The sequence below is a fragment of the Homo sapiens genome, chromosome 1, assembly GCF_000001405.40.
Source record: "Homo sapiens chromosome 1, GRCh38.p14 Primary Assembly".
Lineage (NCBI taxonomy): Eukaryota > Metazoa > Chordata > Mammalia > Primates > Hominidae > Homo > Homo sapiens.
In genome coordinates, this window is record NC_000001.11 from 26,203,372 (window position 1) to 26,406,492 (window position 203,121).

The 203,121-nt window shown below is 49.5% G+C and overlaps 6 protein-coding genes, 1 long non-coding RNA gene and 5 pseudogenes across 34 annotated transcripts, besides 47 other annotated features; 6 read left to right on the top strand and 6 right to left on the bottom strand.

Moving 5' to 3' along the window:
* Positions 1 to 15,514: 15,514 nt before the first annotated feature.
* LOC100420494 (ARF like GTPase 16 pseudogene) lies at positions 15,515 to 16,163 on the bottom strand (annotated as a pseudogene).
* Positions 21,228 to 21,926, bottom strand: LOC124903882 (uncharacterized). Its single transcript, XR_007065556.1, has 2 exons — positions 21,839 to 21,926; positions 21,228 to 21,642 (listed from the first exon to the last, which is right to left on the bottom strand). It is a non-coding gene; the product is annotated as an uncharacterized LOC124903882 (long non-coding RNA).
* Positions 21,275 to 21,780: an enhancer, noted in NCBI's record as "H3K27ac-H3K4me1 hESC enhancer chr1:26551137-26551642 (GRCh37/hg19 assembly coordinates)". NCBI's record gives its function as "activates a minimal SCP1, AML or CMV promoter by ChIP-STARR-seq in primed H9 embryonic stem cells {active_cell/tissue: H9 hESC(primed)}" and the evidence as "EXISTENCE:reporter gene assay evidence [ECO:0000049][PMID:30033119]".
* Positions 21,781 to 22,285: an enhancer, noted in NCBI's record as "H3K27ac-H3K4me1 hESC enhancer chr1:26551643-26552147 (GRCh37/hg19 assembly coordinates)". NCBI's record gives its function as "activates a minimal SCP1, AML or CMV promoter by ChIP-STARR-seq in primed H9 embryonic stem cells {active_cell/tissue: H9 hESC(primed)}" and the evidence as "EXISTENCE:reporter gene assay evidence [ECO:0000049][PMID:30033119]".
* Positions 21,792 to 21,851: an enhancer, noted in NCBI's record as "active region_482". NCBI's record gives its function as "activates an Ori minimal core promoter by ATAC-STARR-seq in GM12878 lymphoblastoid cells {active_cell/tissue: GM12878}" and the evidence as "EXISTENCE:reporter gene assay evidence [ECO:0000049][PMID:35858748]".
* ZPLD2P (zona pellucida like domain containing 2, pseudogene) lies at positions 21,949 to 26,469 on the top strand (annotated as a pseudogene). Its single transcript, NR_110698.1, has 4 exons — positions 21,949 to 22,332; positions 24,033 to 24,184; positions 24,423 to 24,625; positions 26,131 to 26,469. The product of NR_110698.1 is annotated as a zona pellucida like domain containing 2, pseudogene (transcript).
* Positions 26,246 to 26,414: a silencer, noted in NCBI's record as "fragment chr1:26556108-26556276 (GRCh37/hg19 assembly coordinates)". NCBI's record gives its function as "represses an EF-1alpha promoter that drives an FKBP-Casp9 reporter gene in an ReSE screen in HepG2 liver carcinoma cells {active_cell/tissue: HepG2}" and the evidence as "EXISTENCE:reporter gene assay evidence [ECO:0000049][PMID:32094911]".
* On the top strand, positions 30,829 to 75,437 carry CEP85 (centrosomal protein 85). Of its 8 annotated transcripts, none has more exons than XM_047428051.1 (15): positions 30,829 to 31,277; positions 34,340 to 34,517; positions 36,391 to 36,467; positions 40,795 to 40,947; positions 51,800 to 52,494; positions 54,226 to 54,359; positions 54,772 to 54,889; positions 56,246 to 56,431; positions 65,112 to 65,264; positions 66,089 to 66,243; positions 67,643 to 67,736; positions 68,650 to 68,700; positions 71,593 to 71,700; positions 73,164 to 73,389; positions 73,765 to 75,437. In XM_047428051.1, exons 3-15 carry the CDS (start codon positions 36,413 to 36,415, stop codon positions 73,920 to 73,922), a joined length of 2,286 nt encoding a protein of 761 aa, XP_047284007.1. In that variant the 5' UTR covers positions 30,829 to 31,277; positions 34,340 to 34,517; positions 36,391 to 36,412; the 3' UTR covers positions 73,923 to 75,437. The 8 variants fall into 8 exon arrangements, with proteins under 8 accessions (XP_047284007.1, NP_073615.2, NP_001306873.1 ...); XM_024449200.2 differs by having other exon boundaries at positions 31,060 to 31,277; positions 73,762 to 75,437; NM_022778.5 differs by lacking the exon at positions 34,340 to 34,517 and having other exon boundaries at positions 30,829 to 30,939; positions 73,762 to 75,437.
* Positions 31,028 to 31,177: an enhancer, noted in NCBI's record as "active region_483". NCBI's record gives its function as "activates an Ori minimal core promoter by ATAC-STARR-seq in GM12878 lymphoblastoid cells {active_cell/tissue: GM12878}" and the evidence as "EXISTENCE:reporter gene assay evidence [ECO:0000049][PMID:35858748]".
* Positions 31,498 to 31,557: an enhancer, noted in NCBI's record as "active region_484". NCBI's record gives its function as "activates an Ori minimal core promoter by ATAC-STARR-seq in GM12878 lymphoblastoid cells {active_cell/tissue: GM12878}" and the evidence as "EXISTENCE:reporter gene assay evidence [ECO:0000049][PMID:35858748]".
* Positions 31,648 to 31,697: an enhancer, noted in NCBI's record as "active region_485". NCBI's record gives its function as "activates an Ori minimal core promoter by ATAC-STARR-seq in GM12878 lymphoblastoid cells {active_cell/tissue: GM12878}" and the evidence as "EXISTENCE:reporter gene assay evidence [ECO:0000049][PMID:35858748]".
* On the top strand, positions 43,383 to 43,476 carry LOC124904684 (uncharacterized; annotated as a pseudogene).
* Positions 53,953 to 54,153: a silencer, noted in NCBI's record as "peak133 fragment used in MPRA reporter construct". NCBI's record gives its function as "represses an SCP1 promoter by STARR-seq MPRAs in K562 erythroleukemia cells {active_cell/tissue: K562}" and the evidence as "EXISTENCE:reporter gene assay evidence [ECO:0000049][PMID:32103011]".
* Positions 59,664 to 60,027, bottom strand: MRPS6P1 (mitochondrial ribosomal protein S6 pseudogene 1; annotated as a pseudogene).
* Positions 72,486 to 73,685: an enhancer, noted in NCBI's record as "MED14-independent group 3 enhancer chr1:26602348-26603547 (GRCh37/hg19 assembly coordinates)". NCBI's record gives its function as "activates an origin of replication core promoter dependent on BRD2, BRD4, P300/CBP and CDK7 cofactors, and independent of MED14, by STARR-seq in HCT116 cells {active_cell/tissue: HCT116}" and the evidence as "EXISTENCE:reporter gene assay evidence [ECO:0000049][PMID:35650434]".
* Positions 76,236 to 77,123: an enhancer, noted in NCBI's record as "H3K27ac-H3K4me1 hESC enhancer chr1:26606098-26606985 (GRCh37/hg19 assembly coordinates)". NCBI's record gives its function as "activates a minimal SCP1, AML or CMV promoter by ChIP-STARR-seq in naive H9 embryonic stem cells {active_cell/tissue: H9 hESC(naive)}" and the evidence as "EXISTENCE:reporter gene assay evidence [ECO:0000049][PMID:30033119]".
* Positions 76,499 to 77,070: a silencer, noted in NCBI's record as "fragment chr1:26606361-26606932 (GRCh37/hg19 assembly coordinates)". NCBI's record gives its function as "represses an EF-1alpha promoter that drives an FKBP-Casp9 reporter gene in an ReSE screen in K562 erythroleukemia cells {active_cell/tissue: K562}" and the evidence as "EXISTENCE:reporter gene assay evidence [ECO:0000049][PMID:32094911]".
* Positions 76,547 to 76,996: a silencer, noted in NCBI's record as "silent region_475". NCBI's record gives its function as "represses an Ori minimal core promoter by ATAC-STARR-seq in GM12878 lymphoblastoid cells {active_cell/tissue: GM12878}" and the evidence as "EXISTENCE:reporter gene assay evidence [ECO:0000049][PMID:35858748]".
* On the top strand, positions 76,715 to 78,151 carry SH3BGRL3 (SH3 domain binding glutamate rich protein like 3). The gene is made up of 3 exons (NM_031286.4): positions 76,715 to 76,832; positions 77,394 to 77,561; positions 77,687 to 78,151. Exons 1-3 carry the CDS (start codon positions 76,785 to 76,787, stop codon positions 77,750 to 77,752), a joined length of 282 nt encoding a protein of 93 aa, NP_112576.1. The 5' UTR covers positions 76,715 to 76,784; the 3' UTR covers positions 77,753 to 78,151.
* Positions 77,124 to 78,010: an enhancer, noted in NCBI's record as "H3K27ac-H3K4me1 hESC enhancer chr1:26606986-26607872 (GRCh37/hg19 assembly coordinates)". NCBI's record gives its function as "activates a minimal SCP1, AML or CMV promoter by ChIP-STARR-seq in naive and primed H9 embryonic stem cells {active_cell/tissue: H9 hESC(naive and primed)}" and the evidence as "EXISTENCE:reporter gene assay evidence [ECO:0000049][PMID:30033119]".
* Positions 78,911 to 114,984, bottom strand: UBXN11 (UBX domain protein 11). 5 transcript variants are annotated; one of them, NM_183008.3, is made up of 16 exons: positions 103,221 to 103,265; positions 99,672 to 99,796; positions 99,442 to 99,547; positions 98,323 to 98,351; positions 97,555 to 97,653; positions 94,591 to 94,691; positions 94,056 to 94,110; positions 93,548 to 93,624; positions 90,834 to 90,960; positions 82,452 to 82,666; positions 82,093 to 82,170; positions 80,991 to 81,111; positions 80,771 to 80,874; positions 79,493 to 79,566; positions 79,278 to 79,418; positions 78,911 to 79,198 (listed from the first exon to the last, which is right to left on the bottom strand). In NM_183008.3, exons 3-16 carry the CDS (start codon positions 99,510 to 99,512, stop codon positions 78,928 to 78,930), a joined length of 1,563 nt encoding a protein of 520 aa, NP_892120.2. In that variant the 5' UTR covers positions 99,513 to 99,547; positions 99,672 to 99,796; positions 103,221 to 103,265; the 3' UTR covers positions 78,911 to 78,927. The 5 variants fall into 5 exon arrangements, with proteins under 5 accessions (NP_892120.2, NP_663320.2, NP_001376485.1 ...); NM_145345.3 differs by lacking the exons at positions 97,555 to 97,653; positions 99,672 to 99,796 and adding an exon at positions 114,676 to 114,984 and having other exon boundaries at positions 103,221 to 103,333; NM_001389556.1 differs by lacking the exon at positions 99,672 to 99,796.
* Positions 80,506 to 81,096: an enhancer, noted in NCBI's record as "H3K4me1 hESC enhancer chr1:26610368-26610958 (GRCh37/hg19 assembly coordinates)". NCBI's record gives its function as "activates a minimal SCP1, AML or CMV promoter by ChIP-STARR-seq in primed H9 embryonic stem cells {active_cell/tissue: H9 hESC(primed)}" and the evidence as "EXISTENCE:reporter gene assay evidence [ECO:0000049][PMID:30033119]".
* Positions 81,222 to 81,311: an enhancer, noted in NCBI's record as "active region_486". NCBI's record gives its function as "activates an Ori minimal core promoter by ATAC-STARR-seq in GM12878 lymphoblastoid cells {active_cell/tissue: GM12878}" and the evidence as "EXISTENCE:reporter gene assay evidence [ECO:0000049][PMID:35858748]".
* Positions 81,992 to 82,141: an enhancer, noted in NCBI's record as "active region_487". NCBI's record gives its function as "activates an Ori minimal core promoter by ATAC-STARR-seq in GM12878 lymphoblastoid cells {active_cell/tissue: GM12878}" and the evidence as "EXISTENCE:reporter gene assay evidence [ECO:0000049][PMID:35858748]".
* Positions 86,076 to 86,355: an enhancer, noted in NCBI's record as "active region_488". NCBI's record gives its function as "activates an Ori minimal core promoter by ATAC-STARR-seq in GM12878 lymphoblastoid cells {active_cell/tissue: GM12878}" and the evidence as "EXISTENCE:reporter gene assay evidence [ECO:0000049][PMID:35858748]".
* Positions 86,366 to 86,505: an enhancer, noted in NCBI's record as "active region_489". NCBI's record gives its function as "activates an Ori minimal core promoter by ATAC-STARR-seq in GM12878 lymphoblastoid cells {active_cell/tissue: GM12878}" and the evidence as "EXISTENCE:reporter gene assay evidence [ECO:0000049][PMID:35858748]".
* Positions 86,366 to 87,194: a biological region, named in NCBI's record as "H3K27ac-H3K4me1 hESC enhancer GRCh37_chr1:26616244-26617056".
* Positions 86,382 to 87,194: an enhancer, noted in NCBI's record as "H3K27ac-H3K4me1 hESC enhancer chr1:26616244-26617056 (GRCh37/hg19 assembly coordinates)". NCBI's record gives its function as "activates a minimal SCP1, AML or CMV promoter by ChIP-STARR-seq in primed H9 embryonic stem cells {active_cell/tissue: H9 hESC(primed)}" and the evidence as "EXISTENCE:reporter gene assay evidence [ECO:0000049][PMID:30033119]".
* Positions 87,195 to 88,008: an enhancer, noted in NCBI's record as "H3K27ac-H3K4me1 hESC enhancer chr1:26617057-26617870 (GRCh37/hg19 assembly coordinates)". NCBI's record gives its function as "activates a minimal SCP1, AML or CMV promoter by ChIP-STARR-seq in primed H9 embryonic stem cells {active_cell/tissue: H9 hESC(primed)}" and the evidence as "EXISTENCE:reporter gene assay evidence [ECO:0000049][PMID:30033119]".
* Positions 87,286 to 87,425: an enhancer, noted in NCBI's record as "active region_490". NCBI's record gives its function as "activates an Ori minimal core promoter by ATAC-STARR-seq in GM12878 lymphoblastoid cells {active_cell/tissue: GM12878}" and the evidence as "EXISTENCE:reporter gene assay evidence [ECO:0000049][PMID:35858748]".
* Positions 87,436 to 87,495: an enhancer, noted in NCBI's record as "active region_491". NCBI's record gives its function as "activates an Ori minimal core promoter by ATAC-STARR-seq in GM12878 lymphoblastoid cells {active_cell/tissue: GM12878}" and the evidence as "EXISTENCE:reporter gene assay evidence [ECO:0000049][PMID:35858748]".
* Positions 99,173 to 100,372: an enhancer, noted in NCBI's record as "CDK7 strongly-dependent group 2 enhancer chr1:26629035-26630234 (GRCh37/hg19 assembly coordinates)". NCBI's record gives its function as "activates an origin of replication core promoter dependent on BRD2, BRD4, P300/CBP, MED14 and CDK7 cofactors, with strong dependence on CDK7, by STARR-seq in HCT116 cells {active_cell/tissue: HCT116}" and the evidence as "EXISTENCE:reporter gene assay evidence [ECO:0000049][PMID:35650434]".
* Positions 103,056 to 103,105: an enhancer, noted in NCBI's record as "active region_492". NCBI's record gives its function as "activates an Ori minimal core promoter by ATAC-STARR-seq in GM12878 lymphoblastoid cells {active_cell/tissue: GM12878}" and the evidence as "EXISTENCE:reporter gene assay evidence [ECO:0000049][PMID:35858748]".
* Positions 103,506 to 103,595: an enhancer, noted in NCBI's record as "active region_493". NCBI's record gives its function as "activates an Ori minimal core promoter by ATAC-STARR-seq in GM12878 lymphoblastoid cells {active_cell/tissue: GM12878}" and the evidence as "EXISTENCE:reporter gene assay evidence [ECO:0000049][PMID:35858748]".
* Positions 114,377 to 114,569: a silencer, noted in NCBI's record as "fragment chr1:26644239-26644431 (GRCh37/hg19 assembly coordinates)". NCBI's record gives its function as "represses an EF-1alpha promoter that drives an FKBP-Casp9 reporter gene in an ReSE screen in HepG2 liver carcinoma cells {active_cell/tissue: HepG2}" and the evidence as "EXISTENCE:reporter gene assay evidence [ECO:0000049][PMID:32094911]".
* On the top strand, positions 114,587 to 117,152 carry CD52 (CD52 molecule). The gene is made up of 2 exons (NM_001803.3): positions 114,587 to 114,700; positions 116,800 to 117,152. Exons 1-2 carry the CDS (start codon positions 114,647 to 114,649, stop codon positions 116,929 to 116,931), a joined length of 186 nt encoding a protein of 61 aa, NP_001794.2. The 5' UTR covers positions 114,587 to 114,646; the 3' UTR covers positions 116,932 to 117,152.
* Positions 114,644 to 114,713: an enhancer, noted in NCBI's record as "active region_494". NCBI's record gives its function as "activates an Ori minimal core promoter by ATAC-STARR-seq in GM12878 lymphoblastoid cells {active_cell/tissue: GM12878}" and the evidence as "EXISTENCE:reporter gene assay evidence [ECO:0000049][PMID:35858748]".
* Positions 114,844 to 114,993: an enhancer, noted in NCBI's record as "active region_495". NCBI's record gives its function as "activates an Ori minimal core promoter by ATAC-STARR-seq in GM12878 lymphoblastoid cells {active_cell/tissue: GM12878}" and the evidence as "EXISTENCE:reporter gene assay evidence [ECO:0000049][PMID:35858748]".
* Positions 115,367 to 116,352: an enhancer, noted in NCBI's record as "H3K4me1 hESC enhancer chr1:26645229-26646214 (GRCh37/hg19 assembly coordinates)". NCBI's record gives its function as "activates a minimal SCP1, AML or CMV promoter by ChIP-STARR-seq in naive H9 embryonic stem cells {active_cell/tissue: H9 hESC(naive)}" and the evidence as "EXISTENCE:reporter gene assay evidence [ECO:0000049][PMID:30033119]".
* Positions 115,494 to 115,593: an enhancer, noted in NCBI's record as "active region_496". NCBI's record gives its function as "activates an Ori minimal core promoter by ATAC-STARR-seq in GM12878 lymphoblastoid cells {active_cell/tissue: GM12878}" and the evidence as "EXISTENCE:reporter gene assay evidence [ECO:0000049][PMID:35858748]".
* Positions 118,186 to 118,235: an enhancer, noted in NCBI's record as "active region_497". NCBI's record gives its function as "activates an Ori minimal core promoter by ATAC-STARR-seq in GM12878 lymphoblastoid cells {active_cell/tissue: GM12878}" and the evidence as "EXISTENCE:reporter gene assay evidence [ECO:0000049][PMID:35858748]".
* Positions 118,373 to 118,874: an enhancer, noted in NCBI's record as "H3K4me1 hESC enhancer chr1:26648235-26648736 (GRCh37/hg19 assembly coordinates)". NCBI's record gives its function as "activates a minimal SCP1, AML or CMV promoter by ChIP-STARR-seq in naive H9 embryonic stem cells {active_cell/tissue: H9 hESC(naive)}" and the evidence as "EXISTENCE:reporter gene assay evidence [ECO:0000049][PMID:30033119]".
* On the bottom strand, positions 118,494 to 150,759 carry CRYBG2 (crystallin beta-gamma domain containing 2). 5 transcript variants are annotated; one of them, XM_005245918.3, is made up of 20 exons: positions 150,675 to 150,759; positions 140,374 to 143,341; positions 139,875 to 139,922; positions 139,676 to 139,788; positions 139,383 to 139,512; positions 135,919 to 136,058; positions 134,980 to 135,106; positions 134,641 to 134,676; positions 134,167 to 134,303; positions 133,882 to 134,008; positions 133,470 to 133,609; positions 133,235 to 133,361; positions 132,967 to 132,999; positions 132,724 to 132,836; positions 128,118 to 128,247; positions 125,363 to 125,502; positions 124,838 to 124,961; positions 120,781 to 120,939; positions 118,793 to 118,952; positions 118,494 to 118,685 (listed from the first exon to the last, which is right to left on the bottom strand). In XM_005245918.3, the coding sequence occupies exons 2-20, from the start codon at positions 143,284 to 143,286 to the stop codon at positions 118,597 to 118,599; spliced, it is 4,986 nt and encodes a 1,661-aa protein (XP_005245975.1). In that variant the 5' UTR covers positions 143,287 to 143,341; positions 150,675 to 150,759; the 3' UTR covers positions 118,494 to 118,596. The 5 variants fall into 5 exon arrangements, with proteins under 5 accessions (XP_005245975.1, NP_001034864.2, XP_011539975.1 ...); NM_001039775.4 differs by having other exon boundaries at positions 150,665 to 150,759; XM_011541673.3 differs by lacking the exon at positions 150,675 to 150,759 and adding an exon at positions 147,126 to 147,442.
* RPL34P4 (ribosomal protein L34 pseudogene 4) lies at positions 123,270 to 123,671 on the top strand (annotated as a pseudogene).
* Positions 125,391 to 125,898: an enhancer, noted in NCBI's record as "H3K4me1 hESC enhancer chr1:26655253-26655760 (GRCh37/hg19 assembly coordinates)". NCBI's record gives its function as "activates a minimal SCP1, AML or CMV promoter by ChIP-STARR-seq in primed H9 embryonic stem cells {active_cell/tissue: H9 hESC(primed)}" and the evidence as "EXISTENCE:reporter gene assay evidence [ECO:0000049][PMID:30033119]".
* Positions 133,017 to 133,396: a silencer, noted in NCBI's record as "silent region_476". NCBI's record gives its function as "represses an Ori minimal core promoter by ATAC-STARR-seq in GM12878 lymphoblastoid cells {active_cell/tissue: GM12878}" and the evidence as "EXISTENCE:reporter gene assay evidence [ECO:0000049][PMID:35858748]".
* Positions 133,537 to 133,596: an enhancer, noted in NCBI's record as "active region_498". NCBI's record gives its function as "activates an Ori minimal core promoter by ATAC-STARR-seq in GM12878 lymphoblastoid cells {active_cell/tissue: GM12878}" and the evidence as "EXISTENCE:reporter gene assay evidence [ECO:0000049][PMID:35858748]".
* Positions 142,956 to 143,709: an enhancer, noted in NCBI's record as "H3K4me1 hESC enhancer chr1:26672818-26673571 (GRCh37/hg19 assembly coordinates)". NCBI's record gives its function as "activates a minimal SCP1, AML or CMV promoter by ChIP-STARR-seq in naive H9 embryonic stem cells {active_cell/tissue: H9 hESC(naive)}" and the evidence as "EXISTENCE:reporter gene assay evidence [ECO:0000049][PMID:30033119]".
* Positions 145,998 to 146,844: an enhancer, noted in NCBI's record as "H3K27ac hESC enhancer chr1:26675860-26676706 (GRCh37/hg19 assembly coordinates)". NCBI's record gives its function as "activates a minimal SCP1, AML or CMV promoter by ChIP-STARR-seq in primed H9 embryonic stem cells {active_cell/tissue: H9 hESC(primed)}" and the evidence as "EXISTENCE:reporter gene assay evidence [ECO:0000049][PMID:30033119]".
* Positions 148,060 to 148,258: a silencer, noted in NCBI's record as "fragment chr1:26677922-26678120 (GRCh37/hg19 assembly coordinates)". NCBI's record gives its function as "represses an EF-1alpha promoter that drives an FKBP-Casp9 reporter gene in an ReSE screen in K562 erythroleukemia cells {active_cell/tissue: K562}" and the evidence as "EXISTENCE:reporter gene assay evidence [ECO:0000049][PMID:32094911]".
* Positions 155,387 to 155,681: a silencer, noted in NCBI's record as "tiled region #4973; K562 Repressive DNase matched - State 8:EnhW". NCBI's record gives its function as "represses a minimal TATA promoter and a strong SV40 promoter by Sharpr-MPRA in K562 cells {active_cell/tissue: K562}" and the evidence as "EXISTENCE:reporter gene assay evidence [ECO:0000049][PMID:27701403]".
* Positions 158,263 to 171,147, bottom strand: ZNF683 (zinc finger protein 683). 12 transcript variants are annotated; one of them, XM_006710555.4, is made up of 8 exons: positions 170,907 to 171,147; positions 169,164 to 169,244; positions 165,087 to 165,214; positions 164,222 to 164,426; positions 161,161 to 161,855; positions 159,655 to 159,783; positions 158,745 to 158,804; positions 158,263 to 158,651 (listed from the first exon to the last, which is right to left on the bottom strand). In XM_006710555.4, the coding sequence occupies exons 2-8, from the start codon at positions 169,174 to 169,176 to the stop codon at positions 158,280 to 158,282; spliced, it is 1,602 nt and encodes a 533-aa protein (XP_006710618.1). In that variant the 5' UTR covers positions 169,177 to 169,244; positions 170,907 to 171,147; the 3' UTR covers positions 158,263 to 158,279. The 12 variants fall into 12 exon arrangements, with proteins under 12 accessions (XP_006710618.1, XP_005245885.1, XP_016856443.1 ...); XM_005245828.4 differs by lacking the exon at positions 169,164 to 169,244 and having other exon boundaries at positions 165,087 to 165,211; XM_017000954.3 differs by lacking the exon at positions 169,164 to 169,244.
* Positions 158,300 to 158,999: an enhancer, noted in NCBI's record as "H3K4me1 hESC enhancer chr1:26688162-26688861 (GRCh37/hg19 assembly coordinates)". NCBI's record gives its function as "activates a minimal SCP1, AML or CMV promoter by ChIP-STARR-seq in primed H9 embryonic stem cells {active_cell/tissue: H9 hESC(primed)}" and the evidence as "EXISTENCE:reporter gene assay evidence [ECO:0000049][PMID:30033119]".
* Positions 158,541 to 158,691: a silencer, noted in NCBI's record as "fragment chr1:26688403-26688553 (GRCh37/hg19 assembly coordinates)". NCBI's record gives its function as "represses an EF-1alpha promoter that drives an FKBP-Casp9 reporter gene in an ReSE screen in HepG2 liver carcinoma cells {active_cell/tissue: HepG2}" and the evidence as "EXISTENCE:reporter gene assay evidence [ECO:0000049][PMID:32094911]".
* Positions 160,664 to 160,733: an enhancer, noted in NCBI's record as "active region_499". NCBI's record gives its function as "activates an Ori minimal core promoter by ATAC-STARR-seq in GM12878 lymphoblastoid cells {active_cell/tissue: GM12878}" and the evidence as "EXISTENCE:reporter gene assay evidence [ECO:0000049][PMID:35858748]".
* Positions 160,869 to 161,370: an enhancer, noted in NCBI's record as "H3K4me1 hESC enhancer chr1:26690731-26691232 (GRCh37/hg19 assembly coordinates)". NCBI's record gives its function as "activates a minimal SCP1, AML or CMV promoter by ChIP-STARR-seq in naive H9 embryonic stem cells {active_cell/tissue: H9 hESC(naive)}" and the evidence as "EXISTENCE:reporter gene assay evidence [ECO:0000049][PMID:30033119]".
* Positions 161,371 to 161,870: an enhancer, noted in NCBI's record as "H3K4me1 hESC enhancer chr1:26691233-26691732 (GRCh37/hg19 assembly coordinates)". NCBI's record gives its function as "activates a minimal SCP1, AML or CMV promoter by ChIP-STARR-seq in naive H9 embryonic stem cells {active_cell/tissue: H9 hESC(naive)}" and the evidence as "EXISTENCE:reporter gene assay evidence [ECO:0000049][PMID:30033119]".
* Positions 174,667 to 175,560: a transcriptional cis regulatory region, noted in NCBI's record as "candidate enhancer chr1.3775 targeted for multiplex CRISPR interference". NCBI's record gives its function as "positively regulates LIN28A gene expression in K562 cells {active_cell/tissue: K562}" and the evidence as "EXISTENCE:mutant phenotype evidence [ECO:0000015][PMID:30612741]".
* Positions 174,883 to 175,092: an enhancer, noted in NCBI's record as "active region_500". NCBI's record gives its function as "activates an Ori minimal core promoter by ATAC-STARR-seq in GM12878 lymphoblastoid cells {active_cell/tissue: GM12878}" and the evidence as "EXISTENCE:reporter gene assay evidence [ECO:0000049][PMID:35858748]".

Genomic DNA, 203,121 nt, shown 5'->3' on the forward strand with positions numbered 1-203,121 from the left:
AAATGTGGGTCCTGGCAGCTTCCTAGAGGAGAGGAAGATTTTGCGGGTCAGATGAATGAAGTCTGGTGGGGAACTTAGGACCTGTGAAGCCTATTTGGGATCTTCATACTCAAGGCCACTGAGAGCCTCAGCAGGTTCCTGAGCTATGCAATCTGGGGAGAGTCAGAAAATTGTGGCAGTTATGGGCAATAGAAAGAGCTGCCTTGGAGGACAGGAAACCTCGGTTCTGGTCCTTCAGTGAGTCACTTGGCCTTGTTTTCCCCATCTGTGCGATGGAGAGAGGGTGAGATTGATCTCCATCTCTAAAATCAAATAATCCCCTCTTATCCCAGGAAGTGGAAGACCCATGGGATCAGCTATGTCCCTGGGATGCAGGTGTCAGGGGATAGCCTGGAAGGCCTGGACATCTGCCCTGTTGTTCAGCGAAGCCTGACACTTAGGGGCCGTGGCGATATTCACCAGTTGGAATGGGAGTCCCCAGAGGTCCACTGATTGCAGCTGATGGGAAACCCCACCCCCCATCGTCCTCCCATCAGCATTGGTTCCAACTCTGAAAAGCCCCCTGGGGTCTGTTGGGAAGGAGTCTGGCCCCTGGGGATGGATGGTGCACTCAGTAGGCAGATGAGAGGCAGCAACAGAGCCAGCAGTGCCTTACTGTCTCGGAGCCGTTAATCTATTCCCCTGTTTGAGCCAGGACTTCTTCCCAGCACCCTCCAGGACCATCAGCAGCACAGAGAAGGGCACCCAGCGGATTTTGCTGCTGCTGTTGCTACTTACTGGAGATGGCGCCCTCAACCTGCCTGGTGAGTATCTACATACTCTTTCCACCCATCTTTCTCTGGGGGCCCTCTCAGCCCCTCTTCTTGTTGGCCAGAGAGGGAAGAAGGTGGCAGATCAGATGGTGTCTTCAGGAGGAGCTAACAGTTTGAGTATGGCTATCCTTCACCCCTAACTGTCTGAAAGGCTTGGAGCATCAGTGAGCTTACAGTCAGGAGCACAGCAGGGTGACCTCCATGGAGCTCCTGGCCTTGACCATCTATCTCCTCCAGGATGCTATTTTGTCTATCTACTCCCTTCATCTTGTTTGTCATCTCATCTGTCTCTGCCTTTGTCTTTCCCATCCGGGCCAACCTAACAGCCTGGAGTTTCAGCAGGCTAGTTCCTTCCCAAACTGGCCTGGAACTGAGGGCCCAGGAAGTCATACTCTCCCCTTCCCCTTCCCCTTCCCTACTCCAGCAAAGAGCAACTACCACTCCCCATGCCTTACTGAGCCTGAGTTAGGAGTGGGGCCCCGGATTCTGAGCTCCTAGGACAGTGCGGGGGAAGATATTGGGAGGTGGCTGGAAATTGTGTGTCTCATCACCCCTATGGTCTCACCTGATGGGTTTCCCATCAGCTACAATCAGTGGACCTCTGGGGACTCCCTATGAGTCCATAACTTTTACCAGGGACAGGAGCATCCTTGGCAAACTGTCCAGGAAGCAGACACCAATTCTGATGACAGGAGCAGCAGGGGATAATCATTCCCAATAGCAGTTCTACTCATTGAGTACCTACTAGGTGCTAAGCATGGTGCTGAGTGCTTCACACGCAGTATTTCATCCTCATGACCATCAGTGAAGTGGGTATGAAGAGGATATGTCCCCACGGGGGACTTATCCTCCATCACAGAACTGAGATCCTAACCCAGGTCTGACTTCAGAGCCCAGGTCACACTTCTCAAGGGAGCTTCTGTGGGCAGGAAACCTCAATATCATAAAGATGTCAATCCTCACTGAACCTATAATTGCAGGGCACCTCCAATCACAATTCCAACAGGTTGCTTGTAGAAATTGTTAAGCTGATCCTAACATATGTAAGGAAGAACAAAAGGCCAAGAATAGTCAAGATAATTTTTTTTTTTTTTTGAGACGGAGTTTTGCTCTTGTTGCCCAGGCTGGAGTGCAATGGCACGATCTTGGCTCACTGCAACCTCCACCTCCCAGATTCAAGCAATTCTTCTGCCTCAGCCTTCCGAGTAGGTGGGAGTACAGGCATGCGCCACCAAGCCCAGCTAATTTTTTGTATTTAGTAGAGATGGGGTTTCACCATGTTGGTCAGGCTGGTCTCGAACTCCTGACCTCAAGTGATCTGCCCACCTCGGCTTCCCAAAGTGCTGGGATTACAGGTGAGAGCCACTGCGCCCGGCCTGTCAAGATAATTTTGAAGCACAAGATGGGTGACTCACCCGACCAAATATTGAGGCTTACTATAAAGTAACAGTAAGATAATGTGGTGTTGGTTGGGGGAAAGATGGACTTTTCCATAAGGGGGCAGGGATAACTGATTAACTATATGGAAAAAACATAAAGTCAGATTCAGTGGAAACATCCCTCCCTGCAAATAAAAACTTGAGACCCCTATAGCAAGACATATAGGTTCAGTGCAAACTAGATCTTTGTTGCAAATGGACCCCACAGATGACTAGAGTTTACAATGCTCCTCCACACTGAGCCAAGTCCCTCACTAGGCTAAGAGGAACATGGAGGCCCAGAGAGAGGTGAGACCTTCCCCAGCGTCACCCAGCAAGCCAGTAATAGAGCCAGGTGTAGAGCGTAGGTCCCCCTACCCTTTCCAAGCATCCTTGCCAATTCCCCTGGCCTGTTGCAATCCCTTAGCTCTGCACAGGGCCAGAAGAAAGTGGGTGTGGGACTGGGCAAGGTGGCTCATGCCTACAATCCCAGCACTTTTAGAGGCCAAGGCAGGAGGATTGCTTGAGGCCAAGAGTTTGAGACCATCCTGGGTAATATAGTGAGACCTCATCTCTACAAAAAATAAAAAGAAGGCTGGGTGCAGTGGTTCACGCCTGTAATCCCAGCACTTTGGGAGGCTGAGGGGGGCAGGTCATGAGGTCAAGAGATCAAGACCATCCTGGCCAACATGGAGAAACCCTGTCTCTACTAAAAAAATAAAAAATAAATTAGCTGGGCGTGGTGGCACGCGCCTGTAGTCCCAGCTACTCAGGAGGCTGAGGCAAGAGAATCACTTGAACCCGGGAGGTGGAGGTTTTAGTGAACTGAGATTGTGCCACTTTACTCCAGCCTGGCAACAGAGTGAGAATCTGTCTTTAAAAAGAAAGAAAGAAAGAAAGAAAGAAAGAAAAGAAAAAAATCAGCTGGGCGTGGTGGCATGCGCCTATAGTCCCAGCTACTCGGGAGGCTAAGGCAGGAGAATCACTTGAACCCAGGAGGTGGAGGTTGCAGTGAGCTGAGATTGTGCCACTGCACTCCAGCCTGGTGACAGAGTGAGGAAAAAAAAAATCAACTGGGTGTGGTGCAATGTGTGTGCAATGTGGTGCGCCTGTAGTCCCAGCTACTCGGGAGGCTGAGGCAGGAGAATTGTTTGAACCCAGAAGGCAGAGGTTGCAGTGAGCTGAGATCACGCCACTGCACTCCAGCCTGGTGACAGAGTGAGACTCCATCTCAAATAAATAAATAAATAATAAAAAGAAAAATGTTAGTCGAGTGTGGTGGTGCGCACTTGTAGTCCCAGCTACTCAGGAGGCTGAGGCAAGAGGATCACTTGAGCCCAGGAGTTTGAGGCTGCAGTGAGCCATGATTGCACCACGGCACTACAGCCTGGGCAACTGAGACTCTGTCTCTAAAAAAAAAGTGAGGGTGTGGATGGTGCCAGAAAAGAAGGGTTGGTGCATCTTCAGAATTAGGCGATGGGAAGGACAAAGAATGAGCCTGCCACCTGGGCTGGGTCACTTCCAGTTTTTTTTCTTTTCTTTTCTTTTCCTTTTTTTTTTTTTTTTTGAGTTTTGCTCTTGTTGCCCAGGCTGGAGTGCAATGGCATGATCTTGGCTCATTGCAACCTGTGCCTCCCGGGTTCAAGCGATTCTCCTATCTCAGCCTTCCAAGTAGCTGGGATTACAGGTGTGTGCCACCACGCCTGGCTAATTTTGTGTGTTTTGTAAAGACGAGGTTTCACCATGTTGGTCAGGCTGGTCTCGAACTCCTGACCTCAGGTGATCCTCCCATCTCAGCCTCCCAAAATCCTGGGATTACAGGCGTGAGCCACCATGCCTGGCCAGCCTCCAATTTTCTGAGTTAGCCTTTTGAAAACTGCCAAGAGGCTGGACACGGTGGCTCACGGCTATAATCCAAGCACTTCGAGAGGCTGAGGCGGGTGGATCATTTGAGGCCAGGAGTTCGAGACCAGCCTGGCCAACATGGCAAAAACCCATCTCTACTAAAAACACAAAAATTAGCAGGGCACGGTGGCATGCGCCTGTTGTCCCAGCTACTTGGGAGGCCGAGGCAGGAGAATCACTTGAACCCAGGATGCAGAGGTTGCAGTGAGCCAACATGACGCCACTGCACTCCAGCCTCGGTGACAGAGTGAGGCTGTCTCAAAAAAAAAAAAAAGAAAGAAAGAAAGAAAGAAAGAAAGAAAACTGCCAAGAATGCAAAAACAGCACATCAGGTGATGGGCCTATTTCTGCCCATTACCCAGGGGAAAGAAGAAGGTTTCCAAGGAATCCAGCCCAACATAATTGATTTGGGCCTTTCTAGAGAGAGCAGCTGGCTCAACCATGAGAATAAAGCTGTGTTTTTGTAAGGCAGTGCAGTGTGGTAGGGAAGGCATTGGGTTCTGGTGTCTGATGGACTTTGTTTCAAATGCAGTGGCACCACTTCCTGGCTGTGTGACCTTGGACAGATGTCTTCACCTGTCTGATCCTCAGTTTCTTCATTTGATAAATGGAAATAATAGTCCTTTTCTACAGGTTGGTTGTAAGGATTTAATGTGCCTGTGCATTGGAGCAGCACCTTACCTGGGCAGGGTGACACTTGAACAATATCAAAATGATCCTTGACTGCTATGACACTCAATGAAACACTCGGCTTGCAGTTAGGGGTCATATTGTTCAAAAAATTCATATCTTTAGGCCGGGCACAGTGGCTCATCCCTGTAATCCCAGCACTTTGGGAGGCTGAGACAAGCAGATCACTTGAGGTCAGGAGTTTGAGACCAGCCTGGGCAACATGGTAAAACCCTGTCTCTACTAAAAATACAAAAATTAGCCAGGCATGGTGGCTCATGTCTGTAGTCCCAGCTGCTCAGGAGTCTGAGGCAAGAAAATGGCTTGAACCCGGGAAGCTGAGGTTGCAGTGAGCTGAGATTACACCATTGCACTCCAGCCTGGGTGACAGAGCGAGATTCTGTCTCAAAAAAGAAAAAAATCGTATCTTTAAATACTAGAATCATATTCAATGCAGTAGGAAACTAATATCAAACAAGGCATCAAGAAATCAAACACCAATTGAGATAACAGATTTCTGTCTTTTACTGACTTGCACTGTCTAGAGTAGCCATTGAGTGGAATGAGACATAGTTACCTGCACAAGTAAAATTCTCTCTCCCTGGTATACATCTGTTGAAATCTATTGGCACAGAGCTGGCACATAAATGTGAGCTGGTAAGATTTACATATGTATGTAAATCAACACCCACTACATTATATATAATATATATTTATATATGTATATATAATATATATTTATATGTATATATAATATATATTTATATGTATATATATTTTATATATATAATTTTATTTTAGAGATAGGGTCTCACTTCGTCATCCAGGCTGGAGTGCAGTGGCACAATCAGAGCTTGCTATAACCTTAGATTCCCGGGCTTAATCAATCCTCCCGCCTCAGCCTCCCAAAGTGCTGAGATTATAGGCGTGAGCCACTGTGCACGACCTGATATTATTTTTAGGGAGTCTCCCAGTAAGAATATTTGACAAGTCATAACATCTGAAAATAACTCTGGTTTGGTGGAAGGAACAGGTAGATTGCTTTCTCTTTTATTATTTATTTATCTATTTATTTATTTTGAGATGGAGTTTCTCTCTGTCACCCAGGCTGGAGCACGGTGGCATGATCTCAGCTCACTGCAACCTCTGCCTCCCAGGTTCAAGTGATTCTCCTGACTTAGCCTCCCAAGTAGCTGGGACTACAGGCATGGGACACCACACCTGGCTAATTTTTTTTTTTTTCAGTAGATATGGGGTTTCACCATGTTGGCCCGGCTGATCTCGAACTCCTGACCTCATGATCTGCCCACCTCAGCCTCCCAAAGTGCTGGGATTACAGGCATGAGCTACCATGCCCGGCCTCTTTTTTTAATTTTTATTTTTCTCTACTTAGATGGGGTCTCGCTATGTTGAGCAGGCTGGTCTCAAACTCCTGCCCTCAAGTATTCCTCCCATCTCGGTCTCCCAAAGTGCTGGGATTATAGGCATGAGTCACAATACCCAGTCTAGATTACCTTCTGTTTATTTGTTTTTTCACAGGCAGTGTTACAATCTGGGGAGTTGTGTCAAAAACAATACACTCCACAGAAGACTCTGCACCTGAGGAAATTATATTGTGTTCATCTACAACTTCAACTCTGTTTAACAAAGGGAAAGACAATGTCTCTCCAGCTGTACTTAACAGTTCACCAACAACTGACAAGACATCAACATCTGAGTCCCAGAAGCATACAACACCAGCTGCTCCTCCAACCTCTCCACAAACAGCAGCTCTAATGGGTCCACTGAGCAGACAACTTCAATACAAAAAACTCAGGAAGAGAAATTAAACACAACTATCAGCACAACCTCCAAGGGTACACTGCTGCCAAATTCCATCATGACTTCTACATTGAAGGACCAGGGAGGGATATCAAGAACCACAGCTTTATCCAGCACGGCCTCTTCAGTTGAGACCCCAAAACAGAATCAGGAAACTCCAATTATAACTCCATCAGCATCAAACACCACAGTCAATGGGACACAATCATCAGTGTCCATTGGCTTTCAGGAATCAGACACAATCACATCCCCAACAGCACTGAACACACCAGGCAGTGATGTTCAATCATCTGGGTCCATGGCAACCACTGTCTCTGGGAAGTCAGCTATAACTACATCCCCAACAGCAAAGAGCACGCCAGGCCATCATGTTCAATCATCCGGGTCCATGGCAACCACTGTCTCTGGGAAGTCAGCTATAACTACATCCCCAACAGCACTGAACAAAACCACTGGCATAAAAGAATCTTCACCCATGACAGCCAGCGAAGTTATGCACACTACCTTGCTAAACACAACCACTCTCGGGACAACTCTTCTTGGAACAACTACATCTGAGACTCAGGAAGGAAAAACTACAGCTGCATCCTTATCCCCAACAACCACCTCCATGATAAGCAAGTTGTCTGGAACACATCATAACACAGTCTCACAGACACCTTCCCATCTGGCAGAATCAACCTCCAGTGTTGCCACTGCTATAATCCAGTCACATGAGATGACAGCTGCTCATTCCACAGGCCTTCTCCCCAGGTCCTCGGAAACAACAAAATCCTCTGCTGTAACTGGGGCCAGTCAAACCTCCCCTAAACACACCCAGAGTAGTGGTCCCAGAGTTGGAGCCTGTGCTTTGGATGAGTATGCAGGTAGCAGGGGAGTTTGTATGTGCAATGACAGCTACTACTTCCACGCGGGTAAGTCTGAGGAACTCATGTGAGTAAAACAAAGAAGAGGTGGGGGCCAGAGTGGACACCATAATTCTGTGAAGTCTCAAAGGGTCCAAAGGGTATGAGAGGGCCAGTGAAGTTTGGTAAGACGTTGGCATCTTCTGAGTCCACCTGGGTAGAGGTGATTTCTGGTGGGAAGACAGGCAGCTGGGCATATGGGATAGAGTGCACAATTTTTCAGCTCCAGCCCCCAGGACTCTAGCTACTGTCCAGAGATGAAACTTTCCTGGGGGAAGGAGCTGCACCAAAGACAAGAACTGTAGTTCCAGCGGAGGCCTGGAAGGCCAGGTGGAAAAACTAAGGCAAAAGTCTGACTGTTGGGGCAAGTCAGTGTGGCAGATATTACAGAAAGGCTGAGTTCACAGGGCCTCCGACAGGCAGTGCCACAAACTCCCAGATCCATCCTCTGCAGGCCTGAAGCTGGGTCTAAGACAGCAAAAAGATAATAATATCCCCCAAACATATGTTCTTCACGGTTGAAATAATTCTAACCTCTCCTCCCCCAAGCATTTAAATTTAACAAGTCTGGGCGCAGTGACTCATGCCCGTAATCCCAGCACTTTGGGAGGCTGAGATGGGAGGATCACTTGAGGGTGGGAGCTCAAGATCAGCCTGGGCAACCTAGTGGGATCCCATCTCTACCTTTTTTTTTTTTTTTTTTTTTGAGACGGAGTGTCATTCTGTCGCCAGGCTGGAGTGCAGTGGTGCAATCTTGGCTCACTGCAACCTCCGACTCCCTGGTTCAAGCGATTCTCCTGCCTCAGCCTCCCAAGTAGCTGGGATTACAGGCACGTGCCACCATGCCTAGATAATTTTTGTATTTTTAGTAGAGAGGGGGTTTCACCATATTGGCCAGGATGGTCTCAATCTCTTGACCTTGTGATCCATCCGCCTCAGCCTCCCAAAGTGCTGGCATTACAGGCGTGAGCCACTGCGCCAGACCCCTGTCTCTATTTTCAATAAAATATAATAAAATATACTTAACAAAATTCTGCTTTTCCTAAAATGACTATTGTGTCTTTTTTTAAAAAAATCTAATTCCTTTAAAAAATATTTCTTTGGCATTCCTGCCTTGGTCTATTGGGTAGTCCTGCCTTGGGATGAAGCTTTTGTTACATGCAAAACCGGCAGTGCTTAACTTATGGGTCACTGTTTTCCAAAATGTATTTCCTGGGACACCAGTGCTATGTGATTGCAATAGACATTTCACTTAAAAAAAAAAGTTCTATTGTCATATACATTTGGGAAATGCTGGATTCAACAAAATTGTGTCTCGACTGAAGAACTTTTCAGAGCCTTTAATATTCCACTGTTTCCTGTGACTTCCTAGCAGCAGATTATAGCATATATTTCCTAAGATTATTTGTTCCTAGAATCCTCATTCTAAGGAATGTTCATGCAGCACCTTGGGATATCTATTGCAGAGCAGGGGAGCTAAGCAGGGCTGTGCAAGGTAGAAGTCCAATCCAGGTGGTTTTTAGTCAAGCCTTGAGGCAGATGCTGGCCCATTAGAGGGTTGTCACTACCTCAGCAGACTCTCAGTAAAACCAGGGTTATGTGCCAACTTGTACATGCTGCATGTGCCCCTCCACAGAAAATATGACGTACATCATCGAGTTTTTACACATTGAGAATGAGACAGCTTTTCCTTTTGTGTTATTTCTTTCCCCCTGTGGGTAAGAAGAACATGGGCTCTGCCAGATAAACTGGGTTTGAACTGTGTCTCATTTTCTTTCGCTAGGTATACGACTGCATTTACCTACCAGCTATTATTAATATGATTTGGCACTTTGTATCACAATATACGATTGACTGCAATTGACTGCAACAACAGAATGTTACGTGACTGACAAACTCCCCCTCCTCTCAACAATACGCATTGATGAATATAAAGCATCTGCTCTTTTTTTTGTTTTGTTTTTTTGAGACAGGGTCTTGCTCTGTTGCCCAGGCTGGGGTGCAGTGGCGTGATCACAGATCACTGCAGCTTGGACCTGCTGGGTTGAAGCAATCATCTCACCTCAGCCACTTGAGTAGCTGCAACTACAGGTGCACACCACCACACCCAGCTAATTTTTAAAATTTTTCGTAGAGATGGGGTCTCACTATGTTGCTCAGGATGGTCTTGAAGTCCTGGGTTCAAGTGATCCTGCCACCTCAGGCTCCTAAAATGCTAGGATTATAGGCGTGAACCACTGCACCTAGCAGCATCTGCTCTTAAGTTACAGCTCATCCCTCTGACCAAATATGCCTGCCAAAATAGAAACAGTAAACTTTAAAAAAAGAAAGAAAATTATATTTAAATTCAAAGTAATAAAACAAGTCCAGAAGTGTTTTGCATTGGTATTTCCATTATGTTTTACTTTTTACCATTATTATTATTATTTTATTATTTTTAGGACAGGATCTCACTCTGTCACTTAGACTGGAGTATAGTGGCATAATTATAGCTCACTGCAGCCTCAAACTACTGGGCTCAAGTGGTCCTCCTGCCTCAGCCTCTCCAGTAGCGGGGACTACACCTGGCTACTTTTCTTTTTCTTTTTTGTAGGGACAAGGCTCTTGCTATTGCCCAGGCTGGTGTCAAATTCCTGGCCTTAAGCAATCCTTCTGCCTCGGCCTTCCAAAGTGCTGGGATTACAGGCATGAGCCACTGTGTCCAGCCAGTTTTCCATTTTTTTTTTTTTTTTTTTTTTTTGAGACAGGGTCTTGCTCTGTGGCCCAGGCTGGAGAGCAGTGGCACAATCACAGCTCACTGCAGTCTCGACCTCAGGGGCTCAAGCGATCCTGCCACTTCAGCCTTCTGAGTAAATGGGACTATAGGCACATGCCACCATGCCTGGCTAATTTTAATTTTTTTTTTTTTTTTTTTGGTAGAAAGGGAATCTCCCCATGTTGCCTAGCCTGCTCTTCAATGCCTGGATGCAAGCGATCCTCCCGCCTTGGGCTCCCAAAGTTAACTTTTTTTTTTTTTTTTTTTTTTTTTTTTAAGACGGAGTCTTGCTCTGTCGCCCTGGCTGGAGTGCAGTGGTGCAATCTCGGCTCACTGCAAGCTCTGCCTCCCGGGTTCACGCCATTCTCCTGCCTCAGCCTCTCTGAGTAGCTGGGACTACAGGCGCCCACCACCACTCCCGGCTAATTTTTTGTATTTTTAGTAGAGACGGGGTTTCACCGTGGTGTCGATCTCCTGACCTCGTGATCCACCTGCCTCGGCCTCCCAAAGTACTGGGATTACAAGCGTGAGCCACCGCGCCCGGCCATAACTTTACTTTTAAATTACTAACTTTTAAGCAGTTCATTCAAAATTCAATAGAAAGTATGAAGAGAGCAGATGCAAAAAGAAGGGAAGGTTAAGTATTAGCTTCTCATTCATCACTCAAATAGCACTGGTATTTGGCATGTATCAGTTAGGATACTTTGTGTTGCAAGTAGCAGAAACCCAACTCTAATTGGCTTGAGTAAAATACATAAATGTTTTTTAAAAATTGAAAACATGAGCCTAGCCAACATAGGGAGACCCTGTCTCTACCAAAAATATTGAAATGAGCCAGTGTGATGGCATGCACCTGTAGTCCCAACTACTTGGAAGCAGGTGGGAGGATCACTTGAGCCTAGGACTTTCAGGCTGTAGTGAGCCAAGAGTATGCCACTGCATTTCAGCCTGGGTGACAGAGAGAGACCCTTACTCAAAAAAAAAAAAAAAAAAAAAAAAAAAGGAAAACATGAGGCCAGGCGCAGTGTCTCACGCCTGTAATCCCAGCACTTTGGGAGGCCAAGGTGGGTGGATTGCTTGAGTCCAGGAATTTGAGACCAGCCTGAGTAACATGGCGAAACCCCATCTCTACAAAAAATACAAAAATTAGCCAGGCATGGTGGCATGCCTGTAGTCCCAGCTACTCAGGAGGCTGAGGTGGGAGGATCACTTGAGCCCAGGAGGTGGATATTGCAGTGAGCCAAGATTACACTCCAGCTTGGGCGACAGAGTGAGATCCATCTCCAAAAAAAAAAAAAAAAAAAAAAAGAAAAGAAAAAGAAAACATGAAACAAAATAAAACAAACTTTGTTGGCTCATGAAACTGGACCTGCAGACTCTGAAGCCCCTCCCTCCAGGTTCTCAAGCACCCCCATCCTTCCCTCAGGGCTCTCTTCCATGAGTTTAGACTTCTCCAGACTGAAAGAGTCATTGACTCCAAGCAGTCTAGGCCCCTCGAAAAAACTACAAGGCCTGGCTTCCAGATTGGAATAGGAGGAAAATCACAGAGAACTTAACAAATTAATATCTCAAAAAATAATCTTGCCAGACAAGTAACAGAAACCAAGTGGGCTAAAGAAAAACAGTGTCTCACGGAGGCCAAGGGCAGGCTCCAGCCAGGTTCTCCAAGGACTGGAACTGGATCTGGGAATGTAGTGGGAACCAGGGGGCTGCTTCTCTCTCCACTCAGTCTTGCTCCTCCCATTCCACACCTGCACCCACTCTGTCCCTCCCACCTCCCAGCCCACATGACAGAAGACGACCACCTCACCTCTCAAGCTTTATGCTGCCTCCTTTGAGGCCCAGTTCCTAATTTCTGGGAAAGAGATTCTGAGTGGATCAGCTAAGGCCAGGGGCCAGGGTCCCACAGGGCAACAACTATGGCTGTGAGGGAGAGTCCTTGTTTTTTTTTAGACAGAGTCTTGCTTTGTCGCCCAGGCTGGAGTGCAGTGGCACAAGCTCAGCTCACTGCAACCTCCGCCTCTGGGTTCAAGAGATTCTCCACCCTCAGCCTCCAGAGTAGCTGGGACTACAGTCATGTGCCACTGCGTCCGGCTAAGTTTTGTGTTTGTAGTAAACACCAGGTTTCACCATGTTGGCCAGGCTGGTCTCAAACTCCTGACCTCAGGTGATCTGCCTGCCTCAGCTTCCCAGAGTGCTGGGATTACAGACGTGAGCTCCCACACCCGGCGGAGAGTCCTTGTTTAAGGAAGTGTTTGCGAATTGGGCTAATATCCCAACAATGTCTCCTCCCCCAACATTAGAACTCGAATCTCCTCCCGTGGCATCATCCCAGGAGCCTCAGGAGGCTCCTGCCCTGGCTCTTGTCCTCCTACAGAACTGTCCAGGGTGTCGGTGAGCCTACACTGCTGGCCGCAGAAAATCGAGGTGGTCCTGAGCAGCTGCATCCTGCAGACTCGCCGCTGGATGCTGATGAAAGATGCCTTCTCAGGATGCTCCAGCATCAGCAAGATAGAACAGGGTCTCCGTGTCCAGGTCTTCCTGTTAGAGAAGAAGGAGGGTACCTGTGGACTTCGCCTCTCTGTAAGCAAACTGGGAGAGGTCACCTGATGGTGGGAGGGACCGGGAAAGGAGTGATTGGCCACCAGTCATGACTTTATTTCCATTTGACTAAGAAATTCTCTGGAATGGAGTCAAATCCCAGCCATCAGGACCAGTCTTTTTGAGAGAAAAGACTGTGTTGTCCCCCTTCAGACTGGGAACACCTTTGTGGGTGATACCATGTTTGATGGATTGAGCTATTGGCTTCCAAACTGTTGTCAGCCATGGAACCCTCTAAAATAATAACAATCACAGCCACAATCAATATTTATTAATTTCTTACCATGTGCCATGTGTCATGGTCAAATACTTTTTTACAGGCATTATCTCACTAAATTTTCACAGTAATCCTGTGAGGTTCCCATTTGAAAGATAGTAGTGGTATGGAATGAGACCACCACTTCTCCTGTTGTCCTTCCCAGCTTCTCCCCCACCTCCCCTTTTCCCTAGTTTATAAGACAGGAGAAAAAAGAGAAAGCAAAAAGTAAGAAAGAAGCAGAAGTAAGATAAATAGCTAGACGACCTTGGTGCCACCACCTGGCCCTGGTAGTTATAATAATAATAATAACCCCTCACCAAAACTACTGGTGTTATCTGTAAATTCCAGACATTGCATAAGAAAGCACTGTAAAACTTTTTGTTCTGTTAGCTGATGTATGTAGCCCCCAGTCAGGTTCTCACACTTACTTGATCTATCATGACCGTTTTACGTAGACCCATTAAAGTTGTAAGCCCTTAAAAATAATTTCTCTTTCGGAGAGCTTGGCTCTTAAGACGTGAATCTGCCGATGCTCCCGGCCGAATAAAAACCTCTTCCTTCTTTAATCCGGTGTCTAAGAAGTTTTGTCTGCAGCTTGTCCTGCTACAGTGGAAGGCCCAGTCATGTTGAGGGATTTTCCCAAATCACACGGCTAGCTATTACAGAGTGGTTTGTGCTCCTCACTGCTCACTGATGCTGCCACCTCCTTTCTTTGGGAGGGGTCTTACATAAAAGCCAAATATAAAAATAAATACGTAGAAGTAGAGCAGTTCTGACTGAATGGGGGAGAGTGCCCTGCCAGGTCAGTTCCCCTCAACACATAGACTGGCTTTCACATCCCTTCAAGGGGGTGCCGGGGCTCCCCAGGCTCAGTTTAACAATCAGAGTTTGTCCTAAAGACATGGTTTAGGCCGGGCGCACTGGCTCACACCTGTAATCCCAGCACTTTGGGAGGCCAAGGCGGACAGATAATGAAGTCAGGAGTTCAAGACCAGCCTGGCCAATATGGTGAAACACTGTCTCCACTAAAAATACAAAAATTAGCCGGGGGTGGTGGCAGGCACCTGTAGTCCCAGCTACTCAGGAGGCTGAGGCAGGAGAATTGCTTGAACCCGGGAGGCGGAAGTTGCAGTGAGCCGAGACCATGCCATTGCACTCCAGCCTGGGTGACAGAGGGAGACTCCATCTCAAAAAAAAAAAAAAAAAAAGATGGTTTAGATGGTTTAGTTCCTCCCAGTTGTCTGCCTTTGTCTCTGGTTCTGCCACCCAGGGATTCATGGGGTCTCTTGTTTAGCTTATGGAATAGAATCGGCAGTTTCAACATGGAATGGCTAAGTCCATGGCTAGGCTCCCAGAACTCTCTCAGTGTTTTGTTTTGTTTTTTTGTTTGTTTTTGTTTTTTTTTAAACAGAGTCTCGCACTGTTGCCTGGACAGGAGTGCAATGGCATGATCTCGGCTCACTGCAACCTTCGCTTCCCAGGTTCAAGTGATTCTCCCGCCTCAGCCTCCCAGGTAGCTGGGATTACAGGTGCCTGCCACCACGCCCAGCTAATATTTGATTTTTAGTAGAGACAGGGTTTCAGTATGTTGGCCAGGCTGGTCTCGAACACCTGACCTCATGATCCACCCGCCTCGGCCTCTCAAAGTGCTGAGATTACAGGCATGAGCCACTGCACCCACCCTCTCAGTGTTCTTTTTCATACACTGCTTTATTTATAGTAACAAAACAAATATTTTTTTTTGAGACAGAGTCTTGCTCTGTTGCCCAGGCTGGAGCACAGTGGCATGATCTCTGCTTACTGCAACGTCTGCCTCCTGGGTTCAAGTGATTCTCATGCCTCAGCCTCTGAAATAACTGGAATTACAGGCACGTGCCACCGTGCCTGGCTCAATTTTTGTATTTTTAGTAGAGACGAGGCTTCACCATGTTGGCCAGGCTGGTCTCGAACTCCTGACCTAAAGTGACCCACCCACCTCAGCCTGCCAAAGTGTTGGGATTACAGGCATGAGCCACCATACCCGGTCCTTTTTTTTGGGGTTGGGGGGAGGGGGGAGACAGGTTTTTATTTTTTTTAAGATGGAGTTTCGCTCTTGTTGCCCAGGTGGAGTGCAATGGCGTGATCTTGGCTCACTGCAACCTCCGCCTCCTGGGTTCAAGGGGTTCTCCTGCCTCAGCTTCTCGAGTAGCTGGGATTACAGGCATGTGCTACCATGCCCAGCTAATTTTGTATTTTTAGTAGAGACATGGTATCTCCATGTTGGTCAGGCTGGTCTCAAACTCCTGACCTCAGGGGATCCACCCGCCTCGACCTCCCAAAGTGCTGGGATTACAGGCGTGAGCCACCGTGCCTGGCCCCTGGGGACAGTTTTTTCAGAGGCCAGATGTCAACTTCCATCTCTGCATGCCTCAGTTTACCCATCATTGCATCTCAGCACAGAGCCCCATCATGTAGGGTTACTTTGGGTTATTCTGCCCCTGTGAGAAGAAACTATTGGCAGCAAAGCCATACTGCCCTCTGCCACCTCTCCCCAGCGCAGGCCAGCCACGCCTCTGCCATGCAGTCAACCGTTGGCTTTGTGGGTGGCCTGGAGCCAGGCCAGCACCCCTGCCAAGCCAGTGCCTTCACGGGCGCTGATTTCTGCCGTGATGATATTCTGCTTGGCACAAGCAATGATGTCTGGAAGCCTGATTAATAACTTCATCTCCTCCGTGGACATGTAACAGGGTAGGTCGCTGGAGTCAAAGAAGTGCCGCATCAGAGTAGTGGCTGCCACACACCTGCCCCGGATCCCCAGCCACACCACCTCCCTACCAAGCCATGCTCCTAGCTGTACTCCCAGGGATCCCCCGCCCCTGCTGTGCTCCCTCTCAGCTCAGAGACACATACATTTTATTGAAAAGTAGTATCAGCACCAATGCTTCTGCAAATTGTTCTGAAGAAAGGAGACCTAAGAGCTGCACACAGGATGCAGAGAGCTGGGTGGGGTCAGAGGCGTCCATCATGAACTGGGGAAAAAGAAAAAGATGGCAGCAACGCCCTGCTGCCAAACTTCCTCCCCTGGGCCTCACTGACCTGGCACTGGGAGAGCAAAACTGCATTTTTTTTTTTGAGGCGGAGTCTCACTCCAAGTGCAGCGGCACAATCTCGGCTCACTGCAACCTCCGCCTCCCGGGTTCAAGTGATCCTCCTGCCTCAGCCTCCCGAGTAAGTGGGACTACAGATGCCCACCACCACGCCCGGCTAATTTTTTGTGCTTTTAGTAGAGACGGGGTTTCACCATGTTAGCCAGGATGGTCTCCATCTCCTGACCTCGTGATTCGCCCACCTCGGCCTCCCAAAGTGTTGGGATTACAGGAGTAAGCCACCACACCCAGCCCAAAACAGCTTTAAACAAAGCTTTGGGAACAGGCAGAAGCAGAGGGAATCGAGTTTTATGAGGACGACCCGGTGTCACTCGTCTCTGTCCTCATGTGGCCATCAGTTCTCCATACTGGAATCTGGGGCACAGGTCTTGTCAAGATGGGACCAACCAGAGGCACGTGTAAATCCAACATAAACACAGACGTACCAGGGAGCAACACAGAGAGCTAAGTCTGTTCTCTGCGGAGCAGCAGCCCTGCCCTCAGCAAGCCCTGTGTGAGCTCCTACCGTGGGCCTGGGAGCGCAAGCACCAGAAACCAGATGGGGTGCCCAGCAGGAAGCAACACTAGCGTAGGACCTGTTTCCATGACTAGTATAGTCACTAAATAACCAAAATGCCGTTCTACACACAGCAAGGTTGGGGACTGGACATTACAGAAATGTAGACACACTTCCCTAAAGGAAGCCCATATAGGATTACAACCTACCAGGAGAGAATGACAGTTTCCATAGTAACTGGACCAGATGGGGCCCATGCACCACCCCCGCCAGCTCCCGGATGGTGATCTTTCTGTGTGCCACGATGTCAGTAAGATTTCCACCTATAGGAAAAACCACGATGCAAGGAGAACAATACAAGCTCTGTCCCGTTGTGAACTCCTGAAGAGCACCGTGCCCACACCTTACACGGTGGCCTGAACCCCGCAGAGCCATTCTCCAAGGGCTCAGTCCCTAAGGCAGGAATGGCGAGCAGGGACCGACGCCCATCAGTAGTTAGACTTGCTGTGGGGGCGACCAGCCACAGGAACCCGTTGCGAGGGGAGAGGAAATGCCTGTGGAGGGCGGCAGGCCCCCACATCCCACGCCAGGTATCCTCAGCTCAGGCTGTCCCTGGCTCCTGAAGGCTGGCCTTAAGTCAAGACCTGACCCTCTGCGCCTCGACGTGAACTTAGAGGAGCCCGAGCTCTTCGCCAAGCGCAGAGCTGGCCCTACTCAACTCCACCTGCGGGGCGGACGCCTACTGTGGGCCATTTTGATTCTTAAAACAAACAAATAAACAAACAAAAAACCTAGATAAGCTGGGAATGATGGTGCACACCTGTAATCCCAGCTACCCTGTAAGCTGAGGCAGGAGGATAGCTTGAGGCCAGGAGTTCAAATCTAGCCTAGGCTGCATAGGGAGACCCTGTCTCTAAGAACAAACAAACGAACAAACAAAAACCTATATAAACAAAATCTGAAAAGATATTCAAATCTTGGGATAGAGACCAGGACTTGGCATTTTAATAAGCACTCCAGTGATTCTTTTATTTTTCCCAAGGGATTCTAAAATGCACATTGAAACTTGAGAACCACTGGCCCAGAGGTTAAGAACATGAACCTTGGAATCAGAGGCCTGGTGTGGTGGCTCATGCCGGTAATCCCAGCACTTTGGGAGGCCAAAGTAGGCTGATCTCTTGAGGTCAGGAGTTTGAGACCAGCCTTGCCAGCATGACAAAACCCCATCTCTACTAAAAATACTAACATTACCAGGGCATGGTGGCGTGCCCCTGTAATCCCAGCTACTCAGGAGGCTGAGGCACAAGAATCACTTGAACTCTGGAGGTGAAGGTTGTAGTGAGCCAAGATCACATCACTGCACTCCAGCTTGGGCGACAGAGCGAGAACTTGTCTCAAAAAAACAAAACAAAAACAAAACAAAACAAAACAAACCACAAACATACAAGCCCTGGAAACAGAGAATTCTGGCTCCAGAACTTGCTTTGGATAAGACTTTTTTTTTTTTTTTGATAATGGAGTTTCGCTCTTGTTGCCCAGGCTGAAGTGCAATGGCGTGATCTCTGCTCACCGCAACCTCCACCTCCCAGGTTCAAGCGATCCTCCTGCCTCAACCTCCCAAGTAGCTGGGATAACAGGCATGCACCACCAAGCCCAGGTAATTTTGTATTTTCAGTAGAGACGGGGTTTCTCCATGTTGGTCAGTCTGGTGTCTAACTCCTGACCTCAGGTGATCCACCCTCCTCGGCATCCCAAAGTGCTGGGATTACAGGCGTGAGCCACAGTGCCCAGCCCGGATAAGACTTTTAACCTTTCTAAGCCTGTTTGATCTTCTGTAAAATGGGATAACTCCCCTCAGAGAATTGTGGTTAAGCCACAGTGCCTGGAATACAGCCCATGCTCAGTAAACTTCAGCTACCACTTTTTTTTTTCTTTTTTCTTTTTTTTGAGACAGAGTCTTGCTCAGTCACCCAGGCTGGAGTGCAGTGGCACGATCTCTGCTCACTCCAACCCCTGCCTCCCAGGTTGAAGTGATCCTCCTGCCTCAGCCTCCCGAATAGCTGGGATTATAGGTGCCTGCCACCATGACCAGCTAATTTTTTGTATTTTTAGTAGAGACGGGGTTTCATCATATTGGCCAGACTGGTCTGGAACTCCTGATCTCAAGCAATCCACATGCCTCGGCCTCCCAAAGTGCTGGGATTACAGCCACCACGCCCAGCAATCACTTTTATTTAAATAAACAACTTGCAGCCGGGAATCACTTGAACCGGGGAGGCGGAGGTTGCAGTGAGCCGAGATCGTGCCACTGCACTCCAGCCTGGGCAACACAGCAAGACTGTCTTAAAAAAATAAATAAAATAAAATAAGTAAACAATTTGCAGCAAATGAGGGTGGGAGAAGGCATCTTCTCTGGAGATCTGAGAGTAATGGCAGTCTTCTTGTCCTCTCTAGACCAACAGCAGCCACGCCCTGTACTCTCTGGAGGTGCAGCTTCTGCAGGTTCTCCCTGGCTTCATCAGCAATGACTCCACAATGCTCAGCTTCAGCTGCACGTATACCCTGGTGGTGAATGTCAGCCAGACCCACCCCTACCAGGTATTCTCCTTCCCGTAAGTTCTGCCTCATCAGCTTCCACTCTGGTTGGGCCGTGGGAGCCTACTGAGTTCTCTACCTCTCTACCTCTAATCCAAGCACAAGAGTTAGCACCCTCAGGATGTTGCTCCCCTATGCTCAAACAGAGGCACCTCTTAGATGGAAATTCAAAGCATTAGTGGAAGAAAAGAGATGCTTCAGGCTGGGCTTGATGGTGTGTGCTTATAGTCTCAGCTACTTGGGAGGCTGAGGTGGAGGGATTGTTTGAGCCTGGGGGGTGGAGGCTGCAGTGAGCCATAATCATGCCACTGCCCTCCAGGACAGGCAACAGAGTGAGACCCTGTCTCAATTAAAAAAAAAAAAAAGATGCTTCTATGAAGGAATACATACAAGTTGTTTATGTAAATTACTGTGGATAGCTTCAAGGGTCCTAGGTCTGGGGATCTATGAGGTGGCACCTCACTTTTTAGGCAGACCAGGAAGAAGGTAAGCAGGTTTGTTCCGTCCGCCCTTTATTCTCTATGGTTACCAGTGCTCAGTGACCTTGCGGATGCAGAAGGTGTGGGTGAATGTCTCTCCCTCTGGGATTTCATGATGAGGGTTTCACTCCTGTCCCTCTCCAGATATAGCACCATCCATGTTCTGGGCACTGGGGACACCATCATCATCTTGGGCATCTTCACAGACCTTCAGCTCTTAACTCTGCTTGAAAACAGAACTGTTCCTCTTGGCATGCCCTTCTACGTAGTCCTCAAGACAATAAGCAGTGATTTGCCCTGGTGGTCAGTGAGGTCTTTGCCAGCACCAACATCTCCAGGACAGGTGCTGTTAAGGCCACCTACCACTTTGTGAACAAGAGGCAAGGGTCAGTCAGGCCTGGTAACCTCCTGTGAGTGCCAGACCAGCCCCTGGATTTGGCTTGTGCTGTGTGCTTTTATACCCTCGAGCACAGATTCTGTCACTCTTCTTGGTATCCCTGGCATGCAAACACTGGAAGAAAGTAAGTGCTGGGTGAATGTTTCTTGAATAATGCTCTCATTCCCATTTTGAAGATAAGTAAATTAAGGCTCAGAGATTAAAGCCTGCCCAAGATCTTGCAGCCAACAAATAACATGCATTTCTTTTATTCTTTGCTCAATTACTGAGGGCCTACAATGATAAAACTAAAAAACAAAGACACAACATTTCAGAGTGCTATATATATGCTATATATTGGACATTCATTATATTTAGTAGCTAATAATATCTAATACTGACATAGCATTGACTCTATGCCAGACACAGTTTGAATCACTTCACATATATTAACTCATTTAAGCCTCACAACACACTCTATGAGATAGTTATATTTTCTTTTCTTCTTTTTTTTGAGATGGAGTCTCGCTCTGTCACCCAGGCTGGAGTGAAGTGGCACGATCTCGGCTCACTGCCACCTCTGCCTCCCAGGTTCAAGCAATTCTCCTGTCTCAGCCTCCGGAGTAGCTGGGACTACAGGCACCGGCCATCACACCTGGCTAATTTTTGTATTTTTAGTAGATATGGGGTTTCACCATATTGGCCAGGCTGGTCTCAAACTTTTGACCTCAGGTGATCCACCCGCCTCAGCCTCCCAAAGTGCTGGGATTACAGGCGTGAGCCACCGCGCCCGGCCGAGATAGTTATATTTTCATTCCCACTTTATAGAGAAACTGAGGCTCAGTTCACACAATAAGTTGCAGATCTTGCTAAGTGTTGGGAACACAGAGACAGTAAATTCAAGTTCGTCCTCAACGTTCTTGGGAAGGAGTTGGGTCTCCTGACTTCTAGGTCATATTTTAGTAACAAGGCTTCACAGAGCACAGGGAATCATTTATTACCTTATTTATTCCTCCAAACAACCCTATGAAGTATTATTTCCCCCACTGTACAGCTGACAGAACAAGAGAAGACTCTGAGTTTAGGGGACTTCAACCAGGACACACCATCAGTCTCCAGAGTCCAGGCTCTGAAACACACCACGGCCAAACCTGTCCTCGCCTGTCATTCCTCCCTTGTCAGGAGGATATAGAACCCAGTGATTAAGGGTGTGGGCGGGCGCTGGGGCCAGGCTGCTCCCTGCAGAACCTTGGGCAACGCTCTTTGAACCTCAGTTTGAGCCTCAGTTTCCTCATCTTTAAAAAAGGGGTGGTGGGGGGCAAAAGTATTGTCTTCTTCACGGGTTCGGTGAGGATGAAATGAAACAATCCATGTAAAGTTCTCAGCATGAAACCAGCATCTGCACCTATACAAGCAAACGTAAAAAGTGGGCAACGGTGCTCGGTGTTCATCCATCGGCACCGCGGGCCCCTGACGCTGCCTCTCCCCACAGCTGCCCCGTCAGCAACCGGCTGCTCCAGGGCCTGCGGGCCAACGGGGCCTCTCTGGAGGTGACCTTGGCCTTCAACCTGATCCGCTTCTCGACCAGCGATACACTGTACCTGCACGGCCGAGTGACCCTGTGTGACACGCGGGCAAGACGCCCATGCCAACCAGTGAGTGGGCAGCCCCGGGACCTCCTGCGCAGCCGCCGCAGCCTTGCCTGCAAAGCAGTTCCTGCCGGGCAGGCTGGGTAGCCGGACTCCCAGCTGCGCCGTCTTCACGGAAGCGGTGCTGATGCGGGACCTGGGGGACTGCGGTGCTGGGGACTGGCCAGTCCTACCGGGGGCGGGGCTTGTGGAAGACTGGGCGGGATTTTGAAGACCTAGGTCTTGTGGATGGTGAACTCACTTGGGGCGGGGAGGGAGGTGGGGCTACCCTGGGGTCTTGGGCAAAGTCCTCGCCTGGCCGGCTTCGCTACCCTTGTGCTTGCGTTGCCCACAAGCTTGTAGTCAGAAGAACTCGCCTGGGAGGGATCGCTCCTGGGAGATCCGAACGCGGGAGGGCCTGGAGCGCGGCGGCAGCTGGATAGCATTCGGGCCCATCCGAATAAGCGGTAAATGGATCATTTCTGGGGCCTCCCTGACTCCTCTTCCAGAGCCTCCTACCGACCTGCTCTGTCCCCTCCTTCCTTCATGCCCTCCACTCTTCCCTAAATGCAAGTCTCCTCCCCAAGCCCATGTCCTCCTCGGCTTCCCCTCTGCTCTCCTCACCGGTCTCACTCAGTCAACTTCAAGTCTGAGCCTTCTCTGCCTGTCTCCTTCCATTCTCACCTTTCCTGTCACACCAGATCACTCTTCTCCCAGGCTGTCCCTCGTGCCAAACTTTTTTGGTAAATCTTCCTTAATGATCTAGAAACAGTCTCTCCCTTCTTTCTATTCCATAATGGTCCTTCAAAACCCCAACCCTCGCCGGGCGCGGTGGCTCACGCCTGTAATCCCAGCACTTTGGAAGGCCGAGGTGGGCGGATCATAAGGTCAGGAGATCGAGACCATCCTGGCTAACAAGGTGAAACACTATCTCTACTAAAAATACAGGAAAAAAAAAAAATTAGCCGGGCGTGGGGGCGGGCCCCTGTAGTCCCAGGTACTCGGGAGGCTGAGGCAGGAGAATGGCGTGAACCCGGGAGGCGGAGCTTGCAATGAGCCAAGATCTTGCCACTGCACTCCAGCCTGGGCGACAGAGCAAGACTCCGTCTCAAAAAGCAAAAACAAACAAAACAAAACAAAACAAAAACTCCAACCCTCTTGGGAAAGCCCATCTTCTACTAAGTCCATTCTTATTAGAGGCAGGAGGTCCATCATCACACCCTTCTGAATCTCAGTTTCAAAGAGACCAAGCCCTTTGCCCAGTCTTGATAAAATAATGGGAGAATGCTAGCCTTGTCCTGCCAGAATGGCACCTTAAGCTTGATCTCTCTTTCTATGTGGTTTCATAGTCCAATGCCTCCAGCAGCAGAAGCTCGGCAGGTTGGTACAAAGATATTGCTGTGATGAAGTTCTGATGGTTGCACCAGGGTCTGAGGATACACGCTGCTGGGTCTTGGCAGGTGCTGGTTTTGGATTTTGTTTCTGCTCCACTCTATACGAGCTGAGAGAAGTCAGTTAACCTTTTTTTTTTTCTTTCTTTTTTTTTTTTTTTTTTTTGAGACAGAGTCTCACTCTGATGCCCAGGCTGGAGTGCAGTGGCGTGATCTCAGCTCACTGCAACCTCTGCCCCCCGGGTTCAAGCCATTCTCCTGCCTCAGCCTCCCGAGTATCTGGGATTACAGGCACGCACCACCATGCCCAGCTAATTTTTGTACTTTAGTAGAGGGAGGGTTTCACCATGTTGGCCTGGCTGGTCTCGAACTCCTGACCCCAGACGATCTGCCTGCCTCAGCCTCCCAAAATGCTGGGATTATAGGTGTGAGCCATCATGCCCGGCAGTTAACTTATTTGAGTCTCAGCTTCTTGGGTCTCAACAGTACATGGCACTTGTCATTGTGGGGCTGGTGGTTTATCCTTCATCAGAACCTGAGTCTATCCAGAAATGATTGAAAATTCAAGATACAGGGGCAAGCAGGTAGGAGGTGAAAATTCAAGATACAGGCCAGGCAGTGGCTCACACTTGTAATCCCAGCATTTTGCGAGACCAAAGTGGGAGGAGTGGTTGGGGCCAGGAGTTTGACACCAGCCTGGACAACACAGCAAGATGCTGTCTCTATAAAAAATTTAAAAATTAGCTGGGCATCATGGCACATGCTTGTAATCCTAGCTACTTGAGAGGCTGAGGCAGAAGGATCGCTTGAGACCAGGAGTTTGAGGGTGCAGTGAACTATGATGGCGCCACCACACTCCAGCCTGGGAGACAGAGTGAGACCCTGTCTCTAAAAGAAAAAAGAAAATTCAAGATACAGAGCCAGACAGGTAACAAGGACAGGTGAAGGTGGCTGAGTAGGGTCCACACTGAACTAGACAGTGCCTTTCATCCCCATCCTCCCCACCCCCAATTTAACTTACACACAGTCAGTCCCAAGAAAGCTTGTTGAATGAATGAATGGATTTCTAAATAATTCCCTAAAGGGGAATATCTAAGCCTAAAAACTTTCCCCTGCTCTCAATGCCACTTAATTCTGTTTTATAATCATTTCTTTCTTTCCTGCAGGAGCCTGGATGGCCATCTTTCTTCTGATAGCAATAAGCTGGATGCTGGGATAGAAGCCTGATACCTCCTCCAACCCTAGTCCTTGGCCTCTAGTTTACTCGCCTGAGGCAAGGGTAGAGTGGAGGAAGATTTAGGGAAAGCAAGTAGTCCGTTTTATTGTTACGGACCAGAGAGGTTGGGGGTGCAGATGAAACCAACATCTGGTAAGGAGTGTGGCTGATCAGCCTTGGGCTCTGCTTCCTCATCCCACCTTTGCTTCCTATCTCTGGAACTCTTCTAGGGGGAGATTGAGTTACTTAGTATGGTATGGGGAGGTGCAGAGGGTATGGCTAATAAACAGCCGGGAATTCTACTTTGTCTGACTCCTTTCTGTGTAATCCAGATCTTATATTGAGGGGGTTGGGGATGGCAGGGAGAAGTCACTTTATCCTCTATCTCTCCATATGTAAAATGAGAGTTTGAACTGATGATCTCTGCTTCAACATGGAGACTCTATGACTCTCATTCCAGGGAAAGTTCCTGGGCCTTGGCCAGCTGGCCCTAAGTCTCCTTTCTTTTTTTCTGCAAAATGGGCACGAACTATTCAATTTCAGAATGAGGATAAATGTATACACACACTATTATCCAAGCCTCCTTCTCCTGCCCCTTAATTATTTCTGACCTCATTAGCTCCCCCTTCCTAGTAGAGGGTGGATATGGCAGCAGTGTTTGTGTGAATATCATTCCTTTATTCAAAAACAGGTTGGAATCTGCTATGCACTTGTTAACTGTATTAGGCCTGGGGGATTCAACAGTACAAAAGACAGAGTCTTTGACCTTACAGAGAAAACAGTTGAGTTTGGGGAGTAGGTAGTGAGGACCAGGAAGCAAGACAGGGTTTATAAGTTGGCAGAGGTGGGACCTACCCATAAGGTAGAATTTCACAAAAACACAGGAAGGCCCTGTGCCTTCTTTTGATGTTTCATTTTTGAAATACAATTTTTTGTTAATATCCATGATTATTTTAGAAATTAATTTCCTGGGGGAAAACATGAGTACAAGCAACACAATAAAAGTTAAATTTGGGCTGGGCACAGTGGCTCATGCCTGTAATCCCAGTACTTTGGGAGGCCAAGGTGGGTGAATCACGAGGTCAGGAGTTCAAGACCAGCCTGGCCAGCATGGTGAAACCCCGTCTCTACTAAAAATACAAAAATTAGCCAGCCAGGCATGGTGGCACGGGCCTGTAATCCCAGCTACGCGGGAGGCTGAGGCAAGAGGATTGCTTGAACCGGGAGGCAGAGGTTGCAGTGAGCCGAGATCATGCTACTGCACTCCAGCTTGGGTGACAGGGCGAGACTCTGTCTCAAAAAAAAAAAAGTTAAATTTGGCCAGGCACAGTGGCTCACACCTGTAATCCCAACACTTTGGGAGGCCAAGGTGTGCCAGATAGCTTGAGCCCCAGAGTTTGAGAGCAGTCTGGGCAACATAGTGAGACCTTCTTGAGACCTTCTTCTCTACAAAAAATTTAAAAATTAGCCAGGAACCTGTAGTTCCAGCTACTCGGGAGGCTGAGGTGGGAGAATCACCTGAGCCCAGGAGGTCAAGGCTGCAGTGAGCTGTGTTCCTGCCACTGTACTCCAGCCTGGGTGACAGTAAGACCTTGTAAAAAAAAAAAAAAAAAGCTAAATTTAATTTAAATTTAACAGTCTTAATATTTCATTTGCAGGTTGGCCGGGCACGGTGGCTCACACCTGTAATCCCAGCACTTTGGGAGGCCGAGGCGGGCGGATCATGAAGTCAGGAGATCGAGACCATCCTAGCTAACACGGTGAAACCCCGTCTCTACTAAAAACACAAAAAATTTGCCGGGCGTGGTGGCGGGAGCCTGTAGTCTCAGTTACTCAGGAGGCTGAGACAGGAGAATGGCATGAACCCGGGAGGCAGAGGTTGCAGTGAGCCGAGATCGCGCCACTGCACTCCAGCCTGGGTGACAGAGCGAGACTCCATCTCAAAAAAAATAAATAAATAAAAATAAAAAAAATAAAAAATAAAAAATTCATTTGCAGGAACATTTTGTTGTCTTTAATGCCTTAACAGCTCCTGAAAAAAATCATGTCAAATGATCAATCCATGTTATTTTTTCATGCACATCAAAGTCACACATTTATTAAATCAGCAATAAATTACATTTCATTGTGAATTCATATTGACTTTATACGTCTGTAGTAGACTTTAAACAGTCCTGCTATCAAAGGCATTAGCCCTTGCCGTTATTTAAAATGTATCCTGGCCAGGCACTGTGGCTCACGCTTGTAATCCCCACATTTTGGGATGTTGGGGTGGGCGGATCACCTGAGGTTAGGCATGCAAGCCCAGCCTGGCCATAATAGTGAAATCCTGTCTCTACTAAAAATACAAAAATTAGCTGGGTGTGGTGGCAGGTGCCTGTAATCCCAGCTACTCGGGAGGATGAGGCAGGAGAATTGCTTGAACCCAAGAGGTGGAAGTTTGCAGTAAGCCGAGATTGTGCCATTGCACTCCCGCCTGGGTGGCAGAGCAAGACTCTGTCTCAAAAATAAATAGATAAAATATATCCTGAGGGAAGAAGGGAAGTAGAAAAAATATATACATATATATCTTGAAGGATAAGGACAAAATATTGACTCCGCTTAAATATCTCAAAAAGAAAATAAATGAAATAAAATTAAGTAAACAAGGAAGCTATTGCATTTAAACTAAATTAGTTGACCATGTTAAAGAAGCCTCAGTGCTGTGTAACAATAGATGCTTATAAAATAATCCACCAGACCACACAGTGCATATGAAAGTGATAACTCTAATTATATGATTGTAACTAAGTTGCAATTTTTTTTTTATACTGAGGTGGGTCACATCTGGACTAACCCTGTCCCTTTTCAGTCATTAAGTCAGTGTACTTGATATATTTTATTAAAATATTCAGTGATATGATTTCGCTGTGTCCCTACCCAAATCTCATCTTGTTCCCATAATCTCCATGTGTCATAGGAGGGAACTGAAGGGAGGTAATTTAATCATGGGGGCGGTTGCCCTCATGCTGGTCTCATGAAAGTGACTTCTCACAAGATCTGATGGTTTTATAAAGGGCTTTTCCCCTTTTTGCTGGGCACTTCTCCTTGCTGTCACCATGTGAAGAAGGATGTGTTTGCTTCCCCTTCTGCCATGATTGTAAGTTTCCTGAGGCCTCCCCAGCCCTGTGGAACTGTGAGTCAATTAAACCTCTTCCCTTTATAAATTACCTAGTCTCAGGTATGTCTTACCCAGTGAACATTAGTCTGTTCTCACCGTGAGAACAGACTAATACATCCAGCTAGTCTTTTAAAAATAATAATGTAACTGACAATTTAAGAATATCTTATATTGGCCAGGCGCTCACACCGGTAATCCCAACACTTTGGGAGGCCAAGGTGGGTGGATCACAAGGTCAGGAATTTGAGACCAGACTGGCCAACATGGTGAAACCCCGTCTCTATTAAAAATACAAAAATTAGTCAGGCATGGTGGCGTGCGCCTGTAGTCCCAGCTAATCAGGAGGCTGAGGCAGAAGAATCGCTTGAACCCGGGAGGCAGAGGTTGCAGTGAGCCGAGATCGCTCCACTGCACTCCAGCCTGGGCGACAAAGCAAGACTCCATCTCAGAAAAAAACAAAGAATATATCTAAAGAGGTTGGTCATGAATATTCTCTGAAACTAGGACCAAAAGTCTCTGTTAAAATATAAATGAGCTGAGAGTGGTGGCACATGCTGGTAGTCCCAGCTACTCTGGAGGTTGAACGGGAGGATAGCTTGAGCCCAGGAGTTTGAGCCCAGCCTGGGCAACATAAAGAGACTCCTTCTCAAATGCATGTGTGTCTGTGTGTGTGTGTGTGTGTGTGTGTGTGTGTTCCTCCTTTGAAACAATTTTCCAGTCTGATTCTTCAAGCTCATATTAACGCAAATGGACTTAATGGTTCCTTTTCCTGGGGACTAAGTTTGGGGAGGAAGGCAGGACTGATTCCTTACCCTTCAAACTAAACCCTGGTCACAGGCTGACCAGTGCCTCCAACCCAGACCAAGCCCTGACCCTAGCCTCAGACTGTGCAATAACCCTGACTAGCATATATGTATATATATACATATGACAAGTCATTCACATTTGAAAATTGGCAGTAGGGCCGGCCACGGTGGCTCACGCCTGTAATCCCAGGATTTTGGGAGGCCAAGGCGGGCAGATCACCTGAGGTCAGGAGTTCGAGACCAGCCTGGCCAACATGGTGCAACCCCGTCTCTACTAAAAATACAAAAATTAGCCGGGTGTAGTGGTGGGTGCCTATAGTCCCAGCTACTCAGGAGGCTGAGACAGGAGAATTGCTTGAACCTGGGAGGCAGAGGTTGCAGTGAGCTGAGATCGTGCCACTGCACTCCAGCCTGGGTGACAGAGCAAGACTCTGTCTCAAAACAAAACAAAAAAGAAAATTGACAGTAGATAATGGAATTACTTTTAAACTATAGATATCTATTACAAAGAACTGTACAAATGTACTGTTTGCTATTTGTAAATTTAAATCTCAACACTTCCACTATGTTTCCAGTCGGATTTCTCTTCTATCCTCTGTATCAGCAATTCACATCTTCCTAATTCTTCTCAGTCCTCTAGATGCCCCTGTTCCCTCCCTCCTCACATATGCCTTTCACAAAAGAAATGGAAGCCTTTCAATGTTTTCTGACTCTTCTTTCTCTTTCTTTCTTTCTTTTTCTTTCTTTCCTTCTTTCCTTCCGTCTTTCCTTCTTTCCTTCTTTCTTTCAGAACCTCGCTCTGTTGCCCAGGCTGGAGTGCAGTGATCTTGGCTCACTGCAACCTCTCCTCCTGAGTTCAAGTGATTCTCTTGCCCCAGCTTCCCCAGTAGCTGGGATTACAGGTGCCCACCACCACACCTGGCTAATTTTGTATTTTTAGTAGGGTTTTATCATGTTGGCCACAGGCTGGTCTCAAACTCCCGACCTCAAGTGATCCACCTGCCTGGGCCTCCCAAAGTGCTGGGATTACAGGCGTGAGCCACCGTGCCCGGCCAGGACTAACACTTTCTAGCTTTCTACCCTTCAGTCCATAAATTTATTCATTTAGACACCCTGTCTTAACATTTTTTTTTTTAGCCTTTACGTTAACAGAGGCTTCTGGTCCTAATTTCATATCATACCCAGGTTCATTTTCATTATCCATTAAATCTGCTATTTTATGTCTTCTATATTCTTATCTTAAAATACTAAAAGAGAGGACAAAGGATACAACCTTGGGGCACATCCCTAGGGTCTTTCCTCTAGAGTGACTTTTATTCAGTAATGAACTCACTTTGTCTGGCTCTTAAAGCTAAGAAATTATACAACTTTTTTTTTCCATACAACTTTTTTTTGGAGTGCAGGGGCACGATCTCGGCTCACTGCAACCTCCGGCTCCCTGGTTCAGGCGATTCTGCTGCCTCAGCCTCCCGAGTAGCTGGGATTACAGGTATGCGCCACCACACCCAGCTAATTTTTGTATTTTTAGTAGAGACGGGGTTTCACCATATTGGCCAGGATGGTCTCGATCTCCTGACCTCGTGATCCGCCCTCCTCTGTCTCCCAAAGTGCTGGGATTACAGGCATGAGCCACCGCGCCCGGCCTCCTATACAATTTTTTAGTATCTCTCCCTGCCAAGTCAGGTTTCTAGATACCCAGAATTTCACTATCTGAGATTCATTCCTTTGGCTGATGGTTCTGTTCTCCTTTCAAACAATTTTCCTGTCTGACTCTTCAAGCGCATATTAATGCAAATGGACTTAACAGTTCCTTTTCCTGTGGACCAAGTTTGGGGAGGGAGGCAGGACTGATCCTTTACCCTTCAACCTGAACCTTGGTCACAGGCTGACCACTGCGTCCAACCCAGACCAAGCCTTGACCCTGACTAGTCAGTGACCCAGGCCACACCCTAACTCCTGGTCACAACCTGAACCCCTGCTTCAGGTGTGAGAACTGATAGACCGGCGTTGGAATGGAAGGAGGGTGAGGCAAGCTGAGTGGGATTCTCGTGTCCCCAGCCCCGCCCGCGGGCCGCCAGCTTCCCAACCTGCACAGGCCCAGCAGGGCCCCTCCAGGTCTAGGTGAGCAGAGCTCCACCTACAGGTAAAACGCGGCAAGGGGCAGAGAAGGAGCCAAGTGGCGACGTGGTCATGCGCAGAAAGATCCGTCCGGCTCTCTGAGCAGAGGGTAGCGTGTGGGGGCGGGATACCGACGCGGCTCGGCTGCCGATTGGTCAGAAGAGGATAGAAAGGGGCGGGAAGCCGGCGCGGCTCGACTCCCGATTGGCCAGAGGCGGCAGAACGGGGTGGGGCCAAACGACGCGCGTTCTGTGGCGCGCGGCCTGGCGGGCGTGCAACGGCCGTTAGAGGAGCTGAGGGAGGGAACCACCGCTCACCGCAGACGTGGTGGCTGCAGTCAGTCTTCCCGAGTGAGGGATTTCGCCGCCCGCTTTCAGGCCCGTGTAAGTTTTCCTCCTTCGGGAGCCTCAGTCCTAGTGGCCGACCTTGCCTCTCCTCCCATAGCTCCGGCGAAGCCTCAGACGCTCGCGACCTGCCACCGTGAGGGGCCGGGGAGAGCGAAGCGCATGCGCCTCGGCTCCGAAGCCAGTGCCCCGGCATACGCCCTCTCGCGTCCCATTCCCCTCGCTTCCCCCGTTGCCTTGCTTTGCCGTCCGTGGTTCACCCCACGGCAGTCACTTTACCTGCGTGCCAGGCCCTGTGCCGATAGCCAGGGACACAGCGAGCGGCGCATTCCTTGCCCTTGCGGAGCGCACAGCCCTGGGAGTCGACGTTAAGCGGGGTAATCCCTCGGCGCGCAGTGAGGGTAGAGTGGAGAAATCTTACAAAGAGCGCAAAACAGAAGGCGCGGATCTAGTCGGAGAGGTCAGGGAGCCCTCCCCGAGGAGGAGAAGTTTGAGCCGAGATTGGAAGGCTGTGTAGAGAATTAAGGTTGTGGGACGGAAAGCACTTGGCGGGGCCTTACCCCGGTACTTCTCGGCCGGGGCGATTTTGCTTCCCTGGGGACATTGGTCGATGTCTGGAAACACTTTTGATAGTCACAGCTCCAGGGCTTGCTACTGGCATCTAGTGCGAAGAAGCCAGGGATGCTGTTACACAGCCTACTGTGTGTAGGACGCCCCCAACAACAAAGAAAAATCCCCCAAAATGTCAGTAGGGCGGAAGGTGAGGAAGCTTCCTTCAGCGAGAAGGAGCTGGTGCTTTGGTTGAACTGAAAGTTAGTGTGTTCAGGTTTATTTGTTCAACAGTATATTCAACGCTTACTTCACCTCAGTTAATGAGAGCGATCCTTTACACCAGTACATTCCCAACACGTGGCTCAGAGCCAGGCGCATAGTAGGCACGCAGTAAATTTCGGTTGATGAATTGAACACTGGGATAAGTAGGGGGCGGTGGTGATACAAGGACGATGAAGCTAGCCAGGCCTCATTTATTTGCCCTCAAACCTTGTCTGCTTTATAGTGATCTGGTGGTTTTGTATGTCTCACGACTTTTCTTTGTAAAGGCAACTTCTTGTCAAGGATTTGGCTTCTCTTTCACAAGGTTTAATGAATGATCAAGGCGGTGAAAATAGTGTAATGGTGTGAGATCCTTCGTGTGTCTGTGTCAGCTGTCTGTGTATCCCTTCAAATCCTCTCTTGTCTTGATGTGGTTCTCTTAACAGCTGCCAAGCATGATGTTCCACACTTAGATTGTAATTCTTTTTTTTTTTTTTTTTTTTGTGAGACGGAGTTTTGCTCTTGTTGCCCAGGCTGGAGTGCCGTGGCGCGATGTCGGCTCACCGCAACCTCCGCCTCCCAGGTTCAAGCGATTCTCCTGCCTCAGCCTCCCGAGTAGCTGGGATTACAGGCATGCGCCACCATGCACGGATAATTTTGTATTTTTAGTAGAGACGGCGTTTCTCCATGTTGGTCAGGCTGGTCTCAAACTCCCGACCTCAGGTGATCCGCCCGCCTCGGCCTCCCAAAATGCTGGGATTACAGGCGTGAGCCACCACGCCCGGCCACACTTAGATTGTAATTCTTATAGGGGAAAAATACTTACGGCAGTCAAAATCTAATTCTTGGGTAGCAACTTGAGAAATAAAGCCTAGGTGATGACCAAGGACAAAGTGAAGAAATTTTATGAGCTTTTACTGCTCATATAATTGAGGCTTGCAGCTCTAGCTGTCTGAGGCAGAAACTCCAACTTGTGGTGCCATGCTTGATCTCTTTTTTTGTGTTTTGTCACATGTAGAATGCTGACTAGACTACTGTAGCGTTAGAGTACAGTCCTGGCTTTGAAGCCTCTTCCTAGCCATATGACCTTCACTACTGTAAACCTTTATTTTCTCATCCATAAAATGAGGATAATAGTAACTGCCTCATAGGGTTGATGTGAACATGAAACATGAGACATGATACTTAAAAAGTGTTGAGCACAGTGTTTGATAGGTAGTAAGTGCAGAATGCATGTTAAATTTGTTGAATGAGTGACTGTTTCTGTAGTTTAAAGGGCTTTGAAGATGGAAACCAATCCTGTTGGGTGCTTTTTTTTTTTTTCCCCTCTGTCTGCCTCCATTCACTCCCTTTCTAAGCTTTATAACTGGTGTGTTACTTCTTGTACATTCACTTCTCTCATTTTTATCCCAGGAAATTTCTGTCTCCTTCAGTTGTCCCAAAAATTTCCACCAGTAGCTCATCTAATTCTTAAGTCAAGAATGATTTATTTTGTATTGTTTTACTCCTTACGGGGTTTCTTTCTTTCTGTTTTTCTTTTTTGAGATATTTGTTGTCAATGAGGGTCAGACTCTGAAATATTTGAAGGGATTTATTCTGAGCCAAATATGGGTGACCAGTGGCCCCTGACACAGCCCTCAGGTGATCCTGATAACGTGTGCCCTGGTTTTAAACATTTTAGGTAGACATGAGACATCAGTCAAATACATGTAAGATTTACATTGATCTGGAAGGGTAAGACAACTCTTAGTGGGTGGGGGCTTCCAGGTCATAGGTAGATTTCAAAATTTTCTGATTGGCAGTTGGTTGAAAGTTGTTATCAATAGAAAGGAATGTCTGGGTTAAGGTATCCTGGGGATCAACATTTTATTGTACAGATGAAGCCTCCAAATAGTAGGCTTTAGAGAGAATAGATTATAAATGTTTCTTACAGACATCTGTGTTAATGTTAATGCTTTTCCTAAATTCCAGAAGGGAGGAGGGTATAATGAGGGGTGTAGGACTCCACCACCACTACCACCATCATGGCCTTAACAGGTTTTTCAGCTTAACTTTGGAATGCCATTGGCCAAGGGGAGGGATCCATTCAGGTGGTTGGGGATGTCTTAGAATTTTTTTTTTGGCTTATATCACATAACATAAAATTTAATTTTATGTGTGTGCAATTCAGAGGTTTTTAATATATTGGCAAGGTTGTGCAGTCAGTCACCACTATCTAATCTCAGAACATTTTGATCACCCTGAAAAGAAACCCGGTATCCATTAGCAGTCCCTTCCTATTCTCCTACCCTCCCTCCTCTCAGTCCTTTGCAATCACTAATCTGTGTCTCTATGGATTTGCCTATTCTGACATTTCATATAAATAGGATCAAGCCTTTTGTTTGGCTTCTTTGACTTTGCATGTCTTCAGTGTTCATCCATGTTGTCACATGTATCAGTACTTCCTTTTATTGCTGAATAATACTCTGTTTTTTGGATATACCACATTTTATGTATCCATTCATTAGCTCATGGACGTTTGTGTTGTTTCCACTTTTTGGCTATTGTAAATAATGCTGCTACGAACATTCTTATTGAAGCTTTTGTGTAAACCTGTGTTTTCATTTCTCTTGGGTGTATACTTCAGTGTGGAATTGCTGAGTCATAGGGTAACTCGGAGTTCTCCTTCTGTCACCGTATTTTCAACTTGTCTGAATTTAGAAACACCTTAGAATCCAGTGCGCCTACCATTTTGTTATCCTTTAAAGAAAGGAGTGAAGAAAAGGATTTTGATATTGACAAGAAAGGAAATCACTAGTAAGGAGGTAATCTAATCATTCTATGTCATCATTTAACTCACTGAATCATACTTGCCATAAACTAAAGCTTTTATTACTGAACAAAGCTTCCCTCACCCAGTATGTGAAGAACTGGAATTGTGGAGGATGATACCCTTTCTATTGTAGATGCAGTGAATTAATAAGGGTTTGGGTTGTTATGTACTTTAGTGACCTCTATAGTATTCTCTTAGTAACAAGAGAATACTATAGAGGTCACTAAAGTACATTAGAGAAATAGTACCATATAGTCTTTTTTCTCCAGAGTGATAGAATTATGTTCTGTGAATTGTCCCAAACTCTTTTTTTTTTTTTTTTGAGACGGAGTCTTGCTCTGTCGCCCAGGCTGGAGTGCAATGGCGCGATCTTGGCTCACTGCAGCCTCCGCCTCCATGGTCCAAGCGATTCTCCTGCCTCAGCCTCCCAAGTAGCTGGGATTACAGGCGCCTGCCACCATGCCTGGCTAATTTTTGTATTTTTAGTAGAGACGGGGTTTCACCATGTTGGCTGGTCTCGAACTCCTGACCTCAGGTGATCCGCCTGCCTCGGCCTCCCAAAGTGCTGGGATTACAGGCGTGAGCCACTGAGCCCGGCCGAATTGTCCCAAACTCTTTTGGGGCTTTTATAAATTTAGAGTTTCTGAGTTGATACTCCTTGATCTTCCATGGGCTGTACAGTGCTACTTTTGTTGATGTAAATTGCCAAGTAATAACAGCACTTAGTATGTGTCAGGAACTGTTGTAAGTTAATTATAAGTGAATTAACATGAATTAGGTTGTGTTGTTATCCTCATTTTTATATGAAGAAAATGAGGAACAGAGATACTAAGAAATTTGCCCAAGGTTACACAGCTAATAAATTGATAACTTAATGTTTAGTGGGTTCAAGTGTATTTGTTTAGACTTCAAATCCACTTCTGCTGAATTCTCAGCACCTACCCCTAGTGTACTGTAAATATAAATATTTTAAGGAGTGAGAACATGGGACGAGAACTTCACGTTCCTAGCTCAGGATTGGAGTTCTACTTATGAGCAAGAATTCTTTCCCATCTTTTTACATCGTATGACTGACTTTAATTACTGGAAGAATTGAGGAATTTGTTTTGTGTTAATCATAATTGATGCTGTAATACTTCACTGTTGGTTTAGTTCTTTAGTTCTTTATCCACCTCGTCCTGTCATCAGGTCCCCATGGCTAAGAAGATTCATGGTAAAGTTTGTTAATTAAAAGTAATATTTTTAAATTTTATAAAAATCAGAAGGGTTCTAGGACCGTATGGAATCTGTATTGGTAATCTCTGGTTCTAGGTTTTCTATACTGGATTTGGGAAGAGAAGTAGAGTGGAGTATTGGGATTTACTTTGTCTTAAAAATATCCTTAGAAGTAAAACATGTAAAAACATATTTACTCCTAAATATCCTTAGGAATATAACATTTAGAATACTGGAATATTCTTTTTTATTTTTTTTGAGATGGAGTCTTGCTCAGTTGCCCAGGCTGGAGTGCAGTGGTGTGATCTTGGCTCACTGAAACCTCTGCCTCCCGGGTTCAAGCAATCCTTGTGCCTCAGCCTCCCAAGTAGCTGGGACTACAGATGTGTGCCACCATGCCCGGCCAATTTTTGTGTTTTTAGTAGAAATGGGGTTTCCCCATGTTGGTCAGGCTGGTCTCGAACTCCTGACCTCAGTTGATCTGCCCGCCTTGGCCTCCCAAAGTGCTGGGATTACAGGTGTGAGCCACTGTGCCTGGCCAAATACTTGAATATTCTATATGGTTTTGACAGTTTCAGTTGAATGGGAACTGAGTTGCGGGGAATTAAAGATACTTCAGAGAACTGACTGGTTATTCCTTCATTCTACAGTTGGCTTAAATAACTGTGATTGATGGCCATGCAGGAGAAATATCCAACTGAGGGGATCTCTCACGTCACTTCACCGAGTGAGTAGTCAGAAGTTTTCTGGGTTAAATTCTGACCTTTGTTCTGTTTTTTCATATTCCTTAAGGTAAATATTGAACAAACAAGCATTCACTGAAATGCTGGTGCTAAAAGAATAAAAATAACATGGGGCTTCATTGAATATAAAAACAGGTCTCTGAGGGAACAAGTATTTATCTCTTGTGCTATGTGGCTTTCAACAGGACCACGTGGTTGGGAGAGGACGACATATAAAGGATTGGAACAGAATGACTTTGGAACATAGTTCCATTTGAAATCAGAAAAACACAGCATAAATTACTGTGTTCTATGTTGTCTTTGTCCTCTGGGTGGGTCAGTCATCTGCTAGCCCACAAAAATAGGAATTCTGCTTGGATGCCAACAGATTCCGTTGCATTGTTACTAGAAACTCAGGAATTTATCTTCAGAATGGATTAACAAGATTTTGAAACTTCAGTAGATATATTAAATATATACAGTCCTTAAGTGTCCATGGCGGACTGGTTCCAAGACCTCCTGCAGATAGCAAAATCCACAGATACTCAAGTCCCTGATATAAAATGGTGTGGTATTTGCATATAACCTGTGTATATCCTAATGTTTACCTTAAATCGTCTCTAGATTACTTGTAATACCCAATGCAATGTAAATGCTATGTAAATAGTTATACTGTATTGTTTGGGGAATAAGAAGAAAAACAAGTCTTATGCACATTCAGTAAGATACCATTAAAAAAAAAAATTGGTTGAATTCACAAACGTAGAAACCACGGATATGGCCAGGCGCTGTGGCTCATGCCTGTAATCCCAGCACTTTGGGAGCCCAAGGCGGGTGGATCACCTGAGGTCAGGAGTTTGAGACCAGCCTGGCCAACATGGTAAAACTCCATGTCTACTAAAAATACAAAAATTAGCCGGGTGCAGTGGCATGTGCCTATAATAATCCCAGCTACTTGGGAGGCTGAGGCAGGAGAATCACTTGAACACGGGAAGCAGAGGTTGAGGTGAGCTGAGATGACGCCACTGCACTCCAGCCTGGGCAACAGAGTGAGACTGTGTCTCAAAAAAAAAAAGGGGAAAAAAAAGAAACCATGGATATGGAGAGCTGACTGTATATTAAACACATAAATATATGTATGCACTGTGCAGGCATATTAAGTAGATAATATATATTTCAAATAAGTAATATTTTAGAAAAATGACTTGTTGAATTCTGGGGTATTGGTAAAGAAGAGGGCACGTTTAATTCAACTCAGGGTATGTTTTATTTAACTTTAAAATCTCACAGTGCCTTACTCAGCGTAGATATTTGGTAAATGTTTGGTGTATTCTCTTAGGCATGCTGCCTTGCATAGAGTAGGCACCATTATAAGCTTTGGTTGAATCAATTCAAGATTCATTCAGCAGAATTTTTTTTTTTTTTTTGAAATGGAGTCTCGCTCTGTCACCCAGGCTAGAGTGCAGTGGCGTGATCTCGGCTCACTACAAGCTCCGCTTCCCGGGTTCATGCCATTCTCCTGCCTCAGCCTCCCAAGTAGCTGGGACTACAGGTGCCCGCCACCATGCCCAGCTAATTTTTTTGCATTTTTTAATAGAGACGGGGTTTCACCATGTTAGCCAGGATGGTCTCAATCTCCTGACCTTGTGATCTGCCCGCCTGGGCCTCGCAAAGTGCTGGGATTACAGGCGTGAGCCACTGCACCCGGCCTCAGGAAATATTTTTTAAACATCTGCTATGTGCTGCACATTCTCTTAGGTTTGTACAGTTTCTATGACAATTATGTATATAATGCAAGTTTTTGGAACAATGCCTTTCCTATGGCTTTTTTCTCTCTTCAATAGTATCTCATTCAGATTAATAATGGTCTTAATAATTGATAAGGATGCTACTGATAGGACATGCACTATAACACAAAAAATTTCAGCTTTTCTTTTTTTTTTTTGGAGACGGAGTCTTGTTCTGTGGCCCAGGCTGGAGTGCAGTGGCACAATCTCAGCTCACTGCAACTTCTGTCTCCTGGGTTTAAGTGATTCTTGTGCCTCAGCCTCCCAAGTAGCTGGGATTACAGGCATGCACCACCACACCTGGCTAATTTTTTTGTATTTTTAGTAGAGACGGGTTTCGCCATATGCCCAGGCTGGTCTCCAACTCCTGAGCTCAGGTAATCTGCCCACCCCCGCCTCCCAAAGTGCTAGGATTACAGGCATGAGCCACTGCACCCGGCCAACTTCAGCATTTAAACTTCAATTTTGAAATAAGTGTAAACCTCTATAAATATACCAAAATATATTTTTAACAAATAACTCTTTGGAATTAGGGTATGGAGTAGGTGGATGGAAAAATGGTAGCGATGAAGAGTGGAAGATTAGTAGTAGTAACAGGGAAGCGGTTTCCAGTAGGAAGTCAGGAAGATGGTAATAGAGGCCCTCAATCTTAACTGTTTCAAAAGGCCTGGCAAATTTTACACTGACTAGAGAGAAAAAGCTGTGTAGACTCACCAGAAGGTGGGATTTCTTTGCTTTGGGCTAGAATTACACCAACTTAGTATAGTAGCATTGGCTAATCTCATGCCGCTCAGAAACTCGGATTGTTGCCTGTGTCTTCTATAACAATTACAGATTACTGAGTGTATAAAGATTCTTTCAAATCAGGCAGTCACTGTGATCCAAAGAATAGAAGAAGTATTTGGGGAAAGTCAGGTTGCCTTCAGTAGAAAGCCAAAGTAAGGGTAGCAAAAAATGAGCAAAAGTAGAAGAAAATAGATTAAAAAGATGAGAGAAGCACTAAACTTGGAAGAAAGGAATAAAGTAATTTGTGTCCAAATTACTTTGGGCGTAATCATTTAGTGGGAGCAATCATTTGCCTCCCACTAGATCAGCGAGTCTGTAGAACCGTATTTTCTGAAATCGGCTTTCACACTTTAAGTTAAATGGAGGATAAGTAGCTGCCATTAGTTTTTTTGTTTGTTTGTTTATTTGTTTACATGGATCACCAGATACACCTTAGGAAAATTATAGTGGTTTTTAGAAAATAAATTTAAGTCTTTGCTAGAATGTTAGTGAATCAAGTATTTATTGAACACTTCCTACCTACCTCCCCCCAAACAGCATATTTTAAATCAAATAAATCTCATCAGTCTTTTTGTCTTAACCTTCTCAGCAGTTTTAGTGATATCTTCACGTTGCTCTCAAGATAAAGCCCTAGGCTCTTCAGATTGACTTTCAAAACTCACCTTGATCTCAATAGGATTCACCTATTGAGGGTACCCTGGTTCAGTGAAGCAGTGATTTTCTTTTTTTTTTTTTTTTTTTCTGAGATGGGGTTTCGCTCTTGTTGCCTAGGCTGGAGTGCAGTGGCGCAATCTTTGCTCACTGCAACCTCGAAGCAATGATTTTCAACTGGGGACTGGACTGCTTGTTGCCCTAGGAATCATTTGGAACTATATGGTTATTTTCTGGTTTCACAGTGATGGTGGTCTTGGTTGAGGGTTGCTGCTGGCATTCAGTGAGTGGGAACCAGGGATGCTAAACCATTCTGTAATGTATAGACTACACATTGAAGAATGGTCATCCCCAGAATGCCAAAAGCACCATTGAGAAACTGTAAGAAAGAGGAAAGAATGTGGGTTTTGGAATCAGAAAGAACTGGATTCAAATATCAGCCCTCCCCTCTGTAAAATAGGGGTGGTAATACTTTTCAGTAAGTAGGTAGGCAAGATTATGTTTGTAAGGTCCTGTGGCTTTACAGGTTTCAATAAATGGCCACTGCTATTAAATATGATTGTTTTCTGTTCCAGTACTCCTGGATTCTTCATGGGTCTTATTAACATCTTTGAATATTCTCACTTCTCATACTATTTCCACTTAAAATTAACTAGCTCAGGCTTGGCGCAGTGGCTCACACCTGTAATCCCAGCACTTTGGGAGGCCAAGGCGGGTGGATTATGAGATCAGGAGTTCAAGACCAGCCTGGCCAAGATGGTGAAACCGCGTCTCTACTAAAAATATAAAAATTAACTGGGCGTGGTGGTGGGCGCCTGTAATCCCAGCTACTCGGGAGGCTAAGGCAGAGAATTGCTTGAACCCAGGAGGTGGAGGCTGCAGTGAGCTGCGCGCCACTGCACTCAAGCCTGGGTGACAGAGCAGACTCCGTCTCAAAAAAAAAAAAAAAAAAAAAAAAAACTAGATCGGAGCAGCTGAAATAGGCACAGGAGAGAGAAAGGGGTGGGTTGCTGCTATTCTCTTAGGTTTATGTGATTTTTTAAAAAAAGATCTGATGGGGTTACATCAGCTGGTTCACAGTAAAGGTGGGAAATGCCTCTTGTTTCAGGTTCCGATGTGATTCAGAAGGGCAGTTCCCTGGGGACTGAATGGCAGACCCCAGTTATCTCGGAGCCCTTTCGGAGCCGCTTCAGCCGCTGTTCAAGTGTAGCCGACAGTGGGGACACAGCCATTGGTACATCATGCTCAGATATTGCGGAGGGTAAGTTTGTATTAATGATTTGATTACCAATATGTGTTCTCATTTTCAGATTGCATTTTGGGTATATTGGCATTTCCAGATTGTGTTATTTCCAGAATGTTCATAACGTCATTCCATTTCATTCAAGGAGTCTCTCATTCTTCTTACCCTGTGCTTCTCACATCTGGTCCCTTTATCTAAATTTCTACTTTTTATCTTATCTGAAACAACTTTGTTGGGGGGTGGGGAGACAGGGTCTCACTCTGTCACTCAGGTTGGAGTGCACTGGCATGATCATAGCTCGCTGCAGCCTCCCATGCTGAGGTAATCCTCCCACCTCAGCCTCCTAGGTAGCTGAGACTGCAGGTATGCACCACCGTGGCTGGCTAATTTTTTGTGTGTTTTTATAGAGATGGCGTTTTGCCATGTTGCCCAGGCTGGTCTGGACTCCCAGACTCAAGAGAACCACCTGCCTCGGCCTCCCAAAGTGCTGAGATTACAGGAATGAGCCCCTGTGCCTAGCCTTTGAAACAACTTTCTGATAGGTTAATTGGCCTCAAGTCTTTCCCTCTGCTGCCAGATTATTTTTGCTAAAAGCCTAATTTCATAGTTTCCTATAAATCTTCAATAACTCCTATTGCTTGGGCGATGAAGTTCAGAGTCTTCCGTTCTGTGATCGTCCCTATCCCACCCACTCAAACATATTTCCTGCTGTCACCAAGTCTGAACGTAAAGTCCTGTTTTTTGTTTTGTTTCTATTAATTTTTTGAGATGGTCTCACTCTGTCACCCAGGCTGGAGTGCAGTAGTGCCATCATGCTCACTGCAGCCGTAAACTCCTAGGCTCCTGAGTAGCAGGGACTACTAGCATGGTGCCACCACACCCAGCTATTTTTTTTTTTTTTCATTTTTTGTAGAATTGAGATCTTGCTATATAGCCCAGGCTGGTCTCAAACTCTTTGCCTGAAACGATCCTATTGCCTCAGCCTCCCAAAGTGCTGAGTGCTGGGATTACAGGCTGGAACCACCATACCCAGCTGGTTTTTGGTTTCTGATACTGGGGCTCTTTTTTTCCTTCTTTAATCTGGGCCCATGTATGCGATGCCTGCCTCCTCTTGCCTTTCCTAGCTATGCTGATGTTACTATTCAAGATCCAGCAAATGTCCCGCAGGCTTTTCCCATCCCTTACGCTCATTAGTCATATCATTCTCCTTGCATTCTTGTATCTTTATTATCTCTGCCACTTGTTTTCACACTTAAGTATTGACAGGCAATACTTTATAAGGGCATTTTGTTTTTCCGTTTAGATTGGTGAGTTCTAGAAGGCAGAGAACCTAATTGATAATAATTAACTACTGTTGATTGTATGCTTTGTGATAGATACTATAAATTTTTTCTGTATTATTTCACTAAAGCCCTTAAGAAGCCTATAATATGTCTTCTTATTTCCATTTTACGGATGAAAAGGCTGAATTTCAAAGTGATTGAATGAGTTTCTTAAAGTCACAAAACTTGTCACTTTGATAATCATATGTTGTAATTTTAAAACATCTACTCCACAGCCACTTGGATGGCTATATTCCAGAAGATAACAATCCTAGCTACTTGGGAGGCTGAGGCAGGAGGATCACTTGAGCCCAGGAGTTTGAGACTAGCCTGGGCAGCATAGTGAGACCCTGTCTCAAAAAAAAAAAGTAAGTTCAATCACTTTGTTACACAGGTTGCGTGTGTGACTCCGTTTTTTATTCCTCTAGGGAAATACATATGTATTTCCCTTCTGTGCACTCTTTTTAAATTGTAGCAGCCTTTTTGGTGAGAATGTAGAGAAATGGAAACTTTTGTGCATTGCTGGTAGGAATGTAAAGTATTGCAGCTGCTTTGGAAAACAGGCAGTTCCTCAAAAGGTTAAACATAGAGTTATTCCTGACCCGATAGTTCTACTCTTAGATATATACCCAGGAGAAATGAATACACAAGTTTTTGTGTGGACTTGTACATAAATGTTGGTAGCAGCATTATTCATGATAGTCAAAAGTAGAAACAATCCAAAACCCACAACTGATGAATGAATGAATATCCATATAATACAGTAGAATATTATTCAGCAATAAAAAGAAATGAAATACTGGTACATGCTACCTTAAAAACATATACTGGCCAGATGTAGGGGCTGATGTCTATAATCCTAGCGCTTTGGGAGGCCAAGGCGGGTGGATTGCCTGAGCTCAGGAGTTCGAGACCAGCCTGGGCAACACGGTGAAAGCCCATCTTTACTAAAATACAAAAAATTAGCTGGGCGTGGTGATGTATGCCTGTAATCTACTCGGGAGGCTGAGACAAGAGAATTGCTTGAACCCGGGAGGCAGAGGTTGCAGTGAGGTGAGATCGTGCCATTGCACTCCAGCTTGGGCAACAGAGTGAGACTCCGTCTTTAAAAAAAAAAAAAAATTATATACTAAGACTGTATTTTCAGGGATCGTTTCTGTAGTATGTTACTAGAGAAGTTTTTCTGAATGTGTAGAGCACCGTTAAGAAAAAGAAAATAAAATGAAATAACCATTATATATGAAGTTAAAAAAAAGCCAGACACAAAAGGCTGTATATTGCATGATTCCCTTTATATCAGGGGTCTCCAACCCCTGGGCCAAGGACCGGTACCAGTCTGGCCTGTTAGGAACCACACAGCAGGAGGTGAGCAGCAGGTCGAGCGTTACCGCCTGAGCTCCATCTCCTGTCAGATCAGTGGCGGGATTAAATTCTCACAGGAGCAGGAACCCTATTGTGAAATGTGCATTTGAGGGATCTAGGTTGTGTGCTCTTTATGAGGATCAAACTAATGCCTAAAGTCCAGAATAGGTGAATGTACAGAAACACAAAGTAGATTAATGGTTTTCTAGGGCTTCGGAAGCTGGTGGAAACAGCATGACTGCCAAAGGGTAAGAGGTTTTCTTTTTGGAGTGATGAAAATGTTGTAAAATTGATTGTAGTGATTATGCAACTCCATTAATATACTAAAACCCATTGAATTGTACACCTCAAGTGAGCAAATTGTATAATATGTGAATTGTATTTCAATAAAGGTTTTTGTTTTTTGTTTTTCTTAAATAGGTATGAGCTGAGAGGAGTAAATTTAAAAATGAAAAGAAAAAAAAAAAGCCAGGGACAGTGGTCTGTACCTATAGTCCCAGCTGCTCCCAAGGCTGAGGTGGGAAAATCACTTGAGCCCACGAGTTTGAGTACAGTCTGGGCAACATAGTGAGATCTTGTCTCCAAAAAAAAAAGAGGGTAGTGGGGACCACATCTACTATTACTGGTTCCTAGACATCTAGCATTAATTTTAGTTTTTGTTTGTTTGTTTTATAAAGATAGGGTCTCTTTTTGTCACCCAGGCTTGAGTGCAATGGCGTGATCACAAGCTCATTGCAGCCTTGAACTCCTGGGCTCAACCTATCTTTCCACCTAAGCCTTCCAAGTAGCTGGGACTACAGGCGTGTACCATCACACTCAGCCAGTTTGTTTTGTTTTGTTTTGTTTTGTTTTGCGTGTGGAGTCAGGTTCTCACCATCTTGCCCAGGATGGTTCTTGAACTTCTGGGCTCAAGCAGTCCTCCTGCCCTGACTTTCCAAAGTGCTGGGATTACAGGTGTGAGCCACTGCACCCAGCCCCTAGAGTTAATTTTGATAGTTTGACAACTATGTGTATAATGGGGACTGTGCTCAGTAACTATTGAGTAGAATTGAATCATAGATTTTGAGGTACACAGGACTTCAAAAATTGCCTCTGCTCGTTTTGATTGGTGAATAACAAAAATTCCCCAAGGAGTTAAGTAACTTGCCTAACATCATACAGCTGGTTATCAGATTCTGGTCTCCTGACTGTGTAATATTCTATCAATTGTGTAATCAAAAATCTTACTGTTAATTTAATTTTCACTTGTTAAGGTTTTGTCTACATGTGCAGTCATAGGACCTTTTTATTTTGATTAAATAATAGATATTTTTAAAATCAATCAGTGGTCTAGATTTTTCCCCCATTGAAATGACCAGCTGTATTTAATTCAGTTACATTGCTACACAGATTGTGTGTGTGACTCTCTTTTTTATTCTTTTGGGAAAATAACTTACATTCTAGTGCATTTTTTAAAAGTTGTAATAGTCTTCTCGAGATAGGGGTCAAAGATATTGGTCTAGAAGTTTTTTTTACTTCTTCTTATTTTTTCGAGACAGAGTCGCTCTGTCGCCCAGGCTGGAGTGCAGTGGCCCAATCTCGGCTCACTGTAACCTCCACCTCCTGGGTTCAAGCGATTCTCCTCTTTCAGCCTCCCGAGTAACTGGGATTACAGGCGTGTACCACCATGCCTGGCTAATTTTTGTATTTTTAGTAGAGATGGGGTTTCACCATGTTGGCCAGTCTGGGTCTTGAACTCTTTTTTTTTTTTTTTTTTTTTTGAGACCGAGTCTCGCTCTGTTGCCCAGGCTGGAGTGCAGTGGGGCAATCTCGGCTCACTGCAAGCTCCGCCTTCCGGGTTAATGCCATTCTCCTGCCTCAGCCTCCCAAGTAGCTGGTACTACAGGCACCCGCCACTACGCCCGGCTAATTTTTTGTATTTTTAGTAGAGACGGGGTTTCACCGTGTTAGCCAGAATGGTCTCGATCTCCTGACCTCACGATCTGCCCACCTCGGCTTCTCAAAGTGCTGGGATTACAGGCGTGAGCCACCACGCCCAGGCCTAGACATTTTTTAAACTGCTATGTTTGTTACATACCATGATCCTAATCTTAACTCTTTTTGTGTGTTTGTTTTGAGACGGAGTCTCACTCTGTCACCCAGGCTGGAGTGCAGTGGCATGATCTTGGCTCACTGCAACCTCCGCCTCCCGGGTTCAAGCGATTCTTCTGCCTCAGCCTTCTGAGTAGTTGGGATTACAGGCGTGTGCCACCACACCCAGCTAATTTTTGTATTTTTAGTAAAGACGGGGTTTCACCTTGTTGGCCAGACTGGTCTCGAAGTCCTGACCTCAGCTGATCCACTCACCTTGGCCTCTCAAAGTGTTGGGATTATAGGCGTGAGCCACTGCTCCTGGCCTCTAATCTTAACTCTTACACATTTTGTTCATGAATCTAGCTTGCGGTCTAGTTGACAAGAACCCCTGTGACTGGTATACAGTATAGTTCATTGTTGCATCTTTAAATTTAATAGGCATGCTTTTGATTCCACCCTTCTTCACTAAGGTGTTTTACCTTGAAAGATTCTCGAGGGACAGAGTAGAGGTGGGTACTGAAGAGTTCAGAATGCTTTCAGCTCTTTGCAAAAGACTGAAATAGTCACTGGTGTAATTCAGGCTACTGAATCACTTCAGGTGTAGACTGAAGTGACTGAGATTTGGTAATAGCTGAATCTACCCTTACTGTGAAAGGAAGTTTGCTCAAAAATGAGTTGTTTTTTAGGGTGGGGAGGGGTCATAAAATGTGGTTAAGTAGGGGAGAGATTTAGAACTATATTCTTAAAATGGCAAAACCCCAAAGTTTTTGGGAACTGTAGATTTCTGTAAATAAAAATCACATATCCCATGCATTGTATTTTTTAAAGAGATGGATCTCACTGTGTTGCCTACACTGGAGTGCAATGACTGTTCACACAGGTACCATCATAGTGTACTATAGCCATGAACTCGGTGGGGCTCAAGTAATCCTCCTGAGTTAGACTACTGAGTAGCTGGGCCTACAGAGATGCACCACCTGCCTGGTTCCCATACACTAAATTTTGAATGCCTTTGAAAATTGTAGAAGATAGAGGTCCCTTTGAAAATGAGTGTTGCTATTTCATTTCAAAATATTCTAAACCACAGACCAGACTTACGGTGTAACTCAGAGGTCCCCAACTCCTGGCCCGTGGACCAGTACCAGTCCATGGCATATTAGGAACCAGGCCACACAGCTGGAGGTGAGCAGCAGGCGAGCAAGCATTACTGCCTGAGCTTGCGCCTTCTGTCAGATCAGTGGTGACATTAGATTCTCATAGGAGCACGAACCCTATTGTGAACTGTGCATGTGAGGGATCTAGGTTGCTCAGTCCTTACGAGAATCTAATGCCTGATGATCTGAGGTGGAACAGTTTCATCCTGAAACCATCCCCCCAACCATCGTCTGTGGAAAAATTGTGTTCCACAAAACGATTCCCTGGTAACAAAAAGGTTGGGAACCGCTGGTGTAACTTTACATTTCATAGCACAGTTAGTCTGAATCAGGCAGTTTACTTAATATAAATAGATAAACCCAATAGATAAGTTAAAAATGTGGACAAAGACCTCACCTTAATTTTCTAATATGTCCATTTATCATCTATAAAAAATTAGAAAAGCCATATTCTTCTGGGTCAGTTGGTACTTTTCTTCTTGGCTTTGGTTTTGGCATTATTTTGGGGTTATCTTAGTGTATTTTCTGTTACTGTAAGAGAATACCTGAGACAGTGTAACTTATACAGAAAAGATGTTTATTTTGCCCAGGGTTCTGGAGAGTGAGAAGTCCAAAGGCATAGTGGCAGCATCTGGCGAAGGCTTTTGTGCTGTATCATAACATGGTGGAAAAGCAGAGACCACTAGAGTGAGCCAAGCTTGCCTTTTTTTTTTCTTTTTTCTTTTTTTTTTTTTTTTTTTTTTTTTTGAGACAGAGTCTTATTTCTGTCACTCAGGCTGGAGTGCAGTGGTGGGATCTTGGCTCACTGCAGCTTCCGCCTCCCATGTTCAAGTGATTTCTCCTGCCTCAGCCTCCCGAGTAGCTGGGATTACAGGCACCCGCCATCATGCCCAGCTAATTTTTGTATTTTTAGTAGAGATGGGGTTTCACCATGTTAGCCAGGCTGGCCTTGAACTCCTGACCTCAAATGATCCGCTTGCCTCTGCCTCCCAAAGTGCTAGGATTACAGGCATAAACCACCGTGCCCAACCCAAGCTTGGTTTTTTTTTTTTTTTTTGAGGTGGAGTTTAGCTCTTGTTGCCCAGGCTGGAGTGCAATGGTGCAATCTCGGCTCACTGCAACGTCTGCCTCCCGGTTTCAGGCGATTCTCCTGCCTCAGCCTCCTGAGAAGCTGGGACTACAGGCATGCGTCACCACGCCCAGCTAATCTTGTATTTTTAGTGGAGACAGGGTTTCTCCACGTTGATCAGGCTGGTCTCAAACTCCGGACCTCAGGTGATCCGCCCACCTCAGCCTCCCAAAGTGCTGGGATTACAGGCATGAGCCACCATGCCCGGCCCCAAGCTTGCTTTTATAACAACCCACTGCTTTGAGAACTAACTCACTTCTGCTAATCTATTATGAGGCTTCTACCCTCATGACCCAGTCACCTCTTAGAGGCCCCCACCTCTTAATACTGTTACATTGGCAATTAAGTTTCCAACACATGAACTTTTGGGGGACAGACACTTTCAAACCACAGCAGGGGGTGTGGGCTCAAAACTGAATTTGGTGAATCTAGAGAGAGTGGTGCTATGGATGGAGACTGGAAGGAGGTATTGCAAAGTTCATGGTAGCAACCCCTCATGTGCTACAACCTCACAGTCTTCTGTTTTGTAATTACACCGTGGGAGCAGTGACCCTTGGTAAGAACTGATAACTATGGTGCTGTTATGGAGGATTTAAAACATATTGCTTATGGTTAAGCACGGTGGCTCATCCCTGTAATCCCAGCACTTTGGGAGGCCGAGACAGGTGAATCACTTGAGGTTAGGAATTCAAGACCAGCCTGGCCAACATGGTGAAACCCCGTCTACTAAAAATACAAAAATTAGCCAGGCATGGTGGCGGGCTCCTGTAATCCCAGCTACTCGAGAGGCTGAGGCAGAAGAGTCGCTTGAACCCAGGAGGCAGAGGTTGCGGTGAGCCAAGATCGTGCCACTGCACTCCAGCCTGGACAACAGAGTGAGTGAGACCCCATCTCAAAAAAGAAAAAATTGGGCCGGGGGCAGTGGCTCACACCTGTAATCCCAGCACTTTGGGAGGCCGAGGCGGGCGGATCACCTGAGGTTGGGAGTTCAAGACCAGCCTGACCAGCATGGAGAAGCCCTGTCTCTACTAAAAATACAAAATTAGCCGGGCGTGGTGGAGCATGCCTTTAATCCCAGCTACTTGGGAGGCTGAGGCAGGAGAATCGCTTGAACCCAGGAGGAGGAGGTTGTGGTGAGCCAAGATCGCGCCATTGCACTCCAGCCTGGGCAACAAGAGTGAAATTCCGGCTCCAAAAAATAAAACAAAAAATTGTATTGCTTACTAGTCTTTGAAGTCTTTATCACTAGCAGTCTGCCTTAACCTTGTGTACTAGTCCTATATTTAAGTTGTGAGACATCAGAAACTGGGTCCTTTAACTGAGAAATTTCTTTCTTGGTCCTGAGAGACTAATGCATGTTATCAGAACTTATTCAGGTTTTTGTTTTGTTACGTGTGTGTGTGTTTTTTTAGTGTGGCCTTTTATATATCCCCAAGATCATCTTCAGTATAGCAAATTAGATACTATGCATGTAATATAAGGCTTGCACGTCTTTTTTTAAAGTATTTATTCCTCCTGTCTAACCGAAATGTTTTACCCTTTGATCAGCATCTCTCGATTCCCCCTGCTCCCAGCTTCTGGTAACCACAATTATTCTCTCTGTTTCTATGTGTCGAGGTTTTTTTTAGCTTCCACATATAAGTAAGAACGTGCAGTATTTGTCATTTTGTGCCTGGCTTATTTCTCTTAGTGTCCTCCAGTTTCATCCATGTTGTTGCAAGTGACACAATTGACATCTTTTATAAGGCTGGTATTCCGTTGTGTAATATACTGCATTTTCCTTATCTGTTCGTCTGTTGATTCTATAACTTGGCTATTGTGAATAATTACTCAGTAAACATGGGATTGTAGATATCTCTTGGACATACATATTTCATATCGTTTGGATATATACCCAGAAGTGGATTGCTGGATCATATGGTAACTATTTTTAGTTTTTTGAGGAGCTACATACTCCATTGTTTTCCACAGTGGCTGTGTTACATTCCCCCCAACTGTGTACTAGAGTTCCCTTTTCTCTGCATCCTCTCCAAACTTGTTATCTTTCATCTTTTTTTTTTTTTTTTTGAGATGGAGTCTCACTCTGTCGCCCAGGCTGGAGTGCAGTAGTGCGATCCTGGCTCATTGCAACCTCCACCTCCTGGGTTCAAGCGATCCTCCTGCCTCAGCCTCCCGAATAGCTGGGACTACAGGCGCGTGCCACCATACCTGGCTAATATTTTGTATTTTTAGTAGAGACAGGGTTTCACCGTGTTAGCCAGGATGGTTTCGATCTCCTGACCTCATGATCCCCCCTCCTCAGCCTCCCAAAGTGCTGGGGATTACAGGCATGAGCCACTGCGCCCGGCCTCATCTTTTTCATCATAGCCATTCTGACAGGTGTGAGGTGGCTTGCCCATATTTTTAAAGAGTTGCTTAAGGCCGGGCATGGTGGCTCACACCTGTAATCCTAGCACTTTGGGAGGCTGAGGCAGGTGGATCACTTGAGCCCATGAGTTCGAGACCAGTCTGGGCAACATGGCGAAACCCCATCTCTCCTAAAAATACAAAAACTGAGGTGGGAAGATCACCTGAGCCTGGGGAGGTCGAGGCTGCAGTGAACTGTGATCACGCCACTGTGCTCCAGCCTGGGTGACAGAGTGAGACCCCATTTCAAAAAAAAAAGTTGTTTAATGAGAAGGTCGTAGCTGATCTATACTTACATAATTCTGGGAACAATTATAGTATTTGTTGTTGTTATCTGAGTGTTCTCTGTGTTGGTTGCTGGGGAGAAAAAGAAACAAGTTGGTAGTCGCTCTTCTCCGTGGTAGATATGCTTGATTTGGGAACGAGTACTGAATATAGTTGAAAAGAGAAGAAATTGGTATTCCTTATTTCCTTATTCAGTTTTCTGCCTGCTGAAAGCAATAAGTATGTTACCTCACATTCCTCCCTTATTGTTTGCTTGCAGTAGTCCCCCTCAGAGTAGTACTTGAAAGTTGGAAATAGGTAGAAATGTGAACCTTGTATAGTAGGGCTAATCAAGGGTTGTCTCCCAAGACCAGGCAGGAGCCAAAGGAAACACAAATTCAGTCTGAAGGAAAAGTTAAAAAAAAAAAAACACAGTTGGGTACACACAAGGGGGCAAGTGAAAGGCAAAATATAAAATAGAGGATTTCAGTGTGTACCCAATTGAGAGTGCTCACTGTGCTAGAGTGAAACCTGAGAGTTACTAAGAATAACTTCACATATCCAGGCAGTCAGGTTTGGGGTATGGGAGAGAGAACAGAATCCTGCCTCAGATGCCATACTCCCTGTCCTGCATACTGAGCAAGACTGTCTAGTTCGCTTCATTCTTCAGATAGTTTGGACTCGTTGCTCACCTTCCTGGGGGAGCTTTTGGAGGTCGCAGAAGATTCTGGTGACTCTTGGAAAGGATATTTTTATTAGATTTGATTATAGCTGAGAGTTGTCCAGCTTCCAGAAGAGTAGGACCTAACTCATTTTCCTTAAGTAAGTAATTTGTTTTAAAGTTTAAATTTTTTAAAAAACTTTTTAAAAGTTTTTCAGCTTTGTCTGTTGACTGACAAGATTTTTTTTATTCCAGTACAAAGGACTAAGTTAAAAGTGAAGTCATTATTGCCTTTTGTTAGTTTACCTTGTGAATGGCATTTGAGATCCTGGAACATACATCTCCCAGTTTGGTTGCCGTTTCTTTCTGCCTGATACTTTTGATGATGGTGCTCTCTCTGCTTGGTCTCAGGACAGGCCGAGAGCTTCTGGCATAGCATTCAAACTCAAGAAAGCTTGCTACTTCAATTTTTACTTATGGAAGACTATTCTCTCCCCAGATTTTTGCAGCTCAAGTGGCAGTCCTCCTTTCCAGCCCATCAAAAGCCACGTAACCATTCCAACAGCCCATGTGATGCCTTCTACTTTAGGGACCTCTCCTGCCAAGCCAAATTCTACACCTGTTGGACCCTCTTCCTCTAAACTCCCTTTGTCAGGGTTGGCTGAAAGTGTGGGAATGACAAGAAATGGAGACCTCGGTGCAATGAAACATTCTCCAGGCCTATCTAGAGATCTCATGTATTTCTCTGGTGCTACTGGAGAAAATGGAATTGAGCAGTCCTGGTTTCCAGCAGTGGGCCATGAAAGACAAGAAGAGGCGAGGAAGTTTGATATTCCTAGCATGGAATCTACCCTCAATCAGTCGGCAATGATGGAGACACTTTATTCAGATCCTCACCACCGAGTCCGCTTCCACAACCCAAGAACCAGCACAAGTAAGGAGTTGTACAGAGTGTTGCCTGAGGCCAAGAAGGCACCGGGCAGCGGGGCAGTGTTTGAGCGGAATGGACCACATTCTAATAGCAGTGGGGTCCTCCCTTTGGGACTCCAGCCTGCTCCCGGGCTCTCCAAGCCTCTGCCCTCTCAGGTGTGGCAGCCGAGTCCTGACACTTGGCATCCCCGAGAGCAATCTTGTGAACTCAGCACTTGTCGGCAGCAGCTGGAATTGATTCGTTTACAGATGGAGCAAATGCAGGTAGAGGTCTATCTTTCCTTGGATTTTCTAGGTTCTGTACAGTTCTTAGAATTGTAATAGCTTTTGTCCTTTGAATTTTGGCTTAAAGAAAATAGCTGTAAAAAGAAGGAAGATGTTTGTAGACAGGAAATACAGGCTTGTGAGCTGTTGGCCATTGAATCTGTTTGGTAGTCAAATTAAGCACCAGATAGGGTCTCCAAAATAGCAAAAGGTTACAAAGGAAAACCTAAAAACGTATTTATACGTCACTAGGCTAAGTACTTTCACATACAGCATTTTATTTAATCTTCATAGTGTACTAACGAGGTAGATGTAGAAACTTACCAGGTTCTTAGACTACATAATCTGTACGGGGTCATAGAGTTGGTAATTGGCAGAGCTGGGGTTTAAAAACCATCTTTGAGGCCAGGTGGCTCACGCCTATAATCCCAGCATTTTGGGAGGCCGAGGCGGGCAGGAGTTCGAGACCAGCCTGGCCAGCAGAGTGAAACCCTGCCTCTACTAAAAATATAAAAATTAGCCAGGTGTGGTGGCATGCGCCTGTAGTCCCAACTACTCAGGAGGCTGTGGCAGGAGAATTGCTTGAACCTGGGAGGCGGAGGTTGCAGTGAGCCGAGACTGCGCCATTGCACTCCAGTCTGGATGACAGAGCGAGGCTCTGTCTCAAAAAATAAATAAATAAATGTGAAAACCTTCTTTGAGCCCCTGTGTTCTCTCTACCACTTTTGTATTTTCTTTTTTTTTTTTTTTTGAGATGGAGTCTTGCTCTGTTGCCCAGGCTGGAGTGCAGTGGCGTGTTCTCGGCTCACTGCAACCTCTACCTCCCAAGGTCAAGTGATTCTCCTGCCTTAACCTCCCGAGTAGCTGGGACTACAGGTGCGTGCCAACACGCCCAGCTCTTTTTTGTATTATTAGTAGAAACAGGGTTTCACCATGCTGGCCCGCCTAGTCTCGAACTCCTGACCTTGTGATCCGCCCGCCTCAGCCTCCGAAAGTGCTGGGATTACAGGGGTGAGTTACTGTGCCTGCCTGTATTTTCCTTTTTTTGTTTTGTTTTGTTTTGGTGTGTGTGTGTGTGTGTGTGTGTGTGTTTTGGAGACAGAGTCTTGCTCTGTCGCCCAGTGGCATGATCTTGGCTCACTGCAACCTCCACCTCTCAGGTTCAAGCAATTTTCCTGCCTCAGCCTCCTGAGTAGCTAGGACCACAGGCGCATGCCACCACGCCTGGCTAATTTTTTGTATTTTTTATTAGAGACGGGTTTTCACCCTGTTGCCCATGCTGGTTTAGAACTCCTGAGCTTGGGCAATCTGCCCACCTTGGCCTTCCAAAGTGCTGGGATTACAGGCGTGAGCCACCGCACCCAGCATATTTTCTTTTAAAAAATCCTTGTGCTGCTGAAGAGTGGGAAGGAAGGGAGCAGACATATTCCCCTTCCTTGGTTGGTGAGGACATCCTAGCTCCTGGTTTGCCTCTGTTGCTAGATAATAAAAGATAACTGACCTTTTCTTAGAAACTAGAGCCTTTTTGAACAGGGAGTGTTCAGTTGGCAGAAGCCTTCCTGGCAGGTTCTTTCCAGTCATGCCTCAGAGCTAAAATTATTTCATAAACATTGGGCCTCATCAGGCTGAGCCAAGTTGGGCTTTGACTACAGACCCAGCTGATTACTGCTCAGGTGTTTTCAGGCGTGTATGGGTCAAGATCAAGCTCATCTGGGCCTACTTGCCTTTCAGCTTCAGAATGGAGCCATCTGCCACCATCCTGCTGCTTTTGGTCCTTCACTGCCCATCTTAGAGCCAGCACAGTGGATCAGCATCTTGAACAGTAATGAACACCTTCTGAAGGAAAAAGAGCTTCTCATTGACAAGTAAGAGGGCAAGGGGTACCACAGAGCCAGACTACTCTCCCAGGCCCCATTGAAGACACCTAATGGAGTCTTCCCAAGGGCAAAGCATTCCTCCTCTGTTTAGGTCCATGTCTTGCCTCATGGTGGAGGTAGTTTGATAAGCAGCCTAGTCGTGTATATATAACTAATATAATAGACCAGTTATGTATTTCTTTAGGGGCTCTAGGGAGTGCCTAAGGGGGTAGCCAGTTCATTGCTTCTGATCTTTTCCTCATTTCCCCAGTTATCTTTCTCATTTGTTCTTCTTCCTTCAGAAAATAGTGATATCCAGAATCTAAGATCTTGCTTACGTAATAGGGATTGTACTTAGTAGGGGCTCATATTGTGAGGGGTTAGCATCAGGACCCTGACCTGATTCTACCGGCTTGTGCAGGCAGAGGAAACACATCTCTCAGCTGGAGCAGAAAGTGCGAGAGAGCGAACTGCAAGTCCACAGTGCCCTCTTGGGCCGCCCTGCCCCCTTTGGTGATGTCTGCTTGCTGAGGCTACAGGTAAGTATTGGCCATCAGGATGGCATTCTGTTTGTCATAACTCGGTGTCTTCCCTATGCTTGACACCATTAGGTATCCAGGAGATAGAAAAGAGCTCAAGTGATGTAAGTGTCCCTGCCCTCAAAGAGGGCATACTAATTATAAAGCACCCTTTATCATGCCCTTGTGGGAGCAGAAAAGGCTAAGAACCAGGTGAAAGTCCAGATGCCTGGGTGTGAAGACATACTTGGAAGAAAGGTAGATAGTAAGGTCCTAGAGTTGGGTGATGTTATGAGAAGTCTTAATTTTCTAGCCCTAGCCAAAGGAGAGAGAGGCAAAGGTAATGCAGGATTTAGAGCTATTCTCTCTCTTTTTTTTTTTTTCCCCTGCTCTGTCACCCAGGCTGGAGTGCAGTGGCACAATCTCGGCTCACTGCAACCTCCGCCTCCCGGGTTCAAGCAATTCTCCTGCCTCAGCCTCCCAAGTAGCTAGGATTACAGGTGCCTGCCACCATGCCTGGCTAATTTTTATATTTTTAGTAGAGACGGGGTTTCATCATGTTGGCCAGGCTGGTCTCGAACTCCTGACCTCGTGATCCGCCTACCTCGGCTTCCCAAAGTGCTGGGATTACAGGCGGGAGTCACTGCACCCGGGCATTCTCATTTTTATCCTCCATATCTAGGAGCAGCTGAAGAAGATAATATTCTCACTGAGATCAATGGTTGTGGGGCTTTAGAGTTTGAAAAGAAGCCTGCTTTGTTGACCAAGCTTCTGCAATTTGGGCATTTGAATGTTGGATATTTGACAGGTTATAGCACTGGCTTTGCTACCTAATTAAGGCAGTATCCTGTCTCATAGAATCAGAATGTTAAGAGTGGGAAGTGCCTTAAATAAAACTAGTTAATTCTTCGAATTTACTGATTAAAGAATTGAAACCTGAGAAAGAGGAAGACCTTGCCTGAGATCATATAGAGAATGAGTGGAGGGAAGCCAGGCTTTGAGCCCAGGTCTTCTGATGTCTTGTCCTAGGTTCCTTCCAGTATACAATGGCTTAGGTATTGCTTTAAGGCAGTGGTTCTCAAATGTGAGTGTGCATCAGAATCCCTGGAGCGCTTGTTAAAATACAGATTATTGGGACCCATCCCTACAGTTTCTGGTTTGGTGGGCCTAGGAGTTAGGCTTAAGACATTGCATTGCTAACAAATTACATCATCAGGTAATGCTGATGCTGTTAACCCTAAGACCTAGTTGAGAACCACTTCTTAAAGAGATTCTTGGAGAAAAATGATATTTGACCGTGAAGTATGCTGGGAATAAGTAAAGTACATGAGACTATAAGGGTAGAGAACAGTTACATATTGAGAATCTTTCTGGCAGGAATTGCAGCGAGAAAACACTTTCTTACGTGCACAGTTTGCACAGAAGACAGAAGCCTTGAGCAGAGAAAAGATTGACCTTGAAAAGAAACTCTCTGCTTCTGAAGTTGAAGTCCAGCTCATCAGAGAGTCGCTCAAAGTGGCGTTGCAGAAGCATTCTGAGGAAGTGAAGAAACAGGAAGAAAGGGTGAGCTGAGTAGCTGATAGCCCTAGTTCACAAAGGAGTTGGCAGTCAGCTGTCTACTCTAAAGCCTAAGCTGTTTCTGGCCTGGAACTAAGAGGAGACAATTGGGTGAGATCCTCCACTGGCTTCTCACACAGAATCGTCACAGATCTCCTTTTTGCTAGAAATGGAACTCTCCTCCCTCCCTCATTTTTGCTTCATCTCCACAAAACCACAACAGTCAGAGAAAGTTGTATGATCCCTCACTGTCCCAGGTTGTGCTGTGCAATGTACCACCAGCTGGTCTGGGTAGAAAACCAACCTGAGTACTCATACCAGGTGGCACTGTTGCAAAATACACCTGTGGTATATTTGTATCATTCAGTCTGGTTTCTCACCCTTCCTAAAAAGTAGAGAAAAATTCCATGTGCATCAGGCATGGTGGCTCACGCCTGTAATCCCAGCACTTTGGGAGGCTGAAACGGGTGGATCACCTGAGGTCCAGAGTTCGAGACCAGCCTGGCCAACATGGTGAAACCCCGTCTCTACTAAAAATGCAAAAATTAGCTGGGTGTGGTGGCTGGCGCCTGTAATCTCAGCTACTTGGGAGGCTGAAGCAGGAGAATAGCTTGAACCCGGGAGACAGAGGTTGCAGTGAACCAGGATCACGCCATCATGCCATTGCACTCCAGCCTAGGTGATAGAGCAAGACTCCGTCTCAGGAAAAAAAAAAAAAATTCCATGTGCACAGCTAGTTTGGGTGTGTATATTTGCCAGTACTCTTAGAATTGCCTTAGGTTTAAAGTTATTTGGTTTTGTTGGTATCTCCCAATTCACGGCTTGCTCTAAAGCATGTGTTTTTGGGGAACCAGTTTAGTAATGTTAAAGTTCTAGACCACTTAAAACAACTAGAGCAATACTTCTCAAACTTCATTGTTTCAGAATCACTTGGGGATCTTGTTAAAAATGTACATCAGATTCATAGTTCTAGGAGGAAGCCTGAGATCCTGCCTTTCTTTTTTTTTTTTTTGAGATGGAATTTCGCTCTGGCATCTGGGCTGGAGTGCAGTGGTGCAATCTCAGCTCACTGCAACCTCAGCCTCCTGGGTTCAAGCGATTCTCCTGCTTCAGCCTCCCAAGTAGTTGGGATTACAGGCGCCTGCTACCACACCCAGCTAATTTTTGTAATTTTAGTGGAGATGGGGTTTCACCATGTTGGCCAGGCTGGTCTCGAACTCCTGACCTCAGGTGATCCACCCACCTCAGCCTCCCAAAGTGCTGGGATTACAGATGTGACCCACTGCACCCAGCTGGATTCTGCATTTCTGACAAGCTCCCAGGTGATGCTGATGTTGTTGGTACTGGAAGGACTTAAGAGGGTTTGTTAAAAAAGAAAATTTAAAGTTGAGTTAGGCTGGGCGCCGTGGCTCATGCTTGTAATCCCTGCACTTTGGGAGGCTGAGGTGGGCAGATCACCTGAGGTCAGGGGTTCGAGACCAGCCTGACCAACATGGAGAAACCCTGTCTCTACTAAAAATACAAAATTAGCTGGGCGTGGTGGCACATGCCTATAATCCCAGCTACTCAGGAGGCTGAAGCAGGAGAATCACTTTAACCCAGGAGGCGGAAGTTGCAATGAGGCAAGATCGCTCCATTGCACCCCAGCCTAGGCAACAAGAGCGAAACTCCATCTCAAAAAAATAAAAGAAAGTTGGGTTAGTGAGTTTAAAAAAATAATAATTTATATATCTGTTAGGTAATTAAATACCAATAGATTTATAATAAAACTAGTAGTTCTAAAAACAAATGAAAAAATAAAAAATTTAGTAGTTCTGGCCAGACTCAGTGGCTCATACCTATAATTCCAGCACTTTGGGAGACTGTGGCAAGAGAATTGCTTGAGCTCAGGAGTTTAAGACAAGCCTGAACAACATAGTGAGACTCTCTTAAAAAAAAAAAAAAATTTTTTTTTTCCCTAAAATCAAGTTTATTACTCAGAGCAAAAGTTGCCCATATAATACGTTGCTCTTCAATTTTTATTTCTGCATGGTTATACAGTCTGAATGACTAGTTTACAATCCCAGGTGGTATTATAAGTTTTGCTTTTACTGGCCAGGCATGGTGGCTCACACCTGTAATCCCAGCATATGGGGAGGCCAAGGCAGGCGAATCACTTGAGGTCAGGAGTTCGAGACCAGTCTGGCCAACATGGTGAAACCCTCTCTGTACTAAAAAAAATACAAAAATGGCCAGGCACGATGGCTTACACCTGTAATCCCAACACTTTGGGAGGCTGAGGAGGGCAGATCACAAGGTCAGGAGATCAAGAACATCCTGGCCAACATGGTGAAACCCCATCTCTACTAAAAATACAAAAAATTAGCTGGGGGTGGTGGCGCACGCCTATAGTCCCAGCTACTTGGGAGGCTGAGGCAGGAGAATCACTTGAACACAGGAGGCGGAGGTTGCAGTGAGCCAAGATCACACCACTGCACTTCCAGCCTGGCAACAGAGCAAGACTCTGTCTCAAAAAAAAACAAAATGCAAAAATTAGCGGGGTATGGTGGTGGGCTCCTGTAACCTCAGCTACTTAAGAGGCTGGGGCAAGAGAGTTGCTTGAACCCAGGAGGTAGATGTTGCAGTGAGCCGAGATAGCACCACTGCTCTCTAATCTGGGCAACAGAGTGAGTGAGAGTCTGTCTCAAAAAAAACAAAACAAAACAAAAAAAGGCGGGGGGCGGGGGATGTGACTGTTGGAAGGGGAAAAGTCCTCGCTGACAAAGAAATGACACTAATGAAAATAAAATCAAGAATGATCCACTGGTACCACAGATGATAGAGAAGCTTGTCAGTGAGCAGTTCCCTACTTCTTGCAGCAAAGGGGAGCATGGGCTAAAAATATTTTAGAAAAATCAAACGGCACCTGCAACACACTCTTAAATAAAGGCCAAGCTTGCAAACTATTCCTCCTCATCCATGTTGCTCAAATGTGAAGGAATTCTATATAAGGCTAAAATCTAGTGAATCTTCTCACTTCAATTTCCACCTCTCTGGCTCAAGTCATTCTTGTGACTTAGCCTCCCAAGTAGCTGGGATGATAGGCACATGCCACCACACTGGGCTAAATTTTGTACTTTTATTAGAGATGGGGTTTCACCATGTTGGCCAGGCTGGTCTTAAACTCCTGGCCTCAGGTGATTCACCCACCTTGGCCTCCCAAAGTGCTGGGATTACAGACATGAGCCACTGCGCCTGGCCCTCACTGCTGCTGCTTTGTGGAATACAGTTTTTCTTCAAGTGAGACTAGGACAATCTCTTCATATTCTTTTAGTTCCTGGGATGTTTTACAGTACTCTGTCCAATCACATCTACATCTCTAGACAAGTGCTCCATCATGCTTTCAACAGTTGTGGTTGGTGCATAAAAATTCACCAAGAAATACCCACCTCTGCTGTGCTGTTGACGAAGATCTTATAAGGAAGTGCTCATTTGCCCAGGTTTTGCAAGTCCCTCACTATTGCTCCTCTGTTCATCAGGGCTTGTATCATACTTTTCAAAGCAGCAGTAGTCTCTGGCTGCGGCATGGCTGTCAAGATTAAAGCCAGCTTATAGCCAGGCATTCCCAAGGGCTTGGTGGGCGGCTCAGAACTGGGATGGTTCCCGGGAAGCAAAGGAGCAGGATGGCAGGGACCTGGAAGTGGCTGGGCTGAATGGCTGCCGGATGGCAAAAGCTACAAAAAATTTTTAAAAATTAGCCAGGCATGGTGGTCCCTCCTGTAGTCCCAGCTACTCAGGAAGCTGAAGTGGGAGAATCACTCACTGGAGCCCAAAAGGTCAAGGCTGCAGTAAGCCATGATCTCACAGTTACACTCCAGTCTGGGTGACAGCAAGACATTGTCTCAAAAAAAAAAAGGAAAAAGATCAGTAGTTCTGTGCCCCAGCACAACCCCACAATTGTGTATCTATCTTGAGCTCTTCTCTTTCACCTGATATATATATATAGTTGACCTTGGAACAATACATTTAAACTGCACAGTTCCACTTGTACGTGTATTTTTTTCAACCAAACACAGATCAAAAATCATGTATTCAAGAGATGCAAAACCAGAGTATATGGAGGGCCGACATATATGTGGTTTCTTCAGGACCAGCTGTGGGACTCGAGTATGAGCAGATTTGGATATACAAAGGTGGTCTTGGAACCAGTCCCCCGTGTACACCAAGGGACGACTGTATTTCTGAATAGTATGCTTTTCCTGCGCTTTTTTTCTTCAGTGAATTTTATACATCTGTTTTTGTTTCATGGGTACAGTATCTCTCTGACAGTATTGATTGTAATTGTTTTGGGTGTTTACATCTGTTTATAGTATTTCTTGTTTTCTTAAGGTCCTTTTTTTCTGTTTTTGGTGTCTTTCATGTTAGAGGCCTGGTGATCATTGAATGGATGGGCATTCATATTTAAGAAGGTAGCAGGCTGGGCGCGGTGGCTCACGCCTGTGATCCCAGCACTTTGGGAGGCTGAGGCAAGTGGATCACCTGAGGTCGGGAGTTCAAGACCAGCCTGGCCAACATGGTGAAATCCTGTCTCAACTAAAAATACAAAAATTAGCTGGGCATGGTGGTGGGTGCCTGTAATCCCAGCTACTCGGGAGGCTGAGGCAGGAGAATCGCTTGAACCTGGGAGGTGGAGGTTGCAGTGAGCTGAGATCACGCCACTGCATTCCAGCCTTGGCAATGAGAGTGAGACTCCTTCAAAAAAATAAAATAAAAAGGAAGCATTTAAAAGCTGGATGAAAGCTCTGGATTCATGGTGGTTACCTGTTGGACTTCACTGTAGTATCAGACTTAGACTACCCTTTTCACTTGGGAATGCTCAAATGTCAATCTCTGGATGTCTTCTCTCACTCTCTCTAGGGAAGAATCTTCAACCTGCTGCCTGGTGGAGAGGCTAGAGGCAGGAATGCTTTTTAGCCTTTGGATTCTTGATGTTGAGGAGATTGGGCTTAGAGTCCCCACAGTTCTATACATAGTTTTTTTTGTTTGTTTTTGAGACACAGTCTCGCTGGAGACTCTGGAGTTGCTGGAGTGCAGTGTCACGATTTAGGCTCACTGCAGCCTCCACCTCCCAGATTCAAACTATTCTCTCTCATGCCTCAGCTACCTGAGTAGCTGGGATTACAGGCATGTACCACCACACCCGGCTTTTTTTTTTTTTTTTTTTTTTTAGATAGAGTCTCGCTTTGTTGCCTGGGCTGGAGTGCAGTGGCGTGATCTTGGCCACTGCAGCCTCCATCTCCCGGGTTCAAGCGATTCTCCTGCCTCAGCCTCCCGAGTAGCTGGGATTACAGGCACCCACCACCATGCCCGGCTAATTTTTGTATTTTTAGTAGAGACAGGATTTTGCCATGTTGACCAGGCGGGTCTCAAACTCCTGACCTCATGTGATCTGCCCGCCTCGACTTCCCAAAGTGCTAGGATTACAGGCTTGAGCCACTGCACTGGCCTAATTTTTGTATTTTTTATAGAGATAGAGTTTTACCATTTTGGTCAGGCTGGTCTTGAACTCCTGGCCTCAATTAATCTGCCCACCTCAGCCTCCCAAAGTACTGGGATTACAGGTGTGAGCCACCACACCCGGCCATATACATAGATTTTTACTTATACTTGTTTTCAACCCAATACTTCACCCTCTCTGCTGTGACTGGGTATTCTTGAGTTGGGAATCTCTCTGATTGATTTCTCCAGAGAATAGTCTCCTGATGGGGAAGCCCAGGGTGAGGCTGATATCTAGCTAATTTGTATATAGATTTCTAGGGAATTCCCCTATTTTTCAGCTCTGTGGTTGATACTTGCCTCCATAGTGAGCTGATACTTCAGTTCAGAGGCTCTTGAGAATTGGGAGGAGCAGATTTTCTTCCCTGTTGTCTGTAACTCCCACTGCAGATTATAACTTTTCTGCCCCAAGTCATTTATCTCCCCTGTTCACTTTCATCTTTTAAAAACATTAAAATCTTTCATAGGCTGGGCATGGTGGCTCACTCCTCTTAATCCTGGTACTTTGGGAGGCCAAGGCAGGAGAATTGCTTGAGCCCAGTTCAAGAACAGCCTGGGCAACATGACGAGACTCCATCTCTATAAAAAATTTTAAGCCAGGCTCGGTGGCTCACGCCTGTAATCCCAGCACTTTGGGAGGCCGAGGTGGGTGGATCACCTAAGGTCAGGAGTTCAAGATCAGCGTGGCCAACATGGTGAAACACTGTCTCTACCAATAATACAAAAAATTAGCTGGGCGTGGTGGTGGACACCTGTAACCCCAGCTCCTCGGGAGGCTGAGGCAGGAGAATCGCTTGAACCCGGGAGGTGGAGGTTCCAGTGAGCTGAGATCACACCACTGCACTCCAGCCTGGGCAACAAGAATGAAACTCCATCTAAAAAAAAAAAATTGTTTTTTCTTTAAATATTAGCTGGGCATGGTGGTACACGCTTGTAGTCTAAGCTACTGAGAGGCTGAGGTGGGAGCATCACTTGAGCCCAGGAGGTCAAGGCTGCAGTGGGCTGTGTCCGTGTCACTGCACTTCAGCATGGGTGACAGAGCAAGACCCTGTCTCAAAAAAATAATAAATCTTTCCTAGACTTTTGTTTCCTCCCCTGTTGTTTCTCAGTTAATACTTTATTTCTTTTCTGTCATTTTAAAGATGTTTTTGGAAGGGAGAAGAGATAAACATTTATGGTCAGTTTACCATTTTCAGTAAGCTTCCCAGGTGATTCTGATACATACTGAAATGTGAAAATCACTGGTTCAGAAATTTAAGAGTACAGATTGGACCTAGGATAAGCTTTTGGCTGATTTTCAGGGATCTTTCTTTGTACTGTTATATCTTTGGATTAAATTAGGCCTTTGCCGCCTCTTTGACATTTAGTAGATCTGCATCACTTTTTCTGTTTTCTCTTGCTTTCCTCACCTTCCTTGTTCATAAGCAAACAAAATAAAACAAAGCACCATAATGGTGAAGAAAAAGCCTCTGTTCAAATCTTTATTGAATACCTGCTCTGTGCCAGGCCTTCTGCCGTGTGTTTAGTATATGATTATTAGCAAACAGACATAGCTCTTTCTCTCAAGTCTCATTAGCCTTTCCAGTTGATTGCATGGCTTTATATCATGTGTGGTATTTAGGGAAGAATATATTACCTTTCTGACCAAACTGGTTATATGTCTTATCAGAAAGTTATGTATACTTCTGCAGTCCAATTCAGATGCACACCATCTGGAGTTAGTGTCAGACTCCACAGGTTTAAGGGCACAGTTCTCAGCAAAACTGTGTTTACTTCAGATGCCAACAGCAAATTTTGGGGTCTTCAGGCCACCCGTATTTCTGACCAACTGGCTGCAGATCTGTAGGCTTCTATGACCCCTTCAGGTTTAATAATTCCCAGAATTACTCACAGAACTTAGGAAAGTGCTATACTTATTATTACAGTTTTATTATAAGGGATACAATTCAGGGCTGGGTGCAGTGGCTCATGCCTGTAATCCCAGCACTTTGGGAGGCCGAGGCAGGTGGATCACCTGAAGTCAGGGGTTCGAGACCAGCCTGGCCAACATGGTGAAATCCCATCTGTACTAAAAATAGAAAAATTAGCTGGGCATGGTGGCGGGTGCCTGTAATCCCAGCTACTCGGGAAACTGAGGCAGGAGACTCTCTTGAACCCAGGAGGCGAAGGTCGCAGTGAGCCAAGATTGCACCATTGCATTCCAGCCTGGGCAACAAGAGCGAAACTGTCTCAAAAAAAGGGGGGTGGGATACAATTCAGGACCAGCCAAATGACATAGGGTGAGGTCCAGGAGCATCCTGAGAGCAGAGCTTCCATGCCCTCTCCTTGTGGAATAAGAGCATGTAAACACAGCACATTTATGTGTTTACCTACCAGGAAGCTCCAGTGAGCTGCTGTGTCCAGAGTTTTTAGTTGGAGTTTTATCTATGTAGGCATGATTGAACTCAATCACCCGTCCCTCTGCCTTCCCCATAGTAGATTAGGCTTAAAGCAGTTGATTTTTCTGGTGATCTGCATCCATTCTGAGTCATAGTATTGGCATAAATTTACTCATGATGGGATCTGGCCCACTCCTGTCCAATTCAGGAAATTCCAAGGGCTTAGAGGTTACAGGCCTCCCAGGAACCAGGTACAGAGACCAGACAAATTCTGTATTTTACAACAGAAATGCTGCCAGTTTTTAAAAACTGCCCTAGAAGACTTTCTCCGTCCTTGATTTGAAAGTTCATTAATTCTTTAGTTTTATACTCAAATCCTAAATGGCAAAATTTGTTTAGCTTCCTACCTTCATTGCAGTAGAACAACATTCACAGCCTCAAGGGTTGCTTCAAAAAAAGTTGATGTGGCTGGGTGTGGTGGCCCATGCCTGTAATCCCAGCAGTTTGGGAGGCCAAGGTGGGCGGATGGCTTGAGGCCAGGAATTGGAGACCAGCCTGAAAAACATGGCGAAACTCTGTCTCTACAAAACATAGAAAAATTAGCCTGCCGTGGTAGTGTGTGCCTGCAGTCCCAGCTACTCCAGGGGCTGAGGTAGGAGGATCACTTGAGCCTGGGAGGTGGAGGCTGCAGTCAGCTGAGATCACAGCACTGCACTCCAGCAGGGTCATAGTGGAGTGAATGGTGGAGACAGACTTGACATTTATTTTCCTAGGTCAAAGGTCGTGATAAACATATCAATAATTTGAAAAAGAAATGCCAGAAGGAATCAGAGCAGAACCGGGAGAAGCAGCAGCGTATTGAGACCTTGGAGCGCTACCTGGCTGACCTGCCCACACTGGAAGACCATCAGAAGCAGAGCCAGCAGGTAGCAGCAATGTCTTGGCATGCCTGGGGTGATCAGGGAGTGGCCAGGCAGGGGAACTTTTTCATCATCTGCTGTATGCAGTTATCCTGTGACTTGCTGAAAGGAGAATCCCAAAGCAGTCATGTCCAGATTCATAATTGTCAGATTTGTAACCAGACTGCAAATTTTTTGAGGTACCCAGACAGAGTCTTCCTTATGTTAAAGTGAACCCCAAGTTTCTCTTCAAAGAATCAGTAAGTTCAGGTCTCTTACTCTTTGATTCACTATTTTAAAGTTTAACTTCCTGGTTCTCTTCGCCCTCTTGCTTCTAGTTTCAGTAAACAACCTTTTCCACCAGTTTTAATCAGTAGTTCACATCTGTTCCCCCGGTCACCTACTCCGTCCTGACTCATCCCGGTCACCTGCTTTGACCTGAGTCACCCTGGTCACCTGCTCTGACCTAAGTCACCTTTAATTACCTGTTCCTAACTGTCCTTCCCACCAAACTACTCACCCCACCACTCTGGCTCATAAACCTGTTCCCTTTAAAATAGCCAATCAGAATTAGCTTAGACTGTGTGGTTCAACCCTAGCCAATAGGGGAACGACATAGCAGTAGGGACTACCTGCGTCAGAAATAAGAACTCCTTCCCCTCCCCTGTCCAGTTGTGTTCTCACCATTGTTCCATCTGCGAGGAGCACCCTTTCTGCAGAAAGTAAAAATTGCCTTGCTGAGGAAATTAAATATAGGTTTGAGTGCTATTTCTTTGTGACACCGAGGAACAAGCATTTTGCATTTATAACACTTGGCTTATTTGACCTAAACATGGGATCCTGTCTCTCAGCTTAAGGATTCTGAGTTGAAGAGCACAGAGCTGCAGGAGAAAGTGACTGAGCTGGAGAGTTTGCTGGAGGAGACCCAGGCAATCTGCAGAGAGAAGGAGATTCAACTGGAAAGCCTGAGGCAGAGAGAAGCAGAATTCTCCTCCGCTGGACATAGGTAAATAACCCTGTGGGACTGAGAGGAGTGGAGAGTTAAGTTTTTTGTCATAGCCATCCTGCTCACTTACCTGTGTGACTTTGGGTGATTTGGGAAAATCATTTTACTTATCTGAGCTTTGTTTTCTTTGGACTGTGAATAATAGGAAAGCTGCTTATGGGAAGCGGCTTTTTTTTTTTTTTTTTTTTTTGAGACGGAGTCTTGCTCTGTCGCCCAGGCTGGAGTGCAGTGGTGCAATCTTGGCTCACTGCAAGCTCCGCCTCCCAGGTTCACACCATTCTCCTGCCTCAGCCTCCTGAGTAGCTGGGACTACAGGCGCCCGCCACTGCGCCTGGCTAATCTTTTTTGTATTTTTAGTAGAGACGGGGTTTCACCGTGGTCTCGATCTCCTGACCTCGTGATCCACCCTCCTTGGCCTCCCAAAGTGCTGGGATTACAGGTGTGAGCCACCGCGCCCGGCCAGGAAGCGGCTTTTATATCTTTGGCATGGAGTATGGATGCAGTGGGGGCTTATCTTCATAGCCTTTGTAAGGATCTAACCCAGTGCCTGGCACATAATTCTTAGTATGTATGTGTTGAATAAATGAAAGCACTTTGTAAACTGGGAAATGAGGTGTCTGTATACTTTCAAAAGTGGGTACTGGTGATAAGAACTGAGAGTTATCCACAGTTCGAGCTGTGTAGGCTAAAGGCTACCAGGAGCCTTTCTCCTCAGCCCTAGGGATTGTTCTCCATTGCCATGACAGGTTCTGAGAACAAAACAAGATGCCATAATGTACTCTCAGGATGTCTTGGGAGCCTTCTCCATATTAATAGCAGTTTCTGAAAATAATGGTGTGTTTCAACAGCCTCTTGGACCAAATCCAGTTTCTAATGGGATAGATTGGATTTCTCATCCCATATTTAACCACAGTGTCCCTGTTGTTTATCTCAGCAGATGGGCTTTGCTATAAGTAATTGTAGGGACCCACTGGAGGAAACCATTGGTTAGAGTCAGAAGTGGGGTTAGAGGACAAAGTTGGCTTTGCCCCAGACTGTGTGTGCCAAGAAAACAGCTTTTGTATTTTCCAAACTTTCTACAATGTACATGTATGACTTACAATCTAAATACATGTGATAAATATGTATTTTTTAAATATCAAAACAAAATACACAAGAGCCTTGGGCAGGTAGAGAATTGGTGTCACATTGTATAGATTCTGGCCCTTAGGGAAGAGAATTAACATACACTGAGCAGCTTTTGTGTGGCACCCCATATATTACAGCAGACCCAAGTATTATCCCCAGCTACTGCTTGGACTAAGTGTCTTGCCTCAAAATGTGCAATAAGTAGCAGAACCAAGAATCAAAGCCACTTGTGTCTAACTTCAGAGTTCTTGAAGAGGCCACTGTCTTTCAGCCTGCAAGATAAACAGTCTGTGGAGGAGACCAGTGGAGAAGGTCCAGAAGTGGAAATGGAGTCCTGGCAGAAGCGATACGATTCGCTCCAAAAGGTGACTGAGGGTGTCCAGGCTGTAACGGAGGGTAGGCTGGGAGGAAAGAGAAGATTGTGTATTAGGAGGGATACGTGAATTCTTGGCTTTGGGCTATCTAGGATTTGTTACCAAGAGCTTTTCTTTCTTTTCGGAGAAGTCACCCTGCATAGTAATTTGTATTTAGATAGTCATCCTTGTAACAGGCAAACTTCACTCATTTAGAATATAGGCAAAAGTAAGAGGAGGGGTGATATGCCTCTGAATATCTAGATTAGATGACCCAAAATGGTGCAGTAAAGTTTGGTGCACTTTATTCATGGCTCAGGCCCATACAGAAACCCTTGAATTGAACAGAGTTCTAACCAGTGAGGTGCCCTGGTTTCTTAATTCAGCAAAGACGAGAGAGCCAGGGGCCGGCTGGTGAAACTGACTGCAGGTTAGTAAAAAAAAAAGAAGACCCATAAATGATTCAAAGAAACCAGGCCTATTTAGGGTCCCTTCTTGGATAATCAGTACGACCAGAGCTGTAAATAACAACAACCATCATAGTGCTAGAAATGGCAAGCTTCATTAGACTGAATTTTTAGCCATGTCCTTGTACCAAAGAACAAGAGTTTGCACTGGCTGTTTATAAAATTGATTCCACTGGCCTGCAGTTATTAGGGTGAGAGTTCCCTTTCCCCCAGTAGTGGTTATGTGTTCACACTACATTCCTGTATAAACCTTTGTGATTGGAGCACAACTGTGAAGCTAGTTAGCCAGGATTAGGAGTCTGGTTTATATTCCTATAGGTAGAGTTCACTAATCTTTATCCTGGTCTTACTCTTAATGGTCTAATAGCCAGACCACATGTCCTAGTGCAGCCCCCTTGCCCTCTGTCCTCACCGTCAGCCTTGTGCTCGCAGCCTTCCTTGATAACTTTGCCTTTCAGATTGTGGAGAAGCAGCAGCAGAAGATGGATCAGTTGCGCTCACAAGTACAGGTGAGCAGGAATCCTTGGGACATGGTGGGCAGAACTTAATGATGGAATCTCTAGAATTTAGCCAATATTTATTTTGTTCTCTGCCATGCAGGTTGCTCAGTGTTAGGGATACAAAAAGAATGAGACCCAGTCAGTGCTTTTGAGCCTTGCTGAGAGGACACAAATATAGTAGGGAGTTTCAGCACAGTACTGTGAGAGCAGTCCCCACAGTATCCTGGGGGAGTGCAGGAGAGTCAGTGGGAGGAAGGGAGGTAAAAGAGAGGTTTCTGGAGATCCTGAACCTACAAGGATGAGGAGTTAGCCAGGCAAACAAGAGGAGCTGGATAGGATGTGTTGGATTCCAGATAGGAGGAACAGCATGAGTGGGAACATGGAGACATGAAACAGCATAGTTTGAATGTGGTGCTGCAAGCAGTTTGATACTGCTGACGTATCCACTTTAAGATGGTAAATGGAGACCTGGGCATTCCAGGCTATGGAAGGGCCTTATCTATCAACTAAGTTAGCTTTTATTCTTTATGTAGGTGGTGGGCATCTATTACAGCATTTTTTTTTTTTTTTTTTTTTTTTTTTGGAGACAGAGTCTCGCTCTTGTCGCCCAGGCTGGAGTGCAATGGCGCAATCTCGGCTCACTGTAACCTCTGCCTCCCAGGTTCAAGCAATTCTCCTGCCTCAGCCTCCCGAGTAGCTGGTATTACGGGTGCCCACCATCACGCCCGGCTAATTTTTGTATTTTTTGTAGAGACGGGGTTTCACCACGTTGGCCAGACTGGTCTCGAACTCCTGACCTCAGGTGATCTGCCCGCCTCGGCCTCCCAAAGTGCTGGGATTACAGGCGTGAGCCATCATGCCCAGCCTATTACAGCATGTAATTGGGATGTGATGTGGTCAGGTTTGCAACTCAGGCTCAAGTGTGGAAGATTGGCATCCTGGAGAGAAGAAAGGTCCAGGGGGACTGTTGGAGAAATTCTCGTGAGAGGTGATGAGGGAACCTGGCATAAGGCAGCATAGCAGCGAGGAGATGTGAGGGGACAGATTTAAGTGACTTTAGGAGGTAACATCAAGCGGAATCAGTGACTGACAAGATGTAGGGGTTGAAGAATAGGGAAGAATCAAATATGACTCCAGGTTTCTATTTTGGGCCAGAGTGGGAGTGTCTTTAACTGGGTTCTCCAAGAAATTCTGGGTAAAGCAGGTTCACTCAGCGTCTCTTTGGACTCTAAAAGTTTTCACACCAAAACACCCGAAATGCACTCGTTTTGAGGGAATAAGTGGAGGCTGCAGTCTTGCCTTTGCCATTATGTGGATTGGGCTACGTCTATCTGGTTCACCTCTTTCAAGTCCTGTAAGGAGGTAGTCAAGCCTGGCAAGCATTTTAATACATACCCATTTAAAATCCCAGGTTTTTAGTAGAGTTTTTAATGGATCTCAAAATAGGTTTCCTAGAACCCTTGGGGTTCTGCAAAGTTTGGAAAAGCCTGACATTTTAAATGGCACATTTACCTATGATAAGACTACTTAGGCAAATTAAAATATCAGGTGAGGCCGGACACGGTGGCTCACGCCTGTAATCCCAGCACTTTGGGAGGCCGAGGTGGGCAGATCACAAGGTCAGGAGATTGAGACCATCCTGGCTAACAAGGTGAAACCCTGTCTCTACTAAGAATACAAAAAGATTAGCTGGGCGTGGTGTCATGCACCTGTAGTCCCAGCTACTTGGGAGGCTGAGGCAGGAGAATTGTTTGAACCTGGGAGGTGGAGGTTGCAGTGAGCCGAGATCACGCCACTGCACTCCAGCCAGTCTGGGCGACAGAGTGAAACCCCATCTCAAAATAAATAAATAAATAAATAAATAAATAAAATATATATATATATGTGAATTTGTTGGAATTAGATGGATTCATCATAGTCACTTTGGCTATTTCATGATCATGAGGTGTTTTCCTTAGCAGTTTTTTTTTTTATTAATACCAAATGAGAAATATAAAAAAATTTTCACACTTCATTCAAATCAGTTTCAAAATTTGAGGAAAAATTGAATGAAGAGAATGAGAGGCAGAAGTTTAAAAGCTTAAATATCTCCCTTCCCCTGACCGCTCCTACACACACAAACACAGACACACTTACACACAACTCACTAGATTAGGTACCTGTGAGTATGCTCTTCTACCCCTTTCCATGTCTCTGAACAGCATTTAGTAGACAGTATTGTCAAGAGCACTTGACTGTTAACTCCTAAAAGACAGGAACTGTTTGGTGTTCTTCTCAATGCTGGTCACAGTAAGTGCTCGGTAAATAGTGAACTCAGCTGAATAGCACATTCCCTGCCCTCAAGAAAGTTATGTTTGAGTGGAGCGAAGGATCATGTGCATAGCCAACTAGAATATTAAGCAGATGTACTCGTAAGCCATGATGGATATGATAGCAAGGTAGGATTAGGATTAATTAGATCTGATTTGCAGATTGAAGACAGCTCAGGTGTGCCTTGGAGGTTTCCTGGAGGTAACAGCAGAAGAGCAGCTTGAAGAAAGGAAAAGAGAAGTGAGCAGAAGCATTGACACTGCAGCCTTCAGGGATGAGGGCCAGTCATTCATCGTGACGGTGTAGAGGCTGGCCATGTGGAGGGTGGAAAGAGATATGACTAGAAAAGTAGGTAGGAGCTACAGTGGCCTTGAATGCCCTGCTAAGAAGCTGACCTCTATTTGGTATGTGGTCAAGGGCTATAGGAGGGTTTAAATGGGAGGTCACAAATCAGGACTGTTCTAAAATGATTTCTTATGAGGGTGTAGGTAGGGTGAGTCGTCACTATATAGTCCAAGCCAGCGGTGATATTGTCTGAACCAGACTTGTTACCCCTACTGTGTTCCCTCAACATCTTGCTGTGTGATTCAGAGCCTAGAGCAGGAAGTGGCTCAAGAAGAAGGAACAAGCCAGGCCCTGAGAGAGGAGGCCCAGCGAAGGGATTCAGCCCTGCAGCAGCTGCGCACAGCCGTGAAGGAGGTGAGCAACATTAGTCAGACCTCTTGGTTTTGCCTCCACAAACCCGATTTCTTTGTTTGCCCTCCCCATCTCTACCCCAATAAGAGCCCCAGTGTTTGAAAGGGAAAGGTCCCTACTGAGCTCTGGGGGCAGAGGAAAGGTGCATTGCATCATTCTTTATATTACAGACCCTAAGCCTGTTTTAGCATGTCCATAATTATTACCTAGGAAGGTTTTTTTTTTTTTTTTAAGACAGAGTCTTGCTCTGTCGCCAGGCTAGAGTGCAGTGGCGCAATCTCGGCTCACTGCAACCTCCGCCTCCCAGGTTCAAGCGATTCCCCTGCCTCAGCCTCCTGTGTAGCTGGGACTACAGGCACGCGCCACCACGCCCGGCTAATTTTTTGTATTTTAGTTGAGGTGGGGTTTCACCATGTTGGCCAGAATGGTCTTCATCTCCTGACCTTGTGATCCGCCCACTTTGGCCTCCCAAAGTGCTGGGATTACAGTCGTGAGCCACTGCGCTGGGCCCAGGAATGCTTTTTGATGGGGAAAGTCATTCTCTCTTCCTTTGTCTTGAAGCCACAGGTTTCTGGGGTTGGGGAGTGGAGAGTTCAAGAAGACTGAGGATTTGGTGGCCTTCATGCACTAAACAGAGCTGTCAGCAGGGGGCAACCAAGTTCACTGACTGGCCTAGTGCCTAGGAAGGAACCTCCTTGAGTTAGGATTGTCACATGGCCCAGTGTGGGTGGAGGGCCTGGGACTGAAGGACGGACTCTATTCAGACTCTATAAAAATACAATCAAGGTAGGAAGGGAAGGAAAGTGGATTAAGCTGTCAGGAAGAGAGGGAAACAGACAGACATACATGAATAGATGGTTTTTGTAATAAAGTCTGACTCCACTGAGGTGAGAGTTTGAAAAGGCAGGACTTGTTCCAGGGCTGGATCCTCCAGGTTCCAGCTTCTCCAGCCCCCCACCTAGTGGCTACTAGCTGTCATATTGTCTTTCTTACTCTCTTTATTCCTCTGACACACTGTGATCAGGCTGGCTGGTGGCCACTTTTGTCAGGGTGGCAGGGAGAGATTGAAACCAGTGTCTCCTCAGATTTCACGGTTCACATTAAGCCTTCTCTAATAGCCTGGCTAACAGAGTTGGCTGAGGGACTGGCTTGAGATAGAGTTCCTAGGGGCGGGAGCATCTTCTCTGGTTCTTGAACAGAAACTTGGATGCTGATGATTCAGAACCAGTTGAGGGTTGGCTTCCTCTCCAGTGCTAGAGCCCTGTGGGCCCAACCTACCCACAGGAAGAACCAGGCCTGATACTGATAGTGGGAGAAGTGCTAAAAGCCTGTTGGCAGGGGTAGGGTTGGGGAAGGAGGGACACTGCCTATGACTCACCCATCCCTTCCACACCCACACACTCATGCACAGATACTCTTCCTCTCCCTGGGCCTGAGTTAATGTGCTTACCCATCTGTCTGCTCAGCTTTCAGTGCAAAACCAGGACTTGATTGAGAAGAATCTGACACTCCAGGAACACCTGCGCCAGGCCCAACCAGGGTCTCCACCTTCACCAGACACGGCCCAGCTGGCACTTGAGCTGCACCAGGAGTTGGCCAGTTGCCTTCAAGATCTGCAGGCTGTCTGTAGCATTGTGACCCAGAGGGCCCAGGGCCATGACCCCAATCTCTCCCTGCTCCTGGGCATTCACTGTGAGTCCTCAGACCAGTCTGGGGCCCAGGAAGGAGGGTCCTTCTTTCTCTTCTCTCCCCCATCCTGCTTTCCCATATTCTTGTGGTAATATGTAGACAGAGTACATAGTCCTGGCCACTGCCCTCTGGACATTTATTTGTTTCACAAAGTAGGTGTTCACAAATCTGTTTTTGGAAACAAGCTATGGGGTACTTGCATGCAGGACAAACTAAAAGTGGACCTTCAGCAGCAAATTAACCCACTGTCCCCAGATGCTTTTTTTAAAGTGCATGTCCCAAGACTGTGGGTTCAAGATACTGCCTATCCATACTGCACCCTCCACATGAAAATGTCTCATAACTAACATTCTCTTGAAATGCTCTTCTCCCCAGCAGCACAGCACCCAGAGACTCAGCTAGATTTGCAGAAGCCAGATGTGATCAAGAGGAAACTAGAAGAGGTTCAACAGCTGCGTCGTGACATTGAGGACTTAAGGACCACCATGTCAGACAGATATGCCCAGGACATGGGAGAAAACTGTGTCACACAGTGAGGAATTCTGGGGGATTCCCCCAGGGAGGAGCTGGGCTGCTGAGAGCCTAGTCCAGCAGGTTTCTGCCCTGACATTCTCTTGTCTGCTATTCCCAGAGAGGTCTCAGAGGGGAGGGGAGAGCCTGCATCTGGGGGCCAAGGGCTGATTAGGGAACTGTGTCCTACCCACACTGGCATGTTGGATTACGTTTGTCCTGTTAATTCACTCTAGACGGTGAGTTACTAATTAACTTTTGGCAGGTACAACAGATAAGTCCTCACAAACTGTTCCCAGCCCTAGGCTGACATGAGAGACGAACAGGCTGTCCACCTTTCTTCTCCATCCAATGGGATGGATCCATGTTCATTCCCACTTCACACCTTGGTCCTGCTGATTAGAGAGCTCATCAGAGGGGCCTGGAAAGGCTGAGCAAGTACCAGTGACAATGGCCATTTAAGAATTCTCAGGCCCCATGTGCCAGCCTTCTTGGGAACTGAGCTGGCTTTCTGGGTTTTCTCATGCCTGGTCTTACTGCTTCTTCCTCAGGGCTCTTGTTCTCCCAGAAGCCTCAGGGTAATGTGTTGGTTAGCACGTAACTACTAGGATTGGGGCCCTAGGGATTATAGCCAGGACTCTAATCTGCCTACCATGCCATTTAACAAGAGATCCCACTCTCCAGCTGCCTTGTGTCCCTAGGGTCCTGGCCATGTGTTTAGTGTGCTAAACTTTCTCCTTTGTTCTCAGGCCTTCCAGGTAGTCCCCTTCCTGGACTTAAGAGTGCAAACTCTTCTCTGTGGTTCTAGCCTTGGGCAGAATTATATCCCAGAGACCACAGAGCAACTGTCAAGCTGCTTACCCCCTCACCCAGGGCTACAGCCTGTGCCCAGCCCTCTAATTTGTGCCTCTCTTGTGTTGGGGGTGGTGGGGGTTATTCCTTTCCCTTTCCTGCTCTGGCCTCCTTGAAAGTTCAGAGTACCCAGTACAAGTCAGCTTTAAAGTACAGCTTTTAGTGTTTCCTGGGTTGTTTCTCTGGGGCTTTAGTGAGGGACCTTTGCCCTCTGGTTTTTCTTGCCTCCTGGTTTAGGGAGCATCTCACACTTGTTAGTATCTGGTTGTTGGGCCAGCCGTGCCTCCTCTAGATCTGGAGCCAGGCCAGGCAGGGGCCACGTGTGGGCCAGTCAGCCACTACAAGATTTTTGCTAAGCTTTGGGCTGTTGGCAGCATCTTGGACCTCATGCCTGGGCCTGAATGAGGCTCTTTCTTAAGTGTTTTTACAAGTTTGTGTTTTATTTATGGAGTGACTTATCCCTTCCATTCAGAGCAGCCCCACCCAGCCAGCCCTTCAGCCTCTGGGCTCCTGCTGCTTAAAGGCAGAGCCGCCTGGTTGGTCTCCACCCTGTGCATTGGGAGCCCAGCCACCATGCTGACGGGTATTTTTCCTCATAAAGTTTATAACCAGTTATTTATATGAATCTTTGTTATGTCCATTTGTTTGTATTGCGTATTTTGATTATAAAATAAAGTATCTTAACAGACTCCTCAGTTTTCCATACCCTTCCATCACCACCACCACGCTATTCTACCCCTCACTTTGGCTTGTTAGAGCCAAACACCTGGGTGTTCAGCCAGGTCCCCCAGGCAGCAGCGTGGAGGAACCTTTGGCAGGTCCAGCCAGCCTCATGTCCCTATCTATCTCTGCCACCTCTGCTCCTCTGTCGTTCTATAGAACCAGATCTCTTCCCACTCACTTTCTCTTGGGCAAACCTTCCCTGAGTCATAACAGAAGTTTGTCACTGGAAAGTTTCAGCAGTCCTCTCAGGAAGTTGGCAGCCTCTGGGTTGCTGTGAGGAAGTGGCTTTACCAGAGCAAGGGTTGTCTTTCTGGGCTGTTAACCTGCCTGAGCCCTGGACCAGGGGGACATCTGAGAAGCATGATGTTGAGTGCCAGACAGCTAGGTCTCCAAAGTTGGGCTCGTTGCTGGAGTCTGCCCCCTCAACCGCTGAATTCTTGCTGGGAGTAGTAGCAGTTTGGGAATGCCATCTGCAGCATGGAGCTGGGGTTGAGCTTGGACCACCCCAAGACCTGGGGTGGATCTTAAGGGTCAGCTTGAGCCTAGGCTCTCGAGTCCTGACATCATCCTCTACCGCCACGCTTTCCAGCTGTCAGCCTTGGTCTCCATCTGGTTCCTTGAGGGTGTGGCCTCTGCGTCCTGCTATCACCCTTCCTTGTCTAAACCTTCCCACCTGAGTGGAGAGGAACTTGGGGGAAAATCTCTAAGCATGGGCTCTTCCTGCTGTCCTATGCTTCCTATCCCCTAGGGTTAGTGGTGCGTGTTGGGTGGTGGAGCGAGGGATCCCTTGGAGCAAGGTTCTTAGAGAACTTTGGGTCTGAAAGCAGCTCAAACCTTCCAAAGCCCCAAGCTTCCCTGTGCTATTAGAGCACCTCCTCCTGGAGAGAGCGGCTCTCGTGGCTGGGGAGTTGGATGCACCAAACCTGTGTGCGGCTGGAGAGGGAGGCTTCTGCCAGACCCTCTCCCGGGCCTGTCCTGCCACCCAGGCCCCTCCCCAGTCTCACACTGAGCTCCAGATCAGGGAAGGGCCGAAAAGGACGATCAGGGCAGCCGCAGAAGGGGCGCCCTGCGTGGGACGGGTCCGTTGCGCGCCTGGTAACCGAGGGGGAAGGGAAGGGGCCTCTGGCGTGCGGGGCGGTGTCGCGCAGGTCCCACCCCGCCTGCCCGCGCCGCCCATTGGTCCCGAGCGCGATGACTTGGCGGGCGGAGCAGGAAGGAAACCGCTCCCGAGCACGGCGGCGGCGTCGTCTCCCGGCAGTGCAGCTGCCGCTACCGCCGCCCTCTGCCCGCCGGCCCGTCTGTCTACCCCCAGCATGAGCGGCCTGCGCGTCTACAGCACGTCGGTCACCGGCTCCCGCGAAGTAAGTGCGCGCCCGGACTGGCGCTGGGGGAAAGCGCAGGGCTGTATCCCGGTGCTTTGGACCCTAGCGCCCGGGACCCACCCCCAGGACGGGGGCGGGGTGGGGGGAGTGCGTCGGCGAGGTGCTGGGCACGGTCTCCCGGACCCGGTCCCGAGGCCCCATCCTGAATGTCTTCATCGGGCATCCTGGGTCCTTTGCAGCCGCGGCATGAACTTCCCGTGCCCATCCCCCATCAACCCCACACCCATTCTCTGCACTCCCACTACCGGGCTGACCCTGACCACGACCGCAGCCTGCCCTCCCCTCCCCTCCCCACCCTGAGCCTGATCCCACTTCCCTTCACTCTGACCCCCTCCCCCGTGGCTGATAATCCCTCTCTTCATCCTGCACCACCTCAAGCCTGACTCATCCTCCCAACTCCTAGAGGCCAGAACCCTCCCCTAGTGTGGAGGGGAATGGGGGGACAAAAGCTCCTGGTCACAGCCTCTCTCACCCTGCCCAGCATTTCCCCCATAAATCCTCCAGCCTATCCACTAACCCCTACCCACCCTCTGTCCCCAGATCAAGTCCCAGCAGAGCGAGGTGACCCGAATCCTGGATGGGAAGCGCATCCAATACCAGCTAGTGGACATCTCCCAGGACAACGCCCTGAGGGATGAGATGCGAGCCTTGGCAGGCAACCCCAAGGCCACCCCACCCCAGATTGTCAACGGGGACCAGTACTGTGGGGTATGGGCTGGGGGACGGGGGGGTGGGGGGAGTGTTGGAAGAGGACTCTAGCCAGGGTCATATCTGCCACAAAGCACTTGGGCCCCCTGCATTCAGGTGACCACCCCTCGCCTCCCCTTCTCCAGGACTATGAGCTCTTCGTGGAGGCTGTGGAACAAAACACGCTGCAGGAGTTCCTGAAGCTGGCTTGAGTCAAGCCTGTCCAGAGTTCCCCTGCTGGACTCCATCACCACACTCCCCCCAGCCTTCACCTGGCCATGAAGGACCTTTTGACCAACTCCCTGTCATTCCTAACCTAACCTTAGAGTCCCTCCCCCAATGCAGGCCACTTCTCCTCCCTCCTCTCTAAATGTAGTCCCCTCTCCTCCATCTAAAGGCAACATTCCTTACCCATTAGTCTCAGAAATTGTCTTAAGCAACAGCCCCAAATGCTGGCTGCCCCCAGCCAAGCATTGGGGCCGCCATCCTGCCTGGCACTGGCTGATGGGCACCTCTGTTGGTTCCATCAGCCAGAGCTCTGCCAAAGGCCCCGCAGTCCCTCTCCCAGGAGGACCCTAGAGGCAATTAAATGATGTCCTGTTCCATTGGCACTGTGTCTGGTTGGTTGTGGCCTGGGCCTCCTGGGTCCCTGCCCTGGGCAAGGTTGGTAGTTGTGACTGTGCTGAGACTGCTCTGTGGGAAGGGTGGCTGAGCTGTTCTCTTGTGACTGTCACCTCTGTGTTTGTTAGTGCATGTGTTTGGATATGTCTGACACACAAATACCTGTATGGACCAGTGGTTTCTGGAGATGTCTGGGTGGGCCACCCTCCAGTTCACATGCATGTGTCCATATCATGCTTGTGCCTTGGTGTGTAGTGCACATCTCCATGCCTGTCAGTGAGTGTGGCCATCCCATGCGCCTGTGTTGGAGCACAATGGCTAAGAATGAGTGTATCATGGGAGGTGGGTACCCAGCTGCAGTTCTGCTAATTTGGGGGCATGGGTCTAGTGGCAAAATGGCTTTGTGCGGTGTTGAAGTGTCCCCACGAGTTGGTGGGTCTGTGCCTGTGCACAGGTATCTGCTGGCTGCACACATACACAGTGAGGCTCTGCTGTCCCAGCTGAGAATGTAAACCCAGCTGGGGCCAGCTCCTTCCCCCCACTGCATCCCTCCCTTCACAGGATCCACTTAGCCCTTCTTGGGAGAAAGAGGAACCTAGAAGACAAAGACCCAGCAGCCAGGCCCGCCAGCCGGGGCTCGAGTTACCAAGGGGCGGGTCGGCACCGCCCCCTCCCTGGCCCAGCTGGTCCCAGGCCTTTCCTACGTGCCTGGCGAGATGGCCCACCCAAGAGCCTGGCGGAGCAGCGGGTTGAGGGGGCGGGTGCTTTATTGGGGGCTGGGACTGGGTCCAGGACAGGGACTGGGGCCGGGACCGGGACCGGGACTGGGGCCGGGACCGGGACCGGGACTGGGGCCGGGACCGGGACCGGGACAGGGACCAGGACTGAATTTCAGGCTGGACTTCGGGGCTCGGCGTGCCCGCAGCAGCAGTGCTGCTTTGGGCACAAGGCCTGCAGCCTGCAGCGTGAGTGTATCGTCCTGGTAGAGGGTGGGCGGGAATGTGCTGAAGATCTCAAAGGCAGAGGCATCCATGACCCTGGGGACCAGGCAGAGCAGATCAGGCTGGGCAGTGGGACCAGAGCCCCTCTGTGGCCCTGGCCCTGCCCTGCACCCACCTGGCCTGCGCTAGCAGAGCTCGCACGTCCCCAATGGTGTTGTCAGGCTGCATCATCAGTAGGAAGGCCTGTTCCCCATTCTCAGACTTGATGCGCAGCATGGAGAGCGGGGGTGCCGGCGTGTTGGGTGACTCCTGGCTCCTGCACAGCCCAGAGGCCATCAGCACGCGGTGACCCAACGCCCCCAGGCCCTCACCTCCTCATCCCGCCCTCACCTCTCTCGCTCAGCGGCCAAGGTGGGCGTCTCCACCACAATCTCCTGGATCCGGGCAGGCAATGGGCAGCAGTTCTGGAAGGTATCAGTGGAGGGTGGACAGAGCCCTAGGCCCCATTTGAGTCATCCCCACAAACCTTAGAGGGACACTTCCTTGACCAGGGACAGATGAGACCAGTGAGCAAAGCGGGAGGGGGTGTTCTGTATAAACCAAGGCCAGAGGAGAGGCAATGGAAGGGGAAGAAGGTTCTGGGAGGCAGCCCCATGGTTCCCCCCAGGTAACCCCCCGTTTCAGTCTAATGGAGACAGAACCCCACACAGACGATGATCAGGCTGGAAGCCCACCCCAGCCTGGGGTCAGGGAAGGCTTCCCTCGGAAAATGACAACTGAGCTGTGACTGAAGGATGAATGGGAGTCCTTAGAAATGGAATGGATGCAGGGATATTCCAGACAGCATCAACAAAGATCCTGGGTTCAGGGAAAGCTTCCTAGAGGTGGCGACACATTTGGGCAACTGCCAGCATTATGTGTGGCTGAAGCTGGGGCTCAATTGGACTGGAAGGAAAAGGTTGGTGTGAGGAGGGGCCTGGCAATATAGGACGGGCCTTGAGTGCCAGCATAAGGAACCTGGCTTTATCTCAAGAACCACTGGAACATTTCAACAGGGAAGGCAGCCTGGAGGATGGTCAGCAGGGGCAGGAGTGGCAGTGGGAGGCAGCTGTCTGGGAGAGACACTCTGAACCCTAGACTAGGGTGGTGGGTGGTGGGAATGTGGAGAAGGGATGCATCTGGGAGAAGTTCTGGGGGTGGACAGACCAGACAGGACTTAGCAATGTGTGGGTGAGGGAGGCAGAGGAGGCCTGAGAAACTAAGGTTTGGTGCCTTTCACAGGTGGACACCTAGGAGGAGAAGCAGAATAGGGAGCGAGGAGACAGAATGATGAGGGCCAAGGAGAGTCTGAGGCAACCACGAAGGGAGTACCCAGTACTGAGTTGGATATTTTGGCCTAGACCTTGATGGGGTGGCCTGGGCCTTGGGCTCACCCCTGGCCTGGACTCTGACTTTAGCCCTCTTACAGCTAACCCACCTGCTTTCCGGGGCCCAGCCCGTGCCCTCACCAGCCTCACAGTTTCCAGGAGACAGTGGAGCAACAGCTCTGAGGGACTCATCAGGTGCCTCAAGCTTGAGCCTTCTGACAAGACACTGTTCTGGCAGGCTGGACCAGGGCTGGTGCTAAAGTTCCCCCAGGAGGGCTGGGGGAGTTAGCATTGGCCTCACCTGCAAGGTGTCCCTGATGGGGCCCCGGATGTCAATCACCTCGCCTTGCCGGATCACAAACTTGGGGAGCCTGTTCAGAAATTTCTCAGCAGTCATCCTGGAGCCTACAGGCAGAGTTGGGAACCGGGGCCCAGGAAGGACTATGAGTGGTGGTGGAGCCCCCCTGGAGTTTGTTCTGCAGTCCCCCAGCCCCCTGGCTCAGCCTGGAGGCCAAACTCACCTGGGTGCTCCTCCACCCTGTCCAAGGCCTTGTGCATCAGCTGCCTGCCCACCACACGGCCCTCGCCTGGGAAGGGGTCCAGTCCATCCTCCAGGTAGACCTGATTGCGCAAGTCACTCACCTGGCAAGAAAGAAGGGCAACGACGGCAGCGGACCCAGCTCTTCAGCCCTTGGCCCCACTTTCATCCCTATTTGCCTAAACACAGGCCAAGGGTATGGTCTAATGCAACCCCCATTTTACATATGAGGAAACCCAGGCCTCAGGAGAGCCACGGTTCGTACTGCTGTCATCTCCCTCAGCCCTGCTGCTCCTGTAAGCACCCCATCCACGCCAGCTGAAGCTGCAGTACTGACACCCTCCTTGGAGACCCCCCTCTCAGGAGCCTACCGTGAAGGCAGAGTGTGAGGGGGTCAGGAGAGGACAAAGCCCCTGCTTTTTTCCAGTCTGCAGCACAAACCGCATCATCGTACATGTAACCTCACTTGCCTTATCAAGGCATAGCTCCGAGGTCCCCGCTGTGGCACGAATGCCTTAAACACCCCCGCGTCATGACTCATGCTGTTTCCTGAGCCCTGGTGACACATGCTCCCTCCCGGACACGCCCTCAGTGCGGCACTAACCCACCACCTTCTAGAACACGAAGCCTCATGGGCTCTGGTGGTGGCACCTACCCATGGGGCCAGCTCTACCTCATGTCTTTGAGTCCCAACATCTGTCCCCTCTGCTTTGCATTTGTGGCTCACAGCACTGCCTCCCACCCTACCCAGATAGCTTCAGGAGACTTGGGGGACAGCCGGGCCACTTCTGCAGGGACCCCAGGTTGTCAAGGTGTCCTGAAAGCTGGGGAGGACTAGAAGGCAGGGGCCCCGCAGCCGAGGCTGTCTCCAGGGTGCCAGCAGAGGGCGCTGCCTGCTGCTCTGTTTCGGGCCTCTCCGCTCCCTTCCCAGCCCGGCTTCAGACTTATCCTCCTGGAGGGCATCAGACTGGGGTCCCCCAGGGAGTGCAGCGGCTTCCCCTCAGAATGGGAGGTGTCTGGGGAGGCTGTGTATCCCCACTCCCTTCAAAATCCCCAAAGGTGTGGTTTGAGGAGCAGCTTATCACCTTAAAGGGGACCCCATTGGGGTACAGTCGCTGGAGCTCTGAGGGAAAGAAGCCATCCAATATGTCTCGGAGGCAGCGCTGCAAGGGAAGAGGAAAAGTGAGGGGGTGGCCTGGGCCTTGGGCCCACCCTGCCCTGCCACTGGTCTGGATGGCAGGCCCTAGATCCAGGGTCACCCAGTGCCGCACTCTGGAAACATTCAGAGTCCCAGGCCTTGGGAGAGGGGCCTCTGCAAGTCGTGTGTGGGCCTGGGTGCCCCGTGGAGGGCAGGCTGGGCCTGGGGTGAGCTGGCTTCATCATCCCCAACTAACAGTGGGCAGCAGGGGCACTAGAGCACCACCCCCCCCAACACCGCTCCTACCTGTGTGGAGGGATCGTAGAAGGGCTGGAAGGGCCCGTCGAACATCATGATGCCATTCCGGTAGAGCTTCAGCGGGATGGGCTCGAGGGTACGCAGCCGTGCCCCGCCGGGCACTGGTGTCACTTGGGTGTCACCCTCTACCACCAGCTCACTAAGATCCTGCAGGCTGGCCAGCAGCCTGTCAAAGTCCACCTCAGGGGGCGCCAATGAGTCCCCTGGCAAAGAGGACAGACACCTGTGAGCCGCCTTTTGGCTGTCATGTCCCTAGCAGCCCTAGCCTCTGTGGCTCCCTCCCAAGCTGGGCAGTGGTCTTAATGTCTCCTTAACTGACTGCCTGGGGAAAAGGACAACGCTAGATAATAACAGCAGCTGTCTTTTATTGAGCACTTATTTTGTGCTAGGGGTTTACTATCCATATTCCATTCCCACTTCTTATCAAGCCTATCTATAAAGGCTATAATCACCTCCATTTTTTCAGATGAGGAAACTGAGGGTTAGAGAAAGTTACATGGCTTGTGAGAAACACAGTAGTAAGCAGCAGAAGCAGGATCTGATCCCAGATCTGTGTCAGGCACTGGGTTGGCAGCTGAAAAGTACAGGGCAGAGCTCCCAGCTCTGGATCGAGGCCTTCTGGGTTCAAATCCCAGTTCCTCCCTTCTATCTGTGTGACCTTAGGTCATTTAATGCTTGTGCTGCAGCATTCTCTTCTAGAATGGATGACAGTAGTATCTGCCTCCTAGGATGGCTGTAAGGCTCCAAGAAGTAACCATGTTAAGAGCCAGCTTGGAACACGCACCCTGTCCATGTTTGCTACTGTGCCCAACTCCACCTTGCACACATGGTCCTTACGCCAACCCTGAGGCTTAAGGCAGGGGTAATTATTTTTATTTATTTGAGATGGAGTTTCACTCTTGTTGTCCAGGCTGGAGTGCAATGGTACAATCTTGGATCACCGCAACCTTGCCTCCTGGGTTCAAGCGATTCTCCTATCTCAGCCTCCTGAGTAGCTGGGATTACAGGCATGAGCCACCACACCCGGCTAATTTTTGTATTTTTAGTAGAGATGGGGTTTCATCATATTGGTCAGGCTGGTCTCGAACTCCTGACCTCAGGTGATCCGCCCGCCTTGGCATCCCAAAGTGCTGGGATTACAGGTGTGAGCCACCACGCCAGGCTGAGGCAGGGGTTATTTAGTTCCATTTTACACATGAGGAAACAGGCCCACAGAGATGAAAAATGACTCGTCCCAAGCCACTTGGTGAGAGGAGGAACTGGGAAGGGAGCCGGGGCTGACTCTCAAGTCTGTTTCCCCCACCCATCTGCACCATCAGGAGAGGGAGGTCAGAAGAGGGACAGATGGCTCTCAGGGAGGATGTAGGGACAGCTGCTGGCCAGAACAGATATGGGACAGACCTTAGGTTGTGCAACTATTTCTGGGTCACAGACCCCTTTGAGAAGCTGACAAAGCTCTGGCCTCCTCTTCTGAAACACGTGTGGCGCATACAGCTGTGTTCTGGCTTCAGGGGAGAATACGGAGCGGTGGGGACAGCCGTGACAGACAACAGAGCAGAAAGGTGGAGGGCAGGTAGATGCTGGCTGGGTACAGACCAGGGGCCTGTTCTGTCATCTTTGATGGGACCTGGCCCCCAAGTAAGTCATCTGTTTGGGTGTGCCCTACAACACACCAATAACTTTTGGGGCCTCAGAGAGGCTGTTTTTCAACAGGACAAGCAGGCTGCGGCAGGATGTGGGTCAGGGCTCTGGGGACCTAATTCCTTTCCTCTCAGTGGTGCAGTGGCTGTACCAGGGAGGTGCAGATGTGTTTCCTGTTGCTTTTGCAGCAGGTGAAATGGTAGGCCCCAGCTGGCCTTCTCCTCTCCCCTATATTTCCTACCATTGAAGGGGCTATACCTGCCCCCAGCCCCTCCGGGGGCTCCCCACATAGTCCCTGAGATTCCCAGGAAAAACTCGCCTAACAGAATGATACCAAGACACTTTTCTTTTAACAACTACCTTAAGGACAAATAGGCAAACCTAAAAACAATAGCAGAATAGATCATCTCATACAATGCCTGCCTCAACCCTTTTTTTTTTTTTTCCGAGAAAGGGTCTCCCTCTGTCACCCAAGCTGGAGTATAGCGGCACAGTCATGATACTGCAACCGTGACCTCCCGGGTTCAACTTATCCTCCCACCTCAGCCTCCCAAGTAGCTTGGACCACAGGCAGGCATCACCACACCCTGCTAATTAATTTAAAAAAAAATTGTAGAGATGGGGTCTCGCTGTGTTACCAGGGCTCTGTCTTCTTTATAGATGGGGAAAGTGAGGCCCAGAAAGGTCAGATGACATGGCCTGATCAGACCAGACAGAGCCAGGAAGAGCACCAAATACACCAACTCCTAATTCAATGCTCCTGCCGCCTCCCAGGGCCGGGGGTTTTTCAGGCTGATGAACATGGGTGGTTGACATGGGATGGGGTGAGACCAGGGAGGATGCCAAGAAACGACGAAGGGGAAGAGAGAAGCTTGCCAAGAAAATGGCCCTGGCTTAAAGAAGTAAAAGCAGGTGGCCCAGGCAGATGCTGGATATGATAGAGTGGAGATGAGACCAGGGGCCAGGAAGAAGGAACCACAGCTCTGGGCAAACCAGCACTGAGAGAATGAGGTGGGAAGAGCTACCACAGCAGGGCCTTGTGAAGCCAGTGAGCCCCCACCACCCCACCAGGGTTCAACTGAGGCCTGACCCGTGGATGGAGAGAGGTGCAGCTGGGGAGTCACACAGCAGGAGTAAGGTCAGAGGGCAAGTCCTAGGTCTGCCCTGAGCTAGCAGCAGAACTCAAATGGAAAGGCACTTCCTCTTTGAGCCACAGCCATCCTTTCTGTGCAATGGGGAGATGGTAAGAACCCTGTACTGCCTGCAAGATCCAGCTGGTGAACCTGTCTGTAAATGACAGCCCTGTGCCAAGCGCCAGGAGGCAGGCATCACCATTTCTGTTTTACAGATAAGGAAATTGGGCCTTATGAGCTGTCACGCCCCAGATCATGCAGCTTGCAGGGCCCAAGTGACTCAGCCTCAGTGCTCAGTGATCACATAGGCTGCCTCTCAATATTGGTTCTTGAGAGGCTGCTTACTGGGGTCCCTTTTCCAGGGAGAGTGGCAATGCTGGGAGATCACCTCTGAGGCCTCATCCAACTTTGAGAGCCCACGAGTGTATTAAAATGAGAAGGGAGCTCAAGTCCAAGCTCTTTGTCCCAACTCCCAAGACCCTTACTTAGCACCCAGCCAACCCTCAACATGCCCCTCGCCTTGCGCTCTGGTGGGCACTGGAGGGCACTTCCGAGCTCTGTAACCCTGGGCCTCTATGGGCCTCAGCTTCCTCTTCTGTACAATGAGGACGATAAAAGTTTCCACACTTCACAGGGCTGCTGTGAGGCTTGGAGGAAGCGTTTGGCAGATGGTGGCTGTTGTTGTCCCTAGCACCGCCTACTCATCGCTGGGCTCAAGCTGTGCCCACTCACCCCTACCTCCTCCAAGAAGCCTTGCTAGGAGCCACCCCCAACCTGCCTTGAGGCTGCATGCCTGGAGCCCTTGCACCTACTCCCTTGGCCCTCGTCACAGGCCGCTGCTTTCTGCTTGCTTGTTTGCCTTCCAGCCATGCTGGGCACCCCTTGAGCTCAGGAGCATTGAGCCCTGGGCCTGGCCCAGAGTGGCTGGGCCACTAAAAGCAGGGTTGGATCCTGCTTTCCAGAAATGTCTGAGCACCCGTGCTCTGCTAGGCCCTGCCCATCATGGCGATGCCCACGCCCAGGGTCCTGCCATCCTCAGGCTCAGACTCAAGTGAAGAAGACGGGGCGGCAAATGGCGACAATGGCATGTGTAAGTATCACTGTGGGGGCTGTGGAGCCCAGAAGAGGGCCAGACCCTACCATGCTCAGTGGAGAGGTGGCAGCCCCTCACTGCACAAGTGCCCAGGGCACCCCGGCAGCTCACGCGGTGCCGCCCTCCATGTGCCTGCCCTTGACCCTCAGGCAAAGACGGCTGCAACAGGAAGTGGAACCACTATTACCACACACCTGCAAGCCAGGCCCCGCTCTGGGGACTTTACTGCAGTCACTCTGCTCTTCAGAGGAGCCAGTGCAGGAAAGGAGGCCCTGCAGGTCTGGTCCCCGCCAGAACACTCAACCAGCCTGTGGACTGGCAGGATCTGAACTCAGGCCTGCCGGGTCCCACCTGCAGCTCTCTCTGGCCCCTGCCATTGAGCTACGCACCACCCTGTCCCCACCTCATCATGTGCAGATGACTGTTCCAATGTGCTCTGATCATCCAAGCCTGGGCACACGGGCATCACAGCCAATCACATGCAGCTACACACACCCTTGCCCATGTGCCAAGCACTGGGACATGCATGACAACAGCTAGGTGACAGTGGCTGTCACAGTTTATTACCACATCCATTCAGTGGCCCTAGGAGCCCGTCAGCACGACTGAGGAGGAAATGAACTCAGAGGGGGTCAGCGATCTGCTGATCTGGGGTCTGACCCGACCTGAACCCTGCCTCAGCCAGAGCTTTTAGCCCCTTCCCTCAAGCAGAGCCCTCCCCACAGAGCAGCACAGCCCACACAGGGCAGTCAGAGTTTGCTGGCGGAGGTTGGATTTGCCCTGAGCTTCAGAGGGGAGGGAAGCGGGCAAGGCGCTCTGTGGGGACAGAGCAGGAGCAAAGGCTGGAGGCAGAAGTGCAGGTGGGGAGGGGTCAAGCCAGGTGGCTCTGGGATTGAAGGGCAAGCCCAGGGGCAAGTCACGCAGGCTGCGGAGTCAGGGGGCCTCCAACCCAGACTCAGGAGTGTGGGGCTTGAGAGGAAGGAGGGAGGCGTGTGGGGTGCTGGCAGGGAGAGGTGGAGCCATGGAGGGAGGCAGGGACTGACTTGGGTAGGGGAAGTGGGGATTTCAGAGGGGGATGAGAGGGTGAGGATTCTCAGGGGAACAGGGAAGTAGTGAGGAGTGAGGAGCTCAGAGATGCAGAGGGTGGGGGGGAAGGGAGAACTTCAGAGCTGACCAGAGCTCTCAGCCCCGAGGCCCAACACCTGGCCCCAGTGGCGTGTGACCAGAGCAGGACTGTCCCTTTCATGTCTCCACAGACCCTGAAGCACCTGGCACAGCATGCTCTGTGACGCTGGCAGAGAGAGGGGGAGAGTGAGCGATCCAGCCTGAGGCCAAGCCCCTTCATGGCCCCACCGGCCCTCCTCCCTAGGAGTCCCAGGCTCCAGGAAGTTTGATCACCCCACTGGCTCGGCACAGACGGCCCTGGCTCACCCTCCACAGGCCTCCACCCCAGCGCCTGTGGGAGCCTCTCCAACAGAGGGAGAGCAGAGCAATCAGCCGAGTGTCAGGCAGGCCAGCGGGGGCCAGGCTGTGAGCCTGAGGCCCCTGGGCGGAGCAGGGTGGCACCTGGGGAGAGAGGAACGGGGACGCCGGAGAGATGTCCCAGGAACAGAAGCTGCTAGCGACGAAAAACGTCATTCATCTGGCAGAAAGAGCCGAATCAAGGCCCCCCGCCCATGCTGAAAAAATCAAAGAACAAAAGAAGGAAGAGAACGCACGGAGGGACCACAGATATGGCCAGGGCCTCCAAGATGGAGGGCAGGGTTTTTCACAAGTTACTTTGACTTGAGGCACTCAGAGCACAAACAACCAAACAGGGCAGAGTAGGAATCCACAGAGCCAGGTCCAGAAACCAGCCACCTGGCAAGGAGCAAGGAGGTCCCCCCTGGCCAGGAGGAAGGCTGCCCTGCAACAAGATGGCAGGCCTACCTGAAGCCTGAGCCCAGCCCGCCACAGCAGGGCCCAGGGTGCGGCACTTGTGGGCCTCTGGCCTAGATCCAGGATAGACATTCTCAGAGCACCTGCAGCCACCCAATAGGGCCTCACCTCTCACTCATGCCAGGGGTCCCTTGAGAACTCTCCCCACGACACCCACCCTGGGTTCAGTTAGAGCTTTGGAGTTGGCATGCCTGGGCCTACAGTGCCCTGGGCAGCAGGGACACGCTCCCCTTCCTAGCATCATAGGGACTGCACAGCCCCCAGCTTTGCTGTGTCCCAAGTGTACTCAGCATCTTTCCCGCAGCTGTGCTCCCTCGGGTTATCCCTGACTCCTCTGGTCCTCTCCCTCATGTAAAGACACCAAGGCCACGGATTCTACTTAAATCTCTCTGCCCATCCCTTCTCACCATCCCCACCCTCAAGCTGGGCATCATCTCATCTTCTGCCTCAGTGACCAACTGCCTTACAGTGGGCTGTCAGCCTTAAGTCTTGCCCCTCTTCCCTCAATAATGAGTCCACAGACTCCTTAAGTGCCTCCCTTTACCCATCTGTGAAATGGAGTAACTCCTGGCCCCTGTCAAGGCTATGAAGATGCTGGCAGGGCACAGTGGCTCACAACTGTAATCCCAGCACTTTGGGAGGCTGAGGCAGCAGGATCACTGGCATCCAGGAGTTCAAGACCAGCCTTGGCAACGTAGCGAGACCTCGTCTCTACAAAAAATAAAGAAAATCAGCTGGGTGTGGTGGCACGTGCCTGCAGTCCCAGCTACTCAGACAGCTGAGGTGGGAGGATCACTTCAGCCCAGGAGGTTGAGGCTGCAGTGAGCCATGACTGTGCCACTGCACTCAGCCCAGGCAAAAGTGAGACCCTGCCTCAAAAAATAAAAAGAAAAATAAAGAAAAGAAAAAAGAAAATGCTTTGAAAGCTGCAAATGGCTGGGCGCGGTGGCTCACACCTGTAATCCCAGCACTTTGGGATGCCGAGGCGGGAAGATCACGAGGTTAGGAGTTTGAGACCAGCCTGACCAACATGGCGAAACGCTGTCTCTACTAAAAATACAAAAATCAGCCGGGCATGGTGGTGGGCGCCTGTAATCCCAGCTACTCAGGAGGCTGAGGCAGGAGAATCGCTTGAACCCAGGAGGCAGAGGTTGCAGTGAGCCGAGATTGTGCCATTGCACTCTAGCCTGGGCAACAAGAGCAAGACTCCATCTCAAAAAAAAAAAGAAAGCTGCAAATGGCACAAAAATGGGAAGTGATGTTTTGAGAACAAGCAGTGAGGGCGTTAGACCCTGAGATCTGGGGGGATCCAGCCAGAGCCCAGGCCTAAACAGGAGGCAGGATTCTCATGTTTGGAATCTGGGTTTTTACCTAGCAGGAAACCAAGAAGGTGTCGTCATCTTCCAAATGGGCCCCTTGGAAGCTGTGCTCCTATTCCCGTGGGACCCCTGCCCTCAGACTTTGGAAACAACAATGGCTGCAAGGCCAGAGCTAGGCGCTCTGCGTTTAACTCATTTGCTCCTTGTAACTCCCAGGGAAGAACACTCCTGTTTTGTTGATGAAGTGAATAGAGGTCATCTGCCCAAGTCACACTTGGGATAGGAGGTAGAGTCGAGTTGAGGGCCCAGGTGTGCCTGACTCTAGAGCCTGGAGAAGCATCTTTTGGGTGACAATCTCCATTCTTTGAAGAGAATGGGCCTGGTTTTCAGAAATGGCCAGTTTTATGGACCCAAATCTGTGGGTCTATAGGAGGGGACTGTGGGAGGAATCCCTCTAGATATTAGAAGTTAAAAATAAGACATGGTAGGCCAGGCGTGGTGGCTCACACCTGTAATCCCAGCACTTTGGGAGGCCAAGGTGGGCAGATCACGAGGTCAGGAGTTCAAGACCAGCCTGGCCAACATGGTAAAACCCCGTCTTTACTAAAAATACAAAAATTAGCTGGGTGTGTTGGCACACACTTGTAATCCTAGCTACTCAGGAGGCTGAGGCAGGAGAATTGCTTGAACCTGGGAGGCAGAGGTTGCAATGAGCCAAATCGTGCCACTGCACTCCAGCCTGGGTGACAGAGCAAGACTCCGTCTCAAAAAAAAAAAAAAAAAAAAAAAAAAAAGACATGGTAGGGGCCCACAGAACCAGGTGGATTCCAAGGGCCATAAGCAAACCTGGAGAGGGAGGCCAAACCTGGGAATTTGGCAGCAGCTTCTAGAACAGAAGGATTGCCTTTTTTTAAAACGGCAACATCTTCCAGATTGGTGGCGTTTTGTAGACTATGTGACCTGAGGCAAATAAGGCCTTGCTACCTCTTGTATCTCTGGGTCTCTGACAGATGAGCAAGAGAGAGCAGAGGTAGGACCGTGGAGAAGTGGGCCAGCAGGTTAAGTGGTCAGTGATGGAGGCCAAGGCTGCTCCCACATTGTCTCAGGGGCAAGTTGTGGGCTCTCAGGGCGTCTTGGGTCAGGGACCCGGGCACGAATGAGATAGGCCTCTGGGGAGCTGCCGGCCAACAGCAAACTGTTGGAGAATTCCTTTTGAAGAGGGCCTGGGGCAGACGCCCTGCTCTACCTGGCTTCCAGAACTTCTTGGCTGTCATCCAGTCCCTCTCGCCATGCTCTGAGACTGTCTTGCTCTCTGAGTCCTCCTGGTCCATGGGCTCGCCCACCCACTGCAGGCCATAGTCACTGAGGAACCGCTGTGGGAAAGAAGGGGGAGATGCGGGGCACCGTCAGCTCAGCCCCTTCCCAGGGAAAGGCAGTGTCAGCCCAAAGCCCAGCCTCAGTCTGCAGGCAATGGGGCCCCCAGAGCTGACCAGACAAAGGGATGAGTAGGGGGATCTTGCCATTTCCTGGCTGTGACCTTGGAAAGCCACCTCAGTCCCTAGAGCCTCAGACGACTCCTCTAATAAAATGGAGTGACAGTTCCTGCCACATAAGCTTGTGAGGAGGGCTCAGTAAGATCACTCAGGTCAGCGCCCAGCCCATGCGAGGGCTCGGTAAGGTCAGCCTCCTTGGCTGCAGAAATCACGTGGCCTGGCCCAAGTGTGAGAAGGAGGCAGGGCTGAGGGATGTGAACCATGTGCCAGCCTCCCTAGGGCTTGGCCGCATGTCCCCTCTGCCACAGGAAACTTCTGGACTGTCTACATGTCCACACCCCGACTTCTTTTCTCAAGCCACTCTAACCTGGCTCCATCGCCATACCTCTCTGAAACTGCTCAAGGTGCTGCAACCACCAACCTACCCGCTGCCAAGCGCATGGGCACATTTCTGTCTATCTTTCACCATCTGCTAGTTTTCCTCCCATCTCCTGGGCTGTTCCTTTCCAATTTCCTTCACCGTTTCCCCTTCCTATCCAACACCAACTCATGGGGGCCCAGCTCCATCCACACGCTCTCCCAAATATATACGACAGAACCCAAGTTTGTATTTATGCAGATTTCACCCGAGCTCCAGACTCACATTTCCAACCGTCCACACTTGGATGTCTAATGGCTGTGGCTCTTGTCCCCCTGTCAAACCTCCCCCGTGCCAGGTTTTCCTGTCTCCAGAAATGGCACCCCCTCCACCTGAGAATCCTCTGTCGCCCATTCCTCCAGGATGACCCACAAGGCCTGTGGTGCCCCCTCCAATGCAGCCTGGAACCCATCCACTGGGCTCCATCTGCTGCCACCACCCTAGTTCAAGCCACCGTCATCTTTCTCCTGGACAATCCAGGGGCGGCGCCTGCTTCCCCCGTCCTCTCCTCACCCACACCACCCAACCCCACAAAGCAGGGTGGTCTTTTTGTCATGCCACCTCTCAAACAGAAGCCTTCCAATGGCTTCCCATTTTTTCGGGACAGGATCCAGCCAGAACCACGGGCGGCTCCAATGTGATAAGGCCCCCACGACCTCTTCTCTTTTCCCGTTCTTCTCCTTCCTCCACACAGCCACCGACCGCAAGCCAAGTTATGTGGCGGGAAGTGGCACCTTCCCTGTCTAAGGCCTGGATCCTCTCACCCCATTCCCCTCCTCACTCACCAGACATCATGCCCAATGTCACCCCCGCAGGTGGTCCCCCAACTTGCCTCTGTGGTGTCACCCATTTCATCAAGTCACAGCACTCTCTGTACTTGTGTACCTGTGTACTCGTTTGTTCCCCTCCCCACAGACTGGCAGCCTCATGCAGGCGGGGGACTATGTCTGTCTTGGTCATGCTCTGCCCCAGGCCTGCCCCAAGCAGATCCTCCAGATGAGGCTGTTAAATGAATGAAGTGATAACTGTGTGGCGGAGACGCATGCAAGGGCAGTCATGCCCCTGCCCCGAGGCTCTGGTGCAGCCCTCACCGCCTGTGGCCACTGCTCGGGGACAACCCCAGGTATGAACAGCTTGGAGTGGGAAGGGCTCTCAGCTGCAATTGGAGGTTTGCTGCCAAGGTTTTAAATTAGATTGGGACTTTGGAAACCAATTCTGCGTGGAGAGGGAGAGAGGCTGAATCCCAGGAAGAACTTCTGGCAGGGCCCATGCGTGCCTGGGACCCTTCTCTGTGCCTGGTGTCCCTCTAGTTCCCTTGCTGTTTGAATGGGTCTGTGAGCGGGGGAAAGAAAGGTGACTGGGGTCACTGAGTCCCCAGTGAGCAGAAGTCACAGCCAGAGGCAGCAAATTGCTTAACCAATTCAGTGCTAGGTCCTGGGTGCACAGTGACATACAGGAGGAAACTGCTCCCTCCGTCGTGGAGTTCAGAGTCCCACAAGGGAAGAGAGATGAGGCACTGAGAAAGCTCGGGATGGAAAACCTGCCTAGGAGGCCCGGGGGATATGACTGAGGACAGTGGAACTGACCTGGGGGAGGTGGGGAAACATTTCAGCAGAGGGAACAGCAACAGCACGGCCCAAGGCCCTGAGGTGGGAAGCAGCTCCATGAGGTCAAAGACCCAGAGGAAGGGCCTCATGGCTGGAGGGGAGAGTGGTTCAAGCTAAGATGAAGAGGCATGCAGGGGCCAGCCCGCAGGGGCCACAGCGAGGACTGTAGAATTCAGTTCAGTGGGAGCCATGAGGTCTGCTAAGCAGGGGAGAGGCATGTTCAGAGGGCCCAAAAGCAGGGGTGTGCCCCAGCCCCAGACACCTCCCTGGCTCTTTAAAGTCTGGGCCAGTCCTGGGTAGGGAAATGCAGGGCAGGGTCCCTGGGTGGGATGTGACGAGGAGAGGCCCAGAGAGGTGGGCTCGGACCCAGCTCCTGAGGAACATGCCGTGAAGAGCTGGGGACTGCTGGCTGCCCGCATCCCCCGGGGCCCAGCTCTCTCACCTCCATCTCCCTGACCTGCCGCTGCAGCTGCACACACATCGTCTCCAGTTCCTCCTGCCGCTGCAGGGTTGCCTCGGCTTCAGGGAAAGACAGGGACAGGCTTCAGCTGCCCCAGCAAGACACTGCCAGGTCACCTCTGCCCTGAGGGTCATCTGGAGAAGCTGTTCTGGGGATCCCCCAAGAACTGCCTCTTGGCCCCCCACCTCTCTGGCCTCTCCTCTGACCCCGTGGCGGTGCCTTGATGGGCCCTAGGAGGCTGCCACTCCCCTCAGAGCCTCCTCTCCTCCACACTTCAGATGGGACTCGGTCCCATGTAGGAGGGCATGGAGTGACTCCAGCACTGTCCTGGATATGCTGCAGCCCCTCTGTGGGCTCAGCTGTCCAGACCCCACCAAGTAGTCAGCTTGATGCTCTTGATGCCAGAAGCCATTGTGAAGCTTCCAGGAGCCCTGGGCCCAGGGGAGGTGCCTGACTGGGGGCGCAGGTCAGCCCTCCAAGAGCCCCCTACCTGGGTGTGGCCGGAGGGTCTGCACCAGGTCCTCTAGGGCCGCTATCTTCTGATCCTGTAGCATAAGACACAGGGTGAGCACAGGGCCTGTGGTTCCCAGAGCCCTGCCCAGACAGGAAGCTCCAGAGCTTTGCCTATGTTGGATGCTGGGGAGCAGCAAGCCCCTGCCACCCTTTGGCACAGCCACTTCTCCCGGACCTCAGATAACCCTCGCAGTTCCTCTGAGGTAGGGAGAGGTGCGGCCCACACCTGAGGACCCCCACATCTGAGGGTGCCGCGCTCTGCTCAGCAGTCCACTGTGCCACCCAGTCCAGGGTCTACTGGGTCCTGCTCAGCTGAGGGGAAGACCCCCCAGCCTCTCGGCTCAGGTCACAGGACCTAGATCAGGCCCAGGCCACACCTGGTCCTCGAACTGGGCAGGTCAGTGTGGTAGACGGTTCTAGAATCACCCACCCTAGTCCAACTCCTGGCCTCCCCAGCCCAGTCCCTCCACCTCTCAGACCGGCCCCTGGCCCTCTCCCACCTGGAGCCCCACCTTGGACAGTATCTCATCAGTCTGGGCCTTCACCTGCTGCTCCAGGTCCCACAACTTCCTCGTCATGAAGGCCATCAGCTCCGAGTCATGGGATGCAGGGACTGCCAAGCACACAAAGTCTTTAGAGCCCAGACCTAGAGCCGAGGCTGAGTTGTGGGGGGGAGGGAGGAGGATAGGGGTCCCAGGAATGGAAATGAAGGTACTGAGAGCAGCTCCCACTGGCATCATAGGAACTGTTCTAAACACTTCATGTAGATCAACCCCCTGTAATCCTTGAAACACACCCAGGAGGTAAATGAACTGTTTTAGGAAACTGAGACACAAAGGGATCAAGTAATTTGTCCAACATATACAAGGAAGTGGTGTAACATATGGGTGACATCACCCTGAAGCATTGCCAAGAATTTCACCCTCGATCTAATCAAACCTCCAAATCTAGTGTCCAGTTGGTACGCAAAACAGCAGATAGAGGAGTGAGGCAAATACCCCACGGGCAAACTGCCAGACAAAGCCAGAATGCGGGGTGCTGTAGAAAACAGTAGCCAGGGCCGGGCATGCGGTGGCTCATGCCTGTAATCCCAGCACTTTGGGAGGCCAAGGCAGGTGGATCACTTGAGGCCAGGAGTCCAAAACCAGCCTGGCCAACATGGTGAAACCCTGCCTCTACTAAAAATACAAAAATCAGCCGGGCGTGGTGGCAGGTGCCTGTAATCCCAGCTACTCGAGAATCGCTTGAACCCAGGAGGCGGAGGTTGCAGTGAGCCAAGATCGCACCACTGCACTCCAGCCTGGGTAACAGAGTGAGGGACTCTGTCTCAGAAAAAAAAAAAAAAAAAAAAAAGTATGAAAATGGAAAAGAAGAGAAACCTACAGGAAGAAGCAGGCCTTTTCCTTTTCTTCCCCTAGACAGTGTCCTTTCTATGTATGAAGCAGGAACCGCGGCCATCATCCTACAACCACATGAGGCTGACATGTCAAGGCAGGTTCAGTGGAAAGATGGAGAAACCTGAGCCCCTGATGATGTCTTGGAGTCACTGAATTAACACCCCTGGAGCTGCCTCTTTAGGATTTCTTTGCATGTGGGATAACAAAACTTCCTTAATGTTCTTGTTGGCTGAGGAAGGGTTTTCTTTGACTTATAGTTAAATGCATCTTAATTGACAAACATTTGGGAACTGTCTACACATGGAGTGCAGGTGAGCTCACTGGGGCACAGTGGACACAGAGGAGAATCCAGGCCAGAGGAACATCACATTGAAAAGCTGAGGGCCTGGGTGCAGTGGCTCGCACCTGTAATCCCAGCACTTTGGGAGGCCGAGGCGGGCAGATCACTTGAGACCAGGAGTTCGAGACCAGCCTGAGCAACATAGAGAAACCCTGTCTCTACTAAAAATACAAAAATTAGCCAGGCATGGTGGTGTGTGTCTGTAGTCCCAGCTACTTGAGAGGCTGAAGTGGGAGGACTGCTTGAGCCTGACAGGTCGAGGCTGCAGTAAGTAGTGATTTGCACCGCTGCACTCCAGGCTGGGCAACAGAGCAAGGCAGTCTCCAAAAAAAAAAAAAACAAAAAAAAAACCTGAGAGAAAAAAGGAGGTGGTGATGACAGCTAAGAGACAGAGCCTAGAAGCAGAGGGTAATGGGAGGGCAGCAGCTTGGTGCCTAAGAGCTTGGTGGAGGTCCTGAGAAGGAAGGAGCAGTGGACAGTATAGGACACTGCTGGCAGAGAAGTAAAATAAGATAGGCAAGTCCTCATCTGTTACCTTGGTAGGGACAGATATTGGCTGGGAGTGGGAGAGGAGGGGATGACAGGGGAAAGCAGGGAGAGGACACCTGGAGCTCTTTCAAAGAGAGAACCTGGTTGCCATGGTTACTACTGAAAGTGACCTGGCTGGGTATGGTGGCTCATGCCTGTAATCCCAGCACTTTGGGAGGCTGAGGCAGGAGGACTGATTGTGCCTGGGAGGCTGAGGTTGCAGTGAGCCATGATCGCACCACTGCACTCCAGCCTGGATGACAGAGCAAAACCCTGTCTCAAAAAAAATAAAATAAAAAAGAAAGTTGACCCCAGCCAGGGTATAGGAGATCTTGGCTTTGTGGTGAAATGGCCGCAGAACCTTAGGCCAGGCTCTTCCTGTCTCTTTTTCCACCTCAATTCCCTCCTCCGGTAAAATGGAAGGGGCCTGAGGGAGAATCATCAGGCCCTTCCCTATGGCTGGCCTCCTGATGGGCAGCCACCACACTGAGCACCTCGCGTGACAGGCGCTGGCCAGGGGCCCTCCACCGAGGAGCATCTCATTGAATCCTCCCAACACGCTGCCCTCGCTGTTCCCATGCCCACTTCACAGAGGAGGCCTCAGAGACAGAGAGATGCGAAGTTGCTTGCTCAAGATACCACAGCTAGTGAGCTAGTGGAAAGTTCTAACCTTATCCCCAGCATCCCCAGATCCCGCCCAGCACTCTGCAGGGCTCATCCCTGCCTGCCCATGTCTCCCCTTTTCTCAGACCTGCTAAATCCCCACTCTGGGAAGCCACCCTGATTAGCCCCATCCCACTTTAGGTGCCTCCATGAGCTCAGCATTGCCACAGCCCTCTGCCAAGCTAAGCAGACTGTCTAGGCGACTTTGGGCCTTGCCAGAGCCCTGCAGAAGCAGGAAGCTGAGCTCTACCCTCAGACTTCATCCCTCTCTGACCCTGAATCCTGAGCCCACTGATATCACACCTGGTAACTATAGCCACAGCCTGGCCTGGGGCTGGGGCTGGGGCTGGGCCTCGGCCTCCTGAGCTAAGGGTGGGGCTTGTGTGGCTTTATGCCAAGCCAGGTCCCTGCCACAATCAGCCAGGAGTGGAAGCAGCTGCCTCAGACCAAACAGGCGAGAGGAAGGGCCATGCCTCCCTAGGCCTTGCCCCGTCTCTGGGGCCCCCTCCTGCAGCCAGGACCCAGACCCTTCAGGCCTCTGCTCTCACCTTGCCGACTCACAGGGGCACCTATGCCGCCATAGCAGGAAGGGACTGAGATCTTTTCTTCTGAGCCACACCCATCACTCAACATGTCCACCTCATCTTCTGCAGACAGGGATGCCTAGGTCACCGCTCTGGGGCGGAGACCCAGAGGAAACTCAGGCCCTGGGCCCTCGCCAGTGTGACGCGGCCTATGCACTGTGCCCCAGGGAGTTTGAGGAGAGAGAATTCACAAGGCTGGGGAGCAAGGATCCAACCAGAATGGGGCTGTTTTGGAGTTCTTCCAGTCCTGCTCCCAGGGGGACTGGCATGGCCAATGCCAATGCCATGGTGGAGAGTTGGGGGGCAGGGATCCAAAGGCCTGAGCTACAAGAGTCAGGGTGGCAATGTGTGGACAGGCCTCCCGGGAGAAAGGCTGTCACACTGGAGGAGGCTGGAGGGGGAAGGGGGGCTGGGATCCAAACCCCTGGGCTGGGTAATCTCTTGGCCCTCACTTGGTTTCTAGGCACACACTGGCCAGTCCCACAGTGGGTCAAGGGGTTCAAATGTGAGTGGCAACATCTGTGCCAAGGGTATGGGGCCTCCTAATCTGAGAGCTTCCAGGAGGGAAGCCCAGCCCTCAGGGAGGACAGCATGGGAGCTGCACAGAACACGGTGGAGGCCGCTGCTCCAGCTGACAAGGGCCTTTCTCGTGTGATTTCTCTCCATCGGTCCAACTGTAGGAGGTGCAAGCACATGAGAGGCGAAGAGGGCACGAGGGCGGGGCACACTTACCATCTCCATAGATGCGGATTCCTCGCCTCCTGGGAACCCAGGCAGGAAGAAGGAAGAAATATAAGTTAGGGCCCCTGGAATGATACCAGGGATAAGGCTCTGGGCACCGGACTTCAGCCAAAGCTCAAAGAGATGGAAGCAGGGCCTCTAACTCCTGAGGACTTCCAGCCCCAAATCCCAGCCCCAGCCTGGGGTGAGACAAGGGACAGGCTTCGAGGTGTCTGACTTCACCCAGTGGAGAAGGATGGGGAAGGGGTGAAGAGCAGAGTCTTAGGTGGGAAGACTACAAGGCTTGCAAAGCCCATGAGCTCAGCCCCAGCTCTGCTCTGCAAAGGCTGTGAGGCCTGTTGCTTAACCTCTCTGAATCTTCTAGGCCTTAGAATGACTCAAAGTGGGGCCAGGCGCGGTGGCTGGTAATTCCAGCACTTTGGGAGGCCGAGGTGGGCAGATCACGAGGTCAGGAGATCGAGACCATCCTGGGTAACACAGTGAAACCCGTCTCTACTAAAAATACAAAAAATTAGCCAGGTGTTATAGCATGCGCCTGTAGTCCCAGCTACTGAGGCTGAGGCAGGAGAATCGCTTGAACTCAGGAGGCACAGGTTGCAGTGAGCCAAGATCGTGCCACTGCAATCCACAGCCTGGGCGACAGAGCGAGACTTGGTCTTTAAAAAAAAAAAAAAAAAAAAAAAAAAAAAGACTCAAAGTGGTATTCCAGAGAGCAAGAAGGAAGAGAGGTAAAAAATGTTTTGAAAACATGAAAGTGCTAGACAGATGTAAAAGATTCCCTTTACTGAACCCCACACAGGGCCTGGCCCAGGATAGGTCCGTAGACCATCTGTGTTTGCAGAATTAATCAATGAACAGTGAATGAACAGATGGGATGCCAAGCCACTCCTACAGGGCCCATACCTTACTAAAAGCACAACCCAGTTTATGCTCAGATCCAAAGTTGGGTGCCCCAGAAGAAGGTATAAAGAAAAAGACAGTGGTCAGGGAAGGCTATGTGGCCCTTCTTTGTATTCCCCAAGACACTAGGAGTCACTGTCCTCTGGCCATGGAAGGATAGAAGAGGATACAGAGGCGGGGACAGAAAGACCCCTGAGGCTGGCTCCTTACCCAGGATTCATAGGCTCCGAGGGCAGGGGCACTTTTCGGGTCTTGCTAAGGGAGGCCAAAGGTGAGCTCATAGTTCTACTTCTAGAATCCAGCTGTCAGGAACTCCCTAGAGGAATGCAGGAAGTCAGCCCCTGGGGACAGACTCAGGGCTCCAAGCCCAGGGGGTAGCCTGAAGTTTCCACTTCCCTGGCTACTCTTCCTAATGGGAAGCGCTGTCTAGGCAGCAGTACCTTTTGCCTCTTCCACTGTCTCCACAGAGGTTTCTGGAAGTTTCTGTTATCTGCCTGCTCCTCTGGGTATACGGCTTTCTGCTCTGAACTGAGAGACCTTTGGCCTGGTGGTGCTTGGGAAAGTACTGTGAGGGTGGGATGGGATGCAGAAATGAGTCAGAAGCCTGGAACTTTCCCAAACTTAGAGCCTGAAAATGCTACTACCCAGGAGGCTGTCCGTCCATCAGCCAGCTGGGTGACACAAAGCCCAAGTATCTCCTTCCCTCCCACCAGAAACCAGGTGCCACTCCCAACATCTCAGAGCCAGAGAGGCCAACCCACAGGCAGGATTCAATCAAGACACAGGCCGAGGTGGGTGGATCGCCTGAGGTCAGTGGTTCGAGATCAGCTGTCCGACATGGTGAAACCCTGTCTCTACTAAAAACACAAAAATTAGCTGGGCGTGGTGGCGTGCTCCTGTAGTCCCAGCTACTTGGGAGTCTGAGGCACGAGAATCGCTTGAACCCAGGAGGTGGGGAGGATGCAATGAGATGAGACTGCACCATTGCACTCCAACCAACCTGGGCAACAAGAGCGAAACTCCATCTCAAAAAAAAAAAAAAAAAAAAAGACACAGTCCATGTGACACCAAGGTTAAGATGCCAGGTTTTGCCACTCACTGGAGTAACCCACCCTCAGTTTCTTTTAGTATAAAATGGGGGTCGTAATAGTACTGGCACAGGCAGGGTTCTGAGCAGATTCAGAGATAACAGAGAAGGTCTAGCCCAGCGCCAAGCTCAAAGGAAGCACTGAAAAATGTGAGTTGGGGCTGCTGTTGTTTTTGCTGTTGCTGCCACATAGGAAGCACTCGTAAATGTTAGTTTCCTTTCCTTTCCTCTTCCTTCTGGAAAAAGGAGTGCACCTGAAGGACATAATCGAAGGCTACTACTCTATTCAGTAAATGACCTCAGGTGATCCGCCCCCCTCGACCTCCCAAAGTGCTGGGATTACAGGCATGAGCCACTGCACCCAGCCTGGACCAAATTTTTTAGGACAAATCCAAGAAGTTCCACTTTGAAGATGTCTGGTTCTGGCCTCAACCCTACTTCTGAAGTCAGTCAGCAAGGGAATCTATGCTGCCTGGAGGCAGCCTCCAATGCCTTCACTGCAGAGTTTGAGAATCATGCCCTGCCCCTTCCTTGGAAGGAGCCCTCCTCAAGGATCAGGCCCAGAGTTTCTTCACCCCCAGCATCCAGCCTCCCAAATCTGTCCCCACCCTGCCCCAGCCCCTGCCCTGTCTGGGCAGCCTCACGGGTTGTATGGCCAAGGCTCCCTTCATTAGTTCCCATGTGCTACCAGAGAGATCTTAAAACATAAAGCAGGCCGGGAGCGGTGGCTCATGCCTATAATCCCAGCACTTCTCACCCACAGAAAAAAATTCAAAATTCTGGCCAGGCACGGTGGCTTACACCTATAATCCCAACACTTTGGGAGGCCGAGGAGGGTGGATCACCTAAGGTCAGGAGTTCAAGACCAGCCTGACCAACGTGGCAAAACCCCATCTCTACTAAAAATACAAAAATTAGCCGGGCTTGGTGGCAGGCACCTGTAATCCCAGCTACTTGGGAGGCCGAGGCAGAAGAATTGCTTGAACCCAGGAGGCGGAGGTTGCAGTGAGCAGAGATTGCGCCATTGCACTCCAGCCTGGGTGACAGAGCAAGACTCCATCTCAAAAAAAAATTCATAATTCCTTGATATAGGTGACCTGGTCCCTGCTTATGTCTCCTGACCTCATCTCCCATCTTGCCGCCTCCCACACTTGAGCCACCTCAACTTCTAGCAATGCCTCAAATGCATGTGTATCCCCCCTGCCTCAACCTCAATCCCCCCACTCCCAGAACGGTCTCCCCACTCCTACCTGCACCCTTCCCTTGGCCAGCTAACTCTTTTTTTTCCCCTTCAGTTTGTTTTTCACTTATATTTTAGCTTTTTATTTGAAAATTATTATAGATTCACAGGAAATTAGGAAAATAGTACAGAAAGATCCTTTGTATCCTTCACCCAGCTCCCCTCAATACTTTTTTTGTTTTGTTTTTTGAGATGGAGTCTCGCTCTGTCGCCCAGGCTGGAGAGCAATGGCGCAATCTCGGCTCACTGCAACCTCCGCCTCCCAGGTTCAAGCAATTCTCCTGCCTCAGCCTCCCAAAGTGCTAGGATTACCGGCGTGAGCCACCCCACCTGGCCCATCTCTATAATTTTCTTACTTCAAAAAAGTTACACAAATGGAATTATACAGTATGCAACCTTTTTCATAAAACAGCTTTGAGATATAATTCACATATTTCACCTTCTTACAGTGTAATTTTCTTTTTAGTATATTCACAGAGCTGTACTACCATCACAATTTTAGAACATTTTCGTCAGCCTAAACAAACCCTGTACCCTTTGGCAGTCACCCCCAATTTACCCTCCAGCCCCCACCCCTTTTCCAAGGCAGCCTTAGGCAACCACAAATCTACTTTCTGTTCTATAGACTTGCCCACACTGCACATTTCATATAAATGGAATATATACTAAAATATACTAAAAATTGAAATTTACACTTTAAAGGAGTGAAGTATGTAATACGTGAATTATATCTCAATAAAGCTGTCATGGGAAAAAAAAACAAAACTCCTAAACCAAATCCAACATTTTCGTCAAACTCACTTCCTCCCACTTCCCCCTTCTTAATGGGACCCCATCACCCAACCACATTTTTTCTCTCCTTCCTTCCCTCTTACGCCATCTTGCCTCTTACATCAAACCCTGCAGGCTAAACTCTCTCACATATAGCTGCCCCTTTCCATGGCCACCGTCGGCCGTCCTAGTGGGACTCTCACTGCCCATTCTGGGGGCTGTCACATGGCTCCCAACTGACTTCCCTACTTCCAGTGTCACTCCAGTCCAGTCCGACACATTGTCTCCAGGTTAATCTTCTCCCAGATTACAAGGGCCCCTGAAGGCAAAGGCTGCATTTCCCTGTCCGTTTGGGGGGACTCCTGAGGGCAGGGGCATATCTCTTTCTCCTTCAGATTAGGGAGCCCTGAGGACAGTCGCCTAACTCCTTCACTTTGGGGCTTCCAAGGGCAGGACTGTGACTACCCCTCAGGCCAAAAGGTCCTTAAGGCAGAGTTGTCACCCACTTCAGACCTGGCTCTGAGAGCAAATCTCTGCACCATGCCTCTACATCTTTGGAACCAAACTCAGTGCTGTGCTTGACTCACAACATTCTTCTTCACACCTCCTCGGCCTCTCCGTCATCCCCAGAGCCCAGAGCTCTGGCGGGGACACGGTCCGGCCCGCTGCCAGGACTCCCTAATGCCCCCAGGACGCGCTCAGGGAGCGACGTCTATCACGATCTAACCCAGCCCTGGAGGCCGTGTCGCCTCCTTCCGCCTCCACGCGTAGTCATGGTAAGCAGGGTCTTGAACCTCTCCTGTGGGAGCCGCGGAGCTCGCAGGCCCTCGGGGCTCGGGCTCCAGCCTGCGTGGGGACTCCAGGGGCAGAAAGGTCTTAAGCCAGACTCACCACGCAGGGCCGCTAGCCGTCCCGCAGCGCCGCCATCTTGTTGTCACGCGGTTTCCTAGGCGACCAGGACCCGTGCACTTCTCATTGGCTAGTTTGAGGGAGGCCTGAGCAACCTGCAGACAGCGAAGGTGGATACAGTCGCCTGTGCTCGGATTCTATTGGCCCACAGAGTCGGTATTCTTCGCGGGCGAATCCCAGAATGCACCGCTCTGAGAGGGCTCCAGGTCCGGGGCGGGGTGGGGGGGGGGGGTGGTTCGTTCCTACCCTCAGGTGCGGGAGGAAGGAGCCTGGGATTAGGTTAATGAAACTGCTGGCAGCCTCACATTCAGGACCTGAATGTGTGATCCCGACAGTGCCGCTATTTTGCTAAATTGATCTTGGGAGGAATTATCCCTCTTAGCTTATTTCCCCATATGATCAGTATTGTAACACGAAGTACTGTAATACTTCACGGAGGCTGCTTTGAGGATGGATTGCAATGATGCAAGTACTTAATAAATGTTTCCTAAATCTGAGTTTCTGTGACAAATCCTTGACCAGATTGGCGCCCGGAAGGGCGGCCCAAATTCTAGTTCCCTTGTGTTAAGAGTTGGGTAAGACAATTTCCCCTCCCAGAGCCTCATCTGTAAAATTGTGTTGGATTAGACTCAGTCACCAAAACAGCTAAAGGCAGTTAAGACCACGAACTTTGGAATTAGGAGTCCTGGCTCCTTACTGTGTGTTCTTGGGCACTTTATACACCTTAGTTTTTATATCTGTAAAACAGTGATAATACCTACCCCCACTGGGTTGCCGTGAGGATTAAATAAGGTAATGCAAAGTACACGATTTTAAAGGGGAAAGCCGAAACAGAAACACCTGTAGAGAGCACTTTTTCAAAAACGTTTCCTGCTGTTAATCATCATCATCATCTCTTCACCCTTTCAGCTGTGATGGTCTGGGAGTTTATGATTTCTGATCTCAGGCACTCACTTCTTTGTGCCCAGGTTCAAAAGCCCTTTCTCTGCACAACCCAAGAGTGTTTTTCTGTTGCTTTTTTTTTTTTTTTTTTTTAATTTTCCGTTTGACTTTCTAGCCTACCACATTCAGGGAAGGGTAGGCTCTGCTCACTGCAACATCCGCCTCCCAGGCTCAAGCTATCCTCCCATCACAGCCACCAGTGTAGCTGGGACTACAGGTGTGCACAACAACGCCCAGCTAGTTTTTGTATTTTCTTGTAGAGACGGGGTCTTGCCATGTTGCCCAGCCTGGTCTCAAACTCCTGAGCTCAAGCCATCCGCCCATCTCTGCCTCCCAAAGTGGACAGCATTCTTTATATGCAAATTGGAAGCTAAAGAGAGCTACTACTACTGAGTGCCAAGTACCAGATGGTAACATGAAATTTACAGATGAGGGCCGGGCGTGGTGGTTCACGCCTGTAATCCCAGCATTTTGGGAGGCTGAGGCAGGCGGATCATCTGAAGTCGGGAGTTCGAGACCAGCCTGACCAACATGGAGAAACCCCGTCTCTACTAAAAATACAAAATCAGCCGGGCATGATGGCGCATGCCTGTAATCCCAGCTACTCAGGAAGGCTGAGGCAGGAGAATCGCTTGAACCTGGGAGGCGGAGGTTGCGGTGAGCTGAGATCGCACCATTGCACTCCAGCCTGGGCAACAAGAGTGAAACTCTGTCAAAAAAAAAAAAAAGAAAAGAAAAGAAAAAAGAAAAAAACAGATGAGAAAACAAGCTCAGGGTAGTACAGCGGCTTGCATAAGATTATAAAGGCAGGAAGCAGAAGTGGATTCAAACCCAGAACGGTCAGCCTCAAGAGTCCACGCTCTTCCTAGAAACTTTCACTCTGGTAAACAAGGCAGGCATAGATAAGCCAAGGAAGAAGGTGGTACAGACCTACTGCCAAGGGAGGAGTCTGGGCGGAAAGTGTGACTGGAGAGTGGACATAGGAAGAGCTCTCTTGTTGCTGAGCTGCTCCCAGAAAGTTTTCTGAGGTTTTAGGTATATGAAGATGAGAAAGACTGAGATCATGTCGGGGCCAAGTGTTTTTTGAGGTTGGACCCATGGTCAGGGTGAGTAGCAACTTCATACTGTCACCTTGCTCATGGAGATAAGCAAGCGTGGGAAGCAGGAGCTCTGGTCTCATGAGCCCTGCTGTGGTCTGCCCTCTGATTCCTGCCTCAGCAAGAACCAGATCGTGAGTGGCATTTACCCAGGCACCAGGATTTACCCCATCCCTTCTTCCCACCCAGGGCCTGGCTGTAGATTCCGCAGCAGGCAGACACTCAGTAAACATCTATTTCCTGGGAGGAAAATGGGAGCCCTCTAACCTGGCAGGCCAGTCGTTTGATTTTTTTTTTTTTTTTTTTTTTGAGTCTTGCTCTGTCACCAGGCTGGAGTGCAGTGGCACGATCGTGGCTCGCCACAACCTCCACCTCCCAGATTCAAGCGATTCTCCAGCCTCAGCCTCCCAAGTAGCTGGGACTACAGGCACACGCCACCATGCCCAGCTAATTTTTTTGTATTTTTAGTAGAGACGGGGTTTCACGATGTTGGCCAGTGTGGTCTCCGTCTCCTGACCTTGTGATCCGCCCACCTCAGCCTCCCAAAGTGCTGGGATTACAGGCGTGAGCCACTGCGCCCTGTCCCGAGTCAATTGATTTTTTTTTTTTTTGAGACAGAGTCTCACTCTGTCGCCAGGCTGGAGTGCAGTGGTGTGATCTCAGCTCACTGCAATCTCCAACTCTCTGGTTCGAGCAATTCTCCTGCCTCAGCCTCTGAGTAGCTGGGATTACAGGCAAGTGCCACCACCCCCAGCTAATTTTTGTATTTTTAGTAGAGATGGGGTTTCACCATGCTGGCCAGGATGGTCTCTATCTCCTGACCTCATGATCTACCCGCCTCAGCCTCCCAAAGTGCTGGGATTACAGGTGTGAGCCACCGTGCCCTTCTGGTTTGATTTTTTTTAAAAAAATAACATTTATTGGGAAAGTCAGAGCCTTATTATAAAAATATACAATTTCACTGGAGAAACTTGGAAAATAATAAGAGCCATCATTTGTTGGGGATACATTGTACTGTGGACCAGCATAACTTAACAACTCTATGAGGCTGGGCTCTGTCGTTTAATAGCTGGCTGTTCCTGCTCAAGATACTTCACTTGTCAGAGTCTCAGTGTCTACAAATGTAAAGTAGAGATACTAATAGAATCTACCTCCTAGGATTATTGTACAAATTAAATTTTCCATAATGAGGCACCGGCCCCAGCATGAGTGGGGACAACAGCTGAAAAAAATATATACACTATTTTAAAAATTCCTATAATGTTGTTGCATTATTGCTCCTGAAAAGGTGTTCTTCTTTTCTTTCTTTGCTCATTTATTTATTTTTAGAGACAGACTCTGTCTATGTTGCCCAGGTTGGATTTGAACTCCTGAGCTCAAGGGATCCTCCAGTCTCGGCCTCTCAGCCTACCAAGTAGCAGAGACTATACCCTCTTGCCACTGTGCCCGGCCCAAAAAGGAGGAGTTTTTGGCTGGGCACAGTGGTTCACACCTGTAATCCCAACATTTTGGGAGGCCGAGGTGGGTGAATCACCTGAGATCAGGAGTTCGAGACCAGCCTGGCCAACATGACGAAACCCTGTCTCTACTAAAAAATACAAAAACTAGGCCAGGAGCAGTGGCTCATGCCTGTAATCCCAGCACTTTGGGAGGCTGAGGTGGGTGGATCACCTAAGGTCAGGAGTTTGAGACCAGCCTGGCCAACATGGTGAAACCCCATCTCTACTAAAAATACAAAAATCAGCCAGGTGTGGTGGCATGCGCCTATAATCCCAGCTACTTTGGAGGCTAAAGCAGGAGAATCACTTGAACCCAGCAGTCGGAGGTTACAGTGAGCCAAGGTCGCATCACTGCACTCCAGCCTGGGCAACAAGAGCAAGACTCCATCTCAAAAAAAAAAAGAAAGAAAGAAAAGAAAGAAATACAAAAATTAGCAGGGCATGGTGGCGGTCGCCTGTAATCCCAGCTACTCGGGAGGCTAAGGCAGGAGAATTGCTTGAACCTGGGAGGCTGAGGTTGCAGTGAGCCAAGATTGCGCCACTGCACTCCAGCCTGGGCGACAGTGCCAGACTCTGTCTTAAAAAAAAAAAAAAAAAAAAAGGTGTTTTTTCAAAAACAAAATTATAAAAGAAACCAAGAGTCTAAGCTCATCTGATTTTTTTTTTTTAACCTATATTTCTCTTCCCACATCTTAGAAGGTCTGGAAATCTCTGAGGTCTCCAGGCTCACAAGACTTGAGTGTTGTGAGGGCCTTGGAGACCCATCCGACCACTTCCAAGCTGGAAGGATTCCCTCTGGACTTCTGAGATGGGGTCGCCCAGCCTCATCTTGATCGCATCCAGTGGTGGATATTCAGTCTGATGATGGTGCAAAGGCCCTGGCCTGGGAGGAGGGAGGTCTTGAACAAGGCTCTTTCTGGACCTGTTTCCCACCTGCAGGGTGAGGAAGTAGACCCCAGCTCTGGGGCTAGATGGTTCTGGAAGTCTCTATTCTTTTTTTTTTTTTTTTTGAGACAGAATCTCACTCTGTTTTCCAGGCTGGAGTGCAGTGACGTGATCTCAGCTCACTGCAAACTCCAGCTCCCAGGTTCAAGCGATTCTCTGCCTCAGCCTCCCGAGTAGCTGCGATTACAGGTGCCCACCACCATGCCCAGCTAATGTTTTTGTATTTTTTAGTAAAGACAGGGTTTCACCATGTTGGCCAGGCTGGTCTTGAACTCCTGACCTCATGATCCACCCGCCTCAGCCTCCCAAAGTGCTGGGATTACAGGCATGAGCCACCATGCCCGGTGGAAGTCTCTATTCTTTTTTTGAGATGGAGTCTCACACTCGTTGCCAAGGTTGGAGTGCAGTGGCGCGATCTTGGCTCACTGCAGACTCTGCCTCCCGGGTTCAAGTGACTCTTCTGCCTCAGCCTCCCGAGTAGCTAAGATTACAGGCACGTGCCACCATGCCCAGCTAATTTTTGTATTTTTAGTAGAGACAGAGTTTCACCATGTTGGTCAGGCTGGTCTGAAACTCCTGACCTCGTGATCCGCCCGCCTCGGCCTCCCAGAGTGTTGGGATTACAGGCATGACCCACCGCACCCAGCCACAAGTCTATTCTTGAGAGTGGACAGAGTCTGCTTTGCTTTTAGGTCATTTCCTGAAAGAGCCTTACAGTTATGACCCCTCTGAGGTTAAAGAGTTTATTGAGTTCTACCAGCTCAGGAAGTAAAAGGTAAATAATAAAGGAGTTCCTCCAAGTCTCTTTAGCAGAATACAAATCTAGCTATCTCTTCCACCTTCTCCCTTCTCCACCCACATCACCACCACCTTAGACGAAGCCCTCATCATCTACAGCTTAGCCTGATATTTAGAGCCCTCCTATTTTGGGTTCCGCCTTTCTCACGTTCCAGAAACCGTCATGTTCTCCCCTACGTTCTGGCCTCTCCTTCCAATGAGAACATCCTCTCTTGCCTTTTCCATTTGGGAAAATTCCCACTCGATCCTTCAACAAGTTCAAATGTCCCCTCCCCCATGAAATCATCTCTGGTTCATCCCCACTCCCCTGCAAGCAGAACCACACTCTAAAATCCACTGTCTAAAAGCCCTGCTGCCATTATAGCATTTCTTTTTTTTTGAGACAAAATCTCTTTCTGTCACCCAGGCTGGAGTGCAATGGCAGGATCTCAGTTCACTGCAATCTCCACCTCTGGGTTCAAGCGATTCTCCTGCCTCAGCGTCCTGAGTAGCTGAGATTACAGGTGCATGCCACCACGCCCAGCTAATTTTTTGTATTTTCAGTAGAGACAGGGTTTCTCCATGTTGGCCAGGCTGGTTTCAAACTCCCGACCTCAGGTGATCTGCCCGCCTCGGCCTCTCAAAGTGCTGGGATTACAGGCATGAACCACCACGCCTGGCCCATTATAGCATTTCTTCTTCAGTTTTGTGATTTTCGTATGGGTCTCCCTGCTGGACTATAAATTCCTCAGGGGAAAGGACCCTCACTCATTCACCTTGCCTGACACACAGTAGGTGTCAATAAATTAATTAAAAGAGTGAATGAGGCTGGACACAGTGGCTCACGACTGTAATCCCAGCACTTTGGGAGGCCGAGGTGGGCAGATCACCTGAGGTTAGGAGTTTGAGACCAGCCTGGCCAACATGGAGAAACCCTGTCTCTACTAAAAATACAAAAAATTAGCTGGGCGTGTTGGCATGCACCTGTAATCCCAGCTACTCAGGATGCTGAGGCAGGAGAATCGCTTGAACCTAGGAGGTGGAGGTTGCAGTGAACTGAGATCCCGCCATTGCACTCCAGACTGGGCAACAAGAGCAAAACTCTGTCTCAAAAAAAAAAAAAAAAAAAAAAAAAGAGTGAATGAGCAAAAGACTGAATGGATAGGTGGGTGCGTGGATAGGTGAATGAATGGGTGGATGAAGATTCACCTTGGATGCTGTATGATGCTACTGAATCCCAGCCCTGTCTCAGTGAGGATGAAAAATTCAAGGCGGATCACACTGTGACGTGTGCTATAACTCTCTTCTCCTTCCTCCCTCCCTGCTGTATTCCATTCTATCATTGACCAAGGACATTTGGAGAACCTGGCCTATGTGAGACTGTGCTAGGCCCCAGGGACAGTCATCAAAAGACACTGTGGAACTGGGATGGAATTGTGATCTAAGGTGCTTTGCATGCCTGGTCTTCTCTTGTTCTGCAGGTCTCAGCACACACATTTCCTCTGAGTGGTCTTTCCTGACCACTGACCTAGAATATATCCTCCCCACATTTCACTTCTTCTTCTTCTCACATTACCCCCTTGATTTCCTGATGCCATTTGTGAACATCTGAAATTACCATTGTTTTTTATTAGTCTTCCCCCACTCAAATATCAGCTCCATAATAGCAGGGACCATGTCTTTATGTCACTGTTGTATTCCCAGTGCCTAGTTCAGTACCTGGTACACAGCAGGCACCCAATAAACACATTCTGCTCTAATAATACTTTCTTACGATCTTTACTTCACTTCACTAATTTTCTCTTCAGTTGTGCCCAATCTGATGTTAAACCTATCCACTGAGTTCCTAATTTTTATTACCATATTTCTCAGTTCTAGAATTTCCATTTGGTTCTTTACTATAATTTTTTTTCTTTTTTTTTTTTTTTTGAGACTTAGTCTTGCTCCATCGCCCAGGCTGGAGTGCAGTGGCACGATCTCGGCTCACCACAAGCTCTGCCTTCCAGGTTCATGCCATTCTCCTACCTCAGCCTCCCGAGTAGCTGGGACTACAGGTGCCCGCCACCATGCCTGGCTAAGTTTTTGTATTTTTAGTAGAGATGGGGTTTCACTTTGTTAGCCAGGATGGTCTCGATCTCCTGACCTTGTGATCGACTCGCCTCGGCCTCTCAAAGTTCTGGGATTACAGGTGTTAGCCACCGCGCCCGGCCGGTTCTTTACTATAATTTCTAGTTCTCAATCTTGTCCTGCTGCTCAGAGGGCAGAAGAGGAAAATGTCTTTAAGTAAGCATAGTTATTTGAAAATTTGATTGATTATTCCATTATCTGGATCTTTTGTATAACTTTCTATTATCTGTTTCTGCTTTTTGGTCATGTTGTCTTCAATTTCTTTGAGGGTTGGGCTGTTGTTTCCTGTTTACTCTCACTCCCCGTGGTCCAACCCAAAGCCTAGGTGGGGGGAGTTTGTCAGGGCTCCCCTTTCTTAGAGAATCTAGAACTATAGTTTTTCTCCCATACATTTGTAAGTATGTGAAGATGAGAAAGCTCAGCTCAGTTTCTCAGCTGTCCCCTCTGCAAGTGGCATACTTTTAGGAGGAAAGCAGCTCCATATAAAGGGCTTGCTTCTCTCAGTCCCTTATTTCTTTTCTGCATTGGTAACTTTTCAGTACTGACTTTACTGTTGCCCCATAGTAAATATTTACTGGATGAATAAATGCAGGACTACTAGGCTCGGAGGTGGGAATAGATCTAGATGAATACACGCACTCATTCTTCCGGCAGTCCCTGACACCTACACTGTGCCATGTTCTGTGCTTCGCTGAGTAAGAGAAGTGACAAAATCTAGTCCCAACCCACAAGGGACAGACCATATTCTTGGTAGACACAATCTTTAGAACAGAGGTCAACAGAAAGGGCCCTTCGAACATTTAGGAACTTTGAGTTTCCTAGGGAAAGTGGAAAGTTTCCCTGGGGAAGGGGCTTCTAAGCTAAATCTTGAAGAATAAAGAAGAGTTTGCAGTCTGGGCAACATAGCAAAACTCCACCCTCCACCACCCCAAAAATTAGCTGGGCATGGTGGCATGCACCTGTAGTCCCAGGTACTTAGGAGGATGAGGCGGGAGGATTGCTTGAGCCCAGGAGTTCGAGGTTACAGTGAGCTATGATTGCACCACTTGTACTCCAGCCTGGGTGACAACGGCAAGAACCTGACTCGAGGGGAAAAAAAAAGAGTTTGCCAGGTAAAATAATTGGAGAAGGGCTTTCCTTGCAGAGGAAATACATGGACTGTAGAAGATACTCCTCAGGGTGTCAGGAGGTGAAAATGAAGCTTCTGAGGTTTGCAAGAAAATGTTTACAAATAAGAGTCTGGCATTTAGTATCCTCGCATGCATCTCCAGCATGGGAAACTATAACACGGCTGGCCCCAGGCTCGTCCTGTCTGGCTGCCTCTTTGTAAGAGGGGAGAAGATTGCACAGTGTGATGGAGCTCATTTTCAGCAGAGTAATCTCAGACTTCAACACGGGTATCCTGTCTTCTGGGCTGGTGCCCTTCTGGCACAGGACACCTCCCTGACTCTCATGAACCCCAGAATCACTCACCCCCACAGGCACACCAAAGACAGCTGAGAACTTGAGTCAAGGGTGAGGAGAGACCTCTGGGTGAAAGGGCAGGGATGGGGAAAGAGGGTGATGGATGGCTGGGGACTCCTCCCTCTTCTCTCCCTCCCCGCCCCTCCCTCTCCACTTCCTGGCTTTCTCTCATCAGCTTTGACTCTCAGTTCTTCTTTTCTTCTCTTCTCTTTTTTTGAAATGGAGTTTTTCTCTTGTCGCTCAGGCTGGAGTGCAATGGCACGATCTCGGCTCACTGCAACCTCCTTCTCCCGGGTTCAAGTGATTCTCCTGCCTCAGCCTCCCGAGTAGCTGGGATTACAGGCATGTGCCAGCACACCTGGCTAATTTCTGTATTTTCAGTAGAGACAGGGTTTCACCATGTTGGCCAGGCTGGTCTAGAACTCCTGACCTCAGGTGATCCACCCACCTCGGCCTCCCAAAATGCTGGGATTACAGGCGTGAGCCACTGTTTCCTGGCCTTTTTTTTTTTTTTTTTGAGACAGGGTCTTGCTCTGTCACCCTGGCTGGAGTGCAGTGCCACAATCATGGCTCATTGCAGCCTGGGCCTCCCAGGTGCAAGCAATCCTCCTGCGTCAGCCCCCAAGTAGCTGAGACTATAGGTTTGTGCCACTATGCCCGGCTAATTTTTTTTTTTTTTTTTTTTTTTTTTGAGAGATGGGGCCTTCCTATGTTGCCCGGGTGGTCTCAAACTCCTGTGCTCAAGTTATCTGCCCGCCTCAGCCTCCCAAACTGCTAGGATTACAGGCGTAGCCCCTATGCCCAGCCTCTGTTTTTTTCTTTGGACTCAGCCTCAGCCAGATCTCCCCTGGGCTTGCAACACAAGGCCCAAAACAATAGAAGAGAAGTGAGGGGAGTTTTCCCTTTACTACCTAGCATGTAAATGAGGCCTAAAGTAGACTAAGGAAGGGAGAGTGTGAAGGGAGAGTGGGCCAGAGCTGGGGTTGTGGTGACCAACTCCTGGGGCCTGGGGGGAGTTTGTGTAGGGGAGGGGGAGGGAGTGGCAGGGAATCAAGACTTAATGGATGAATTCTAGGGCAGCCCCAGAGGTTACATACATGGCTGTGGCTTCAGACAGACCTGGATTCAAGGTCAAATGAGACTGGCTCCACCATTTACGACCTTAGCAAGTCACTTAACATCTAAGCCTCAGTTTTTTCACCAGTCAAATGGGGATAAACATAACACCTGCTGCAGGGCACCACAGAGGGTATCAAGTGAGGGAATGCATAAAGCATGGAGCACTATCCAGGCAGCTGTGGGATTCCTCTCATCCCCCCACCCCTCCCTGGGCCCTCACAGCCACTCTCTCACCCCAGTCCCCTTCCACTGTAGCTTAGTCACCCACTTGTCCCTTCCCTCGCTCCCCTCCCATTCATCCTCAGCTAATACAAACAACCCATCTGCTTGCTACTTTCTCTACCAAAATCACAAAATTCTAGGTCTTGGCTGGGCGCGGTGGCTCATGCCTGTAATCCCAGCACTTTGGGAGGCCGAGGCAGGCGGATCACTTGAGATCAGGCATTCGAGACTAGCCTAGCCAACATGGTGAAACCCAGTCTCCGCTAAAAAAAAAAAAAAAATACAAAAAATTAGCCAGGCATGGTGGCACACACCTGTAGTCCCAGCTATGCGGGAGGCCAAGGCAGGATAATTGCTTGAACCCAGGAGGTGGAGGTTGCAGTAAGCCGAGATCATGCCAGTGCACAGAGCAAAACTCTGTTTAAAAAAAAAAACAAAAAAACCAACAACAACAAAACAAAACACTAGGTTTTAACAAACTTCAGAAATAATCTATTTCAGTCTTCCCAGTTCCTTGAAATGAGGAACTGAGGCCTAGAGAGGGAAAGCCCAACTGAAACCAGGCTTCCCGATTCCTCACCTCCAGCACCTTCACAGAAATCCACCAACCCTTCCACAATCTAAACATTTCCCAAGCTTTCATTCAGAACCTGCAGCCCATCTACAACCTTCCCTTGAAACATAAATCTATCCCAGCCCTTCTCCTTCAGCTCCTATACCCTGCCCCAATCTTCTTTAAACAACAAACTCATTTACGGAATATCTGCTATGTTCTGGCTCTTTTTAAATTGGTTATTATTACATGTAATCCGGCAGTTCTTTTGTTAAAGGGTCAGAGAGGTAGAGTTTCTGGCCCAGGGTCTCAGAGCTGGTCAGTGATTAAACCAGGATTCAGCCTGCAGGATGCATGATTCCAGGCCTTGGGCCCTACTTACTCCCACCGTTGCCTCTGGATTGACCTCTCTCCTATCTTGTACGATCTAGCCTGCTCCCCCAGCCAGGGCCTTAGAACCTAGAGCCTGGTATTATCCACCCCCAGATCTGCAGAAAGGAAGCCACACCCCTCCTCCACCTTGTAAGCCCTCCTTCCTCTCCCTACCTCACCCCGCCTCCTCTGCCTCCTGGTTCAAAAGCAGCTAAACCAAAAGAAGCCTCCAGACAGCCCTGAGATCACCTAAAAAGCTGCTACCAAGACAGCCACGAAGATCCTACCAAAATGAAGCGCTTCCTCTTCCTCCTACTCACCATCAGCCTCCTGGTTATGGTACAGGTAAGAGCAACGCCTGGCACCACTGCCAGGACTCCCCAAAGTTGCTTGGCATGGAGGGAGGGCATACAGGATGTGAGCTCCCAGAGACCCAGCCTTCTCTCCTGAGAGCACAGCAGATGGACTCCAACAGGAAAACTGGGGACACAGCGGGCCTGGCCGCCCAGCCTTCCAGCTCTTCTGGCTGGGGCTGCACTGCTTGCGGGCTGCCCTGAGAGAAACCTGTATCCACAGCTGGGGAGCACTTACAGGGTGCTAGGCGCGTTGGGGCACCCAAGGGGTGTTGTGGAATAATAGAGAACTAAGAGACTTGGGAAGACAACCCTGAGTGAGGAAGGCATCGGCCCACAGGGAGTCTGGGGAGATGGTCCTTTGGGGAGAGGCCAGGAGATGTCCAAGTGGAGCCTGCTGTGGTTATGGAGGTGACAGGGGACACTCTAACCCCCACTCCCCTGCCAGAGAGAAGCCTGGATGTTCAGGAATGCAAAGAAGACAGGACTCTCCCATTTCAGAAACAACTGGAGTCTCAAAAGCGACTGCTATTCCAGGAGGCAGCTTTGGTAGCATCCCAGGTGCCCAGAGGGGAGTCAGTACAGCAGACCGGAGCCATCAAGTTCTTGATCAAGAACAGCTTGATCACCATCAAAACCAGCTTAATCTCCATCAAGAACAGTTCTAGTTGCAGCTCCATCAAGCATTAAGGACAGCTCGATCACCATCTGGCCACTTCCCCACCCCACATCCAGCCACCCACGCTTTGCCAAGTGCTTTCTCACTCAGCCCTGGCTCATGTGACCTTCACAACTGTGATGAACTTCTCCCCACTCAGAAGATGAAACTGAGGCTCAGGGAAGCTAAGCCCTTTGCCAGGCTAGGAAGGTCAAGGGCCAGGGCTCCCCTGTCTCCCTCTATGCCAGAAGGGCTGGTCGCTGGGGAAAGGTGAAAAGAAAGGTTCTGTGACCGGGCACGGTGGCTCACGCCTATAATCCCAGCACTTTGGGAGGCCGAGGCAGGCGGATCACCTGAGGTCAGGAGTTCAAGACCAGCCTGGCCAACATGACAAAATCCCGTCTCTACTAAAAATACAAAAATTAGCTGGGCGAGCCGGGCGCGCTGGCTCGCGTCTGTAATCCCAGCACTTTGGGAGGCTGAGGCGGGTGGATCATGAGGTCAGGAGATCGAGACCATCCTGGCTAACACATTGAAACCTCGTCTCTACCATAAATACAAAAAGAAATTAGCCGGGCGTGGCGTGGTGGCGGGCGCCTGTAGTCCCAGCTACTCGGGAGGCTGAGGCAGGAGAATGGCGTGAACCTGGGGGTGAAGCTTGCAGTGAGCCGAGATCACGCCACTGCACTCCAGCCTGGGCGGGCGACAGAGCAAGACTCTGTCTCGGAAAAAAAAAAAAAATTAGCTGGGCGTGATAGCGGCTGCCTATAATCCCAGCTACTCGGGAGGTTGAGGGGTGGAGGTTGCAGTGACCCGAGATCATGCCACTTCACTCCAGCCTGGGCAAAAGAGCGAAACTCTATCTCAAAAAAACAGAAAGTTTCTGTGAAAGGGGGTGGACAGGGGCAGTGATCACCTCTGTCCCTGCCTGTGTCAAAGCAGGAAGCAGTCAAACATCCTGACAGGACCTTGTGGAAGAAGTAGTGGTCACATGGGGCAGAACTGAGGACTGTTTTATGGAGGTGGGCGGATGGAGGGCGGGGAGGGTAGAAAGGGGACTGCATCTTTAAATAACAAACACGCTATTCAAAAGTCCCCTGAGGGCTGGGTACGATGGCTCACACCTGTAATCCCAGTACTTTGGGAGGCCGAGGCGGGTGGATCACCAGGTCAGGAGTTCGAGACCAGCCTGACCAACATGGTGAAACCCCGTCTCTACTAAAAATAGAAAAATTAGCCGGGCGTGGTGGCACGTGCCTATAGTCCCAGCTACTCAGGAGGCTGAGGCAGGAGAATCACTTGAACCCGGGAGGTGGAGGATGCAGTGAGCCGAGATCGCATCACTGCAGTCCAGCCTGGGTGACAGAGTGAGACTCCACCTCTAAAAAAAAAAAAAAAAGTCCCCTGATCTTATCCCACTTCTCCTCCTACAGATACAAACTGGACTCTCAGGACAAAACGACACCAGCCAAACCAGCAGCCCCTCAGCATCCAGCAACATAAGCGGAGGCATTTTCCTTTTCTTCGTGGCCAATGCCATAATCCACCTCTTCTGCTTCAGTTGAGGTGACACGTCTCAGCCTTAGCCCTGTGCCCCCTGAAACAGCTGCCACCATCACTCGCAAGAGAATCCCCTCCATCTTTGGGAGGGGTTGATGCCAGACATCACCAGGTTGTAGAAGTTGACAGGCAGTGCCATGGGGGCAACAGCCAAAATAGGGGGGTAATGATGTAGGGGCCAAGCAGTGCCCAGCTGGGGGTCAATAAAGTTACCCTTGTACTTGCAGTGGGGTCCTGCTTGTGGTTACTGGACATCCCTACGCCCCAAGAGCCAGCTGTGCAGCAGCACCAGGGAGTTTCCCATGTCCCCATCAGCAGGGAAATTGGCACCAGGGAGCAGCCCCCAGCTTCCCCACCTAAATTCCAATGCTGAGGGCCCTTCCCCTTAGAAGCACATTGCAGGGACAAGGCCCAGAACCTGGCAGCCTCACCAACCCTGCAGTTGCGTTTGCTTCATCCATCCCTGGGTGTTTGGGAATGATGGTACTAGAGATGCCACCACCCTGGACATCCCAGGCTCAGAGAGCCCCTACCCCACTACCTGGGTGTCTTCAGAATGACAGATCCAGGGAAATCCCCAGTCCCAGGGACACCCCTCAACAAGGTATTTAGATCCCCAGCAAACCAGCCCCACAGGCATCTGGGGCTGGAGAAGGATGATGGGTGGCTGTCTACCTCCCACGCTGGCCCAGGGGCTGGGAAGGCAGGAAGGGCAAGCAGCTGCTCTGACCACTCCCACCCTCCTGGGCTTGAGGCATCGGAGGTGGGTGCTGCAGAGATGGAAGGGAGCCCCAGGGCACCCCCCAAGGGCCCCTCCCACCTTGGCTTCTTCCTTGAGGACCTCCAGGGACAGAGGGAGCTCCCTCTCTTCTATGTCCTGCCCTCTCTGAGCTGGGTTAGAGACCTGGATGCCCTGTCCTGGCTTCTCTAAGACCAGAGTTGGGGTGAGTGCAGCAGAGCCCTGGGGGCACAGCCCTTCAGGGTGTGGCTCACACTCATCTCCCATGCCTGGCCCACTGCACCCCCATCACACTAACCTCCACGTTTTCACCCTGGACTTGTATGCATCCCTAGAATATTCTTTCTCTGCCTCCTGGAGCCTGGCTAACTCCCCACCCTAATATCTCAGCTGCAGGTCCCTGACGTGTGCAGAGAGACATGTCAGCCTGCCCTGCACTTGTGGGGGTGATGTTCCTGCTGTGTGAGTCCCTCTACTTCTTTCCTCCCTTCTCATGGATGCATCACCCTACCTGTCAGGATCCTCTGTGGGACTGTGCGTTCCCTAAGGACAGGGACCGAAAGGCTCAGTTTGTGTCTGTGCCCGCACAGCCTAGGGCCCCACCCGGCTCAGAGCCTGCTCTCACAACACTTCATTTGGGTGGCTGCGCGAGACTACACTCCCCAGTTAGTCTGGTCCCAGGGCGCCCTCTGATGGCAGAAGGAGGCCTAACATCTGAACCCGAAAGCTGGGGCCTGGAGGGAAGAAGCCAGCCTGAGCGTCAGGGAAGAAGGCAAGTGAACAAATCCCCACCCCACCCCGAAATATCAAGGTGCACAGAGACAAGGGTACCTGGCAGCATATTAGAAAATAGCTTATGTTACAACAAAAACCCTATAAAAACATTCATCCCAGCAAAAGCCTCCAGGGCTGGAGGGTGAGGGGAAAAGTTTCAAAGCACGTGGATAGTCCAGATCTGGGATGCCCTGTCCTCATCCGGCTCCCATAGCACCACGTGGTCCCGGTCGTAGCCCCGGCCTCCTGGGGGTGGGATGGGGATTAAAAGATAGGGAGATAGTCAGAGAGAGCTGGGACTCCATGGCTCTCAGCCCCCTCAGGAGCCCTCTTCCCCATACATCCCACCTTACCCTTCACGTCCAGGATCTGGCCTTCGAACATCTGGCTGCAGATGTGGCCCGATTCACTGATGCTCCACGTCTGGCGCGGCAGGCGGCTCTCGGCCCACAGCACCACCTTGGAGCCTGGGCTAGGGGGTCCAATCACCTGTAGGCTCATGGTGGGGGCCATCTGAGGCCCCAGGAGGTCATCAGGCATTGTTCCTCCCCACAGGGACTCTACTGTACCCAAGAAACCCTTGACCCATCTGCTCTGAATCCTGGCTCTTAGGGACTGTGGCCCTGGGCAAGTCTCTTAATCCTCCTCAGCTTCAGTTTCCTCTCGGGGATGGGAATCCCCAAATGCTGGCTTTTGTGAGGGTTCAGTGTGAGAAAACATAAAAGGGCTGGAAAAATATTAACTCCTCCAGGAATCCTTCCATGATTGGCTTCCAAAGCATAGGCTTTAGCATCAGACAAATCTCTACACATTTACTAGCTGTGTGACTTTCAGCAAATTACCTAACCTCTCTATGCTCTGGTTTCCTCACCTGTAAAATGGGGAGTATAAAAAGACCTGCCCCACGGTACTCTAGACTAAAGATTATAGGAGGCATTTGTGTGAAGAACTCAATGCAGAGCCTGGCATGTGGTCAGCCATCTCTCTCATTCTAAGTAAAAGACAAAACCTCTCAATGGCCTACAAAGACCTACAGTCCTTATAACCTTTCTGGCCTCATCTCCTGCTACCTCCCCCTTACTCAACTCACTCTAGCCACCCAGCTAGCCTTGCTAGCCCAGAAAAATCCCAGGCATGTTCCTTCCTCAGGGCCTTTGCACTGGCTGTTCCCTCTGCCTGGAACACTCTTCCCTCAGATATCTGCATGGCTGCCTCCCTCAAATGTCATCTTCTTCGGAAAGGCTCCCCTACCATACCTGATACTTTCTATTCTCCTTTTTTTTTTTTTGAGACAGAGTCTCCCTCTGTTGCCCAGGCTGGTGTGCAGTGGTGTGATCATAGCTTACCGCAGCCTCAATCTCCTGGGCTCACGTAATCCTCCCACCTCGGCCTCCTGAGTAGCTGGGACTACAGGTGCATGCCACCACATCCGGCTAGTTTTTTTATTTTTTGTGGAGATGGCATCTCATTATGCTGCCCAGGCTGGTCTTGAATTCCTGAGCTCAAGAGATCCTCCTGCCTCACTCAGCCTCTCAAAGTGCTGTGATTACAGGAGTGAGCCACTGCACCTGGCCTATTCCCCTTTCATGATTTATCTTCCTCTATTGAACTTTCATCCTGTAAGACACTAAGATATTCTGCCCATTTAAGTTATTTCTGTCTATCTCTCCCCACTAGGATGTAAGCTTCAGGACGGCAGGTGTCAATTCTGTCTATAACTGCTGTATCCCCAGCATCTAGAACAGAGCCTGGCACATAGTAGGTGCTCAAGAAATGTCTGTGGAGTAAATCTACCTTTTCTCTTATTTTTATTTTTGTTTTTTTTTGAGACCAGGTCTTGTGCTGTCACCAAGGCTGGAGTGCAGTGGCGCAATCCTCACTCACTGCAGCCTCTAACTCCTGGGCTCAAGCCTCCCACCTCAGCCTCTTGAGTACCTGAGACTACAGGCATGCACCACCACACCCAGTTAATTTTTTGTTTGGCCTCAAACTCCTGTCCTCAAGCAATCCTCCTGCCTCGGCCTTCCAAAGTGTTGGGATTATAGGCATGAGCCACCATGCCTGGCCAAATCTACCATTATTAATAGGGTTCAAGTTCTGTCATGGGCATTAGAGCTGGGAGGTCCCTTAGAAGCACCCAGTTCATTGCTCTTGTTTTTACAGACTGGGGCCCAGAGAAGAGCACGACTTGCCCAGGGGGAACAGTCTGCACTCTCCCTCTCCCCAGGGTCCTGGCTTCTGTGTGCATCCCTCTGTGTTCCTGATTGGGCTGGGACTCCCCAGAGTGGACCTGCAAATGCCTAGGGCCAGGGTGTCCCTGTGCCAGCCCCTGTATCAGTACCTGGTTCTTCAGCAGCCCATCCTCGTAGTACCAGATGCAGCTACCTCCAGCTTGGGGGTCGGCGACCACCACACGGCCTGCTTTCATGTCCTCCACATGGTCCGGCACTGCCAGGAATCCCCCCAGTGCTGCATTCCAGAGGCGGAAATAAACCCGGCGCTGGTGGCAGAAAGAGGCTGAGAGTCAGGGGTGCCGGGGAGGGATGACCTGGGCCCCCAGTACCCTCAACTCTGGACTCTCCAGTATCAGGCTCCCAAGCCCTCCCTCCTGTCCCCAAACCTTCCTTGACTCTATTTCTAAGTCACTGCTTCTTTACACACACATACGGAGAGCACATGTATCTCTCTCTCTCTCACACACACACACACACACACACACACACACAGTTCCATGGTCATAGAGGTACCCACAGATGTGTGCAGAGGGACAAACTGACAGATACACCTCTGGTACACATGATGGCACAGAAGTTCACAGAAGACACAAACACATGGATACATGCAGCCATCCAACTCACATGTTCTAACCATAGATCCATGCAGTCTACTCCATACCAGGCAGTTCTGCTTGCTAAAAGCGTGGATGTGTGTGGGCATACAGATGTGCACACACACTTACAGAAAGAAATGCACACACACCTGTGTTGAAGAGGGTTCCTGACGGGATGGACACTGGACTGTCAGACATCAGACATGGCTCTGCCATAAATCAGCTGGAGCTCTTAGATGGTAGCAAAAGTAATAATAGTAATAACAATAATCACAGCTAACGTTTGTTGAGAGCTGACTCACTCAAGCACTGTTCTAATAATGTTTTACCTACATTATCTTCAGTCCTCAAAACTGACCCATGACACGTGTTATCCTCATTTTAAAGATGAGGAAACGAAGGTCTAAGGAGGTACAGTACTTGCCCAAGATTGCAGAGCAAATCCGTGTCCACTTCTCTGGGCCTTTATTTCCCCATCTGTAAAATGTGAGGGGTGGAGATAATCTCCAAGATTTCTCCCAGCAATGATGTTATGAGTCTTGAATACAAGAACTACACAAATATCCTTATACAAAGATACACACACTGTCAATGGTGTCACAAGTACAAGCATGCGCAGTCATAAATGCAATCCCGGCCGGGCGCGGAGGCTCACGCCTGTAATCCCAGCACTTTGGGAGGCCAAGGCGGGTGGATCACCTGAGGTCAGGAGTTCGAGGTCAGCCTGGCCAACATGGCAAAACCCTGTCTGTACCAAAAATACAAAAAAATTAGCCAGGTGTGGTGGCACACGCCTGTAATCACAGCTACTCGGGAGGCTGAGGCAGGAGAATCGCTTGAACCCGGGAGATGTAGGTTGCAGTGAGCCGAGATCACACCACTGCACTCCAGCCTGGGTGACAGAGTAGGACTCCATCTCAAAAATAAATTAATTAATAAAAATTAAAAAAATGAATGCACTCCCACAGATACACACACACACACACACACACACACACAGGTCATCACCAGAGCACACAGATGCATGGACACAAATAACCTGATGAGCACAGAAATACCCTCAGATGGGAACATGCATGCACACACACATACACACAGAGCCCATGGCCTTACCATTTATCTGCACATGTGCATTAATGATACTGATGTTCAGACATGCAGGCACGGACATACAGAAACACATATGCAGGCAGTGCTTCCCCAAGTGAGGTATGCTTACTACCAGTGGGTGGTCCATGAGATCACTTTCAGTCCTATGTGGCTAAACTATTTTTTTTTTGAGACAGGGTCTCGCTCTGTCACCCACGCTGGAGTACCAGTGGAGCCATCATGGCTCACTGTAGCCTCAAACTCCTGGGCTCAGGTGATCCTCCCGAGTAGCTGGGACTATAGCACAAGCCATCACACCTAGCTCATTTCTTTTGTATTTTTTGTAGAGATGGGGTCTCGCCATGTTGCCCAGGCTGGTCTCGAACTCCTGGGCTCAAGCAACCCTCCCTCCTCGGCCTCCCAAAGTGATGAAATTACAGGAGTGAGCCACCGCACCCAGCCTATAAACTCATTTTTGAAAAATTAATGGCAATGTATTTATTACATCTATTAAGAAAAAAAATCAGGCTGGGCATGGTAGCTCACACCTGTAAACCCAGCACTTTGGGAGGCTGAGACGGGCGGATCATGAGGTCAGGAGATCGAGACCATCCTGGCTAACATGGTGAAACCCCATCTCTACTAAAAATACAAAAAAATTAGCCGGGCATGGTGGCGGGTGCCTGTAGTCCCAGCTACTCAGGAGGCTGAGGCAGGAGAATGGCATGAACCCGGGAGGCAGAGCTTGCAGTGAGCCGAGATCATGCCACTGCACTCCTGCCTGGGCGACAGAGCAAGAAGACTCTGTCTCAAAAAAAAAAAAAAAGAAAGAAAATCATATGTACACATCAAACTCATGACTTTATGGATATTATTCCTTAGGACAAGGATAAAGTTAAAAAAAATGTGATTTTTTTCTTTTTCCTCTTCTGGGGATATTGTCTAGAGGCACTGAGAATGTTCCAGCATTTGACATATTGTCATAGGCTTTCCTACGGTACAGCCTCTAACAAAACTAGGCTGTCCTGAGCCCCTCGTAATAGAATTGTTGACCTCTATACCTACAAAGTTGGGAAAGCACCAAAATCTGCATGTGGCGTGTGCCCAGGCAGACTTCAAGGGGTTCATGTTGTGAGGTCTAAAGTTCTTATGAGATTGTCCAAAACAAAAAACATGTCAGGAGGGCCTATGGTGGTTCCAGGTATGCTAAATGTGTTCGTGGCAGGATCAAGCCTGCTTTCCTTATGCAGCAGCTAAAAATCCTTATGAAAGTGTTGAAGGCACAAGCACAGACTCAGAAAGCTAAATAAAAACTGGGCTGGGGCTGGGCACAGTGGTTCATGCCTGTAATCCCAACACTTTGGGAGGCCAAGGTGGGCAGATCACATGAGGTCAGGAGTTCAAGACCAGCCTGGCCAACATGATGAAACCCCATCTCTACTAAAAATACAAAAATTAGCTAGGCGCAGTGGCTCATGCCTGTAATCCCAGCACTCTGGGAGGCCGAAGTGGGCAGATCACAAGTCAGGCGTTCGAGACCAACCTGGCCAATTACAGTGAAACCTCGTCTCTACTAAAAATACAAAAAATTAGCCGGGTGTGGTGGCAGGCACCTGTAATCCCAGCTACTTGGGAGTCTGACGCAGGAGAATTGCTTGAACCCAGGGGGCAGAGGTTGCAGTGAGCCGAGATCACGCCATTGCACTTCAGCCCAGGTGACAGTGCGAGATTCCGTCTCAAAAAACAAAAAACAAAAAAAAAAACCAAAAATTAGCCAGATGTGGTGGCACATACTTGTAATCCCAGCTACTTCGGAGGATGAGGTAGGAGAATCACTTGAATCTGGGAAGCGGAGGTTGCAGTGAGCCGAGATCGTGCCATTGCACTCCAACCTGGGCAACAAGACCAAAACTCCATCTCAAAAAAAAAAAAAAGGGCTGGGCATGGTGGCTCACGTCTGTAATCCCAGCACTTTGGGAGGCCGAGGCAGGTGGATCACTTGAGGTCAGGAATTGGAGACCAGTCTGGCCAACATGGTGAAACCCTGCCTCTACTAAAAATACAAAAATTAGCTGAGCGTGGTAGCACGTGCCTGTGGTCCCAGTTACTTGGGAGGCTGAGGCACAAGAAGCACTTAAACCCGGGAGGTGGAGGCTGCAGTGAGCCAGGATGTTGCCACTGCGCTCCAGCCTTTGTGGCAGAGCAAGACTCTGTCACACAAAAAAAAAAAAGAAAAAGAAAGAGAAAAAAAAGCTTTTTTTAAGAAATAAAAATTAATTAAAAGACTTTTAAAAAGAGAGTTAATCTAGAGAAAAATATTAAGTAGACAATGGCTCAAGAGGAATGACGATGTGGCAAAAGTTGTGACAAAAGTACACAAATGCTGTGTTTGGGAAACACACAGCTAGACACTCATCCAGAAAGGCCTGCCCAGACACGCTCAGCCCCAGACACGCTCAGCTCCAGCCACGCTACCCACCTGCTTGATGGGGTAGAGGGAGCCCACCCTCTGGGTGCCGCTGTAGGTCAGCCAGTTGGTGATCTCGCAGCTTCCCACCAGCCACTGGCGGCCCCGGAAGTCACTGTGTTCACATAGCACCCAACTGGGCCCAGCAGGTGTCAGGGACACAGAGAAGAGCACAGACACACAGACAGACAGACAGGTGGAGGAGGAGACACAGACGTCAAAACGTTCTCCACCTCCTCTTCTCCCATGGAGGGATTCCTCTGCCTGGAATAGGGTTCCCAGGGCGGAGAGGGAGGCTGGGAAGTAGATTTGGGGTTTTCAGGGTAAAGAAGGATCCTGAGAAGCCCACCAAGCTGGGGTCTAAGCCCTGAGAGCCAGTGACCCTTCTCAGTCCGCACTTCTCCCTCCTTCCTGGCTTGGAGGGGAGTGGGGGAAAAGTGGGGAGGGGAAAGAGGCCAGAGACCCCCAGGATCTCTGTCTTGCCATGACTCATCCCCACCAGCAGCCACCGCACCCATGCCTCCCCTCAGCACTCACATGCCCCCCTTGATCCGCACAGACAGCACATGGTTGTTGAAGCCCTCGGCTTGCAGGCTCCGCACCTCCCTGCTGAGCTCGATCTCCTTCCCCTCGAAGCACTCGAGTCCATACAGGAAAATGGAAGGCTCTGAAAAGTGCTGGGGCCCAGGAGACAGAAGAGGGTGAGGCTCTGAGAGCCCAAGTCCCAGACGCAGCCCCACAATCCCAGACACCCTGACTCCCAGATCTGTATGTCAGGCCTTCTTCCCTCCTGAGCTCAGTTCTGCAGGGCCACTGATTCTTGGACGCTGCCAGCCGAGTGCTCCTGATTCTCAGAGGCAGTAAGCGCTAGGCTGGGTCCCCAGTTTCCCCCTCAAACCTCCTCTCCAGTAAATAGCACTTCTCAGAACTAACCTGGCACTCTGAGCCAGGATGGAAACCTGGGGCTTATTCTAGGCTTTTTTTTTTTTTTTTTTTTGAGACAGAGTCTCACTCTTGTCACCCAGGCTGCAGTACAGTGGCGCGATATTGGCTCACTGCAACCTCTGCCTCCCGGGTTCAAACAATTCTTCTGCCTCAGCCTCCTGAGTAGCTGGGATTACAGGCACGCACCACCATCCCCGGCTAATTTTTGTACTTTTAGTAGAGACAGGCTTTCGCCATGTTAGTCTGGCTGGTCTCAAACTCCTGACCTCAGGCGATCTGCCTCCTTGGCCTGCCAAAGTGCTGGGATTACAGGGGTGAGCCACCATGCGCAGCTTAGATTTTTTTTTTTTTTTTTTGAGATAGGGTCTCGCTCTGTTGCCCAGGCTGGAGTGCAGTGGTGCAATCACGGCTCACTGTAGCCTCAACTTCCTGGGCTAAAGCAATCCTCCCACCTCAGCCTCCTGAGTAGCTGAGACTACAGGCACATGCTACCATGCCCAGCTAATTTTTTGTAGAGACAGGGTCTCACCATGTTGCCCAGGCAGGTCTCAAACTCCTAGGCTCAAGTGATCCTCCTGCCTTAGCCTGCTGAAGTGCTATAATTTATTTACTTTATTTTTTTGAGATGGAGTCTCACTCTGTCACCCAGGCTGGAGTGCAGTGGCGCAATCTCAGCTCACTGTAACCTCCACTTTTTAAGTTCAAGCAATTCTCCTGCTTCAGCCTCCCAAGTAGCTGGGATTACAGGCATGTGCCATCATGCCCGGCTAATTTTTGTAGAGACGGGGTTTCATCATGTTGGCCAGGCTAGTCTCAAACTCCTGACCTCATGATCTGCCCGCCTTGGCTTCCCAAAGTGCTGGAACTACAGGCGTGAGCCAACACGCCCGGCCCAAAGTGCTAGAATTATAGGTACAAGCCACTGCACTTGGCTTCATTCTAGATTTCTCCTTTTCATCTTCATGATAACAATAACAACAATAATAATACTGATAATAATAGCAGCTCACATTCATCAGGGTTTACTACAGGCCATGTTATGCTAAGTGCTTTACCTGATCTCATTATAACTCTTCAACAACCCTATAAGGTAGAAGCTATTATTATCCCCCACTTAATAGGGAGGAAACAGGCTGGAGAGGGTAAATCGCTTGCTCAGGGCCCTAAAGCTGGGCTTCAGAACCAGGTTTATTTGTCGTCAGAGCCCAGCGTGTCATTGCAAGGGACTTGGACCCCAGAACCAGCTGCCTGGGGGAGAGCCTGGCTTTGCCTGTTACCAACTATGTGACCTGGAGCCTGTGGCTTAGTTTCCACATCTGGAAAAGGGAGATAATAATGGTAACACACCTCTTAGCATTGTGGAGAAGATTAAAAGGCTTTAGTATATGTGGCAAGCCTTTTTTTTTTTTTTTTTTGAGATGGAGTCTTGTTCTGTCACCCAGGCTGGAGTACGGTGGCGTTATCAGGGCTAACTGCAACCTCTGCCTCCTGGGTTCAAGCAAATCTCCTGTCTCAGCTTCCCAAGCAGCTGGGATTACAGACGTGCACCACCACACCTGGCTAATTTTTGTATTTTTAGTAGAGATAGGGTTTCACCATGTTGGCCAAGCTGGTCTCGAACTCCTCACCTCAGGTGATCCACCCACCTCGGCCTCTCAAAGTGCTGGGATTACAGGCATGAGCCACCACACCTGGCTGGTGGAAAGCCTTTTAAACACCACCTGGCACATACTATGCACTCAGTAAGCATCACCTGTTCTGACTGGGTACTGCCCCCACTGGCCACACAGTCACCAAGTCCTACAGATGCTAGCCCCTTATTGTGGCCCCGTCACTTCCATCCATCTCTTCCTAGGTGGAGGACATCACAATTCATTCTGGGTCATTGTAGCAGCAACCCCACTGCCTTGCCCCTTCTCACTGGTCTGTGGCTGGCAGGGCCATCTTTCTAGCTGGTCCTGTCACTCCTCCCTGCATGGAACATCACCTTGGCAGCACTGGCCCCTGCCCCACCCAAGCCCTGAGTGTTAGTCCCACCATCCCCGCACCACTCCTGTATCTGGATGCACCACTCTGCATGTAATCTTTATGTCTATGGGATCATGGGTTCCTTACAGGCAGGGCTGTGTCTGATTTCTTTCCATGTCCCCAGGTCCTCTCTCAGTGGGTGCTCAATGAAGAGCTAGCAAACTAAACTGGCTTTACAGCCCCAGAGTCAAGGGGACCTGGGGCAGTTCTAAAAACACTGGAATCAACCCCTGCACCAGCACACAGGTTCTGTGTCCAGAAGTCCCACAGCAGCAACTTCTGCTTCCGGGATTGCCTGGAACCAGACATGGAAACTCACCAGGGATACCTTCTGGAGAGAGCCCAGGACTGTGGAGGCGAGGCAGCCCATGGCCGTGAGAGTGGGGAACTCGCCCTCAGAGAGAATGTGCTGGTCACCCTCGAAGTTCGTCTCATCAAACAGGATCCAGCTAGGGAAGGGGAAGAAATGGAGGGTATCTGAGCCTACCTGTCCTTGGCCTGCCCAGGTTCCCCTGAGATACAGAAGAGGGAATGCAGACTTGATCATGATCCCCTGTCCCAGGGGAGGTGGGATGAACAGGCACTACAGCAGCAGGGAATGAGGTCAGACCTAAGAAAAGACTGAATGAAATCATACTGCCCCTATGGAGGGGAATTTGGCAATATTAGGCAAAACTCCATGAGTAATTACTCAGCAATCTCATACCTAGGAATCCATCCCAAGGACACCATTTGAAAACATGAAATAACACATGCAGGGGGCTATTCATTATGGCACTTCTGCAATAGAAAAGGGGGGAAGCAGCCCAGATGTCCATCAATAGGGGATTGGAGCTGAATAAATTAAGAAAAAGTGGGCTGGGCGCGGTGGCTCACGCCTGTAATCCCAGCACTTTGGGAGGCTGAGGCGGGCAGATCACGAGGTCAGGAGATCGAGACCATCCTGGCTAACACAGTGAAACCCCGTCTCTATTAAAAATACAAAAGATTAGCCAGGCGTGGTGGCGGGCACCTGTAGTCCCAGCTACTCAGGAGGCTGAGGCAGGAGAATGGCATGAACCCAGGAGGCGGAGCTTACAGTGAGCTGAGATCACGCCACTACACTCCAGCCTGGGCAACAGAGCGAGACTCCGTGTCAAAAAAAAAAAAAAAAAAGAAAGAAAAAGTGGAGTATAATGCAGCAGTTAAGTGGAATGAAAAAGAGCTCTTAAAGGGATATAAAGTGATCTCCAAACAGATGAAAAAAGCAGGTGCATAACAGTGCTTATAGCAAACTTCCTTTAAAAAACTGAGATATAATTCACATGCCATAAAATTCACACTTTTTGTTGTTGTTATTGTTGTTGTTGTTGTTGAGATGGAGTTTCCCTATTGTTGCCCAGGCTGGAGTGCAATGGCGCGATCTCAGCTCACTGTAACCTCCGCCTCCTGGGTTTAAGCAATTCTCCTGCATCAGCCTCCTGAGTAGCTGGGACTACAGGCATGCGCCACCACACCCAGCTAATTTTGTATTTTTAGTAGAGATGGGGTTTCACCGTGTTGGCCAGGCTGGTCTCAAGCTCCTAACCTCAAGTGATCCACCCACCTCGGCCTCCCAGAGTGCTGGGATTACAGGCATGAGCCACTGCACCTGGCCAAAATTCACACTTTTAAGGTGTACAATTTAGTGTTTTTTTTATTATATTAACCCAGTTATAGTATGTTCCCTTTTATGTAATAAAATGGAGGAGAAGGAAAACAAAATATAAATATTTGGCTTCTATAGTTATATGGAAATGTATGAGTGTATATTTGCTTATATCTTAACAACAACAAAAAAGCCAGTGGATGAACACACCAAACCCCAAAAAAAAAAAAAAAAAAAAAAAAAAAAAAAAGATTTCTAACAGCGGGAGAGAGGGAGGGAAAAAGTTGGCAGGGACAGAGATGAAAGCTGTTGGCTTTGGAACTGTTATAGGCTGAATGTCTGTGTCCTCCCAAAATCATATGCTAAAGCCATAACCCTCAATGTAATGTTATTCAGAGGTGGGGCCTTTAGGAGGTAATTCGGTTTAGAGGGGGTCATGAGGGTGAGACCCCATGATGGGATTAGTGTCCTTAAAAGAAGAGGAAGAGGCCGGGTGCCGTGGCTCACGCCTATAATCCCAACACTTTGGGAGGGCGAGGTGGGCGGATCACCTGAGGTCGGGAGTTCGAGGCCAGCCTGACCAACATGAAGAAACCCCATCTCTGCTAAAAATACAAAAATTAGCCGGGTGTGGTGGTTCATGCCTATAATCCCAGGTACTCAAGAGGCTGAGGCAGGAGAGTTGCTTGAACCCGGGAGGCAGAGGTTTCAGTGAGCCGAGATTGCGCCATTGCACTCCAGCCTAGGCAACAAGAGTGAAACTCCACCTCAAAAAAAAAAAAAGAAGAGGAAGAGACAGGAGCTCATATTCTCTCTCTTCACTACATGAGAACACAGCAAGAAGGTGGCCTTCTGCAAGCCAGGAAGAAAGGCCTCACTCTGGAAGTGAAGTGGCCAGCACCTTGATCTTGAATTTCCTAGTCTCCAGAACTGTGAGAGAATAAATTTCTCTTATTTAAACCACACAGACTATGGTATTTTGTGATAGCAGCCTGAGCTAAGGCACCATGTAAATATTTCATGTAATAATTATTATTTTAGAGATAAAATCTCACTCTGTTGCCCAGGCTGGAGTGCAGTAGTGTGATCATAGTTTACTGCAGCCTCCAACTCCTGGGCTCAAACAATCCTCCCATCTCAGCCTCCTGAGTAGGTAGTACTATAGGTGCATGACACCACATCCACCTAATTAAAAATTTTTTTGTCAAGACAGGGTCTCCTTATGTTGCCCAGGTGATTCTTGAACTCCTGGACTCCTGCCTCAGCCTCCCAAAGTGCTGGGATTACAGGCATGAGCCACTGTGCCCAGCTTCATGGTAATTATTCATAGGAAAACAGAACTAGGGCCAGGTGCAGTGGCTCACACCTGTAATCCCAACACTTTGGGAGACCAAGAAGGGAGGATTGCTTGAGCCCAGAAGTTTGAAACCAGCCTAAGTAACAAAGTGAGACCCCCATCTCTACAAAAAAGTTAAAAAATTAGCCGGGCGCGGTGGCGTGCACCTATGGTCCCAGGTCTCAGGAGGCTGAAGTAGGAGAATCCCTTGAGCCCAGGAGGTCAAGGCTGCACTGAGCTGTGTTCACACCACTGCACTCCAGCCTGAATAAGAAAGTGAGACCCTGTCTCAAACAAAAACAAAAACAAATCCAGAAATAGATAAAAATGAAAAATATTCCTTAAAACTGAAAATAAATTAAATTAATGAACCTAATTGTATATTAGGTTGGTGACATAACCACACACACAAAAGTATTATTTCAAATGTGTTTAAGACACGGTAATTTGAACGAATATATAACAAATAGGTTATAGGTGAATATCTTGAGGACAAAAAGAACCACAAGAAGCCAGGCACGGTGGCTCATGCCTGTAATCCCAGCACTTTGGGAGGCCGAGGGGGGCGGATCATGAGGTCAAGAGTTTGAGACCAGCCTGACCAACATCATGAAACCCCATCTCTACTAAAAATACAAAAATTAGCTGGGCGTGGTGGCGGGTGCCTGTAATCCCAGCTACTCAGGCGGCTGAAGCAGGAGAATTGCTTGAACCGGGAGGCAGAGGCTGCAGTGAGCTGAGACAGTGCCACTGCACTCCAGTCTGGGCGACAGAGCGAGACTCCATCTCAAAAAAACAAACAAACAAAACAAACAAACAAACAAACAAAAAACAGGAAACTCCCAACAGCATTCAGTGGTTTTTACTATTAGTTGTAATAAGGGCATTATAACTTTGAAACACCTAGCATGCAGATTTTGGTCTCTACCATTTGCCACTAAAAAGAACCAGGGTTCCTTGGCAAATAGCCAATTCTAGATTTGGAGCAAAAAAAAAAAAAAATGTACAAAATGATCCTGGAGCATCTTATTATATCAAGAAAGTTATCAAAACTACTGGGGTCGCCGGGCGCAGTGGCTCACGCCTGTAATCCCAGCACTTTGGGAGGCCGAGGTGGGCGGATCACCTGATGTTGGGAATTCAACACCAGCCTAATCCACATGGAGAAACCCCATCTCTACTAAAAATACAAAATTAGCCGGGCTTGGTGGCCCATGCCTATAATCCCAGCTACTTGGGAAGGCTGAGGCAGGAGAATCGCTTGAACCTGGGAGGCGGAGGTTGCGGTGAGCTGAGATCGCGCCACTGCACTCCAGCCTGGGCAACAGAGCAAAACTCTGTCTCAAAACAAAACAAAACAATACAAAAAAAACTACTGGGGTCGGCCAGGCACGGTGGCTCATGCCTGTAATCCCAGCACTTTGGAAGGCCGAGGTGGCGGATAGCTTGAGCCCAGGAGTTTGAGATCAGCCTGGCCAACATGAGGAAACCTGGCCCAAGGACCTTATTTGGATGCTGAGAAAAACAAGTTAATTTCACAAAGGCATTTTTGAGACAATGGGAGAAATCTGAACACGGACTGGGTATTGGGTAATATGAATAAATTGTTATTAATTTTATTAGATGTGATAATGACTTGTAGCTACGTGGGGAAAATGTTCTTTCATATTAGAGACACACGTTGAAGTGTGTACCCATGAAATTTTACGTTGGGTCAGGGATTTAAAATACTCCACCGAAAATTTAAAAGAGCACACGGATAGAGGAAACAAGATTTATCTTTATATTATACAATCTACAGTTTTACATTTTCCATTAAAACCTTATTTTGTTTTAAAATTGCGCAAGACAGAACAGTTCATCGCAAGGTAGCCAAAGGAAGGAAATCATTTGAAAGACTCTCCTCCTGCAGCCCCGCCTCTGCCCCAGCGCCCCCAGCCCTCCGCCCCTCCACGTTCTCACCTGCCGCCGTGGACCCGGCAGGACTGAGGTCGGAAGGAGGCGGGCAGAGCGGCCTGGTCATCTTCGAAAGAGAAGTGGTCGCCCAGAAAGTCGGGGCGGGAGAAAAGCTGAATCTGGAGGCAGAGAGGGGAGATGAGGGGAAGGAGGACGATGGAGTGGGGCCGAGAACAGCGGGGAGGGGAAAGGTCCGAAATGAGGGGAGAGACGTGAGCCCAGCGGCTCCCTGCGGAGTCCCTGCCTTACCTTTGAGACGAAGTGCAGATCGTGCTCCCCGACCTGAAGGTAGGGACCGAATCGAGAATTAGGGAGGGTGCCGGCCCCTAGCCTTGTCTTCTCTAGGTTTCAGTACCGTCCACCCCGCGGCCGCGCCCTCGGCCCCGCCCCCTTCTAAGGCCCCGCCCCAAGCGCCCAGGCAGGTCCTCCAGCCCGCTACCTCTGCGTGGGGGCGGGGCGCACCCGAACTCCAGGTCCCGCCACCGGGGAGGCCCCGCCCCCCGCGGCCGGCACGCACCTGTAGGACCGGCTGCAGCGAGGCGAGGGTGCTGTTGCCAGCGCCCCAGTCCTCGCAGTTACGATACACGCCCTTCTCCAGCACGTACTGTTCCCCGGAGAAGCCCACCTCCTGGTAGGCCACCCACCTGCAGGAAGGGCGGGGCGCGAGTCAGCTGGGACGGAGCCTGCACCTCTCCTGGAACCGCCCCCGGCTCGCCCGGGCCCGCCCCGCTCCCGGAGCCCGGGTCACTTACACGCCGCTGAGCACGTGGATGGCCTGTGTGCTGGGGCCGTGTTGCACCAGCTCCACATCCGGCAATGCCTTGCTCACCTCCACGCCGTGCCCCTCGAAGTCCATGGCCTCAAATAGCACGACGGCCGGGTCCCCGAAGTCCTGGGTCCCCAGGGACAGTCAGGTCTCTCCCGCCCACAAACCGAAACCCCTGGGAGTGCCCAGACCCCAGGGTCACAGCCCACCCGGGGAATTAGGGGTGAGGCTGTCAGTACGACCTGGAGAAGAGCAGCAGGGGAAGAGAGGCTAGACCTCTGGGAACACTTACAGGGAGAACACGGAGAGGGGGTACAAATTCTTCCCTCCACAAACTGTACTGGGGGAGGTCTGGCTGTGGCCAGAGGCAGAGGGATGGGCCAATTGCCTTTGCTTACCGTCCGGATGACCCGGAGGGAGGTCAGCAACTCGTCATAGCCTCCCCAGTGTGACCAGTCTGGGTATTCCCCCTCCTCCAGCAGATACTGGTGGCCCCGGAAGCCCTCCTTCTCGTAGCCCACCCAGCTGGGAAAAGCAGGAGGACAGACAGGCAGGTTCAGTCATAGGAGGCCCATGGATGAATGAGACAGCTGTCCCCACCCCTACGCAGCCCAGGTCACTCCCCACTCCCAAGGGTAAAGGCCAGAGGTGATGAAATAGAAGGAAGGGTCCTGAGTTCTCACCAGCCTCCGAGAACTCTCAGGGACCCCACAGAGGCCAGGTGGGGGCTCTGGCTGTCCTCTGGCTGCTGAAGGTTGTAGATGTCTCGGCTCACTTCCCAGCTGCGGCCCTGAAAGCCTGGGGCCTCATACACCACAGCCTGGGGGAAAGGGGCTGTCAGGAGTCATCTGGACCCAAACACACCCAGCCAGCTCAGGAATGGCTCTGCCCAGCATCAGGCCAATGTGGCACCCCCCAGCCCTCCCACCTCCTTGCTGAACTCCATCCCCTTACCCAATTCCTATCTCTACTCTGACCTCTGACCTTCTTACACATCAAAAGCCAGTTCCCAGTGAGCCCATCAGGTCCCATCCCCCCAGACCGTGCTTCTGGCCCCCAGTGCCCTCCTCTCTGGATTTCCTGTCCAGACCACGATAACCAAACACCTGCACCCCGCCACCAAAGGCCCTCTTTGGCTCTTAAGCCCAGACTCTTACCCTGGGCTCCCCTGGCTTCTCCACACTTGGGCAGCCCTGCAGAGGAGACAGAGCTGAGACACCAGCCCAGAGATGGGAAAGACAGATGGGGCTGCGGATCTAGGATTTTCCTGATCCTGAGAACCCCAACCCCATGTCTTCCCTTTTCCCCTACCTCTTAGGTTAATCCCTACCTCTCCTCCCACTCCCATTCCCAATAGAAGCTCCCAGGAAGCAGTCTCCAAGGGGTGCTGTTTTACACTTCATCCCCCATCCCTTCCCACAGACTGCAGGACCAGCTACTTGGGACCAGGGGCAGAGCCTAGACCTCCTGGCCTGTGGGTGTGCCCTGTTCTTTACCAATCTCATGGGCTTCAGGGAGCCCACGCTGGGGTCCGATGTGCCCCAGGCCTCTGAGGTGGGGTACTCTCCAGGTTCCAGGATGTAGGGAGTGTCTTCGAATAATGGTTTGGGGTACAGTAGCCACCTAGGGGAAACAGAGAGGCTGCTGCACCCTAGCAGAGAGACTTCAAGGGACACAGATTGGTGGGCGGGAGGGAAGGTTTAGAGTGGAAAAGGAGGTTTTCTGGGGAGGTTCCCATCAGTCTCGTATAATCTCTTGCAGTAGCCACATTGGTCTCCCTTCCTCTGGCTTTGCCTTCTCTAATTTCACACAGCAGCTGGAGCATTTTTCTCTAGCATGCATGGAAAACTGCTTCAATAACCCCAGTAGTTCCCTGTTAGCCTCACAATAAAGCCCGGCTATGCAAAGAGGCTCTGCAATCTGGCCTCTTCCTTCTCCCTGGGCCTCAGTTCTTCCCACTTGTTGCTTATGCTGGCTACACTGAAAATTTGAAGCTTAGCTGTCTCCTCTCTGGGCCTTTGCATGTGCTATTCCCTCTGCCAGATATACTCTTTTCCCCATTTATTCAATTGACAAATATTTAGAAGCATCTGCTCTGTGCCAGACCCTGCTACAGGCATCAGGGATACAGTGGTGAACAAGCATACACAATCTCTGCCCTCATGGAGCTTAGATTCTTGGCCAACTCATCCCAGCATGGTGTCTCCTCCTCCAGGAGGGTTTCTCTGACTTCCACACTCTGCCTCTCATGGTATGGTGTTTTTCTGTGCTCCCTCACCCCAAAACACTGAATTGCTATTGTCTGCTTACTTGCCTGTCCCCACCAGTGGACTGAGCACTCCTGAAGGCAGGAACTGTGTTCTGTCACCTCTGTGTCCCCAGCACCCAGCACAGTGAATGTCAAATGAGGGGATTCTAGAATAGACCAGACTCACAGTCCTGCAGAGACGGTGGCAGATGCCACCTGCAGGGGCTTCTCCAGACCCTGGGAATTCTTCAAGGCCTCTGTTAGCTTCACTTGCTCCCCCTTGAGGCCCTCCTCAGAGAAGAGGCTGATTTCCGGGGTGCTGTAGTCCTGTGGAAGGAGGGGGAAAATTAAATATAGATAAACAGCCAGGCGTGGTGGCTCACGCCTGTAATCCCAGCACTTTGGGAGGCCGAGGCGGGCAGATCACCTGAGGTCAGCAGTTCGAGACCAGCTGACCAACATGGAGAAACCCAGTCTCTACTAAAAATACAAAATTAGCTGGGCATGCCCGTAATCCCAGCTACTCGGGAGCCTGAGGCAGGAGAATTGCTTGAACCTGGGAGGCAGAGGTTGCGGTGAGCCGAGATCATGCCATTGCACTCAAGCCTGGGCAATAAGAGTGAAACTCCGTCTCAAAACAAAAAAAAAAAAGAAAGAAAAGATATATAAATAGCCCCCCTTGGACAACACCCCGCTTCCCCAAGTCCATTTAGCCAAGGCTCCAAATAGCTTCTGAGAAAACCTTTGTAGCCATTCCCCCAGAGACCAGGAAAGTGACTAGGGTGGTCTTTGCAAGGTCAGCCAGCCAAGCCTAAGACCAAAGCCTGTGCTGGTCCTTTGCTGAACCTTTGGGACCTGGGACAGAAGTTCCCGGGAGAACCTGCAAAGTGCCAGGCCCATAGCCTTGCCTCTGGGTAGCCTGACTTCCAGCCTGGTGGGAGGATGGGCAAGATGGACAGCCACTTCCTGAGTTCCAACTTTGACTCCTTCTTTAGGTACGGTTCCTGCCTCTGTCCAGACTGGCTTTGCCTGCACGTCATCCCAGGAAGCAGCAGATCCTCTTTGTATTCTGAGTGTTTCTTCCCCACCAGGACCATTTTCATTCACTCACTCATTCATCAAATATGTACGAAGCATCTACTGCATGCAAGGCACTGTGCTAAGGTCATGTCCTACCCTATCTCATTTAGTCCTCCCAGTGGGCATTATTCATCCAGTCACAGGTAAGGAAAGTGAGGCACGGAGAAGTTAAGCAACCTGCCCAAGGTCACACAGCTTGTAAGTAGCAGAGCAGTATAGTTTTTGTTCACTGTTGCAACCCAGCACCTCCCATGTGCTTGGCATACAACAGGCACCTAATCAATGCTGAATGAATCAAAGGAATCCAGAAACATCTGACTTCAAAGCCTTTACCTCCCACATGAAGACAAATTTATTGTCAGAAGTTCACAATTAATTGTCCACAAACATTTGTGTGTTTCTGGAGAGGCTTTGTTTTTTTTGTTGCTTTTTTTGTTTTTGTTTTTTGAAATGGAGTTTTGCTCTTGTTGCCCAGGCTGGATTGCAGTGGTGTGATCTTGGCTCACCGAAACCTCTGCCTCCCGGGTTCAAGCGATTCTCCTGCCTCAGCCTCCCAAGTAGCTGGGATTACAGGCACCCGCCACCATGCCCGGCTAATTTTTTGTATTTTTTTTAGTAGAGACAGGGTTTCATCAGGTTGGCCAGGCTGGTCTTGAATTCCTGACCTCAGGTGATCCACCTGCCTCAGCCTCCCAAAGTGTTGGGATTACAGGCGTGAGCCACCGCGTCCAGCCTCTGGAGAGGCTTTGTAAACTATCCCCTCCTCCTGGGCCACTGTCCTAGTTAAGCCTAATGAGCGCTCATCATCTCCTACCAGGAAGATTGCAACAGCTCTGGACTCAGTTATTCATTCTTTCATTAGAAACGAAAATCAGGCCGGGCGCAGTGGCTCACGCCTGTAATCCCAGCACTTTGAGAGGCCGAGATGGGTGGATCACGAGGTCAGGAGATCGAGACCATCCTGGCTAACACGGTGAAACCCCGTCTCTGCTAAAAATACAAAAAAAAATTAGCCGGGCATAGTGGCAGGTGCCTGTGGTCCCAGCTACTTGGGAGGCTGAGGCAGGAGAATCGCGTGAACCCAGGAGGCGGAGGCTGCTGTGAGCCGAGATCATACCACTGCACTCCAGCCTGGGCAACAGAGCGAGACTCTGTCTCAAAAAAAAATAAAAAAATCAAACAAACCAAAAGAACCAAAATGCCTGATAGACACTGCTTTTACAGTCATTGCTCTTCCTTCTCGTGTCAAGCTTAATTTCAGTAGTTTATTACTGTGCGGTGAAAACAATGTTGTTGTTTTCACAGCACAGCACATGAAATTATAATTTTTTTTTACTCTTGTTGCCCAGGCTGGAGTGCAATGGCATGATCTCAGCTCACCGCAACTTCCGCCTCCCGAGTTCAAGCGATTTTCCAGCCTCAGCCTCCTGAGTAGCTGGGATTATAGGCGCCCACCATCAAACCTGGCTAATTTTTGTATTTTTAGTAGAGACAGGGTTTCACCACGTTGGCTGGGCTGGTCTTGAACTCCTGACCTCAGGTGATCCCCCAACTTGGCCTCCCAAAGTGCTGGGATTATAAGCGTGAGCCACTGCGCCTGGCCTTTGAAATTATAATGTTAACTTTTCAAACCACACAGCCCTTCCTCAAAAATTAGAGGTGCCCCTGGCTGGAAATCACAGCCCTTCTTGGTCTCCCTGCCTCCAGGATCCCTCTTTTTTCCACCTGGCAGCCAGTGGGATGTTTATAAATCCCTAGTCTGGCTATATGGCGTCCCTGCTCCAAACCCAATCCTCACAGCCTAGCTTGACTGTAAGTCCTGAAGGGCAAAGAGGAGATCTCCCCCCACTGCCTATTGCCTGGCACCGGTGCCTGGCACATATTAGACATGAGTGAGCATCTGTGAGCAAATGAATGAGCAAACATGCCTGGCACCTCGGGTCTGACTGGGGGCCTGCATGCTGGCTCCTGGGGGGCAGGTAACCCCCACGTTCCCTCCCATCTTGTCTCTGCTGCTCTGTCCCCTTCCTGCTTGAGCATCCACTCAAACTTCCCCAGGCTGCTTTCCCAAGCTGAGCTTGGCCTCTGCCTGGGCCCTGACTCCTCAAGCCAGGCTGCCCATTCCCCAGAATCTCTTTCTTCCCCAGTCAGCTCCACGGTCAAGAATCTATGGACCAGTCCACATTAAGCCCCTCTGCCCACTACCCCATAAGATCTCTGCCAGGAATTTCTTTTGAAACGGAGTCTCACTCTGTTGCCCAGATTGGAGTGCAGTGGTGCAATCCAGGCTTACTGCAACCTCTGCCTCCCGGGTTCAAGTAATTCTCCTGCCTCAGCCTCCTGAGAAGCTGGGATTACAGGCGCATGCCAGCACACTCGGCTAATTTTTGTATTTTTAGTAGAGACGGGGTTTCACATGTTGGCCAGGCTGGTCTCCAACTCCTGTCCTCAGCCGATCCACCTGCCTTGGCTTCCCAAAGTGCTGGCATTACAGGCGTGAGTCACTGCTCCTGGCCTCGGGGATTTCAACTCTAGGCACTCGAGGCCGTCTCCCACCTCCAACTCACTCACCCAGACAACCCTCCTTAGGGAGCCGATGCCTTGGGGACTCCACTTTGTCCCTGGGGTTCTGAGTTCCATGTCTCCTTCAGGCAGGACCAGCTTCTGACCCCGGAACTCTGGCTCTTCGTACAGCACCCAGCTGTGGGCACAGAGATTCCAGGATCACAGATGGGGAGGAGGATGTGCCCAGGGCTGCTGGGTAGCTGATGGGGTTTCTCCCAGGCTGGACTGGTCACTCCTCACTCCCCTCTGCATCCCCCCAGGTTCACAGCCAAGTGCCTTGCTGGGCACTCCCCACTCACCAGCCTCGAACTACCCTTATGGAGGCTACGGGGGCCCAGCCTGAGGCATCAACGATGTCTCCCCAGACCTCCCTGCCACTGCCTTGGCAGCCAGACTCTGAGAAGAAGATCACCTGAGAAGGCACAGAAGGGGTCCTCAGGCCCTGACCCCAGGCCCCTGCATCCTGCTGCCCCCACCCACTTGCCCCCACAACCCTACCTTTCCAGGCCTGGTGTTCAGCTTGCCCTGGGTCTTTAAGGCTGGGCTCTGAAACGGAGGCAGGTGATAAAGAAGTCCTGTGGGGTCACCTCTTTTCTGCCTCCCCACAACCCGCCATTCCAAGGATCCCACATCCTCCCTATTAACCTCCACCCGCAAGGAGCTGGCGCATAGAGGATGCTCACACTTGTTCCCAACCCCCAAGGGCCTCATCACCCTGTCCCAGGAGCTTGGTGCTCATCACCCGCCTTCCTCAGCTCCCAGGATCTTGGAGCCCCCACACCCTTTGGAATCCACAGTACAAACCTCCCACAGTAGGGATAGGGATAGGGAGATTGAGGCCCAGAGAGATGTGGCTTGCACAGGTCAACTGAACCAGACTTCAGACAGAAGCCTCTGCCCCCAGACTCTGACTCCCAGCACCACTCTCTTCACACCACTCAAGCCTTGACCCAGGTGAGGCCAGGCACCTCCCTTGCCCACCCGAGGCCTCACTTACCCACCCCTCCAGGGGCAGGGAACAGGCAAGCTTCTCCGTTGGGGATGATCTTTCACTGCAAAGCAGGGGCAACTGTCCTGGCACCTTCCTGAGCCCCGGTGCCCCATGGGGCAGCAGAGCAGATAGTTTTGTGCCCAGCGGTTCCGGGGTGGAGGCCTCCTTGGCGGTAGGCACCAGACTGCCGAACAGAAGGCTGCCTCCAAGACGGGAAGTGGGCCTGCTGCCTCCCTGCAGTTCCAATCCCAGCTCTGAGTGGGGGCCCTTGGTTCCTGCTACATGCTTCTTCATCATCTCCAGAGGAGAGCAGGAGACCTGGGTGGGTCTGGCAGGGTGGAGGTCCCTGGAGGGGCTGGGCCCAGCTTTCTCCTGCCTGCGCTGGAGCTTCTCATCGTCACTCAGATAGGGGTTCTCTGGTTCCTCCTCCTCCTCCTCCTCTTTCTCTTCCAGTGAAGGCACCTCCTGGGGTCCGGGGCCCAGCACCCATGGCCCCAGCTGGTCCTCCTCAATGGCAGGCAGCGTGGCGTACATGGACAGGTAGGAGGAGCGAGGGGCTCGTGGCAGCCGGTGAGTGCGGAGGATCTCAGGGGGCTCCATGCTCCGCAGCGTATCCAGGAATATCTCCAGGTCAGCGGCCAGGGCCACCTCATCCTCCTCCCTTGATGTCTCTGTGCACGTCTTGCCCTCGGTGGGATCAGAGACAAGCTGGGACTCCGTGCTGGCCTCTGCTCCTGTTGGCACTGGGGCAGGGGTGCCTCCTGGGCTGGGGGACACCCTGTCCACTGAGGAAGATGGGGCAGGGAGAGCATCAGGGTCCTGCACAACCTCTTTCTGGGTGAGAGATGAGATGGGGCTCCCTTCAGAGTCCTGGACCCCCTTATCCTGTTTGGGGAGTGAGGTGGCAGGAGCAATTGGGCCTTGAACAGTCTCTTCCTTGGTGAGGGGCGGGGCAAGGCTGCCTGCAATACCCTGGACAGCCTCTTTTTGGATGCTACTGCTGCCTTTTGGGCCCTGGACAACCTCAGTTGACTTGGGGGACAAGGCAGCAGGAGCACCAGACCCCTGCACCACCTCCTTCTGGGTGGGAGATGAGGCAGCAGGAGCACAGGGGCCCTTCACAACCTCTTTCTGGGTGGGCGATGAGGCAGCAGGAGCACCAGGGCCCTTCACAACCTCTTTTGGGGTGGTGGACAAGGCAGCAGGAGCACCAGACCCCTGCACCACCTCCTTCTGGGTGGGGGATGAGGCAGCAGGAGCACCAGGGCCCTTCACAACCTCTTTCCAGGTGGGAAATGAGGCATCAGGAGCACCGGGGCCCTTCACGACCTCTTTCCAGGTGGGGAACAAGGCAGCAGGAGCACTGGACCCCTGCACCACCTCCTTCTGGGTGGGAGATGAGGCAGCAGGAGCACCAGGGCCCTTCACGACCTCTTTCCAGGTGGGGGACGAGGCAGCAGAAGCACTGGACCCCTGCACCACCTCCTTCCGGGTGGGAGATGAGGCAGCAGGAGCACCGGGGCCCTTCACGACCTCCCTCTGGGTAAAGGGGAGGACAGGGACATTTTCAGAGTTCTGAACAAACTTATTCCTTGGGGACGATGGAGCAGAAAGACCTCCTGGGCTGGGGACATCCTTCCTTCTTGTAGTGGATGGAGCAGGAGGTTGTCCAGGGACTGTCACATGCTCGCTCCTCACCATGGGCAGGACGGTGGCAGCAGGGGGGTCCACGGGCCCGTCCTTTTTTTTAGGGGGCAGAACAAGGGGAGTGAGCCGGGCCCCGGGGTGAGTGGGCACCACAGGCTGCTTTGCAGGGTGAGTTAGGCCAGGAGAGGGGACATGGGTCTCGAGTCTGGGAGAGGAGGGGACTGATGCTTGACCCTGAGAAGTCTGGAGAGGGAGCTCAGTGGAACTGGGGGCTCCCAGCACCTGCCAGAGCTCACAGGCCCTGGCATCCGGGGCTCTGCCCTGGTCTCTGTCCGGACAGGCTGCAGGGGCATCCTGATTCTTAGGCAGGTGAGCACTGGCTGGGATGCCTGTAGAGGCCAGGGCAGAGCTGTCTTTAAGCTCTGCTGTCCCGGTCTCAGGCAGCTGCCTCAAGGCTGCCCCCACTGTGCTGCCCAGACCTGTGCTCCTTGGCCCGCCAGCCGTGGGCCTGGGCAGGTGACTGGCAGGGGGGCTGTGCCCAGCAGGCACGAGGTTACTTAGCACTTTCACGGCCTGGCTGCGGCTGGGCGAGCCTGGTGGGGAGCCCACCACCACTGGCGGCACCATGCGGGAGACCTGACGGCCCCGTGGCAGGGCCTCGCCTGAGGACACTGGCCTCACAGTCACAGAGCTGCTCATCCGCCGGTCCACATGACCTCCCACCACTGTGGTGGTCCGCACAGTGCGTGTCACTCGGTATTCCTCGAGGCTCCGGGAGCTACCACTGGTGAGACCTACACCTGGGTGGGGACTTGGCTCTCGGGGCCCAGGCAGGGGAACCAAAAGCTCAGTCCTGGCCATAGCTCCCACACATGGGGGCTCAGTCCTGGGAGCTTGGCGGCTGCCATCACTCTGGTCCACAGCCTCCTTCAGCCTCCCCTCAGGCCTTTTCTCCTTGGGAGGTGGTATGTACTTCTTGGAAAAGATGGGTCCATGGCTCTGGAAGTTCTTGGAGCCAGCTGTATCCCGAGGGCCCTGGCAATTCACAGTCTCTTCTTCCTGTGTTGCAAAGCCATTGACTTCCACTTCCTCTCGACGGCTGAACTCAAACATCTCCTTCTGCGGGGCTTCCATCTGGGCCCCTGACACCAGGGACACCTTGTGAAAACCATGTTTGATCTCTTCCTGGGTGGGGGGCCGCTGCCGCCATGTCAATGTGGCACTTACCACTCGGGCCTTGGCCCGGGCCATGGGCCCACCTGCCTCCTCCATGTGGGGCCCTGGCAACCTGTCTGGAGGTGTCCTTGTCCCACTGTGGTCCAGCTCCCTGCAGAGGAATAAGAAAGATGAGGGTCAGAGGGTGGTGAGAGTGGCTTCCTAAAGTGCAGAATAACCACCCCTACCCAAGTCAGGCTGGGAACCTCAGGCAAATCGCTTGGCCTTTTTGGGCCATTGCTTTCTCATCTGTGAAATGGGCATGGTAGTCTCAGCTCTGATTTGGTTGATCAGAGCCCCTCATCCATCCCTCTCCCTGACTTTCAGGTGATCTCCTAGGTCAGGGTCCTTCAAAGGTGAAGCTGAGGCCTGAGCCCAGAAGGAGAGAAAAGGAAGAAGGCAGAAGGGAAGATGCAGCTGACCCACAGGTCTATAGGGGGGCTGGGACTCTGCCCACAGAGCCCTAGGTCTAGTCCCCCAGGAGCTGAAAACTAGAAAGCCGAAAACTGGGCAAGCGTTGTTCTAACTCTGTTCAGGGAAGATGGGCTTTGGCCTCAAGCAGAGCTGGGTTCCTTAGTTGCTCACTAACTGGCCATTTCTTCTGTTCAAGCATCAGGGTCCTCAGCCACAAAACTGGAGTCTTGCCAGAGTCCAGTAAGAGAAACAATGAAACCTCCCCCTGCGTTTTTTTTTTTTTTTTTTTTTTTTTGTGAGACAGAATCTCACTCTGTTACCCAGGCTGGAGTGCAGTGGTATGATCTTAGCTCACTGCAGCCTTGAACTCCTGGGCTCAAGTGATCCTCCTGCCTCAGCCTCCCAAGTAGCTGGGACTACAGGCACACGCCGCCACACCCAGCTAGTTTTTATTTATTTATTTATTTTTATTTTTATTTATTTATTTTTTTTGAGACAGAGTCTCGCTCTGTCACCTAGGCTGGAGTGCAGTGGCATGATCTCGGCTCACTGCAAGCTCCACATCCCTGGTTCACGCCATTCTCCTGCCTCAGCCTCCCCAAGTAGCTGGGACTACAGGTGCCCTCCACCACGCCCAGATAATTTTTTTGTATTTTTTGTAGAGACGGGGTTTCGCCGTGTTAGCCAGGATGGTCTTGATCTCCTGACCTCATGATCCACCCGTCTTGGCCTCCCAAAGTGCTCGGATTACAAGTGTGAGCCACCGTGCCCAGCCCCAGCTAGTTTTTATTTTGTACTTTGAGGTCTTGTTATGTTGCCCATGCTGGTCTCGAACTCCTGGGCTGAAGTGATCCTCCCACCTTGGCCTTCCAAAATGTTGGGATTATGGATATATGCCACTACTGTGCCTGGCCTAACTTTTTATCTTTTTATTTTAATTTATTTTATAAGACTGAGTCTTGCTCTGTTGCCCAGGTTGAAGTGCAGTAGCTCACTGTAGCCTTGAACTCCTGGGCTGAAGTGATCCTTCTGCGTTAACTCTCCAAGTAATTGGGACTACAGGCACATGCCACCACACCCAAAATGCTCGCCTTATAACCTAAATTGCTGGCTCATCAACTTTCTGCTGTCACCTTGGAGATTTGTGACCAAATGTTAGCTGGTGTGCACACGTGTGTATGGGCATGAGCACCTGCTGATGGTCTCCAGAGCACAGGGGCAGGTCTGTGTGCAAGTGTAGGTCTAAATGGAGCCTCTCAGAGCTGGATGCAGTGGCTCACACCTGTAATCCCAGAACTTTGGGAGGCAGAGGTGGGAGGATTGCTTGAGGCCAGCAGTTCTAGACCAGCCTAGGTGACATAAAAAGACTCTACAAGTCTCTACAAAAAATTAAAAGAATTAGCCAGCATGGTGGTGTGTGCCTGTAGCCCTAGCTACCCTGGAGGCTGAGGTGGGAGGATCACTTGAGCCCAGGCTGCAATGAGCTATGATCGTGTCACTGCACTCCAGCCTGAGTGACAGAGAGATCTTATCGCTAAGAAAAGTTATCATTATTTTTTGAGACAGAGTCTCGCTCTGTCGCCCAGGCTGGAGTGCAGTGGCACGATCTCAGCCTACTGCAACCTCCTCCTCCCAGGTTCAAGCGATTCTCCTGCCTCAGCCTCCCGAGTAGCTGGGATTACAGGCATGTGCCACCATGCCCAGCTAATTTTTGTATTTTTAGTAGAGATGGGGTTTCACTATGTTGCCCAGGCTGGTCTCAAACTCCTGACCTCAAGTGATCCACCCGCCTTGGCCTCCCAAAGTGCTGGGATTATAGACGTGAGCCACTGCGCCCGGCCTAAAAAAAGTTTTTAATAAAAACAAAAATAAGGCTGGGTGCGGTGGCTCACGCCTGTAATCCCAGCACTTTGGGAGGCCGAGGCAGGCCGATCACCTGAGGTCAGGAGTTCGAGACCAGCCTGACTAACGTGATGAAACCTAGTCTCTACTAAAAATAAAAATATTATCCAGGCATGGTGGTGGGCACCTGTAATCCCAGCTACTTGGGAAGCTGAGGTAGGAGAATCGCTTGAACCTGGGGGGCGGAGGTTGCAGTGAGCTGAGATCACGCCTCTGCACTCCAGCCTGGGCAACAGAGCGAGACTCTGTCTCAAAATTAAAATTTTAAAAAAAAAGTAAATAAATGGAGCCCCTTGGCTCCGTTAGGGCACTTGGGCTTTACAAGGCACTCTTCCCTCGATTCTGTCCTCTGTGATTTTTTCCCTACTGAAGGTTAAGAAACCGAGGGTCAGAGAAGACGAGTGACTGGCCCAGGATGACGCGGCTATGAGGTTGTCAAGCAGGGATTTAAATTCCCATCTTCTGATTTCACATCCAGGCATCCTCCCTCCTACCCCCAGGCCACAGCTCTGGGGCATGTCCAGCTGCTCCTGTGATCATCCTCAGCAGAGCATGTCTCACCCTCCGTCCTGGAGGGGTGGGGCCTGGGTCTTGTTTCTTTTCTGACTCTTCCTTGATCTCTCTGGGTCTCCATAGCCTCCCTTACTAAATGTAGGATAATATTAACACCTGCCAAAGAAGACCTTCTAAGCTTCTGCTATGGCTTGAATATTTGTCCCCTCCAAAACTCATGTTGAAACTTAATCCCCAATGTGGTAATATTGAGAGGTGGGGCCTCTAAGCAGTGATTGGGTTATGAGGGCTATGCCTCATGAATGGATTAATATACTCATGGATTAATAGATTAATGGTTTAATGGATTAATGAGTGATCATGGGAGTAGGACTAGAGGCTTTTTTTTTTTTTTTTTTTTTTTGAGACAGGGTTTTGCTCTGTTGCCCAGGCTGGAGTGCAGTGGCACAATCTCAGCTTACTGCAACCTCTGCCTCCTGGGCCCAAACAGTCCTCCCACCTCAGCCCACCGAGTAGCTGGGACTACAAGCCTGCACCGCTATGCCTGGCTAATTTTTGTATTTTTTGTAGAGTTGGGGTTTCACTATGTTGCCCAGTCTGGTCTCAAACTCCTGAGCCTAAGAGATCTGCCCACCTCCGCCTCCCACAGTGCTGGGATTACAGGTGTGAGCCATTGTGCCTGACCGGACCAGTGGTTTTATAGGAAGAGGAAGGGACACCTGAACTAGCACCTCAGCCCCACTGCCATGTGATGCTCTGAGCCCCCTCGGGACTCTGCAGAGAATCACCAACAAGGTTCTTACCAGATGCACCCCCTTGACCTTGGGCTTCCAGGTTCAGGTATTCCATTATAAGCAACAGAAAATAGACTAAGCTCCCTAGGAACTCTCAGGTGAATTTCTCTGTTTTACTAGTTGCAACAACAACAAAAACAGCCATTTGGGGAGGGCTGACTCTGCCAAACACCTTGCTAAGTGCTTTAGATTCATTGTCCCATTGAAGCCTCAGAAGAATCCCAGGAGCTTGAGACCTCATAAAGAATAAATTATTAATAAATTAGATCATACCTTCCCATTTTGCAGATGAGATTTTTTAAATGCTCAGAGAGGTTAAGAAACTTGTCCAAAGTCACAGAGTAACCGAAACAAGACTTGAACCCCAACCCTAAGTGCTCACTCACCATACCAAACTCCCTAATATATGTATCCTATAACTGAGTCTCTGGTTTGGGGGTTTACATTTACAGGGAGCCATGTCAGTCCTGGAGGGCGTCTCCACCCCCACTCCCTGACTTCCAAGCTACACTGACCAGGGCAATCCTATTCTTAGGCCCCACGAACCCCAGAGAGGCCAGCCTGTTCAGCCCGAGTCTTTGGGCCTTCTCCATGAGGTACCCTCCCCTCCCCAAGAGACCTGACTCTGGGCAGGAAATGGACCCACTGCCCCCACTCCCCTCCCCCATTTCCCATTGTCCTCCTTCCTGAGAAGCTGGTGGAATTCAGAACTTTGACCCTTCCCTGTGGCCACAGCAGTGACTCAGGCTTTATGAGGGGCAGAGATGAAAGAGACTGAAGCCCCGGGAAGCCTGACCTGACTCCAGGACTGCTGGTGGCTATGACAGTGTCAGGGACAGGGTCCAAGGGGGACTGGAAGGTGGAGGGGTTAGGTAGAGCCCTGGTCATTTTCCCAGGCCAGGGCTTCCTGAGAGCAGTACACAGCCAGACACCAAAGGCTCTGGATTTTAGCCTCTCACTGAGGCCCCAGCCCACTCCCCTGTCCCCATTAGGGAGCTCCCTTTTTCCTCATGCAACCCCTGCCCTCCTCGCTGGGACTCTGCCCAAATGAAGTTTGACGCCCTCGCTGAGCACCTCCTAAGCCCCTGTCCACCTGCCTTCCACTCTCCGAGCTTCCTTGTCTCTGATGGTGCTTATAGTAAGTGGCAAAGCTTGAGCTCTAACTCATTCATTCATTCATTCAATTACTCACTCATTCAGTGCTAATTGTATCAAGGGATGTGCTAGGCCTTGGCTAGACTCAACCAGAACCAGAGCCAACTTTCTCATGAAAGGTGGCATATTAAGAAGCCAGGGGCCAAGGAATTAGACATAAAAACAGGGACATTTGGAAAGCGCCATAGGCATCAGGAAAGCGACAGGAGAGCAATGTTAAAGGAGGCGGCCGATCATGAGATCAGATATTGTCGATGACCTCCTACCAATCAGAATTTAACGTCTTTCTCAACCAGCCCAACCCCTGGACAACACCCCTGATAGCCAGTCATTCCACAAGCATGTGGTCATTGGCTTCTGCCTGCATACCTCCAGGGACAGGGAGGTCACCACTCGACAGTTCACCTGCCCCGTCCCTGAACAGTCATGAGTGCTAGAATGTCCTTCAGACTCTGCTGGAATGTGCCTGCCTATAGATGCCCCCTTTTGTCCTTGCTCTGAAGACATACCCCAATACAATGACCCAGGATGCCTCTCCTGGGCCAGCAGAAGGGGCCATTCCCAGAGCCCTTTCTTCTGCAGGGCCCCAGACCAGAAGTGGATTTGTTGGCAGCGTGACCTGTGACCTCCAAACAAGGCGTGTGGAGCTGGGAAGGGAGAGGCTGAGGAGGGGGCGGGGGGAGTGTGGGAAAGAGCCTTGTCTAACCCAACAAGTCCTGGATTCTCCCCACTTACCTGTGAGTCACCCCCAAACTAGGCCAAACCAGTCCACAGGCCCACATGCAGGCAAACACATGCTGTGTCACACAGACGCAGGCACAGACACACAGACAGATACCGACACAGACCCACAATCACACAGGCACAAAGATACACCTAGAAGCCTATAAAAACATACACAACCAGGGACACACACACAAATATACACTCACCCAAGAAATACAAACACGCACAGGCACTCAGAGCCACAACAGACACACAAATCACATACAGACAGAAACACAGGCACAGTGACACACACGTGCACACATTCACAATACACACACAGTCAATTCACAGCCCCAAGCTCTCTTCCCCTTGAAATTCACCTACCCCTGAACGTGGACACACACGCTTGGATGCACACGTATCTTACACATTCCCACTGGCAGTCCCAGCTATGTCTCACTTCTTCTCGACTCCCATATTTGCCAATCTTGGCCCAGAGAACCTTCTCCCAGGAAGGGGACATAGAAGGATGATGTTTCTGGAGGTCACCTGCCCCCCACTCTAAGTGAGCCCTAGCCTCCCACCTGAGTCTGTCATTATCCACCTGGGCCCAAAATACCCAGGTAGTGGCAGATAGAAACCACCTCCCCCCAGCTAACCCTACTTCTCTTTCCCGTCCCCCTCTCCAAGGTAGCCTCCTCCACCCCCCTTCCCTCTCTCTGCAGCCCTTGTCCCCCAGCCCCTGACTTCTGGGGCATCCAAGCAGGTCTCAGAGCCAGCCTGGGTCCTACATCTCCCTCTTCCTTGGCACGGAAGCAGTCACATTGACCCCTGCTTGGAGGACCCCAGCATTCCTGATTCTGCCTCTGCTACTACAATGCTGCCCAATCCACCGCCATAGGAGCCTAGAAAACCCTGGAGCCCACACAGCAACCTCACTCAACCCTCCACTCTCTGCACAGGGCCAAAGAGGTTTCTTCCAGGCAGGATGGAGCAGTGGTTAGAGCACAGGCACTGGAGTTATAGAAACCTAAGTTCAGATTCTAGCCCCTTCACTTTCTAGTTGACTTTGAGCAAGTGACTTTCAGAGCCTCCTAGAATTAGGTGACAGGGGTTGGGATCAGTCCCTACTCATGGGATGGTTGGGAAGATTAAATAAAATTATGCTTAGAAAACAAATTGCAAATGACAGCCACCCCATCATCCTTAAGCACCCTTCAAAACCCCACCCCAGGCTCATTTCCTCTTCAGGGTCATCCCTGGGAGGTTCCATGTTCATCCCTCCTTGATGAGCTTTGGGGGACATATCCTTCCACCTCTGCGCCCCCCAGGCAGATTTAGGAGAGTCATTTCAACACAAATAAAACTAGGCTTGGGAAACTCGACACCCACTCCTTTGGCTTCCAGCTCAGAGCCAGGTGGGGTAATTATTGCTGTCACTGAGACGTAATTAATAAGCATCCCTGCTATTTTGGCACCCCCAGTCTCTGGAGTTCAAAGTATATTCCTGTAGCCACCTCCTCCTTCCTCATTTTCAGCTACCAAATCCTCTCAACAACTCAAGGCCCAGAGAGGTTAAGCAACTCGCCTCAGGACACCCAGCACCTAGGCTGGGTGCCAATTCCCAGGCTGAGTCTGTGGCCTCCTGAACAGAACTGGGGAGTGGTGTATGCTGTGAAGAAGGCAACCCCCCTTCCTGCCCATCCTCTCCCTGACAGACTTTCCCCTTTCTCAGATGGACAGTGGGGGTGAGAAGCAGTGGGTTCCAGGAGGTAGCCTGTGGGCAAAGGGAGGGAGAGGAAGGCAGGGTTGGAGCAGGGAGGGAAGGCAGAGTCGGCTCAGGGTCCTGAATGAATGGGCCTAGAGCTGGAGAGGCCCAGGGAATAGGCAAAGTCTCAAGACAGGGCAGCCAGGCCAGTCTCCCCTCCCATCTCCACACACAGACCGACCTCTACTCACAGTCTGCGTGGGGACCCAGGTGTCCAGCCAGCCTGGAGCTCCTGCTGCTGGGCCGTGCTCCCCTGATGCGATTGGGCTCTCAGCTGGGGTTCCTGAGGCGGGGCCGTCCGGCACCCTGTGATGGGGCGTGGCCCCTGGGGAGGCTCCCACCAGCCCTCAGATTCCTCAGGGCCGCAGAGGTGTGGAGCTGGTTGGGCCGGTTCTTCACCCTCCTCCCCTGGTGCTTGCCTGTGCCCCAGCAGGGTGACAGTGATGTAGTAGCGGGTCCTCCTGGAAGAGGGACGCGTGTGTAGGGTCTGGGCAGGCTCTGGCAAGGCAGTCCCTGGGGTGGCGGGCTTGCCCTTTGTCCCCTCTGCCCTGGGGAAGGATGCAGGGTGGAGCAGCAGGGGTGCGTCTTCCAGGTTGCTGGGTGGCTCAGGCCTCAGAGGGACCTCTGAAGCTGTGGGTGGAGACTGCTGACAGGTGCAGCCTGAGGATCCCTGCTCCCCATGTCCAGGAGCAGGCCCTGGGTATTGGGGGAGCCTGGTACGAGCAGACTCTCCTGAGGCCACTTCCAGGGCCAGGCTCTCAGGCCCCAGGGAGGCATGGCTGGCCAGGTCGAAGGCGCTGCCCACCGCTGGCCTCTGTAGGCGCCCCAGGGACTGAGCAGGACCCCCCGAGATTCCTTGTTGCTTCCAAATCCAGAAATCATCATGGTCCCCTACATGGATGTCCCATTCTGAGCAGCTCTGGCCTTGGGCCTGGGTGAAAACAGAGATAGACACTGAGAGAGGCAGGGGCATAGTGACAGCTCCCCCTGCCCTCCAGGCACCCCTGGTACCTGGTATCTTCCCTGTCACAAGGAAGCTGAACAGGGCTCTGACACCAAGGTAAGCTGCCCTAGGGAGAGGCTGCTAAGGCCACCAGAGCTGGACAAAGGGACAGAGCTCTGGGAAGGCCCTTCAGCATTTAACTCACCCCTTCCCATTCTACGTAAGAGGAAAGTGGGGCCCAAAGAAGACGGCGACATGACTGAGATCACACAGCAAGCCAGCGAGGGCTCCCAACGCTCAGGTGCCGCACTCCCTCCCAGGTGACAAGGCACCCAGGGCCTGGCCGGCCATGCCCCCCAAAGGCTGGAGATCTCAGCTTCCTTGCAGTCCTGAGGTGCTTCCCCGCCCTGGGGCTGAGGGCTGGGTGGGAAGGCCTGCCTCAAGTGCCCATGGCCTCTGCCCATTCCAAGCTAACAGAGAGACTGCGGCCACCTCTCTTGTACCCTCCCAGCTTGAGACAGAACACCTGGGAGGATGTACCTGGGATATAAGGGAGCCAGAGAAGAGGGTTCCCCTGAAATGGGACAACACCTGACCTCTTCTGCTGTCTTCCCCTGGGGTCCAGCCTGGCTGTGGGGATAAGAGGAGAGGGCTCAGCACCCCAGACCCAGATGGACACTGCCCCCAAAACGACCCGTTTTAAAAGATGGGCTGTTTCCTTGGCAACAGAGGAGGTCAAAATTCCGCCTAGCAGGGATCCTTGCTGCCAAATGCCTTAATTTACTCATCTATGAAACAGATGCAGCCTCTCATTCCCCAGGGGCTGACCACCTCAAGAGACAAGAGTACAGTGATGAACCTGGAGGCTTGGATCGAGGCAACCTGGGCTTGAATCTCCGCCCTGCTGCTTCCTATAATAGCTGCAGTACCGTTTGTATTTCAGTTTCCTCATGTGGAAAATGGGTGTGATAATAACAGTACCTGCCTCCTGAGAGTGTGGTACAGATGGTACAAGATAGTCCATGCAGAGGGCCCAACACATGACAAGTAGGCAATTAAACACTGGCAATTACTCATGGTATTCAAGACCCAAGAGAGACACATGGCTGCTTGAGCCACCTCCAGAGGAGGCTGCCCTCACTCCTCCAAGGGAAGAACACTTTTTCACTGTTCAATTCAGGGCTCAGGTCCTTACTGCAGATGAGGAAACTGGGGCAGGAGGTTAAGCCACTAGCCCAGCCTCACCCCTGAGGGGCCATGCCAGGAAGTGGGGAAGAGGGACCAAAGATGGAAGGCGGTCAGGCCAAAGAAGAGAATGGAGAGAAGCGAGGCCCCTCTGCCCCTACATCCCTCCCCAGAAGATCCCAGCTTTAGGAAGTCACATTTCCTGAAAGTCCGGGCCCCAACCATGCGGGATGTCCCATATCCATTACTTTATCTCCCACAACAGCCTTGAGAGTGGAGCATTATTGTCCCCATTTTGCAGAAGGGAACACTGAGGTTTCAAGGAGGGGAATGATCTGCCCAGGGTCACATGGTGGATCAGTGGCAGAGGGAGGACTGGAGCTCCGGTTGTCTGACTTGTTGGTCCGGGTTCTCACAACCTGCTCAGCCCTCCCAGAGCTCCTGCCCTCCCCACTCCCCTTTGGATTTTCTCCTACCTTGAGGCTGACATTGCAGGTGGTACCCTGGGCTAGGTCAGAGCAGCTCCGGCCATCCAGAGGCCTGGGAAGGAAGCACACGGGGAAGAGAATGAAGTAGCCTCCTCCTGTGCCAACACCATCACCCCCAGTCTGGACCCGGAAGTCCTCTCCCCCAACCTTTTCTCAGGGCCCACAGCCCAGCAGGATGAACTCCTAACACATTTTGGGGAAGGTCTATGTGGCAGCCTCCTCTCTGTTCCCTCTCCCAGCTGTCCACTTCACCCCCAGAGGCAAAGAAAGAGACAGGAATGGGCTTGATTGCAAAATGGGGGCTGGGCCTGTTATGGGGCTGGAATACAGAGAAAGACAGTGCCCTGATAATGCAAAAGTTGGCCGTTTGCTGAGGCCCTCCTGTGTGCCAGGCTTGGCACTAGGCATTGTACCTACATGATCTCCCCTAAGCCTCACAGTAATCCTAGAAGGTGGATATTAGTGCCCCCTGTTTCTCGGATACAGAAAATGAGGCCCAGAGAGGTGAAATGGCTTGCTTAGACTCCACTCCAAAGGTTGGCTGGACACCACGGCATGAATAGGGGCCAGGTAGGAAAGTGCCTTGGATCCTCCTCTGCGCACTCCATACCCCCAGCAATCAGCAGGGGTCAGAGGCCCCTGCCTCGGTACCGGGTTCCCATTCCCAGGGCGGGTGAGATCGGAGAGCAAGTGTAGCATGGCCAAGAATCATCACTCCAGCCCTGCAGATTGCCTGAGCAACCCCTCCTGGCCCTCCCCACCCCTGACTCATTTGCACCTCCAAGTCCAGAGAGGGAGGGGCAGTGCCGCCTGGGCCTATAGGGCAGGTTTCTGCCAGACAGGGTAAAGGGGGAGGGCGTGTCTTCCAGGCGGGGGCGGGCAGGGCACTGGCAGGGTGTGGACACCCCAGGGCACCCAGGCTTCCAGGCATAGGGTGACTGGACCTTCCTCTCCTCTCTCTTTAGGGTGACAGAGCAGCACAAATCCCTGCCCTCATTTTGCCCCCACCACACCCCCAGTCCCCCTGGCGCAGGCTGAAGACACCTGTGCCATGATAAGATCAGAACAAATTGCCGGGTAACTGGGCAGACACATAAACACCCATGCGTGAGAGCACACCCTATGCTCTTCACGGATGTAGGACCGGGGAGCTGTGGGGCTCTCGGATTCTCAATACTGCCTTCCCTGCCTTTTGACTTGGCCTTCCACAGGATGTTTTTCCTTCTGTTTAAAACATTTTAAAGTTTTAAAAGAGCACAAGGGGCCAGGCGCGGTGGCTCACGCCTGTAATCCCAGCACTTTGGGAGGCCGAGGCGGGCGGATCACTTAAGATCAAGAGTTCGAGATCAGCCTGGTCAATATGGTGAAACCCTGTCTCTACTAAAAATACAAAAATTAGCTGGGCGTGGAGGCACGTGCTTGTAGTCCCAGCTACTCAGGAGGCTGAGGCAGGAGGATCACTTGAACCTGGGAGGCAGAGGTTGCAGTGAGCCGAGATCATGCCACTGCACCCCAGCCTGGGCAACAGAGTGAGACTCCCATCTCAAAAATGAAACAAAACAAAACAAAGCAAAACAAAAAAAGAGCACAAGGGACTGGGTCTGGTAGCTCAAACCCATAATCCCAGCACGATGGGAGGCCAAGCCAAATCAGTAGAGCTCAGGAGTTTGAGACCAGGCTGAGCAACATAGCCAAATTCCAACTCTACAAAAAATAAAAAGATTGGGTGGACATGTTGGCATGTTCCTAGCTACTTGGGAGGCTGAGGCAGGAGGAGTTTGAGGATGCAGTGTCCTATGATAGTGACACTGCATTCCAGCCTGGGTGACAGAGCAAGACCCTGATTCTATTAAAAAAAAATTTAAAAAAATCAAAAGAAAAGAGAGCCAGGTGCAGTGGCTCACACCTGTAATCCTGGCACTTTGGGAGGCTGAGGTGGGCAGACTGCTTGAGTCCAAGAGTTCGAGATCAGCCTGGGGAACATGGTGAAACCTTGTCTCTACAAAAAATCAGCCCGGCGTGGTGGCATGTGCCTGTAATCCCAGCTACTCAGAAGGCTGAGGTGGGAGGATCACCTGAGCCTGGGGAGGTCAAGGCTGCAGTGAGATGCGATAGTGCCACTGCACTCCATCCTGGGCAACAGAGCAAGATTCCATCTTAAAAAACAAATAAGTAAATACATAAAGGATATAAGAGCACAGGGAGCATTCCACATTAACATCCAAAATCGTGGTACATTGATACACATATTTTTATGCTTCAAGATACTCATACACACTTATTTGATCAACCACAACACTCTAACACACACACACACAACCCCTCAGACATCAGCTACCAGTGCACGGGCTCAGAGAGGTGAAGCAATCTGCTCAGGGTCATATAACCAGTGGCACCTACAGCTAGGAGCCGGGTCTTGCAGTCTGGCAGTCCCTGCAGGCAACAAAGCTTCAGAAATGTGGGCTCTGAAGTCAGACTGCCAAAGCCTGTGTCCCAGCTACACCACGCCCCAGCTGTGTGGCTTTGGGCAGGTGACGTCACCTCTCTGAACCTCCATTTCCTTATCTGAATCATGTGGAATACCTGCTTCATAGGGCTGCTGTGAGGATTACGTGAGATAATCCAGGTGAAGTATGAAGCATGTGGCAAATAAAGGCTTATTGTTATTACAATCTAGAGCTATCTCCAGGGGTGGGGACGACAGGGGAAAACCTCTCCGTGGCATCTAAGTGCAAATGCAGTACAGTCTCAGACGGAACCTGTCAGGTTCATGACAAAGGGATATGAAGAAATCAGCTGTGATGCGAGAATCAAAGTCCATAGGGGAGGGAAGAACTACTGCCTTTGCCCTTAAACTGTCTCTGTCGTCTGCAGGCTACCTGCCTGACTTAGGAAACTGTCCACATAAGTTGTAAAGTTTTAAAAGAGCACAGGGACCATTCCACATTCACATCCAAAATCGTGGTACATTCACACACACACACACACACACACGTGTGTGTGTGTGTATACATATATATTTTTTTCTTCTTCTTCTTCTTCTTTTTTTTGGAGACGGTGTCTCGCTCTGTCGCCAGGCTGGAGTGCGGTGGCTCGATCTCGGCTCACTGCAACCTCTGCCTCCCGGGCTCAAGCGGTTCTCCTGCCTCTGCCTCCGGAGTAGCTGGGACTACAGGAGTGCGCCACCACACCCAGCTAATTTTTGTATTTTTAGTAGAGGCGGGGTTTCACCATGTTGTTTGGCCAGGATGGTCTCAATCTCTTGACCTCGTGATCCGCCCGCCTCGGACTCCCAAGACACATATATTTTTATGCTTCGAGAGATACACATACACGCTTATTTGATCACTACTCTCTCTCTCTCTCTCTCTCTCTCTCTCACACACACACACACACACACACACACACACACACACGGTCTAGGGCCCAGAGGCTCCCCACGCGGCCTTTCTCCATCTCTCCTCACCTCTCCCGGGATGTGGCCTCCGAGATCTCTTTCCCTCTGTGCTCCCTCCGGACCCCTAACCCAGCCAAAAGGTGGGCCAGGCAGGCCCCCGGGCCTCCGCACCGCTCGGCCATGGCGAGTGAAAGACCCGGGGCTCCGGCCGTCGGAGCACCTGACCGCCGGGGCTACCCGCATCCGCTGCATTTGCGGAGAAATGCCTCCTCCGGCCCGCCCCCCTAGCAAACAGCGGCCCCACCCGCAGCCCATGCGGGCGGTGACCCGATCCAGATGCTGCCCGTGCCCTGGGGCACTCTCCAGGACCCCCAACCTCATTGTTCTCCTCGGACCGCAGACCCCAGACGTTCGGCAAGAGCCCTTGCCCCCACCCCGGGGGCGTGGTTCTCCGCCCGGTCCGCGCTACATCTTTAAGCCCCTGGAGGCGCCAGGGCCCCCCGCAGCCCCAGGTGAGCTAGCCCGAGAGCAAGACCTGCATGAGGCCGGACAGGGAAAGTGGCCTGGGGCGAACAGAGGCGGGGAGGCGGGGCTGAGCGAGCGAGGGGGATCCCCCAGGAGCAGGAGGAGCTGGGCAAGGGGGGCGGTTGCGGGGAGGGGTGGATGGTTCGGAATGGGCGTGGTCTTGCCGAATGGGAGGGTCTAACGCGAGTGGTTGGCGTCCCGCGCGGGGCCCAAAGTGTGACACGGGTGGGCTTGGAACCGGGACCTTAGCTACTGGTGGGGCTGAAGCCCACCCTGCCATTGTTCTGCCACGGTCAGTGGGGCTTGCTCCTCCCTATGGGAAGCACTTACGGCCGGGAGCGGGAATCCCGTCACCACCGCGGTGGGGAAGCCGCACGGAAATCCACGGGGTGCGGACGGTGCCATCTCCTGGAAGTTGGCCAGAGAACCCCACTCTGTCCGCAAATCGCTCTTATTTAATAACAACTATCATCGATTGTGATCCTAACCTGGGCCTCCTGCCTCCCAGGCAATACCCTTTTCCGCCTGGCGCGGCCTCTCTGACTCGAGTGGGGATGGGGAGCACCTTGTACATTTCAGAGGATCCTCCGGGCCTACAGGGAGAAGGGCCATCAGGCCTCAGCTCCCCAGGGTCTCTGCCAGTTCTTCTCTGCCTGTAGCCCTTATCTGGCTGCAGCCTCCACGCCTTCCCTGAGCCTGGCACCCTGTTAGCCCAGAGTGTTGTGGTAACTAGACCCGGTTGACAGAGGACATCATGCTTCTGGGTCGTGAGTGGACCCTGATATCTCGAGTCTCCTTCTTCAATAGACCCACAATGAGGGGCACCCTCCCCCTCCACCTCGCAACGACCATGCAGGGAGTACCGGCTGAGGTGCAAGTGGCCAATAGGAACGGTGAGACCCAGGCAGTGGGGGCAGCGGGACCCTCTGCACAGGTGTTGGGAACAGGACAATGTGCCCAGGCTGGACAGCACGGTCGGCACCCTGCAGCGCGCTGGAGGGCTGGACTGTCCGTCGGTGAATAGACGAGGAGAGCCTGGTCCTAGACGGGGAGTGGAACTCAAGCCTTGCTGAAGCAGATGGCTGCAGGCAAGCACCGCACACACAGGCAGCACAGGCTCTTCCTGGCTGAGTCCCCTGACCTGCTCCCGGGTGAAGTGTGAGGTCTGGCAAACACAGTGGCTTTCCCCCATTACCCCCACCCCACACCTAAACTGTTGAAGCTCAGGAAGCCTCAAAGCATGACAGAAGAAACATTTTTAATTGTTCTGGTCCTGCCCCATCACCAGGGGAGTCCCGGCACTGCTCAGGCTCACTGCTCTTGCTTTCCCCTGGGATGTCGAGGACACTTTGACCTCATCTATGTCATAGCCCATGTGTTTCTCAGATGCCACCGCCATAAGATCTAGTGCCCCCTGGTGCCATTGGGCAAGGCAGGCCAGAGAGGCCAGGGGCAGCTGGGTGTGCACCAGGCCACAGGGCTGTGGGGCATGCAGCCGATGGTGCAGCTTCAGGTGGATGTGCTGGGTGAAGCGACTCCGGCAGACACTGCACTGGAAGGGCCGGGCCCCGGAGTGCAGGCGCAGGTGGGTCTTGAGGTTACTGGAGCTGCTGAAGCGCTTGTGGCACACCTGACGGGAACGAGCACTGGCATCAGCTTTGTCCTCTGGGCTGGCTCAGGCATTCTACTCCCTCTCCTCATCTTGGAAATACCCATGACCCACCTCTCTTTCCCTCCAGGCCTGGAAGCTTTTCCAGTGATTTCTTCCTGGAACCCACGGTATCTAGCACATTAGAACCAGGCCAACTTGGGTTAGTGTCCTTTACTCCATGTGTGACCTTGTAAAAGTAACTTCTCCTCTCTGAGCCTTCCTCTCCTCATTGGTAACATTGGTTATTAATACCTAGCTTCATAGATATGGTGGACTGAATGAGATAATCACATAGAACTCTTAAGTATGAAGCTGCAGCTTCAGTAGATTGTAATGAACATTTACAGGGGGCTGCCACATGCCTGCAGTTGGTTTCATCTAGTCTTCCCCAGGACCCTAGGGAAGCATGACTAAGTATTAGTACAAGTCCTATATTATAGTAAGAAAGCAGAGTCTCAGAGGAGTGAAGCCACTAGCCAAAGGTCACACAGCAAGTTGAAGGCAGAGCTAGGATTTGAACACAGGTGGCCCGACTATGCAGCCCGGACTCATAATCATGGCACTGCTTTCATTTCTGCCCCTGTAAAATGGGAAAGAACCCCTGCCCTTCTGATTTCCCGAGGGATGTGGCCAGGCTCACAGAAGGAGGGAGCTGACATCAAGCTAATAGTTTTCCTACTTGGATACTCTGGGTACACTATAGCATTAACTCCTCCAATAACTCAGGGAGGTAGATAATGGGTATACATACACTCTCCATGACCTCCAACTTCATTGTTCTCTCCCTCCTGCAGGCCTTTGGAGTGACCTTCAGTATTACCCATTCCAGGCTGAGAGGAGTCATTTTCAATTTTCACTCCCCCTTCCCATCTCCACTTGCTCAGGAGGACTGGGGAATGGAGGCTGCAGGTGCCAGCCCTCCAAGGGCCTAAAACTCCTCTCCAGCCTATAGGAGTACATAGTAGGGGGAGAAGGATCTCACCGAGCACTTGTGGGGCCGCTCCCCAGTGTGCACCAGGTGGTGCTTCTGCAGGTGGGCAAGTTGAGTGAAGCTCTTCTGGCACAAGGCACACTGGAATGGACGCTCTCCACTGTGCACACGCAGGTGGACCTGAGTCAGATGCGGGATAAATGCTGCCAACTGCCCAGCACCCCTAGCAGGGCCTGAGGTCCTCTCCAAATCTCTGCCCACTTCTCTCTCCCTCCCCGTCATCTCCCTCAGGGCCCATCATCCCCAGGATACTCTACTCTTTCTGCTGCCCTGTAGGGGAGATGGCAGTGGTCAGAAGGCCAGGGGTAAGAGGTACCCCAGGTATATTGTGGAACACTGCTATTCAAAATGTGGTTCACAGACCAGCAGTGCTGGTATCACACTTTGGGAGCATGTTAGAAATGCAGGTTCTCAAGTCCGGCCCCAGACCTGCTGAATCAAAAACTCTGGGAGGGCTGGGCACACTCTCGTGGCTGTAATCCCAGCATTTTGGGAGGCCGAGGAGGGAGGATCAATGGAGCCCAGGAGTTCAATACCAGCCTGAGAAACACATTGGGACCCCGTATGCACAAAAAATTTGAAAGTTAACGAGGAGTGGTGGTGTTTACCCTTCGTCCCAGCTACCGGGGAGGATGAAGTGGGAGAATCCCTTAAGCCCAGGAGTTTGAGACCAGCGTGGGCGACAGAATGAGACTCCATATGGAAAAAAAAAAAAAAAAAAAAGATAACTCTGGGGCTGGGAGCTACTCTGGAGGCTGAGGTGGGAGGATCACAAAAACTCTAGGAATCTGCATGTTTACTAGCTCTCCAGGTGGTCTGAGGCTCATGAAAGTTTAAGAACTCCTGCCCTGCAGGATCCAGCAGGGCTTCTCCCCATAACCACAATGTGCCTTCAACTTCAGAACTAGCCAGAGAGCGCACAGTTTCCGCCCTTTGCTAACGCACTGAGATGCGCTCCCTGGGCGCCCCCTGCTGGGCGATGCGGATGGTGAGGCCAATCGCATCGGCGGTCGCGCAGATTTGTGGGATCCCACTTGAAAAAGGTTGGTCATCGGACTGTGGTCTAGACTCACCAAAATCTACCCATTCCCTCATCTGACTGCCCAAAAAAATAAATAAGAAGCTTAACTTGGAGTCCAGAAAGGATGGTTGTCCAGGTAAGGGCTTTCTTTGCCCAGAGCAAATGTTGAGAGACTAAACCTAACACTACCGTTAAATCGGGGTAATCTTAGGCAAACGCTGCCCATTAAAAGCCTCAGTCTCCCCATTTTAACCTAAATGAGACGATCTCATAGGCAGTCCTCTAGGGTGGCGAGGACTTTGGTGGCCGTCTTATCCGATATCTCCACCCAAATGAACCATCCAAGGTCACTTGGCCCTAGAGGTTGCCCAGGAGTGCCTTCTAGCTTTGAGGTCCTTGCTTCTAGAAGCAGACTCGGGTGCATGGGGGGCCCTGAAGGATGTTGAGGGGAGAAGCAGAGCCCAGGAGGCAGATACCTTGAGATTGGAGAGCTGCCCAAAGCTCTTGCCACATATGTTGCACTCGTACAGGATTTTGCCATTCTTCTTTTTCAGCGGGTAAGGCAAGGCTGCGGTGCCTGTCTGGGAACTCAATGGGACCCGCTTTGCTGGAGATGCCATGCCACCACGCTCCAGGCCTGGGGAGTCGGTTGGGGCAGCTCCAGCACCTGGATTTCGGGCCTGGGAAGGCAGAGCTTGGCCAGAGGCTTGGAAGGCCCCTGGGTAGGGAAGCAGGGTCTCCCACCGAGCGCTGGGGTGCCCCAGCTCATTGACCATCATCAGCAGGCTAGGCATAGCCATGGTGGGGTAGGAGGGGTCTTGGGGCAGCATGAGGAGGTGGGGACATTGGTCAGAAGGTAGGGCCCCATAGGTGAACAGGTGGGGTGGAGGCAGGAGAAGTGGGTATCCAGGGTAGAAGGCGTGGAGGAGAAATGGGAGCTCCTTGGAGATGGAGTTGACAGGGGGACAGGGGCAGAAAGCCAAGGGGCTGGGGCTCTTTCTGTTCTGCAGCGGTGGTGGGGAAGAGCTGTTATGAGAGGAGAAGGCTGGGCAGGGGGCCCCCTCGCCAGCTCTTTCTGGCTGTTTTCCCAGCTTGTCCTTGTTCTGTGGGTACTTGACTGTGAATTTCTTGTCATCGGTGGAGCTGGCCTGCAGCCCTGGTGGCTCGTGCTCTAAGCAGGAAAAGGAAGGCGGTCAGATCCCCACAGTCTGGGGTGAAGTTCTGTCCGCCATCAAACCTGCCCTGCTCGGGGCTGAGAAAGACCTCCAGCCTGCGAGCCTGCTAGCATTTCTGTAGTGCTGAACAATTTCAGGGGGAGAAAGCAGTTCAAGGTCCCTATTAGACACCCAGGTTGAGAAGCCAAGTGGGCAGATGGATAAACTGGGTTGGAGTTTAAAGGAGAGGTCTGAACTGGAGACATAAATCCAGGTGCCATGGGCACAGATAAGATCACATAAGGGTGAGGCTAGATCTGCTATGTCCGAAATGGCAGCCACTGGATGCATGACTAGATTTACATTAATTACAATGATTCTAATAAAAAATGAAGTTCTCAGTTGCACCAGTCACATTTACAGTGCTCAGCAGGTATAGTATTGGACAGCACAGGTATAGAATGTTCCCATTATTGCAGGGAGTTCTACCAAACAGTGCTATTCTAGATAAAGAGTACTAAAATAAAAAACCTGTTAAAAAATAAACTGTCAGCCAGGTGCAGTGGCTCATGCCTATAATCCCAGTGCTTTGGGAGGCTGAGGCAGGAGGATTGCTTAAGCCTAGGAATTTGAGACCAGCCTGGGCAACAAAGCAAAATCCCATCTCTACAAAACAATAAGAAAATTAAGGCTGGGCACGGTGGCTCACGCCTGTAATCCCAGCACTTTGGGAGGCCGAGGCGGGAAGATCACCTGAGGTTGGGAGTTCAAGACCAGCCTGACCAACATGGAGAAACCCCGTCTCTACTAAAAAGGCAAAATTAGCTGGGCATGGTGGCACATGCCTGTAATCCCAGCTACTTGGGAGGCTGAGGCAGAAGATTCACTTGAACCCGGGAGGCAGAGATTGCGGTGAGCCGAGATCATGCCATTGCACTCCAGCCTGGGCAACAAAAGCGAAACTCTGTTTCAAAAAAAAGAAAGAAAGAAAGAAAGAAAATTAGCTGGGTGTTTGTGGCATGTGTCTGTAGTAGTCCCAGCTACCCAGGAGGCTGAGGAGAGAGGATTGCTTGAGCCCAGGAGTTGGAGGCTGCAGTGAGCCATGATTGTGTCCCTGCACTCCAGCCTATCTCAAAAAAAAAAAAAAAAAAAAAAAGCAAGTTGTCTTCTGGTTGGATCCTTATTTATTTACTCAATCAATCTCACTGAGCCGTTTCACTCTGTGCTCTGTGCTGGGGTCCTAGAAATAAAGGACACAGCAAGAGAGTCCTTGCCTTCAGGGGGTCATCGTCACATAAGGAAATGGTGTGTTACAACAAACCTAGAACCCAGGCAGAGATGAGATCACACTTTTATGGATGAAGAAACCAGACCTTGGTGTTGTGTCCAAGTCCATAGAAATAGAAAGGGCAGAACCGAGACTCCAACCCCAATTCCCTGACTCCCAGCCCAGTGCTTTTTTTTTGAGATGGAGTCTCGCTCAGTCGCCCAGGCTGAGTGCAGTGGTGCCATCTCGGCTCACTGCAAGCTCCGCCTCCCAGGTTCATGCCATTCTCCTGCCTCAGCCTCCTGAGTCGCTGGGACTACAGGCACCTGCCACCACCCCCCAGCTAATTTTTTGTATTTTTAGTAGAGATGGGGTTTCACCGTGTTAGCCAGGATGGTCTCGATCTCCTGACCTCGTGATGTGCCCGCCTCAGCCTCCCAAAGTGCTGGGATTACAGGCATGAGCCACCGTGCCCGGCCTCCAGTACTTTTATAAGATCCCTCTAGGGCTGGGCACAGTGGCTCACATCTATAATTCCAGCACTTTGGGTCACCGAGGCAGGTGGATCACCTGAGGTCAGGAGTTCGAGACCAGCCTGGCCAACATGGCAAAACCCTGTCTTTACTAAAAATACAAAAATTAGCCGGGGGTGGTGGCGCACACCTGTAATCCCAGCTACTCCGAGAGGCTGAGGCAGGAGAATCGCTTGAACCTGGGAGGCAGAGGTTGCGGTGACTGGAGATCATGCCATTGCACTCCAGCCTGGGCAACAGAACGAGACTCCATCTCAAAAACAAACAAACAAACAAAAAACACCTCTCTAAGCAGACAAAGCACCATCCCCAACCCCCATGACCTTGGCTATACCTACATCAGCTCCCACACACATGCCTGAGAAGCCAGTGCCCAGCTTCTCTGGCTTAGGTATCACCACTCGAAAGCCCCCTGCACCCTCAGGCCAGAACTCCAAGGCCAAAATGTGGAAGTAAAGTGTGCCTAAGCTCTGTCTTCATCAGTGACACTGCGTCCTCTCCACCACCCATCCCCAAACCTAGCAGTGCCCCCCACCCTCCAGCCTCTGCCAGGCGCAGGTGCAGCCCGGTGCCCTGGGCTTACTCATGCTCAAGGCGTCCTCTTGGAGGCCCTGCAGGTCTGTGCCCAGGGGTGCCGGCTGTGGGGTGCACAGGTTCAGGTCCAGGTCCTGTAGGCAGGCCAGCAGTGCAGACCTGCCCGGTGCCAGGGGCAAGGGACACAGCCAGCTGGCACAGGATGGGCCATGAGCATCCACCATGTCTGGAAGTGGTCTGCAGGCTGAGAAGACCTGGAGGGCAGGGGCAAGGGGCTTGGGGGCTGGTGACTGGGACTCCATGGGTCCCTTAGATGGCCCCTACCCCTATTTTGTTTTCCAAAGGGGAGAATAAGCTAAAACAGCCACCACACTCCATATCTGTCACTCAAATGGCATCTCTTCCCTCATCCAAAGATCTCTTTCCCCCAGGATTTTCCCACCCACCACAAGATTGCCCTCCTCCTGTCCCCAGGGCCCTCTCTAGCCCTGTTCTCCCTCCCTGCCCCGAACCCATGTACCTCTGACCACCCTGGTCCCCAGTGTATCTCAGACCATCACTGTAATTTGAATGGCACCAAGTTGAGCACAAAGAAAATCCCCATCAAAGACTATAAACTCCACAAGATGGCCCTGAGCCCCTGCTCACTAAGGCCCAAGGCCATGGTCATAGCAGCCAAGCCTACTGCACGAGGCTTCCGCTTCTTATTCCCCACAGGAGAGTCTGGGCCCCTGAGGCATGGGGAGAGGGTGTCTGGCTCCTCAAAGAAACATCCCTATGATGTGCCTGGGATAGGGGGTGCTCAGACTGGGAAGGAGATCTAGGTCCCTTCAGACGTTCCCCTTTTTCCTCCTAATGTCACCTCCTACTATAAGCAGACTACCCACAAAGGTAAGGCTGGGGTTCTACCTTACCTGGTCACCTCGGAAGAGCTGGAAGTCCAGGCTGGGGGACAGGGAGCCCCCTGTACCTCCCAGGGCCATGGGCCTATGACAACAACCTAATTGTGCAGCTGATTCTTCCTTCATATCCCCATTACCTGCTGGGAAACAGGTGAGTTAGAGGTAAGCTGTGAAGGTCCTCCAAATAGGAGTCTGAGTTCTAGGACTGGCTCTCCCATTAACATGCTGCATGACCACAAGTTATTCATGTCCCTTCCTGGACTCAGTTTCCCTATCCGCAAAATGGGAAGGTTGGTCTAGTTGATGCGTAAGGATTCTCTCAATGTTGACATTTAGAAGCCAGTGATGCTCTCCTGGTGGGTGTGGGAAGATTAAATAGAGATTGGCCAGGTGCCGTGGCTCAAGCCTGTAATCCCAGCACTTTGGGAGGCTGAGAAGGAAGGATCTTTTGAGGCCAGGAGTTCTAGACCAGCCTGGGCAACATAGTGAGACCCCCATCTCTACAAAATAAAAAATATGGTGGGCGGGGTGGCTCAGGCCTGTAATCCCAGCACTTTGGGAGTCCAAGGCGGTTGGATGACCTGATGTCAGGAGTTCAAGACTAACCTCGGCAACATGGTGAAACCCTGTCTCTACTAAAAATACAAAAATTAGCCAGTCACGGTGGTGCATGCCTATAATCCCAGCTACTCAGGAGGCCAAGGCACAAGAATCACTTGAACCTGGGAGGTGGAGGTTGCAGTGAGCCAAGATCGTGCCACTGCATTCAAGCCTGGGCAACAGAATGAGACTCCTTCTAAAAATAAAATAAAATAAATAAAAAAATAAAAAATAAAAGGGAGACCCAGGCAGATGGATCACCTGAGGTCAGGAGTTCGAGACCAGCCTGGCTAACATGGTGAAACCCCCATCTCTACTAAAAATCCAAAAATTAAAATTAGACCAGGTGCGGTGGCTCATGCCTGTAATCCCAGCACTTTGGGAGGCTGAAGCGGGCGGATCACCTGAGGTTGGGAGTTCAAGACCAGCCTGACGAACATGGTGAAACCTCGTCTCTACCAAAACTACATAAATTAGCCGGGTGTGGTGGCGCACGCCTGTAATCCCAGCTACTCAGGAGGCTGAGGCAGGAGAATCGCTTGAACCCGGGAGGCAGAGGTTGCAGTGAGCCAAGATAGCACCACTGCATTCTAGCCTGGGTGACAGAGCAAGACTTTGTCTCCAAAAAAAAAAAATTAGCTGAGTGTGGTGGCTCACACCTGTAGTCCCAGCTACTAGGGAGGCTGAGGCAAGAGAATCGCTTGAACCCAAGAGGCGGAGGTTGCAGTAGCCGAGATCATGTCACTGCACTCCAGTCTGAGCAACAGAGTGAGACTCGGTTCAAAAATAAATAAATAAATTAGCTGGGTGTAGTAGCCTGTGCCTGTGGTCCCAGCTACTTGGGAGGCTGAGGTGGGAAGATTGCTTGAGCCTGGAAGGTTGTGGCTGCAGTGAGCTGAGATCACACCACTACACTCTAGCCTGGGCGAGGATAGAGCAAGACCCTGTCTCAATCAATCAATCAATCAATCAATCAATGGAGATTAGCCAATCAGAAGTGAAGAGCAGAGCTCTCCTGAGAGGAGAGGAAGGCCCTCACGGAGCTTACTTCCAAGTAAGTGCAGAGATCTGAGGGAACATTCCAGATTCCTCAGGGCTACAAAGAAGCCACCCCCTTCTGTGCTGAGAGGGGTCCCTGACTCTACCAACCAGAGGCCCCCCACCAAGGGGAATCCTGCATCCTAGCTCACCCAGATAGCTCTTCTGGACAGCTGAGGACACCTCAGTGTCGTGTCACCCAGGCTGCCCAGCTCAGCGCTCTCACCAGGAATAAAGCCTGAATGAGTGGACCAAGCCCCCGGATGCCCCTGACTGGCCTGACAGAGAGACGCGAGTGCCCAGCTGTCTGCTCATCCAGCACCAGGCTTCTCTGCCATCTTCCACCTGAGGCCACACAGCACAGGGAACACTTCAGCCCAGCAAATGCCCCAAGACCCCTTCCCCGTCACCTCAGGGACCACTCTTTGAATCCCAAATGCCCCTCAGACCCTAAGACCCTCACTCCAGTGTCTCAGCCCTCTAAAACCCCTTCTCCTTTCCCTCTTTCCTCACTCCTCCCAACGCTGCTTCAGGTCTCAAAGCAAATACCATGGACCCCCGAAGGGCTGCTGGCTGTGGGGCTCTCCACTCGGTGCTGCAGCAGTGCTCCTGGCTGGGAAGGAAGGAGGTGGGCAGCCAGGCCACAGCTGCCTGTGGCTGAGGCCCCAGTGGGAGTGAGAGATGGCAGGAAGGTGTTACATTTGAAGTTGCCACAGATAGGAAGTGGGGGCAGGCAGGCTTGGGGGCCCTGCAAGGTCTGACAAGGGGGCACTATCCACTCAGCTTTGCCTACCTGTGGCAACTCTGGAGGACAACCTGCTGATGTGGATTGCAGTGAACTGGGGCTACTGGAATTTCAGGATGTGTGTGTGAGGGGGGCGGGCTGTTATTTCTGTTCTCAAAGTACCCAGATGGCTGGACGGGAGGACAGAGTAGGGCTCAAAGGCTGAACAGGGGAGCCTTCTGTGGAGGGGAGCCAAGCTGAGATGAAGATAGGCATTGATGATGACAGGGAGACAGTGATGGTGACAGGTAGGGACAGGAACAGGCAGAGACAAGAACAGGCAACATAGAAGGATATGGAATGAGACAGAGGACAGAGAAGGCAGCTGATCTCACAGAGATACAGCAAACACGTTTTCCTCCTCCAAGTCCCATCTCAGATCTCCTGACCCTGGAAAGTTCTATCCTCTAATCTAGAGGCCCCAAGAGGCAAAAGATAATTCAAGCACATGGCCAGGTGAAGTGGCTCACATCTGTAATCCCAGCACTTCAGGAGACCAAGGCAGACCCATCTCTTGAGCCCAGGAGTTTGAGATCAGCCTGGGCAACAAAGCAAGACCTCATCTCTACAAAAAATACAAAACTTAGCTGGGCATGGTGACTTGCACCTCTGGTCCCAGCTACTCAGGAGGCTGAGGCAGGAGGATCACTTGAGCCCAGGAATATAAGGCTGCAGTGAACTAGGATATTGCCACTGCACTCTAGCCTGGGTGACAGAGAAAGACCCTGTCTCTTTAAAAAAAAAAAAAATAGACATAGCAAAATGGGTGTAAGGCATGACTAGGCCAGGTGTGGTGGCTCACATCTGTAATCCCAGCACTTTGGGAGGCTGAGGTGGGCCAACTGCTTGAGCCCAGGAGTTCAAGACCAGCATGAGCAACATGGTGAAACACCATCTCTACAAAAAATACAAAAATTAGCCAGGCATGGTAGCGCATGCCTGTTGTTCCAGCTACTCAGGAGGCTGAGGTGGGAGGATCACTTGAGCCAGGGAGGTCGAGACTGCAGTGAGCTGAGATCATGCCACTGCACTCCAGCCTGGGTGACAGAGCGAGACCCTGTCTTAAAAAAAGTTAATAAATAAGGAAAAGACATGTCTAGATACAAAAAGGGAGACCTCATAGGCCAGAAAGTGGCTTTTTAGCCTGAGCAATGTCATTATTCTTGTGAGCATGAGAAGAGGCATCACCCCTGCGGCCTTACACAAATTCTGGTGTGCGTGAGTCTGGCCCAGGGTGCAAAAGCCCCAACCAGCCATCAATCTGCACCCCAGCCACGCCACCCTGGTGTCCCAGAATATACAGGGACATCTCAGGCTGTGCACCATGGGCTGGGGCATGTTCCTGGGGTTTCTCTGCCAGCTCAGCCCCTAGGGCTGTGACTCATCCTCCACATAACTGATCCCAACATGTTTGTGAGCATCTCAAGGACAGGGTCCTCTGTCTACTCATTTTGGTTTTCCATGTAGACATCTGTCAGGTTTTTTTGGACGCCCAGCCTCTGAAACTTTTCCCCTACATGAGTCTTGAGGGAGGCAAAAGGTACCTCCCATTATAAAAGCCGAAATGGCCAAATACTTAATTCCAACCTCCCTCACCAGCACTTCATGCAGGCATACATGGACTAGGTCGATCAGATGTCCCCACCCAGAAGGGGTGACCCGCACACCTTTGGCTTCCATCTGCCAGCTCTGCCCTCTCCTGGCATCACACTCTGCTCCCAACTCTCAGAACACCTTGCACAACTTCTCTGTTAGAAAAAAATAAAAACTACTTCCCCTCTATCCGCACTTCCCAACCTACTCTGGTGATCATGGGCTTTCCTTGGCTTGGGTCTCTGGTCTGGGTCAAGGCATCTGCTCAGGTTCCTCAGTTAGAAGACCATGGTCCTCCCTTTGTGCTACCTCCCCAGGGCATGTGGGACAAAGTGACATCACATTTAGGCCTGTGACATCACAGGGCATGGAGGCTGACAAGACAGATGATCTGGGAGACGAGAGCAAGGAAGGGCTTGGCAGGCAGAGGCTGCTCCATGTGGGAACCTGAGGGAGTCTGTCTTAGCCCACCTCCTGGGACATTTCCTTGCCAAGCCGAGTCTTGTGAGCATGAGAAGAGGCATAACCCCTGTGGCCTCACACAAATTCTGGTGTGCGTGAGTCTGGCCCAGGGTACAAAAGCCCCAAGCAGCCATTAATCTCCACTGCAGCCCAGTAGACTAGCAGATCAGAAGCTAGTGCCACTGGCTGAGCGCAGTGGCTCACGCCTGTAATCCCAGGACTTTGGGAGGCCGAGGCGGGCAGATCACTTGAGGTCAGGAGTTCAAGACCAGCCTGGCCAACATGGTGGGACCCCATCTCTACAAAAATACAAAAATTAGCCAAGTGTGGTGGCACGTGCCTGTATTTCCAGCTACTTGGGAGACTGAGGCAGGAGAATTGCTTGAACCCGGGAGGCGGAGGTTGCAGTGAGCTGAGATGGCTCTGCTACACTCCAGGCTGGGCAACAGAGTGAGGCTCCATCTCAAAATAAAATAAAATACAATAAAAAAAGCCACTGGTCCTGAGGTGGCAGGTCTGTGGAAACTCCTCTCTACAACAAAGGCTGTGGTACCACATCCGGCTTCCAGGGCAGTGAAGGAAAGAAGGGGGTTCAGGGGAGGCTGCAGAATCTGTGCAGGGCTGGTCCTGGGGTGTGATATTTGGCCATGGTCCTGTCTACTTCCAGCCTCCCTTGATCCATCCTATTCTCCAAGCCTTGCTCTCCAGCCTTCTCAGACCTCCTGCGAGCTTTTCTAACATCTTTTAAACAAATTCCTTCTGCTTAACTCCTCCTGAAATGGTTTTTGTAGCTTACAACTGATAATTCTGCATTATACATGCCCAGAATAGAAGATAAAGTAACAGGGTTCCAGCTGGAATTGTCCAAGGAACAGAGTAAATAGCCACCTTTACAAACAGCTTTCTTGCTGTGTCTGGCACTGTGCTAGGGGCTTCATAAACTTTATCTCATTTAGTCTTCACAATAAGCCTGTGTGGTGGATTTTATTATTAGCAGCTCATCCAGAGTCACACAACAAGTAGCCAAGAGCTCTTTAGTGGTAAACCTCAGACTCTGCCATCTCTTGGCCATGTCAGCTTCCCCCACTACGACAGCCACCCCCTCATTTCTTTCTTTCTTGCTCTCTCTTCCCACATGCTGTTCCCAGTCCTTCCCCCAACTCCTCAGTGGCCCCCTCAGTATCCTTCAGCGTAATGGAGGGGCTTAGTTCACCAAAACTCTACTCCCTAAAAGGAAGAGCCCTCTCAGACCCCCAGGCCACAAGCCCGCCTCCCCTGCTGTCTTGCTGGGAATCACAGGGAAGTGAGGGGCACCGAGTGAAGTTTCCTCCCCTCCAAGGCACTTCCCCACACACCTTTGGCTTCCATCTGCCAGCTGTGCTCCCTCCTGGCATCACACTCTGCTCCCAGCTCTCAGAACACTTTGCACAACCTCTCTGTTAGAAAAAAATAAAAAAGGAAATGGCCTTGGAGATTTCCAGGTCTCCAATCCTGAAAGCTCCCTGGCTTGGCTAGGAAATGCCCCAGGAGGTGGGCTGAGGACAGACTCCCTCAGGTTCCCACGTGGAGAAGCCTCTGCCTGCCAAGCCCTTCCTTGCTGTCATCTCCCAGATCATCTGTCTTGTGTCATCCATGCCCTGTGATGTCACAGGCCTAAATGTGATGTCACTTTGTCCCACATGCCCTGGGGAGGTAGCACAGAGGGAGGACCATGGTCTTCTAACTGAGGAACCTGAGCAGATGCCTTGACCCAGACCAGAGACCCAAGCCAAGGAAAGCCCATGATCACCAGAGTGGGTTTGGGAAGTGCGGACAGAGGGGGAGTAGGGAGCTGACTCCAGGTGCAAGGGGCACATTCGGGAGGCCTCTGAAGAGGAGGTGCCTCCACATTAGGGGACAAGAGCTGGAGGGGCTGGGTCCTTGGGCTCCCGGTGCTCACTGCACACTTTCTTCTTCCTTTCGTTAGTTGCAAAATAATACATACTAGTGGTAAACATTTCAAACAACAGAAAATGTAAAAACGAAAAATGGAAGCTCCTCCTCCTTCGCAATTTCCCAGTGGTCAATGTGAATTGTTTAGTGTTTACCCTTCCAGACATTTTTCTATGAACCAACAAACAGGTAAATTGATTTTTTTAATTGCTTTTTTTTTTCCTAAGGAATGAAGTGACTTATTGAAAATGAAAGTACACTCTGCAGTGTGGGAGCAGGCCTGAGCATAGGGGCTCAAAGGCCCCATTACAGAGTTTTTGAGAGTTTAAATACCTTCTGCTTGTGGTACGCCCTATGTAAATGAAGAGAATGAAGTAAAGTTACAATGTCATGTACTCAGGGAGAAGCTATTTCCTGTCAGAGCTGAAGTGTGAATTGGCCTTATGTTTCCTGCCTCCAGCCCCTATTTTCCTGCCTCATCTCCCCGCTAAGAGATGTGATTGTGGTCCCCGTAAATCTTCACGGGAGGCAGAGGGACCGATGGTCTTTTTCCTGGGACTGCTTCATGCTGGCATGGGGCGTAGTCCCTACTTATTGGGGATCATGGAACCCTCACCTTGTTCTGTCTAGTGGAGGCAGGGTAGCTTCTTGATGGCCAGGGGTGGTGTCTTCACCTGGACTGGCTGGAGCCTTTGTTGCATGATCATCTGAAGCTTGATGGCCTCCTTTTGCTGGTATGCCAGGTTTCTGGGCTCTCTTTCCCTGAGCGGCCCTTCCTCCGGGCTGGCTGGCCAAAATATGTCACTGGTGGGGGGTGTCCAGGTTCTTGGCATCTTGAACAAAGAATTGGACAAAAAGCAGAAACAAAGCAACGAAGAAATGAAGGGATTTATTGAAAATAAAGTACACTCCACAGTGTTGGAGTGGGCCTGAGCATAGGGGCTGAAAGGCTAAATTGTGTTTTATACAAACATGGGAATATATTGATGCACATTGCTCTTCCGGGTTTTCTTTTCTTTTCTTTTCTTTTTTTTTTTTTTTGAGACAGAATCTGACTCTGCCTCCCAGGTTGGAGTACAGTGGTGTGATCTTGGCTCACTAGCAACCTCTGCCTCCTGGGTTCAAGCAATTCTCCTGTTCAAGCTGGGACTACAGGCATGCGCCACCAAGCCCAGTTAATTTTTTTGTATTTTTAGTAGAGACGGGGTTTCACCACATTGGCCAGGCTGGTCTCAAACTCCTGACCTCAAGTGATCCACCCACCTTGGCCTCCCAAAGTGCTGGATTACACTTTGGGAGCCACCATGCCCAGTCTCTTCTGGGTTTTCTAATAATCCATTGTGGGCATCATTTCATGCCCTGAACATACCTATCTGCCTCCTGCTTTTTCCTGACTATATAATGTTCCATTGCAGGGTTGTGCTTAATATGTAGCCTTCCCCTGTTGGTGGACATACGGGTGGGATCCAATTTTCCCCTTTCTACACAAGGCTGGAAAAGACCTCCAGACAGAGTCAGTATGCGGAATGGTTAAGAATACGAGCTCTGCTGGATTTAATCCCAACTGGGTAAACTTATGGCAAATCACTTAACCTCTCTGTGCATCTTTCCTCATCTGTCAAATGGAGATAATAATAGCACTTGCCTCATAGAATTATTTCCAGGTTTCCTCAAGATAATCCATGTAAAGCCCTTAGGATGGTGCCTGGCCCAAAGCAAGCACTTGACCAATGTGGATGACTATATTGTACATTACCCTTTACCTAGTTAGGCAAGCATCTGCAAGTCAGCTTCTTAAAAGTGTTAAAATTTTGATGGTTATTCCTGACCCATTTTGGAAGATCGAAATTTGGGCAGCACAATTGGAGAGATTAACTACATTTAGTTTTCTTGCTTTATTTATTGACCCTTCCCTGGTTGGGGATCATTGCTCTCATTCAATGCAGTCTTCTCCTACCCCATCCACACACCACAATAATAATAGCTCTTGGCATGGGAGCCCTCATTATATGCCAGGAACCATGCAAAGCCATTCCACACGCTTTGTCTCACTGGATCAGCAGAGTGACTCTGGGAGATGAATGCCATTATTCCCATTTTAGAGGCAAGAAAACTGACACTCAGATAAGGAAAATGACTCACTTAAGATCAGATGACCTGGCTGGGCGTGGCTCATGCCTGTAATCCCAGCACTTTGGGAGGCCGAGGCGGGTGGATCACCTGAGGTCAGGAGTTCAAGACCAGCCTGGCCAACATGGTGAAACTTTGTCTCTACTAAAAATACGAAAATTAGCCGGGCATGGTGGTGGGTGCCTGTAATCCCAGCTACTTGAGAGGTTGAGGCAGGAGAATCGCTTGAACCTAGGAGGCGGAGGTTGCAGTGAGCTGAGATCGTGCCATTGCACTCCAGCCTGGGAGACAAGAGCAAAACTCAGTCTCAAAAAAAAAAAACCAAAAAACACCACATGACCCCAAAGTGGAAAGCATAGAAACAGAGAGTAGAAAGGTCTTTACCAGGGGCAGGGGCCTGGGGTGTAAGGGAAATGGGAGATGAAGGTCAAAGGGTACAAAGTTGCAGTTACTTAGAATGAATAAGTCTAGAGCTGTAACATACAGCATGAGGATTATAGTTAGTAATATTATATAGTAGACATTTGCTAAAAGTAATTTTAGGTACTTTTACCGCACACACACACAAAAGGTAACTGTGAGGTGATGGATGTGTTAAATTGCTTGACTGTAGTAATCACTTTACTGAGCATATGTGTATCAAAACATCATGTTGTAGATCTTAAATATATACAATTTTAAAAGAAACACATGACCCAAGTTGAGGTTGTAAGTCCCAGAGGTGAGGGAGAGCTTAGGGAAGACTTTCCAGGCATTTGAAGAAGTAAAAAGTGCCACAAATATGTTTGGTAGAAGGGGCTCCCAGAAAAATTAAGACAAACAGAGGCCATCTTGAAACGAGCTGCAGAATTAGCATCTGGTACCCTGCAAGAACGTCATTCATTCACATATTTATTTGCCTTTTCTTTCTTCCTTCCTTTCTTTCTTTCTTTCTTTCTTTCTTTCTTTCTTTCTTTCTTTCTTTCTTTCTTTCTTTCTTGTTGTATTTTGGTAGAGACAGGGTCTGGCTGTGCTGACCAGGCTAGTCTCAAACTCCTGCCCTCAAACAGCCTCCCAAAGTAATTCACATATTTATTAATTACCAGCTATGTGTCAGGCATTGGACTATTTTCTGGGAATACAGCCCATAGAAATATGACTCAGACCTTGGAATTACATTCCGGCTATCAAGAAGCTTGCTGGATGTTGTGAAATGGAAAGTAATGTACATCTGAGCTTATTATTAGGAGGGTAGGGGCTGGAGGAGCAAAGTAGAACTGGGGGTGGGGTTGGCTGACTCATGCACCAAGAAAGGGAGACAACGGAACCACAGCCAGAAGCCCCACTTCCTCCCTGAAAACCTTAAAAACTTCTTCAACCCATATCCATTGCCACCTCCAACCTTGAGGCCAGCCAGCTGACTTCCCAGTCAGCTCAGCACATGGGTCCAGGACCTCTGTCACATGGACACTTTTGAGAGGCACCAGGTAAGGACCCCAGGTCAGGAAGGGATCTGGGACGTCACTGGCTTAGAGGTTAAGCAGCTGTAGGGTGTGCCTCCACAGGCAGAGCTGAGGGTGGGGCTGACAGTGCTCTTGCCTGGCTCTGCTCTGTGGTTGACACCTCCCTCCCTCTGCCTGACACCCACATGCTTATCTCCCCAGACAGCCCAGCTGTCAGTCTGTCAGATGCATTTGAGTTGGCCCTTGGCTTCACACCCCAAGGTGGGGAAGAGATCTTGAGTTAAGGCGTGCCTGCTCTTACATTTGCAGAAGGGGCCTACAGACACTCTTGCGTCTTCCCCTGCACCCATCTGTGACCTTCCAATCCTTCTGTGGGTAAAATTGCAGATGCATCTTCAAATGATATCCAAGGTCATGCCACTTATCCTCAACCATTCCAAGAGAATAGGAGACAAGAGGTCACCTTGCTTGGATTCAAATCCAGCAGAGCTAATGTAATCTGAGCCACTGTGCAAAACTGCCCACCATGTACATGTATGTCCTTTCCAGCCTGGTGTGGAACGGGGCAAAATTAAAGTCCACCTATATGTCTACCATTAGAGGAAAGCTACATATTATGTACATCCATGCATCAGAATACTATGCAGCCAGGAAAAAGCAGGAGGTAAATTTACTCAATGCCTCCTACATGCCAAATCTCTTTATGATCATCTTATTTAATCGTCCTCAAAATTCTCCAAGTTGGCCAGGCATGGCGGCTCACACCTGTAGTCCAAACAATTTGAGAGGCCAAGGTGGGAGGATAGCTTGAGCCCAGGAGTTTGAGACCAGCCCGGGCAACATAGCAAGACCCCCTTCCCTACAAAAAATAACTAGGCATGATGGCATGGGCCTGTAGTTCCAGCTACCTGGGAGGCTGAGGCAGGAGAATTGCTTGAGCCCTGGAGGTCAAGGCTGTAGTGAGCCATGATTGTGCCTGCCACTGCACTCCAGCCTGGGCAACAGAGTGAAACTTTATCTCAAAAAAAAAAAAAAAAAAAAAAAAAAACTCTCCAAGGTAGGAATTTTTAATGTCTCCATTTTATGGATGAGCAGACAAGACTCAGCAAGGGTATACCAGGTAGTATCAACTCAAATGCCTACAGTGGCCATGTAGTTAACATAAAGTGATCCAAGAATAAGTATGATAAAATTGTTTCCTGACACTCAGTCTTGGTTTCAAGCTTCCAACAGGGAAGGGTTGGGACTGAGGCAAACCAGAGAGCATGGTCCATTCTTAAAGATCAGCCACTACTCAGAATAATCAGGGGCCAGTGTTGCCAGTCTTCCAACTTTTCCAGAGAATCTGAAAATCAGGAGTTGTACATGAAATCTCCATATTTTTTAAAAGAATGGCTCCAATGTCTTTTTTTTTTTTTTTTTTTTTTTTTGAGACAGAGTCTTGCTCTGTCACCCAGGCTGGAGTGCAGTGGCATGATCTCCCTATTGGAGATCATGGAACTCTCACCCTGTACTGTCTAGTGGAGACAGGGTAGCTTCTTGATGGCCAGGGGTGGTGTCTTCACCTGGAACTGGCTGGAGCCTTTGTTGCATGATCATCGGAAGCTTGATGGTCTCCGCCTCCCGGGTTCAAGAGATTCTTCTGCCTCAGCCTCCCCAGTAGCTGGGAAGACAGGCACGTGCCACCACGCCCGGCCAATTTTTCTATTTTTAGTAGAGACGGGGTTTTGCCATGTTGGCCAGGCTGGTCTCAAACTCCTGACCTCAGGTGATCCACCCGCCTCGGCTTCCCAAAGTGCTGGGATTACAGGCGTGAGCCACTGCGCCTGGCTCTCCAATGTCTTAAAGTAATGTGTATGCCAATCAGAATAGGTCTGTGTGTCAGATTCAGCAGCCTCTGCCCAAGGTCCCAGAGCCTAAGACCTTTCCACATTTCTAGCTGTCTCCAAAGCCATGGCCTTGACTGTTTTCACTAAACACTTAAATAATGTCAAATCTTCACAAACTCTTCCAAAAAACAGAAGAGGAGAGAACATTTCCCAACTCATCCTATGAGACCAATATTACCCTGATATCAAAAAACAATGACAGGCTTGCTGCAGTGGATCATACCTGTAATCCCAGCACTTTGGGAGGCCGAGGCAGGAAGATTGCTTGAGCCCAGGAGTTCAAGACCAGCCTGGGCAACACGGTGAAACCCATCTCTACAAAAAAAATTTAAAAATTAAAAAAAAAAACAAAGATCATAAGAAAACTACAGACTAATATCTCTTGTGAGCACAAATACAAAAATCCACAACAAAATAGAAGCAAGCAGAACTCAACAACATATAAAAAGGGTTATACATCATGAGTGAGTGAGTTTTATCCCAGAAATGGTTTAACATGCAAAAATCAATTACTATAATATACTATGGCAGTGGAATAAAGGACATGATCATCTCAATAGGTGCAGGAAAACGATTTGACGAAATCCACCACTCCTTTTTGGGATAAAATACACTCACCAGGCCAGGTGCAGTGGCTCACGCCTGTAATCCCAGGACTTTGGGAGGTCAAGGTCGGTAGATCACCTGAGGTCGGGAGTTCAAGACCTGCCTGACCAACATGGAGAAACCCTGTCACTACTAAAAATACAAAATTAGCTGGGCATGGTGGTGCATGCCTGTAATCCCAGCTACTTGGGAGGCTGAGGCAGGAAAATCGTTTGAACCCGGGAGGAGGAGGTTGCGGGGTGAGCTGAGATCGTGCCATTGCACTCCAGCCAGGATAACGAGAGTGAAACTCTATTTCAAAAAAAAAAAAAAAGACGACTCACCAAACTGGGAATAGGGAACTTCCTCACCCTGATAAAAGGCTTCTACAAAAAGCACACAGCTAAGATTGAATTTAGGATGAGAGGTGAGTTGTTTTCCTCTTCAGATCAGGAATGAGACCATATCCACCCTTACCACTTCTATTCAACACTGTCCTAAAGGTTCTAGCCACGGCTACTAGGCAAAAAAAAAAAAAAAAAGAAAGAAAAAAAAAAAAGAAAAAAAAAGGCACCCAGATTAGAAATTAAGAGGTAAAACTGTTTGTATATACAGAGGACATAATCTTGTACATAGAAAATCCTGAGGAGGCCCGGCTCGGTGGCTCATGCCTGTAATCCCAGCACTTTGGGAGGCTGAGGCAGGTGGATCACCTGAGGTCAGGAGTTCAAGACCAGCCTGGCCAACATGGCAATAAAAATACAAATATTTACCGGGCACGGTGGCGGGTGACTGTAATCCCAACTACTTGGGAGGCTGAGGCAGAAGAATTACTTGAACCCAGGAGGCAGAGGTTGCAGTGAGCCGAGATCACGCCATTACACTCCAGCCTGAGCAACAAGAGTGAAACTCCATCTCAAAAAAACATAAAGAAAGAAAGAAAATCCTGAGGAATCCACAGAAACCTATTGAAACTAATGCAAGGTTGCAGGATACAAAACCAACAAATGGTGCTAAGAAAACAGAATACCTACATACAAAAAGAGTTGTATCCCTGGCTGGGTGCAGTGTGGCTCATGCCTATAATTCCAGCACTTTGGGAGGCTGAGGCAGAAGGTTCGCTTGAGCTCAGGAGTTTGAGACCAGCCTGGATAACATGGCAAAACCTCTTCTCTACAAAAAAAAATACAAAAATTAGCCGGGCGTGGTGGTGTGCGTCTGTACTCCCAGCTATTTGGGAAGCTGAGATGGGAGGATCACTTGGGCCTGGGAGGTCAAGGCTGCAGTGAGCTGTGGTTGGGCCACTGCACTCTAGCCTGGGCAACAAAGCAAGACCCTATCACAAAAAAAAAAAAAAAAAAAAAAAAAAAAAAGTTGTGTCGGTTTCTCTTATCATATACAAAACTAAACTCAAAATGCATCGTATACCTAAATGTAAGAGCTAAAACTCCAAAACTCTTAGGAGAAAATATGGGAGCAAACCTTTCAGACCTTGGGTTAGACAAAGCTTTATTAGACACAACACAAAAAGCACAAGCAACAAAAAATAAAGTAGGAAAATTGGATTTCACCAAAATTAAAAGCCTTTGTGCTTCATAAGATTCAATCAAAGGAAGTGTAGGATAGCTGTATATATATTTTTTAAAATAAAAATAAAATAGGCTAGGCATGGTGGCTCACTGAGCGAGACTTTGTCTCAAAAAAAACCAAATAAATAAAATAAATAAATAAATAAAATAAAGGAAAATAAGCATTGTTGGTGGCCGGGTGCGGTGGCTCACCCCTGTAATCCTAGAACTTTGGGAGGCCAAGGCAGGTGGATCACGAGGTCAGGAGTTCGAGACCAGCCTGGCCAACACGGTGAAACCCCGTCTCTGCTAAACATACAAAAAATTAGCTGGGTGTGGTGGCATGCGCCTGTAATACCAGCTACTTGGGAGGCTGAGGCAGGAGAATTGCTTGAACCCAGGAGGCAGAGGTTGCAGTGAGCTGAGATTGCATCACTGCACTGGGCAACAGAGACTCTGTCTTGAAAAAAAAGAAAAAGCAAGTGTTGTTGGCAAGGATGTAGAGAAATTGGAACTCTCATACATTGTTGGTGGAAATGCAAAATGGTCCAAGTGCTATGGCAAAACAGTTTGGTGGTGCCTCAAAGGTAAAGAATTAGCATATTCCACTTCTAGCATATACCCAAAATTGGAAACAGGTACTCAAACAAGCACATATGCATTCGTGTTCATAGCAACATTATTTGAAACAGCCCAAAAGGTAGAAACAGCCCATATGTCCATCAACAGATGAATGGATAAATTGTAGTGCATACATACAGTGGAATATTCATCCATAAACAGGAATAAAGTATTGATACATGCTGCAACGTGGAGAAACTCCAAAACATTATGCTAAAGCAAATAAACCAGACACACAAAAAGTCACAATTGTATGCAATTGTATGATTCTTTTTTTTTTTTTTTTTTTTTGAGATAGAGTTTCATTCTTGTTGCCCAGGCTGGAGTGCAATGGCGCGATCTCGGCTCACAGGAACCTCCGCCTCCTGGGTTCAGCGATTCTCCCGCCTCAGCCTCCCAAGTAGCTGGGATTACAGGCAAGCGCCACCACGCCCAGCTAATTTTGTATTTTTAGTAAAGACAGGGTTTCTGCATGTTGGTCAGGCTGGTCTCGAACTCCTGACCTCAGGTGATCCACCCATCTCAGTCTCCCAAAGTGCTGGGATTATAGGCTTGAGCCACCGTGCCTGGCTAATTTTGTTTTTGTTTTTTTTTTTTTTGAGATGGGGTCTCCCTTTGTCACCCAGGCTGGAGTGCGGTGGCACAATCATGGCTGCCTGCAGCCTCAACCTCCTGGGCTCAAGCAATTCTCCCACCTCAGCCTCCTGAGTAGCTGGGACTGTAGGCATGCACCACCACACCAGGGTAATTTCTTTTTTTATTTTTAGTAGAAACAATGTCTTGCTATGTTACCCAGGCTGATCTTAAACTCCTGAGCTCAAGCAATCCTCCTGCCTTGGTCTCCCAAAGTGCTGGGATTGCAGGCATGAACCACCTTGCCCAGCCCTAAAATGGTTGCTTTTAAGTTATATTAATTTCCCCTAAATAAATTATTTTTTGAAAAAGAATGTGAAAAGACAACCCACAGAATGAGATAAAATATTTTCAAATCATATCTGATAAGAAACTTGTATTCAGAATATAAAAATAACTCTTGCAACTCAATAATAAAAGACAAACAACCAAATTTAAAAATGGGCAAAGGATCTGAACAGACATTTCTCTGAAGAAGATATACAATTGGTCAATAAGTACATAAGAAGATGCTCACCATCACTAACCATCAGGAAAATGCAAGTGGAAACCACAGCGAGATACCATTTCACACCTACTAGATGACTACAATTGCACAAAAGAAACCAAAACAGAAAAAAACACAAATGTTAGCGAGATTACAGAGAAATTGGAACCCTTATACATTGCTGGTAGAAATATAAAATGGTACAGTCACTATGGAAAACAGATGGGCAATTCCTCAAAAAACTAAACAGAGGCCGAGTGCCTGTAATCCCAGCACTTCAGAAGGTCAAGGCAAGAGAATTGCTTGAAGTCAGAAGTTTGAAACCTGCCGAGGCAACAAAGTGAGACTTCATCGCTACCGAAAAATTTTAAAATTAGCAGAGTGCAGTGTCATGTGCCTGTAGTCCCATCTACTCGGGAGACAGAGGTGGGAGGATCACTTAAGCCCCAGGAGTTTGAGGATACAGTGAGTTATGACTGTGCCACTGCACTCCGGCCTGGGTGACAGAGCAAGACCCCGTCTCTGGGGAAAAAAAAAGGTTAAATGGCTGGGAGCCATGGCTTGTAATCCCAGCTACTCGGGAGGCTGAGGCGGGAGAATCGCTTGAACCCAGGAGGCAGAGGTTCCAGTGAGCCGAGATCGCGCCATTGCACTCCAGCCTGGGCAACAAGAGTAAAACTCTTGTCTCAAAAAAAAAAAAAAAAGAATCATACAATTGCATACAATTGTGACTTTTTGTGTCTGGTTTATTTGCTTTAGCATAATGTTTTGGAGTTTCTCCACGTTGCAGCATGTATCAATACTTTATTCCTGTTTATGGATGAATATTCCATTATATGTATGCAATACAATTTATCCATTCATGCCTATGCCGAGGCAGGAGGATTGCTGTGCCCAAGTTTCAGACAAGCCTAGGCAACATAGTGAGACCCTGTCTCTACAAACAAATTTTAAAATTAGCCAAGTGTGGTGGCACACACCTGTAGTCCCAGTTACTTGGGAGGCTGAGGTGGGAGGGTGGCTGGAGCCCGGAAGGTTGAGGCTGCAGTGAGCTATGATCATGCCACTGCACTCCAGCCTGGGCAACAGAGTGAGACCCTGTCTCAAAAAAAAAAAAAAGTATTGATACATGTTACAACATGAATCAACAGTGAAAACCTTTATGTTAAGTGAAAGAAGCCAGACACAAAGGCAACATATTATGTAGTTCTATTTATATGAAATGTACAGAATAGGCCATCCTGGCTAACACGGTGAAACCCCGTCTCTACTAAAAATACAAAAAATTAGCCGGGCATGGTGGCGGGCTCCTGTAGTCCCAGCTGCTAGGGAGGATGAGGCAGGAGAATGGCGTAAACCTGGGAGGCGGAGCTTGCAGTGAGCCGAGATCGCGCCACTGCACTCCAGCCTGGGCGACAGAGGGAGACTCCATCTCAAAAAAAAAAAAAAAAAACAGAAGAAAAAAAGAAAAAGAAAAGAAATGTACGGAATAGGGAAATCCATAGAGACAGAAAGTGGATTAGTGGTTGTTGCCAGAGGATGTGGGTTGGCGGGGGAGGGGAATGGAGACTGCATTATTTAGCATGATGAAGATGTTCTAAAATAAATTGTGGTGATAGTTGCACAACTCTATGACTAGACTAAAATCTATTGAATTGTACACTTTAAATAAATGAATTGTATAATAGGTGTATTATATCTTAATAAAGCCGTTAAAGAAAGGTAGAGAGAGAAAGAGAGAAATAGAGGAATATTCCTGCTCTCCTTACACTTGACTGCCTTCCTAGGGTTCCCCATAAACGCCTCCTGCTCGAATGGGAGCTCTAAGAAATGAGGGAACAGCTGAAGTTTCCACCAAAACCTATATGTCAGCATCCCCCACACAAAAAGCAGACCCTGGGTCAGGTAATTCGATGAAAAGCCACAGGCTCTACAGTGGCAGAAATGGTGGTTTGGCACTCAACATTCCTTCCTCCTCCTAGCGTGGCTTCCCGGACTGCACAGATGGAAAGTGAAAAACTACGTTTCCCAGACTCCCCTTGCAGCTGGGGCTCTGGATGTGAATGTGGATCTGCTAATCTAGATACATTTGGGTGAGATTTGGAAGGTGGAAGAAAAGAGGTTAAAGGCTTCGGATCAAAGCCATTTCTGCAGCAGTGTCAGCAGAAGTCTTAGGGTAAGGATTTGAAGCAACTTTTTTTTTCTTGTTTTTGAGATGGAGTCTCACTCTGTTGCCCAGGCTGGAGTGCAATGGCGTGATCTTGACTCACGGCAACCTCTGCCTCCTGGGTTCGAGCGATTCTCCTGCCTCAGCCTCCCGAGTAGCTGGGATTACAGGCATCCACCACTACGTCCGGCTAATAAAGTTGTTTTTAAAAGTTGCTTCAGCCTGGGTGCAGTGGCTCATGCCTGTAACCCCAGCACTTTGGGAGGCCGAGGCAGGCAGATCACCTGAGGTCAGGAGTTCGAGACTAGCCTGGCCAACATGGCAAAACCCCATCTCTACTAAAAATACAAAAATTAACCGGACGTGGTGGAGGGCACCTGTAATCCCAGTTACTCGGGAGGTTGAGGCAGGAGAATCACTTGAACCCTGGAGGCAGAGGTTGCAGTGAGTAGAGATCGCACCACTGCACTCCAACCTGAGCGACAAGAGCAAGATTCCATCTCAAAAAAACAAAACAAAACTTTAATGGAGTATAATAGATATACAAAAAATTGCTCATATTTAATGTGTACAGCTTGATGGGTATGGACATATGCATATACTTGCAAAACCATCACTACATTCAAGGTAATAAACAAATTCGTCACCTCCAAAGGCTTCCTCGTGCTGTTGTTATTATTGTTGTTGTTTTGTGGTAAGAACACATAACATAAGATCTAGCCTCCTAACAAAAAAAAAATTCTTTTTGAGACAGAATCTCACTCTGTCTCCCAGGCTGGAGTGCAGTGGCACAATTATGGCTCGCTGGTGCCTCGACCTCTTGGGCTCAAGCCATCCTCCCACCTCAGCCTCCCTGGTGTCTGGGACTACAGGCGTGTGTCACTATGCCCAGTGGATTTTTTTTTTTTTTCTTTTTTGAGATGGAATTTCACTCTTGTCACCCAGGCTGGAGTGCAATGGCACGATCTCGGCTCACTGCAACCTCTGCCTCCCGGGTTCAAGCGATTTTCCTGTCTCAGCCTCCCCAGTAGCTGGGATTACAGGCACCTGGCACCACACCCAGCTAATTTTGGTATTTTTAGTAGAGACGGGGTTTCACCATGTTCACCAGGCTGGTCTCAAATTTCTGACCTCAGGTGATTGACCCGCCTCGGCCTCCCAAGTGCTGGGATTATAGGCATGAGTCACTGCAGTGATGCAATCATAACTCACTGTAACCTCGACCTCCTGGACTCAAATCGATCCTCCCACTTCAGCCTCCCACAGTGCTAAGATTACAGGTGTGAGCCACTACGCCAAACAGAGAATGGATTTGAAGCCACATTGGTCTGATTCCAGAGCGTGAGCCCTTGTATCAGTGCTCTGTACTTGGACTTGTTACTTTTAGCCCATGATTCATTTTCCTTTCAGCTTGGGGAAAGAGTTGGCATCCTCCTTTCAATGAGAAAGCATCTCAATGAGCAACCCCCTGGATTGGATGGGCCACCACCCCAGAAAATTGGGGCAATTTGGGTACCACAAGGAGGGATTGGAAGGCAGCAGTTTCTTTGCTAGGATGGGGCCAAGATCTGCCAATCCTGATTGCTCACCCAAGGAGTCAGGAGAGAAAGATCCATTTACTTGACTGACATTGACCAAAAACAAGAGGTGTGGTTGGTGCCACAGGGCTGCAGGAGGAACTGGGCCCAGAGGCTTCTTAAAGAAGCACGTGATCAACAGCTGGGCATGGTGGCTTACGCCTGTAATCCCAGCACTTTGGGAGGCCGAGGCGGGTGGATCACCTGAGGTCAGAAGTTCAAGACGAACCTGGGCAACATGGTGAAACACCGTCTCGACTAAAAACACAAAAAATTAGCCAGCGTGGTGGCACATGCCTGTAATCCCAGCTACTCAGGAGGCTGAGGCAGGAGGATCGCTTGAACCCAGGAGGCGGAGGCTGCAGTGAGCTGAGATTGCACTCCAGCCTGGGCAACAAGAGTGAAACTCTGTCTCAAAGAAAAAAAAAAGAAGCACGTGATCTAGCAAAGAGTCTGGACCATGAATCCACCCTCTCCTGTCCACCTGCCAGCTGCAGAGCACTCCAAGGACGCTCTCCCAGGGCCCCAGGGTTTTCATACCCTTGGAGAGGATCTCCAATCCCCATCTCATCAGTGACCTCATCTTTAAGGTTCACTGGGCAACTTCCTCCCTGTAAAAGCCTCTTAGAGCCCAATTCAGCAAGCTATCCTACCTCTGAGGGTCCCCAGCCCTCAGTACAGACAGACACCTCCTCAGGTCTATTCTACTCTATGTCATGATGACAGTGGGAAGGGTATGAGGCCTGGATGACTTCTAAGCCCCATCAGCCACAGCCTACCTTGGGCAGGCTATTGAGCCTCTATGAACCTCTTTCTGCACCTGTGAAATAGGGTTGCTAATACCCACCTTGTTGGAGAGGTCACCCACATAACGAATTTACTCAGGGCCTAACTACTATTCAACAGATGGCTATTTTCCCCTCCTGTCCCCTCTCCTGCCATTTCCTTCCAGATTATATCGTCTTACAGGGCAGAAAAAGAGCCTGAGCATTTATTTACCCACATCCACACCCCCACACAGTCTCACATACATGGGTGCTGTCTGACAAAACATGTGCAATGAATGAGTCAACAACCAGAAGCTCACAGCCGAAATCACTCCATTCATTTTGTCGATTTGTGTGGTGAACAAATGTGTCCTAAGTCTCAAACAGGGGCCGGACCCCATGCTGGGGGCAAAGGATATAAAGGAGAGGGAAACAGGGTCCCTGCCCTCAAGGGGCCCCTGAGCTGTGATGAAAGAGACAAGTCAGTCATGCATTACAGTCCAGTGCCATGACTGGGCCATGGGTTTGGAAAGTCCTGGATTCCTCGTGAAGGGACCTTTGGGATTGCAGAAAGAAGATACCGGACAGAACTGGGAGATCTGGATTCTAGCCTCATTCTGTCACTAGCTTGCTCTGGAAGTGTCTTCAAGTCACTTCCTTAGTTTCCACATCTTAAAATGAGTGCAAGGAAGAGGGGCACCTGTGTGCTGTTCAATGTCCCCTCAGAGACAGACTCTTGGGCAGAGGATTCTGTGGGCCTGGGGCTGCTTTTGTAACACCAGAGCCTCCTGCTCCTGCACACTTACCTTGTGCCCACTTGGGTTTGCCAAGCAGGGACCTTGTTCCCCACCACCCTCTACCCCTGGCGTTCCCTGAGCAGTTGGGGGGCTCAGCCTCTGGTTTTGCGGTTTCCCTCGAGCTAGCCGTCACAGCAGCTCTGTGTGCCAGTGAGGGGTCAGGCTTTGAGAGGGTGGTGGGTAAGGGGAAGGTATCACCTTCCAAAGTAACCTCTGAGGGGCAGACTGGTGGCTACTTTGAAGCAGACTCTCACCACCACCACTCTGTTTCCAGGAAACCCCCACAGGCTGAGGGAAGGAGGGGCTTTGAAGAAACATAGCCTGGTACAAGGCCTCCTGCACAGAGGAGGACAGCCTCAGGGCCTGAAGGGCCAGCCAGTTTTGGAGGGGCATCTAGGAGCAGAATGAGGAGGAAGGGGCAGGGTTAGTGATTTTTGTTTTGTTTTGTTTTGTTTTGTTTTGTTTTGAGACAGGGTCTTGCTCTGTCATCCAGGTTGGAGTACAGTGATGCAATCACAGCATACTGCAACCTCAACCTCCCAGGCTCAAGCAATCCTCCCACCTCAGCCTCCTGCATAGCTGGGGCTGCAGGTACGTACCACCACTCCCAGCCAAGGTTAGTATTGAGAAGGTCAGGGGATCAGATTCTCAGAGAGCAGGTTCTGTGTCTTTCCCATCTGACCAGGGGTTCCCCTGGTTGAGTCCTGGTCTCACCTTGAGATGAGGAGGCCCCCACAGGGTGGGCTCTGTGCCTTCTATTAATATTAGATTGACCGGGCATGGTGGCTCATGCCTGTAATCCCAGTACTTTGGGAGGCTAATGCAGACGGATCATTTAAGATCAAGAGTTCAAGACCAGCCTGGCCAACATGGTGAAACCCTGTCTCTACTAAAAATACAAAAATTAGCCGGTCGTGGTAGCAGGCACCTATAATCCCAGCTACTTGGGAGGCTGAGGCAGGAGAATCACTTGAACCTGGGGTACGGAGGTTGCAGTGAGCTGAGATTTTGCCACTTCACTCCAGCCTGGGCAGAAGAGCGAAACTCCATATCAAAAAAAAAAAAAAAAAAAAAGGCCGGGTACGGTGGCTCACGCATGTAATCCCAGCACTTTGGGAGGCTGAGGCGGGCAGATTACCAGGTCAGGAGATCGAGACCATCCTGGCTAACATGGTCAAACCCCATCTCTACTAAAAATACAAAAAATCAGCCGGGCATGGTGGTGGGCGCCTATAGTCCCAGCTACTCGGGAGGCCGATGTAGGATAATGGCGTGAACCCGGGAGATGGAGGTTGCAGTGAGCCGAGATCGTGCCACTGCACTCCAGCCTGGATGACAGAGTCAGACTCCACCTCAAAAAAAAAAAAAAATCATTTGCACACATTACTTAACTCCTCCCAAGGAGAAGCCCTGAAGCTTAAGCTAAATCTACCTCTGTTCCACTCATTCCTGGAAGACAGGTTTTGAGTTTGATTACTTTGGAAAGGCCTCAGAGGTCTGCTGGCTCTCTGTCCTTGCCTTCTCTTTAAAAAAAAAAAAGTGATTACCAGGAAAATTGCGCCTTGGGAAATGGAGGCCCCGGCTGTGTGTGTGCACGTGTGTGTGTGTGTCTGTGTGTGTGTCCACATGCATGCATTCTACAATTTAAAGGGTTAAACCTCCAACCAAAGCTGAATCCAGCTGTGCACAGGTTTCTCTGTTCATCCCTCTAAAGGAACCTTGATCTTCTCTGCTTCAAGGTCTGTATAAATTGTTCCCTCTGCCTGAAACACACTCTCAACACATGCACACACATACAAACGCCCCCCCTTTACCTCTTTTTCACATTTTCTTTGGTCAAGATTTAGGCATCTGTTAAGTCTCTGTTTCAAAATCAGTTTCTGAGGAAAGCTTTTTTCTGATCTCCTTTCCCTTAAATTAAATCACTATAACTATTTGTTCACTGTAATCCTGCCCTGCTGGTGCCACAAGGCCTGGAACCTCATTTGTCTGTGTATCTATCTTGTTCATGCCTGTATTTTTCCAGTCTGTGGCATGGTGTCTGGCACATAGTGGCACTCAAACAACGTTTCAATGTATGAATGAATGAATGAACAACGGAACTTAGTGATGGTGGATGAGGAAAGGGGTCATGTGGGGTAAGGGTGTCCCCTGCTGGACATTGAGAGTACCCAGGGCATCCTCTCTGAGCTGGGAAGAATGACTCTCGGTCATAAATTTCCTCCCTGAGGGGCAGAGTTGGGGAACCTCACCTTATGCCCAGACTGCTGATGCATGCCTTCTTCTTACCTCTATCAGCCCCCACACCACTGTCCTCCCAGCCTTCAGAGCATCCGTCCCCACCCCCAGTGGCCTGACCCACCCTCCCCCACGCTGCAGACCACATCAGCAAGGCTGTGGAGCGCCACAGCGATTTCTGCATCCTCTCCACAATGAATATCCACCCCCTCTTAAACCTTTTGCTTTGAATAAGAATAGGCCCAGAGTCCTCCATCGATCCTCTTTCCCCCTCCTCCCAAATCAATCAATCAGTAGTGATTGGCTGGGACACTGGGGTGGAGGTGGACGAGGACTGGTGGGTGAAGAGCAAGGAAAGTTGGTGGGGTGGTGGTGGGGTAGGTGAGTGTGTTTCTGAAACAGGATCCCGCTAAAAGTATGGCAGAACAGTGGATTTCTCTGGAGGAGAATAGTTGGTGAGAAGATACCTGGGATGAGGTATTTAGAAAAAGGTGAATGAGAAATTCCTGACTACTGTCTTTTTTTTTTTTTTTTTTTGAGATGTAGTCTTGCTCTTGTTGCCAAGGCTAGAGTGCAATGGGGCAATCTTGGCTCACTGCCACCTCCACCTCCCGGGCTCAAGTGATTCTCCTGCCTCAGTCTCCCAAATAGCTGGGATTACAGGTGCCTGCCACCAAGCCTGGCAAATTTTTTGTATTTTTAGTAGAGATGGGGTTTCACCATGGTAGCCAGACTGGTCTCGAACTCCTGACCTCTGGTGATCCACCTGCCTCCGCCTCCCAAAGTGCTGGAATTATAGGAGTGAGCCACCGCACCCGGCCTCTGACTACTGTCTTGGCTGACAAAAGGGTAAAATACCTCCAGTTTATATAAAGTGTGAGCACAATGGGAGGAGGGGGTTCATAAAAGATTGGACTAAGAGGAACATGGTGAGGAGCACGGGGGTTCTGTGAGGGGAGTCAGGGCTCAGTGCTAAGGACATGGAGGAGTAGAGAGGGCAGGAGGAAGCCTCTTGGCCGAGGGTAAAAAGAAGTGGGTGGGGGTCAAAGAGAGATAGAGGTCACTTCTCTTCCAGTGAGGATGGGAAGAACCAGACCACACCTGTGACTCTCCATATAGTTCCCATCCCTGGCCCCTCCCCCAGCCATGCCCCAAAATGGGGCTGGGGAAGAGTGACAGTTACTTAATGACTCTGAGTCCCACTAGCTCTTCTGGGCAGCCTATGGTCACTGGGGGGCCAAAGGGGACTGAAGCCAAAGTCCAAGTTATTGATCTCTGGCCCCAAAGGTCAGCTTCAGGGGCAGAGGGAGTGGTGTTGCCATGGTGGGAGACTCGAGGGACCCCACAACAGAGGGGCTGTGCTGCAGCCCAGTTTTCACGTCTGCATCCTTAGTGCCCCATGATCCTATACACACACACACACACACACACTCCCACACCCCTCTATCCTGTCTTGCTTGAAATTTCTGCCTGATGGGATGTCTCAGAATAGACTCTTGGGTGTCTAGCCTTTGGGGTGTCTAGGGAGTATAAAAGGAGAGCCTTAGATGGAATTATTTATTTACTACTACCCCCGTCCCCAAGACAAAGCCCTGGGAGTCCATGAACTCTTTGGTGAATCCCATTAAAAAAAACACCAATCTGGTTGTCAGGAAGAAAGGATGGCAACAATTTTTGCTGTGTAGCCTTGACAAAGCATTTACCTTCTATGAGTCTTAGTTCCCTTATCTATAAATGAAGGGATTGAATCAGATGAGCTCTAAGTTCCTTTCCGGATAAGTGACCTAAGATTCTGAGGAATTAGAGGGGACAGGCCTGACAGCAGGGGTTAGGAGTAAGAACTAGGTTAGGTTCGGGAGATGGTAAAAACAAATTCTTGGACTTGGAAATAAAATCTGCATTCTAATTTTGGCCATTATTAACTGTGGAAACTGGGGCAAGTCATGCATTTATTAATTCAACAAACATTTAATAAGCAATTACGTTATCCCAAGCTTTGTGCTGCATACTGACACAATGAACAAAACATAGTCCCTGGCTTATGGGGTTTACATTGTAGTGGTCAGTGGGAAAGAAAGACAAATAAGCAAATATATATAATACAGTGGGACAAATGCTCTGTCACAGATGTGTAGAGCACTATAAAAAATGGGAAAGGGGGCCAGGGGCTGGGACTCACACCTGTAATCCCAGCAATTTTGGGAGGCCGAGGCGGGGGGGGATCACCTGAGGTCAGGAGTTCGAGACCAGCCTGACCAACATGGTGAAACCTCATGTCTACTAAAAATACAAAAATTAGCCAGTCATGGTGGCAGGCGCCTGTAATCCCAGCTACTTGGGAGACTGAGGCAGGAGAATTGCTTGAATCCAGGAGGCAGAGTTTGCAGTGAGCTGGTATCACACCACCACACTCCAGCCTGGGCAACAGAGCTAGACTCCATCTCAAAAAAAACTGAAAAAAAAAAAAAAAAATGGGGAAGGGACTGGGAGCCATGGCTCACACCTATAATCCCAGTGCTTTGGGAGGGAGGAGGATTGGTTGAGGCCAGCAGTTCAAGGCCAACCTGGGCAACATAAGGAGACCTCATCTTTATAAAAATATGTTTTTAATTAAAAAAACAGAGAATAGGGCCAGGCACAGTGGCTCATGCCTGTAATCCCAGCACTTTGGGAGGCCGAGGCAGGCGGATCACAACATCAAGAGTTTGAGACCAGCCTGGCAAACATGGTGAAACCCCATCTCTACTAAAAATACAAAAATTAGCCAGGTGTGGTGGCACATGCCTGTAATCCCAGCTACTTGGGTGGCTGAGGTGGGAGGATTGCTTGAACCCAGGAGGCAGATGCTGCAGTGAGCTGTGATCGCGCCACTGCCCACCAGCCCAGGAGACAGAGCAAGACTCCGTCTCAAAAATAAAAATAAAAGAGAATTAATAGTGATCAGCAAAGTGAAAGTAAGGGAAATGGTGCTTCAGGCAGAGGGGTAATCATGGAGAAACCCTAAGGAGAAAGAGAATCAAGCTATTGGAGGCCCTAGAGCGTGCATTGTGACAGAAGTGAGAAGGGGAAGGACAAGGAGTACAGTTGGCAGTAAGACTGGTACTGGGGGCAGAGATCTGCCTCCTCTGCAAAAATGCGATAACAATGTGCCCACCTAATCTCCCTCTTTTTCTGGCCGCCTTGTTTTCCAGGGTCTAGTGATATAATGAATGGGAAAATACTTTGTGGTCTGAAAAGCACTGTACAAAGTAGTACACAGACACTAGAAAAGAGCTGTGGATCACTGAGGATCAAGCTGGGTAAATCTGGCTTTGGGCTAACTTCCAGAAAAACAGTGGAAAATTAACCAAGATTGAGACATTGAGCCTTTAAAAACCTTAGGTCACAAAACTAGAGAAGATGAGGACTGGAGTTTGAACATAAAACATGACCCCAGAGTCTTTGCAAAAGAGGAAGGGGACTTGTTCTAAGGACCCCAGTGGATAGAAGCTATAGAGACTAGGTTGAATTCAATGGAAGAAATAACTTCTTATTTTTATTTATTTATTTTTTGAGGTGGAGTCTCGCTCTGTTGCCCAGGCTGGAGGGCAGTGGCACGATCTTGGCTCACTGCAACCTCCGCCTCCCAGGTTCAAGCAATTCTCCTTCCTCGGCCTCCCCAGTAGCTGGGATTACAGGCATGAGCCACCACGTTTGGCTAATTTTATTTTTATTTTTATTTATTTTTATTTTTATTTATTTATTTATTTATTTATTTATTTATTTGTATTTTTAGTAGAGATGGGGTTTCACCATGTTGCCCAGGCTGGTCTCGAATTCCTGACCTCAGGCGATCCTCCTGCCACGGCCTCTCAAAGTGCTGGGATTACAGGTGTGAACCACTGCACACAGGCAGAAGAAAGAACTTTCTAACAATCCCAACTATCTGTGGATGGGCAAGGCATTCACAGCAGTAAGTTCCCTGTTGCTGGAAGTTTGCAAGCTGATCTGGACAATGGCTGGTGTCAAGCTTGGAGTATGGGAGAGGGTCAGCTGATCTGCAAGGTCTATTTGACTTTGAGAGTCTTGGAATCAAGGATCTTGGAATGTCCATTCCCTTTGTTCCATTCCCTCTCCTTTAATAGAACAGGAGTGGAGGCTCTTTTCAGAACCTCACGATGCTGCTTGCATTCAGGAGAGGCTGGAACGGAAAATGGACAGCTCCATGCATCTGTCTTTCTGTCATCCTTCCTCGATGGCTGAACCACAGGGACCCAGTGATAAGGAGAGGGAAGGGACAGACTCCTATCATTTGGAGGCCTTGAGTCCGGCATGGCTTCTTCTTTTTTTTTTTTTTTTTTTTAGACACAGTCTCGCTCTGTGGCCCAAGCTGGAGTGCAGTGGCGCGATCTCGGCTCACTGCCACCTCCACCTCCCGGGTTCACACCATTCTCCTGCCTCAGCCTCCCGAGTAGCTGGGACTACAGGCTCCCGCCACCACGCCTGGCTAATTTTTTGTATTTTTAGTAGAGACGGAGTTTCACCGTGTTAGCCAGGATGGTCTTGATCTCCTGACCTCGTGATCCGCCCGCCTTGGCCTCCCAAAGTGCTGGGATTACAGGCGTGAGCCACCGCGCCCAGCCAAGTCCGGCATGGTTTATGTAGAGTTTGGTGTCATCTCAGATGCCATTGCTGAAATGCAGTGTGCCCTAGTGGTTAGGAGCATGAACTGCAGCATGGGACTGACCTGGATGGGTCACTTCCTGTCAGTTACCATGAGCAAATTGTTTAATCTCTGAGACTCTGCTTTCTCATTTTAAAAATGGAGACAATAGGCCGGGCGCGGTGGCTCACGCCTGTAATCCCAGCACTTTGGGAAGCCGAGGCGGGCAGATCACGAGGTCAGGAGATCCAGACCATCCTGGCTAACACGGTGAAACCCCGTCTCCACTAAAAAATACAAAAAAAATTACCCTTGCGAGGTGGCGGGAACCTGCAGTCCTAGCTACTCGGGAGGCTGAGGCAGGAGAACGGCGTGAACCTGGGAGGCGGAGCTTGCAGTGAGCTGAGATCGCGCCACTGCACTCCAGCCTGGGCAACAGAGCAAGACTCCGTCTCAAAAAAAAAAAAAAAAAAAAAAAAAAAAGGAGACAATAGGCCGGGCGGGGTAGCTCACGCCTGTAATCCCAACACTTTGGGAGGCTGAGGCAGGCGGATCACCTGAGGTTGGGAGTTTGAGGCCAGCCTGACCAACATGGAGAAACCTTGTCTCTACTAAAAATACAAAATTAGCTGGGTGTGGTGGTGCATGCCTGTAATCCTAGCTACTCGGGAGGCTGAGAGAGGAGAATCGCTTGAACCCAGGAGGCAGAGGTTGCGGTGAGCTGAGATCATGCCATTGCACTCCAGCCTGGGCAACAAGAGTGAAACTCCATCTCAAAATAAGATAAAATAAAATAAAATAAAAATGGAGACAATAATTCCCGCATCAGGAAGTTTTGCGGGGGGATTACATGAGCTAAGGTAGGGCCTAGGTTCAATGTCTGTCACATAGTAGGCACTCATACATTTTAGCTATTAACATGCTGAAAACATTTACATTAGTCTACAGTTGGGCAAAATCATCTAACACAGAGCCCATTTTATTTATTTATTTATTTTTTTGACACAGGGTCTTGCTCTGTCACCCAGGCTGGAGTGCAGTGGTGGGATCTCCGTTCACTGCAAGCTCCGCCTTCCAGGTTCACGCCATTCTCCTGCCTCAGCCTCCCGAGTAGCTGGGACTACAGTCGCCCGCCACTACGCCTGGCTAATTTTTTGTATTTTTAGTAGAGACAGGGTTTCACCGTGTTAGCCAGGATGGTCTCGATCTCCCGACCTCATGATCTGCCCACCTCGGCCTCCCAAAGTGCTGGGATTACAAGCGTGAGCCACCGCGCCCGGCCATTCACAGAGCCCATTTTATAATAAATTGACTATCTCACTTAACTTACTGAATACTGGACTGAAAGTGAAAAACAGAATGACTGCATGGGTACTCAAAGTACAGTTTCTACTGAATAGGTATCATTTTTGCTCCATCATAAAGTCAAAAAATGGTAGATTAAACCATTGTAAGTCAGGGACTATCTATATTTTATTGTTGTCACTTGCTGGGGAAATTTGAAGAAGTTATTCAAACACTCTGAACTTCAGTTTTCTCTCCTGTTAAATGGGGAGAGTAACACCTAACTCACAAGATAGTTGGAGGAAGCTGTGTCCAACACATAGCAGAAGTTGGCAGATGTTATTTTCTATACTATTTATTTATTTGAGACAGGGTCTCTCTTTGTCACCCAGGCTGGAGTGCAGTGGCGCCATCTCAGCTCACTGCAACCTTTACCCCCCTGGGCTCAAGAGATCCTCCCACCTCAGCCTCCCGAGTAGCAGGGACTATAGGCATGTGCCACCACACCTGGCTGATTTTTTAATTTTTTGTAAAGACAAGGTTTCACCATCTTGCCCAGGCTGGTCTCAAACTCCTGGGCTCAAGTGATCTGCCTGCCTGGGCCTCCCAAAGTGTTGGGATTTCAGGCATGAGCCACTGTAGCCAGCCCACAAATGTTATTTTCTCTTTTTTTTCTTTTCTTTTTTTTTTTTTTTTGAGACAGAGTCTCGCTCTGTGGCCCAGGCTGGAGTGCAGTGGCGCAATCTCAGCTCACTTCAAGCTCCGCCTCCTGGGTTCACGCCATTCTCCTGCCTCAGCCTCCCAAGTAGCTGAGATTACAGGTGCCTGCCACCACACCCGGCTAAGTTTTTTTGTGTCTATTTTAAGTAGAGACGAGGTTTCACCGTGTTAGTCAGGATGGTCCTGATCTGACCTCATGATCTGCCCTTCTTGGCCTCCCAAAGTGCCGGGATTACAGGTGTGAGCCACCGTGCCCAGCCACAAATGTTATTTTCAATCCTTACTCTAAAAGAAGAAAGTATGGGGGTGTGGGGGGCAGGGGGAGGGATAGCATTAAGAGAAATACCTAATGTAAATGACGAGTTGATGGGTGCAGCAAACCAACATGGCACATGTATACCTATGTAACAAATCTGCACGTTGTGCACATGTACCCTAGAACTTAAAGTATAATAAAAAATTTAAAAAAAGAAGAAAGGATGGGAATCAGGGGTACTTCTACACCTTTTGTCCTATTCTCCATCTGTAAACGTCGCAAACGCAGTGAGCACCAAGAGAGTGTAGAGATCATATATCCATTCTTCCGTTTGACAGATGGGAAACTGACACCCAGAGAGGAAGAGATTTGCTCAAGGCCCCACACAGTGAGTTAGTGACAAAGCTGGGATTGGAAACCAGAACTTTCTTACCATACCATACCATTCTATCTCTATTATTGACAAAATGTTGAATGAATGTATCATTGAAGATTGAATGAATGAAGGTCTCTATATATGTTCCCAGGGACGTGGAGGATTTGCTGATGTGAGAACCAAACTTTGCAGCAGTTGTTCCTCAGGCAAGCTGTTCCAGTGCAATCACTACTCACTGTATCCTCGACCTCCCAGACTCAGGTGACCCTCCCACCTTAGCCTCCTGAGTAGCTGGGACTACAAGCACATGCCACCATGCCCAGATAATTTTTGTATTTTTTGTAGGGATGGGATTTCGCCATGTTGCCCAGGCTGATCTGGAACTCCTGGGCTCAAGTGATCCACCTGCCTCAGCCTCCCAAATTGCTAGGATTGCAGGTGTGAGCCACCAAGCCTGGCCACAAGCTGTTCTTTTTCTTTTTTTTTTTTTTTTGAGATAGCGTCTTGCTCTGTCACCCAGGCTGGAGTGCAATGGCGTGATCTCGGCTAACGGCAACCTCCACCTCCCGGGTTCAAGCGATTCTCCTGCCTCAGCCTCCCGAGTAGCTGGAACTACAGGCGTCTGCCACCACTCCCAGCTAATTTATATATATAATATATATAATATATAATTATATTATATATTATATATTAATATATAATTATATTATATATTATATATTAATATATAATGTATTATACATATATAATTATATAAATTATGTATGTATTATATAATTATATATAATATAATTATATATAATTGTATATATTAATATATAATTGTATATATAATTATATATATATTAATATATAATTGTATATATAATTATATATATTAATATATAATTGTATATATAATTATATATATAATATATACATATATATTTTTTCGAGAAAGAGTCTTTCTCTGTCACCCACGCTGGAGTGCAGTGGCACAATCTCGGCTCACTGCAAGCTCCACCTCCCAGGTTCATGCCATTCTCCTGCCTCAGCCTCCTGAGTAGCTGAGACTACAGGCGCACACCACCACGCCTGGCTAATTTTTGTTGTATTTTTTAGTAGAGACAGGGTTTCACCATGTTAGCCAGGATGATCTCCATCTCCTGACCTCGTGATCCACCCACCTTGGCCTCCCAAAGTGCTGGGATTACAGGCGTAAACCACCGCGCCCGGCCCACAAGCTGTTCTTTTAAGCCTCCCTGCTTTTGTTTCAACTGTTCCTTTATTCTGGAATGCCCTGCCCACTCTGGCTTTCAAAATCGTATACAAGGTCTAACCCAATGCCACCTCATCTATAAAGCCTCCCATAACATCCCATATGTTAGCTTTCACTGATTCCATTGTATGCTGTTATGTCCCAGCCACAGTCTGATGCATTTGTCTAGTTATATGTCTGTCTTCTCCACTAGTTTTCTCCCCACCAAACAGACAGGGGAGAGATGTGAATTTTTTAATTTTTAATTTTATTATTATTATTTTATAGAGACAAGGTCTCCCTGTGTTGCCTAGGCTGGTCTTGGACTCCTAGGCTCAAGGGATCCTCCTGCCTCATCCTCCCAAAGTGCTAGGATTACAGGCGTGAGCCACCACGCCCCACCAGAAATGTCAGTTTGAACCTATATACTCTGATTGAAAGGAGTATACAAGGAGGCCAGAAACCTAGTTATTGTTATTTACTAGCTATGGGAACTTGAACAAGTTACTTGGATTTTAGATCTTGTTTTCACATTTACAAAATGGAATGGATGAAAGACAATGTCTGAAAATAGTAACTCCTAAGCCTCTTTTTCGTTTCTTTTTTTTTTTTTTTTTTGAGACAGAATCTCGCTCTGTCGCCCAGGCTGGACAGGCTGGAGTGCAGTGGCGCAATCCCGGCTCACTGCAAGCTCTACCTCCCAGGTTCACCCCATTCTCCTGCCTCAGCCTCCCGAGTAGCTGGGACTGCAGGCGCCTGCCACCACACCCAGCTGATTTTTTGTATTTTTAGTACAGACAGGGTTTCACCGTGTTAGCCAGGATGGTCTTGATCTCCTGACCTCGTGATCCGCCTGCCTTGGCCTCCCAAAGTGCTGGGATTACAGGCGTGAGCCACCGCACCCGGCCACCTCTTTTTCTTTCTCTCTCTCTTTTTTTTTAAACAGACAAGGTCTCACTCTGTTGCCTAGGCTAGAATGCATCACACCTCACTGTAACCTCAAACTCCTGGCCTCAAGGGATCCTCCCACTCCCACCTTGACCCCCAAAGTGCTGTGATTACAGGCATGAATCACCCACTCAGCCTACCTAAGCCTCTTTTTTTTTTTTTTTTTTGAGACAAGGTCTCACTCTGTTGCCCAGGCTGGGGTGCAGGGGTGCAATCTCTGCTCACTGCAACCTCTGCCTCCCAAGTTAAAGCGATTCTCCTGCCTCAGCTTCCTGAGTAGCTGGGACTACAGGTGTGTACCACTACGCCCAGCTAATTTTTGTATTTGTAGTAGAGACAGGGTTTCATCATGTTGGACAGGCTGGTCTCAAACTCGTGACCTCAGGTGATCCACCCGCCTTGGCCTCCCAAAGTGCTGGGATTACAGGCGTGAGCCGCCGCGCCTGACCACCTAAACCTCTTTTAATGGAAGTGTAGATTATTGACTCTGAATGCTCATTCTAGAGTCAACCTACCAGACTTTGAATCCTGACTGTCACTTACTCTGTGAGTTTGAGTAAGCTACTTAACCCCTCTGTGCCTGTAAAATGAGAATAATAACCATGCCTGTCTCATAAGAGTTGTCAGGATTCGAACAGATAATTTATATATAAAGCACTTAGCACAGTACCTGGTGCACATGGTGAGCCTTTGAAAAGAGTAAGCTACCATTATTTTTTATTATTTTTATTCTACTAACTCTGGGTTCACAGCTCCAACTTTAATGTCCTCAAAGCAATGTGAGAGTCTGTCTTCATTCTAGGAGGGGCCTGCAGAGCAGAGTGATAAAGAGCATGGATCTGAAACCAGCCAAAAGTAGGAGCAAAATAACAACATGCTCAGACATGTGGGATCCAGGAAATTGCACTCCCATTCACCCTTTCCTGGGCAGTTACTTGAAGATGTGCTTCTCAAGTGTGAAAAAAAGAAGTATGTTGACATGAGATCCAGAAAACACCGTCCCCAACCTGGAGACGGAAAGCAGTGAGAAGGAACCCCTAAGGTGACCGCTGGAAGCAGGCCAGAATGGAGGGGGCTCTGGGAAAAAGGACTTAATGTAAAAGATAATATGATGGAGGCTTTGAAAACAACTAAGGGAGGCCAGGCATGGTGGCTCATACCTGTAATCTCAGCATTTGGGAGGCTGAGGCAGGTGGATCACCTGAGGTCAGGAGTTCAAGATCAGCCTGGCCAACATGGTGAAACCCTGTCTTTACCAAAAATACAAAGATTAGCCAGGCATGGTGGCGGGTGCCTGTATTCCCAGCTACTTGGGAGGCTGAGGCAGTAAAATTGCTTGAACCCGGGAGGCAGATGTTGCAGTGAGCTGAGATTGCGCCATTGCACTCCAGCCTGTGTGACAAGAGCAAAAACTCTATCTCGAAAAAAAAAAAGAAAGAAAACAACTGAGGATGTTTTAATGACAAACAAGACAGTAAACGGAGAAAGGCAGTTAGAGAGTCCAGGGAAAATAAAAAGTGGTAGAAGAAAGGAAATTTTCCTGTAGTCCCAGCTACTTGGGAGGCCAAGGTGGGAGGATTGCTTGAGCTCAGGGGTTGGAGTCCAGCATGGAAAACATAGCCAGACCTCATCTCTAAAAACAAAAGAAATAAAAAAAGAAAATTTTCACCTAGTATACTACTTGGCAATGCAATGAACATTTCCATAATCGTGACAGCATAAACATTGGTTATCAATTTAGTTGAAAGTGGTTATTTAACTACATTGGGAGGAAGGGGACAGGAGAGATGGGCCCTGTAAGAGAGGTAAGTCCTCATCTACCATAACAGGAAATCAATAGATAATATCTAAAATCAATAAATGAAGGAACAGACATGCATGCATATTATTTAGAGGTATAGAAATGTTCTCCAGAAGAAATGGCTGAAAGAGTGGTTGCTTCATGGGAGTGGAGGAGGTGGAGTGGCCAAAGGACTTCATTATAATTCTTTCAATATTAATTGAACCATATGCATTCATTACTTTACAGTGTTTTTTAATTTTTAATTTTTGTGGGTACATAGTAGGTGTACATATTTATGAGGAACTACAGTATTTCTTAAAAAGTGAAGAAGAATATTGGAGTGAGTTCCACCTGGGATCCACCCCTTATGTTCCGTAAGTTGAGACAAGTCACTTAACTTCAGTAAGTCTCGGTTTCCTCTCCAGTAAAGTGGGGACCATATTAGGATGTTTGAGGACTGAAAGGGACAATACACACAAAGCATTTGATGTATGCCTGGTGTAAATTCATCACACAATAAACAGTAACTGCAGAATCAGGGAAGAATAGGTTCAAGGTTCAGACTAAAGTAGCATTGAGAAATGAAAGCTTTTGGATACACCTGCCTCCTGCCTCCATGGCATATGACAATCATTGGATACAAACAAACGGGCACCAGGTGAATGACAGTTGTGTGGGTTGTGACCCACAAACCAGACTTGGGGATTGCTGGAAGGATCAGCAGCCATGAGGAAATCACAGTTGGGTGTCATGAGTTCCACTGCAAGAGGACGCCTGGAGAGTTACAGTTCCTGGACAGTGAGCTATAGCAGGATCATCATTTTCTCTTCCTGCCTATGCCTTGTGGGGGATGTGTCAAAAGAAAAAGATTTAGAGGCTGTCAGGGTGAGGGTCGGAGGTCAGCTGGGGTCAGGAAGTCTATTTCACTGAGGTCACTCTCGTCTCCTTTCAATCTAATGAAGCCATTATTGGTGAAAGCAAGTGCCTGGCATCCTGCTCTGTGAAGCAGGGCCAGCACGGGGAGCACACTGAAAGAAGGGTGGGACCCCCTTGGCTTGTTCTCCTGCCACTGCCAACTCAATAGGCCTGAGAAGGAAGAGGCACACGATCCTGCTCGATGCAGGAAGCCCTAGTCCCTGAGTGGGATGAGGATGACAGCATGGGGCAAAAACAGATTGTTTCTCTGTGTAATAGGAATGGGGGAATGGGAGATCTCTCTCTCTCTCTCTCTCTCTCACAGACACGCACACACACACACACACTCTGTCTCTCTCACACACACTTATACAGATCATATCATCTAAAAATGTCAATGTCAGAACTGGAAGAAACATTTGTCTAACAACAAATCTAACTCTCATTTTACCCTCAAAGGTACAACTGGGCGCTTTTCTTGAGATCACAGAGCAAATTAGGAGGCTGGGGCCGGGTGTGGTGGCTCACACCTGTTATCTCAGCACTTTGGGAGGCCAAGACAGAAGGATTGCTTGAGCCGAGGAGTTCAAGATCAGCTTGGGCAACATAGACCTTCTTTCTACAAAGTTTTAAAATTTTTTTAAAATTTAGCTAGGCATGGTGGTGCACACCTGCAGCCCCAGCTACTCAAGAGGCTGAGGCAGGAGGATTGCTTGAGACTGGGAGATCAAGGTTGCAGTGAGCATGATCGTGACACTACACTCCAACCTGGGCAACAGAGCCAGACTCTATCTCAAAAACAAACAGAAATAATTAGGCTGGAACACAAACAAAAATCAGGCTGAACTAGATGCATAGACACATTTTACTTAACTATTTGTTTATTGTCTGTCTCTCTCTTCTAGAATGTTAGTACTATGAGTCAGAAATTTCATCTGTATTGTTCACTAATGTATTTACTGTGCTTCAGATGGTGCTGCCTGATACACAATATTTGTTTAATAAATACTTGTTAGGTATGTGAGTGAATGAATAGATGAATAAATAGAAATAGATGCTGTATTGCCTTCATGGTGAATTACAGAGTATACTGCCATGCTTTGAAAAGCTCTGTCCCAGCCGGGCGCGGTGGCTCATACCTGTAATCCCAGCACTTTGGGAGGCTGAGGCGGGTGGATCACGAGGTCAGGAGATTGAGACCATCCTGGCTAACACGATGAAACCCCATCTCTACTAAAAATAAAAAAATTAGCCCGGCGTGGTGGTGGGCGCCTATAGTCCCAGCTACTCGTGAGGCTGAGGCAGGAGAATGGCGTGAACCCGGGAGGTGGAGGTGGCAGTGAGCCGAGATAGCGCCACTGCACTCCAGCCTGGGCGACAAAGTGAGACTCCATCTCAAAAAAAAAAAAAAGAAAGAAAGAAAACCTCTGCATAGGAAACATAGTTAACATACCTTTCCAAATGATGTCACTCTATAAATGTTTTGAAACTGATAATACGTATTATTCATCCCATGGAATTACTATCTGGAGGGACACACTATGGGAAATATTTCTCTCAAATGCATACCATCATTCATGTTAGAAGATGGTCAGGATATTACACTCCGAACACCACTCTCGACTGTACCACAGAATTCTCAGAGTACTTCAGAAATGGGAGCTGAGTGTGGATGATTACCCAGAAGAGGACTTGCTTTGGCTCTGGCCAGCTCTTTGACTTAGAAAGCCAAGGAGCTATAGGAAGAATGATCAGTAGAAATGACAGGCTAGGCCAGGTGTGGTGGCTCATGCCTGTAATCCAAGCACTTTGGGAGGCCGGGGCGGGCGGGTCATCTGAGGTGAAGCATTCAAAACCAGCTGGCAAACATGGTGAAATGCTGTCTCTACTTAAAAAAAAAAAAAAAAAAAATTAGCCAGGGATGGTGGTAGGCACCTGTAATCCCAGCTACTTGGTAGTCTGAGGAAGGAGAATTGCTTGAACCCAGGAGGCAGAGGTTGCAGTGAGCCGAGATCATGCCATTGCACTCCGACCTGGGCAACTAGAGTGAGACTCTGTCTTAAAAAAAAAAAAAAAAAAAAAAAAAAAAAAAAAGGACAGGCTAGAGCTGTGGCCCATGGAAAAGAAATCACAAACTTGGGTCCTATATTTATCAACTAGGTGGAATATATAGTCTCCTTCCAGTCTTTTTGTCTGCCTGTATATTTTTTCACTATTGGTAAAATGGTGATGGCACTAGTCATGATAACAACATACTAGAACTGTGGGAATAATATGGGCTTTGCAGTCAAAGATGTGTGAGTTCAAATCTGCCTCTGCCATGTATTAGTTGAGCAACATTAGGCAAGCTATTAATATACTGATTCGATTAAGCTTTAGTTTCCTCTCCTGTAAAGTAAAAATTTAATACTTATTCTTCAGCATTATTGAGAGTCTTGAATGAGATTTTAAAAAGGTGCCTGTATTCCTGATAAATGCTGGCTGTCGTTATTATTATCTAGCAGAATGCTCATTCCACAGAGGCAGGAATTTTTGTTTGTATTGCACTTTGATGTATTCTCAACAATTAGAACAAT

Excerpts from the sequence above, each read along its gene's own strand:
- ZNF683 (XM_017000954.3), bottom strand. Across the intron at positions 164,427-165,086 it reads AGCTCTTCCGAGGTGACCAG|GTCTTCTCAGCCTGCAGACC; the intron begins GTAAGGTAGAAC and ends CCTGCCCTCCAG. Across the intron at positions 158,805-159,654 it reads AGCGGCCCCACAAGTGCTCG|ATACCGTGGGTTCCAGGAAG; the intron begins GTGAGATCCTTC and ends CTAATGTGCTAG.
- CEP85 (NM_022778.5), top strand. The coding sequence starts at position 36,413 with ATGGCCATGCAGGAGAAATATCCAACTGAGGGGATCTCTCACGTCACT. Across the intron at positions 54,360-54,771 it reads AAAGAGCTTCTCATTGACAA|GCAGAGGAAACACATCTCTC; the intron begins GTAAGAGGGCAA and ends CGGCTTGTGCAG. Across the intron at positions 73,390-73,761 it reads CCTGCTCCTGGGCATTCACT|CAGCACAGCACCCAGAGACT; the intron begins GTGAGTCCTCAG and ends TCTTCTCCCCAG.
- SH3BGRL3 (NM_031286.4), top strand. The coding sequence starts at position 76,785 with ATGAGCGGCCTGCGCGTCTACAGCACGTCGGTCACCGGCTCCCGCGAA. Across the intron at positions 76,833-77,393 it reads CGGTCACCGGCTCCCGCGAA|ATCAAGTCCCAGCAGAGCGA; the intron begins GTAAGTGCGCGC and ends CTCTGTCCCCAG. Across the intron at positions 77,562-77,686 it reads ACGGGGACCAGTACTGTGGG|GACTATGAGCTCTTCGTGGA; the intron begins GTATGGGCTGGG and ends CCCCTTCTCCAG.
- UBXN11 (NM_001389556.1), bottom strand. The coding sequence starts at position 99,512 with ATGAGCTCACCTTTGGCCTCCCTTAGCAAGACCCGAAAAGTGCCCCTG. Across the intron at positions 93,625-94,055 it reads GACCCTCCGGCCACACCCAG|CCGAGGCAACCCTGCAGCGG; the intron begins GTAGGGGGCTCT and ends CTTTCCCTGAAG. Across the intron at positions 81,112-82,092 it reads CCAATGGGGTCCCCTTTAAG|GTGAGTGACTTGCGCAATCA; the intron begins GTGATAAGCTGC and ends CTTTCTTGCCAG.
- CRYBG2 (XM_011541673.3), bottom strand. The coding sequence starts at position 147,241 with ATGGTGAGTGAGCACTTAGGGTTGGGGTTCAAGTCTTGTTTCGGTTAC. Across the intron at positions 133,000-133,234 it reads CGCTGCAGCCGGTCCTACAG|GTCGGGGAGCACGATCTGCA; the intron begins GTGCGTGCCGGC and ends CCCTACCTTCAG. Across the intron at positions 125,503-128,117 it reads CTCTCCAGAAGGTATCCCTG|CACTTTTCAGAGCCTTCCAT; the intron begins GTGAGTTTCCAT and ends CCTGGGCCCCAG.
- CD52 (NM_001803.3), top strand. The coding sequence starts at position 114,647 with ATGAAGCGCTTCCTCTTCCTCCTACTCACCATCAGCCTCCTGGTTATG. Across the intron at positions 114,701-116,799 it reads GCCTCCTGGTTATGGTACAG|ATACAAACTGGACTCTCAGG; the intron begins GTAAGAGCAACG and ends CTCCTCCTACAG.